This window comes from Panicum virgatum, chromosome 1N, assembly GCF_016808335.1.
Source record: "Panicum virgatum strain AP13 chromosome 1N, P.virgatum_v5, whole genome shotgun sequence".
NCBI lineage: Eukaryota > Viridiplantae > Streptophyta > Magnoliopsida > Poales > Poaceae > Panicum > Panicum virgatum.
In genome coordinates, this window is record NC_053145.1 from 18,269,453 (window position 1) to 18,534,448 (window position 264,996).

Consider the following 264,996-nt stretch of genomic DNA (forward strand, 5'->3'; position numbering starts at 1 on the left):
AAATATTTCAGTTAAGAAAATGTGATCTTCACTATCACTATTAAGGAAGCGTTTAACCACCTAAATGTGATTGAAGGAAACCAACTGACAAAATCTTAATGGGCTGTGATCAGCAGGCCCAGTTTTCAGAGGCTAGCCCTAGTTCTACAGTGCCTATAAATATAAGGTCGTGGTTAGCACCTTAATCACCAATTCAAGTCATTCTAAAACCCTAGCCACCACGATCGCTAAAGTCACTGGAGGGGTTTGGAAGACCAAGCACTCGTGGGCAGTGTTGTTGGCACCTGGAAGGTCGCCGCTACCCTGCTGCATCAACACCGACATGTATGACTACTTCATCTACGGCTAAGGCATCTATGGCTGCTGCTACTGCTAACGCTGGTATAATGATTTACCAATCTATTTTGGATTAGATTGATTTGTCATGAACTAGGTTATGTTAAGATCCTAGGTTACATGCCTTTATTGTTTAGTTTTTGGCAATCCTAACAATCGGTATCATGAGCCATCTTAACCTAGTCATGCACAATCAATTTTTGAGCCATTTTTATGCCTCTGATTTTCGTTGGTTTAAGATGCATGTGCTGTGCTGATTAGATCTTATTACACAGGTATGTTTGAATCATGTTTTAGATGCAATCAGTTCCTGCAGAAAGACTTTTACGTGTTAATCATGCGCGATTAGATCGGATTCATGGTTAATTATGTTTCTGATCACGAAACTAGATCTAATCTAATTCGGTTTAGGTCAAGTTTAAGTTAAATCTTGATCTGTTTATGCTAAGTGTCTCTAATTAGATGCAAATGATTAATGTTTATGCTAATTAATGTTTAGACTGATGCTATTGATGATTAATTATGCAATTAGGGAATAGGCAACGGAAAAGGAGGAAAATGGCCGAGGAGTTTGTGGAAGAGGCAAGAGAATGGAGGGGTGCTCCCGCCACCGCCCTCATCGCGGCCGAGAGGACTTCCACTAGCGAGCTCTGGCGGCGGCGAGCCAGAGGGAGGGAGGGAGGGAGCAGGCACCTGGGAGAGAGTGACGGCACCACTCGTGTCATCCCTGGGGCGACGCGGGGGCCAGAGAGTAGATTAATTGTAGGATACTCCCTCCGACTGGAAATGTAAGTCATTTAAGTCAAAATAGTCTAAATTTGATCAAATTTGTAGACGTTACTGCAGAAACGGTTTTTAGGGACGGGCGGCAAAACCTACCCTGCTTTTCGCAGCTAAAAATGGCAGTTTGCATGGGCGGGAGGGGGGGTTCACCCGCCCCTGAAAATTGTTTTGTAGGGGCGGGTGACTCCCCGACCTACCCCTATAAATACTTTTTTAGGGGCGGTTGGGGGGATCACCCGCCACTACAAGGGGAGGTCGGGGAGTCACCCGCCCCTACAAAACAATTTTCAGGGGCGGGTGACCACCCTACCCGCCCCTAGAAATAGTTTTCTTGCCCACCCAAAATTTTTGAATTCGCATTTTTGTTTACGGGATTTGAATTTGCAATTTTGATCGATACGTCTATTATACGTCACGTCCGCAATATTATACGTCTATTAGTGATAACATGCTAACTTCAAGCTTGTTCGCGATCGAGACGTCGAATATGTTAGACATAAGATACTTACGCATACAAAATTCATAATAGATGAAAATTAAATATCAATATAGTACATTATTACAATTCACCTCTTATACATGTTTTTCCATAATTCCCCTAGGACGCTACATTAGCGTTAACCGTGCCCTTGATTGTGGCACTCACGAAGTGAAAGGTATTTATCGTTCGTTGCTAAGTCTTGTACTTCATCGAAAAATTTGCCTTTCACGTTCACCACTTCGTGCAGAATGAAACGGAACAAATCATCGACTACATGAAGAAGTTGTCTCTCATGGAGCCGGCATCCGTGTTTCTCTGAGTCAAGCTGCAATTATTGAATACATGATAAAATTAAGCAATTCGTAGTTACATTAAAAAACAATGTTCAAACATCTATCCGTAATAAAGAGTAGGCCCTTACGCGTTCGGGATTAGTAGTATATCTCCCTTTCAGCCTCATATTCTTGCACATGTAGTACCCACAGTACACAAAACCTGCCGGTTGCTTGTGGCACGGGAAATTTGTGCGAATAGTCATTTTCTTTGGTTTGTTGGCGGGATGAGGAAGTCCTATATGAACGTAGAACTTGTATGTACTGTTTTAAATTGAAAATATGGAAAGTTAATTTGTATAGGCATATTTCTCTAGAGTCACAAGAGACAGATGTGCATAGGGAAGATAAGAAATTCACTCACAATTGAATAACGTCTATGAATTCTTGGTATCTGTCGGTGTTCCAGTCCAAGGAGTCATATACGATGACTCTTCCAAGCTTTGGCTTTAGTTCGAATGCAATCCAGTGACCTCTGCAAAACAAAAACAAAAGTTAATGTACGATTTGTAGGCATGGATATCGGAGTAATGGTTAATCAAATAATTGGTATTAGACTTACTGGATGTGGTATGGCGCATATATGGAATCCATGTCTTTCCACTGTTCCATCATAAGCTCTATGTAGGCCGCAACCCTTTTCATGGTTAGTTCATGAAATCCTCTGCGTTCCTCATCTTTGGCCTCCTTTGTTTCAAATTGCTTCAGATGGTCTTCGTCGTCCTTCATCCATTTTGGCCCAACGTGCAAAGACTAGCAAATCGCTACGGGATCAAGGTACCAGACCTTGAAATTACAAATAATAGCATCCATTGTTTGTATCCTATAGAACTAATGTATGGCATTAAATATTTATGCATAAACAATACTTTAGAACGTAATACAAAGTCGATGAGGCACTTACATGCACCATAGTCAAACCATTTCGATACCTAGTTGTGTGAGGCGAAACATGTGCTGGATGTCTTCAAAATCAAATGTGATATCATTGACTTGTGGCCCCTTAACTCCAAATACATCCGGATGGCGCGGAGCATATAGGGTTTTCAGCCCAAGTCTACATGCCCTCATGTACCAATTATGCATCCTCTTCATGTAAGTTAGACAATCACATAGTAACCAGCTCGGTAGCAAGTCCTTTCCATACGCAAACTGTAGAGGAGCATCTTCTAAGTCTGGAAGATCATCAACCGCAAGGGTCTTGTTGTGCAACGTGACCATGCGGGGCGTAGAAAAGCCTGACCTTCTACTGCCACTAGAAGTTGGTTGTTTTTCCTTTGACAAAGAGAAATCTTCTTATTAGAAAAATGAGCCTTCTTAGCTTTGTCATCAGACTACTTGTTTGCGGCGTGCCATCTATTCACAATTTCGAACCCTTCCTTTTCCTTTTGGTAAGACCGCAAAACTCGTGGTAGCACTGATCTGCTAAGAGGAGCCGAGGTCGTTGCCTGAGTTGATGGCTCTCGTGTCACTGGAGCCGCAGGTGATGGCGTAGCCTGAAGTGACAGCTCTCGTGTCACTAGAGCCGCTGGTGATGGCGGAGCCTGAGGTGACAGCTCTCATTGCTCTGGAGCTGCTAGTGATGGCGGCGCCTGAGGTGACAGCTTTCATTGCTATGGAGCCGTAGGTGATGGCGGAGCCGCAGGTGACGGCTCTCGTTGCTCTGGAGCCGCAGGTGATGGCGGAGCCGCAGGTGACGGCTCTCGTTGCTCTGGAGCCGCAGGTGACGGCTCTCGTTCCTCTAGAGCCGCAAGTGATGGCAGAGCCATAGGTGATTCCTCTCGTGCTTGTGGAGATGGGAGGGCATGTTCTTGTTGTGCTCCTGGAGAGATATGTTCCATAACAGGCATAGTTATCTGACTAACTAGTAAGATATCTCGTTTATGCCACAGAATTGTGCTGCCGACACATTCTCCAAGACAATTCTTCCCATCTGCAGTGGGGATGTCTATCTCATTATCCTTGTAGCTTGGTTTCAAGAGTTGCTCCACTTCTACGCACGCATATAGGGCCGGGGTGGGGTTTCCCTCAAATAAATTCCCCGCCGCATGCACTTGGGCCCTAGCAACTTCCTTTATTTTTCCAGCTCTACCGACCAGATAGAGCAACAAACATGGAGTAACACTCGTTATGGCATCCACCGGGTATGGTTGTGCTGTGTTCGAGGCGGCACTACTCTGAGCACATGCCGAACTCGCTCGGCCAGTTACTGGAGGGGCCACTGCCACCATCTGTTGCTGTCCAACCTCTTGCGACGGGTTGAACATAATTAACCCTGGCTACTGCTGCTGCTATGCTAGTGCTGCTCTCAACATATCCTTGAACTTGGCCTACATTGCATTCTCTGCTGCTGCCACAATTTCTTCTTTGTAGCGTTCATGGCTCCTGTACCTAGCCTTGTCCTTCTCGAACCCATCCTTGATGCTCAACTTAGAGGACAAGCCTCTAACACGGCCTCCATGCTCTTTGGACCCAATGGCTATACTGTGCACATCCTGTTCCCTTTGGGGTTTGAACCTTCCTTGTTTCTGAAGCTCCGCAAGTGCTAACATCTTTTGTGCCACCATGTCAGTCTCGGGTTGATCAAACTTTGGTTTCCCTTCAACTAGCTTTGGCTTCCTGGCTTGAATCCACTGCCAGCCACATTCATCCAAGCCGCAATATGGGTCGGGCTGCCCGGCAGCTATTGCCGCCTCTCTTTCACCGCGTCACTGGTCGAGCTTTCCTTGGTACCCACCCGGCCCATGGTGCACTTTATGTATATTGCTCTTTGCTAGGTCACTTTGCTTCTGGCTTAGGGCTAGAGCTTGTTCAGTGGTCTTCTGTCGAACAAACTCTTCCCATTGTGCTGGTGTGATGTCCCCGAAATCCGCAAAGGGTGTGAGACCCTTCTTGACATACCGAACATTAAGTTCGCTCTTCCATTTGCGAAAAGTTTCACCGAGCATCTTCCTAGCATAATGTTTCACTTTATCTCTAGTTTCTCGGGGAAAAACAAAGGTTCTGCTCAACAATTGCCACATTGTTTCTTTTTTTCCCTCGGGAACTAGGGTCCATTTCAATCGTTGGATCCACAACCACTTTTGTTCTGATTATAGCCTCGATGGCATTACGAAACTTCGCTACAATCTGGGGGGGGTCTATGGGCTCTCCAGCTGTGCTAATTGCATTAACCGTGAACTGCCCTTCAGGGTACTGGTTCCTTCCTCGCTGACCTCGTCTCCATTTGTTTTGGCTGTCAGAGGTTGTTGGGTCCGGACCAGAGCTTTCATTGTCTTCCTCTGTTGGGCTAGGGGGGCAGCGTCAATGCTTACCCCTTCCTATCCGAGCCACCTGGCGTTGTTCTGGTCTGTAATCCGGATCTATCGCCTCCTCTGAACGTCTTTCTCTTTGCGGAACAGGGTGTGGATCAAACGGGTCGAGCCATTCATTTCCTTGCCAAGTGCCTGGTGCCTCGACATGGCCCTACTTGTCCCCAGACTGTTCATCGGAGTGCTCGTTCCTAGATTGGTCGTTGTGCCATTCCATCTGGGATGCAATTAGCTCGATTTCATCGCCTTGAGGTGCGGAAACATCCCTTCGTGGGGAAGATTATGATGGACGATCCATTATGACTTCTACATTAAAAAGCCATCGAAACTAATTTGAATTCATAATTAACCACATTAGAAATTATAATTACTTTGAATAATATATGATGACAGTACAAACTTTATTAATACAAGTCTGGAATTGATATTAGAATACAATATCACATGGGCACTACAATATGAAGACTTTGAATTAACACATTGTATCAACAATATCACATGGGGAAATTGATAATCGGGAAATCATATACTTTGAATTAACAAAATTATGAAGATTGCAAATTTCTAATTTGAATAGAATATGACATGGGAAATATGGAGACACATGCTATTATTCAATTTATTCTAAACCCTAAAAATTTCAACTTATTATAAACCATTAACCCTAAAATAATACAAATTACTCTAATTATTCTAAATCCTAAATTCTTTTGAATAATTACTTGCAACTAAATAATTAAAATATAATTTAAATGAAAATCAGACTATATTTCGAACCCTAATCCTAACAATGGGCTTATAGCCGGGGCCCACATGTTAGTGGGTACTTGGGTCCCACATATCATTGGCCGGCGGATGGAGCTCACGGGAAAGGAGCGGCTCACGGGGAGCAGCGGGAAGCGCCGGTGGCGGCGGGGAGGAGGCGTACGGGCGCAGGCGGCGGCGGGGAGGGATGACCGCGCGGGGAGGAGACGGCTGGGCGAAGGCTGCCGGTTTTGGGCCGGATCTGGGGCGCGGCGGGGACGAGGCGGCCGCAGCGGAGGAGACCGGCGCTGTGGACGAGGTCGGGCACGGAGGCCGGCGGCGGGGAGGGTGGCCCGGCGTGGCGGAGTAGGACGACGCAGTGTTGGAGGTCGAGCGAGGTGGATGAGGGCGCGTGAGGTGGGGATGGACCACCGGGGAGGACGCCCGGGGGAGCTCCGGCGCGGAGGCCTCGCGCCGTGGGGAGGAAGGCGGCTGGGAGGCCGCGCTCGGTGGAGGCGGGGCAGGGGAGGAGCACGAATGGCACCTGCGATGGGGAAGGAGGAGTGGCACGGCGGTGCAAAATTTTGGCAGCCTAACGGTGTCTGCTCGCGTGCGCCAGGAATCTGAAAATTTTTCCAAGTCCTTTGGTATTAATAGGAGAACGATTTGTAGGGGCGGCTGGGGGCTTCACTCGATTAGTAGGGGCGGGCGAGGACAAGGGGCGTCGATTTGTAGGGGCGGGCTAAGCCCCCACCCGCCCCTACAAATTGTTTTCCAAATTTGTACCAATATTTTTTAAATCCAGAAAATATAGTTAACAATATCAAAAAAAGTTGAATTTTTTACCATACCCGTATTATTATATGCGAAATACAGGAAAAATACCAAAATCACATTTTTGTGTATATAATAAGAAAATGTGTTCAAACCCTAACCTCTACTATGTGACCCTACTATCACATACTACTTAAGAGGTACTTTGTGTTTTGCACACTTTCAAACTCTCAAAATTGTGAATTGTATATTTGCAATTTTTCACCAGATCTACAGGTTATTATATGCTAATGGTCAAAATTTCTCGTTTTTAATCATGTTTTGTTATTTTTTCGGATTAAATTATGTTTCAGGAAAAATTAGAAAATAATTTGTAGGGGCGGGTGGGTGCTTCACCCGCCCCTACAAATGGATTTCTAGGGGCGGGCCATGACTACACCCGCCCCTAGAAATCAATTTATAGGGGCGGGTGACGGCACCACCCGCCCCTACAAACCTTTTTCCATATATAATCCGAAAATAGTATTATATCAGTAAATGTAGTAAACAATATCAAAAAAAAGTTAAATTTTTTACCATACCCCTATTTTTATGTGTGAAACATTGGAAAAATATCAAAATTACATTCTAGTGCCTATAATAAGAAAATGTGATCATATCCTAACCTCTACACTCTACTAGGTCACCCTACTATCTCATACTACTTAAGAGCTACTATTTGTTTTTTCACACTTTCAAACTCTCAAAATTATGAATTATATATTTACAATTTTTCACCAGATCTACAGGTCATTATATGTTAATGGTGAAAATTTCACGTTTTAGGTCATGGTTTGCTATTTTTTCGAATTAATTTATATTTCAGGAATAATTGAAAAACAATTTGTAGGGGCGGGTGGGTGCTTCACCCGCCCCTAGAAATGAATTTCTAGGGGTGGGCCTTGGCTACGCCCGCCCCTAGAAATGGATTTATAGGGGCGGGTGACGGCCCCACCCGCCCCTACAAACTTTTTCCCATATTTAATTTAGAAATTCATTTAAATCAGAAATTATAGTAAACAATATCAGAAAAAGATGAAATTTTTACCATACACGTATTTGTATGTGTGAAACATGAGAAAAATAGCAAATTTATATTTTAGTGAATATAATAAGAAAATGTGTTGAAAATTGGGTTTTTTTTAGAAATAATTGGGAGTAAGGCGTGAGAAAATACAAACAGTACCAAACGACACCAGAAGACCGGGAATTGTATCGCATGTTTATACAAATTTGAGAATACATAAATGCATGAGATATTTAAATGGTAACAATTCTCGATTCGCCATCTTTACATGCCCACGGCTTGTCATCTTTTCGTATGCCTGCTTCTATAATCTTCATCTTCTATGGTTGGTCTGTGAAGAGGTTCATTTGATCATACTGATTATATTCTTCCACGTCGTCGATACCCTCGACTCCTATGATATCTTGTTTTCTAGGGACGACAACATGTTTTGTCTTCTTTGCAGGATCAGCTACATAGAGTACCTGTGCGACCTGTGAAGCAAGTACCCATGGGTCGTTTTTGTAACCAATATTGTTGAGGTCGACAATTGTGAGCCCATAGCCGTCCACCTCAACACCTTTGGGGTGCTTCACCCAACGACACCGAAAGACTGGGATTTGTATATTCGAACCATAGTGCACTTTCCATATATCATCTATGACACCAAAATATTTTTTATTTTGACCTATTCTCTCATCCATGGCCTCAATATGGACACCACTATTCTGGGACACGATCTTCTTGTCCTTGGCGGCAGTATAGAATAGATATCCATTTATGTCGTACCCTTGCCAAGATGTGACCTGGCTAGATGGGCCAGCTGCCAATCTTTTGATCGTTTGCTCCTCAACAGTCTCCCCATCTGGTAGATCTAGGTCCTTCAACCATGTAGTAAGTCGACGTTTGTGCTCTCTCATGACCCAATCATCCGAGCGGCCATTACATTGTGCCCGAAGTATGCTCAAGTGTTCTTCGACTAAAGGTGTCATTATCGTGAGATGCTGCATTATGTAATAATGTGCTTGTTGCACACCTTTGAAATCTTTGTCGATGAAGATTTTCCTGCCGACTGTGCCCACACTTTCCAACCTCCCCAAAAAATGTGGAATTGGCAAACCAAGGGACACAGTATCCTTTAGGTAACCTAGGCAAGACTCAATGACTTCCTCAGTATTGTATCCCTCTATCATAGACCCCTCAGGATAAGCATGATTCAATACGTACCGGTTGAGGATAGACATGAAATGCTCATACGTCCACATTTCGTGTAGGTAAAGTGGACCAAGTGCTTGTATCTGATCGACAATGTGAATCATTAGGTGTTTGGTTATATCAAAATAACCCGGAGGGAAACACATCTCTAGCTGTGCCATAGTCTCCACAATGAATTCTTTAAGATCCTGCAACACATCTTCGTCGATCACCTTTGAAATCCTATTAAAGAAGTAACATAATCGAGTGAGTACCATCTTTATATATATTGGCTTGATCGCTCTAATTGCAATCGGGAGGAACACCGTCAGCAGCACATGATAATCATGACAGCTGTAGCCGCATAGTGACAAATCTTTCATCGAGACTAGTTTTCTTATGTTGGACATGAAACGACTCGGAACTCGGATCCCTCTTAATCTCTCGCACATTGCCTTCTTCTCATCACGTGTCAAGTTGTAGCTAGCTGGGGGGAGTTCAAATCGTCCATTCCCTTTCTCCACAGGGTGAAGATCTTGTCTAATCTTCATGGCTACCAAATCCTGATGCGACTTCAAGGTATCCTTTGTTTTGGCTGATGTCTCTAGGAGGAGCCCTATTGTGTTCCCAAACACATTATTCTTCAGGTGCATACCATCGATTGCATGGCGAACCTCGAGATCCGCCCAATACGGCAAGTACTTGTAGAAGATGGATTGTTTCTTGAATGGTACGCCATCGATAGGTGCCTTATCTCTCTTTCTCTTCTTCCCATCCACCTTCTTCCCATAAATGACCTGAATGGTCCGAACCATTCTGGAAACATAGTGCCCGTCTCGTTGCATTGGTGCAGAATGGAATTCAGGTATGCCGTCAAAATGATTACAGAACTTCTTACTTCGGTACTTATGTACTTCCACCAAGAAGTGTATGTACCCAAGGTAAACTACCTTTCGAGAACCTTCAAAGAAAGACGATATAGTGCCATCCATGCACACCGTGCATCCTATCCTACCTTTGATCTGACCTGACAGGACAAACAATGTCTGGTAATCATGGATGGTGACAAATATAATAGCTCTAAGATTAAAGGGCTGCCATGCAAAACCATCAAAGATATCGATACCCTCCTTCCATAAAGTTTCCATTTCTTGTATCAGAGGCTCAAAGAAAACATCTATATCAATGCCAGGATGCTTGGGACCATGTATAAGCACGGATAGCAAAAGATACTTTCTCTTCTGGCACAACTATGTAGGCAGATCGTACATCGTCAGTATCACTGGCCATGTGCTGTGGGTGCTACTTCGTTCACCAAACGGATTCATTCCATCCGTACTCAACGCAAACCGAACATTTCTTGGATCATTCCCAAAGTCCTGATAAAACTTGTCATCAAATTCCTTCCATTGCCGAGCATCAGCTGGATGTCGGAGCTTTCCTTCACCCTTCTTGCCCTGATCTGAATTCCACCATCGCATTAGCTCAGCATCCTTTGGGTTTGAGAAGAAACGCCTAAGTCGATCGGAAATTGGGAGGTACCACATAACCATGGCAGGAATTTTGCTCTGCTTCTCAGACATGCCTAAAGTAGCATCGTCTGCCTCAACGGATGGAACTTGATTGTCATCGCCACTATAACCCGCATTGGTTTTGTACCGACTTGCAGAACACACAGGGTATTTCTTCAGATCTTTGAAAGTATCCCCACGATACAAAATACAATGATTTGGACATGCATGGATTCTTTCAACACCCATTGTGAATGGGCTAACAAGCTTCTTGGCTTGGTATGTGTTGGCGGGCACTTTATTTGGCTTTGGAAGCAAGCAAGCCAATATACGTAGCAAATCGTTGAAATTACCATCTAACCAACTATGATTAGCCTTCAGAGTCAACAGGTGTAATATGAAATGAAGGACGGTCCAGTGTTTCAGGTATCCCTTGGATCGCTTATATATATTTTCTTTTGCTGATTTTCTCACATTCTCGAAGTTTGGTAACCCCCTGGCACTAGCAGCCAATACCTCTTCTTTGGTGTGGCGCAACAACTGGCTCAGAAAATCTCCATCATCAAGTTCATCTTCACTACTGTCACTATCGATGGGCCTGTCATCGACATCATCACTATGGAATCCACCCACTCCATCATCAACGCTGACACAATCGTCATCTCTGTCAAGATCATAATAAGCATCAAAAATTCTGCCGAAATCATCACCTTGTATGATTTCATCCAATGGGTTATTGGTCGAAGGGGGAACATCCATCTCGCCATGTTTCTTCTAAATCGTGTAGTCTTTAGCAAAACCACTCACTATCACATGCCATCTAATTGTAGTTGGCTCGCTAAATACTTTCAAATTCCCACAAACTCTGTACGGGCAATGTATCAACACTGTGTTCTCCTTTCTTTTGCGTGGTTCTCTGCGAATTTAATGAATTTATCTAGCTCTCCACGGAAATATGCGTCCATCCTGCTTGCATTGTACATCCAAGCCCTATTCATCTATAAAAATTAAAAATAAATAAATAATGGAATAAAACATTTATAAATTCCTGTCTTCAATGAAAACTATAAATGGCAATACAAAAATACTTCTTTAAATATGTAGTTATTGAAAAATGGTAATTTACATATATAGTATTAAATGAGAAAATTAAAACCAAAGGTCATGCATAAATTAAAACATATTATCGCGTACCACTACATCTTAAAAGAAATTCATGCATGTGTGTAGAAAAGGAAAAAAAAACTAATCTTCTCCCTCCTCCATAGATCTAGTAAATAGTTTCCTTAGAAATGAGTGTAAAACATATACATCTAGTCCAAATGCATAGATAATATTGTTCTCCTACTAAAATAGTATAAGTTCATCCAAAAGTTTGATGCAAATAGTCTTACAAATGGCTAATCTTAACAATGGAGATCTAAATCTAGTGAGAGGCTAAGAGAGCTCAATTTGAGCCAAAAAGCACACAAAACCTTAAAAATGACAAGGATTAACTGCTAACTTACCTCTTATAGCCCCCAGCTCGATGGGAATCAAGTTGAAAACCTGCCCCCCTTTTTTTTCTTTTTTTTTTTGGATGTTGGGGAGCTCCTCTCCTGAGCCAATAATGGGGTCGGGAGGAGGAAGAAAGAACCAGAATTTATACACATATTTTTAGGGGCGGGTCGGGGGCTCCACTGCCCCTAAAATCTATTTGTAGGGGCGGGTCACCCCCCATCTGACCCTATAAATGGATCCTTTTTTAGGGGCGGCTGGGGGTGTGAGCCGCCCCTACAAATGGCATTTTTAGGGGCGGCTCACCCCCAACTGCCCCCTAAAAATGGCGCCCATTTTTAGGGGCGGTGGGGGGGGTGAGCTGTGCTTACAAATGGTGTTTCTAGGGGCGGGTGTATTGTTACAGTGTCGACGACTATTTGTAGCAACGGGTCCAATTTAGGTCCGCCCCTAAAAAAATCAGGGTGTTGCTACAAATCGTTTTTGTAGTAGTGAGAGAAGAGTACTAGGATCTAATACATCAAATAAGTAATTATGACCATATTTCATAATGATATAGTTATTCTCATTTGACATTTCAAATATTATTACTCTTTTTAATAAACTTGGTCAGATTTAGAATGGCTTGATTTAGGACAAACAAAAATATCAAACATTTCAGGACCGATTGAGTATTTTATAGAGAGTATTTTTAGGGCATACCCAACCCTTAAACTCAGCTAATGTCCATAACATTAAATATGCTGCCATCTAAGAAAAAAAACTAATGTGGCAATGAAATTAATGAAGAGAGGAGAGAAACACCACCAAACTCTGAACCTTAAACCCTCCCCTTGTTTAGATGCCAAAAGTTTACTCCGTAAATATCACATCGGATATTCCGGCACACATTTGAGTATTAAATATGAACTAATTATAAAATAAATTATAGATTTCATGTATAAACGACAAGACAAATTAGCCTAATTAATCTATTATTAGAGCATGTGAACTATAGCAGTTTAGTGTTTAATCACAGTTTAATTAGGCTAACTAGATTCATCTCGCAGTTTACAACATAACTATGTAATTAGTATTTTTCATCTAGATTTAGTGTTCCTTGCACATATTCGATGTGACTGAGTGTAAAATTTTTGTAAGGGAACTAAACAAGGCCAACTGGACACACGATTGGAGGTCAGGTGTCTTGTCAAGTTTCAAAAAAAAGGTCTGGTGTCTTGCTCGGCATATTTTTTGTGGGACCCAAAAAAAAGAAGCATACACGGGAGCAGAGGCACCTGCGCGTCCTTCGGATCCGCGGCGTCGGCTCCCTTCCGCTGGGCGGCGGAGGCCAGCCACGCCCACGACCACGAATGCGGGCTCAACGGTGATGAAGTTTATTCGAGCTCTATCGGATGGCCATGTACTTCATTGGGGCTAGACATTGGTACCAGGTAGTGTTACTATCCGGTACTAATGGATCCTTTCACATTAGTGCCGGGTGAAAACATCACCTGGTACCTATGTCTAGCCTTTGGTACCGGATGGTGTCTATCACCCGGTACTAAAAGTGCTTCACAGGTTACTTTAAAAGAAAAATATCTTCCCCTCAGTCACAACTGCGTCGTAGATGATGTGGTAAAGGAGATACACGTGAGACAAGAGGTCACGTTTCGAATCCTAGCCACTGCAATGTGCCCCTATTTTCTTTTGACGCAGTGCAAAGATACCCAAAGGTATCGGGTCATTCACCCGGTATTAATGGCTAGAGCTATTGGTCCCGGATGCCTAGTACCGGTTGTAAGAACCGGTACCAAAGGCCATCTGTGACCGGTGCCAAAGGCACTTTTTCCAGTAGTGCTGATCAATCTGAAAAAGTTTTGAGTTTGAACCACACATTCCTAAAATGAAAGTTGATGCTGCAGAGTGGGGAGAGCAAATTTGGTTTATAAATAATTTCATCGAAATACAAGAGATTTGACTATATATAATCTTGGTGCAATAATCAAGGATCGTGCAGCAGAAGCCCAACTACTCAAGAAGAAAGAATATCTGAATAGTCTATCTCTAAGATGGTCTTCATTAAGATGCTCAGAGCACAACGAGACAGAAGTACTTGATGCTCTACAGCCTCCCACCAACATCAAGTCTGTGCAGATTGAGGGTTATCCAGGTGAATATCTTCCAAGCTGGTTTCGTGGTTGTGATGGATCCGAGGTTAAGGATGGATATATATGGCTGAACATTCGAATTATCCGGATTCGTATCCGCTTAAAACACTAATATAGCTATCTGTATTCAAATTTTAATATGGATGCCGATTTTTGGAATTTTCTATTCCATATCCGTATTTAAAATAAGTGTGGAATATTCGATCATATCCGTATCCGCAAAGAAAAAATGACTTGAAACCATCTTAAATTTATCTCTATATCTAATTACTTAATGATGTACACGATTTAAATTATTAAAAAAACTAGATAACTAATAATGTTAATTCTTATATTATTAATTATATAAAAATTAAATTTAACTATTTTAATTTATTTAATGACAAAATTATTTTATATGAGTCGTATTACTTATTTGTTTAATGGTGAATTTTTTAAAATATCTTAATTATTAAGTATTTAAATATGTATTGAATATTTGTCTACTTTGCACTTAAAATAGTTTTATATATTTAATATAAAAGCTATACATAGATAAGTATGTTCTTTTTTATTAGCTATCTTCTAATCTTTTACTTCCTATCAACTAAAAAATCATTGATAAAGTAAATTGATACTCGAATTGCGCTATGTTTTAAATCGACAAGGTAGCTGAATTTGAATCCAAATTCGAACTATCCGCTTGTATTCGTATCTGAGAATATTCGTATTTACATTTCTATTCGGATTAAAATGTGATAAAAGGTGACATCCGGATCCGATTTCATCCATATCTGATCTGAATCCATCCTTACCCAAGGTCATGTCATTTTGTGAGTTACATGCGGCGACAGTTGGCAACGATAATGGCAGAGCCGGGACTATTTTCTCATTATTACATAGGTAAGCATTAGAGGGTGCTAAAACTTATCAAGCCTAGAACAATTTCTACATCCAACAACTTATGTACCGGCCACTAGAAAAATAGTTATTGTAGTTTGGGCAAGTGTAAAATCAGTGGCAATTGAATGGTCCCCTTCCCTCGAAGAAATAAGTGTCACTGGGTGGATCACCCACCACAGGCCCATAGACATGAGCCAAAATTTGACTCTAGTCTGCCATCTACGAAAGTTAGCATCGGCAAACCTCTCAGGTTTCATTGCATCCGAAGCACCAGCCATTGCTGAATTATAGTAAACGCATACATAAGGTTATTGGATTTTTGGAAATATGCGTTTAAATAGATCAAATTTAATTTGAGGCAAATTACACAAAGCAACGCTATTGCTATGTATTTCAGATCGGAAAACAGATAGAGCAAAACGAGCTGAAATAAACTCATTATGAACCAAACTGTGGAAGATATTAACCATCTGTTCTTTGAATGTCCTTTTTCCACAGTTTGCGGGCAAAAGTTGGGTTTCACTTGGGACTTAAACCTGGATATACATTCAAGGCTTCAGGAAGGAAATCATAATTTGAACATTCCCTACTTCATGGAAATTTTCATTATTGCCGCCTGGGAGCTTTGGAATGTCAGAAATGGAAAATTTTTTGAAGGGCAGCCTGTGAGCATTCAGCTTTGGATCTTGAGGTTCAAGGCACAGATCAACCTCCAAATACATAGAGTTAGAGAGGAATATAGACATTATGTAGTACAATGGCTTTCTTACCCCACCCCCTCTCTTTCTTCCTGTAAGTATTTCTCTAACACCTCTGTACAATGCTCCTTTTACTTTAATGCATTTGCTCACAGTCCCATTTCAAAAAAAAAGAGCTGAAATAAACTCATTATGAATCCATCATACTTACAGATCAGGGCTCCGTCCTTGTGTAGACATGATGCAGTGCATATCATAGTTGAGGCAGCGGACAATGTAGTCGATCGGCCTCATCAAGCGGTCGCATAGTTGCATTGCCCAGAAAACTTATTGCCATCCCTCGTACAGGCTTTACAATAGAAACGGCTCGGAGATATCGCTCGCCCTTCACCTCGGTGCACATCAAGGAGAAGAGCCGGCGAGACTTAGCAGCTCAGTACCACAGCACAGATCACCAGAAGGTAAAGAGAGAGATAAGAAAATGTTGGGTGTTTTGTATGTGTCCCTGAACGTCTCCATGACTTCTTATAGAGAGAAGGCAGCCCTCTGCAGACGTTTTCACTATAACTTCACCACTAATTTTTGGTAGTAATCTCCCAAATAACTTAGATTAATACTGCTCATTTTATTTGGGATTATAGCATTGACTACGCACTAATCACATCTAATGACAATAATCGCTGCGTCGCAAGTCACAAGCAAGGGCGGATAGAAACCTAGGGAAACTAGGGCCGCGGCCCTAGTCGTGCGTAAAAAAAAACTCTTATGTTTCTGTATTTTTTCTGTTCAAACATTTAGGTGCAGTGGCTCTAATCTCAGCCAGCCTAGATTATTTCGCGTCTTACTGACTCAGCAACTCGTCCTGTCATAGTTTGCTTTCACATGACACGACACGATCCACACGCATCTGATCGGCTCCCAATCTCAGTCTGGCTACCTGACGATCACTTATGATGCCTACTCCCAACCCTTGGAAGACGAGTGGAGTTGCGGAGGCAGAGCGGTGGCCTGCGCTCGATCTAGCTGACACGCGAGGCCACGGTCTTGCGGAGAGAGAGCCAGTGCGGATGCGCCTGGAGGTCGGTGCGGGGCGGGCGGTGGTGGGTAGCCTCGCTTAGAGGTTGGACGGCGCCTGGAACCTAGCGGAGCGGCACGGGCTTGCAGACAGGTCAATTTTTCTCCAATCTTACAACACGATTCCCATTTTCTTTAGTAAATTGGAACAAATGGATTTGTGTGATTATTTATGTCCCACTATGGCAACCTTCTGTAGAAGTTGAACAACAATCTAAGGGTGCATGACAACCGAACATAGTAGCATCGAAAGCTAGCAATGCAAATGAAGGTGGATGAAGATAAGATTGATAGGCGGAGGTGAACCGATTCGGCACTAGTTAGATGATTTTCGATTTTTTCAAAGTTTTAATGAATTTATTGTGCAATTAGATTTGGAATTGGTAATATAATATAAAACATGCAATTTAAGTACTTTTAGCATATCGCTATTGTAGCTACGTGATATGAGACTAGTTTGAGTACTTTAAGCAGTTAGATAAGTGGCCCTAGCCATGAAATTCAGCCAGCTCCGCCATTGGTCACAAGTCACGTACCGTGTGTAAACCAGCCTAATTCTTTCCTCTGTTATACATTCAACCACAGGAGAGAGCTTTCCTATTTAAGTTAGCTTGCATCCATTCCTTTCCGGCAAATGTGTTGCTGTTGACGCAAATCTAGAGCCAACACACGAAACGCACTCGATCGTGCAGCGAGTAGAGGTGCGTTGCAGCGCCACCGCTCAGACCAGTCAGACCGGTCTCAAGGAGTGGTCAGACCGGTAGCCGCCGGCAAGAACGGTGACAAAACTTACGAACATTAGTCCGGGAAGACCCATCGGGACAGGCGCACGTAGAGTTGTTCTAGGGTCGGCAGGCCACCTAGAACGCCCTCAATCGACATAGAGACGAAGGAGGAACAGCAAGTAGTAGATTGGAAAAGCTAGGGCAAAAAAAGTAAAAAGATCAATGTTTTTGTATTTGATCGATTGGATGATGACTCAATCGGCCGTGACCCTTTATATTTATAGGATGGGGTGGACTTATCCCGCAAAGAATCCTTTTTACATATCTAGATCTACAAAAATCCTAATTGTACTCGAATTTCGGGTGGCCGGTCAGACCAGTCGGGGTTGCCGGACCGGCTACAAGGCCCAGACCGGTCAGACTGCTCGTGAGCACTGGTCAGACCGGTCTGTTCGATCTGTGCCAATTTTGAACATCAACAGTTGCCTTGGTTCCTTTCCTCCGGAACTGGTTCCTGCAAAATTCCTTCCAAACCGGGCCTAAAAAGGCTATGATAGAAGCTCCGAAACACAGCACGAAATTCCCGCATGGTTCCTCATTCCAAACCGGGCCTAAGAGCAACTCCAGCAGAGCCTCTATTTGGATGACTAAACCCACATTTTAGTCATTTTGCTCAAAATTCCATCTCCAGCAGGGCCTCTATTTGGGTGACTAAAATGAGGGGGTGACTAAATTTCCTCTCCCACCCCCTCAATTTGGTCACCCTCTACTTAGGCTACCAAAAGTAAGGTCCACCATTTTTTAGTTTATTTAGTCGGTGCTGCTAAAGTAGAGACTCCATTTTGGATGACTAAACTTGAAAAGTGGGTGACTAAAATGAGTTTTAGTCACTCCACTGGAGTTGCTCTAAAAAGGCTATGATAGAAGCTCCGAAACACAGCAAAATATCACACAGCGACATATGTAAATGTTTCACGCCACATTACATATAAAAAGTTTCACAGCAACACCTCATTTGTGCCCGACCATTTTGTGAAAACAAGTCAAAGAAACATCCAAAGTGGCTGGCCGCAACATAAAAAATCAATACATACAAGCTCACTTGCTGCAACGCTCAAAAAACAAAATAACAATATCGATACTTGGTAGGTCTGCTAGTGGATTGGGTTGAAATAGGTTATATGGGGTGGGTTTTAATGTGTAGTGTATTTGAATGGGTAAAAATGAATTGTATTAGTTGCTTCAAGAAATATGTTGTATTAGATAATAGGGTAGGTGGAGCAGATTCTATATAAATATGGGTTGGAGCGGGTTGAAATTGATACTTTATGCAAAACAGCATGACTATATATAAATATGGATCTCGTGTTAAGAGCCAGACCCTGGAAATAAAACTTTGTGTTCACACCATAAAATTTATTAAAATTAACTGAAATTTGTTAGAGATGACTCTCAGTGGCAGCTACTCTGTGCAAAGCAATGCGTCTAGACCTACACGTGGACCCCATATTAAGAGCTGGACTCTGGAAATAAAACCTCGCGTTCATACTATATAATTTTATCAAAATTGATTGAAATTTGTTGAAGAAGGCTCAGTATGACTACGAGCTACTTTCTACAAAGCAGTGTGGCTAGAACTACACATGGGTCCCACGTCAAGAGCCAAAAATAAAATCACATGTTCATACTATTAAATTTTAATGAAATTGATTGAGATTTGTTGGAGATGACTTAGTATGACTAGCAGTTACTCTTCAAACCAGTGTGGCTATAACTACTTATAGGCCCCACATCAAGAGTCGAGCTTAAGAAATAAAATCTCGTGTTCACGCTATATAAATTTTATCAGAATTGATTGAGATTTGTTGGAGATGACTCAGTATGACTGACACCTACTCTGTACAAAATAGTGTGGCTAGACCTACACCTAGGCTCCACATCAAGAGTGGAGCCACTAAATTTCTATTTAATTTTATCATTAAATTTGTGTCCTATGCAAATTCTGAAATATATAGTAGAACCAATGGTTTTACATGTTACCAGCTTGTAATGGGTTGGGTTGGTTAGAGTTGAGAAATTAACTATTTGTGTAGGTTAGGGGTAAGCACATAAATATATTAATTTTGGGTGGGGTTAGATATAGTGCAAGTTACAACTTATTAGCAGGCCTAAAACTCACCGTCTGCAGTACAGAATAAAGGGTAATCCCAGCTAAATTCACTTTCCTCGGCATAAAAGAAAATGCTAATGCATGCAACATCAAGATTAACTGGTTGCAACACTGAAAAAAGATTATTCCCAAGAAAAAATCACTTGATACAACATATGTGGACAAAGGAAGGACTGCCATAGGTCTCCACCTCAAACCGGGGACAAGGACCGCGGCAATCGTCTCCCCCATCCATGAAGCATGGTAGAAGTGAGAGGAATAACGTATGGACGAGATCATGCCACGTAAACATCCAGACCGGGGTTTTACAGAAATATATATACATGCTCATAAAAAAAATTTCTTCTTGCTTTTTTTGCGAGACCTGAAGCTACGCTCTGCATTCAAAAGAAAATTTTTTCTACCTCTATCAAAAAAAGTTTTGTCAAGGAATTTCATGACGGAGGAACCTCCATCGAAAGTATGAGGACTGAGGAGCCGCCTGTTCAGGGCCCACCTGCGGACGAGTTCCTGGAGTCGCGCGACTGGACAAAGAAGATAATGCTGTGAGAAGTTGCAGAGGTAGTGACGGCTGTGGTCGCACAAGGACAGAGAAGGATGTGGAGCGTATGTAGTATGTACCGTACGTGGACCGCTATCTTTCTGTCCAGCTGGGTTTAAGAAACATCTGCAAGTTCTATAAATATGACATTAGTCTTAAACTTTTCGAGCAGCAAAACCTACCACTGGTTTATTTGTACACCTCGGGTGTCGTGTCAATAAGCAGCAATTTCCTCAGTTTCGAGGAAAGACAGCGCGAAAGAGAAGAAACTGCATGGCAAGATGTAAATGACAAATTCTTCAATCCATTTGTAAATATGGACGACACAGTTTCATTTTTTTAGGACTGAAATATAATGTAAACTGCAACCTGTCATGCTGAACAGTATTTTGTGCCGCGGAGAGGGTGGCCCGTGTAACATCTTAAGGGTAGCCAGGCTCTCGCTCCAGGGGCAACACCGTAACTTGAGGCAGCAATAATTAGTGTTGCAGTCTTTCACAAGTTGCATGACAAGTTCCTCCCCCTTTCGCATATACGGCAGCAACACGGCAAGGCAAGACCTCCAGACTCCTGAGAGTCGTCGACAGCAGGAACCAAAGGCAAGACCCCAGCAATCCTGCTTCCATGGAAAATGAATTAGCCTCCGAATCCATCTAGCCAGTAAGCAAACTTCCCCCTCGTAGTTCTCTGGTGCTTTTGTATGCAGCAGATGCATGCTGGCTTACTGATTTCTAAGCTCGGGCTACCATTTTCAGCTCTGTTTCAACTTTGCAGGAAGCAGCGTTGCAGCTGTCACTCTAGCAGATCTGGAAGTGGATTGTTACTTTGTTAGGGAAGCAGATCTGCTCGGACGGTCCATCCTGTCACAAACCAGCAGTGTAAGCCGACCAGCCTCACTCAGGTTTCTTCGTTCTTATACTTCCCCTTGGTCGATTTTCGTCTGAACAAACCAAAGATCTGGACGTCAGATCACCCCTGTCCCAGCAAGAGACTGAGCACCTGAAGCTCCGGACGCATCACCAAACCTCAGTCTTAATTCCCTACCCGTACGTCACTCTCTCCTGTGTATACAAGTAGTATATGTTTAAGGCCCATTTGCAAGTTTCGCATATTAAAAAGGAATCACTAATGTAAGGAACGCATCAAATACGTTCATAGTGAGCGGTGAGCCCCCTTTTTTTATCGGAAAGAGTACTGATGACTCTGGTCGGCCATAAAGCATGAACTCTCTCCCGTCTCCCCACAAAGCCTTTTTGACTTGGGGGATGAGAATTGTTATTCAGTTTCGCAGAGCTGCTGCTCCCAATTCAGTCTGAACTAATACTCCCGATCGAGCCTGTAAGCCAACCAGCTTGATCACATGGAGTATCTCTCCATCTCTGTGGTAACCTGAAGGCGAGTTAATCTGTTCCAAGAAACCAGTACTCGCTATCGAGCCTGTAAGCCTACCAGCTTGACTACTTCGAGTTTTTTCAGTTTTGTTTTACATTTGTCTTAGTCTATCTGAATTTTCTATCGACAGACAGCAGGTGGTTGCATACACATCTGGTTTTGCTGGTGTCCTAGCAAAGCTATCACCCAATTCTGCCACCGGTCAGTCACAAGCACCAAGAACTAAGGACAGCAACGAGTCTTGCCGATGCGCACAGTATCAGTGATGGAAGTGGACCAGAAGGACAGGAGCATCTGATTTGCATCTCGCAAGCCTGGGCCTCTTTACGACGCGTATGTCTCTCTCTGCTGTTTACGGTTACATTAAGAAACATCTGCAAGTTTTATAAATATGACATCGCGGTCTTGCAGGCTGAACGAACAGCAAAACCTACCACTGGTTTATTTGTACACTTCGGTGTCCACAGGATCTCCAAGCCTCAGTCTTACATCGCTTTTGTGTAAGTCCGTGCTGCCTTGTATGTATTGCGTAAGATCTACTTATAAGTATGGGTGGAGGTGGATATTCAATGTTGTTTTCCTGGGTCAGCCGATTAGTTGCGATGACATATATATACCACATTAATTACTAAAGAACTAGCAAGGTGGCCCGCGCTAATAGCGCGGGTAGCTAGTTTTTTTATTTAATTCATTAAAAATATTTACATTGACAGAAGAGATTTATTTTATAATTTATTTACCTCTCATTTGCTCTTGTTGAATATTATAATACTTGCAGCTTTCTATGCATAGGAGTTCATATCAATCATCACTTTTTATGTTGCTTTATTCTATATTATAGTTGCATATTTTAGTACTTAAACCTGCAAAATCTAAATTTGAGGATTGAATTCAATTTTGGATCACCTTGAATACGGAGCAAATTGTACATAATTGTATTCATATAAAGTTTTTTATAATTATGAAATATATTTATATGTATTTGATAGTTGTGTTTGCCAACAATCTGTAACTTAGATATTGGAGTTCGATTTGTATCTTGCAATATTTTGATTAATATTTAGCGAAAATATATCTAGTGTAGTTGTTAGAGCACTTAAGTAGCATCTAGCAGATCTAGACCTGACTCATCATCGGAGCGAAATAAAAATGATCATGGATTAGACAAAAAAAAAGTTATGTTAAAAAATAAGTTGAGGCCTCCTGCTGCCTTTGGTAAATAAATGTTATACAAAACTTATATATATGCGTGCTATGTTAATGCATATATGTTTTAAATTTTTTATTTAACCGAACCTATTATTATTTTTCCCACTTTGGTTACTGCACAATTTATTTATTTTTAGCCCATATGACTGCATATATTGGTCTACTTTAGAGTTTTGTCATCTCGATGATAGATAGTTCCATATATATCTTTGTTGTTGTTTCTAACTCTTTTCTTTATTTTTCATTTTCTCTAGCAATTTTTATTGATTTCTCTGTCTTCTATTTTGTTCCTCGGTATATTTGAAATCGATTAGTGTGTATCGCATCCGATGCATTTAATGGAGAAGTTTCCTGTTTAGTATTGTGCCTCGGGGTTTTTTTTTCTGAGCGAAGAGGAGCATCGATAACGTACATTTGTTTGAATCATTTGATTTTGTACTGTAGGGAATCGACTTTGAGATAGATTAGCAGGGCTTCAGGCCTGTATCTGTGGCTAAAATAATTTCAGTTGTGGCTTCTTTGATGGAGCAGCTTTTTTATGGATATAGAGCTGTTTTGAAAACCGTTCGGTAGAACCGCTTCTTCTATTTTTTCATGAATATATGAAAGATGTCAAATGTCCAACAGGACATGGCTATAATTTAATATTTTTCTCATTCTAATGATATTATTTATAGACTAAACCAATAAATTCACTTTTGTCCTGTTCTTTTGCCCTCATTTTCTCATTTTTCCTGCCTTCTTTTTCTATTCTCCTTTTTCTACTTTCCTTACCCGTTCAATCTTGGTGCTTCTTTATCTTTTTCTCTTCTCTTTCTATATACTTCTTTAGAGGTATCGATCACATTTGTGTTCCATGCCTAGTGTGTACTTATAGAAGATTAGATGGGGATAATAATGTTAATAATTATTTATGCTATTTGATTCCTCACATGACTAACTCCCTGATTTTTCCCATGCATCTATTTAGATTGAGCTAATAATAGTCACATTTATTTGTAGGTTTCGATGCTTTACCCTTTATCCAAGTAATTATTACAATCATATTTCTCTCACATTAATTCGTCTGCGTATTCATTGGCCCACACTTACAATCATAAGGTGCCAATGGTCTTGCAATAGATTGCAATATGTGAAACTCTGCGCATCATCATTATTTTTTCGTCCCTATCTTGACGTTTGGTTGCTCCATAAGAAATGGATTGATTGAGTTCGGCAATGATTTTGAGTAGAATCCAGTGTGCTTCATGCAGCTCTGCATGACGTTCTTGAGACTCAAAAAGTTGTGATTCGGAATCTCGGGCAAAGACTATGGCCGCGTCGTAGTGCAGGGCGTTCCAAAGATTTTTCAAAGCAATTATCTCTTTCAATAGCACCAATACAATACAACTATGGTCGTGTTGTCACGCTTATGCTGCTGCCATTTTTTTGCATCTTTAAGGAAGGTTAATGCGAGACATAGATGGTAACATGAGTTTTTATGTCATGCGGACCCTGTATTTAACTTTAATTGGATACAGACACTTTTTGGTAGTTTAAAATATTGCATCTCATTAAATTGGACATGGACTCTTTGATTAAGCCCTAATTTCCTTATTTTTTTAATTCCGAATTAAACTATTTACTAATAGTATTCAGCATGGACTCTTTGCCATGTCTTAATTTTCCTTAATTTTTTAAATCCGAAATTAGCTATTTATTAATCGTATTTGATATGACTCTTGAGTTTGTTTGAACCGTTAGATCTTCATAAAATCCAACGGTGTAAATTCTTCTCTTTTTTAGATTAATGTGGGAATTTCTAGACTCTCTCGGCGAACGTGGTGGCTTCTTTTAACACTCCTTTAATAATATAATAGATAGATAGATGTCTGTATTGGCATCTGTTCCAAAGTTGCAGAAACAAAGCTTCCCATCTCGATCCCTTGCACCTTCGAGGCTGAGCAGCACCCGGGGACAGAGTTGAGCTCACTTCCTGCTCCGAGGAAGGATACGAAATCATCAGCAGCCTCCTCCCAGTTTATCTTTCCAGTAAGCATCTAATCCTTCATCTTCTAATAATAACGCAGATCCATCCATTCATCTTCTGATCCAGTACCTTCTCTCTTTACAGGAATTGTCCAGAGCAAACGGACTGTTGCTTAATAATTTTACAAAGTTTGCTAGCTGCTAGATTACAAGAATTATTGTTGCAGGATCACTGTATCTACTTTAGGTCAGTGAAAAGAAAGCCAATAATCTGCTCCTCCGACGGACCCATCCTCAGAGTCCAGCAAGTAAGTCGATCAAGGCCACTGTCCTCACATCGTCCTTCTCAGTTTCCTTGCCAAGTTTTCTTATTTTTCCGCTGAACAAATGTCAGGTGTGATTGCCTACTTGCCTGATGCCCTGATCACGCCTTTCTAGGAAAGGGGCCCTTCAGTCCTGCAGACAGATCGATCAGCAGAACCTACAGCTGCCACTGCAAGTTCAGAGCATCTGACATCACCATCTCTGAGTCTTTACTTCCCTTCGTGGAAGTCCCTGTCTCGTATGTATTGCACAAGTAAGATCGATTTACAACATTCACGTACGTATGGAATCCAAATCATGATTCATAAGGATTTACTCATCCAATGCTTAATACGCCCATTATTTCTCCAGGATAGCAAGATCTTCAGAGTCCAACCAACATGAGCCTATCAAAGGCCATTGGGATAATTAACGGCATCAATGAGTTTGGTAATTTTTTCCAATTGCTCGGATCTGCTGCCTCGTATATGCGTTCCCAGTGGAACGGGTCACAAGAGGAAAAACTTAAAGAAGATGACGTATTGCAGTTGCAGAGTGACCTTCAACGTCTACGTGATACTCTACCAGCAATGTACAACCTTATTGATAGAGCAGAGTGGAAGAGCCATGTACCTGGTGTGGAACAGCTCCTTCCAAATCTCAAGGATGCAGTGTATGATGCAGAGGACCTTCTGGATGAGTTCAGATGGTATGATCTGAAGGTGAAAATTGAGGGCAATGCAACCCACCCTCCTTTCATTGACTTCTTTCACAGCGTCACTCAAGGAAGCTTCAACAAAGTGGTTGATATCCAGAAAAGGCTTAGTAATCTTTCTAGCCAGCTTGAGAAGATGGGCTTGCATGAGGAAACACCACAGTTTGACAAATCGCTCAGGCCAGTAACCACTTCTTTCCGCACTGAGCCAAAGATATTTGGTCGTGAGAAGGAACTGAGGGAGGTGATCCGATTGCTTGGTGTACCGAACTGCAGTAAAGAGTCTTCTTCAAAACGGAAGAGATCTTCTCATGCAGCAAACAGTGAACCAAGGATAGCATATGTTCCTGTTTTGCCAATAGTTGGAATCGGGGGTGTTGGAAAAACTACTCTAGCCCAAGAGATCACCACCCTACAAAGGGTCAAATCCCACTTTGACAACATCATATGGATTTGCGTCTCTGATGAATTTGATGAGGAGAGGTTTACTAAAATTCTCATAAAATCTCTATCTGGTAAAGAGGCAACGGCTGATAATTTAGATGATCTTCAAAAAATTCTTGCTGGTGAAGTTGGAAAAAAGAGGTTCTTACTTATCCTCGACGACATTTGGCCTAATGCCTTGAATGAAGGTTGTTGGAGAAAATTTTGTGCACCTCTCACAAATGTACTTCAGGGAAGTATGTTGTTAGTGACCACAAGGTTTGTAGAGGTTGCTGATATAGTGGGCACAATGAACACATTTGCATTGGAAGGCTTACAAAATGATGTATTTTGGCAGTTTTTCAAAATGTGTGTGTTTGGGTCTGAGGATTATCACATTGATCCAAAATTAGAACAGATTGGTAAAAGCATACTTCCAAAGTTGAAGGGCACTCCTTTAGCTGCTAAAACTATTGGAAGGCTATTACGAAAGAGCCTTAACCCTGCACACTGGAATGATATACTAAATAGTGAACTGTGGCAGCTTAGACAAAAGGAGACTGATATTTTGCCAGCTCTTCGGTTGAGCTACATGTATCTACCTTTTAATTTGAAGAGATGCTTCTCATTCTGTGCTACATACCCCAAAGATTACAATTTTGACAAATCTAGTCTTGCTGAAATTTGGGTGGCAGAAGGATTTGTAGAACCTCAAGGCAGCATCCCACTTCAACATATTGGTGGTCAATACTTTGAAGACCTTGTAAATTTGTCCTTCTTCCAAAAACTCCGTGGTAAGTATGTAATACATGACTTGATGCATGACATGGCACAGCTAGTTTCGAAGGAGGACTGTTTCATTGTAAAGAATGCAAGTGATATTGAAATGGTTCCGCAAAATGTTCGCCATCTATCAATACTCAGAAGCAATGATGTTAAACTTTCGAACTTATTGAGCCTATGCAAGCACAAAAAGCTGCGCACCCTACTTTGCAACAAGTCTTTAGGAAGTGGGACTTTGTATCCAGCGGTGGGTCGCTGGTTTAGTGGACTTCAGTACCTGCGTGTGATTTTTTTTGCCTCCACGAAGGGCCTACCAGAGAGTATTGGTAATCTGAAGCATCTCCGGTACCTTGAAATATCCGGAGGTTGCCATTTTGACAGCTTTCCTTCATCATTCTCTAGCCTCTATAACTTGCAGATTTTATATGCTAGGAAATGCAACTTTGGAAGATTACCAAGAGGTGTCAGTAAGCTGATCAATCTGAAAAAGTTTGAGTTTGAACCAGATATTCCTCAAATGGAAATTGATGCTGCAGAGTGGGGAGAGCACATTCGGTTTATAATAAATAATTTGAATCAAATTACAAGAGATTTGACTATATACAATCTTGGTGCAATAAGCAAGAATCGTGCAGCAGAATCCGAACTCAAGAAGAAAGAATATCTGAATAGTCTGACTCTGATATGGTCTTCGTTAAGATGCCCAGCGCACAATGAGACAGAAGTACTTCAAGCTCTACAGCCTCCCACCAACATCAAGTCTGTGCGGATTGAGGGTTATCCAGGTGAATATCTTCATAGCTGGTTTCGTGATTGTGATGAACCCGAGGCCATGTCATTTTCTGAGTTACCTGCGGCGACAGTTGACAACAATAATATTAGCAGAGCCGGGACCATTTTCTCATTATTAACAGAGGTAAGCATTAAAGGGTGTCAAAACTTATCAAGCCTGGAACAATTTCTACATCCAACGACTTCTGTACCAGCCATCAGCAAAATAGTTATTGAAAATTGCGCGAGTGTAAAATCAGTACCAATTGAATGGTCCCCTTCCCTTGAAGAAATAAGAGTGTCCAACTGTCCAAAAATGACGCATCTTTCGGCCCCGTCCGCAAAGAAGCTCGTGCTGAAAGAGATTTTTGGATTCAACATTGATTGTAGTTCCCTCACCTTCTTGCATATATATTCCTCCCAGCTGCCATCGATTGAACTAGAAAAGTGGAGTCTTCCAGTACTGCAGAGGCTCCACATCGGTCATTGTAATTGTCTGAAATTTATTAGAGAATCTGAGCACATCGGTCATTGCCTTTCCCTTGGCTTGGCCAGAGGCAGCACCGCCAAATTCCCGTTACTCACTGACCTAACTATAGAATTCTGCAGCAAGCTGGAAAGTATTGATGACCTCCTAACACATGAGTGCCTCCCTGCCATCGAGAGTATTACTATTCGGTCTTGTGTTTTGCTATACCTGCCCACCAAAAAATTTGAGAGTTTTCCTTTTCTGAAGAATTTGGAGATTGTATGGTGTCCACGTCTCTACTGGCAAAGTGCAATGGTGTTACCACCGTCCCTCCAGAAGCTTGACTTATACAGTTGTGGGGATTTCTCTGCCTGGTCTCCTATGTGCTGCCTAGAGAACCTAACCTCCCTTCAGTCACTAACGATGAAATCATGCCAAGGTATAGTGTCCATTCCAGGCGAACTTTGGAGCAGAAATCTCAGGTCACTCCGGAAATTGGAGATTGAGGAGTGTCCAGACCTTGTCTCAATTGGTGGACATAAATACAGTATACATTCGAGGCTGCCCAAAATTGACGGAGATTGAGCAGCCCCGGAGGAGATGGAAGTAACGGTACGTATGTGACTTGGTTTCAGTATGAATTATGATCCAAATAGTATTTTAGGAAACTTGTGGATTGCACCTTTAAATTGTCTTGTTTTCACATGTGAGATTATATGTGGGCTAGTTATATTTTGTCCACAGCAATTTCAAACATGTTTAGCACTCCGACTAGCGCTTGCAGTTCCATTTACATTCTCGTTTTTGGAGAATAGTCCTTTTGCAAATCAAATGTTCTCTACTTATGCAGGTTTGATGGGCCAGGCCGACGGGACATATAACCAACATCGCTGCCTCATGATGATCACCTTGCTATGTTCTTCCTTCAATTTTTAGCCTCCACGTGTGATCTGGGATCACATGAAAAATAATTCGCTGTCTCATGAAAAATAATTCGTATTAGTTTGAGAAATCAAACCATTTAGATACTTCATTATGGGATCATTCTATGAATTTTGGTTGGACGTGATTGTTCCACTTTATCAAACTGAGACATCATGTTGTGCGAAATAAGATGATGGTGGATTAACCCCTCCAGCCCAGACAAGATGATTAGGTTTGGAGTTGGGATTAACCCCGCGTCTGTTGTGGTCTGTCGCATTTTTATTCATATGAAAAGTTCGTTGTGTTCGCCTGAAATCTACAACAATGTTTCAATTTTCCAATTTTCTGGAAGGCACAGGAACCAGAATAGGATTTTTGTTCTCTATGCACTATGTCGAATGAACTGCTGAATTAATCCCTGATCCGTTCAAAGGCATTCAACTGTAATATGTACCTCGCTGAAACATTTACCGTGGAGCAGAAAACACTACATCAAGGCTATGACAGCTGATTATTATAAAGAAATTCGTTCACAGCATGCACATTGGAATGGCATGAGCTACATTTGTATTGTATTAGTACAAATCCAAGTGGGTGAGCCAAACAAACTTGAACCACCAACAACAACCACCTGAAAATGTTCCCAAGTTGGACCGAGGAGAGAATTTTTCCCATGAAATGATTGGGAAATGTTTGTGGGTGTACAAATGCCCTCAGTTAACCATGAACATCAAAGGGGAACCTGGCATGGAGATTAGGCCTGGGGCTTGTCCTCAGCTTTCTTTGGCTGTTACAGAAACAGAGTAATCTATTCAGACCTGAGAACATAAAGAAACAGGTACAAAAAATTCTAAAAACAAAGCAAGCCGTCATCCACAGTACATAAGACATAGTTTGAAATAACAGAAGTTTCAAAGCTTTCATTACTTTTTGGGATGAAGTAACGAACGAATGACTTGTGCGGCTTTCAGCCTCTGTTTCACATCCAGATAGCAGGATGGCTCATCGAACATATAAATATCTGCATTTTCCATAGCTCGGGCAGCAATTGCAAATCTCTGGAGCTCGCCACCAGATAAATCTGAGACATTTCGGTCCATTACTTGTTTCAGTTCAAGAATGTCACACAATGTATCTTTGACTTGTCTCTCATCTTTCTTGTTAAGAAGGTCACCAACCTTCCCTTCAACAGACTTTGGGATATGATCGAGGTATTGATATTTAATAACTGCCTGCATTAAGACACATTAGAGGGAACACATAACGCATATATTTACTACTTATAACTATGTGCAGCCACAGAATAGAAGAGTTTCCATGATAACATATGTTACATGACCTCAAAAGCTATGCCAAATAAATATTGCATTTCCTAGTGGAGTCAGGGGCGAAGCCACGTTCATGGTGCCTGGTGCACTGGCACCAGGGTACAAACAAATTTTTTCACTATCAGTGCTAGAATTCTCCGGTCCTTAGAATAAAATACTAAGCAGTGCACCAGGGTTGTTTGAGCTCTAGCTTCGTCCCTGAGTGGACTAGGAATTAATCATGGCCATCAGAGCACCAAACTTGAAGGATACGTTGAGAAAGAAAAATAGAGGGAGTAGTAGATGTTAGAAAAATTAAAAGAAATATACTAACTATCTGTTACATTAGCATCATCCAAATTTTATCAAAAACTTCTATTTCAATTGTAAAATGTAATTGGATATGAACAAAATTGACTATTAAAATTTTGATGCTCAGAAGATCAATGTTTAATGTAAAAAATGATTAGGAAAAACTCACACCAGAAAACAAAATGGCACAATTATTAGCATTTATTTGGTACATCACAATTCGTGAGTAAATAATAGTAATACTGAGTTGCATGCACCAACCAATTCACTTATACTCCAACAAGTACAACTGTAGAAGTACCTTCATTTTGTCTTCCAAAAGGCGAGTGAAGTATTTCTGAAGTTCAGATCCACGAAAGTGCCTTAGAATGTCATCCCAATTTGGGGGATCCTGTAAGGTTGGAAGATATAGTTCATAGCTTAAAGTGACTTCTGCAAGGATGACAAAAAAGGTGCTCAATTTTACTTACCGTGAATTTACCCAAGTTGGGCTTCATCTTTCCAGCCAGAATTTTAAGTGCAGTTGACTTCCCGATACCATTTGTCCCCACCAAGCCCAAAACTTGTCCAGGCCTTGGAACGGCAGCCTGCAGAAGATTATGAAAGGTCAGGGGAGGAGGTCTGAAAGGGATGGTGGCATTATATATCCAATCAATTCAGGGATAAACATCTTTTATAAATAGAATAATTGGAAAAGGAAAAGGCTTATAAGACTTAGAAAAAAGGATATGATTGACTATAAAATCATTTTACCTGTGAAGTTTGAATGAATTTGGTCCATATCGATGTGTTGTCTCCTTGTCAAGTTCCCTTGGCAGGTTTATAATTTGAATAGCATTAAATGGACATACCTGCAAGGAGTTATGTTAAGAACTAGCTTGAGTAGCCTAAGGTAATCTGCAGTGGAGAAAGAGTTAACCTTCACACAAATACCACATCCAACGCACAGATCCTCAGAAATTAAGGAGACTTTTGACGACGGCGTAACTTGTATGCACTGGCGCCCTACCAATGTGGATAATGAATCACAAATAAGGTCATAAGATAAACAAGAGCAATATGAAATAATCAACGATCACTCAGTAGTAAATTAAACAGAGCTTCTAGTAAAGCTAAACTCTAGCATACTGAAACGATTGACTGAGTCAAAATTAAACTACCTTGAAACCTGTGAAAGGAATACATACTTGGATTAGATATAATGACAGGATTTCAATCTATTTGTTCTAAAAGTTTTTCCCTTTACCTTAGAGTAGATATTATAGAATCATATTATGTGCTTGCATGAGTCACCAAGGTCCTGGATGGGATCGAGGAACAGGGAACAAGAATGCAATACAGTTTACAAGGCAGGATCGAAAGTATTCCTGCATTCCCATCTCCGGAAAAATATTCCCCGGACGAGGAACATGACACCCGGGCCCAAGATTTGGAAGGTGGATATTCAAAATTTCAAATGATGTAAAAAATTTGACAGCCCAAAGTACATATTAATAGCACATAATGAGCATTGACAATACAAATTGTTCTTCTTTCCTACTTCAAACATTCCAACCGATTCTTCACATGTTGTTCCGTCATACCGTTTTGTCAAAACATCATCGATTAATCAGCAGCGTCGCCGGGAGTCATTGACCAGCAGCCTTGTCACGAGTGTCGAGCAGGTGACTTCGTGGCAATGTTTACCAACACATCTAGGCTTCAGCTCGCACGTATATACAAATTTTGGTTCACTGACGCTCTTTATTTCAGTTGTATAGCGATCTGTGCATCAGTCCCATGCGTGCCTCCAAATTTCCTAGCATAGTTGTTCACTCATCAGTTATACTCCTATTCTCGGTTGTCAGGATAGTGAATTGCCAGATGAATGGCTTGACACTTGTTTTAGTGATCTTTCAGACTGAGTTGTTTCTCTGTTGTTTAACTGAAACAGACAACTGTTTCAGCACAAGAGATTGCAGTCAAATTCTAGGAGTTTTAGGCAGTGGCATATGAATATCATCGACACTTCTGTTTCAGTTAATATATGGAACTCGTGGGCACGCACCTTGCAGGTTGTTTCTCTGTTGTTTAACTAACCGATTTTCTTATCTTGTAACTGGTCTTCCTAGCACCACGTACTGTGAAGACTGAGGAGTCTTTGGCCCTCACCAGGCCTGGCCCTCACCCGCAGCCAAGCCGAGGCGCCAAGCAGCCGCTGCACGCGCCCCGCGCGGCCCCTTCGCGGCTGCTCCACTGTGCCCCTGCCGGCCGCCGCCGCCTACGCCTGGTCGCCTGGCACTGGTCGCCGGCGGCCACCTGAACCTTGCCACCATGGCCGGCCGCCTGCGCCCAGCCGGCCCCGATCTGCGCTTGCCTTCAAGTCGCGGCCGCGCGGCTTGCCGCGCTTGGCGTCTGCGCGTTCGCCGCCCCCCGCTGGCTTGCCGCACCCGCTCCACGCCACGCCGCGCCGCCGCCGAGGGAGAGAGGGTGTGGGAGGAGGGAGCGTCGGGGGACAGGGGTGGGGCATTGGGCTGTTTTTTTTGGCTGGTCGGTTCATTTCGGGGAAGAATACTGAGAGATCCATGGGATTTTCTTTGTTTTCTTTTTTTAAAATATACATACACGTATACACTATTTATACTTGATTTTTTTTCTAAAAATAATGGGTATTCAACTGAATTCAACTGAATACCCCTTGAATTCAATGGGCCTGCCCACACCATCTCACGTTCCATGTGACATAGCATGCCTCTAATATCTGGGTTATGTGCTTTTTTTGGGATAATCGGTTAACTGTGAATCCAATATAGAGCTAAGTTAGTGGAGCCTTTCCAAGAGACTCTTCATATCTTTCTTAGTTTACAGAAATAGAAATTCTGGTGAAAAAATATCCTCCAACAGCTTTTTCAATTGGATATCTAAATATAAACATTCTCTATTCCGGATTTCTCGCTAGCCAAAGATAGAGAGCGAGAATGGCTCTCTAGACTACATACAAGATATAAAAAAATTATTGAAAAGTACAAGGATATAGAGAACAATTTTTCCTCAAATGACTTTCTAAATGATGATTTAGAGAATAGATTTTTAGAAAGGCTCTCGGAGATGCTCATGTTGACCTACATCCTAGTATAAAGAGTTGTGGGTTGCATGTTCATTGCTTAAGAAGAATCTCCATAAAGCCTTCAAGATTTTTTGTATATACTGGTTTTTTTTGGCAAAATAGGCAAATCGTGTTCCTGATCTTCCAAACCTGTCCGTAGCCATGTAATCGCCTAACAACCAAATGCTAATCCCAGCCAACCACCCCCGGAAGCAGAAAGCGTGCGGCGATGGATTCAAATTAGAACTGGAAATTAAATTCCCCGACCGTGAAGCTGACGTACCGATCGCGTTGACGGGCAGCGCCTGCGGCACTCCTGGCCGCACTTGTGTGATGGCACCGCCAAATTAAAACTCTAAATTAAATGTAATAGTCATCATTAGAACACATCAGACGCATTAGTTTAATGATTTAATTTGAAAATTTTTTCTCAATCCACGGTCCGATCGAAACATCACCGGTAGTCCCACGCGAAGGTGGGCGCAGATGGTACGAACCAGTGGCGGAGCCACCAGTATGGCGAGCCATGACGACCGCCATACCTGGCCGGCGACGAACCCGAACCCCCCTTCCCTTCCCCGGGCGCTCAGAGTTTGAGCTGCTCCGCCAAGCACCATGGACAGCCATGGAAGTCTGTTCGTCCGTCTAGTCTCCGGAGGAAGAAGATAACGATTCGATTTGGGCCTTTAAGCAGTTGGGCCATCACAAGCCCATTGTCAAATAGAAGACGAACCATCATACACAGTTACACATACGCCAGCGCGGCATCACCCTTGCTCCCCTTGGCGTTCTGACTCCGCTCGCCGCCCACGCCGCCAGGTCGCTTCGTGCGTGCCTCAGTTAGCGCCGCTCGCCTGCGTGGAGCCATAGTTGGAGAGCAGAGCCAGCGCTGGCATGGAGTTAGAGCCGAGTAGGGCCAGCGGTCAGACCGGTTGCCACTGCCTGATACACCCCGCCAGTCAGACCGGTCCCACTAACCGGTTAGTGGGACCGGTCTGACCGGTCTACACCAAAAACTGAGGACTTGCACACTCAGCCCTCAAGTGTGCACTCCAACGACTCCCTAGCCTAGGGTCTCGCTCCATCACCTCCCACCCCTCTGCATCCCGGCGGATGAACTTGATACAGCAGGGGCAGAAGTTGACGTCCGGGTGTCCTGAAATAATTGGGGCAACAAACTCTGAGTATACTAATACTCAGAAAGGCTTACCCGACTATGGGTATACATAGCCCAATATCTAGACATGCACGGCTTTTCTGGCTAGTGGTTTGTTTTGCAGAAAAACATCTATAGGTGGATCCCTACTTTCAATATTTTAGCCGCATATTTTATATCGATAGACTATCCATTAATGTTTGCATATCTAAAGTAAGCATGTTGGAGCATTCAATAATGATTCAAATTAGTATCATCATATATCGCTAATATTCTAACTCATTTCTACGAGGCGACAAAGAGATCAAGGCTCTCATATCCGCGAGACATGGCGAATCGATCTGATTTAACCTTGCAAGGTGGACCTAACCAATACGGCACGCATAAGCCCCGTCGGACCACACGCACCAACCATTCCCCTCCCCGCCTCGAACTACAGAACCGCCCCACCTGCATATAGTCAGTCGAGCCCTACGAGAGACCACCAAAAGTAAACATATGCATCTCAATTCTCTGCGGCCACTCGACTACCCTAAGGGGTGGGTAGAAGTTCTGTACTTTCGAAGCGAGACAGTACTAGACTTACCGGTTTCGACTACCTCCTACTCCCGGTATGCGGTTAGTATAGTTCAATCCCCGATCAGCACTGCCGACATGACCGGTCCTTAATCGACACAGACGGGGCTAAAACAACCAGGAACCCTGTCCTGCTTCCATACCTATATATCATCATCATTCCCCGTCCGGTCTCAAATTTCCATTCATTTCCAAATTGCATTCCATGTCTCGTATACTGAAATATAAAGATAATTATATATCTCGCGAGTAGCCGGCAATTACTCGACTTGTAAATATCCTATATCTCGCGAGTGACAAGAAATCACCCGTCTTCTACTGAGACCTATTAAGCATGGCATTGCTATCGACTTATACATGCTAGTATAAAAACAAGAGAACCTAGGGATCATGCAACTAAGGATCCAGACAATTTCTATAACGTAATGCACAAGTAATAAATAAACATATATATATAGTGAATCATAATTTAAAATAATAGGACATGCACCGGGGCTTGCCTTCGGGTTGTTGCTCGGTACTAGAGGGAACTGGGCCTTGGGCCGGGACCTCACGCCTCTCCTTCTGCTGGGCCTGCTCTAGCGGCTCCTGTGGCTCCGCAACCACCTCGAACACGACCTCCTCTGTCGCGGCTGCTACATGTGCGCATATGCATATGGTATGAGAAATGCATGCATGATTTATACAATTAACAAGTAATTAATACCCAAAATAATTTCAACTATTTACACTAGCTATCTGTTGTCGGTCAAAACCCACCGGCGAGTAGCGACAGGCAACACGAAGAGCCGGGAGGTCGCCGGGGCACTGGCAGGCACTGCTCCCTCGTCAACGGCCCGCAATTCCAGCACACGCCGTGGCTTTATAAGACGCAGGGCGTGCCACCTGACCTATACCCAATCAGGAAGGTGCGAACATGCTTGCGACGATTTGCCTGCATACACAAACACGTGGAAACATAAGTCCGAGCCGTGGTCGGCTCCCCGGGACGACTCTTGCATCGGCTTTAAAGAGCCGATGGAGTCCCGGTGTCAGATTGGATCTGCATATCCAGATGGTAATGGATAAAACAAATAACTGCGAAAACTGATTCAATTAAATCCAGCTAATCTAATCCACGACGGTAAAAGCTTCACTGCTAGATCGGAACATCCTACACGTAGCTAGGCCTAACGAGCGTAAAAGATAACCAAACCTCAATCAGAAAAGAGGCCTAAGAATAAGCGAAAGCCGATTTCCGGATCAATCCCTATTAAGATCAAAGCAAAGCATCTTATACGTCGCCGGATCATCCAACCCGTTTGCAAGGCCTAACCTAGTAGATATTACGTCGGTTCTTAAGTATAAGAACAAACCATAACAAATTAGATCTACTAGATAAAAAAAGAAGCAGGGTGTCATCTCTACGCGACTAATTCCTATGCAACGAGAATTAGTAGAAGATCAAAATATGATCGTGCAGAGATGACATGATGTTCGTAGATGATAAGCAACGAAAGCACGATGAATCTACTAAAAATCATGCTACAAACATCAGGATAACTAGCACTACTTGCCATAAAAAACACTTCAGTACGAGTAATACCAAGGTAAAAGCAAGAACTACGTTGCCCTGATCGCATGAAGCGATCAGGGCAGCATGACGCTTACTTGGATGAAACCCTAGAATTAGGGGTGGCGGTGCGCCGAGAGTTGTTGTTTGTGAAATGTGATGACGTCCTTCCTTTACAAATGTCATAGGGTACATATTTATAGTCCGGAGACTTCTTACCGTGCAAGGCAACCTCTAAACTCTTTCCTAAACGAAGACTAGAGATAGATTATAACTCAATAAAGACTCAAAGATTAGATAACATGATCTGGACTCTTCCCTCCACCAGTCCAGATCTTCATGAAGCCTCCAGATATCAGCCGAAACATGCCGTATAATTGTGGCAGATTCTGGTCATCCTGTTGTTTCAGCAGTTCCCATCAACTCCGAGCGAATCTGGACGTGATTCCAGTTGTATTGGAAAGCTTATCTCCTTAGCTTTACATGCATATCTAGAACGTCCAAAACGGAGTCCATATGTGGCCTGGGCGTCCATTTTTGTGCGGCCTCTTCCTGCAGTCCGAACCAGCCTCACGAATAGACTGGGCTTCAACATGGATTAGGCCCGTGACTCCATCTCAGCTTGACCCTTGAGTGCCCAATTATCATTGTATTTTGCCAAACTTATGATATAAGCCTGGCTAAGTGGACTCCTTTACCGTGGGCTTCTTCTGACATTTGGCCTACCAATCCTGTTCAAATTCCAGCGATAACACATGCCCCCCAAGTTTGGCCAAATATGACAGAATCTTCTAAGCGCCAGCCGTAAACCAAATAAAAACATTATCTCCTCAAATTGTCTTCTCATGCCACTGATGGTCTTGCCCCCCGAGCCGATAGATCGGCTATTAGCCAACTGACTTTGTGACCGATTGCTTGAACCGGCCTCACGCCTTCCTCGACCAATCTCAATGTTGTTGCAGACCGGTCCTAGTTTTCATATTCCATGGATGGCACTGACTTATGTGATCATCCTCGTGCTTCATCAGCTCAGCATCAACACATACGGCCTCTCCTGCAAAACAATCACTTGCCGAACCGACGCTACAAAGATCATTGTGAATCGGCTAAAAGCTGATGAATCATATTCGGTTAGCCAAACAGTCCACATAAACCAAACCATCATCATTGATAAAAATTTCTTCCCCCACAAAAGTATACTTTGTCATGCAAAGAGTGAGTGTGCGCTTCCAGGTATGTCTCAAAGCATTTACAAGTGCTAGCATGTATATATAGTAAGGGTATAGCATAAAGACACCGCATAGAAAAGCTCAAAAGAATATATCTATATTAGAACATGAGCAAGCAATTTTTAGGATTTTCAAAATAAAAAGCATCACCACTTAGCCCAACCAACTAGTACATTAAAGCATGACAAGCAAAAACCAGCAAGTACCTACACCAGTGAGCTCTCTCCGATACAAGGATCTTTTAACAAGCTTGATTACTCATGCCCTCAGGTCTTGCAGGTTAAAACATATTGCATTTGAAACTCAAACAAACCTTTTGTTCTGTGCCAGGGGTTATTTACTTATCAGGCCACTTCTTATCAACCGATGCTAAGCCTAGGTCCGTTGAACCATCAGAAGCTTAAAGCAAGGTTTTGGTCATTCACAGCCTAATCCAAGTTCATGCTAAAGTGCAATAGCAAGCAGTCCCGAACTAGATCAGTGAGACAAAACAAACCCACCTGGATCTTTTCATTATAGCACAACATGGACATCATTCAGATTTTAATGTAATTTAGCACAAGATTATCATATAAGCATTGAGACTCGAGCTGCATAAATGATTCCAAGAAAAGGATATAGCTACCAGGCATGTACAAGATAGTAAAATCAAAGTCAGCCTACACATACTAGTAGCCAAGTAAAGCGGTGACCATATTTCAGATTTTCAAAAGAATAAAAGCCATGCTCGGTATCAGATATTCAACATATTCAAATGAGCCTAACCACACATGGTCACCAGCATCTACACCTCAAAATATATACACGAAACACAAGTAGAAGCTACTAAGCATACATGGAAGCTAGTGCAAGTGATAAACGCATATACTGTATGATGATGCAATGGTGGGTTTGAATATTACCAATCAAATTGGCTATTGACGAGCCGATGGTTAAAATCCCACCTGGTCCGTACTTGCCATAATGCATTCTCATCACAACTATCGGCTGTTAGATAGCCGAACATATGTAGCCTAAAGTCTAATCGGCACATCTGTTGTCGTAGAGAGCTCTTCAAATGCTTTGTCGACGTGGATGAAGTAACCGATGTTGATCGCATCGAAGGAGCACAGAAGCTGAATCAGCCAGCTGATGTGATGAATGCCCTGACCCTCTATCCGTGGGGGTCGGGCGAGATGGACCCCATCCGCAGGGGTCGGGCGAGGCGGACCCATCCGTAGGCGACGAATGCCCTGACCCCGTAGGAGCCGAATTCGCCGATGTCGATGGTGTCGCAGGAACGGGAATAGCCGATGACGATGACGATGCAGAAGTACTGTTCGCCGGATCGATCGGCTAATGTATCAGATACTCCCACACCCACATGGGAGCCGAATTCGCCGATGTCGATGGCCAGAACTGCGAAGGAGCGGAAGTAGCCGATGGCGAAGAAGCTGTAGGAGCACCGGCGGTAGTTCTTCATCCGGACAAAATTTTTTGTATGGGTCTCCATATTTCATCACCAAATCTCCGCTTATGCCCCCCAAGCCGGATCCTTCATGTATTGGAGGAGATCGGCTCTCCAATCGGCCGTGCCCAATTCACTATGAACCAGAGAATTCAGACGTTTTGCCGCCGATTGCTGGAATCAGCTGTGTTTGGGGCTGATCTTCCCATCAGCCCGGACTCAGATGTTAGCCATGCAGCTAATTTTTTCTGCTACTATTTCTTTTGACTTTCTTTTTCTAAAGGCGATGCTGGTGCACCGGATTTTCTGGGCCCCGATGGCATCGCATCGGCTGGGGCTGATCGCTTAGATCGGCCACTACAGGGCATGATCCCGTAGAATTCATGAATCCTACGGGACATCATGTCGTGTCGCGTCTTTAGCTCCTGCAGCTAAATCAATCTGCGGCTTGCGCTTCCCGACCAAACTGAGCCTTGACCGTAGGTTTGGTATTTCTGAGATCTCGTTGAACCTTTCCAGCAGCTGAAGGTAGTCCCCTTCGGCTTGTTTGAGACTGCGCAGGCATTGGACCCTGCGCTTCTGCGACCTCGACAGTCCTCCTGGGCACCACCTTGGCAGGTGGCATTCATCACGGTGCTGCTAGAATGTCTTTATTCTGTGAGGCCAGTGGATAAGACCAGCCTCAACCCGTTTTTTGTCGCTTCGATCCGATCACAGTCTTTCGGCGCGATCCCTGAGATCGGCTCTTGTCCTTCCACGTCCCAGGCGTTCATTTCTGCGAGCGAAACCTCGCTGGAGTCATCTGCACAGACTACCTCCACTTCGTCGCCATCCCATTGAACCAAACACTGGTGCATTGTGGAAGGAACACAACAATTGGCGTGAATCCAATCCCTCCCAAGCAGCACTGTGTACGTACTCTTACTGTTGACGATGAAGAACGAGGTTGGGACGGTCTTGCGGCCAACTGTCAATTCCACATTGAGGACTCCCTTTGCCTCCGACGGCTGGCCGTTGAAATCATTGAGCATCACATTGGTCTTGATAAGATCAGCAGCAGAACGACCCAATCGGCACAGTACTGAGTACGGCATTAGATTGACCGCGGCGCCAGTGTCGACCAACATCCTGTTCACAGGCTTGCCGTCGATGAGGCCCTTGAGATATAATCCCTTCAGGTGCTTGTAGCTTTTCTCCTTGGGCTTCTCGAAGATGATCGGCTGTGGGCCAAGATCCAACTGCGCGAAGGCCAATTCCTCCGGTTGGGGCGCCCAAAACTCCGACGGGAGCACGAACACCATATTCACATCAGCCGATGGCTTTTCATCTTCTCTTGGCTGCTTGGGGCGCCACTCCCTCCTTGGAGGGCGCCTTTCCACCCTTCGTGGGTGCCTGACTTGCTCCGTGAGATCCAGACGCGCTTTCCTCAGCACGTCGAGGTACCTTGCTTTTGCCTCCTCGAGATTGCGTAAGCGCTGCACTCTGCGCTTCTGTGAGTGGCTGAGCCCGTCAGGACACCATCGTGGACGATGATACTTATCTTCCCCTTCTAGCTCAAGATCATCCCTGGATGGCCGCTCAATATGGTTGTCGTGATGTGCTTTGGGCCCCAAGCACTGGAACACTGACGTCTCGCCTGGCTGGCGTCCCCGAGGCCTGCACTCCAAGCAATCATAGATAGTAGGCAATCGGCTCATGCTGGAATTCCAACAGTACCTGAAGAACGGGCAATGCCTATGGTCGCGTATATCCTGGCGCCTCCTCAGCGTCCTCCCTATGCGGTGCTCACACTCCTCCTCTTCCGATTCATATCGGCGGCGCAACTTGTACTGAAACTGATATTTTTCCAGAAGCCGATTGGAAGCCGGGAGTTGATTGCGGATGTGACGCACTTGTTCTTTAGTAACATGTTGCTGCTCCGGCTTGTCTTCATCCTGGAGCTATTTGCCAGAAGCGGCCTCTTTCCTCTGCTCGTCACGGTAGCGCATGGGTCCCGCCATGTTAATCTGGAACGCCAAGTTCTGGCCCTCAAGTCTAAAATCCGACAGCTCCACCACATTAGCTTGTGGGAATGGTTGACTGTCCACCTTCATCGTGTGTTGGGCCAGAATTAATCGGCCTTGCTCGATAGCCGATTGGATCTGCCGACGCAGCTCCTTGCAGTCATTTGTGGCATGGGTGAACGAGTGGTGCCACTTGCAGTACAGCCTCCCCTGCAGCTCTTGCATCGTTGGCAGCTTGTGATTCTCTGGGAGCTTCAACTGCTTTTCCTTGAGCAGTAAGTCGAATATCTGCTCTGCCTTGGCCACGTCAAAATCAAAGCCCTTCACAAGCCCCTTCTGTTTGACACACTTGCACGGGACGGGGTTTGCCCCCCGGTTCCACTCTGCTACAGCCACTTCTTGTTCCCCGCCAGAATCGTCAGAATCTTCTGCTTGGGCCATGTTTACATGGTGCTTGAATTTTTCCTGGTACAGCTCCGGGTGATAGTGTTCATACGCCGTGAGCTTCTGTACCATATGCGCCAGAGAGGTGAATTCCAACTGAAAAGCCAGATCCTTGATCGGCTTAGCGAACCCCAAAACTGCCAAATCGACTGCCTCCTTTTCTGTGATGCGCGATGAGTAGCATCGATTCTTAACCTCTCTGAAGCGCTGCACGTACTCCGACAAACTTTCCCCTCGCTTCTGCTTGACTTGGGCGAGGTCAGCAATCCCGGCTTCAGCAGCCTCTGAATGATACTGGGTGTGGAACTGATCTTCCAGCTGCCTCCAAGTTCGGATCGAATCTGGGGCAGTGACGTATACCATCCAAAGGCTGAACGCGTGAGAGACTGGGAAAAGAAACGGACCCTTAGAGGATCCGACACTGAGATCATCCCGAGCTGCGTTAGATATCGGCTCACATGCTCGATGGAGCTGGTCCCTTCTGATCCGCTGAACTTGGTGAACTCCGGGAGCCGATACTTGAGTGGCAATGGGATCAAGTCGTAATCACTTGGATATGGCTTAGAGTAGCCGATCGCCTTTCTTTTGGGTAGGATGCCGAACTGGTCCCTTAATATTGCACTGACCTACTCCACACTCAGAACTCCTGGGGCCAAGGGCTCAGCACTCGGCCCGGTAGCGTACTTCGCTAGCCATGCCTGCTTCTCCGCATCTGCTCCTGAAGCTCCAGTACCCACCAGATGTCCCGTGCACATTGGACTGATGCTGTCAGGTATGTACACGCACGTGTAGCCGTGCGGGATCTCCTTAGGCGGCTCGTTTAGGAACTGTCCTTCTCCAGGGTCACCGCCGATCTTGTAGACGACGTAGATCGGCGAACCTTGCGGTCCTGGGTTTGTGAGCGAATATGGCAATGGCGGCCTAGACTGAAGTGAGGCCTCTCCCCTGTGACTCCCCAGGGTTGGCCCTGATGGGGAGTACTGGTTCTTGATCACCTCCTGGACAACACGATGTGCCACACGCTCGAGCTCATTCACCAGGCTTTCTGAGTGCCGATGAAGAGCGTGAACCACCATGTAGTTCATCTCCTGGCGCAGGGCTCTGGTGCGCTCTTCTGATGGTACGGACAGGTCAACATTGTCGACAGCGCCTTCGGGTGAGAACCCCTTCCACCTGATGCCATGGTTACGGGTCCTCTCGAAAGAGCCGATGAGATCGGCTTCGAACTGAGCTTTGACCTCATCATATTTTTGCTTGTGTTCTGGAGTCAGCTCTTCATACGTGACAGGTTTGGTGACCGGCGGAACCGGTGCTTGGTCTTGAGGTCCTGTCATCTCTGCGGTGGGCGTTGTTGCTGATGAAGGTCCCACCAGGCGTGCCAGAATGTGTTGTCGGTCAAAACCCACCGGCGAGTAGTGACAGGCAACACGAAGAGCCGGGAGGTCGCCGGGGCGCTGGCAGGCACTGCTCCCTCGTCAACGGCCCACAATTCCAGCACACGCCGTGGTTTTATAAGACGCAGGTCGTGCCACCTGGCCTATACCCGATCAGGAAGGTACGAACGTGCTTGCGACAATTTGCCTGCATACACAAACATGTGGAAACATAAGTCCGAGCCGTGGTCGGCTCCCCGGGATGACTCTTGCATCGGCTTTTAAGAGCCGATCGAGTCCCGGTGTCAGATTGGATCTGCATATCCAGATGGTAATGGATAAAGCAAATAACTACGAAAACTGCTTCAATTAAATCCAGCTAATCTAATCCACGATGGTAAAAGCTTCACTGCTAGATCGGAACATCCTACACGTAGCTAGGCCTAACGAGCGTAAAAGATAACCAAACCTCAACCAGAAAAGAGGCCTAAGAATAAGCAAAAGCCGATTCCCGGATCAATCCCTATTAAGATCAAAGCAAAGCATCTTATACGTCGCCGGATCATCCAACCCGTTTGCAAGGCCTAACCTAGCAGATATTACGCCGGTTCTTAAGTATAAGAACAAACCATAACAGATTAGATCTACTAGATAAAAAAAAGCAGGGTGTCATCTCTACGCGACTAATTCCTATGCAACGAGAATTAGTATAAGATCATAATATGATCGCGCAGAGATGACATGATGTTCGTAGATGATAAGCAACGAAAGCACGATGAATCTACTAAAAATCATGCTACGAACATCAGGATAACTAGCACTACTCGCCATCAAAAACACTTCAGTACGAGTAATACCAAGGTAAAAGCAAGAACTACGTTGCCCTGATCGCAGGAAGCGATCAGGGCAGTATGGCGCCTACTTGGATGAAACCCTAGAATTAGGGGTGGCGGTGCGCCGAGAGTTGTTGTTTGCGAAACGTGATGACATCCTTCCTTTACAAATGTCATAGGGTACATATTTATAGTCCGGAGACTTCTTGCCGTGCATGGCAACCTCTAAACTCTTTCCTAAACGAAGACTAGAGATATATTACAACTCAATAAAGACTCGAAGATTAGATAACATGATCTGGACTCTTCCATCCACCGGTCCAGATCTTCATGAAGTTTCCAAATATCAGCCGAAACATGTTGTATAATTGTGGCAGATTCTGGTCGTCCTATTGTTTCGATAGTTCCCGTCAACTTCGAGCGAAGCTGGACGTGATTCCAGTTGTATTGGAAAGCTTATCTCCTTAGCTTTACATGCATATCTAGAACGTCCAAAACGGAGTCCATATGTGGCCTGGGCGTCCATTTTTGTGCGGCCTCTTCCTACAGTCCGAACCAGCCTCGCGAATAGACTGGCCTTCAACATGGATTAGGCCCGTGACCCCATCTCAGCTTGACCCTTGAGTGCCCAATTATCATTGTATTTGGCCAAACTTATGATATAAGCCTGGCTAAGTGGACTCCTTTACCATGGGCTTCTTCTGACATTTGACCTACCAATCCTAGTCAAATTCTGGCGATAACACTATCCCAGACCGAACCCTCTCAGCTACTGCCACACCGGTCAGACCGGTCCTACACGCCACTCACAGAAATCTGTAGAAAGTCGGATGATCCGCCCATAGGCCGGATGATCCGGCCCAACAGTACTTTTCTCCTCTGGACAGTTCCGGATGATCCGAACCTGAGGCCGGATGATCCGAACCCTTTCTACCGGTCAGACCGGTGCATCCGACCGGTCAGACCGGTCCAATTCAGACCAAAACCTAGAATCCTTGGCACGGCGAAAATCGCTCACCAACTTCAAATCCTTCCTAGGCTCCAACTCAGAGGTGCATGTATATGTTCTTGACCAAAGGAAATAAACCAAAATGCCCTGGAAAGACGGATCGGGCCAAACCCTAAACTACATACCTTGGAGGAGCTCTTCTCGTGCCCAAGACTTGAAACCCAGGCACCTAGGGATGGAGCTCGCGGGAACGATGATTCCCCACCCAACTGAACCTCCCTTGAGCCTTGGATTCGAGTTAGATGAAGGGTTTTGGGGTTCTAGGGTTTGGGGTGAGGGGAGAGCTCGGGAAAGAGAGTGAGAGCCAGAGAGTGACGGTGAGGGAGAGTGAACCGGTGAGAAAGAGAGAGCGATTTAAATGATGTGGGGCCACCTAACCCTATATTAGCCGGTTCAACCGGTCTGACTGGTCGCTCCGACCGGTCGGATCGGTCCACCCTGACCAGCCCAAAATGAGTGAACTCTATCTCTAGTGAATTTGTCGGCCGAGTTTGAAACTACTGACCATAATTTGGCTTAATTATGGATGATTAACACCTAAAGTGTTACAATTTGTTCGGCTGGCACCGATCCTCCTCCACCACCGCGACCGGCTCGGCTGCCCCGACATCCTACTCCTCCTCCCTCAAATCAGCCGGTCCGGGCGAAGGATTGGATCAGGCGGCGGGCGTCCTCTGCAGTCTGCTCTGGCACGGGATCAATTCGCGGCTCTCGGACGGAGAATCCGTTTGGCGACCGGGATGGCCGGCGGCGCCGCGGGTTTTTATATGCAAGGGAGGATCGAGACGGGAGACGGGAGAGGAGGAATTGGCTTTGGTCGTCTCTGCTGCGCTGTGCCTTAGGGGCCAAGTTCCCAAGTCCGGGCCTCTTCTGGCCACGCCGCAAGCCCATTGCGCTCCTTTTCTGTTTCCAATTGTCCTTCAGGTCAAAGAGGATATTTAGTAAATTAAGGTGATATAAGCATATACTTCTCTGCTTCTTTCTTTTATTCTTCTCTGTTAAGGCCGTTGTTCTGTACATTTTCGGTTCTTTTTGCGTGTGGATAATTGATTGTAAAAAAAAATTAATCTTTTTGCAACCTCTTTTTTATGGCGGAGGTCGTCCGTCGTTCCCCCCCAGCTTTCATGGCGGCCGGTCATCCCCATCAACCGCGCCGCGGCCGCCTCCCTGGGAGCCAGGCGGGCGACCAGGGGACTTCCCGGGGGCGCGCGTGGAGGCTCCCCCACCGCGCTGCTCGGGCTGCCACGCCTCCGCCGTCCCGTCGCCCCCGCCAGTCACCGGAGTCAGGCTGGACCCGTGTCCAGAGTAGGAAAGCCAGGAGGAAGGAGAATTCAAGTCACCTTGTGCGGTCCGCAGCTGGGAGACAAGAAGGCCATTCTTGGCCTGCCTATCCGCGCCCGTGGTCAGCTGTGCAGCATTCTTGGCGACGGGGGGCTCCGGGCAGCGGCCAGCGGCATGGCCCCTCTGCTGCATTTGCTTGGCTTCTGACCACCGTGCAGCTCACAGTCGTGATCCCGTACGGTGCTTCAGCTGTCGCCGCTCAGGGCACCGGGCTGCACGCTGCCCAAACCGCCGCTCCACCTGGCAAGTAAGGTGCGCCTGCGCCCGCACCAGACCTCCGCACGACGCACCGCCGAGCCTCCTCCGCCCCCGCCTCTGCGTCGCCCTGCTGCTCGCCAACCGCCGGGGAGCCGCGCCGCCACACCTCTCCCCCCGCCTCCACCGGTCACTGCGCGCGCAGGGATGGCTCGCCTGGGGGATCTCTGCACCAGGCCTGACGACGACTTCCTCTTCGTGCCGTCCTCCGTTGATTTGGAAAAGGAGGTCGAAGAGTGGGAGGGCACCGCTCTGGTCGTCATGGCCATGAGCGCGCCGGCTTCCACAGGTGTGCGGGAGGTCGAGGCGGTCGTCCTCGACGAGATGTGCCTGCATCGCGGGGCGGTCGTGGTGTCTAGGCACCAGCCGGAGCCCTTCCTGCTGAAGTTCTCCGACCACCGCCGCGCCGAGGAAGCCACCAGGATGAAGTGCTTCCGTCACCATGGAGTCATCCTCAACGTCCGTCCGTGGCGCAGTCTGTCGGCGGCGCTGGGCGCGGCAATGTTCTTCAGGGTGCGCCTCCGTCTGGAAGGGGTGCCGATGCATGCCTGGTCGCCAGACATTGTCGAGAAGCTGATTGGGCGGAACTGCGCCCTGGAGTACATCGACACCAACCTGCTGCATCTGGACGACACCAGGACCATCGACTTGGGGGCTTGGACCCCCAACCCGAGCAGGATCCCGAAGCGGATGTGGCTGATCTTCACCAATCGCTCCGCTGGGGGGCCCTCCTTCTCCGTCTCTGCCTCCCCACTCGAGCGATGGCAGAGGGGCACCAAGTATGGGGTGTTGCTACACCTGGAGTGGATCTACGACTACACCAACGCCTCCTCTGAGCCCTACGGCGGCGCCCAGGCGATTCCGGAGCCGGAGAAGCGCGAGCTGCCGTGGGAACGGGGGGTAGTTGACGGCGCACTCGCCGCGCCTGCTGCGTTCCCGCCCTTCAACGTGCCTCCCCCTGTCTGGACAGTGCGCCAGGACAGGGACGACATCTCCCGCCGAAGCTTCAAGGGCGGACAGCACGACAAGAACCGCGAGGCAAATGGCGGCGAGCGCCACCGCCAACCACGGTACAACAACGACCACCCGGACCGCACTTGGGAATGCCGGTGGAGGGGCGACCGTGATGATGCGTCGGGCAGGAGCCGGTCCACAGGGAGCGCGAGCGCTCCCCTCCGCTACGCCACTGGGGGGAGCAGCAAGGTGGTAGGCGCAAGGGGGCTGTGCCGGACGAGAAGGAGCCCTTTGCTCGCCGACCTCCCACTCTGGATCTCAGGCAGCTACAAGAAGCCGAGCTGAGGTTCCTGTTCAGGGCGCAGGCGGCGTCCATCCAGGATGTGGTGACCAACCTCCTCAAGAACCATTCAGTGAAGCTGGTGCATGATTTGGTGGGGCCGTCGATGGATGATTACATCCTCAAGGCGACGGCGCTGGCCGATAACCTGGGCCTCGAGCCTGAACCACTTCTCGCCCCAGTGGCCGTTGTGGGGGATGAAGCCTTGAGGTCTCCACTCCATCTGAAGGCTAATGTTTGTGAGCCCCCTACAGATATTCCTGTGAAATCGCCTTCGAGCGGCTAAATGCCGATTTGCAGATCTCTCCAACTATTGAGCAGGTGGAGATGGAGCTGGACAAGCTGGCGCTCGTGGCCAGGGAGCTTCCAGCTGGGGAGTTGCCGCTAGTGCACTCGCCGGTTGCCTCGGCCTGGGGACACGTCGCCGCGTGATGGGCCGGCACTTCCTGACCCTTCAACTGCCATGGGCCTGGAGATCTTCTTCAGCACACCGCCAGCACCAGTCCTTCCTGCTGGCCCGGACCTGCCGCCGCCGTCGTGTGTATGACATGTCCAAGGTTCGCCGGAGCGCTCGGCTGGCGATGAAGCCGGTCATGCCGGCTGAGAAGAAGGCACAGATCAACCTGTGCCGCCGGCTGGGCCTCGCCAAGGAGGAGCAGGCGACAATGGAGGAGGTGCTGCGCGACTACATCGCCATGTTCAGTGGCCCGGTCCCTGAGCACATCATTGCGGCGCTTTCGACGTTCTTCGACCTGCACAGCGAGCTCGCCGCCGAACTCGATGGGGCGTTTCTTGAGCTGGCTGGCGACGGACTTGATGATCTGCTGGAGGCAGCAGCGATGGCTGGGCAGTAGTCATCGTCCGGGCACTGATAGAGTCCACCTTGCTTTCCTTAATGTCACCTACAAACTGTGCTTCCGTTCCCGCGCTCGGGTTGAGAACTGCTCGTCGTCGACGACTCGACCGCGTTTGTGTGCGCTCCACGGCATTTGTGTACCCCGTACCTTCAGAACTGCTGAGAGTCCCTTCGAAACCTTGGCAGCATGGCCGGGTTATGTCGTTCGTCACTGGCCAGGTCTGCTTGGTCGTTTGGTTGCACTGCCTTCCTAGTAGCGCCATTGCCGTGATGATGGAGTGCCTGCTTTGTTGCAATGGATTGTCCCAACCTAGATTTAATTTGTTGGAATGTGAGAGGGCTGAGATGATGGCGTGCTTCCAAGAAACAAAGTTGGCTGCAGTGGATGGCCCGTTAGCAGCATACCTGGGAGGCTATAAGCACAACAACTTCGTCTTTAAAGCGGCTGCTGGCACAAGAGGAGGAATCCTGCTCCTCTGGAACGACAGCTACCACGAACTGGCCGACATACACATCAGGCGCTTCTCGATCACAGCCGTAGTCACGCTCAGGGAGTGTTCCACCTCCTTTGTGACTGTAGTTTACGGGCCAGCGAGAGATGTGCATAAGCCAGCCTTCCTTCGTGAATTACGCAGATGCAAGCCAGAGGTGGGCGAGAAATGGCTGGTTCTAGGTGACTTTAATCTCATTTACCGAGCAAGGGACAAGAATAATTCAAACCTTAATCTTAGGCGTATGAGACAATTTAGATCGACACTGTCGCGCTGTGAACTGCGTGAGATTCATCTCCAAAACAGAAAATTCACTTGGAGTAATGAAAGACGACAACCCACCCTGGTGAGACTAGACAGAGTTTTTTGCAATGAGCTTTGGGATCTAGCCTTCGAGCAACATGGTCTGCAGGCTTTAAGCACCTCAATCTCTGACCACTGCCCGCTACTTCTCTCGAATACGACCTCCCCGCGCCGGCCAAGACCGTTCCGTTTTGAGAATTTCTGGACCAAGCTGCCGGGTTTTCTTGATGAGGTTCGTCGAGTGTGGTGCAAGCCGACGCCACACACCCAGCCCCTCCGCATCCTTCACCACAAGCTTGCTGAAACAGCTAGGCACCTACGCAAATGGGGCCGGTCTTTGATCTTTGATGTCTGAAAACAAACTCAAATTGCATATGGCCTTGGAGGTGATCCATCGCCTTGATATAGCCCAAGAGAGCAGGCCCCTGGCTGATGCTGAGCTGCTGCTGAGGAAAGGACTCAAACGTCAAGTACTGGGCTACGCGGTTGTGGAGAGATCAAGGAAAAGACAGGCGTCAAGAATTACGAACCTAAAAGAAGGCGATGCGAACACAAGATTTTTTCATCTGAAGGCTAATGCGCGGCGGAGGAAAAACCACATTCAACGTCTCCAGGTCAATGGTGGCTGGGCCATCACACATGAGGAAAAGGCAATCCTGATAAATGATCATTTCACTGAGGTTATGTCAACCCCACCAGAGGCGACGCTGGACTTCAATTGGGATTTGCTTAACATCCCACGCTACAACCTTAACCACTTGGAAGAAAGTTTTTCTGAGGAAGAAGTGAGGCAAGCCATTTTACAACTGCCTAGTGAAAAGGCTCCTGGACCGGATGGCTTTACCGGGATTTTCTTTAAACACTGAGGGGGATCATCAAAGGTGATCTCGTGATAGCGATGAATACCCTGCATGACCTAAGATGTTTGAACTTGGACCTGCTCAACTCAGCTAACATCATCCTGATTCCCAAAAAAGAAGGAGCAGAGAAGGTCATAGACTATAGGCCAATTAGCCTAATCCACAGTGTGGCAAAGCTGTTCTCCAAGATTCTTGCGCTCAGATTGGCGCCGGCCATGCAACAAATCATTTCCAAAAGCCAAAGCGCATTTATCCGAGGCCGCAGTATACATGATAACTTTATGTTCGTGCACAACTTGACAAGAAAATTTCATCGGAACAAATGTCCCACGCTACTCATCAAGCTTGATATCTCCAAAGCTTTCGATTCTGTGAGATGGGACTACTTACTCGCTCTTCTGAGACACATGGGCTTCCCTTCACGTTGGAGAGATTGGCTTACGTCAATGTTCGCCTCCGCCTCATCGCAAGTTCTGCTTAACAGTATTCCGGGCCCCCCAATCACCCATGGCCGCAGACTACGTCAGGGTGATCCTCTCTCACACCTGCTTTTCATCCTCGCCATTGATCCGCTTCAGCGCCTGCTTCACCTGGCCACCGAGGACGGAATTCTCTCCAGGATTTCAAGGGACCGCACTAGGTTGCGTGTCTCCATGTTTGCAGATGATGCCGTCATTTTCTTAAAGCCGGTCAAAGAAGAGGTCATGGCCCTGATTCACCTGCTTCAGCTGTTTGGGGAAGTAACAGGACTGAAAACTAATGTGCAAAAATCGTCAATTGTGCCGATACGGTGTGAGCGCCTCGACCTGGATGACATCTTGGCGAACTTCCCCGCTGTCCGGGCCCGGTTCCCAATTAAGTACCTTGGCCTGCCCCTGTCCGCTCGACGCCTTCGAAAAGTGGACTTTCAGCCTTTGGCCGACAAGGGGGCGGCCAAGCTGTCGGGGTGGCGGGGGCACCATCTTACACAGGCGGGAAGGGTCACCTTAACTAAGTCTGTCCTCTCCTCGCAACCGGTCTATCTGCTCACAGCCTTGAGCACCACGAAGAAGGTGCTGCAGTCCGTTGACAAACTAGGGAAAAAATTCCTGTGGGCTGGAGATGATGTCCTTACGGGAGGCAAATGTAAAGTGAACTGGCAAATGGTCAATCGCCCCCTCAACCTTGGGGGCGCTAGTGTGCTTGAATTGGAGAAGTTTGCAAGGGCCCTCAGACTGAGATGGTTGTGGCAGGAGTGGGCGACACCAGATAAGCCGTGGATCGGGATGGGGACGCCGTGCAATGAGACAGATAAGCTCCTTTTTGCAGCTTCCACAACACTTGTCATTGGAGTTGGTACGAAGATCTCTTTCTGGAACTCAGCTTGGGCGGGAGGCTGCCGACCACGTGATCTTGCCCCAGATGTTTTTGTCATTTCCAAGCCTAAGAATAGAAGCTTGAAGGAGGCCCTGAATGGACATATGTGGATCAGAGACCTCAACCTGCAAGGACATGCGACGGTACGTCTCCTGGAACAATTTGTCATTGTCTGGGAATTTGCCCAAAATGTGCAGCTTGACGAGTGCGCTCGAGATAAGTTTATTTGGCGTTGGACTGCAAGTGGTGAGTACTCTACCTCATCGGCATACCGAGTGCAGTACTTTGGCAGTGTGAAGTCAGAACTAAAGCCGTTAATTTGGAAACCCTGGGCACCTTAGAAGTGCAAATTCTTCGCCTGGTTGGTGATAAAGAACAGAGTGTGGACCTCTGATCGCTTAGCTACCAGAGGATGGCCAAGAAATGAAGTTTGCCCGCTCTGTAGACGGGACCCTGAAACGGCCCATCACCTTTTGGCGGGCTGCAGATACACCAAGCATGTTTGGACACTCATTGCGGCATGGATTGTGTGGCCCCAGCTGAGTCCGGCTCAATGGCCTGCAACTGAGTTGCGGAGGACTGGTGGCGCCTGATGGCCACCTTGAACGGGGTCCCAAAAAAGGGTATACGGTCTCTGTTGCTGCTAGTAAATTGGGAAGTCTGGAAGGAGCGGAACGCAAGAACTTTTGCAAGGAAAGAGATCACCCCATTGGTTTTGTTTCAAAAGATTAAAGAGGAGGCACGCTCGTGGGGTTTAGCGGGGGCTAAGCATCTTGCAGCCCTGTTGGACCCTTTGTGATCCTTTTCTCGGTGTACAGTCTTATTTTTTTCACCTATTCCCCTACTTGAAGCCTCTCAGGGCTTCAGGTAGGTCTTTTTGACTCCTTCTATATTAATAGAAATGGTGCACAGTCTGTGCACGTTCGTTCAAAAAAAAAATCTGTCAAATATGTGTATTATTCAAAACTATATATGTTCTTCCCTAGTAGAATAATAATCTGACGAGAGGCAGAAACAGTCAAAGAGTTCAATATTTCATTGTTATCTCTTTTTTTTTAAAGCAAAAGACAGCAGTTCTACCACCTTAGTCTAGAAACAAACAAAGCTAATTCCAGAGTTTAGCTGCAAGAAGGGAGAATTCCTGAGCAATTACACGACTGGAAGATCCCCTCTGAAGGACTGAAACTGACGACCAGAGTGTGTGCGGGGGGTGGGGGGAGGGGGTGAATGGTATGGGAGCTTTTAAAAATTCTCGATGAGAATAAGGCCTATGTTCCGATTAACACCACAACACAACCGCTTTATAATCACCAAGATGACACGAGTCAACTAGTGATAAGCTCACCTTAGAAATTATTAGCAAAGCCTGAAATGAAGCGGAAGCAAAGCTTAATCAAAAGCTGAAGCAAGAACCTCTCCAAACTGAAGCTCTCTTAACAAAGCATGCAAATTATCATAGGTATTAGTGATAACAAGTAATTATGCAAAGGTTAACAAGTACTCTCCCTTCCAAATTATAGGTCATTTGATTTTTTTAAACCCAATTTTGACCACTCATCTTATTCAAAAAATTTGTGCAAATATAGTCAAATTTAAGTCATTCTTGAAGAACTTGTATTGATAAAGCAAACCACAACAAAAGAAGTGATATTTTGTATAAATTTTTTAATAAGATGAGTGGTTAAACTTAGGATTAAAAAAGTCAAATGGTCTATAATTTGAAACGGAGAAAGTATTATTGAATCCAAGTGCTAATCAACTATCTTAAGCATGAGAACAATGAGCACAAAATAAACAAATAAGAGATGAAAATAAAAAGAACAGGCCAAACCTGGACCGCGAACACCACCTGGGCTGCTCTCGTCGAGATGGACCGTGGGTGCATGCACCCGCTCGGCCCTGTGCCTGTGCCGCCGCTTAGGTTGCAAGTGGGTTGGCTTTCGTTGACCCAAACACTGACCCATACTGCCCAATTATTTATTAATTGGTTTTGGGTTGGCCCTATAAAATCTTAGATCCTAAAACCAGTGGAACTGGTTGACCCAGTGGATTAGCACCTGCACGTCTTGTGTGTGCTGTGTGCATGCGCTGCGCTTGCTTTTCAGCTCTTGTGTGACAATATATTATCACATACATCATCAATACACAGAGCATTAAAATATTTTAAACTGAGATAACTAAGAGACACCATTGAGTTCCACAAAACCTGAATTTCAAGAGGCTACAAGTACAGACAATGAAAAATACATTAAAACCAAGAACTAGAGGATCTTTCATCTACACAGGTAGATGCAACCAATACACTCTGATGACTAATAAATAAAGTTTTGTTCCTTTGTGATGCTAATGTCAACCAATGCTCCATTGCTAGCCTTTGACGCTCATATCATATATACATGAATAGTGTGAATTTCAAACAAATACCAACTAAACAAAGTAAGCATCCTCTCCAAAATCATCTTCTATGAGATCTGTTGTATCATCACTCATAGGATTGGCAATGGTCGAAGATTTGTAATCCTGTAACAGCAACACCACCCATAAGTGATAGGCATTCAGTAACATGAAACTGTTGCTGCAATCCTAGAATCAAGCAATATCTAGTCATGATAAAAACATCAGTAAACTCATGGGTTCCTACTGGAATGACATCTCTCACTGAATGCTACAGTACTCATGAAACCCCTCAATCACTCTACTGCATTCTCAGGAGGTTAATGGGTAATTGTTACTCACCGGTGGTGCCACAACTTGAACTAGAAGCTTCTCAGGAGAAGGAACAGCAACATTAACAAATAGAGTTTGTATATTATTTGGATACAAACATAAAACAGTAAACCAGTATACAAGCACCATATACACTAGTTATACATATTGCCTACCTGCTGCTCGCAGCCAGTCTTGGAGGCAAATAAGTGCCTCAATTGTGTTCGTGGTTAGCCTGCTTCGAAAGTCACTAACAATGCTCTCGCCTTTGCTAAATGCAGATTCAGATGCAACTGTCGACGCCGGTGCTGATAATACATCACGTGCCATGCATGCAATGACTGGGTAAGCTGCATAATTTGCCTTCCACCAATTTAAAATATCAACGCTGTCAATTCTACGGACTGTGTCATCTGCCAAGTATACATCTAGCTCACTGTAACTCTGAGTTCTTCTTCGAACACTCTGGTATCTATTCCAATCATCAAATGAGTCATCCTTCTTTGCATTGACTTCAACAGAAATTGTTTCTTGTGCCAAGCCTGTGTTTGGTACTTGCGAAGAATACTCACGGAATAGCCTTCTAAGTGTGCTTTTGACTATCTCCAATTTTGGAAGCACTTCAGGCCCAAAAAATTGTGTCATGCGAAAATCCACAAATTCATACTTAAATCTAGGATCAAGAATAACAGGGATACAAAAGGATAGATGTGATATTTCCAAATACTTCATGAATTTAGCTTGCATCTTCTTGACCATTGCAGCAATATCTAGATCCTCATGAGAAGATTCCACAGCCATCGCTAGCTTAATCTTCCAAAGTTCATGGAAATAAAGGTTTACTGTGGGGTAGGAGGACCCAGATAACAACTCAGTGGCAGCAGCAAAAATCTCTAGAAAGGTGCAAACAAGTTTAGACCTTTCCCATTCCACCGATGTTGGTGTATTAGTGTAAATTTTATCTTGCTTTCCCAATTCATCAAATACTCTGCTATATGGATATGCAGATTGAAGCATAAGAAATGTCGAATTCCATCTTGTAGAGATATCAAGAGTGGGCTGCTTTCCAAGAGGTACTCCAACTTGTACGCTATTTCTTCCAACTTCTCTTTCCGAGCTTGTGAGCTTTTGATATATTTTACACTCTCTCTGATGTTGTGCACAATACTACTAATTTGATAATGCTTTTATGGATCTTCCACTCACTAGAGATCCAATGACAAGTGACACATAAATTCCCTAATGTCTGATTGGATGTCCACATATCAGCCGTTAATGACACTTTTGAAACAGAATTCTTAAACACATCCCTTAATTCTAACTTTGCATCTTCAAAAGCCCTCATGTAATCTAACTTTATAGTTGTTCATGATACATACAATTTTGAACAAAGGATTCAAACTATAAACAAACTCTTTAAATCCATCATACTCAACTATAGAGAATGGAAGTTCATGTAATACTATCATATGAATAAGTTCTCTATGTGCTAGATCCGAATCATAAATCCAATTTTCCAAACACTCAATATCAGAAGGAGTTGCACCAGCATACAATTTATCAACAAACTCAGTGACTCTTGACCTTGATTTGCAGCGCTCCAAATGCTTTTTCAGGTGACTAGTTCCTATGCTTTGTTTTCCACTAAGATACTCATGACAATGCATACATTTGGCAAAAACAATCTCACCATTTTAAATGATAGGATCAAATTCCTTCCAATAAATAGACCTCAACTGCCTAATGGTACCTTTAGTTATAGAGCCTACAATAATTGAAAACAGAAATCAATACTACTACAATTCGATATCCTACATAGAACAAGTTGCAAAACTATATGATATTGTTATCAACAATAGAAATTGTTGTCTTACCACATGCATTTTGAGCTGTAGAACTTCAGAGAGACCTTCGTGTTGTCGGTGTAGACAATTGATTTGACTGATTATCCTTAGAGTTGGAGAACCAACAGTACACCTTGCCTGCTTCAACCGATTGGTTCTTGCCACCGTCCCTTTTATAGTCCAAGGTGGGGCCCCCATTTACAGATATCAAGCGTTATGTCTTGGCACCATCAGGGAGCAGTTCGTCCTTGTCAATCATTGGGGCCCACTCGGTTGGTCGGGAGTGGGCAAGCTTGATCCTGGTGATCTTCTGGCGCAGGAGATGATTTTGGCGATTTCCTCGGTCGGCACGTTTCCCCGGTGCTGTCCCATCCTGGCTCTGTCGGGGCGGCGCGACGACTCGCGCGGTCGCTCGGAGGTCTCCTCCGGTCTTGTCCGCCGAAGCTCGTGTTCCTTACCCGCGGGGCTATCTTACGAAGCCCTATCACCAGACAGCGCGCCTGGTGAGGGGTGTCTTACCGAGGCATGTTTGGTGGCATCCGGTCACACTCGCTGGCGTAATGAGGTGGTGCACAGAGGCAACCATCATTACGGCGAGGGGAGGCAGCGCCTGTGGATGCCCCCTCTCGTTATGTCATGGGGCCCGTGTGAGCGGCGCTGTCCCCTTGCCAGGGAGTCCCGCTGGCTTAGCCCTTGCAGCAAGATAAGGATGGCTGGCGTCTCGGGGCTTGCACGAAGCCTGTCTTGGCCGGCACGCCTGTCAGGAGGCGCGGCACCCTTGGAGCGCACGTCCCGGGTTACCGGCATGGCTTTGACGCGGGGTGCTAGGTCAGGGGCCCGCCACGTGTTCCGAGAGGTCGGGCTCCCGGACCTGTTGGCTTAGCAGCGAAGGCAGCTCGCCACGCGGTTTAGCGGGCCGTCCCGTTCTTGGCCCATTAGGTTTGCTGGGTCTTCCTTTACACGAGTCGGGCCCATTAGGGGTCCAGGGTTTGTACCCCCGTCAGAGGCCCCCGAGCGGTTTTGCGATTTTAAATAATTGTGGAGCCATTGGACTTGGTCTTCACGACCCCCTGACCTGGGCATCCCATCCAACTGCCCGCGCCCTCATCTTTCGGCGTGCGCCAGTGGTGGCATGACGGGGTTCTGGCCCGTCTTGATGTTCGACTAGGGGCGCTGGCACTGGCGCCGTGGAATCTCGAGGCCAGTCATCGCGTCTCATCGTTGTATTGCGGACACCTCATTTTCCCCCGCTCGGGGCCGCCTCCCATTGGTGGGTCGTGCGGCGGTCGTTCCCCGAGTGGCGTGATGGTTGCGGGGCGCGCTGGCGCCATTCCGTCGGCATTTAACAGGGGGTTCGGTTAGGTGAGGGCCTTTGGTACGCCCCTTTTTGGCCGGCCCACTGACTGCTGGGGCCGTTAGTGCCCACATTTGCCCGTAAATAGGCATATTGTGGATACATGGTTCCACACGAGTAAACGAACCATGGAAATCCCTTCGGTGGTTCTCCTCCTCACACCCCACACCCGTCCTCCAGATGAGAGTGGGCATGGCCTGTTTTTCTGGTGCTAGAAGAATGCTTGCGAATGGCGGGGGATTTTCCTCAGGCCTGAACTTGCCAACGAGTTCATCCCGCCAACCGCTACCCGCCGCCGAGGAGTTCTAGGGCTTGCTGCTGGAGTTAGGCAAGCTAGGCCATTGGTCTGCTGGCTCCCTGGCCAATCGGCGAGGGGGGCTCCCGGCTTCTGGTGGCCTCCTTGAACTCCTCACGGTGCCGGCTCGAAGACTTGGTGGTGGTGTGGACCCTCCCTGCCCTGAGGGTTGCCCTTCTGCGTCCTTCTTGCGGCTGCCGCTCCCCCGAGATCTCGGGTGGGCACCTCACGCGTCGTCGATGCGGAGCCGCGGATCCGCTGCCTCATCTTCCAGCTATGACTGGAAGGCTGCACAACTCGGTGCTATGCTTTGTGGCAGCGGGGGACGATCACGGGCTTCTTGCTCATCAGGCAGGGTGGTCTTGCAGCCGGAGGCGGGCGGTTAGAGTGGTGCGACTGGAAGGCGCCGTGGCCAACAGAAGGAGATCATGGCCCGTCTTCCAGTGCCTGAGGAAGATACCCAGAAGTGGGCACCAGCGGGGAGTTTAGGGCTAACCTCAGCCCCATTAAACTACCCCTCATCGGCGTCGTCTGCTTCTACCTCCGCCAGGGGTTTTTTGGCGCGGCTGACGCTAGGAGAAGGCTTGCGAGGTGCTACAAGATGTCTTGCGATGTTCTTTGGCCGTGCCCTCCCGCTTGCCAGGCAGCAGCCGTTGCCTTAGCCCCTTTTTGTTGCTCCCTTGGTGGGAGTAAATGGATTTGATCCATTGTGTCCGCTGTTTTCCCGAGTCGAGGATAGCTAGCTTTTGTTTGATGTAGTGGCTTTCAGTCGATTGTTGTAAGGAGATGACTGATGAAATAAAGTTTAGCCCTGGGGCGTTTTCATCTATTTGTTTTGCGCACTGTTTCTTCATTTTCATGCCTCAACGATGAATGACTCCACTGCGATCTGTGGCGATCGGAGGAGGTGAACCCTACCACTTGACCTAGATGGCCCGGAATGGCGGGTTCGGTGAGCTTGATAGCGGGTACGCCCATTTGAGGACAATCCGAGTGAAGTTCGACCCTGCCGCGAACGACCGGGTCGACAGAGCCCCATTGGGAGCACTCCACTGCTCTACAGCCCGTATCCCAGTCAGATACCTGAGCCGTCAGCCAGCTCGGGGGGGCCTAGTTGGCCTCCCCCCTGGAGGGGATTCCGTGGAACGCTAGAGGCCGGATCGGACAAGAAAGTTTGAGACGACCTGACTGCTGCCGGGGCAGGTCGGGCTTGGGCCGCTTGGTGCTCGTCTCGGTTTTTCTTCTCTGGCTCTTTGAGTCAAGGCGGCGCGGAGCCCTCAGCGGACTAGCCTTGAACCTTGAAATCGAATCGTGCGGTTGTGATTCGTTTGAGACATGGAAATGGTTCGTCGTCTTCCCTGTAGTTGGAAACGAATAGACGACGGGGATTTAATTGGAGCTGTGGAATATGCACCCGTGGAGCCGATGCGTCGCGCCGGTTGCTGTAGAAAGGCCCGCCTGTTGTGGCTCGTGTCTCGAGGTGTCGCTTCGTTTGGGAACCACCGCGGGGTGATGATGATGGCCTATTTAACCCCCTACTTCCCGTCGCCTCATCTCCGTCAACATTGTTGCCTGCCAGTTCTTGGAGAAAAACAGAGAAGGAAAAAAGGCGAAGGCACAGGGGAGAAGAGGAGGAGTGCTAACCGCTCTCATCGTCGTCGTCGACCTTCCCGCCATGGCCGATGGCAAGTGCCCCCGTGACGAGGAGTCCGTCGCTCCGTCGTGTGGTCTGCCACGGTCTATTCCGAGGAAGGTACTCTCCGACACCGAGTTCATTCTGAGGTTCCTGCATTTTACCTTGCTGTGTTCGTGAAGACACCGGCATGGTGGCAGGGTGCCGTCGACAGGTCCCGGAGCGTGGATCGCGGAGCAAGGTGGCGTTGGGCTGTCGGGCGGCCCCATCGCCTCCGGCTTCTCTTCGTCCGACGGGCCCCCGGTGCGGGGTGGTGCCGGGGAGTCTGCTGCTGCTGGTGCCGGTGGTTCGGCGTCGTCCTCAGTCGCGCCTCCGGCACCGGTCGCGGCGCCATCGGTTGCCACCGCCGTCCAGCCAGCCCTGCCCGCGCCGTCCGACACGTCCTCCGAGTCCGACCCTGTAGAGGTTCACTAGGACATACTAGTGCTGCAGCGGGAGTGCGACTTGGCGTGCGGACTCTTCTCGGCCGCCTTAGTGGAAGTCGAGCGCCTGCGGGGGGACCTGCGGGCGGTCAAGGTGGCTCGGGGCGCTGCCGAGGAGGAGGCGCGCACGGCGAGGGATGCTGCCGCGGACGCCCAGGCTCGGGCCTTTGGTGAGTTTTTGTTCTTGATCGCGCGTTCCATCTCCTGTATTTCCTGCATCTCATAGTTTGTACCTGTAGTGCTAGAGGAGGAGTTGGAGGCTGTCCGCTACGAGGTGACGGACTTGCAGCGCCGCCTCGGTGAGGTGGAGGACCAGCGCGAGGCCCTGGAGGACGGTGCGCTCGCCGTCTTCCGTGTGGTGGAGCCGCATGCGCCCATGCGGGTGGATTAGCTCCGCGCCCTCCCTGAGATCATCCGCTCATCGGTGAGGCTGGGGATCCATCGTGGCGCCGCCGCTGCCTTGGCCTCCGTTCAGCTGCGCACTGGAGTGCACCTCGGGGTGACCGACCCCGGCTTCCCAGAGACCTCCAGCACAGCAGTTTGTCGGCGGACCATGCTGGAGTTCGCCGGCTTCGGGCGAGTCATCACGGCGGATATGGATGTCGACGACCTTCTACAGCGCGGTGCGGACCCGGAGCTGGATGGCCTGTAGGGGCCCTGGCGAGACGACGACGGAGCGAGGGGCCAGTCGGCGCCCACTTTTTATTTTGTTTAATTATGAAAATGTGTAAATGTTGTGCCCCAAGCCGTTCGTGCGGCTTGGGTGAGTACCCGGGGCATTCGCCATGTGTGTGGCATCCCTAACTTATGTTTAAATTTGTGTTTGCTTCTCTTTTTTTGGCTCCGTTTTCCATCTCACTCGGGTTCGCTTTTTTTGAAAACGTTTTGGCATTTGGTTTTCGATTTGGCTACGAGAGTTCTTGTGTGTTGTGCGATGAGGGAAGCTGGTGCGTGCGTGCTGCGCGGTTTGTCCCAGTGAGGCCCCCGAGCGCCTTGGCCTGAGAGTGCTCAGGGCAAGGGGCTGTAGAGATGGGAAACAACTGAAAGTAAGATGGTCGAAGACTATGGTCTGGCCCCCGAGTGCTCCGAGCCAAATTTGTATGGGTTGAGGTGCTAGAAACCAGATAGTTGGTGTGTGCTGTGAGCATGTAAGAAATGCAGGATTCCAGCCCCCGAGTGATTCCGTGCCGGAGTGGTCGGGTCGGGATGCCGGGTGAGTGCAACGTGTTGTGCGTGGAGGAAAAAAAATCATCAGGTGTCGGGCCCCCGAGTGCACCGAGCCGGAAGTGGCCGGGTTGGTGCATTTGGACTGAGCCGCTAGTGCTTTTTACGGGAAGAAACGGCGTAACTGCTCTATGTTCCAAGAGTTGGTCAGAGTGTTACCGTCGGAGTCTTTTAGCTTGTAGGTGCCTGGTCGTATCACCTCTGTGATACTATAGGGTCCTTCCCATGGCGGTGAGAGCTTGTGCTTGTCCTTCGTCGACATGACCCGTCGCAGAACAAGATCTCCGACCTGCAACGTCCACTCCCGTATGTGCCTCTCGTGGTTCCGGCGTAAAGTTTGTTGGTAGCGATCCGATCGATGCAGCGTCGCTAGCCTTGGTTCCTCCAAAACTTCCATGGCGTCCCTCTGGGCTTTAGCTGCCATCATTCGGTCAAAGGCTTTTACTCTTGGCGCACCATAGTCCAGATCGGAAGGCACTACGGCCTTGGAGCCGTATGTTAAGAAGAAAGGAGTCAGTCCTATGGACCGATTAGGTGTGGTTCGCAAGCTCCAGAGCACTGCCGGCAGTTCTTCCACCCAACGACCCGAGAACTTTTTGAGCATGTCAAAAATGCGCGGTTTGAGCCCTTGGAGGATTAGCCCGTGTAACACCCTAATTTAAATTTCAGCATTTAGTAATAAATTTAATTGGCTTTATTTAATTTTCTATGGTTTATATGCTTAGTCTTGCATTTAATCAAATTTAGTTTCATAAGCAATTAAAATTTTTCTAAGTTAAACTTGTTTGTGCATTCATGCTGGCGCATTGTTTTATTTGTTTGAGTGCTAGGGTTGAATTCAAATTCGATTTGAATTCAAATAGATTTGAGTGGTGTTTGAAATAGAAAAGAGGAAAGAAATAGGAAAAGAAGAAACCAAACCCAACCCAACCCGGCGGCCCACTCCTCCCCTCCTGGCCCAACAGACCGCACCAGCCCCGCACGGCCCGTGAGCAGCCCAACCCCTTCCCCTTCGGCCCGCTCCCACGCCAGCCAGCAAACGTGCTCCTGCAGACCGCTCAGCCCAGCACAGTTGCCCATGCGCGCGTCGCCCTCCACTCTGCCTGACATGGCCGCCCCACCTGTCAGCCTCCTCGCGCCGCTCATGCGTCGCCCGCGTCCCCCACATCTCGCTGACCCATCGACCCCACCCGTCAGGCCGTTGTCTCCCCTACGCAGCGCAACCTCCGGCCGGGAATCTCGCCGTGATTCCTCTCCCGGGCGCGCACGCCTAGGATGGTCCGCCGCCCTATAAATAGGAACCACCCCGGGCCTTTCCCTACGCCACACCGCGCCCCCACAGCCACCGCGAACCCTAGCTCCGCCGCCTCGCCGAACACCGCCGCGTAGAAGCTCTGCGCAACTACAGACCCGCTGCTCCGCCGCGCCACAACCTCGGCGAGCTACCCCAAGAGCTTCGCTATGAACCCAGGAGCATCACAGGCCCAGCCATTCTCGACCTCGGCCCCCGCTCGCGCCGGATTTTCCCCAGAGCACCGCTGCAGGTAAACGGCCCGCCGCCCCGACTCCACATCGCCGGCATGATTCCGGCCTTCCTGGCCCACTGTCCAACCTCGCAGCACGACGCCACAACCGCCCGTGGAGCTTAGACGCCGGGAGACGCACGCCTTCGGCCCCTTTTTCGAGCGCTGCCCGCGACCATCGCTCGGAGCTCACCGCCGACCCTGCTGCGCCCCACGTCCGGTCAATCCCGGCCTCGGTGACGACCTCCTCCGCCCACTCTCCCTTTTAGACCAGCTAGCATAGCCTGTATCGCGCACAGGGCCCTGGACGCTAGCCCTGGCTTGCGGCTGCCGCACAGAACGCCGCCCCGCCGTGGCGGAGCGTGACGGCCTTGCCAGGTAGCCCACGTAGACTCCGTGTAGGTTCAGTGCTGCTTCGCGCGTGTGCCCCAAACCCGTACCACCCTGAACTAAGCTCGGTGCCGCGCGAACGCACGCTCGCTAGCAAGACCGCCGCCACAAGACCGCCTCCGCAGCCGTGCACGCTGCTCCGCACCTTGCCACGCCGTGTAGATGCCCTAGGTGCATCACACGTGCCTTCCAGAGCCTCCCAGACCCGAGTACGGGTTGAATCGTCCCCCGGAGCGCCGAGTACGGCGAATTCCGGTGAGGTCCTGCCACGCGGCTCACCGCCGGTGACTGATCTCCGCCGTTGTCGCCCGCGAACGAACCCCGGCCGCCCGATCTGAAACCAGCGATCCAGATTAGATCTAGAATCCTTTGAACCTGAGCCGCCAGATCTAGATCCGATGGCCCAGATCCATGCGTACCGGTTCGTCTAGGCAGTTTTGCTAAAGAGCCCCTGAGTTTTCTCAAAATCAACCCGCAGTTCTGGTTGTTCAAAAGCAATTAGAATTAGGTCCTGTTTTTATCACTTAAACCCCTGCGCTTTTCCCTTTTAGAACCCGCAGTCCAGCCCCTGCAGTTTTGCGAGTTAGACCCTAGATCTACCCTTTAATTATGTATAGGTCCCTGGTTTTTGTAGAAAACCCCTGGAAACTTAGTTTTTCTTGCAGAAAAGCCCCCTAGATCTTGTTTTAGCCCTAGATTTCGCGTTCTAGCTCCGTTTTAGGTGTTCTTTATGTCCACGCAGTCGTTGTAACATGTAGAATAGTTCTAGCTTAGTTTTGTTCGCTGTTTTTATGTATTGTTGTACTGTTTCTTAGTGTTAGCCTTTGTTTGCATCTATGTTTATGTTGTTGCCTTGTTTTTGGCCATGTGTTCGTGAGTAGACGTTGAGCTACCGGAGGAGCATCAGTACCAGTACCCGGAGTAGCCACCATCTTCAGAGCAGTTTGAGCAGCAGCAGGAGCAGTTTGAGAAAGGCAAGTATAACATGAACAACACCCATCACCTTTAAATATATTTTCATACTGCATTTTAATACTATATGCCGATAAGGACTTTCCTAGCCACTTTATATCCTTTATATATATCCCTTGGGTTGCATTATGGTTAGTTGTGCTAGGTGCCGCGCTATAACACACTTGGTCCTTTTTAATTAATTTGATTAATGGTATATGCAACTTAATTCTGGGAGTGGCCCTCTGTGATCTGTGCTTGAGTGGCTCACGTCTCGTTAAAAATTGGTTTTTGTTAGAAACATGGTTTAGGGGGCCAGCACGGTGCTTAGTGCTGGGTTGGCCACTCTCCATAAGGACAGGTTCATAGAGCGACAACTTGGGACAACAGCGCTACCACAAGACTGGAATGGGACGGTCTTGGCTTACTAATTAGGTCTTTTTTGTTTGGAGTAACTTATCGACGGAGCAAGGGTGGTAAGCTTCTATGGCCCTCGTACTGAGTGGCCTCATCTGTGCTTCTGTGTCTTGACGCCCACTAGACCTGTTCCATAGTCGCCGATCCAACCCTCGCGGTTACTCCTTACCAACGAGATTCTTTGTAACGGCCTCGTAGTGAGTTTGCTAGCCATCTCACTACGGAAGTGTGATGAACAACTAGCATAGCTCACGACTTGTGGGTAAAGATGTGCAACCTCTATAGAGTGTAAAACTAGTATACTAGCCATGCTCACAGTCATGAGCGACCCAGATCCTCCTTTTGATTAGTGGGGTTATGCTCCTTTGATTAGGAGGGTTTCCCCGGGTGGTTGGTTTGGTTTGGTTCTCAGTAGTATCATAATTAATTCTGATTAATTACTATGTAACTGGGGTATGGTAACTCATCAACTTGTAGTAAATAGCTTTAATAAAATTTTGCCAAGATTAAAAGCTAATGCAGTTGAGTCAGCCAACCTTAGAGCCTCATAGTTTGTGTTATACTTGTTGAGTACAAGTTGTGTACTCACACTTGCCTCCTCTACTTTTTCCTCTTGTTCTTTTGGGATACTCTACTGCTACTCAGTTCCTGCCGACGCGAGGGAGTTCACCTAGAGCTACTAGGAGTACAAGGACTTCTAGGCGGTCGTCTCCCAGTCGACGTCCCTGTGGTGCCCAGCTTCCGAGAGACTTCGTATATGTTTTACGCTTCCGCTTTCCGCTGTAACAGACATTTTGTCATTATTGTAATAAATAACATTCGTACTCGCTTTATTATATCTTTTTACGTGATATGTGCTGTGATATACTATTAATTCTGTTGTATATATGTGTGACTTAATCCTGGCACATATATAATTGCTCGGTTTATGTCCTTTTTATAAACCGGGTGTTACAGAGTGGTTTGGAAATAGAACAGAAAAGAGGAAAGGAATTAGAAGACCCAAACCAGGCCAATAGCCCAAACCAGTCCGGCCCAACCCGCACCCCTCTCTCTCTCCCCGGCGCCAGCCCAGCGGCCCACATGCGCGCCCTCCTCCCTCCCCGGCTCAGCAGACCAGCACCGCGGCCCCACCTGATAGCCGACCCCCGCGCTCCTCCGCGGCCCGCGCTCGCTGCGTCCCTCGCTGACGCACTGGCCCCACGGGTCAGACCCTTCTTCCCTGCCGTGACGCCTGCTCGCGCAGGTCCGCTCCACAGTGCCGCGACCCGCTGCCCCGTGGGCCACCCCAACCCTGCGGACCCTCTGGTCAGCACCGCCGCACCCTTTCCTTCTAGAGGCCGCAATCCCAGAAGCCCGGGATAGCGCCGGTGGTTGCGATCCGCAGAATCAGCACCCGAGCCCCGGTAAGAACGCCGGTGCCCACCTGCCATCACCCATGCACCGTGATCCTCGGCCTCCTTCCTTTAAATGCACCCCCACGGCCCCCCCTCACTCCATCTGCCACTTCAGCACCGCCCAGAGCCCGAGTTCCACCCCGCTCCGCCGCGCAGAGGTTCTGCACCGCCGTAGGGCCACCGCTCTGCCGCACCCTAGCCCCGGTCATACCTCGCAGTCGCTTCGCCCCGGTGCCAGGAGCATTCTCGAGCCCTCCTTCCCCAGCCTAGGGCCCTACATGCGCCGGATTTCACCCCGAGATCCGCAACCGTGATTTCACGCCGCCGGCGAGTTCCGAGCCTCCCTGACCCCCGGTTCTTGTTCGCAACAAGGCTACGCATCTCCCTGGCGGATCAGCTGGCCCGGAGACGACCAGCAGCGACCTCCTTTGCGAGCTCCGCCACGAACCGCCGCCTGGACCTCGCCGACGACCACACTGTGCGGCATCTCCGACCCGAACCAAACCTCGGTGAGCACTGTAACACCTTCCCGGTCCTTTTGTGCTAGATCCTGGAGCCGTAGGCCACTCCGGGGACCGGAACGCTCGCGCTCCGGCGAGCGCCGCCGCGTAGACCCGCCACCGCTGCCGCACACGGCGCCCCGAGCCTCCCCGCCCTGCGCACGAGGCCCAGGTGGATTACGCATGCCGCGTACTCCATCCCAGGCCAAAGCCCGCTCGATTCGACCCCCGGACGGCCAAATTTGGCCAAGTCCGGTGAGCCTCCGCCGCGGGAACGGGTCTCTGGCGACTCGCGCCGCCGCCCCGCGCGCCCAACAGCCCGTGGCCGTTTGATGTAGATCCAAAGGCCCAGATCAGTCCCGCGCGCGAGTCAAAGGAACAGATACCTGTCAGTGCCACTTCTTTTGCTAAAGAGCCCCTCCGTTTCTTTAGAATCAACCCACGGTCCAGCTGTGTTCAAAAATATTTACAGATCGGCCCAGAATTTTTGCACGGACCCCCCTGAGCTTCCTAGAAATAGAACCTGCCATCCAGTTAAGGTCTTTTTGCACGTCAACCCCTAGAACTTTCTGGGTTTTGCACATAAACCCTCGGTTTTTGACCAGAACCCCCTGTAGCTCGGTTTTTCTCGCAGATAGGTCCCTGGATCTTGTTTTTAGCGTAGTTTTCGCGTTCTAGCTCCGTTTTAGGTGTTCTTTATGTCCACGCGATCATTGTAACGTGTAGAATAGTTCTAGCTTAGTTTTGTTCACTGTTTTTATGTATTGGTATACCGTTTCTTAGTGTTTGCCTTTGTTTGCATGCATGTGTAGGTGCTGGACTTGTTTTGGTGTTGCGATTGTGAGTAGACGTTGATCCTTCCGAGGAGTACCAGTACCTGGAGCAGCCACTGTCTTCAGAGTAGTTTGAGCAGTAGCAGGAGCAGTTTGAGGAAGGCAAGTATAACATGAACAACACCCATCACCTTTAAATACAATTTCATACTGCATTTTAACATTGTATGCCTATAAGGACTTTCCTAGCCACTTTATATCCTTTATATATGTACCTTGGGTTGCATTTTGGTTAGTTGTGCTAGGTGCCGTGCTATAACACACTAGGTCCTTTTGAATTAATTTGATTAATGGTATATGCAACTTAATTCTGGGAGTGGCCCTCTGTGATCTGTGCTTGAGTGACTCACGTCTCGTTATAAATTGGTTCTTGTTAGAAACATGGTTTAGGGGGCCAGCAGGGTGCTTAGTGCTGGGTTGGCCACTCTCCATAAGGACCGGTTCACAGAGTGACAACCTGGAACAACAGCGCTACCACAAGACTAGAATGGGACGGTCTTGGCTTACTAATTAGGTCTTTTTGGTTTGGAGTAACTTACCGACGGGGTAAGGGTGGTAAGCTTCTATGGCCCTCGTATTGAGTGGCCTCGTGTGTGCTTCTGTGTCTTGACGCCCACTAGACCTGCTCCATAGTCGCCGATCCAACCCTCGCGGTTACTCCTTACCAACGAGATTCTTTGTAACGGCCTCGTAGTGAGTTTGCTAGCCATCTCACCTACGGAAGTGTGATGAACAACTAGCGTAGCTCACGACTTGTGGGTAAAGATGTGCAACCTCTGTAGAGTGTAAAACTAGTATACTAGCCATGCTCACAGTCATGAGCGGCCCAGATCCTCCTTTTGATTAGTGGGGTTATCTTCCTTTGATTAGGAGGGTTTCCCCGGGTGGTTGGTTTGGTTTGGTTCTCAGTAGTATCATAATTAATTTTGATTAATTACTATGTAACTGGGATATGGTAACTCATCAACTTGTAGTAAATAGCTTTAATAAAATTTTGCCAAGATTAAAAGCTAATGCAGTTGAGTCAGCCAACCTTAGAGCCTCATAGTTTGTGTTATACTTGTTGAGTACAAGTTGTGTACTCACACTTGCCTCCTCTACTTTTTCCTCTTGTTCTTTTGGGATACTCTACTGCTGCTCAATTCCTGCTGACGCGAGGGAGTTCACCCAGAGCTACCAGGAGTACGAGGACTTTTAGGCGGTCGTCTCCCAGTCGACGTCCCTGTGGTGCCCAGCTTCCGAGAGACTTCGTATATGTTTTACGCTTCCGCTTTCCGCTGTATCAGACATTTTGTCATAATTGTAATAAATAACATTCGTACTCGCTTTATTATATCTTTTTACATGATATGTGCTGTGATATACTGTTCATTCTGTTGTATATACGTGTGACTTGATCCTGGCACGTATATGATTGCTCGGTTTATGTCCTTTTTATAAACCGGGTGTTACAGCCCGTTAGCTCTTTCTACTTGCCCGTTTGTGCACGGGTGTTCGACCGATGCCCAGTCGATCCAGATCTCCTATCTTTCCACGAACTCTTTGAAGTAGTGACCTGTGAAGTTGGTCCCGTTGTCTGTGATAATGGAGTTGGGCATGCCGAATCTGTACATGATGTCAAGAAAGAACTTGATGACCTCCTTTGAGTCGATCGTGGTTATCGGTTTTGCCTCTATCCATTTTGTGAACTTGTCGATTGCGACAAGTAAGTGGGTGAACCCTCCTAGTGCCTTTTTGAGTGGCCCCACCATGTCTAGACGCCATACGGTGAATGGCCATGTTATGGGAATGGTCTGAAGGGCTTGGGCTGGCAGGTGGGTTTGTTTGGCGTAGAACTGGCAGCCTTTGCATGCACGGATGATGTCTTCCGCATTGCGTAGGGCTGTTGGCCTGTAAAATCCTTGTCGGAAAGCCTTTCCGATCAAGGAGCGTGGTGCGGCGTAGTGTCCGCAGATCCCGACATGTATCTCAAGAAGGAGCTCCTTGCCCTGGGCAATGGGGATGCAAATCATGAGAATGCCAGTCTCTGAGGGGCTACGCTTGTAGAGCTTGCCGTGGATTACAGCGAAGGTTTTGGCTCGTCGGGCTATCCGGCGGGCTGCGTTACGATCCTCGGGGAGAACTTCGTGGAGAAGGTAGGCCAATAGGTCGGCTGTCCAATCTGTGTTGTCTGCCTGGCTTGGGTCGGATTGTTCCGTAGCGAGACAGGTTGGGCCCCCGGGTTCCTGGTCGGGGGCTGGGTCGGAGGGAGCGTGCTCTATTTTTTGCGCATGCTCCGCCTCCTCTTTTGGTTCTATCTGCGGCCGGCTATTTCTCTTGTGCCGACGGCGCATTCAGATCATTGACGAAAACGCCACTAGGTGCCGGCTGGCGCTTGGCCGCCATTTTTGCGAGAGCGTCCGCATCGGGGTTTTGTTTTCGTGGGATGTGGTGAAGCTCCAGACCCCGGAATCTCCCTTCTAGCTTGCGGACTTCTTGGCATTATGCGTCCATGAGCGGGCTCTCGCAGTTGGCGTTCTTCATGACCTGGTTGACTATGAGTTTGGAGTCGTCGTAGACGTATAGGCGAGTTGCTCCGATGTCGATGGCTATGCGGAGGCCGCTGATGAGTGCCTCATACTCTGCAACGTTGTTGGATGCAGGGAAATGGAGGCGGACCGTGTACTGGAACTTGCCTCCTTCTGGGGAGACCAGGACGACCCCGGCCCCCGCGTCGGGTCCCATGACTGACCCGTCGAAGTAGAGGGTCTAGTACTCGTGAGAGATTTCTGGGGTCGGGGCATGGACTTCTGTCCACTCGGCGATGAAGTCGGCCAGGGCCTGAGACTTTATCACCGTGCGTGGCACAAACTTGACATCGTAGCCCATTAGCTCGACCGCCCATTTGGAGATCTGTCCTATGGCGTCGCGGTTGCAAACAACTTCTCTGAGTGGGAATGAGGTGACCACCGACACCTCATGTTTAGTGAAGTAGTGTTGTAGCTTCTTGGCTGCCATGACGATGGCGTAGAGGAGCTTTTGTGTCTGCAGGTACCGCGACTTGGTGTTGGTTAGTACTTCGCTGATGAAGTAAATGGGTCGTTGGACCCTAAGGCGTGTCCCTGCTATTCCCTTTCAACCACCAGGGCAGCGCTGACCACATGGTTAGTGTCCGCCAAGTAGAGCAAAAGGGGTTCGCGGGGGTCCGGTGCGACGAGCACCGGCAGAGAGGATAAGAGAGCCTTGAGGCGGTCGAGGGCCACCTGTGCCTCCTCCGTCCATACAAAGGTGTCAGATTTCTTGAGGAGTTTGTACAGCAGTAGTCTTCGCTCTCCCAGCCGGGCGATGAACCGGCTGAGCGCCGCCAGGCTCCCGGTTAACCTTTGGACGCCCTTAACACCACGAATGGGTCCCATGTTGGTGACGGCCGCGATTTTGTCGCGGTTGGTTTCGATGCCACGCTCAAACACCATGTACCCGAGGAGTTTTCCCTTGGGCACACCGAATGTGCATTTTTCAGGATTCAACTTGATGTTGAATCTCTTGAGATTTGCGAACGTGGTGCTTAGGGTGGCAACCAGGTCATCCGTGCGCGGTGTCTTGGCGACGATGTCGTCAACGTAGACCGCGACCGTCGCCCGAGGCGGATCCGGCCGGTCAGGGTCGATCGGCGGGTTGATCTGGTCATAGAAGCAGGCTTGCATGCATCACTGGTATGTTGCTCCTGCGTTCTTGAGGCTGAACGGCATCGACACGTAATAGTATGAGCCGAACGGCGTGATGAAGGATGTCATGAGCTGGTCAGATTCCTTCATCGATATCAGGTGATAGCCTGAGTAAGCGTCTAGGAAAGATAAGATTTCGCACCCGGAGGTGGAGTCGATTATCTGATCTATCCTAGGCAAAGAAAAAGGGTCTTTGGGGCAAGCCTTGTTCAGGCTGGTGTAATCGACACACATCCTCCATTGACCAATTTTCTTTTTTTACAAAGACTGGGTTAGAGAGCCAGTCGGAGTGATAGACTTCTTTTATGAAGCCAGCAGCTAAAAGCTTAGCTATCTCCTCTCCTATGGCCCTGCGCCTCTCGTCGTCGAAGCGGTGCAGTAATTGCTGGACGGGCTTGGATCCCGGCAAAATGCGGAGCTCGTGCTCGGCGACCTCCCTTGGGATGCCTGGCATATCGGACGGCTTCAAGGCAAAAGTGTCCTTGTTGGCGCGGAGGAAGTCGATGAGCACGTGTTCCTATTTGGCTGGTAGTTGGGAGCCGATCTGCACCGTCTTGGTTGGGTCGGCGTCGTCGACCGTGACCGGCTTGGTCTCGTCGGTTGAGACGAAGGCCGGTGCCTAGCTAGGCTTGCCAGGGCCAGGGCGGCACTCGGCGGTGGTGGCGCGAAGCTGGCCAAGTTCGGCCGAGTTTGCCGCGATGGTGGCGAGGTCGTAGTACTCGCGGCTGCTGACGTAGGCCTGCTCGAAAGAGCAGCTCACGGTGATGACCCCGTACGGGCCAGGTAGCTTGAGCTTGAGGTAGGTGTAGTTGGGCACCGCCATGAACTTGGCGTAGGTGGGGCGCCCAAGAATGGCGTGGTATGCACCCTTCCAGTCCACCACCTCGAACGTGATGGTCTCGGTGCGGAAGTTGGCCTTGCTGCCGAACGTGACTGGCAAGTCGATGTTGCCGATCGGGTACGGCTTCATGCCCGGTAGGATGCCGTAGAAGGGGAAGAGGGATTCCCGCAAACAGCCTCGCGGGATTCCCATGGCTTCTAGGGTGTCCATGTAGAGGATGTTGAGGCTGCTGCCCCCGTCCATCAGCACCTTGGATAGGCGCGTGTTGCTGACGACAGGGTCGACGACAAGGGGGTAGCTTCCAGGCCGAGGAATGCTGACCGGATGGTCGTCCTGACTGAAAATGATGGGCGTGGATGCCCACTTCAAGTTTCTAGGAATGGAACTCGAGGCAGCACATACCTCGCAAAGCCGAACCTTCTATAGCCGCCTGGAGCACTTGTCCTCCAGGCCGCCGATGATCAGCAAGCACCGATCCACGTCCGGGAACTCTCCTTCCGCCTGCTTCCCTTTGTCCTGGCCAGCATCGGGCTGCCTGTCGCGATCGTCGCCGTCGGTCTTGGCTGTCCTGTGGAGGAGGCGCTTCATCATATCACAGTCTTTGAACTTGTGGTTCACTAGATAGCCATGGTTGGTGCATGGCTTCTCCAGGAGCTGGCTGAAGTGGTCGTTTCTCGGTGGATGCTTATCCTGGCGCTCGGTCGCCGCGACCTCACCGGCGGCGGGACGTCGGCGGTTCTTCTTGTTCTTCCTATCCTCGCGGCTTGAGGAGGGCCTATCGCGGTCACGCTGTTTCTCTTTCGCCGCAAGCTGGTCGCGGTCGAAGATGGCCCCGACTGCCACCTCACCGGAGGCGTGGCTAGTGGCGATCTCCAGGAGCTCGTGCGTGGTGCGCGACTTCGAGCACCCTAGTTTGTGGACCAGGGTCTTGCAGTGCGTCCCGCTGAGGAATGCACCGATGATGTCGGCGTCGACGACGCCTGGCAGTGAGTTGCACTGCTTGGAGAAGCGCCGGATGTAGTCGCGCAGGGACTCGCCGGGCTCCTGCTTGCAGTTCTTGAGGTCCCAAGAGTTGCCAGGTCGTATGCTCGTGCCTTTAAAGTTGCCAATGAAGACCTTCCGGAGGTCTGCCCAGCAGCCGATGGAGTCGGCGGGCAAGAAATCCAGCTAGGCACGGACGTTCTCTCCCAGGCATATGGGGCGGTACTGAATGATGAAGCGGTCGTCGCTTGCTCCTCTAGCCCAGCATGCAAGACGGTAGTCCTCCAGCCACACGCCGGGGTTCGTATCCCCAGTATCATTCACGACGTTCGCAGGCGGTCGGAAGTGTTGAGGGAAAGGCGTTTGTCCAGGTGGGGTCCGGGGTCGGACTCCGATCGCGATCCACGTCAGGGTCGTAGGGACGTCCCCCACGCCGGAGTGGCGAACGCTCTGGGTTGGGCCCATATGCCCGCGCGTCCTCTGCCCGAGCGGCTGCGCGGTCGATGTCGGCATGGTGCCTCACCTACTGCCGGCCTCGGATCACGCTGCGCGCGTCGTAGTTGGGGCTGACGCGGTCGTGAATCGGTGGCCTCGGAGGGAGAGGGGCGGATGCCGTCGCTGGGGCTGGCGTGCCGCCTTCGTCGGGCTACCGCGCAGGTGGGGCGCGCTGCACTTCGGACGGCTCTCGTACACCCTGGCTCGCGCCGCCTACGGGACACGAGGCAGCGGCCTGCTGGCGGTGTAGCGAGGAGCTCTCCTCTTGCTAGACGGTGGTGAGCTCCACTAAGTTTCTCACCTGGCGGTGGAGGTCCCTTTGGGCCGGATCCTCTGGCTCTGGCAGCGTCTGCAGGCCACTGCGAAACACGGAACTCTTGCGGGAGTTGCAAGCGGGCATCGTTGATGATGTCGTGGCTGACCCTGCACGCACGCTGACGTGCGGAAACCACGGGATTTATACCCTTTGACCCGGAGGGGGACCACAGAGACTGGTCCACGAGCGGAGGCATCTGTTGGCGATGGCGGAGGTCCTCGCCGTGGGCTTGCGCATTGGCGAGCGCTTGCTCATGGTGGTCCGCTGGGGTGTACGGTTGCTCGGACGGCTCCACCACTGGAGGCGGGTTGCCGTCGGCCATGGCGCATATGCGCGGCGGCGCGGATGTCCCCTCCAGGCGGTTGTCCCCCGTGCTAGAGGAATCACTCAGGGGTTCCTCGAAGCACAAGAGGTCGTGGATAGAGTCAGGGTAGCTCTCTTTCATGCCCACAAACTGTGACGCGGGCCGGAACCCTTGGGCGGCCTTGCGTACCTCCCGAGCGTAGACGCTCGCGGCGTTGCATAGGCCGAACAGGAGTCGCTCTGAGAACGAACGGGGTGTCGGGAGCGGAGGCCCGCCCGCGAGCTGTCGAGAGATGTTAGTCAGACAGAAGAGGACCAAGTTGACGTCTTCGACGGCAGGGTCGGAGGCCATCATGAGCACGATGCCGCGGAGCACTGCATGGGTTGGCTACGATGGCCTGCGCTTCTTGATACGCCAGCGAACTGATCGCCGACGCCTCAGGTTGCGAGGTTTGGGAGGAGGAGAAGGCTCCTCTGCGGCCGCCGGAGTGGCCTCCTCCTCATGGAGGTGCAGCGCACCGAGCTGGTCGGTGATGAACTCCAGGCTTCCGAACTGGAAGGTCTGGGAAGGCGGGAACGATGGAAGCGCCCACGATCCATCGCGGGGGATCGTGGGAAACTCCAGGGAGCCGAAACGGATCGTCTCGCCGCGGCTCGCCGCCAGAGCGGCGAATGGGGTGATCGAAACCATCCGATCGCTGAAGCAGTGAACGCACAAAGCGCTCCCCACGGACGGTGCCAAAACTGTCGCTGCGGGAAATGGGCGACTACAAAACTACTCGATTGCTTGTTTGTTGTGCACTTGATCGGATATGGTCTAGCACGCAAGGACTCGAGGATTTAGACTGGTTCGGGCCTGAAATGCCCTACGTCCAGTATGGGGGGTGGTGTTCTCGCTCTATTGCTCTCGAGCCCGGGTGCTCAAAGTTCAGAGGGGAGTTTACAAGCTGGTCAAGCAGTGTCGGACCCGTGGGAGTCCAACCCTTTCCTACGTGGGGGACCTTCCCTTTTATAGTCTAAGGTGGGGCCCCCAGTTACAGATATCTAGCATTGTATCTTGGCACCGTCAGGGTGCAATTCGTCCTTGTCAGTCGTCGGGGCCCACTCGGTTGGTCGGGAGTGGGCAAGCTTGATCCTGGTGATCTTCTAGTGCAGGAGATGATCTTGGCGATTTCCTCGGGCGGCATGTTTCCCCGGTGCTGTAATATTGCTCTAACGTGGTCAGAGAAAGAGATGCCAACAAATGCAGGAAAGACGATCTCAATTACCATCTCTATTGATTTGGTCCAAACAAATTCCTCTATGTACTACTGTACTACATCTGCATCCGCCAATCCAACATCCAACTAATTTCAAGAAAACCCTTTCACGGGTGCAGATCAGAGAGAGAGAGAGAGAGAGCTGCAGCGCACCTGGATTTGATGGTCAGGTCCGGCAGCACCTTGGATGCTTGCGTCTGGCAGCAGCCTGGAGGAGGACCGCGGTCTGGTGGGGAGGAAGGGCATAGCTGGCGCTTGGGCGGATGCGCTCGGAGATGGCTGTGGAGGCGCACGATCAACGAGAGGCCTGGGGACGGGCGCGGAAGCTGCAATATCGATGCCGTCAGGTGACGCACGGCTGCTGTGCTTGGGCAGCATGAGGCCGGCGACACTAGGATTTATCCCGTGGTTCAGTTAGACATTAAAGTTGCCCCTACTCCATGTTGTTGAAGCACTCAATCAAGAGTATCGCTTCTCGGCCACCAAGTCTTTTCCGGGGACACCTTGACTTGCCACAAAGGCAATGCCACCAAGGCTTAACCAAGTTTCCGATCACCTTGGTCCTATTCCCACTAAGGAGTTTCTCCACGAAGGATGGGGGTCTCCACGTCCCCCGCACAAAGCCGTCCACGCCGCTCCACACCAAGCCGGAGGGTCGTAGACTTGCCGGCGAGCCACCAAGACTCCAAGGATGACCGGCACACTGAGATACAATTGTAGTTCACTCTAGAAACAGCACACAAGGCACAACACCTTGCTCTCTCACTCACTTAAGAGCTAACCTAGCACTAACACTCTCAAAAATGTGCTAAGGACTAAAGATTTGATCACTAAGCACTTGGATGGCTTGGAGGTGTTCTCTGATGTGTGTGGGACTTCTCTTGTCTCCAGCAACTCCAAAATGGCCGGGGGAAGGCATATATATAGGCCACCAAGTCGAACTAGCCGTTTGTAGCCGTTGTCCAATTTTCTACGTAGGCGTCGATTTAACCGGTGGGGTACCGTCGGTTCAACCTGTCACACTGTACTCTGAAGTAGCTGTTGGGCTTCTGACGTGCTGCCATGCTGACATTGTCGACCGTCGGTTTAACCGACCTTGGGGTACCGGTTTAACCGGTCACACTAGGCCTGCCTGATAGCCGTTGCAGTTGTCTTTGTCTGCTGACGTCATTGCACCGACGCACCATCGGTTTAACCGGTGCTGAAGACTTTCCTCCTGGCCGTTTGATATGCTCTCTGGACAATGCCAAGGTGAATGCACCGATGCGCCTTTGTTGCACCGTCGGTTCAACCGGTGCTTCTGAGATTTCTTCACTTGACTCAGCATTGCACTGTCCATTGCACCGATGCCCATGCGCACGGTTTAACCGATGACTATCGGTTTGACCGATGACCCCCTCATCAGTTTAACCGGTGCAGTTTTCTCTGCATCTATTTGTCCAACTTATCGCAGCGATCATTTGGACACCTCAAATATATTCTATCTCTGTTTTTCACTATATTTTGGGTGTCTCTACGGCGAATTGGACACATCTCTGCGGTGCATTGGACATATTTGATTTCATCCATGGGACCTAAAAATCCTACAAATGTGATATCACAAACTTGTTAGTCACATTGATTGTGTTGTCACTCAATCACCAAAATCACAAACAATGGCCTAATGGGACCATGTTCCTTACAGTCACCGGTGCCGCCGCATCGACGCGTGAACCCTGGACGAGTCCTCATGCTTGGGATTGGGTCAATTGAACAACGCGTAGCACCTGGCACTACTTGACACCAAAACTAAAATGGGCTGGACGAGTGGGTTGTAACGTCGCATTTTAAGTTTTGGGTAATGGGTCGTTGGGCCGACCCACAAAAACCTGCATGGCGAGCCGCAGTTGATGGGCTGAGTGCCCGTGCGGCTGCCCTGCTGGCCGAGCAGCTGGCGCCCGCTTGTGGCTGGGCTGTGTGCTGCTTGCGCTGGGCCGTTAGCCCTCACCGCAGCCCAGCACTGCTCATGTTTTGCTCTCGGAGGAAGAAAATTTAAAGCGTGAGCATGAATGGGGGCGATTAGGAATTAGAATATGTACCACACTGCTCATAGTATACATGTGCTTAGGTCAACTTCTCAGTCCAGTTGTGGTGGTGGTGTTCGATCGTTTACCCCTCGCTGGTTTGTCAGGCATGTTTCTAGCCATGCTTAATATGACTATGGACAGCATACCGGTGGCTTTGATTCTTAGAAGTATGACGGACTACGTTTGTCCTATCATGGTGATGAGGCGTGAGATGTTTGATATTGCTAACTGATTGTTGGACAAATGGCTCAACACTGGTTTTCTACACCTGTCGCTAACCTTAGTGTTGAGTCGTTTTCTCACTCTTTTCCATATTTTTGAGCAGGATATGGTCTGGAGAACATGTGGTGGATCGATTCCGGTTGCTCAAGGATTCACAACACATGATCGTAGAATCAAGATGGTTCTCCAGCCTCGCCCCGGTGACGACTAAGGAGTACATCACATTTAAGGATAACAGTCATGGTAAGATACAGTCAGCTGGTACGCTCATGGTAAATGAAAAGATTGTACTCAAGGAAGCTCCCTTAAACAACCAACAAACAGACAAGCTGAGCATAATGTGGGTGCTGTTTCATCAATTCAAAAGCTACTATCCTCAGCACAACCCTACCGCTGATTCAGGACGAGACATCTCTGAATTACATTCATCCAGATCAGCATTCTTTAGCTCTGGGACCGAGCTCCGTAGTATAAAGTATAATCCTGATACCTCAAATGCCTATATGACATATATTAGCCATATGAGTGATTGTTGTAACAACAGTGAATGCACCAATTTCCTCTATTTGGATGTCCAGGCACACACACATGTAACAGAACTATTTCCCCCTTGGGTATCACACTTAAAGCAAATAGAGAAGTATATTATGGTTTAGCTGCTCTGCTCATACCCCTTCAACTCTGGATATAGACCGAGGTCCTTCTAAATTGTCTGCAAAGAAGGGGCCCTTTTAACATGCACTTCGATGTAGTCTTGCAGTTAGAATTTGTTAGAATTGTCCATGGTCCGTAAACAATGAATTAAATTCTTCAACCAACTATCCGTTCTACATTCTACTGCTTCATGCAACCATTATTAAATCAATAAAAAGTATAATTAGAACTTCTAAATCAATATAAAATTTTGAATTGCAAATTTTCTTTTAAAGATACATTGCTGTGTGAAGAGATATCTGCTACATTTTATTCTTGTTTGTAGGTTGATCGCTTTTGTTGCCAAATGCCAAGGCCGTTCTTATTTTATCGTATATGTTCTTTTCTGTCTCCCTCTTGATTTTGGTTATATATGGCACTATGACAGCAAACAAATAGACTTGGTTTTGAATATCTCTTTTCAATTCAGATACAAGCTAACATATATACATATCAAATATTTGGACAAAAGTAGTTCTATTAGTAGCCTGACATCAAAAGTAGTTCTGACCATTTTAGACTTTTATTATCTTTTCTTAATATACCTATAAAATGTAATGGTCAAAGTTGTGTAGAGGTTGTGTTCATGTGGAACAAGCATGTAATTTTGATAAGAACCTCCCAGGTACTCCCACCCGAATGATTCCACTAGGAAGAAAAAAACAACCGACCCCAATTGTTCGTCTAGTGTATTTGCTTCCCATAGGGTCCATATCCTCATTTCAACCAACATCAAATGGGACGACGAACAAACAAACGACCCTCCGACTGATGGCATCCCAGATGCCGAAAGAACAATTGCACCGTGTTCAAGCATTCTCTGAGAGTTCAGCACTTCCCCCGCGTGGAAAGAGGGTCCGCTGTCCTCTAATATGTAATCCTGATACTCCACATTCCTCGAGGAGCCATATACATGGCTGCTTGAAGTGATTGTGAATGCGGGCTTATTTCGATGTGTTCAGGCAGACACAAGGCTAGTGCAATACTCCCTATGCTCTGCTAGTAGCTAGAGGCCGCAGACACAAGGCTCCTCACAGTCACAACCCTCGGCACGCAAAGCAGAGAGGACATCGATCTTATGTCGGGCAGATGGATGCAATGTGGCTAACTAGCATTAATTAATGGTATTGGTGGCCATGAAAAGAATAAAAGGTTTCTAGCTCCCTACTGGAAGAAAGGGATAATTCGTGTTCTGGTTGGCATGCCGAACAGGTAGGTGCTTCCGTGCACCACCAACTTGGAGTTCCAATGCAAAAATTACAGTGATCAGAAGGTCCTCGCATGTTCAAAACCTGAAGTCCAATTTCATATGGTAGGATCCGGTTTCCTTATGCCGAAAGGACGGTTTCTAAACCAAATGTTCTGGTTTTGGCGAGTCCGAACCAATGCAAGAATTGTCCCGCAAAAAAAACTTTGAGTGAGTCCGAAGAAAGTTGATCGTTGGGTATGTAATATTTCCGGAGCCCTTACTGTGCATTTCCTGCTACCTACTAATTTGAGAGCTGACTAGGACGGTAGTGCTTCGTCCCGGTGTTCCTGACCGGCTGGTTTGGAAATGGACGAGTGAAAAATCATGTTCTACTTCTTCAGCATACAGAGCTTCGTTCACTGGGCAGGCTTCGATCCCAGGAGCAAAAATTCTTCGGAAAATATGTGCTCCTGGCAAATGCACATTTTTTTGCTGGTTGGTGCTACATGATCCCTGCTGGACGGCAGCAAGAAGAAGACGGCATAACCTTCAGGATGATGATAATTGTGCGTTTTACAGTCAGGAATAAAAAACAACCACCCATGTGCTTGTTGGCTGTTTTTTTGCAAGGGAAATTTGTTAAGCATCTCCAGCAGTTCTCCAATAAACATCTCCCAATAAAATTGTATTGGGATGTTCCAATACCACTTTCTTAGATTATTGGGAGAGATGCTTTTTACAGTTCCCTGATAACCTTATCCCAGTACAACTAACATAGTGGGAGAGCCAAAATTCTCCCTTTATTTGATGGGAGCTAGCCCCCTCATCGGTTTAACCGGTGCAGTTTTCTCCGCATCCATTTGTCCAAAAATGGAATTTCATAGTATGGGGACCTGTGAGGGAACCAAAAATGCAATTTCATAGTATGGGGAACTGGATGAGAATCGTCCGATAGTTTAGGGACCGGCCATAAAATTTACTCTTTACAGAGCGAGTACTTTTTAGCAGTGGGTGGATGAAGTTACCGGAAAGAATCATATCGCTTTAATTATCGCACCTTTATCAGAAAGGAGAAGAGCTGCTTTAATTTGCTTATGTGAGCAACGCATCAAATACGTTCATAGTAAGCCCCCTTTTTTTATTGGAAAGAGTACTGATGAGTAGGGTACATATTCTGGTCGGCCATAAAGCATGAACTCTCCCGTCTCCCCACAAAGCCTTTTTGACTTGGGGGATGAGAATTGTTATTCAGTTTCGCAGAGCTGCTGCTCCCAATTCAGTCAGAACTAATACTCCCGATCGAGCCTGTCAGCCGACCAGCTTGATCACATGGAGTATCTCTCCGTCTCTGTGGTAACCTGAACGCGAGTTAATCTGTTCCAAGAAACCAATACTCGCTATCGAGCCTGTAAGCCTACTAGCTTGACTACTTCGAGTTTTTTCAGTTTTGCTTTACGTTCGTCTTAGTCTATCTGAATTTTGTATCGACAGACAGACGGCTGGTGGTTGCATACACATCTGGTTTTGCTGGTGTCCTAGCAAAGCTATCACTCAATTCTGCCACCAGTCGGTCACAGGCACCAAGAGCTTGTTAGATTCATAAACTCAAGGTTTCTGCACAGGATCTCTTCTAGGCATACAAATCGAGTATCGGCTTTACTTCTGAGTAGAATATATACAAGTTGTTCATCCCTAATCTACAAGAGAGAGAAAGACAGAGGGAGAGAGAGGTGTAGGAGGCGCAGACCGTCGGCGGTGGTGGATCCGGTCATCGTGGTGGCGGAGAGAGACTGCTGGCGGAGCTTCCTGTCAAGCAGAGGACGTCGTGGTGGCAGTGGCAGAGCTTCCCGTCGGCCACGCGCTTCCCCAGATCGAATCGGGACGTGGGAGAGGGAAGTGGCGGTCATCTTGGGTGTATGTGCCCCGACCCCTCTCCCGTTCTTTATAGCACGGGCGACGGGGGCCCACCAGCCACATGGGCTGGACACCCCCGATCAGGGTGTGATCAAGAGGCACGGCCCGATCTTTGGATTGGGCCCTGGAGATCAACTCCAACATTCTCTCTCTTGATCTCTCATTGTTCTTATTCTTGTTCTGTATCTGAGTTGGTCCATCTCATTGCAGATCAGTGTATAGGGCGCGCCTCGTCATGAAAGTTATTACCATCATATTCTTGGGCCCTTTTTGTCTGAAATAGAGTCTTATTCTTGGGCCTTTTTTGTCCAGGAATTATAGGTTTTCCCTTAAACCCATGCCGGCTAAGTGTTCTCTGAACACTTTGGGTGGTAGGCCTTTTGTAAGTGGATCCGCTAACATCTTGCTTGTTCTGACATGTTCTAGACAAATCGTTTGATCCTGGACCTGCTCCATAACAACATAAAACTTAATGTCGATGTGTTTGGCAGCACCACACAACTTGTTGTTATGAGCACAAAATACTGCTGACTCGTTGCCGCATTATAATTTCAGTGGTTTTTCTACGCTGTCGACCACTTTCTATTCGGGTACTAATTTCTTAAGCCATGTGATCTGCCCTGAGGCCTCATAACATGCTACGAATTCAGCATACATCATGGATGATGCTGTGACTGACTGCTTGGAGCTTTTCCACGATATCGCTCCCTTTTGCAAGAGTGAAGATAGGACGTGGATTTTCTATCATCCGCATCTCCTGCAAAGTCTGATTCTGAATATCCTTCTATTTCTAAAGATTCTGATTTTCTATATGTCAGCATGAGGCCTGTTGTACCCTACACATAGCGTAAAGCTTTCTTTACCATTTTTCAGTGCTCTATGCCTGGATCACTCTGGTATCTGCCAAGTATCCCGGTAACAAAACTCAAGTCAGGGCGTGTGCACACTTGCGCATACGATAAGATTCCGACAACTGAAGCATAAGGTGCTGTCTTCATTTGTTTGAGCTCGTACTTGTTCTTGGGATACTGATGTTTTCCGAAACTGTCGCCCTTGACTATTGGAGCAGGTGTGGGTTTACTCTTATGCATACTATATTTCTTTAATATCTTTTCTAGGTATGCTTTCTATGATAATGCCAACACCCCATTTCTTCTGTCTCGATGAATCTCAATTCCTAAAACGAATGAAGCTTCACCGAGATCTTTCATATCAAACTTCGAGGACAAGAATTTCTTTGTCTCTTGTAGTAGATCGACATCACTGCTAACTAGCAGAATGTCATCCACATACAGGACGAGGAAAATGAATTTCTCATTCTTTAACTTTGCATAAATACAATTGTTCTCTTTATTTTCTTCAAATCCAAACTTTCTTATTGTTTCATCAAATTTCAAATACCACTGCCTTGAGGCTTGCATCAAGCCATAAATCGATTTCTTTAGGCGGCATCCTAAGTTTTCTTTGCCTTCCATGACAAAACCTTTCGGTTGTGTCATGTGGATATTTTCATATAAATCCCCATTCAGGAATGCCGTCTTCACATCCATCTAATGTAATTCTAGATCATGATGTGCCACTAAGGCCATGATTGTTCTAAAAGAATCTTTACATGAGACCGGGAAAAATGTCTCATTATGATCTATCCCTTCTCCTTGCGTAAAGCCTTTCGCCACAAATTGTGGTTTAAATCTTTCTACGTTCCCTTTGGAGTCACATTTTGTCTTGTAGACCCATTTGCAGCCTACTGTTTTGGCTCCTTTAGGAATTTCTTCTAAGTCCCAAACTTTATTGGCACTCATAGATTTCATTTCATCTTCCATGGTTGTAGTCCATTTGGATGAATTCACGCTTCTCATGGCTTCTTCAAAAGAGGTGGGATCATCCTCCATTTGAATTTCTTCGCTATTATAGACTTAATAGTCATCAGAAATAGCTGGTTTTCTAATTCTTTGTGGCCTACTCGAGGCCACTGCAACTGATATTTCTTGCACATGAGGCTATTTTTGCTCCTTTTCATCTATGGCAACGGGTTCTATTTGATCTTGAAGAACAGGGTCCTCATTTACATTTGTTGCCACATCAGGAGAACTAACAACAGGCGTCGGCTCTGCAGTTTCCTGCTCTATCGCTGCCGCAACCACAGGCAACGAGAAATAAGGCTCTTGAGTCATCGGAGTGGGAACAAATACCTGCTTCTCTTCAAGATCAATTTTTCTGGCTACCATGCTCCCCCTGATCATCTGATTTTCTAAGAAGGCAGCATGTCTTGTTTCTATAAACTTCATGTGTCTGTCGGGATAGTAGAAGCGATATCCCTTAGACTTTTCTGTATAGCCAATAAAATGGCAACTGACTGTCTTGGGATCTAGTTTCCCAATGTTTGGATTAAATACCTTAGCCTCAGCTGGACAGCCCCACACATGAAAGTGATTAAGCGAGGGTTCTCTTCCTGTCCATAATTCATACGGTGTTTTCAACACCGACTTACTTAGCACACGATTAAGAATATAGATAGCGGTTTTTAACGCCTCCATCCACAAATTAATTGGTAGTGTGGAGTAGCTCATCATACTTCTGACCATATCCATGAGGGTACGGTTTCTTCTTTCTGCTACTCCGTTCTGCTGAGGCTCGCCCGGTGTAGAATACTGGGCAATTATGCCATTTTCTATAACGAACTGTGACACCTCAGGTGTCAATACTTTTAAATCCAATCAATACACCTTAGTTAAACTTAAAAGAAAATTTGGGAAAATAATTCAAGAGAAGGGTTCAAATAAAAGACCAGTTATTGCATAAGAAATGAAAGGAGAAAGAAAAAGGGGTGAAAAGCTATTCAAAAGTTAATTAAAAAATATGCACAAAGTTTTAGTTGGCTCATGGGAGGTGTTTCAATTGACATGTGCTCAATTGAACTTCAGCCAAAATCAATTCAAAAACTGAATAAAACTAAAGTCCTTTTTTGCAAATATGCAAATGTACCAATAGTTCAAAATGTGAGTTTCAAATGAAAATTTGCATAACACAAAAGTTGTAGATCTTGAAAAGTTATGCAAAAGTGGTATTCAACACTTTTCCATTTGAGCCCTCCAATTAGGAGATAATTTTAGTTTACCGAGAGGTCCCTGGAAATTTCAGAAATCGTAAAAGAGCCCCCATCTCCATCTCTCTCTCCCGGCTGGCTCTGTTTCGCCCGCCGCCCGCCGTACGCCGCCGGTGGACTTCGTCCACCGCGCGCCCGCGGCCAAATGGACCCAGGGAGTCTCTCAGCGCCACCTGGCCCGCCCCTTGGCATCTCCTCGCGCGCACACGCGTCCCAGGCCGCTCCCCGTGCCGCCACGACACCCTCCGCCATGCGCCGCGCCGCTGCCGCTCCGCCCACTCGCCGTCGTGCGCCCCTGACCCAAATCGACCTCCCCCAGTCGCTGCACCCCTCGCCTAGGAGCTCTATGGCCTATAAAGACCCCCAGAGCTCCACCGTCGCGCCCCTTCTCCCCCTTCTTCCTCCTCCCGCCGCTCCGCCATGGCCGCCGAGATCCAGCTCGCGCGGGCCGGCTAGCCCAGCCCCACATTACCCCCTCCGACCACCGCAGAAGCTTCTCCACCTCCTAGTTACGCTCCATGCACGCGGAATCGATCCCAAACCCCCTCCCGACGCCGTTCCCCTCTTGCGCCGCCGCCGGCGAGCTCGGGCTCACCGCGGACCGGCCAGCTCCGAAGGAGACCGAGCCCGACAGCTACCCCAGAAGCATCCACGAGCTCACGCGGTGCTCGTGCGCACCTTGTTCCCCTACCCCGAGCCCTCCTTCACCTCCAGCGCCGGCGAACCGAACAACCGACCCGCCATCAACGCCGACGAGCTCAAACCCGTGCACCAAACCCTCGAACGTCGACCAGGGTAGGTGTTCCTCGATCCTTTCTCTCCCACGCGCCTCCCCGTGGCAGCCCCGGTAAGCCCTGCACTGCAGAACACCACCGGCAAGATGCCACGGCGGAGAAGGCCGGCGAAGGACCCGGTTGTAATTTGTTTTTTTCGTTTAAGGGTGTTTCTGCAAGTTTTTCAGTGTATACCAGTGAAATCCTAAAATGTGAAACAAATCACAGAAAAATCGGAAAAATTCAAAATCAACTGATCTGGATTCCTTGTAACAAGATCTACAAATTTTGTAACATTCACATTTGCAGAAACTCAACCGAATTTAATCTAGGGAAAAGAATAAGAAAACCACCTTATGCATGTTCATGAAGTTCTACCCATCAAATGACCATGTTTTTTGGATATGTTATCACTAATGGAATGCTAAGATCACAGTAAAAAGATGACACCAACCCAAAATAGTTATCATGTTAGAACAATCAAGATTCTCTAATCTGTTGTTAGCTTTTTTGATTTAATTCAGGAAAATATACACATGAACTTGCTCTGAAAATTTTACTACAGACTTGCGCCACTGAATCCCTGCAAATCTATAAATTTCAAATTTATTAGAGTTCATGTGCTATATACCATGATTTATGCTGGTTTAATAAACTTAATTCCTCATATATAGTTCTTATGCTCAGAAAAATCTATATTTATTTCCGGAGTCTCATTCTAGCTCTATGTTCCTGTCTAAAAATTTTGAGCTGCAGTTACGGAGTTTTGCTTTGTTGAATAATCATGCTTAACATCTTAGGGCTAGATTTACTATTTTTGTTCTGAGTAATCTACAATGTTTCTGATCATTATTTTTGGGCACGATCTTGTCTAGAGTATGCTGTACCTGTAATAAAAAGTTCATAAGCAATACTGGTTAAATGCACCTTGAGAAATTTATGCAAACTCATGCTAAGTTCACGGAATAACTAATTTATCATAGTGAGTTAAATCTTGAAAAAATTTCTGGAGTATTTTTAACTCATGGCTAGTCTCTGGTAAAAATTTGAGAGCCATACCCCTAGTAAAACTCTCTGTAGAATTAATCTTAGTTACAAGCTTGCTGTTTTTGTTCTTTTTATTACCTCAGTTACATAAGTGAATAAAATCTGGAAAAATTTCAGTGCTGAGTAGATGCTATGAAGTTGCTCTCGTAAAAATTGTAGCACCAGAACCCATATTAAATGTTCTGTACAAAAAGATGAAGTAACTAGAGTGATCTACTTACATGAATAGTTATAGTTTTTGCTTTATGGTTAAATGCTGAAATCTATACCATAAGTACTTATTTTTGAATCTGGGTTACTTTAGTGTTTCATCACTAGCTCTTTAGTAGTTGTGTTGATAAGAAATAAGGGAAGCATGCTATATGTTGAAATTGAAAAATGGAAACTAAAACCCCCCACTCATTCATGAAGAAACGTAGTTAGGTTTACTACTCTATAAATGACTGCCCATGAAATAAACTGTTGAAATCATCACTTAAGTAACTTTTGTTGGACTACAACTTTATCGTGAAGGAAAGAAATTGTTATCCATGAATAACTCTTAATCTTGCATTTATTTATCTTTCTGCTATCTATTTATTTATGTATGATAATAGTTGGTTTTCTGCATTAAGTTTTCTAGGCGTTGATCGAAAACCTTAGATGCATGATCCATAGGAACCTATGTTTGATACCGGATCTTTGTACCGACTAGTTTCCATGCTAAATATGTACGGTAGAAGTCGAGTGGTTTCCTGCCTCTCGCGAGCAAATAGGAATTGTACTGACTTTAATTCCTGTTGAAATGTAAGGACAACGTGCGGGGTTGTGTAGTTGTGATACCCCGCTGGTGTAGTCAAAAATGGCTAAGGTCGCGGTGTGTGGCTCATTTCGTTAAGCGTTTGAAAGTACTAGCCACATACCGAGAAATATGGTAATCGGTAAGCTGAAGTACCTGATTGGACCGGCGAGTGGAACGATCTCGCACCCTCCTGGTAGAAGTAGGATTTATATTTTTGTCGCGACGTACGGGTGCAGAGTGGTCGGACTCTGTAGTCGGGGAGGGTGTTCCGGATCCACGGACTGGAAAGAAAGGGGAAAAGTAGCGTGGGCGGGAGCGAAGTCGATCCCCATGCGTGTGGTCTAGGTTCCCCTGGCCAGGTTGAAATTCGATTCGGAATCGTCCGCCTCTCACGGCATGAGATTGCTTAATGATTTCGGTCACATAGAGTAACAAGTGGAATATGATGATGATAATACTGCTGGTTGATTAAATGGTTGCTCTACAATGTTTGAGTAGAGTTAGTTGCAAATTTAGAATGGTTAATTCCACTAGAATCTGGCTAAGTGAAACCTGAAAGTAAGGATCAACACTTAGCGGCATTTTTGGCCAACAAACCCTACCAACCAAAAAGCCTTGCATGTCTAGTTATCGGACTATGTACATCCAGAGACGGGTCAGTCTTGCTGAGTATTAGTATAATCAGCCTTGCTTGTGGCACTGTTTTTCAGGTACTAACTTTGAAGATCTGTTTGCGAGTCTTACTTGGCCTTGTACTCTGCCTCCGGGTTGGTCTGTTGAGTGGGATGGCCCTTCAGCTGGTGCTAATCACCCTCCCGCTGAGTGACGCATTCGTACGGGCTTTACCGATGCGTCACGTTATCTCGCTAGTTATCTTTGCTGCTTCCGTTGAACATGAGACTTAAATAATTGAGTAGTTGGAACTCCGTGGTACTTTGTTACTCTGAACTTGGTTTGTAATAAATTTTCTTTCCGCTGCAATCACTCTGAGATGTATGAAATGGTTTGTGTTGTAATCTCTGGGCTCACATTCGTGTGAGTGTTGTCTGCTGATCCTGGAATAGCGTGGCTTTTATCGAGGCTTCACTCGAGGAACTACCGGTGAGTGCCACATTGGGTCAGAGTTGCTTAGCAACAAAGATCAGTGCACCCGGGCCCAGTAGTTTTGGGTGGTTCCGCCACAGCTGGCATCAGAGCTCGCAGACAGCCTACCAGGGATGGCAACCTCGGTTTTCACAACAACAACTTAAAACTCGACTTCAAAGCTACTAAAGTTTTTGAAAGAGTTTAGGATCTCCAAGGACAAGTCTAGGACGTAAAGCCCTAGGGAATCTTATGGGTATAATCAGATGGCTTATTTTGTATGGCTAACTTCCAGCACATTACCTTTCAGTATTTAAATTCTGTAATTTAAATTCTGCAACTACGTCGTCGCCACGAAGGTATGCTTACTCAGTCAGCTGAGGGAGTCTGACCTTCCCGTCGGTGATGCGAGCCGAACGCTAGAGCTCAAGCAGTGGCCTACTTGAGCTGCTGCCCATATACCAACTTCGGTTGGGTATATGGGGAGTAATGGTTCAAAATTGGAATTCAATTCCCCGTCAAAGACGGTACTCAGTCAATACGTTGTTTCGATAACGTATGCTTAACGTTGTCCATACGGCGGTAATGGTATGGATGCCGATTCTATAGTGATCGGTAATGTATGGGGACGCTTTCGTGAGTGCTGGCACGAAAGGTTCATTTTGTATACTGTCAATCTTCAGCAGGTACGCTAACTCGAAATCGAATTATAGGCTATCTAGCTATATCGAGTAGCTATATAGTGAGAGACGTAATATGTATGCCACCAAAGTCATTGCGTAAGACCAAGGTGACTTGGCAATTTTTCCTTGGTGAGGACGTATAGGTTCTGCATTCATTCTCAAAAAGATTAGCAAATAAATCTCTGGGGAAATCGCAAGCAAATCAGCTAAAACACCATCCTAAGGAGTATCCAGAAAGTCTGCAACCTGGTTTCCACGAATTTTAACCTTCTGTTAAGTTACTCAAATTGACTTGGGGTAGTAAGACTAAATGGTGTTTCCTAAGTTATCCAACTTCTGTAAAAAATTGAAAATTTTTGAAGCCTTCTAGCATGGTATTTGTATTTTTGGATCAACCCTGTGTAAAACTGTTAACTCTGAACAGTCTATACAACTGAAATTTTTCGACCTTTATAAGTTGTTCAAACTAAAAATCGTTCAACATGAAAGTTGTAGACAACTAAGTGATGAGCTTACCATAAAAATTTGAAAATTTTTTGACGTCTGGGTTGAGAGTTATAGTCAAAATACACCCTCTCTGGACACTCAGTTTTCCTGGTTGACATCACTCTGAATACCTGAGCATATCACCCCCATGGAATCCGAATTGAGCTTAGTGATGACTAGATGAATTGTTCCTTAATATCAGAGGGATCTTGTGTAATTTTTTGAGAATTTTTGACGCAAGTTATCTACAGTTTTGGCCATTTCTTTCACTGTTCCAGAGTTAGTAGTTCTTGTTACCATCAGCTGATCCATCGGTCTTTTGTTGGGACAGATGGAAGAGCTGCTGGTCGTTGACGCGCAGGGGCACGTGCACTCCGCTTGCCTGCACTGGGACGGGTTTCCCCGCCGTCTTTGGGAGCTTTTGAGTGCAGCCGGTTACCTCCAGCCACCGGTTTACGATGGCCACGAGTTTGTGGAGGACGGAGTTCGTCGCTGCAGTGTGACGATGGTGATCCCGCAGCACCCGCTCAACGGGTGGGAGCCGATCGTGACTCAGATGGTCGGTCACTACCTGCTGGACACCTGGGAGCTTACCGCCATGAGGGCGGTGACCACCTTTTGCTCTTTGCGCCCTCTGGAGGTGGTTCTGACCGCGTTCGGGTTGTTCCCTGCACCTGACCCGGCAGGCCCGCTTTGGCTCGACCGGATGGCACACGTGGACGTGGTCGCTACCCTTGACCCGGTCGGGGCCCTTTGGACGACAGCGAGGTGCTTGGACGGTCTCTACAGACTTCACACTTACCAGGGTTACGCCGTCGCTCAGTTGGTGGACCACGCTCAGGCCCTGCACCTGGCGGTCCAGCTGAGAGATGGGCAGCTTCAGGAGGCTAGTACCGAGCTCGAGAGCAGGGCTACTCTTATCGCCCAGCTCCACGGCCAGGTTCACGAGCTTCAGGACACTGTGTTGGATCGTGACGCTACGATCAACTTCCTGGAGGACCAGTTTCACGACCTGCAGCTTGAGATGGACGAGGCCCAGGGGCAGCTCCACGCGATACAGCACACGCAGGATGCCCTTCACGCACCTCCCGACGAGATGCAGGTGGACGAGGAGGACGAGCCCCAGGAGATAGAGGGCGTTTCAGAGATGGACTCCGAGGACCAGGCGCCGCAGCCCGCGCCGGTTGAGGTTCACACTCCCGCGGCGAGTGAGGCATCGGTCAACATGTAGACCGAGGCGCGGTTGTCTAGCTTTTGTAGACTCCTCTTAGTGTGGCCTACTTTTGGATCATGGCTACTAGGCTAACTTAGAGTTGAGTAACCCCCTTAGTACTGATGTTAGGAGTAACCAAGTAGAAATGAGAGGATGATGGATGTAATGAATCCCTAATGCTACTAGTGTTAATTATCAGTGATCTGTGAAAAGCTGAAAGCAGCGGCTAGTTCGAATTTTTATCCTCTTTTCCTTTCGGATTTAACTCCTGAGTTGAATACCGAAGTTGTTCCAATTTTCATCGTGGAAATACTCGCAAAATTTCAGCCCAAATGGATCAGTAACACGGGAGATAATCGCCAATTACAGAAGCTCTGTTTTCTGTGAAACAGAAAAACCAGAGGAGGAGTAAATGAATTTTTCGACTAATCTACTCTGGAAATCTGACTTTGTGATGACTACCAAAGTTGTAGCTCATGAAATTATCTATCTCCTGTAAAAATTTCAAGTTTATATCATGTACGGAATTCCAGTTATGAGCATTTTTGTATCACTGCTGTTCTGCACGACGTGATTTAAGCAATTCTGAATATTTACATGTCATCTTGAGTTGAAATTCCCATTCGAGATGATAATAATGATGAATCTAATGCGAAAGTACTCACATTTCAGATGGTGGGATCGACTCGAGGCACCCCTAGTGGTTTTGGAGCCGGGGGGAATGGCGATCCACCTCCACCTCCTCCACCAGTGGGTATTGCTGAGGTTCTTGCCGCCCAGACGGAGATTTTGCGGCAGCTGGTTCAAGCTCAGCAACAACCGCGGGGTGGGCATCATGCTCATCACGCGCAGGAAGCGAGCTACCAAGATTTCCTCAGTACTCAGCCTCCGCTGTTCAATAAAGCGGATGAGCCTCTGGACACGGACGCTTGGATTCGCACGATCGAGTCCAAGTTTTCTCTATTGACTACTCCTTGTTCCGAAGCGAACAAGACTCGCTATGCCGCGCAGCAGCTTCACGGATCAGCTCGTATGTGGTGGGATCACTACCACGGGATGCTACCGGCTGATCATGTGGTAAACTGGAATGAGTTCAAATTGGCTTTTCGAGATCATCATATTCCAGCTGGACTTCTTGACCGTAAGCTCAACGAGTTCTTGGCCTTAACTCAGGGCACTCGTACTGTGGTGCAATATGCCCAAGTATTCCATCAACTGTGTCAGTATGCTGGACATCACGCGGATACCGACGCTAAGAAGCGTGAACGCTTCCGTCGAGGCCTTAGTACCAAGTTACAGGAGAGGCTAAATCTTGTCTGAGCAGACTCATTCAATGAATTGGTGAATATGGCTATATCTCAGGAGGATCTGATTTCTGCGCATCGCGCTGAAAAGAAGCGCAAGGCACCTGCTGGACCCTCAAGTGCCTCTGCACCGAGGTATCGTATTGTGTAGAATAACCCACCCGCACCCTCTCAGAAGGCCCCTCAGCCAGGGCGTTGGATTATTCGGCCTCCTCAACAGCAGCAGCAGGCTCGATTCGGGTTTCCTCAGCAAGCTCGATTTGCACCTCAGCAGCAGCAGAACGGCCCTAGGCCGAATGCTCAGCCAGCCGCTCGCCCCGATAATAATAACCGTTGTTTCAGATGCGGGAGTCCAGATCACTTTGCCAAGATGTGCCCCCAGGTGGGACAATCTCAAGGGCAGGCTTCTCGCAGAAATGATCAGCACAAGGGCAAGAGGCAAACCATTCAAGTCAGGCAGGGCCGACTTAACTTCACCAACCTTGCTGACCTTCCTGAGGGAGCACCAATCATGTCGGGTACATTCTCTATAAACCAACACCCCACTGTTATCTTATTCGATTCTGGTGCATCTCATAGCTTCATTAGTTCTAAATTTGGAGCAAGGGTTGGGTTAAGTTTCTGTCACACAAAAGGGTCATTCATGATATCTACCCCGGGTGGTAGAGTCGCATCAAACCAAATCGTTCATAATGCGCCACTTAGTTTGGGTAGTAAAACTGTTCCTACCACTTTAATTTTGTTGCCACTAGAAGGTATGGACATTATTCTGGGAATGGATTGGATGAACAGACATGGGGTAATGTTAGATATCTCGTCCCGGGCCGTTGAAATAAATTCTCCAACTCATGGTCATTCGGTTCTATATTTACCACATCATCAATGTCACAACTCTTGTGCCTATACCATGAAAGATATTCGCCTCGAAGATATTCCGGTAGTTCGTGAGTATGCAGATGTTTTTCCGGAAGATTTACCTGGTATGCCGCCAGACCGGGATATCGAATTTGTCATTGAACTTCAGCCTGGTACAACACCTATTTCAAAAAGGCCATACCGAATGCCGCCTAAAGAATTGGCTGGACTAAAAATCCAGCTACAAGAACTGTTGGACAAGGGTTTTATCCGCCCTAGTGCTTCACCTTGGGGCTGTCCAGCATTGTTCGTAAAGAAGAAGGATGATAGTCTGAGGTTGTGTGTTGATTACCGGCCTCTCAATGCGGTGACCATCAAAAATAAATATCCACTTCCCCGCATTGATGTACTGTTTGACCAGTTGGCTGGGGCAAAGATCTTCTCCAAGATTGATCTCCGTTCGGGGTATCATCAAATTAAAATCCGGCCTTGCGATATTCCCAAGACCGCCTTCTCAACCCGATATGGTCTCTATGAATATTTGGTTATGTCTTTCGGTCTCACCAATGCTTCGGCTTATTTTATGTATCTCATGAACTCGGTATTCATGCCGGAACTTGACAAGTTTGTCGTGGTTTTTATCGATGACATTCTGATCTATTCCAAGAACGAGGCGGAACATGAGCAACATCTGCGCATTGTTCTTCAACGTCTCAGAGATCATAAGCTATACGCAAAATTCTCCAAGTGTGAATTCTGGCTGGACACAGTCAAATTTCTGGGTCACACTATATCTAGTGAAGGCATTTCCGTTGATCCCAGCAAAGTACAAGAAGTGATGGACTGGAAACCTCCTACTTCAGTTCATCAGATCCGCAGTTTTCTCGGCTTGGCAGGGTATTACCGCAGATTTATTCCGGACTTCTCCAGAATTGCTAAGCCCATGACAGAACTACTAAGGAAGGATGTCAAGTTTAAATGGAGCAGCGAGGTGTGATGAAGCATTCCATACATTGAGAGCACATCTAACCACTGCACCAGTCTTGGCTCAACCTGACAACAATAAACCCTACGATGTTTATTGTGATGCTTCAGGTACTGGTCTTGGTTGTGTTCTGATGCAAGACAATCGGGTTATAGCATATGCTTCCCGAGCTCTTCGGCCACATGAGCTAAATTATCCCACTCATGATCTTGAGCTAGCCGCAGTTATTCATACTCTCAAGCTTTGGAGACATTATCTTATGGGCACTCATTGCAATATTTATACCGACCATAAGAGTCTCAAATACATTTTCACTCAAAGTGAGCTGAATATGAGGCAACGAAGATGGTTGGAATTAATCAAAGATTATGACCTGGAAGTTCATTATCATCCAGGCAAAGCTAATGTGGTAGCCGATGCGCTCAGTCGCAAGGTTCACTGCAATTGCCTTTCAGTGGAGTCGTATAATGACACATTGTGTGCTGAAATGCAAAGGCTGAAATTGGAGATCATTCCTCAAGGTTCTTTGAATCATATTTCGGTGGAACCGACACTGCACGACAAGGTCATCATGGCCCAATTACAGGACAAAAGTGTTGGTATCATCAAGCAGAAAGTAGCAGAAGGTGAAAATAAATATAAGTGTTTCCGAGTGGACCATAAAGGAATTTTGTGGTTCGAGGATCGCCTAGTCGTTCCCAAGAATCCTGAGCTGCGGAAACAAATACTGGACGAAGCACATCTCTCTAAATTCTCTATTCATCTGGGTAGCACCAAGATGTATCAAGATCTCAGACAAAATTTTTGGTGGACTCGCATGAAGAGAGAGATTGCCAAATATGTCGCAGAATGTGACACCTGCCAGAGAGTGAAAGCTAGTCACTTGAAAGTTGCTGGAACTCTCCAACCTCTACCAATTCCATCTTGGAAATGGGACGATATCAGCATGGATTTCATCGTAGGCTTACCAAATACTTCTCAGCACCATGATTCCATTTGGGTCATTGTTGATAGGCTCACAAAGACTGCTCATTTTATTCCAGTGCATACTGAATATCGAGCCAAGAAATATGCTGAGATCTATATTGATCGGATTGTCTGCCTACATGGTACACCCAAAACAATTATATCGGATCGTGGTCCTCAGTTTGTGGCAAGATTTTGGGAGCAACTCCAAGAGGCTCTCGGAACTAAATTAATTTGAAGCTCGGCTTACCATCCACAGACTGACGGACAGACCGAAAGGGTGAATCAAATTCTTGAGGATATGCTTCGAGCATGTGTCATCCATTATGACAAGAACTGGGACAAATGTTTATCCTTGGCGGAGTTTTCTTATAACAACAGCTATCAGGCCAGTCTGAAAATGGCACCCTTCGAGGCCTTGTATGGTCGACGGTGTCGAACTCCTTTGAGTTGGTCTCAGACTGGGGAACGTCAAATATTTGGACCCGAATTAGTGGTCGAGGCTGAGGAGAAAGTAAAAATAGTACAAGCTAATCTCCGAGCAGCCCAGTCTCGGCAAAAGAGTTATTTCGATAAAAGAAGGGATCCTTTGAAGTTCATGGTTGGTAACCACGTCTATTTACGAGTGTCCCCAACTCGAGGCGTTCAACGTTTCGGAGTCAAGGGTAAGCTCGCACCTCGCTATGTCGGGCCATATGAAATCATTGAAGAATGTGGACCCGTGGCTTATCGTTTGCGACTTCCTTCACGACTTGCCGCCATCCATAATGTTTTCCACATATCCCAACTCAAGAAATGTGTTCGAGTTCCTACGGAAATCATTGATCAACAGGAAATTTTAGTGGAGCCCGATCTCTCATATACCGAATATCCACTCAAAATTCTGGATCAAAAAGAGAGAGGTACTCGTCGAAAGGTGGTAAAAATGTATAAAATTCAGTGGTCTCATCACACTGAGGAAGAAGCCACCTGGGAGACGGAGGATTATCTTAATCGACATTATCCGGGTTTCCTTAGCTCTACCTCAGGTATATCATTTTCCCCACCTAAATCCAATCATCCAATCTCGGGACGAGATTCTTTTTAAGGGGGGTGGGTTGTGACACCTCAGGTGTCAATACTTTTAAATCCAATCAATACACCTTAGTTAAAGTTAAAAGAAAATTTGGGAAAATAATTCAAGAGAAGGGTTCAAATAAAAGACCAGTTATTGCATAAGAAATGAAAGGAGAAAGAAAAAGGGGTGAAAAGCTATTCAAAAGTTAATTAAAAAATATGCACAAAGTTTTAGTTGGCTCATGGGAGGTGTTTCAATTGACATGTGCTCAATTGAACTTCAGCCAAAATCAATTCAAAAACTGAATAAAACTAAAGTCCTTTTTTGCAAATATGCAAATGTACCAATAGTTCAAAATGTGAGTTTCAAATGAAAATTTGCATAACACAAAAGTTGTAGATCTTGAAAAGTTATGCAAAAGTGGTATTCAACACTTTTCCATTTGAGCCCTCCAATTAGGAGATAATTTTAGTTTACCGAGAGGTCCCTGGAAATTTCAGAAATCGCAAAAGAGCCCCCATCTCCATCTCTCTCTCCCGGCTGGCTCTGTTTCGCCCGCCGCCCGCCGTACGCCGCCGGTGGACTTCGTCCACCGCGCGCCCGCGGCCAAATGGACCCAGGGAGTCTCTCAGCGCCACCTGGCCCGCCCCTTGGCATCTCCTCACGCGCACACGCGTCCCAGGCCGCTCCCCGTGCCGCCACGACACCCTCCGCCATGCGCCGCTGCCGCTCCGCCCGCTCGCCGTCGTGCGCCCCTGACCCAAATCGACCTCCCCCAGTCGCTGCACCCCTCGCCCAGGAGCTCTATGGCCTATAAAGACCCCCAGAGCTCCACCGTCGCGCCCCTTCTCCCCCTTCTTCCTCCTCCCGCCGCTCCGCCATGGCCGCCGAGATCCAGCTCGCGCGGGCTGGCTAGCCCAGCCCCACATTGCCCCCTCCGACCATCGCAGAAGCTTCTCCACCTCCTAGTTACGCTCCACGCGCGCGGAATCGATCCCAAACCCCCTCCCGACGCCGTTCCCCTCTTGCGCCGCCGCCGGCGAGCTCGGGCTCACCGCGGACCGGCCAGCTCCGAAGGAGACCGAGCCCGACAGCTACCCCAGAAGCATCCACGAGCTCACGCGGTGCTCGTGCGCGCCTTGTTCCCCTACCCCGAGCCCTCCTTCACCTCCAGCGCCGGCGAACCGAACAACCGACCCGCCATCAACGCCGACGAGCTCAAACCCGTGCACCAAACCCTCGAACGTCGACCAGGGTAGGTGTTCCTCGATCCTTTCTCTCCCACGCGCCTCCCCGTGGCAGCCCCGGTAAGCCCTGCACTGCAGAACACCACCGGCAAGATGCCACGGCGGAGAAGGCCGGCGAAGGACCCGGTTGTAATTTGTTTTTTTCGTTTAAGGGTGTTTCTGCAAGTTTTTCAGTGTATACCAGTGAACTCCTAAAATGTGAAACAAATCACAGAAAAATCGGAAAAATTCAAAATCAACTGATCTGGATTCCTTGTAACAAGATCTACAAATTTTGTAACATTCACATTTGCAGAAACTCAACCGAATTTAATCTAGGGAAAAGAATAAGAAAACCACCTTATGCATGTTCATGAAGTTCTACCCATCAAATGACCTTGATTTTTGGATATGTTATCACTAATGGAATGCTAAGATCACAGTAAAAAGATGACACCAACCCAAAACAGTTATCATGTTAGAACAATCAAGATTCTCTAATCTGTTGTTAGCTTTTTCGATTTAATTCAGGAAAATATACACACGAACTTGCTCTGAAAATTTTACTACAGACTTGTGCCACTGAATCCCTGCAAATATCTAAATTTCAAATTTATTAGAGTTCATGTGCTATATACCATGATTTATGCTGGTTTAATAAACTTAATTCCTCATATATAGTTCTTATGCTCAGAAAAATCTATATTTATTTCTGGAGTCTCTTTTTAGCTCTATGTTCCTGTCTAAAAATTTTAAGCTGCAGTTACGGAGTTTTACTTTGTTGAATAATCATGCTTAGCATCTTAGGGCTAGATTTACTATTTTTGTTCTGAGTAATCTACAATGTTTCTGATCATTATTTTTGGGCACGATCTTGTCTAGAGTATGCTCTACCTGTAATAAAAAGTTCATAAGCAATACTGGTTAAATGCACCTTGAGAAATTTATGCAAACTCATGCTAAGTTCACAGAATAACTAATTTATCATAGTGATTTAAATCTTGAAAAAATTTCTGGAGTATGCTTAACTCATGGATAGTCTCTGGTAAAAATTTGAGAGCCATACCCCTAGTAAAACTCTCTGTAGAATTAATCTTAGTTACAAGCTTGCTGTTTTTGTTCTTTTTATTACCTCAGTTACATAAGTGAATAAAATCTGGAAAAATTTCAGTGCTGAGTAGATACTATGAAGTTGCTCTCGTAAAAATTGTAGCACCAGAACCCATATTAAACGTTCTGTACAAAAAGATGAAGTAACTAGAGTGATCTACTTGCATGAATAGTTATAGTTTTTGCTTTATGGTTAAATGCTGAAATCTATACCATAAGTACTTATTTTTGAATCTGGGTTACTTTAGTGTTTCATCACTAGCTCTTTAGTAGTTGTGTTGATAAGAAATAAGGGAAGCATGCTATATGTTGAAATTGAAAAATGGAAACTAAAACCCCCCACTCATTCATGAAGAAACGTAGTTAGGTTTACTACTCTATAAATGACTGCCCATGAAATAAACTGTTGAAATCATCACTTAAGTAACTTTTGTTGGACTACAACTTTATCGTGAAGGAAAGAAATTGTTATCCATGAATAACTCTTAATCTTGCATGGCATATAGAAACGGTTAATCTCGCGGACGGTGACTACGAACTGGTGCCCGCGGACTCTCGTGCGGATCAGGAGGTCTCCTTGAACTGTACTAACTTGTCTCAAGACCTGGGCCAAGCCCCAGAAGCTTTTCTGCCTGACAGTGCCCAAGAAGGCAAGCCCCGGAGCATAATCCCACTAATTTTTCCGAATTATCTTTCTGCTATCTATTTATTTATGTATGGTAATAGTTGGTTTTCTGCATTAAGTTTTCTAGGCGTTGATCGAAAACCTTAGATGCATGATCCATAGGAACCTATGTTTGATACCGGATCTTTGTACCGACTAGTTGCCATGCTAAATAGGTACGGTAGAAGTCGAGTGGTTTCCTGCCTCTCGCGAGCAAATAGGAATTGTACTGACTTTAATTCCTGTTGAAATGTAAGGACAACGGGCGGGGTTGTGTAGTTGTGATACCCCGCTGGTGTAGTCAAAAATGGCTAAGGTCGCGGTGTGTGGCTCATTTCGTTAAGCGTTTGAAAGTACTAGCCACATACCGAGAAATATGGTAATCGGTAAGCTGAAGTACCTGATTGGACCGGCGAGTGGAACGATCTCGCACCCTCCTGGTAGAAGTAGGATTTATATTTTTGTCGCGACGTACGGGTGCAGAGTGGTCGGACTCTGTAGTCGGGGAGGGTGTTCCGGATCCACGGACTGGAAAGAAAGGGGAAAAGTAGTGTGGGCGGGAGCGAAGTCGATCCCCATGCGTGTGGTCTAGGTTCCCCTGGCCAGGTTGAAATTCGATTCGGAATCGTCCGCCTCTCACGGCATGAGATTGCTTAATGATTTCGGTCACATAGAGTAACAAGTGGAATATGATGATGATAATACTGCTGGTTGATTAAATGGTTGCTCTACCATGTTTGAGTAGAGTTAGTTGCAAATTTAGAATGGTTAATTCCACTAGAATCTGGCTAAGTGAAACCTGAAAGTAAGGATCAACACTTAGCGGCATTTTTGGCCAACAAACCCTACCAACCAAAAAGCCTTGCATGTCTAGTTATCGGACTATGTATATCCGGAGACGGGTCAGTCTTGCTGAGTATTAGTATACTCAGCCTTGCTTGTGGCACTGTTTTTCAGGTACTAACTTTGAAGATCTGTTTGCGAGTCTTACTTGGCCTTGTACTCTGCCTCCGGGTTGGTCTGTTGAGTGGGATGGCCCTTCAGCTGGTGCTAATCACCCTCCCGCTGAGTGACGCATTCGTACGGGCTTTACCGATGCGTCACGTTATCTCGCTAGTTATCTTTGCTGCTTCCGTTGAACATGAGACTTAAATAATTGAGTAGTTGGAACTCCGTGGTACTTTGTTACTCTGAACTTGGTTTGTAATAAATTTTCTTTCCGCTGCAATCACTCTGAAGATGTATGAAATGGTTTGTGTTGTAATCTCTAGGCTCACCTTCGTGTGAGTGTTGTCTGCTGATCTTGGAATAGCGTGGCTTTTATCGAGGCTTCACTCGAGGAACTACCGGTGAGTGCCACATTGGGTCAGAGTTGCTTAGCAACAAAGATCAGTGCACCCGGGCCCAGTAGTTTTGGGTGGTTCCGCCACACGAACCTCACAAAAAGATTCAGGAACTTGGTCATATGGGGTGTGCCGACTGTAGTACTCTGCGCCACGGTCGGATCTTACTATCTTGATCTTTAAATCATGTTGATTTTCTACTTCTACTTTAAATATCTCGAATTTATCCAATGCTTCCAATCGTTCTTTTGTTTCTTAGCAAATTTTCTTTAATGCAATCAATATATTGTTCTAATTCTGAAAATTCCAATGGCGGAAGAATTGATGCTTTCACTAAGCGCTCTATTCTCCCCCTCGAAATATGGACTAAATGATAGTGCTATAATTTCGGCGAGATTGCATCAATTCGATTGCGTTTCTTTGTAACATTCTCTTATGAGGAAGAATTCTTATTCTTAGAACTTGCAACATTGACATTCTCTTATAATGAAAACAAGTATATCTTGTCTTGTCGAAAGGCAAGACCAACACATTCTTTATTAAACTGTATTTCACACTTGCCATCACCAAAATGACTTGTCATATTCCTTCTAATTTGTACTAGGTGGGAAAAGTTTCTTATTGTTCTGATAGTTCTTGTTTTTCTGCTGAACATGGAAGACAAGCTCACCTCCATTGGCGGCCTTGAGTCTATCCACTTTTTGACTGCACATGGTAAACAGTTTCTCAACGTTCCTATTTTCTAGCTGAGTGTTATAATTGACATGAAAAGTCGAAAAGTCCTTGGAAATATGCTTGAACACCAGTTGAATAACAAAGGCATCTGGAAGAGACATGTTCATTGTCTTAAGCTTGTTTGCCATGTGGCTCATTTCTAGAATGTATTATCTTATTCCACCGCCAGTATATTTCTTGGTCATAAGCTGCTCAGACAGAGTGGCAACATAAGCCTAGGAAGAGTCGGTGAACTGACTCTTCACCATTGCTAGATGCTCAGTAGCGGTGGCACATTCTGGGATTGCCATTCTTATTCCATCTGAAATGGAACCTCTGATAATCATTAGGCACTTGCAGTTTGAAATATACCAACGTGCCTGCTGAATATCCCATTTTTCAAGCAATGTCATGGGCTTTCTCTCGAATGGCCCATGCATCATCTGCTTCGTTCTGAGCCCTAACTGGGTTTTCTGGTTCTTCTGGTGCTGGCATTATGATGGCCGAATCTATATTAGCCATCGTCAGAGCAATTCGTAACTTCTGAAAATCATTTCTCATAGTTCTGGCCATTTAATTTTGGAATGGTGTTCACATATGACATAGCATTGGATCACAAAATTCAGGAATTTGAGTACAAATTCAAGATAACAATAATGGCATGTTTAAATTTAACTTTGGTCAAAATTCAAACATACAATATTCTGTGCATCAAATCTAAATCACCTTTGGGCAGAGATAGAAAAATGCATAAAATTTCTGGACAAAATTATAATATTGTAACATCAACTTTGGTCAGAAATTACAATATCATAATTTATAAAATTTTGTGTTCAAGTCAAAAAATTCTATATTCAAAATTCAAATTCACAATATTCAGTGCATTAAGTCTAAATCACCTTTAGGCAGAGATAGAGAAAATGCATAAGAATTTCTAGACAGGATTATAATATTGTAACATCAACTTTGGTCAGAAATTACAATATCATAATTTACAAAATTTCTGAATTCAAAAACGAAATTCTATATGCCTCTATATTAATTATCATGTTGGTTCAAATTAACATAGAGGGACAAATTAAATTCTTCGCAGCAGAAAAACGTAAAATTCTAAATATTCATGGAAATATTTCTGTAATTTTCTTCTCTTTAAATAATACATGTTGGTGTATTTATTTTCAGAGATTGAATTCTAATAAAAAATATTCTTATTGGTTTCTGGAAAAAGAAAAAACTTCATTCTTCACTGATCATGCGGCCCGAGAGCCAATTCGCCCCGCGGCCCATTTTGCGCGGCGGCGCTCCCCCGCGCCCAGGCCGCAACCTGGGCCTGGGTCGGGAATCCGGGCCCCGTGCAGCTCCTTCTTGGGCTGAAAGTGGCCCGACCGGCCGCCGAGCGCCACTGGCCGTCGGATGCGATCCGACGGCTGCCCGGGCATTTTGCTGGGTCAAAACCGAGCGCCGGTCGGTGGCCCGTGTAACCCTAGCTCCATTCCTCCTCCTCCCGTCTTTCTCGGCGTCTTAGCGACAGCGGCGGCCGGCGCCGGGGTAGGCGGCACCGCCGCGGCCTCACGCCGCTGCGCGGCTCCATTCGGCGACTAGCGCGATGGCCAATTCTTGGCCCTTCTTTCTTTTCTTCTGAGTGGCTCGGCTCGGCGACCGGATGGGAGGAATAGTGGCGGCGGCGCCGCCGGCCAGCTCGCCGGCGTGCGCGCTCAATCGAGCGGGAGCGCGCCGCCGTCGAGCAGCCTGACGGCAGTGCTCGAGCCCGCGCACTAGATCCGCAACGGATCCCGGCGAGCGGCGGCTCGATCTTGCTCTGTGCGCCACCGTTCTTGGTTCTTGCGTGCGCGGCGGTGGCCTGCGTGCGCACGGGCAGGAGGCCCTGGTAAGCCCCGCCGCCAGGGTTAGGGTTCTTGGTTCTAGGGTTAGGGTTTTGGACTTTCTTTGTCGATTCTGAGTTTTTTACTTGTCTAGTTCTTCGATGCGTGATCGATTCTTCGTTTCTTTCTTTGAAACTTTCACAAATCGAACCCGATCTATGCAGTAGATCAGCGTGATACCATTGTTAGATTCATAAACTCAAGGTTTCTGCACAGGATCTCTTCTAGACATACAAATCGAGTATCGGCTTTACATTCTGAATAGAATATATACAAGTTGTTCATCCCTAATCTACAAGAGAGAGAGACAGAGGGAGAGAGAGGTGTAGGAGGCGCAGACCGTCGGCGGTGGTGGATCCGGTCGTCGTGGTGGCGGAGAGAGACCACTGGCGGAGCTTCCCGTCAAGCAGAGGACGTCGTGGTGGCAGTGGTGGAGCTTCCCGTCGGCCACGCGCTTCCCCAGATTGGATCGGGACGTGGGAGAGGAAAGTGGCGGTCATCTTGGGTGTATGTGCCCTGACCCCTCTCCCATTCTTTATAGCGCGGGCGACGGGGGCCCACCAGCCATATGAGCTAGACACCCCTGATCAGGGTGTGATCAAGAGGCACGGCCCGATCTTTGGATCGGGCCCTGGAGATCAACTCCAACAGAGCTAAGGCCAGCAACGAGTCTTGCAGATGCGCTGTACAGGATCAGTGATGGAAGTGGACGAGAAGGGCAGGAGCATCTGATTTGCATCGCAAGCCTGGGCCCTCTTTACGACGCGTATGTCTCTCTCTGTTGTTTATGGTTACATAAAGAAACATCTGCAAGTTTTATAAATATGACATCACAACAGTCTTTGCAGGCTGAACGAACAGCAAAACCTACCAGGCTACCACTGGTTTATTTGTACACCTCGGTGTCCACAGGATCTCCAAGCCTCAGTCTTACTTCGCTTTTGTGTAAGTCCGTGCTTCCTTGTATGTACTGCATAAGATCTACTTATAAGTATGGGTGGAGGTGGATATTCAGTGTTGTTTTCCTGGGTCAGCTGATTAGTTGCGAATACATATATATACCACTTTAATTACTAAAGAATGTATGTATTGGCATCTGTTCCAAAGTTGCAGAAACAAAAGCAGTTGTTGTGGTGAAGCCTGCTGCCCTGCTCTAATGAATCTTTCTCCCCCTCGTTCGTTGCTAAAAGGAAATACCAAATATATATATCTGGCTGGGTCCGGTGGCTCACCAGTTCATTATCATACTGCTCCGCTCGCGTCTTCCTCCAATCTTGAGTCTTCACGTATAGTTTGTACTTTAGAGCAGCTCCACCGGTCTTTCAATAATTCTTTCCCAATAATTAGTATTGGAAGATGTCTCAATAGTAGTTTTAGGATTATTGGGGGAGTTGTTTTTGCAGTCTCCTAATAACCTTCTCCCAATCCAACTATTTTATTGGGAGGGTCACAACTTCCCCTTTATTTAGGGAGAGATGAGGTGAATTATTGGGATGTCCCAATAACTATTGGGGAAAGGGGAAGGTTTTGGGAGACTGCTAGAGCACTAGTTTTATATCTACTCTCTTAATACGGTAGTTAGATTAGGGATTGAGAGACTGCTGGAGATGCTTAGCCCCACGCACTAACGCACCACATATACCAAGTGGCAGCTGAGTCGCGACGAGTGCTGGTGCTTGCTTGGCTGTAAAGCCGGGGGTGTAGGTGCCCAGCCGTACTTTTCCAACTAATTAACGATATATATCACGAGCACCAATCAGCAGTCCTAATCGTGCTGACCGACTTGCTTATAGTTATTATAATGAGTTAATGACTATATACTGCAATAATTGGCGCGGCGTTGCACTCTTTCACAAGTTGCATGACAAGTTCCTCCCCGTTTGGCCTATACGGCAGCAACACCGTACCGCAAGGCAAGACCTCTAGACTCGAGTCCTCGACAGCAGGAACCAAAGGCGAAACCCCAGCAATCCTGCTTCTTTGGAAAATGAACTAGCCTCCGAATCCATCTAGCCAGTAAGCAAACTTCCCCCTCATAGTTCTCTGGTGCTTTTGTATGCAGCGGATGCCTGCTGGCTTACTGATCTCTAAGCTCGGGCTACCATTTTCAGGTCTGCTTGAACTTTGCAGGAAGCAGCGTTCCAGCAGTGTAAGCCGACCAGCCTCACTCAGGTTTCTTCGTTCTTGTGTACTTCCCCTTGGTCGATTTTCGTCTGAACAAACCAAAGATCTGGCCATCAGATCACCCCTGTCCTAGTAAGAAACTGATCACCTGAAGCTCCGGACGCATCACCAAGCCTGAGTTTTAATTCCTTTCCCGTACGTCACTCTCTCCTGTGTATACAAGTAGTACATGCTTAAGGTTCATTTGCATGTGTCGCATATTAGAAAGAAATCACTAATGTTTCGTGTAAATTTTGAATGATCTGAAACAAGTCTCTGCTTTTTGCATGAGTATACAACTTCTTTCTCGAAGTATTATATATCTGTCTTAACTGTTGCAATGAATAATATGGATCAACCTTATTCTCAAAGTCTTATCTCTTTGTTGCTCCCCCAACTTGATGTTGACGATATTGACATGCACGTATCTGTTCTGTATACTCTAAACTAAGCTTCATGCGTATAATTACATGCCGGGGAGCAAGCGACAGTGGAATGGTGCGAGCGAGGCAGCTTCGATCGAGGCATGATCCGTGGACCTCGCGCAGAGCCGCGGGGTGCGGGGAAGGTTGGAGATCGAGTGGGAGCCCGTATAATCGAGCGTGGAGGCGCCTCACAAGACCGAAGATCGAGGGGGAGTCCGCGCTTGCGCACGAGCGCCGGGGCCGTGACCTCGCGCGGATCCCCAGCGCGCCGGAGATCCCGCGCGCGCGGACGGCGGAGCCGGGAGCCCGCGAGCGCCGAGCCGGTGCGCGCGGGGGCGACGACGCGGGGCCAAGCGCGTGGTGGAGCCGGTGCGTGAGGGAGGCGCCGCCGTCAGTCAGTCGTGCGCGCGCGGAGCCGGCGAAGCGATGGTGGTGGTCCGCGCGGCCGAGCGCTCGGTTGTGCAGGGGGAGGCGCGGGGGAGAGGGTGGGGGATCGTGGCCGGGCGCAGGAGGGTGGGGGATCGCGGCCGGGCGCGGGGGTGGGAGGCGGTGCGGGGAGGAAGGGACGAAGGGGCGCGAGGGTGCGTTTCCTGCGAGCGTCGGGACGAAGGGGGAGGGGGCGACGGGTGGAAGCGACGCACCGTCGTTATCTTAGTTGTAAAAGAGATAGAGATTAGTTGTAGAGATTGGAGGCATTGGACCCCTACTGATTATGTATTGAAAAAAGAAAATCTACAAACAAAAGCAGAAGAAAAAGAGGATTACACAAGACCGTCTATCCATTCTAGGGAAAGAGAAAAATTACATGCGGCCAGCATGGTTTTCCTCCCAATTAACTATTTTTTCCAAGTCGTGGAGCTTCATTCACTACATGTGAATGTCCATTCCGTCTTCACACAATATAAGTGCTTTCGGCACGAAGACTCTGAAAAGTTTCATGATTAACAATATTTTGTTTTACAAAGAAACATGCGGTCTTCTGTTCCGTACACCTGCATGGTGACTACTGTAACATCCACAAGGCTTCTAGTCTCTAGGGACAAGACCGTAATTTGACGCCAGACAACGATATAACACAGCAGGCTTTGGCAGCTGCATTATTGCACGGCCAATTCATCACCTTTTCACAAAGTTTTGGGGGTGCCTGACTGCAGTACCCGTACACACGGCACCGCCCAGCAGACCTGATTTCTGAGATCGAGCTAGTGGTCTATTATTCAGCTCTGCTTGAAAATTGCAGGAACTAGGAAGCATCATTGTAGTAGACTCACTATAGCTCTCCGTTCAGCTTCACCGTCAGGGGCACATCCTAGATAGTCAGGGTTCGTGACCTTTTTTCAACAAACACTGTGGAATTTCGTGTCAAATATCGGGAGAGGTATTATTCCAGGGGTCGAATTTTTTTTTCTAGTCAATCGGTCCGAGCCTGATTGGATCCATATCACACATCATCTGAATCCAAGATGGATCCTCACTGTGAGAGAATTGGGGACCGTCTCATCCAATTTTTCCCCATCTGTATGACATACTCGAGGTGTCAATAAGCAGCAATTTCCTCGCGGTTTCGAGGAAAGACAGCGCGAAAGATGTAAATGACAAATTCTTCAATAACAAGATGTAGTCAGTGGTCCAGTCACAAAATTAAATGATGTAATGTAGTCCTTTCCCCCTTCTATGATCGCCGAACATATACATATGTAGCTCGTTTGCTTTTTTAAGTTTAAGTCATAAGTCCCGTCACATCGCATATTTAAACATTAATTAGGAGCACTAAATATAGACTTATTACAAAACTAATTCCATAAGTCGTGGCTTAATCACGAGACGAAACTATTAAGTCTAATTAGTACATAATTTGACCAATAATTGCTACAGTAACTATCCGCTAATCATGTATTAATTATACTTAATAGATTCCTCTAGAGCTTTAATTGCAACTTATGCGATTAGTTTTATATTAAATTAATATTTGAACATTCGATGTGACAGCTACTTAAAAAACCAAACGAGACCTAAATATAGACGACACAGTTTCACTTCGTTTTAGGACTGAGATATAATGTAAACTGCAACCTGTCATGCGGAACAGTATTTTGTGCCGCGGAGAGGGTGGCCCGTGTAACATCTCAAGGGTAAGCCAGGCTCTCGCTCCAGGGGCAACACCGTAACTTCAGGGCAACAATAATTGGTGTTGCAGTCTTTCACAGGTTGCATGACAAGTTCCTCCCCCTTTCCCATATACTGCAGCAACACGGCAAGGCAAGACCCTCCAGACTCTGAGTCATCGACAGCAGGAACCAAAGGCAAAAACCCCAGCAATCCTGCTTCTTTGGAAAATGAATTAGCCTCCGAATCCATCTAGCCAGTAAGCAAACTCCCCCCTCGTAGTTCTCTGGTGCTTTTGTATGCAGCAGATGCATGCTGGCTTACTGATTTCTAAACTCGGGCTACCATTTTCAGCTCTGCTTCAACTTTGCAGGAAGCAGCGTTGCAGCTGTCGCTCTAGCAGATCTGGAAGTGGATTGTTACTTTGTTAGGGAAGCAGATCTGCTCGGACGGTCCATCCTGTCACAAACCAGCAGTGTAAGCCGACCAGCCTCACTCAGGTTTCTTCTTTCTTATACTTCCCCTTGGTCGATTTTCGTCTGAACAAACCAAAGATCTGGCCATCAGATCACCCCTGTCCCAGCAAGAGACTGAGCACCTGAAGCTCCGGACGCATCACCAAGCCTCAGTCTTAATTCCCTTCCCGTACGTCACTCTCTCCTGTGTATACAAGTAGTATATATTTAAGGCCCATTTTCAAGTTTCGCATATTAAAAAGGAATCACTAATGTAAGGAACGCATCAAATACGTTCATAGTGAGCGGTGAGCCCCCTTTTTTTTATCGGAAAGAGTACTGATGACTCTGGTCGGCCATAAAGCATGAACTCTCTCCCGTCTCCCCACAAAGCCTTTTTGACTTGGGGGATGAGAATTGTTATTCAGTTTCGCAGAGCTGCTGCTCCCAATTCAGTCTGAACTAATACTCCCGATCGAGCCTGTAAGCCGACCAGCTTGATCACATGGAGTATCTCTCCATCTCTGTGGTAACCTGAAGGCGAGTTAATCTGTTCCAAGAAACCAGTACTCGCTATCGAGCCTGTAAGCCTACCAGCTTGACTACTTCGAGTTTTTTCAGTTTTGTTTTACATTTGTCTTAGTCTATCTGAATTTTCTATCGACAGACAGCAGGTGGTTGCATACACATCTGGTTTTGCTGGTGTCCTAGCAAAGCTATCACCCAATTCTGCCACCGGTCAGTCACAAGCACCAAGAACTAAGGCCAGCAACGAGTCTTGCCGATGCGCACAGTATCAGTGATGGAAGTGGACGAGAAGGGCAGGAGCATCTGATTTGCATCTCGCAAGCCTGGGCCTCTTTACGACGCGTATGTCTCTCTCTGCTGTTTACGGTTACATTAAGAAACATCTGCAAGTTTTATAAATATGACATCGCGGTCTTGCAGGCTGAACGAACAGCAAAACCTACCACTGGTTTATTTGTACACCTCGGTGTCCACAGGATCTCCAAGCCTCAGTCTTACTTCGCTTTTGTGTAAGTCCGTGCTTCCTTGTATGTACTGCGTAAGATCTACTTATAAGTATGGGTGGAGGTGGATATTCAGTGTTGTTTTCCTAGGTCAGCCGATTAGTGGCGATGACATATATATACCACTTTAATTACTAAAGAATGTCTGCATTGGCATCTGTTCGAAAGTTGGAGAAACAAAAGCAGTTGTTGTTAAAAGGAAATACCAAATATATATATCTGGCTGCGTCGCGTCTTCCTCCAATCTTGAGTCTTCACGTATTGTTTGTACTTTAGCCCCACGCACCACATATACCAAGTGACAGCGTTGTCGGGACGAGCGATGGTGCTTGCTTGGCTGTAAAGCCTGGCGTAGGTGCCCTGCCGTACTTTTACAGCTAATTAACGATATATATCACGATTCACGAGCACCAACCGGCCGTCGTACTAACGTGCTGACCGATTTGTTTATGATTATTAATGAGTTAAGGACTATAGATTATGTATTCATTTTCTACAATGGGAGGCTTTTGGGAACTTGCTAGTGTAGTTCATTTCAGATATTCTTTACGGAGACAAGAGGTGCTCTTCGCAGGCCAGAACATACTTGGAAGTCGAGAGAGAAGCTTCCCATCTCGATCCCTTGCACCTTCGTGGCTGGGCAGCACCCGGGGACAGAGTTGAGCTCACTTCCTGCTCCGAGGAAGGAAACGAAATCATCAGCAGCCTCCTCCCAGTTTATCTTTCCAGTAAGCATCTAATCCTTCATCTTCTAATAATAACACAGATCCATCCATTCATCTTCTGATCCAGTACCTTCTCTCTTTACAGGAATTGTCCAGAGCAAACGGACTGTTGCTTAATAATTTTACAAAGTTTGCGAGCTGCTAGATTACAAGAATTATTGTTGCACGATCACTGTATCTACTTTAGGTCAGTGAAAAGAAAGCCAATAATCTGCTCCTCCGACGGACCCATCCTCAGAGTCCAGCAAGTAAGTCGATCAAGGCAGATGTCCCAATAGTATTGGGAAATGTCTCAATAGCAGTTTTAGGATTATTGAGGGAGTTGTTTTTGTAGTCTTCTAATAACCTTCTCCCAATCCAACTATTTTATTGGGAGAGTCACAACTTCCCCTTTATTTAGGGAGAGATGAGGTGAATTATTGGGATGTCCCAATAACCATTGGGGAAAGGGGAAAATTTTGGGAGACTGCTGGAGCACTAGTTTTATATCTACTCTCCTAATACGGTAGTTGGATTGGGGATTGGGAGACTGCTGGAGATGCTTAGCCCCACGCACTAACGCACCACATATACGAAGTGGCAGCTAAGTCGCGACCAGTGCTGGTGCTTGTTTGGCTGTAAAGCCGGGGGGTGTAGGTGCCCAGCCGTACTTTTCCAACTAATTAACGATATATATCACGAGCACCAATCAGCAGTCCTAATCGTGCTTACCGACTTGCTTATAGTTATTATAATGAGTTAATGATTATATACTGCAATAATTGGCGCGGCGTTGCACTCTTTCACAAGTTGCATGACAAGTTCCTCCCCATTTGGCATATACGGCAGCAACACCGTACCGCAAGGCAAGACCTCTAGACTCGAGTCCTCGACAGCAGGAACCAAAGGCGAAACCCCAGCAATCCTGCTTCTTTGGAAAATGAATTAGCCTCCGAATCCATCTAGCCAGTAAGCAAACTTCCCCCTCATAGTTCTCTGGTGCTTTTGTATGCAGCGGATGCCTGCTGGCTTACTGATCTCTAAGCTCGGGCTACCATTTTCAGGTCTGCTTGAACTTTGCAGGAAGCAGCGTTCCAGCAGTCACTGTAGATCTTGACATCTTGTTAGAGAAGCAGATCTCTGCTCCGACAGATGCATCCTTTCACAAACCAGCAGTGTAAGCCGACCAGCCTCACTCAGGTTTCTTCGTTCTTGTGTACTTCCCCTTGGTCGATTTTCGTCTGAACAAACCAAAGATCTGGCCATCAGATCACCCCTGTCCTAGTAAGAAACTGATCACCTGAAGCTCCGGACGCATCACCAAGCCTGAGTCTTAATTCCTTTCCCGTACGTCACTCTCTCCTGTGTATACAAGTAGTACATGCTTAAGGTTCATTTGCATGTGTCGCATATTAGAAAGAAATCACTAATGTTTCGTGTAAATTTTGAATGATCTGAAACAAGTCTCTGCTTTTTGCATGAGTATACAACTTCTTTCTCGAAGTATTATATATCTGTCTTAACTGTTGCAATGAATAATATGGATCAACCTTATTCTCAAAGTCTTATCTCTTTGTTGCTCCCCCAACTTGATGTTGACGATATTGACATGCACGTATCTGTTCTGTATACTCTAAACTAAGCTTCATGCGTATAATTACATGCCAGGCTTCCTCTCCCTTTGGTAATTGGACCTGCTGGACTGCATACACGGCAAGATCTCGAGAGCTGATAGCCGGGGTTCTGCCGTGCTTCCAAGATGCACAATTGAAGCCGGGTACTAGTAATCGATCTTGCCATTCATCTTGTGAGAATGAATCAGATGTATGGTGGCTAACTGATTTCCCTGATCCACCAGCCGCCATTCATTCAGATCTCTTGGAAGATATCGCAGCAAGCAACACTGTAGTAGAATCACTGTGGCAACATGGAGTGTGAAGCCAAACCCATCTACTCCTTTTGCAGTCCAGCAAAGTGATCTGGTTTACTTTCCATTCTTTCCTCATCTGATTTTCCTTTGGATGAAACACAGGTCATCTGATTTCCTTTGGTGTTTACTAGTATCTGATTTTCCTCTCCAGGAACAGCAGTTGATCGATTTCCCTTCGAATACTGCAAGCTAACATTGTCAGCACTTGATCGATACTGGATGCACCAAAGGTAGCCCAAGACGACATCAATTTTTTATTATATATGTACAATCCACGTCACATTCAGTTTTGAAGATAGAACCCAATGCTATCTATATGCTAAGATTAAATTTCATATAAACAACAACTTCATAACCGAATAATAGCAACAATATTCTATAAAAAAATAACAGCAACAATATCACGAATAGAGATTTACAATAACTTTACACTCTACTGGCTGAAAAAAAAACTTTAAACTCTACCACAGATATAGCTTATTTTGAAAATGAAAGTTTCAAACTTTACATGCAATCTACTAGGGTTACTACACCTAGAAGTCAAGTTCAACTTTAGAAAACTTGACGGCAATTTTTCTTCTGTACACTTATAGTTAACAAGTGTTGGAACAACATGACATGAGAGGCAAAATAAGGAAAAACAATCTGTTGACTGCAAAAAATTATTTTAGTTGGTGAAATTTTTTGGTGCATAATTATTAAGGTGTAAGTATGTGCCAACTTACATAAAAGAGAAAAATAACATTAGCAGAACATATAACCGTAGGAATGAACCATAATTTGATTTGTATTCAAGTTCACTACTCATGGGAGGATCCAAACCTCTTTTAACCGAGCATAACTGATATATCAGTTCTAAACACTTTGCAGAGGTTGCACATTTTTATCCACAAATCGCGACACCATCCACTAGGATGGTGACTTCCACCACTCATTTTTGAAATTTGTGTTCTAAGTGGTGCATTATGAGATCTTTACAAAGACTCTACAAGTAGCAGCTTGCGAAGCAACTAGGCGAGATTTCAGCGGCTAGGCGAGTATACCCTCCCCCAAAGTGGATGTAACTCATAGGCATACCGACCTCTTGGCAGGCTGAATACCCCTCTTAAGTCTAATCCCCCTCTTTCGCTAATCGCGAGCAACTCCAGTAATAGACCCTACTTCAGGGCTCCTACTTCCTGAGTAGGGGCTGCCCCAACTTTCTGGGCTCTAAATTTTTTTCACAACTCCAGCAACACCCCCTACTTCTTGGTCCTTTCTTTATTTATGACAGGTGGGACCCATCTGTATGTGACCTTTCTTTTCTTTTTTTAGAAAAAAGGCTCCTCCTTTTCTTTTTCATTTTTCATTTTTATTCTCCCCCCTCACTCCTCCTTGTGCCGCTCATGCTCGGCGCCACCATCCCCCTCCAGCCCTCCTTGCCAACTCCTCCCCACCCCCAAACCATGTGCGCCACCGCCCCTTCCTCCGGTCCTCCCGCCGTCCGTCCGCCCCCTTCCTCTATTTCTCCCGCCAGCCCCTTCCTCCGTTCCTCTCACAGTCCGTCCATTCCCCTTCTCTAGTCCTCCCTCCACCGAGCCACCGTGAGCCCGCGACCACGGACCACGCTCCCAGCCACCCGGTGCGCCATCGCGCTCGGCACAGGGATGCCATGGCCTATGGCCCGGCCACCCGACGCTAGACGCCAGACGCCAAGAACATGTGCACAGCGAGTCAAGGATGGGTTTGGCGGTGCGGTGCTCGAGCTCGGGAGCGGCGACGCGGTGCTAGAGCTCGGGAGCAGCGAAAACGAGCAGGGGGCCCGACCTGACGGCAGACGGTGCGATTGTGCGAAGGAGCAGGGGCCCCAATAGCGGCGACGTGAAGGAGCAGGTGTGGCGAGGGCCCGTGGCGTGGCGAGGGCCCGCGGCGTGGCGAGGTCTAGCTGGGGACGACGCGGTGAGGTCGGGCTGCCAGCGTGGCGAGATGCGGCTGGTGGCGTCGCGGTGGGGTCGGGCTGCCAGCGTGGCGAGGTCCGGCTGGCGGCGACGCGGCAAGGATGGAGATGCGAGCGGGTAAAAACAAGTAGAAGACGCCGAGTAGGGTCCTCCTACAGACCCGTGGGAAAATGGTTTGGGAGGGGTGATTTGGGTGTTTTCCTACTCTAGGACCCGAGTAGAAGCCCTGTTGGAGTGAGTTTTTTTTGCCTTGGCCTCTAAGTAGGGGCTGAAAGTAGAAGCTGTGCTGGAGATGCTGTAAGCTACTAACGAGTAAGAAAAATTTAATTAATTAGCTAAGATCATATCTCATTTAGTTATTATGTTTGCATTGTTTCTATTGATACATGATAATCTTGTAATTAAGAGTTATATAAGATAAAAATAAGTGTAACATTATCATCGTGGTTATCATTGTTTCTAAATCGGAATCATTTATAGCAACCAATATCTATCTAAGAATAGAGGTGGCAAAGGGGAATTTCTCGCCAGGAAGTGCTTCGCCATCACTATCCACGCTAAGGAAATAAAAATTCCCATCCCCATTCTCATCAACGCTCGAGGGGAAGGTTTTCTCTAGGGCTGGATAACGGCTCGGCTCGATCTGGCTCGTTATCTAAACGACCTCTCCCGGTTCAACTACTTGTTAACAAAATGGAGCCAAAAAAACCTAGCTCGGATCGGCTCGGTCCAGCTCGAGAGCCAGAACATGGAGCTAGGCCACACAAAAGGGGATGGAACCCGTGATGCTCAACCGCTGCCCCGTTCGACCGATGAGAATGAAACGGGCTGCACCTCCTGCGGCAGTGCGCCCCTGCCGCTCACAGTAGATGGCACATCTTGGTGCAAGAGCAGAAGCACAAAAATTCACACGGAAAAGCCCTTTGCACAGCTACAAAGTGGTACGAATCGAAGTTTTACCTACAATCCAGGCATAAAGGGACTTGCATCGACACATAATGGAAGAAAAAAGGGATTGGCTACTCATCATTGTCATTCCCTCGAACAAGCTAAATGGCATTTCTGAGCACAGCAAGTCAGCAACACGATTAAGGATAACACTTCACTCGATTGTAGACTGCTGGCCATCGTCGCTAGCGTAGGGCTCTGCAAGTGGTCGCCAAATCCAAGCCTGCTCTGCAGCGTGTGCAAGTCAATCCAATCTTGCGTGCGTCCACGCGAGGTCCTCGCGGCTTGGCGCGGTGCCGACGTGCCGTAGTGGCGCCTGGCCTGGTGGAGGTGGCGCCACGCGCAGGACCAGAGCCTGCGGGTCTGCGGCAGGGGGCAGCAACAGCTTTGTGTGGCGGTGGAAATAGAGAAACTGAGGTGAGCAAGGACTACATATGTTGCGCCTAAAGCAGGACTCTAAGCGCTGGCGAGACCACATTTTTGCGGCCGCTGCAGAGACACTATCCCGGTGCTCTCTCTAGGACTGTCATGCTTCGTGTCTTTTAGCGTAGGTGTACCTTTTTTTATTAAGAGAAAAAATCCGGTGTTGAACATTTGAATGTCTACGACCATAAATAAACACATCTAGCTATAAAGCTAAAATGTTATATGAGTACTTAGACTCAAACATCCGACCGAGGAATACAAAACACAAGAAAAGGAAGAAATAAGAAAGAAAGTGTAAAAGACTAAGCATTGAACTTCTTCTACATCCTTCTTTCAACCTTGGTTTGGTCCTAATATAGTAATAGAAATCTCACATCAACAGTCTACTTTGAAACACTTTATGTAAGGATTGTCGATGGTCTTGTGCTGTCCGGTCACCCTGTGATCTATAAACTGCATTGAGTCAGTATCTACAACGCAGACAGATTAGGCACTGCCATTCCTCCAAGCTGACCAAGGTGTCAACAACTCAACATCAAGGACTTCAAGACGACGCCTCAAGAGGAGAGCAACATCAAGATGCTACCGCCGCCCGAACCAGTCCATTGGTTCTTTGGTTTTCACCTAGATCTGCCCTTGTATAGATTAAGGTGCTCACTGTAACATCTTCAAGAAGGAAATAGATGCCCATGGCACCACCCTCACTGGTAGTCGAGGACCAAACTAAGCTTTCACCCAAAAACCTAGACACCAAGAAGCAATGCAATGCACGGTGACTGACAACCCCTAGCACCTCCACAACTTGCTCAAAGGGTAGTGCCCAGCAGATCCCAGATGGCAGGGCGGCATTAGGATGCAGGCCCTCTGCGGTCTCGCGCTAGACCGCATCGACGTCGGCCCTCCCTTCTCTTCCCCCGCTGCCCTCCTTTCACTTCCCCCGCCGGCTGGGGAACGGAGTGGGGTGGCGGCATAGCGATAGGCTAGGATGGCGGCACGACCCGCAGGTAGGGGCCGGCAGCGATGCGGCTCACGGCGGTCGACGCCTAGGCGCATATCTGTGTGGCCTATTGGGCTGCGACGGCCGGCGGCCGGCGGCCGGCGGCGTAGCGAGTGTGCTGGCAGCGTGGCTTGCGGCTGCCGACGCGGGCAGCAAGTGCAGTGAGTAGGCTAGCAGGGAAAGAGAAGGGAGGGTGGCAGGGGGGAAAGGAGGGGCGGCACGGCACGAGCGGAAGGGATCGAGAGAGGAGAGAGATGGACCAAAATAGAGGAGGAGGAACATTCTGAAGTAGTGCCCGGGGGCGTGCGATTGGCTGAGAGCATGGGGGTGCAGCTCGATGCCGCCGGATCGAGGAGCTAATTTTTAGGGGTGAGTGGTGGCGTCACTTGCCCCGAGAAATGGACTTTTAGGGGTGGGTACCCGCCCCTATAAATAAATTTTTAGGAGCAGATGCACCAGGCCTTATAAATAATTTTTTATATTCTAAAATTTTGTTTAAATGAGAACATACTGTAAAACACACAAAAAAGGTGAAATTTTTACCATAACTAAATTGTGACATGTAGAATTTTAAAAAATATCAAAACCATATTTCAGCATATGTAGTAGTTAAGAGTGTGAAATCATAATGTATAACTTACTCTATTATCTCATACAACTCAAGACTCGCTTTGTTGTTTCCACACTCATAATCACTTTGTAGACTGAAATATACATTTAATATTTTTCTAGTTCGATAGATCATAGTTGGCTTATGCTAAACATTTCACTTTTATGAAGCGTCTTGCTATTTTCTTGAATTAAATGAATTTTTGAAATAAATTTAAAAATTATTCTTATGGGCAAGTGAGGGGTGACCCACCTCTAAAAATGCATTTTAAGGGGCGGGTCGGTTGCTAAAGTAACCCCGCTCCATTTATAGCAACGAATTACATTTTGACCAGCCTTTGGAAAAAAAATAAGATGTTCCTATAAATTATTTTTGTAGTAGTGATATATGGTGCAATGTCTTTCTGTGTGAAGTGCTCCATATATAGGGAGAAAAACTCTTTCTTCCCCATCACTATGGATTGATAGATGGTGTACCTCAAACTACTACAAATAAGATTTTTAAAAGTGGGTAAAAATGTATTTTAGGGCTGGGTATGATACCCACTCCTACAAATGCATTGCAAAGGTGGGTTATGGTCTCACCCGTCCCTACAAATTGATTAGTAGGGGCAGATGAGCTCATGACCTGCCCCTATGAATTATTTTCTAGAAAATAAAAAAATTGGAAAAAAATTGAAAACAACAAAATAAAAAAAAATATCCTAGCTAACCGGCCACCACTACAAGCCCCTCTACTATCAAGGTTCAATTTTTTTGACGAAATATGCACACTTGCCTAAACCAAGGTTCAAACCTCTTACCTCAAGCTTCGCGCGTACTCTCCTCTCCACCACAATATACAGTCACTTGTGATTTTATGGGATATGTTATTCTTTTATATGTACTCCAAAATTGATTTGTAGGGTGTTGGTATTTTGTAACGTCTTCTCTGGATACAAGGTTACTAGACCTATCCTGGTAATGGCACCAGAAATGCTAATGATATATCTTATGGCAATCACTAGGAATGGGGCTAGTCATGAGCATGAATCATTCTGCAAGCGCACAGAATTACCGAAGTAGAATTTTACCCGAGAGTATTCTGGAGTGTCATTTATATTTCCGCAGGGAAGGCTTCGGCTAAGTAGTGTAGGCAGATTTATGAACTGATTGCAATGGAATATTCAAATGCATAAATAGGGGTAAGATAATATATGGGATAAAGGTAGTGTCAGATTGTTATTCCGGCCAGTCCACCAGGGGTGTACCCGATGGTAGAGTTTCAGGATGGGGATCTCAGGACCAAGAGCTCGATGGTAACACGAAGACGCATAGACTTAGACAGGTTCGGGCTGCAATGTGCGTAATACCCAACATCCTGTATTCGGGGTTGTATTAGGGTTTGTGGAATGATGTGAAGAAGAAGTCTCTCCATGGGTCTACCTATGCCTCCTTTATATAGACTAGGAGTCGTAGGGGTACAAGGAAGATATGCTCATGTTGTTTTACAAGGAAGAAGGTCGGTTAAGATCCCTAGATATCCGGGCTTCTAGCTGGAACCTTTCATCCTGATCTACTAAAGATCCTTTCCGTGTACAGTCGAGACCCTGCACACCGAGTAGTTGTAGCCGAGTCACCGAGCAGGGTAGTCACCCGGACACGGGGACCCCGCTCAGCAGGGAGGTATATAGATCTACCTCCGTCAAGCCCCCGAGTAACAAAGGGCCGAGTTGAACCTTGACGTACTGGACGAGGTCTTTCGGTGCTCTTTACTAATATCCATAGTTGTTGTAGATCTCGAACGGGATGCGCCCCTGGGCGCACCCGTTGGGTGTAGCCCCCGAGCCTCGAAAGGTTTCGGAGAAGCATTTCGAGGGTCAAAGAACTGATCCCTGACTCCTGACAATCTCGGTGCCTGAGCCCTCAGTAAGCCATCAACACGTCCGGCTAGATTTCGACTCCAACCGAGTTTCAGGCCTCAACAATTATTTTTGTTGTGCCAGCTCCCTGAAGATACTGGCTCATAGCTGCCTCGAGATAGCTAAGGCATGTGGAACCGCCTCAGTACCCTGGCCCTGAAGCCCTAGTCACGTCACTGAGACATACCAAGCAGTTGCGGCGCCTAGCCCCCGAGCAAGGTCGATGGCGGAATCACGGAGACACGCTGAGTTGTCACGGTATCCAGGCCCTGAGGCCCTGGCTGGATCACTGAGACATGCCGGGTCATACGTGGTGCCCAGCCCCCGAGCAGGGTCACTTGCGGAGTCACGAAGACGCGCCGAGTAGTCACGGCATCCGGGCCCTGAAGCCCTGACTGGGTCACTGAGACACGCCGGGTCATATGTGGCGCCCAGCCCCTGAGCAGGGTCACTGGCGGAGTCATGGAGACGCGCTGAGTAGTCACGGCGTCTGGGCCCTGAGGCCCTGGCTGGGTCACTGAGACACGCCGGGTCGTACGTGGCGCCTAGCCCCTGAGCAGGGTCACTGGCGGAGTCACGGAGACGCGCCGAGTAGTCACGGCATCCGGACCCTGAAGCCCTGACTGGGTCACTGAGACACGCCGGGTCGTACGTGGTGCCCAGCCCCCGAGCAGGGTCGCTGTCGGAGTCACGGAGACGCACCGAGTAGTCACGGCGTCTGGGCCCTGAGGCCCTGGCTGGGTCACTGAGACATGCCGGGTCGTATGTGGCGCCCAGCCCCTGAGCAGGGTCGCTGGCAGAGTCACGGAGATGCGTTGAGTAGTCACAGCGTCCGGGTCCTGAGGCCCTAGCTGTGTCACTGAGACACACCGGGTCATATGTGGTGCCCAGCCCCTGAGCAAGGTCGCTGGCGGAGTCACAGAGATGCGCCGAGTAGTCATAGCGCCCGGGCCCTGAGGCCCTGGCTGGGTCACTGAGACACACCAGATATGTGGCGCCCAACTCCCCGAGCAGGATTGCTGACGGAGTCATGGAGACGCGACGAGTAGTCACAGCATCCGAGCCCTGAGGCACTGGCTGGGTCACTGAGACATGCCGAGTCGTATGTGGCGCCCACCCCCCGAGCAGGGTCACTGGCGGAGTCACGGAGACGCGCCGAGTAGTCACGGCGTCCAGGCCCTGAGGCCCTGGCTGGGTCATTGAGACACGCCGAGTCGTTTTAGGAATATTTAGAGCATATTCCCGTTATGGTAAAAATCAAACCGATATCACCTGCGCGGATCTGATGCGCCTGCGGGGGAGCGGGGCTGTCAGAGGCTATGGCAGAACCACCTGAATTATCCCGGCTCAAGTGCGCAGGCCATCACCATAAAGGCAACACCGACTCAAATGCACTTCAAATGGAACAATTCTTGGTATGTCGGGTAACGTCCCGATACGACCACCGGTTTCGGATCGAACAGGCATACCCCGCATGAAGGCGAGTCCAGAGATATTACAACCACATGTTTTACAACACAAGCTCATTAGTGATTACAAACCAGTTCAAAACATTATTACAGAATCAAACTTTGTAAAACAATTATACAAACCTTAACTTTAAGTTCAGAGTTTGAAAAGCAGCGAAAAGAGAATACAACAGCTACAACACATCACAAAAGTATACCAAGCTAGCCCAAGCAAGGTATCACTCATTAGGGTCATTGCCAGCCGAAGACGGATCCCACTCTGCGGACCAGCCAGGAGGCAAAGAGCAGGGCCAAGAAAAACTAGCGACCTGGTCCTCAAAACTCATACCTGAAAAAGAGTTTCAACAGCAAGGCTGAGTATTCTAAAACTCGGCAAGACTTAATCGTCAACGGGTATGCGTAGCCCACCTAACTAGACTATGCAGGGTTCTGTGAGCCTCTGGTTTTCCTTTTGCTGAAAAGTAATAAAGAGTAGGTCCTTACTTTTAAATTTTAGCTTCCAAGATTCTAGTTGATTAACCATTCTATGTAAGCAACTACTGTTCAACCATGGTAGATCTTTAAGCAAACATCAAGATTGATCATAATAATGTTGCTCTTGTTACTCTGTGTGGCAAAGAGATCAAGTAGTCACAAATCGTGAGAAGCGAATGATTCAAATCAAATTTGTTAACCTGGCCAGGCAGACCTAACACACGTTTGGAACACCGTCCGGTCGTTCCCAAATAACTGATTACCTTTCTTTCTGGCTTGTGGATAGGGTCACTCTCCCCGACTACAGGGCACCAACCTCGTCCCTTGTAGCCGCGGTGTTGTACAATAAAAAAAAACCTATCTCTAAGAGAGAGTGAAAAGTATATCCACTCCCCGGTCCAATCGGCTACTACGCTTACCGCGTACCATATTTACAAAAGAAGCTCACTAACTTCATAAAACAAGTTGTAGTGGTTCCTATAGAATGCAAGTCATGGTTTGGTAATAAATACCTAACTCAGCACACATTCAGTAGTAAATTTATCAAAAATTATATCAAATAGAAGGTAAACAAAGTGATCTATCCTGCAAATTTCATACCAAAACATACAGCCATTTATTCAGAACAATTCATTTATTCAGACAACTCCTATAACAAGTTTGAATTCTTCAGAACAAACTACAAAACTTATGAATCTCAGAATTTTTCAGAACAGACTTCATATACTTGTGAACACCTCATAAATTTTTCATAATTTATCTAGGCATAAAACTGAAGTAATAAATTAGACACAAATAGACTACATATGATAAAACTAATTAGTATAGGTAGTTCCATAAAGATTCTGGATTCTAAATTTTACAAACATGGATATATCACCAAATTAGAGTCACCCAAAAGTTCTCAGAATTTTATAAGTAAGGAAACTATTTATCATGATTAAAGCTCACATAACAATCATTAAATCAAAGCTATAGCTACACATAAGGAATGACCACAAAATTTTTATAGCCACACTAAAGTCACATGAACATTTCACCATAAAAATTTCACAGCAAGACATCGTATCAATCATCAGTTAAGAAAAAGATAAAAACAACTAGCATTTAAACATTAGTAACACAAATCTATTTTTACAACAAAAACTCTCAACTAAAACCCAACATATTATGATTCTACTGCAAATATCTCTTCAATAGGATTCCAAAACATCAAGATTTACATTTTTCTAATTTTTCTACGAATTTCTATGTAATTCCAAAGTTTGCAACTAAACTAACAAAGAAGTCCCTGTTGACACTATTCACATGAGTCTTGGGCAATTCAGATAACCCCCCCCCCCCGGGTTTTTGTTCCTTTTAACCCGAGGTCCCTGGCCGTCGTCAGAGAAGGGGCGTGGGGTTGACCGGCCAAATCCGGCGATGGCGATCGCCGGCGGCGAGGGTGGTGTGGCGTGGGAGGTTCACCAGGTCCGTGCGTACCTGTAGATGCCTGGGATCGAGGTCGGGGTGGCCTGTAGTGGCGGCGCGACGCGAGCAGGCGGGTCGGTGGTGGGTGAGTTGCGCAAGGTCGAGGCGAAGCTGATGGAGGGGTCAGCGCGAACGGAGGGTCTGCGGAGAGGCGGGTCGACGGTGAGCCTGTGCTCGCCGGCGTTCAAGTGGATGGTGGCAGCGTTATGGGGTCTGGGGTCGGGGAAATGGCGAAAGGACGAGGGGAACGGGTCGAGGGGGTTCTTGTAGTGCCGATGTGCGCAAGAGATAGGGCTCTAGGTCTCTGTCTTGGCCGGGCCATGGCGGCGGCGAGGTGGCGGCCGGCGGGCGCTCGGTGCTGCGTGGCAAGGAGAGGAGAGGGCACGGCGCAAGGCAAAAGCGACGGTGAGGGCTCGGGCGCGACGCGTGGAGAAGCTTAGCAGGCAGGAGGTGGCTCCCTTGCCATTCCACAGTGGCGGGCGGCGCTGCACTGTCTGCCGGCGGCGTGAAGCACAGAGGAAGCAGGCATGCAGGCTGGAGGTGGAAGGAAGTGGACTGGTTTGCAAATTTCAGAAATTCTAGGGACCCAACTGTAAACCAGCAATAACTTTTAATCTAGGGCTCCAATGAAAAAGTACCCAACATGAAAGTTGTTCAACTTTTCAAGATATACAACTTTGATGTTGTGCAAAAATTTATTTGATCAAAGGTTAAAGAGTTATTTTTGAAAACATAAAGAGAATTTGAATTCAAAGGGCTTTTGTCTTTTTTAATGCAAATTCACTTTAAATTTAGACTGAAATAAAAGATTTCCTGCCAAGTAATGATTACACTACATTTTACAAATAAACCCTCCACAAAAACTATAATCACACATCCTATTCAAATAAAACTACAAAGTTGACCTTGGAACAATTCATAATTACACAAAAGTCCTTAAAATTTTAAAATAGGCCCTTGCTCAAACAATTTCACACATGAAGCACAGGAAATAAATGTAGTTTTATTGTGCAGACACCTAGGGTGTCACAGCCTTCCCCCTAAAAAGGAATCTCGCCCTGAGATTACAAGAAGAAAGGAATGGAAAAGGTTTGATACCTGAATTTGTTCTAAGAAAGTCGGAAAAGTTTCTTTGGAGAAAATTTTCAGTCTCCCAAGTAGCTTCTTCTTCGGTATGATGATTCCACTGTATCTTGTACACTTTAACTTTCTCCCTTCTAGTACTTCTCTCTTTGGTGTCAAGAACTTTAATTGGATACTCCACATAGGATAGATCAGATTCAATCTCGATATCTTGTGGTTCAAGGATCTCAGTTGGTACCTTGATGCATTTCTTATGTTGTGATACATGAAAAACATCATGAATGGCGGCCAACTGAGAAGGAAGACGAATCCGGTAAGCAATGGGTCCACAAGTTTTGATGATTTCAAATGGTCGAATGTATCAGGGTGCCAATTTCCCTTTTATGCCGAAGTGTTGCTCACCTCTAGTAGGAGATACTCGCAAATAAATGAAATCCCCAACCTTGAACTGTAAAGGATCTCTTCTTTTGTCTGCATAATTTTTCTATCTTGATTGGGCTACCTTAAGATTAGCCTGGATAACTTTGACTTTCTCTTCTGCCTCAGTAACTAGATTTGGCCCAAATACTTTGCGTTCTCCAGCTTGTGACCAACTCAAAGGAGTTCGATACCTTCGACCGTATAATGCTTCAAATGGTGCCATTTGCAAGCTGGATTGATAACTATTATTATATGAAAACTCTGCCAGTGCTAGGCACTTATCCCAGTTCTTACCATATTGAATAGCACATGCCCTCAACATGTCTTCAAGGATTTGATTGATTCGTTCAGTTTGCCCATCTGTTTGTGGATGATAAGCTGAACTACGAATCAATTTAGCTCCAAGGGATTCTTGCAATTGTTTCCAGAAACGTGCAATAAACTGAGCCCCACGATCATAAATGATCATCTTTGGAACTCCATGCAAACGGACAATTTGATCGAGATATATCTCAGCATACTTCTTGGTAGAATAAGTTGTATTTACCGAAATAAAATGGGCGGTTTTGGTGAGTCTATCAACGATTGCCCAAATAGAATCATGCTTCCGCGAAGTGTTGGTTCCGCGAAGTGTTGGGTAAACTGACAATAAAATCCATACTGATGTCCTCCCATTTCTAGGATGGAATGGGTAAAGGTTGGAGAGTACCAGCTACTTTCAAGTGACTAGCTTTAACTCTTTGACAAACATCACACTCAGAAACATTTTTGGCGATCTCTCTTTTCATTCGAGTCTGCCAAAAATTCTGTTTTAGATCCTGGTACATCTTTGTACTACCTGGATGAATCGAAAACTTCGATAAATGTGCTTCATCAAGGATTTGCTTTCTAGCTGATGATTCTTGGGTACAACAAGTCGAGATTCAAACTATAGAACTCCTCTATGATCAAACACTTGTATTTGGTTTCACCTTGGAATAATTTTTCCTTGATGATTTTGATACCTTCATCATGTAATTGTTCCATGATGATGCTATCATGAAGTGTAGGCTCGGTGGCTATATGGTTCAAACTTCCTTGAGGTACCATTTCTAGATTTAGTTTCATCGTTTTCTGGCATAGAGTTTCGTTGAATGGTTCTACAAATAGACAATGGCATTGTGACTTGCGGCTGAGTGCATCCGGAACCACATTAGCCTTTCCTGGATGATAATGCACTTCTAGATCATAATCATTTATTAACTCTAGCCAGCGTCTCTGCCTCATGTTGAGATCAGCTTGGGTGAAGATGTACTTGAGACTCTTATGGTCTGTAAATATTACAATGAGTTCCCATAAGATGATGTCTCCAGAGCTTAAGAGCATGAATGATAGCTGCTAACTCTAGATCATGTGTTGGATAGTTCTTCTCATGATTCTGGAGAGCTCTTGATGCATACAAGATCACCCAGTTGTCTTGCATAAGTACACAACCAAGTCCCGTACCAGAAGCATCACAATAGACATCAAAAGGTTTGGTACTGTCCGGTGTAGCCAGCACTGGAGCAGTAGTCAATCATGCTTTGAGAGTTTGAAAGGCTTCTTCACATTTATCATTCTAAACAAATTTCACTCCTTTCTTTAATAACTCCGTCATAGGCTTGGCTATTCTGGAGAAATCAGGAATGAATCGACGATAGTATCCAGCTAAACCAAGAAAACTGCGAATTTGATGAACTGATGTAGGAGATTCCCAATCCATCACTTCTTGCACCTTAGTTGGATCAACTAATATACCATCACTGGAGATAGTATGGCCTAAAAATTTTACACTATCCAGCCAAAATTCACACTTGGAGAATTTGGCACAAAAATCATGATCTCGTAATCGCTGAAGAACGATACGTAAATGCTGCTCGTGCTCTTCTTCATTCTTGGAGTAGATCAAAATATCATCAATAAATACCACGACGAATTTATCCATCTCCGGCATGAAGACTGAATTCATCAGGTACATAAAATATGCCGGGGTATTGGTAAGACCAAAAGACATAACCAGATACTCATAGAGTCCATATCTGGTCGAGAAAGCTGTTTTTGGAATATCACAGGGCTTGATCTTTATTTGATGGTAGCCAGAACGAAGATCAATCTTAGAGAAAACCTTGGCTCCAGCTAATTGATCAAACAGGATATCAATGCGGGGAAGAGGATACTTATTTTTAATAGTAACCGCATTGAGTGGTCGATAATCAACACATAGCCTCAAACTGTTGTCCTTCTTCTTCACAAACAGGGCTGGACATCACATATCACCATAGGGATGTTTAACCAAAAAATTCACTTTTCGTCGTTCTGTGCTATGCTGCTAATCAACAGAGATCATAGTAGTGATTGGACTATAAATATAGTCCCACAGATTCAATAGGCTAAAATTTGATGAGCACCCATGCCACAAAGTTTGCAACATCATTAGTATTCATCAAACAGCCTAGAAATGCACAAATGAAGAGATTTGGCAAGTAGGAAGATCAAGATTTCCAAACTGATAGCCATTATTTATATTACAACCGAAGTAGTCTTTAAAGTACACACCTAGCATCAAGCCTCCTTACCACATATACTACAACAAGTGGAACTCCTTCCTAGGGCTATTTTACAACATCTTCTTCCCTATGTACATATACTACAACAAGAAAAACACATGCTATCTAGGACAAGCCTAAGGTGCCTAGAAGTCGTCGAGGTTGCCCACAGAGGAAGCACTGCCGGAGGAAGAGTCGTCCGGCTGAGGGTTAGGCTCGGCAAGCGCGTGCTCTGAATCTATATCAGAAACTCCCTCAATCTCCTCTGGGTCTTCTGCTGCTGCAGGCTCGGCTGGAACAACTGGGGGTGTTGGCTGCTCATGGAGCATACCTATATGGGCCATAGCATCATCCAGATCTGCTTGGAGCTCATGAACCTGCCCCTGAAGAAAACCAATCACTGTGTTGTGCTGCACTGTCTCAGCACTATGCTCTAGAACCTGAAGCTCAAACTATGCAATGGCGTGATCTCTCCCAGTAACAGCCTCATTAAGCCCCCTGAATCTGAGTGTCTCTCAAACGAAGACCTCGCTGAAAAGTCTGGGCCAAGTCTATCACCTGATCCATGTGTCGCTGCTGAAGAATCTGATAGTGGGACTGAGCATTCATATACCTGGTCACAGCCTGAATAGTCTCCTCCACTACATCTCCAACTAAGTGTCCAAAGTGGGTGGTCCTGAAAAGCCACTCTGCGTTGCCAGCATTGACTGCCAGAAACAAACCAATAGGATAAGCAGCTACTTCCTCGGGATGATGCTCACAGAAAGTAGTGATAGCTTTGAGAGTTGTTGTCTCAAAAGCATCCACAAGACGATACCCAATCACCTCAATCTCAATAGGTGGCCACTCGAAAGTGGGGTGTTGAGGAATGGTCATTGTAACTCTGCTCTTCTGAACTCTATCCTCAGAAAACTGGCATCCCTTGTACCGGGGTGGGTTTGGGTAGTGGAAAATACGGAGTGTATCCCACAAAATCCTCGGAAAGCCCTCCCAGTATAAGCAATCAATATGAGAACATCCCTCCTCATCCCAAAAGACATTGTGACAGTCCGCCATCTAAATCAAAAAGGATTCAAATGTGAGTAATATGATTATCTCAAGACTTCTCAAATATAATTTTAAGAAGACTGCGGAAAAATGTGATTCTAACTCAAAAGTTTACAAGGCTCAGGAAGTAAACAAACCACAATTGGTACTGGTTCATCATTTGAGATTCTATGGAACGAAAAGATCATCAAGACATCAAGATGGAACTAAGGATAAAGACATCACTCAAACTCCCTCCCTCAAACCATAGACTTTCTTGGGTTTAATCTAAGTGCTCTAATAACATGCTCCCCAAACCAAGTTTTCATTCAACTCAATGTTTAACCACACTAAAACATATTCCTGAAAACAAACTCTAGAGATTCCTTAAGAATACTCATGTACATTTTCCAATTCTAGGAATCAAAGCAAACATCAACCAAATATGCATGCACGTCCTGTTCGTTCCTCACAAGATAAACAATTGCCAACTATTGTTGGGCTTACGTGGTTAGATCGGTGGCATAACATAGATACGGCTCTCCCTATATAGCTAGTTGGTAAATTCTAACCGTTCTTAACTTATTGAATCGCGGTTAGTGTACCTGCAGAAAATTGACAGAACATATATATATATATATATATATATATATATATATATATATATATATATATATATATATATATATCCATTGAACCTTTCATGCCAGCACTCATGAAAGCGTTCCCATACATTACCGCTCACTATAGAAGCGGCAACCATACAATTTCCGCCGTATGGCCAACGTTAACATACGCCACTAAGATAGCATATTCACGAGTCCCTTTACTCCCAATATAATTGATCGAGATCGCTATATTGGCAGTAGCTCAAGTAGGTCACTGCTTGAGCACAGCGTTCGGTTCGCATCGCCGACGGGAAGGTCAGACTCCCTCAGCTGACTGAGGATCCTTACCTTCTTACCTTAACGTAGATGCGTCGTTACAGAAATTAAGGGTTGCTTGTTAGTATGGTTTGACAAAAATATAAAGTGCTGGAAGTCAGATAAAATAAACCATACATAGATAGCCACCTAGTAACTCCCATAAATTCCCTAGGACTTTACGTTCTATGCATAACCCTTAACGAAACTACGTTGGTTTCAAAAATACCTTGTTGGTCAATTTTATACGGAAAGCGATTTTTAAGGTTCCAACACCTCTGGTGTACGCTTGCAGCTCTGGTACCAGCTGTGGCAGAACCACCTAAATTATCCCGGCTCAAGTGCGCAGGCCATCACCATAAAGGCAACACCGACTCAAACGCACTTCAAACGGAACAATTCTTGGTCTGTCGGGTAATGTCTCGATACAACCACCGGTTCTCGGATCGAACAGGCATACCCCGCACGAAGGCGAGTCCAGAGATATTACAACCACATGTTTTACAACACAAGCTCATTAATGATTACAAACTAGTTCAAAATATTATTACAGAACCAAACTTTATAAAACAGTTATACAAACCTTAACTTTAAGTTCAGAGTTTGAAAAGCAGCAAAAATAGAATACGACGGCTACAACATGTCGCAAAAGTATACCAAGCTAGCCCAAGCAAGGTATCACTCGTCAGGGTCATTGCAGGCCGAAGATGGATCCCACTCTATGGACCAACCAGGAGGCAAAGAGCAGGGCCAAGAAAAACTAGCGACCTGGTCCTCAAAACTCATACCTAAAAAAGGGTTTCAATAGCAAGGCTGAGTATTCTAATACTCAGCAATACTTAACCGTCAACGGGTATACGTAGCCCACCTAACTAGACTATGCAGGGTTCTATGAGCCTCTGGTTTTCCTTTTGCTAAAAAGCAATAAAGAGTAGGTCCTTACTTTCAAATTTTAGCTTCCAAGATTCTAGTTGATTAACCATTCTATGTAATCAACTACTGTTCAACCATGGTAGATCTTTAAGCAAACATCAAGATTGATCATAATAATATTGCTCTTGTTACTCTGTGTGGCAAAGAGATCAAGTAGTCCCAAACCATGAGAAGCGGACGATTCGAATCAAATTTGTTAACCTGGCCAGGCATACCTAACACACACGTTTGGAACACTGTCGGGTCGTTCCCAAACAACCGTTTACCTTTCTTTCCGGCTTGTGGATAGGGTCACTCTCCCCGACTACAGGGCACCAACCTCGTCCCTTGTAGCCACGGTGTTGCGCACCAAAAAAAAACCTATCTCTAAGAGAGAGTGAAAGGTATATCCACTCCCCAGTCCAATCGGCTACTAGGCTTACCGTGTACCATATTTACGGCATATGGCTAGTACGTTCAAAAACTTAACCAGCACTACCACACACCGCGACCTTAGCAAGTTCATGAACACAGATGGGGTCTCACACAAGGTCATGATATCGAACACAACCCCGTCCGTCGTCCTTATATTGATAACAGAAAGTAAACAAGCAATTCCTATAGAGCTTGCGAGTGACAAGCAATCACTCGACTTTTACCGGTCCTATAAGCTTAGCAATTATTCGAACTCAGGTCTACTATTCAGTACATAGGTTCCTAGGATCATACATCTAGGGTTTCAATTCAAATCCTAAGAACTGTAAATGCACAAGTAAGTAATAACAATAAATGGTAATAATTTGAAATATAGGTTATGTCCGGGGCTTGCCTTCTCGGTAGTCGCTAACTATTTCAGCCTTGGGCTCTTCCGAACTTTGGTCGGGGCTTCAGTTAGCACATCAGTGTTCAACTGGGCTTCGGGATCACCTCCTTCGGACTCTGGGATCAGCTCGTATGTTCCATCCGCTAGAACAGTCGTATCTATATGTAATGCAATAGATGAAATTACAATCACACTTATTTCTCAATAAAGTTGTAGTCTACACATAGCAACACAACTTAGTATATGGGCAATCGTTTATAGAGTAGATAACTAACAAATCTAATTACACAAGACATCATGATCAACAGCACAAAATAAGCTCACTAACTTCATAAAACAAGTTGTAGTGGTTCCTATAGAATGTAAGTCCTATAGAATGTAAGTCATGGTTTGCTAATTAATACCTAACTCAGCACACATTCAGTAGTAAATTCAACAAAAATTACATCAAATAGAAGGTAAACATAGTGATCTATCCTGTCAATTTCATACCAAAACATATATCCATTTATTCAGAACAATTCATTTATTTAGACAACTGTTAGAACAAATTTGAATTCTTCAGAACAAACTACAAAACTTATGAAGCTCAAATTTTTTTAGAACAGACTTCATATGCTTATGAACACCTCATAAATTTTTCATAATTTATCTAGGCACAAAACTGAAGTAATAAATTAGATAAAAATAAACTACATATGATAAACCTAATTAGTACAGGTAGTTCCATACTGATTCTGGATTCTAAATTTTACAGAAATGGATATATAACCAAATTAGAGTCACCCAAAAATTCTCAGAATTTTCTAAGTAAGGAAACTATTTATCATGATTAAAGCTCACATAACAAGCATTAAATCAAAGCTATAGCTACACATAAGGAATAACCACAAAATTTTTTTAGCCACACTAAACTCACATGAAAATTTCACCATAAAAATTTCACTGCAAGAAATGGTTTCAATCATCAGTTAAGAAAAAGATAAAAACAACTAGCATTTAAACACTAGTAACACAAATCTATTTTTACAGTAAAAACTCTCAACTAACACCCAATATATTATGATTCTACTGCAAATATCTCCTCAAGAGGATTCCAAAACAATAAGATTTATATTTTTCTGATTTTTCTATGAATTTCTATGGAATTTCAAAGTTTGCAACTAAACTAACAAAGAAGTCCCTGCTGACACTATTCACATGAGTCTTGGGCTATTCAGATAACCCCCCGGGTTTTTGTTCCTTTTAACTCGAGGTCCCTGGCCATGGTCAGAGAAGGGGCGCGGGGTTGACCGGCCAAATCCGGCGACGGCGATCGCCGGCGGCGAAGGTGGAGGGGTGTGGGAGGTTCACTAGGTCCGTGCGCACCTGTAGATGCCTGGGATCGAGGTCGGGGTGGCCTGTAGCGGCAGTGCGATGCGAGCAGGCGGGTCGGCGGCGGAGGGAACTCAACGGCGAGGTGTCTCCGATGGGTTCTGGGCAAGGAGGAGGGGTGTGTGAGTTGCGCGAGGTCGAGGCGAAGCTGATGGAGGGGTCAGCGTGAGTGGAGGGTCTGTGGAGAGGCGGGTCGACGGTGAGCCTGTGCTCGTTGGCGTTCAAGTGGATGGCGGTGGCGTTCTGGGGTCTGGGGTCGGGGAAATGGCGAAAGGACAAGGGGAATGGGTCGAGGGTGTTCTTGTAGTGCCGATGCGCACAAGAGATAGGGCTCTGGGGCTCTGTCTTGGCCGGGCCATGGTGGCGGCGAGGTGCCGGCCGGCGGGTGCTCGGTGCTGCGTGGCAAGGAGAGGAGAGGGCACGGCGTGAGGCAAAAGCAGCGGTGAGGGCTCGGGCGCGACGCGTGGAGAAGCTTAGCAGGCAGGAGGTGGCTCCCTGGCCGTTCCACAGCGGCGGGCGGCGCTGCACTATCAGAAAGTGGACTGGTTTGCAAATTTCAGAAATTCCACAGCTGGAGGTGGAAGGAAGTGGACTGGTTTGCAAATTTCAGAAATTCCAGGGACCCAAATGTAAACCAGCAATAACTTTTAATCTAGGGCTCAAATGAAAAAGTGCCCAACATGAAAGTTGTTCAACTTTTCAAGATCTACAACTTTGATGTTGTTATTTGATCAAAGGTTAAAGATTTATTTTTGAAAACATAAAGAGAATTTGAATTCAAAGGACTTTTGTCTTTTTCAATGCAAATTCACTTTAAATTTAGACTGAAATAAAAGATTTCCTGCCAAGTAATGATTACACTACATTTTGCAAATAAACCCTCCACAAAAGCTATAATCACACATTCTATTCAAATAAAACTATAAAGTTGACCTTGGAACAATTCATAATTACACAAAGGTCCTTAAAATTTTAAAATAGGCCCTTGCTCAAACAATTTCACACATGAAGAACAGGAAATAAATGTAGTTTTATTGTGCAGACACCTAGGGTGTCACTGAGGCAACGGTAAAAAGAATGTTACCGTTCCCCTCGCTCCTTCCGCCGCAAGATTCCCGGCCGAATCAGGTCTGCCGTTGATTTCGGATCTGCCCGTTACGTGGCCTCCGGTATTTAAACAGGGGAGGTTTCTCGGAGCGCCCACCCTGTTCTTGAGCACTCCAGTGCCTTCCGCGCCTTGCTAACTCATCTCACTTCTAGAGCTCTTGGCTTCCTTGCTCCTCGCGTTTTCCACCCCTCCCGAGCCTCACCGCCGTTGCCATTCCTGCCACACCTGCTGCGTCCTCTTTGTCGACCTCGGGGTGTGCCGGAGATGCTCCGCCACCTTCCTCATCATGGCAGGTGTGCATGCTGCAGGAGAGCGACATCCAGGACATGGTGGAGTGCGGTGTCCTCCCAGAGAAGTAGATCTCCGGGTGGAGGTGGTGTTTTGGGGAGGAGTTTCCATCGGAAGATACGACCGAGATAGCCGTGTTCAAATCCTTTTATGAGAAGGGCTTCGCACTACCCGCGGGGGCCTTTTTCTGTGGGCTACTTCAGTTCTACGGGCTAGAGGTAACACATCTCTTGCCCAACTCCATTGCTCAAATCGCCATCTTCATCCACCTCTGTGAGGGGTATTTGGGGATCGTCCCCCACTTCAATTTGTGGCGGCCTCTGTACCGCCTCAAGGGGCACCTGTCCAAGTTCACCGGAACATGGTGAGCGGGGCTACCTTCTCGCTGTGCCAGGGGAGTGTCTACCTGACTTCGAGCTCCGCGACACCAACAAGGGGTGGGCGCGGGACTGGTTCGTGGTGTCGAACCCGGCGCCCTACCTCCCGACGCGCACCGGCCGCGCGCCGGAATACAAGGCATGCTGAGAGGAGCCGCCGACCGCCGAGGAGGTGGTGCAGGTGGAGTGCCTCCTCAAGGAGATCACCGGTTTGACAGCCCGGAAGCTGATAGGGGCCACGGTGGCCCTCTCTATCTGCAAGCGGCTAACGCAGCCGATACAAGAGAGGGTCCACCCAGCCTACGAGTACTGGGGTCACGAGGACCTGACCCGGGGATAGAAATGCAAGGTCTCCTGGGTAGAAGCTGCAAACCAGGTCGCCCGCATCATGGCGGGGCAGGTCCGGGACAAGGGCTGCCCGAAAGACCTCTACCTAAAGCGGCCGACCAACGCCGTAAGTTTTCTTGCGTCTTCCAAGTTGTTTTCTTTATTTTCGAGTTGTTTCCTTCATTTTCGAGTTGTTTTCTCTATTTTTTCTTTGTTTTTCCGACTGCACCTATTGGGTCGTGATACAACTCGGATTTTCTATAGGCTAAGGTCTTGGTGTACTGGTCCCCCACTCCTCTACCTGAGGGGGACCCTAGCAAAGAAACTGCCATGCCCGCCGAGCTACGCCAGCCGGCGGATGCCGACAATGAGTTCTCCTCTGACTCCTCTGTGGGGAGCGAGTCAGAGGTGGAGATCACTGGCACCTCGGGGCCGCCGACCTCGGCTGCCCTGAAGAGGAAGGTGTGCCGCACCGTGAAGAAGATCCCGCTGTCGAAGGCAGGGTTGATGATGGTGCAGAGATCACTGAGAAGCTCTACCCCCAAGGGTACGAGCAAGGTCCGGGGAGCATCAGCACCCCCGGCCACTGCTAGAATTGGGTCGGTATCCGCCGGCCTCCAAGCCAAGAACGAGGCGGCCCGAGGACTGGGCCAGCTGCGCGGGGAGGCAAGGCGGAGGAGTCATCCACCGAGGGAGGCTCCAGTGACGCCGCGAGGTTGACCTCGCCGCAGGTGAGCCCGGCGAAGAGCCGTGCCTGTTGCGAGGAGGAGAAGAAGGAGGAGGAGGAGGAGGCCAGCAACAGGGCTCCTTCCCCTCTCCATGATGTCGAGATGTAGGACCCGCCCCATGATGAAGGGGTGGCACTGGCAGTGACTGAGGCCAGGGAGGTCCTGGCCATCGAGGTGGTGAGGACTCAGGCAGAGTCCTCGGAGCAAGCTGGGGCCCTGCCGAGGAAGGAGGAGGAGGAGAAGGAGGCGAAGGATGAATCCCTTGGTGGCCATCTCATCGAGGCCACCAAGGTGACCCACGAATGGATCGGGTTAAGTTCCCTTCCTCTTCCTTTATGTAACCGACTTGTTATTGTAGATGTTGTCTTGTGACGCCAAGTTGTTTGGCCGGCTCTAGTGGAGCAGTCCAAGCAGGCCGCCTAGGAGCTGGCCGAGGGAAGTGCTGCCATTGGCCGAGTGGCAGAGCTCGAGGCTACGGTGGCCAAGCTGGAGGCGCAGGGCCGCCAACTTGAGGCCGAGAAGGTAGAGGCCGAAAAGGCTCTACGCAAGGAGAAGTGTGGTAAGGAGTCAGATTGTTGTGCAATAAGGCACTGTTTGTCTCTGACTTGCTTGTTGCTCAGAGCTGGAGGCCTGCACCAAGGCCAACGAGGAGCTGCACAAGCTCCGGGAGGCAGCCGAGGCCCGGGAGGCCGCGACCGAAGAGAAGCTTCGCCTGGAGCGCCAAGCTCGACAAGGTATGATTCGGAAATCATACAGCCATTGGGTGTGTTGAATTTTTGTCGCTTAGGCTGATGCAGCCGAGTGCTTTTCTGTAGAAGTGGAGGGTCAGGTGACCGAGGCCCGGGCGATGTTGGATTGCCTGAGCGGGCAGCTGAACGCTCTACTTGGAGCGTTCGAGCCGGAGGGCGTGGCCGCGGCTGAGAACTTGTCGGAGAGGCCGGAGGCATCCTCTGGCGGACTGGAGGCCTTCGTCAAGGGAGCAACCGGAGATGCCGTGCAGCACACCCTGGGGCTGGTGAAGTCCCATCTCTTGGAGGCAGATCTGGATCTGGTGGGCGACGGCGTTCCTCATGACTGCACCGAGGCGGACTGGGAGGCCAACCACACCAGTGTCCTGGACATCTCCAAGCGCATCATGGCCGACTTGTAGGCTGCCGGCTCCTGAAATTTGTTTTGTTTATTTTGCTGCGAGAGAAGTTGGTCAGGATGGAATAGTTTGAAACAATGGTTATGTAAATAATGCTTATTTTTAATCATTTTTATGTTATGCCCACATTCTGAGTACTTTCTTAATTTGCCGAGTAGTTGGAAAGTCAACTCTGAGCCCTCTCTGATAGCGCTTGAGAGCTGATCATCAATGTGCGCGGTGAGTTAGGGTGACACAGAGTAGTTCCAAGACGTACTCGACTGTGTTCATTAAGATCAGACTGGGTTGTTCCTATCTGACTAGTCGGACTCTGAGTGGGGGCTGGCTAGGTGGCCAAGGTGCAGCCCCCCGAGCGTGTTGAAAATGACTCGGTGATGAACAAAGAAGATGGAATATGATGAATAACATGCAACAAACTTTATTGAATGAGTAGATAGGTACATAGCTTTGCATTTTCTATGCTTCTATGGATAGAAGTGGCGCAGGTGCTCGATATTCCATGGGTCGCTCACGTCGGTGCCATCTTGCCTTTGTAAGCAGTAGGTTCCTGCAACCACTACTTGGCTGACGATGAAGGGTCCTTCCCATGGGGAGGACAACTTGTGGGTGCCCATTGTGGACTAGATTCGTCGTAGAACCAAGTTGCCGATGTTGAAGTCTCGCTCTTGAACGTTGCGATCATGGTAGCGCCGGAGCTGCTGTTCATATCTTGCGTGTTGTAGGGAGGCCGTCAGGCAGTGCTCCTCTGTCGAGTCGATGTCGGTGCGCTGGGTCGACTCGGCTTCGTTTTCATCATAGTTCTGGATGCGCAGAGCACCAAAAGCTATGTCCGATGGCAAGACTGCTTCAAAACCGTACACCATAAAGAATGGCGAGTAGCCGGTAGCCCGGCTTTTCTGCGTGCGGAATCCCCAGACTACTCTGGGTAGTCCTTGGAGCCACTTTGCATCGTATTTTTCGATCGGATCAAAAATTCTGGCCTTGAGCCCCTGGAGGATCAAGCCATTGGCCCTTTCGACTTGGCCATTGCACCTGGGATGCACCACGGAGGCGTAGTAGACATCGATGTAGCTTTCTTGGTAGTAGTCCTAGAATTATGAACCCGTGAATGAGGTACGCAGGTCTGTATTATCCGATTAGGCACTCCGAACTGATGTGATATTTCTTCAATGAACTCGGCTGCCTTGGCTGTGGTGGTGGCCATCACGGGTTTGACTTCAATACACTTTGTGAACTTGTCGATTGCCACGAATATGTGGTTATACCCTCCAACAGCTATCTTGAGGGGTCCCACAGAGTCAAATCCCCAACCGGCGAATGGCTAGGAAGGTGGTATTGTCCGTAGGGCCTGAGCTACGATGTGCTGCTGCTTGGAGGAGAACTGGCACCCGGGACATCGTCTGATGAGGTTCTGAGTGTCAGCCAGGGCCGTGGGCAGTAGAAGGATGATCGAAAGGCTTTACCCACAAGAGTGGAGGCGCCTGTGTGGTTGCCGCAGATGCCCGAGTGGATATCGCTATGGTGTCAGACTTCTTCATCCTGTGAGATGCATTTGCACAGAGTTCTTGAGGATGTCAAGTGCCTAAACAACTCGGATCCTATAACGACGTAGTTGCTTGATTGACGTGCAAGCTTCTCGTGCTCCTTTCCTTTTGGGTAGCTTTTGTTGTTCTTGATGAAGTCGATAATGGGGGAGCGCCAGTCAGTGTCAAGAGTTAGAACCTATTGCCCTAGGGCCGGGACCAAGTCGGGCTTCGTAGGGGGTCTTCCTCTATCTTGACTGTAGGACTGTTGAGTGCCTGGACGATTACGCCTGCTGGCACAAGGGCTCGCTTGGATCCGAGCTTGGACAGGACGTCTGCCATGACGTTGTCGTCCCTAGGGATGTGGTGGAACTCGAGGCCGTAGAATTTGGCTTCAAGCTTCCTGATTTCCCTGCAGTAGACGTCCATCTTCTCCTTGGTGCACTCCCAGTTTTTGTTGACTTGTTGTATGATGACTTTGGAGTTACCATAAGCCAACAATCGCTTAATGTCAAGTGTGACAGCGATCCGGAGACCGTGAATGAGGGCCTCGTACTCGACAGCATTGTTGGTAGCCTTGAAAAATAACTGAGGATGTATTTGAGTTGTTCATCTTTAGGGAGATGAAAAGGACCCCAGTGCCGGCTCCATCAAGGTTGAGGGTACATGATCCAGTGCTCGGGTCAGGTGTCGGGTGGAGGATCCTGGATCTCGGTCCATTCGGCAACGAAGTGGACCAGGGCCTGAGATTTGATCATAGAGCGTGGCGTAAACTCAATTGTGAAGGCGCCGAGTTCTACTGACCATTTGATGACTCGGCCGTTGGCATCTCGGTTGTGTAGGATGTCACCGAGTGGATAGGAGGAGGCCACCTTGATCTTGTGAGCCTGGAAGTAGTGCCGAAGCTTTCTTGACGTGATGAGGATGGCGTACAACAGCTTCTGCACCTGGGGGTAGCGCACTTTAGACTCACCGAGTACTTCACTGATGAAGTAAACTGGCCGCTGCACCTTGTTGACAAGACCCGGCTTATCTCGTTCGACGACCAGGACTGTGCTCACCACATTGGTGGTGGCGGCGATGTAGAGGAGGACTTCCCTATCTTCTGGTGCTGTTAGGACAGGTGGCGTGGTGAGGAAATCCTTGAGCTCCTGCAATGTTTTAGAAGCATCATCGTTCCACTCGAACTTGTCGGACATCCGGAGAAGTTTGAAGAAGGGTAGGCCTTTGTCGCCGAGTCGGCTTATGAACCTACTCAAGGCGACCATGCACCCAGTAAGCTTCATCAGGTCCTTTTTGCTCCTGGGAGCCTTCATGTACCTGATGGCGTTGACCTTGGTGGGATTGGCTTCGATGCCCCGGCTACTGACTATAAAGCCGAGTAGTTTTCCGGACGGGACACCGAACACACACTTGGTCGGGTTGAGTTTCCATTTGAATTTCCTGAGATTTTCAAATGTCTCGGAGAGATCCATAATGAACCGGTCACTATGTTTTGTCTTGACGACAACGTCATTGACATAGGCCTCGGCGTTGCGCCCGATCTGCCCCTAGAAGCATCTCTGAATGGCCTTCTAGTAGGTGGCGCCGGCATTCTTGAGGCTGAACATCATGGTGTTGTAGCAGTAGGCCCCGAAGGGGGTGATGAAGGGCGTCTTCTTTTGATCCGACTCCTTTAGGGCTATCTGGTGGTACCCTGAGTAACAATCAAGAAAAGAGAGGAGAACGCACCCGGCCGTCGAGTCAACGACCTAGTCGATGCGTGGTAGAAGAAAGGGATCCGTAGGGCAGTGTTTGTTGAGATCGGTATAGTCAACACACATTCTCCATTCACTATTTTTCTTTTTTACAAGAACTGGGTTTGCCAGCCAATCTGGGTGCGTGACTTCTCAGATAAAACCAGTGGCAAGGAGCCGGGTTACTTCTACCCTAATAGCCTCCTTTCGATCCTGCGAAGCGACAGAGCCATTAATGGGTCTTGCCTTCGAGTCAAGGTCTAGGGAGTGCTCGGCCTCCTCCCTCGAAACTCCCGGTATGTCAGATGGCTTCCTTGTGAAGATGTTCTAGTTGTCCTGGAGGACGGAGGTGAGCGCACTTTCCTATGCCGGGTCGAGGCTGGCCCCAATCACGACTGTCTTGTGAGGCTCATCGTCCATGAGGACAATGGTCTTAGTCGCCACGACTGGTGCGAGCTGCGATTCGGAAGTCGACTCCTTGGCGGGGATTTGTTGCTAGTCCGTCGGGAGGTTCTTTGCTACCTGGGCAACAAGAACCGAGTTCCTAGATCGTTCTAGGGTGTCAGAGAGCTTGATGTTCTCGGCCTCGCACACATAGGATGTCTGCTAATCTCCATAGATCGAGAGGACCCCCTTTGGAACTGGAATTTTCAGGAGAAGATACGTGTGGTTGGGGATCACCATAAATTTGGTGAGGGAGGGTCTTCCCAAGATGGCGTGGTAGGAGGTCTCAAACTCGGTGACCTCGAAGTTGACGTACTCGGTGCAGTAGTTGTCCCGAGTGACGAAGGTGATCGGCAGAGTGACCCGGCCGACTGGGGTCGACCCAGCTCCAGTGATGATGCCATAGAAGGCCTGGTCAGATGGCACCAGGGAAGTCATGTTGTAGCCCCTGCTCTCCAACGTACTGGCGAAGATGATGTCAAGGGCGGTGCCACCGTCGACGAGTACTTTGGCCAGGCAGACCTAGCTGACAACCGGGCTGACCACAAGGGGGTAAGCACCCGGCCTGGGCAAGTGGACCTAGTGGTCACGTCGATCGAAGGTGATCGGCGTCTCCGACCACCATAGGGGTTCAACCGGTTGTTTGAACACCAGGTTGACTTCGCGATCGTCCAGCTTCAGTTTGCGTCGGCATGATGGCTTGCTGGGGCCGCCAAATATGAAGTTGATGACCATGTCTTCTTCCTGAAAGTCCCCTAGGGAATCTTCGTCTCGCCTAGGCGAGTTGCGCCTCCGTAGGCGCGCCCGAGTGGTTCTGGAACCACTTGGCCTGTCGCAGTCATCGCGGCAGGGTCGCTTGGGGTCATCGTCCTTGATGACGCCGTTGGAGAGTGCTCGGCACTCCCGGCCACTGTGGTTCATTTCCTTGTGCCAAGGACACTTATCATCTAGGAGTCGATCCAGGTCCGCTTGGTTGAGGGTGGAGCGGAACTGGGACCTCTCGGCGACAGCGACGGTGTTCTCGGGGCCACGCTTGCGGTCCAGGTTCTTCAACGACTCGGCGCGGTCGTGCTTCCTCCCGTGACGAGGTGGGTAGTCATCGCGTCGGTGTCTCGGGCAGTTGTCCCGTTGAGACGGACGCTCGGAGGAGTCGTTCTTGGTCTTGTGCCGGCGATGGGCTCGCTCGGCGTCTTCCATGTCGGCGTGCTTGTTGACGACCGCCAACATATCGCCAACATGTCAATACTATGGAGGCCTTCATGGATGTGGTGGATGACATCCCTATCATCAACCTCCGTAATAGTATTACGGTTAGCGAAGTACCTCTTGATGTAGTCGTGGAGGGACTCGTCGGGTTGCTGGATGATGCTGCCCAGATCCCATCTGGTTTTGGGGCCCGGGCAGGATGCCTAGTAGTACTAGATGAAGGCACTGCAGAGGGCTTGCCAGCTGTTGATGGAGCTGGCCGGGTGCGCCTTCAGCCAGTTGAGATCTTGGCGGCTCATCATGACAGGGAAGTAGGCGACCGTGATGTCGTTGTCGCCGTTCGCCGCTCGGACGGTGATGGAGTAGGTGTGCAGCCATGTCTTGGGGTCTGACTCACCATCGTACTTCTCGATGTCGACTGGCTTGAAGGTGGCGGGCCACTAGATGGCCCTAAGCCAGTTGGAGAAGGCAGAGAAGCCGTCAAGGTCATTGCCGGGTTTGTAGTCGCGAGGTGGCCGTCGGGGAGGGTTGCTGCCTCGGCGGCCGTGGTACTAGTAGTCGGCATCGGGGACGCCGTGTTCCTCATCGTACCGGCGACGTCGCTCGCGCTCAGTGGCGTCGCGTTCGCGATGATGATTGTTGATGCGTGGGCACAGATCCTGCTGGTTGAGCTCGAGGCGGAGGTCATTCTGGTTGACCTCCTCTCCATCATCGCGGGGTCGTGTCGAGTGATGACTCGACTGGGCGCGGTAGGCTAAGTTGTCCTTGCGCATCTGCTGGGCCTGCGTGGCCTGGAGGCCCTCGAGCACCTGGAACACCGCGGCCAGATTGGCCAAAGGTGTGGCGAAGACATCTTGGCCGTTGTAGTCGAGGACAAAGCCGGCGTTGAGGTTGCGTGGTCGGATTGGTGAGTGCCGGTTTCTAGGGTTGCGGCGGTTGGCATCCTGCATGTTCTGCTCGGACTGACGAATCGTCGCCTCGTTGTGCCTCCTATCGGCGTGGATGTCGTTGCGGCGGTGTCGGTTAGCTCGCTCTTCGTTGTCCTTGTTGGGCCGGGTGTCGGAGTCGTCGGAGACGACGAAGATTCGGCGATGCTCCGGTGTAGATGAGCGGTTGGGTGGGAGGGTGAATGAAGTCTCCTGAAAGTCAGGCTCTGCTTCCGAGGCCGAGTCAGATCAGATCTGACTCAGGGCGACCGGATCCAAGAGGAGCACTCCGAGGTCGAGTATATTCCCTTTATATCATAGGGTGTTTGCAACCTGCATTTTAGCTCATTTTCCAACATTATATATTTTCTAAAGGGATAGTGGACTTAGGCATTATTTTAGATAAATATGAATGCAAGAAATGCAAACTCTCAAGATTTTCTGTCAAATTGACGCTTGAAAATGGTCTCTAGAAAGCGTCAACATAGGGGTGGGTGAGGCCATCACTCGCTCCTACAAATCCATTTAGGGGCAGGTGACGCTATCACCCGCCCATAAAAATATTTTTCTATTTTATTCTAAAAATTCATTTAAATCGTTAAATATAGCTCAAATCAAACAAAACTGAAACTTCTACACTATGGTTATTGGGAACTCTACAGACAAATATGTCAAATATATTTTTGTGTATATAAATATTAAGATTGTGGAAACTTGAAAATATGACTTAAGTTGTATGAGATACTATATAGAAGTAGCATATGTAGGGCACAACTAATAAATAATCTTGTAATACTAAATTTTATTAAATAAATAATGTATAAACTGTCGAAATTTTAGATCTTACCGCTAAAGCTTTAATGTGGAATTACTCTACATTTGACATCAGAGGTTTGTTTGAAAACGAATCAATACTTTTAGATTTTGAAACTAGAGAACTTATAATAATTTTTTTGGGCTACTAAATGACCTTAATTGAAAAGGTTACTAACTATAAAATTTTAGATCACATCAAGCTCTACAATTTTGGTGTAAAATTTAACTTCATCCGAGACCATGAAAAAGGTATGAATTTTTCATGTGAGAACATTTGTAAGGACGTGTCATGCCCTCACCCATCATTGAAAATCATTTTTAGGAGCTGGTGACATCATTATCCACCCCTAAAAATGTGTTTCTAGGGGAGGGTGACAGTGGAAATAATGGTGATAGCATCACCCGTCCATAAAAATGGTGGTCATTTTCAGGGATGGGTGACACCATCACTCGTCCCTAGAAATGCATTTTCATGAGCAAATCAACTGCTATAGTAGCTTCGCTCCATTTGTATGAGCAGGTAACATTTTGACCGCCACTAAAGAATGAAGCGTTCCTACAAATTGTTTTAGCAGTAGCGTCCCTTTAACGCTAATAGATCTTTGTGATTTGATCCAATAAAGCGTGGAATGGGTCTAGGCTAAAAATGGGTTGGACCTGGGCAAGTAAGGTGGACATGGGCCAATGCTGGCCCATTAAAATTTGGACCTGGCTATTTTCGAAATAATATTTTTTATAAAAATAGATAAATTTCAAATAAGTATACAATATTTACTTTATGAGAAATGTTAGGAAGTTTCCAGAAAATCACATAAAACTTTCAGAGATATAATTGGATTCAATGTGCTCAAATAATGTATTTGGAGCTAATAAAAATATTTTTAGATTTGTCCACTAAATGGATTTAGTTCTACAAAATTGAGAATAATTACCGGACAATTCACAGAAGACCTAATCAATATCTAATACATATTAATATACCCTAAAGCATATTAATTCACTTTCTGAAAACAATTATTTTTCCTGCACTAATATCATAATAATTACATAAAATATTGGAAAATTTAATATTATTATTAAGAGAAATCTTTGTCTTTATTAGTGTCATTTAGTCACGTCCCAAAATTAAGTATTTTGGGGGTATGATAGTCCACTTGCAACTTTCACATATAAACAAGGTACCGAGCACAAAATGAGCTGACCTCTTGCATCCAATTTTATTTTGTTGATACTTTTTGTTTCCCACTAAGGTATAAAAACATTTTATGATCAATATCTCTCTTGTAACAACTAGAAATTACGAAGACATCTTTAACCATTATTCTTTTGGCAAGGAGCTATCCGTTTAAAGTCGCTTCAAGTATAACGGCTCATTTTCCTGGAATTGTAATCAAAGAGTTATTTGTCGTATCAACTGGTTTTTCGTATTTATACCATTAGTGTTAAAATATGACCGAATATATACTTCTCTAATACTCGATACACCCTCTGTTCATCCAGATCAAGAGAGTTCAGTCAATATGAACATAATTAGTGGCCTCAATGAGTGTGCCACATTGTTCCAGTGGGTTAGATCGGCCATTTCATCTCTGCAAACCCAGCGGAATGGAACAGAAAATAACAAACTTCAAGGAGATGTGCTGCAGTTGCAGAGTGACCTTAAATGCCTTGGGGATACTCTACAGGCAATGTACATCCTCATTGATCGAGCAGAGTGGAGGATCCATGATCACTGTGTGGCTGACCTCCTTCCAAAAGTCAAAGAAGCAGTGTATGATGCAGAAGACCTTCTGGATGAATTCAAATGGCACGCGCATAAGGTGTCAGTTGAGGGCAATGAAACTCAGCTAGCTCCGTTCATCGATTTCTTTAACAGCGTCACTCAAGGTAGCTTCAACAAGGTGACTGATATCCAAAAAAGGCTAAATAATCTTTCTAACCAGCTCAAGGAAATGGGCTTCCATCAAGCAACTCCACGGTTTGATGAATCACTCAGGCCAGAGACCACCAGTTTTCCCACCGAGGCAAAGATATTTGGACGTGATAAGGAAATGAAGGAGCTTATTAGATTGCTCGGTGTACCTTTAAACAATAGAAAGAGAACAGGAAGTGAAGTCGTTGCACCTAACAATAATAGGAGGTATTCTTCCAGACACAAGACAGCAAGAACTGGAGATGGTTCATCCACAAGCAACCAGCAAGTTTATACCACCTTCAATAATAACGAAGAAACTATGGAGAGTGTTCCAGTTTTGCCCATTGTTGGAATTGGGGGAGTTGGAAAAACTACTTTGGCTCAAAAATTTTGCAGCCACCCGCAAGTGAAATCTCACTATGAAATCATTTGGATTTGTGTCTCAGATGACTTTGATGTCAAGAGGTTAACTAAAGAGGTCATAGAACAAGCTTCTAGGAAACCACCGACGACTGATAGTTTGAATTCTCTTCAAACTGATCTTGCAGACAGCTTGAACAAGAGAAGATTCTTGATTGTCCTCGATGATATGTGGGATGAAAATGGGGAGCGTTGGAAGAAGTTCTACACACCTCTCAGAAATGTACGTCTGGGAAGTATGATGCTTGTCACCACAAGGTCTGAGAAGGTGGCTGATATAGTGCGCACAGCAGATTCCTTCCGACTAGAGGGTTTGAAGGATGATGTCTTTTGGAAATTCTTTGAACTCTGTGCGTTTGGATCTGATAGGTCTAACAGGGATCCTGAGTTGCAACTGATTGGTAAGAAAATACTTCCAAAGTTGAGAGGTTCTCCTTTAGCTGCAAAAACTCTTGGACGGCTATTAGGAATTAGCCGTGACACTACACATTGGAATAATATACTAAACAGTGAATTGTGGCAGCATGATCAGGAGGGGACTGAAATTTTGCCAGCTCTTCGGTTGAGCTACATGTATTTACCATTCCATTTGAAGAGATGCTTCTCATTTTGTGCCGTGTACCCCAAAGATCACAATTTTGAAAAGGACAATTTGGCTGAAATGTGGGTAGCAGAGGGTTTTGTTGTACGTAAAGGTAACATTCCACTTCAAGATATTGGCTCTCAATACTTTCTAGAACTTGTAAACCGGTCCTTCTTTCAGAAATTTCGTGGTGCATATGTAATACATGACTTGATGCATGACATGGCACAACTTGTTTCAAAGGACGAATGCTTCATTGTAAAGAACTTGAGTGACCTTGAAGAAGTTCCACAAAGTGTTCGCCATCTATCAATACTGCCAATCACCAATGTTAATCGGTCCAACTTATTGAGATTAGCCGAGTGCACAAAGCTGCGCACTCTGCTTTGCAACAAGCCTTTGAGCAGTGGCAGTTTATCTTCAGCAATGGACTGCTGGTTTGAAAAACTTTTGTGCCTGCGTGTTATTTTCTGTGCCTCCACAGAGAAATTACCAGAAAGTATTGGCAACCTGAAGCATCTCCGGTACCTTGCAATATCCAGAACTTGCCATATTCGGAGCCTGCCTTCGTCATTCTGCAACCTTTATAACTTGCAGATTTTTTATGCTAGGAAATGCGAATTCGAAAGTTTACCCAGAGGCATCAGCAAGCTGATCAATCTGCAGAAGTTTGAATCAAAAAATACTCCCTTAATGGAAGTTGATGCTGCAGAGTTGAAAGACGAACTCAGTTTTATTGACAAATTTAATCCGCATCCAAGCGAGCTGACAATAAATAATCTTGGTGCAATGAGCAAGGATGGTGCAGCAGAAGCCGAACTCAAGAAGAAAGAATATCTGAATAGTCTGACTCTGATATGGTCTTCCTTAAGATGCCAAGAGCACAATGAGATAGAAGTACTTCAAGCTCTACAGCCTCCCACCAACATCAAGTCTGTACAGATTGAGGGTTATCCAGGTGAATATCTTCCTAGCTGGTTTCGTGGTTGTGATGGACCCGAGGCCATGTCATTTTCTGAGTTACCTACGGCGACAGTTGACAACAATAATATTAGCAGAGCCAGGACCATTTTCCCATTATTAACAGAGGTAAGCATTAAAGGGTGCCGAAACTTATCAGGCCTGGAACAATTTCTACATCCAATGACTTCTGTACCAGCCATCAGCAAAATAGTTATTGAAGATTGCGCAAGTGTAAAATCAGTACCAATTGAATGGCCCCCTTCCCTTGAACAAATAAGCGTGTCCAACTGTCCAAAAATGACACATCTCTCGGCCCCGTCTGCAAAGAAGCTCGAGCTGAAGTTTAAGATTTTTGGATTCAACATTGAGTGTAGTTCCCTCACCTACTTGCATATACATTCCTCCCAGCTGCCATCCATTGAACTAGAAAAGTGGAGTCTTCCAGTACTGCAGAGGCTCCACATCAGTGAGTGTGGTTGTCTGAAATTTATTAGAGAATCTGAGCACATATCCACGGGCCTTTCCCTTGGCTTGGCCAGAGCCAGAGGCAACACTGCCAAATTCCCGTTACTCACTGACCTAACTATAGTAGACTGCAGCAAGCTGGAAAGTATTGATGACCTCCTAACACATGAATGCCTCCCTACCATCGAGAGTATTAGTATTTGGTCTTGTGATTTGCTGTCCCTGCCCACCAAAAGATTTGAGAGTTTTCCTTTTCTGAAGAATTTGGACATCTGGCGGTGTCCACGTCTCTACTGGCAAAGAGAAATGGTGTTACCATCGTCCCTCCAGAAGCTCAGCTTACGCAGTTGTGGGGATTTCTCTGCCTGGTCTCCTAGGTGCTGCCTAGAGAACCTGACCTCCCTTGAGTCACTAATGATGGAATCATGCCGAGGTATAGTGTCCATTCCAGGTGATCTTTGGAGCAGTAATCTCAAGTCACTCCAAAATTTGTTGATTGCGGAATGTCCAGACCTTGTCTCAATTGGTGGACCGGAAGCAATTGCAAACATAAATACAGTATTCATTCAAGGCTGCCCAAAGTTGATGGAAATAGAGCAGCTGTGGTACGTATCTTAGGAAACTTGTGGATTGCACCTTTAAATTATCTTGTTTTCACATGTGAGATTATATCTTGGCTAGTTATATTTTGTCCACAGTTATTTCAAACATGTTTTGCACTCCGACTACCACTTGCAGTTCCATTTACATTTTCGTTTTTGGAGAATAGTCCTTTTGCTAATCAAATGTTCTCTACTTATGCAGGTTTGATGCGCCAGGCCCACAGGACATATAACCAATATCGCTGCCTCTTGATGATCACCTTCTTATCTCTATGTTCTTAGACATAGACAGTTACGGCTATTAGTTTGATAAATCAAACCATTTAGATACTTCATTATGCGATCATTCTATGAATTTTGGTTGGACGTGATCGTTCCTCCTTATTAAACTGAGACATCATGTTGTGCGAAATAAGATATGATGGATTAACCCCTCCAGCTCAGACAAGATGATTAGGTTTGGAGTTGGGATTGACCCCTCGTCTGTTTGGTCTGTCGCATTTTTATTCATATGAAAAGTTCGATGTGTTCATCTCAAATCTACAACAATATTTCAATTTTCCAATTTTCTGGAAGGCACAGGCACCAGAATAGGATTTTTCATGTCTCTATGCACTACGCCGAATGAACTGCATAATTAATCTTTGATCCGTTCAAAGGCATTCCACTGTAGACATTTACCATGGAGCAGAAAACAGTACATCAAGACTATGATAGCTGATTATTCTAAAGAAATTCATTCACAGCATGCACATTGCAATGGCATGAGCTACATTGGTATTATATTAGTACAAATCCAAGTGGGTGAACCAAACAAACTTGAACCACCCAGACAACAACCGCCTGGAAATGTTCCCAAGTTGGACCGAGGAGAGAATTTTTCCCATGATTGGGAAATGTTTGTGGGTGTACAAATGCCCTCGGTTAACCATGAACATCAAAGAGAAACCTGACATGGAGATTAAGCCTGGGGCTTGTCCTCAGCTTTCTTTGGCTGTTACAAAAACAGAGTAATCTACTCAGACCCGAGAACATAAAGAAATAGGTACAAAAAATTCTGAAAACAAAGTAAGCCGTCATCCACAGTACATAAGACATAGTTTGAAATAACAGAAGTTTCATTGTAACATCAAATAGTTAGATATTAATAAAAATTCAAACAAATATTTGGGAAAGAAAGCCACAAGTTCAGTACATCTTTAGTAGTGTAATGACTTAGCAGCAAAACAGTGGCCCCCCAAACCCATAAGATTGTAATGGACTGACTCTGGGAGAGGGTGCTGGCAGCACAACAGTGGGATACAATTGGAGATAGGCATAGCATGATTGATAAAAGGGTACACAATCCTTATAATTTCCATAACAAGCACAACTAAAGAATCGATACAAATTTGATCAGATGTCAACTAATTGGTTTCTGGAGTTCTGGTATCGCAGCAGCATAGACCTCCCTCTCCCCCTCCTCTCCTCAATCTACCTAGGACCCAAATCCAATAACCAGCGTAATGGATTGGGACATAGATCCTGATCAGTGATTTTATCCCTTTATAATGATAGCTTCTTTTACTATAGATTAAATATTTTCTTAATAAAATTTAATTATAATTATAGAAGAACACAATATGATGAATGCATAATAATTCATTAAATACTGATTGATTGGCTGAATCAAAGACTAATCCACGGGCACTGCTGTTGCACAAGATTCATGTCCACACAGAGGTACCCTTTTATCCGATGGGCGCATACTGTTTTTCTCATCATTAGTATGCAACTCTCACATGTCATGCAGCACATAGCTCTGCAATTTGGTGTTTTGTCTCAGGAGCCTCCTAATATCCTAAAATAACAACACCAAATACATCCTATTTGTCTTATAAAAAAAAACATCCTATTTGTAGCCATTTGAGCTTGTCTGGGTTAAACTCAAGCACCTCCTACTGGACCCAGGAGTTTGACATAGGCCAAAAAACAATATAACCAACATAGTTACATGCATTTTTAGGACCTAACTAATACTAATTAACATACAATGAAATGATATAGTTTAGATCATATCATGCATTTATATATTTCTAAAAGTGTAAAATATTTTGAAGGTCCATACTTGTTATGCTGCACAATAACAGCTCTGTACAGTAACTGTACTTAGCATTATACCAAATCTTCATTATTTGAAGCTTTTGTGGAATTGAAACAGTGAAAACAGCATATTAACCAATGTTGTCTGGCTACGAAGTTTTCTTTCTTGGTAAAACAAGGGCTTAAGATCATACCTGCATCCACAAATCTAAAAACTAACTGCAAAAGCACATTTTAACTGTGATCTAGCTTCTAATCACCAAGGAACAAGAATTTATCATACAATCCTCTTAAGTTTTACTGGGGAAAAATTAGGGAGATGGACTACATTAGCTTTAGGGTTGATACTGTTAGATATCTAGGCAATTTTCGGTATATTTTAATTCCAAAATTAAATGTATAAACTAACAATATTTCTATGACTTTAAGGAGTAAAATAAAACATGTGAACATATTTATACTTATCACACATATAAGCATAAACAATATAAATAACCAAAGTTTCAGGGAGTACCCTGAAGCGGGGCCGTTGCCGGAGGCATTGGCTGCGCTGTTACCAACTGGAGTAGACATCTACTCGGTTGGCCTCAGTCGAAGTAGTCGAACTAAATCGGTGCAGGAAGAAGTTCGCAGTGCAGTCCCGCGAACGGTCACCAAGATGTAGTCGACGTAGTCGTTCGGCCACCAGAATGTAGTCGACGTAGTCGTTCGGCTCGTCCACCAGGAAGTAGTCGTACAATCGGGCAAAGCCTTAGTATTTTTGAGCAGTCACGCTAAAGCGTTACCCAAAAACCTGATTGCCCGCCTATCCCGTGCAGGATCTCAAGGCGAGCAAGGTTTCGGAGGCCTGCTTACGCTAATTCTGTGCGCGCAGAAATTAGCGTTGGGGAACTCAGTTGTTGCAACTGGAGAGGGAGAAGAGAGGAGCCGAGTTGCCTCAGTGCTCTGGTACGGAATGGATGAGGGGAATGGCACTCCTTATATAGTGACTCAGGTGCTCAGGATCGTTGAACCTGGACACCATCAGAGTCATTTAGGTGATGCGGTTATGGCCATTAATTACATATTTAATTGCACGTTTAATCGCACGATTAATTGCTGTCAACGGCAAAATAGCCATCACATCGCACCGCGCCGCACCGCACCGCACCTGCACGTCACGTCCGGCCGCGCATGCGCACGCGCACGCGCACCGCCCGTCCGGCCGGCCGGCCGCGCCGCGCCTCGGCCACGGCCCGGCCCGGCCCGGCCCGGCTCGGCGAGGCGAGCGAGATCCTCCTCTTACCGGCTTCACAAGTGGTGTACACGAAGTCCACCTTTTAAGTCGGTTGAGATCCTCCTCAATTCCCGGTACGGAATTAAGCATTGATTCCCTAGCATTAATAGTGGGCTTTAAATTCTTTTAATGCTTTAGAATAAATGGGCCAAGCCCATTACTCCAACAATCCCCACCAAGAAATTCAAGCCACACTAGAAATACCCTCATTCCCTCATTGATATACCAGTATTCGACAGAGACTGTTAAGTTGAACTTCCATCTAGGACAAAGGCTACACTTATTCACAACTGTGCAATGGACTATGCCTTGAATTGCCAGTTTTGTGCAAACAAGTTTGACCAGAGCCCTACACTGGTACTAGGCTGCAAAAGCATCCCCGCGGTTTGGAGCTTATAAGTCATACTCCAGGCCCTTCATGAGTTTCTAGAGAATACCCAATTCTCATAGACCATGACCAGTGGTCAAACTCATATAGGTGTGTTCCTTTCAGATGTTCTGTAGGACAACATCTTTGTTTCAAGAAAACAACTCATTTGTTTAAAAGAAACCACCTGGCACACATTAAGGTATAGACCAACCTGCCATACAGATTAGAAGAGAAATGCACCTTATACACGGAATGAGCCCTTTTTACAAAGGTTCTCTTCTCACTGTCAGACTTTAGTTTGTTTTACCATCCTAATTCACGGGATCTCCGATCACATAGGACAGGTTTCCACTATAGAATGACTCACGTGGGTCTCAAGCCCAATTCCATAGATGCATTGTCTATCACATTTCGTGAAAGACCCTTTGTAAACTGATCTGCCAGATTTTTAGCCGTCTGAACATAGTCCAGGGCTATAACTCCGGAGTTTCTCAATTTTCTGACAGATTTCAACCGCCTTTTTACATGTCTAGATGACTTCATGTTATCTTTTGAACTATTCACCTTGACAATTACCGTTTGATTGTCACAGTTCATTAGGATTGCCGGTAACGGTTTTTCAACTATCGGCAAGTCCATAAGGAGCTCACGAAGTCACTCAGCCTCAACAGTGGCGGTATCTAATGCTGTGAGTTCTGCTTCCATAGTTGACCTCGTTAAGATGGTCTGCTTGCAAGACTTCCAGGAAACAGCTCCACCACCAAGTGTAAACACATATCCACTTGTGGCCTTTATCTCATCAGCATCAGAAATCCAATTTGAATCACTATACCCTTCTAGTACCCTTGGGTACCCGGTGTAGTGAATTCCATAGTTCATTGTCTCCTTCAGATAGCGCATTACTCTTTCAAGAGCCTTCCAATGATCATCTCCCGGGTTTGAAACAAACCGGCTCAGTTTGCTTACAGCAAACGAGATGTCAGGTCTTGTAGCGCTCGCTAAATACATTAATGAACCAATGATCTGAGAATATCTCAGCTGATCTCGCATTATCCTTTTGTTCTTTCTAAGAATTAAACTGACATCATATGGTGTTGAGACAGGTTTATAGTCGCTATAACCAAAGCGACTTAACACCTTCTCCACATAGTGAGACTGTGTAAGAATCACCCCACCATTGATCTCTTTTACCAGTTTTATATTAAGGATAACATCAGCTTCTCCCAGATCCTTCATCTCAAAATTTTGAGATAAAAACTCTTTGACTTCCTTAATCACATTAAGGCTAGTGCCAAAGATCAGTATGTCATCCACATACAAGCACAAAATCACTCCTTCAGCCCCACCATAGCGATAGTACACACATCTGTCAGCTTCGTTCACAACAAAGCCGGCAGAGGTCAAAGTTCTATCAAACTTTTCATGCCACTGCTTAGGCGCTTGCTTGAGACCATATAAAGATTTTAACAACTTACAAACCATTCCTTCTTGACCCTTTGATACAAACCCATCCGGCTGATCCATATAGATCTCCTCTTCTAACTCTCCATTGAGGAAAGCCGTCTTAACGTCCATCTGATGAACGAGAAGACCATAAGAGGCTGCCAGGGAAAGTAACACTCGAATTGTGGTCAATCGGGCAACTGGTGAATAAGTGTCAAAGAAATCTTCTCCTTCTTTTTGGGTATAACCCTTGGCCACAAGCCTAGCCTTGTACTTTTCAATAGTACCATCTGGCCTAAGCTTTTTCTTGAATACCCACTTGCATCCAACCGTTTTACATCCATAAGGACGTTCAACGACCTCCCAGGTTCCATTAGACATGATAGAATCCATCTCACTCCTTACTGCTTCCTTCCAATAGTCAGCATCAGGAGATGAATATGCCTCTTCAATGGTTCTGGGTGTATCATCTATGAGGTATACAATGAAATCATCACCAAAAGACTTTACAGTCCTTTGTCTCTTGCTCTTTCTCGGAGCATCATTGTTATCCTCCTCAGGATTTTCTACAAGTGTATGTTCATTGTGTTCTATCGGCTCAGCAGAGCCATCATCCTCGATGAACTCTTGCCTAGATGAACTTGTTTCATCTCTCATGGGAAAAATGTTTTCAAAAAATGTAGCATCTCTGGACTCCATTATAGTACCAACATGCATGTCAGGTACTCCAGATTTCACTATTAAAAATCTATATCCAATGCTGTGAATAGCATAACCTAGAAAGATACAATCCACAGTTTTAGGTCCAAGCTTACGTTTCTTGGTTATTGGCACACTCACTTTTGCCAAACAACCCCATGTACGTAAGTATGACAGTGTTGGCCTTTTCTTCTCCCATTCCTCGAATGGAGTTATCTCTTTATTCTTTGTAGGAACACGGTTTAGGACATGACATGCAGTCAATATAGCCTCACCCCACCATTCCTTGGAAAGTCCCGCTGTATCTAACATGGCGTTAACCAAATCCGTTAGAGTGCGGTTCTTTCTTTCGGCAACCCCATTTGACTGAGGTGAATAGGGAGGCGTCCTCTCATGAATAATACCATGTTCCTCGCAGAATAAAGTAAATAAATTTGAGAAATACTCGCCACCACGATCTGACCTAACTCTTTTGATCTTTCTCTCAAGTTGGTTTTCTACTTCAGCTTTATAGATTTTAAAGTAGTGTAAAGCTTCATCTTTTGACTTCAACAAATAGATGTAACAAAATCTAGTACTATCATCAATCAAAGTCATGAAATATTTTTTACCACCTTTTGTCAACACTCCATTCATTTCGCACAAATCGGAATGAATTAATTCTAAGGGTGCCAAGCTCCTTGCCTCCGCGGTCTTATGAGGCTTACGAGTTTGTTTTGATTCAACACATACATGACACTTAGAATTTTTGACAAAAGTGAACTTTGGAATTAAGCTCAAATTAGCTAAGCGCATCATACAACCAAAATTAACGTGACAAAGCCTCGAATGCCAAACATTTGTTTCATCAACGTTAATAACATTGTATGCAATTTTATTACAAACATCTGACAAAGAAAGACGGAACAAGCCTTCGCTTTCATAACCTTTTCCAACAAAAGTACCAAACTTAGACAAGATACATTTATTGGACTCAAAGACTAATTTGAAACCATCTCTACACAGTAGAGAGCCGCTGACTAAATTCTTCTTGATGGTGGGGACATGCTGCACGTTCTTCAGCTGCACGGTCTTCCCCGAAGTAAACTTCAGATTTACCGTACCAACACCAAGAACACGCGCATGTGATCTGTTCCCCATCAGCAAGGAGGAAGTCCCGCCGGTCTGGTAAGAAGAGAACAAAGAAGCATCAGCACAAACATGAATATTAGCACCAGTGTCAACCCACCACTCGGGTGAACCAAAGACTGAAAGAACAGTAGGTAATAAATTACCGTACCCCGAAGTTCCTCCAGGCTCGCTAATAACCATGTTGGCGGAGTCGTTGCCTTTGCGGTTCGGACACTTTGCAGCAAAGTGATCCGTACTAGCGCACACATAGCAAGCTCCCGTCTTCTTCTTCTTCTTAAAAGTGGTTGTCTTCTTAGTCTTTGGTTGGTTCTGCGGTGGCTTTTTCTTGTTCTTGTGGGAGTTGTTCTTCTGAACAAGATTGGCACTTGAAGCACCAACAACTCCTTTCCCACGTATGTCCTTTGCTCTCGCCTTCTCCTCAACATCAAGAGTCCCTATGAGTCCATCTATTGTGAACTCCTGTCTCTTATGTTTTAGAGAAGTAGCAAAGTCCCTCCAAGAAAGTGGCAGCTTAGAGATTATACCTCCAGCCACAAACTTATTGGGTAACACACATGGGGACTCTTTGCTGCAATTTTTGAGATCTTTTGCTAGAGTATGTATTTCATGAGCCTGTTCCACTACAGAACGGTCTTCGACCATCCTGTACTCAAGGAACTGCTCCATGATATACAACTCACTCCCGGCGTCAGATACTCCATATTGAGCCTCAAGAGCATCCCACAATGCTTTGCCAGTTGGCAGCCGGATATAAGAATCCACCAGGTTATCACCGAGAGCACTAATGATCAAGCCTCGAAAGAGGATATCAGCCTCATCGAACGCACTCCCTTCCTCTGGAGAGAATTGTTCAGGCTTACCCTCTTTCACATGGATCACTCTCGATAGTGTTAACCACAGTATAAGCCGCTCTTGCCAACGTTTGTAATTTGAACCATCAAAAGGTGGTGGTTTGATTGATGCAGCAAAGCTAGATACCGAAAGCCTATTAACACAATCAGGTTTTTGGAATGTTAGATATCTAGGCAATTTTCGGTATATTTTAATTCCAAAATTAAATGTATAAACTAACAATATTTCTATGACTTTAAGGAGTAAAATAAAACATGTGAACATATTTATACTTATCACACATATAAGCATAAACAATATAAATAACCAAAGTTTCAGGGAGTACCCTGAAGCGGGGCCGTTGCCGGAGGCATTGGCTGCGCTGTTACCAACTGGAGTAGACATCTACTCGGTTGGCCTCAGTTGAAGTAGTCGAACTAAATCGGTGCAGGAAGAAGTTCGCAGTGCAGTCCCGCGAACGGTCACCAAGATGTAGTCGACGTAGTCGTTCGGTCACCAGAATGTAGTCGACGTAGTCGTTCGGCTCGTCCACCAGGAAGTAGTCGTACAATCGGGCAAAGCCTTAGTATTTTTGAGCAGTCACGCTAAAGCGTTACCCAAAAACCTGATTGCCCGCCTATCCCGTGCAGGATCTCAAGGCGAGCAAGGTTTCGGAGGCCTGCTTACGCTAATTCTGTGCGCGCAGAAATTAGCGTTGGGGAACTCAGTTGTTGCAACTGGAGAGGGAGAAGAGAGGAGCCGAGTTGCCTCAGTGCTCTGGTACAGAATGGATGAGGGGAATGGCACTCCTTATATAGTGACTCAGGTGCTCAGGATCGTTGAACCTGGACACCATCAGAGTCATTTAGGTGATGCGGTTATGGCCATTAATTACATATTTAATTGCACGTTTAATCGCACGATTAATTGCTGTCAACGGCAAAATAGCCATCACATCGCACCGCGCCGCACCGCACCGCACCTGCACGTCACGTCCGGCCGCGCATGCGCACGCGCACGCGCACCGCCCGTCCGGCCGGCCGGCCGCGCCGCGCCTCGGCCACGGCCCGGCCCGGCCCGGCCCGGCTCGGCGAGGCGAGCGAGATCCTCCTCTTACCGGCTTCACAAGTGGTGTACACGAAGTCCACCTTTTAAGTCGGTTGAGATCCTCCTCAATTCCCGGTACGGAATTAAGCATTGATTCCCTAGCATTAATAGTGGGCTTTAAATTCTTTTAATGCTTTAGAATAAATGGGCCAAGCCCATTACTCCAACAGATACAGCATGTTCCTAAGGCGGTAAGGCGAGGCTAGGTGAGCGACCCCCGCCCGGACGCCTAGGCGAACTAGGCGCTAGGCGAGGCGACGCTATACAAAAATACACAAAATTCAGAATATAAACTGAACATAAAGTAATATCCTAATCAATTATTTATCATGGTTCTGAAAACATAGCAATCAGCATATAAACTAAGCAATTACCATAAAAACTGAGCAGCTAATATCCTAATCAGTGATCTTACTAGTTACTACCAGCTAATAAACAAAGGGCCAAAGGGGCCAAAGCAGAGCAGCTAATGGACAAACTGAAGTGCTGTAGCAGACCCATGCTCTGTTTTATATGCAAGCACAGCATAAAGAGGAGGCCAGGAAGGGGACAGAGCCGGAGGGAGACATGCAGAGGCGGCCGGATCTGACATGCCGCTTGAGGATATGCACCGGCAGTTGGAAGGGAGGGAGATGGAGGAGCAGAGATGTCGGCGCCAGGGGATGTGGATGCGCCGGCGGCTGGAAGGGAGGGAGGCGGAGGTGCAGAGCTGCCGGCGCCCAAGCATGCGCCGGTGAGAAGCTTCGTTGGCCAGATCCCATTCCTCTCTGGCTCCCCTATTTCTCGTCCCAATCTCTCGCCTAATCTCTATCCCTCTCCGATTCTCCCCGCGTGGCAGTGGACAGGCGGGAAGCACCGCGCGGGAACCCTCATTTCCACGCACGGGAACGATTTTGGGGTCGGGCGGGCGACAACCTCTGTGTCTCCCGAGCAGGGCGCCCGCCGAAGGGTGGTTGGCGTCCCGCCAACGCCAAACAGGGGAAGGCGGATGCCATACACGAGGTTAGCTAGACAGCCTGGACGCCCAGCAACCTGCAGCGCCCGAACGCCCAGGCGACGCCTTTAAAACCATGGATTGATCAAAAAGTTACGGCCATTTTGCAAATCATATAGGTCTATTAGTAAAAGCTGCACTACTTGACCTGAAGTGGAACAGAAAAGAAAGATCATGCAACAGCCAGGACCAGGTGAAAGATAAGAAATATAATATTGTGGCACCTTCCATCAAATTAAAACATTAAAAAATTGAGAAAATTGATAAAATTGCAATACCCTGTATAATGTTACCCCGAAGAGGGGAAAATCAAGAAAAATAATAAAATTGCAATACCCTGTATATGTTACTCCGAAGAGGGGAAAAATTATTACAGGGATACCAAAAGGCTGGCAGACTTTACACACAAATGTGGAACCAGTGCATATATAGTTCCCTTGACAACCTAATCATATGCCACCGAATCAGTCACATATGGACAGGTAAGGTGTAAAGGGTGCTGCAATGTAAGCTTATCAGAAGGAGGTTTCTAGAAAGGTCTCTGAACTAGGAACAGATGGATAATACCATTCATGTAATCCTCCTAACTTTATCTTCAAATTGTCTACACAAACTTCTGCATTTTCACGAATACCTAAGATTGAATGAATGGCAAGGAAGGTTACACTAAATTTACAATTTTGCATTAACATTCTGTACTAATTATCTTATGTAACCGACATATTCATCCTATTTCTTGCTTATCGAACTGTGACTAGATGCTAAATGAGAAGATCGCAAGTTCCACGCACACGGTGTACCTTAACACCAGATACAAATAATATGACACCGAGACGATATGATTCTAGGCATATGCCAAACTTTGGTAAACAAGCAAATTCTTATAGGGTTCTTGGCCAAACGAAGAGTAGTATAAGAAATACCGTAACCCAACTTCCAAACAAACATAACGGTAGCAAGCACAAGCTGCACTGTGTTTATCTAACCAAGCTACCAGTAATCCCATTGATATAGTATGTTCAACTCAGTGCAGCAACAAGCACCCACGCACGCAGGTTGTTCGACAAAATGAAAGTGAAAGCACAAAATGAAAGAAAGGCTGCACCTTGATGCCAGGGAACGACATACCGAGTTCCTCCTCGGGGATGACGACGGGCCACTTCTCCCCGGCATCGCGGAACATCTGCTCGGTGTCGATGAGCCGGCCCCGGGCGAGGATCTGGTCCCGGATGCCCTGCACGGTGGCGCCCTCCGCGGCAACGATGGCCTCCTCGGCGCCGTTGAGGTAGGTCACGAGGACCCGCGGCGGCGGAAGAGGCGGCCGCGACTTGGGGTCCTCGGTGGGGGGCTGGGCGGGGAGGCGGCGGAGCTCGACGGAGCAGGCCGGGTTGGAGTCCTTGGCCTTGCGGCCGTTGCACTGCGCCAAGAGCTCCACCGCCGCCGCCTTCCGCAGGTCCAGCGGGCAGTACTCCACCACCACCTTGGACAGGAACTTGAGCATCTCTCCTCCCCTCGCCGCCTTCCTCCTCGCCGCAGCCACCGCTTGGCCCAAGGCCGAGCTCTTTAATATTTTGGACCAAGCCCATGATTATACATGCGTTACATATGGTTACCACGCCATTTTTTTTCTTTTTTTTTGGATTGGACAACACACTTAAAAGGATTACGAATTACATCTCCATCTCAGATTCGAAGTGGCATGTTGTCAGAAGCATACTGCTTTTCACATAGACATGCTTATTTTTCAGAAAAAATTATGACTTGGAAGAATGCAACCATCATATATATGTTCCGTAGGTTTCAGCATGCACGTTTGTTTGATTCACGTCCGATTCAGATAAAGCAGAGCAACGTTTCCATGACCAGGCTTGGGTGCGTCAGTGAGCAATTTAGGCTTTGTGGCATTGTTTGGAAACTGGCTCCTCAAATTTCCCACATTGCGTAAGAAAATCACCAAAATTGAAAAACCAACTTCCTAGGTGTATCCAGTTAACTACAAAATTGCAAAGAGATCAAACTCGCAATGGTGTTGGCCTACAATTATTCAGGCTGGTTCATGACAGTTTCAAGCCAAATATACGCACGACAACAATTGACGACCCAACAAGAATTTTTTCATTATTGTGATAATAGAAAAAACAACTGCAAAATAACTAAGGATAATTATATTTAATCCATGAAACTACAAAGTATCATTTGCTAGAAGTAACACGGAATTGAAACACACAGGCAGGTAAACACTATAACTGGGTAAACATTCATATCTCCAATAAGATAATAAAGTGCTTGGTAGTAACAAAACTACTGTTTGATAAGTTCACAACTCAGCTTCAATCAAGCCCTAAAAAAAAAAAAAAACTCAGCTTCAATCAAGAACAATCCTGAAAATAAAAACTCAATCCAAGGTTTTGATAAGAATACATAAAGCTTCCTGATAATCGAATATAAACCATGTAACAGTCCAGAGTGGCCTGAAACTGACAAGAAATTCACTCAAACTTCCATGTAACTGCAGGCTATAAGCAGATCCATCTTTCTTTTTTTTTCCTGGATATTCATCTTATTTTGACTCTTCAACAATGCAGTTGACCTTCATGTCATTACTTTCTCAAATGCAAACCATTCAAGTAATTAATAGCTTCATGCTAGTTTATTCCAAATATCATTCAATATGACCTGCAAACAACACAGATGATTTCATCAAAGCCATCGAAATCCATAAAAATGCCATTAAAGAGTTGAATGATAAACTAAACTAACAATATTTAAAAACATCATAAGAAATTTACCTCCGCTGCTATACTACTTTGCCAAGGTTCGAGTTGCCATAGAATTCAAGTCCACAAGTGCGGAGACGTGCCTGATGCCAATGCAGCCATGCAAAATAACACAAGCATTATAGTTTTGAAACAGCAAGAAGAATCAACGTGCATGGTTGAAAAAAGAACACAAACATATACCGAGAGCACTGCCAGACACAAAAATGGATACTTTGCCAAGATATTTTGGTGGCCCATAGTGTTCACGTCCACAAGCTTCAAAAATGCCCTGTGCCATGGCAGCCGTACAAAGTGAGACATGCAGTTACTGTTAGTCAGTGTCTTAACCAGTCCCACAACAATTAGTGGGTTGTAAACAAAAAAACCAAGACAAGCATACCGATAGCACTGGCCTAATGTGCTTGCATTTAGGAAAAAGATAGTGTTAGAGTATATTAGGCAACTCCAGATATGGTAGTTTAGGATTGATGTAATCCCGTGATAGCTTTGCCCTCCAAGTCTTGTACTCCTATATATACCGCCCAAGGGGCTCATTGCAATACAATCGACCACATTATACGCATCCTACCTTTCCTACATGGCATCAGACGCCTAGGTTACGAGATCCTAACCCTAGCCGCGCCGCCGCTTCCGCTGCACCCGCTCACCCCCGGGGAGATCGAGATTGATCTCCGCCGGGGGCAGCGCCCTCCTAGGATGCGCCGCGGATCCCTCTGATCCGCGCCGCCGTTGTCGTCCACAAGCAGCAGGAGGGCTGACCTCTACCGCCGTGGTCGCGTCGCTCGTCGGCATCGCCATGGCCCCGCATTGGGCCGCCGCCGCCTCTGCGTCATCGTCCCCGGCCCCGCTCACGGCTTTCCCGCCCCTTCCGCGCCTCAGGCCAGCCCCCCTCCCAGCGCCGCCGCCGCCGCACGACAGCGCCTAATGTGCTTGCATTTAGGAAAATGATAGCACGACCATTGGAGCTCCTTGCCACCATTAGAGCTTTCGCAAAATGTAGACGTGCCCTTAGTGAAAGCTTTCTACATACAGAGGAAAGTATTGAAGCCTTAATTGTGAAACTATGAATGATGAAATGTATTTCCAGAAGGTTGATATTTCTTACGTTAATAATCAAGGTAGTAGTGACAGCCTGCAGCCTTCTGCTCAGTGTCCTTTGTAGATCCAAGCTTGTTAATCCGAGGCCTGTAAGTTGTTGGATCTGTTCTGAATGTGACATCTAGATGCTGCGGTACAGAGGGAGATTGAAAGTGTCAAAAACATTAAACATTTCATCAAAATGCCAATAATATAATACAGGAAATTCATTATCTATCACTACATCCTATAAACCATAAACTACCAGTAAACTATTCTTGGGCTATTCAAATATCAAATAATCTTTTTGCGTGTCATCAGCAAATGCCTACAAGAAAATTCAAGTAGTCCTCTATTTTTTGAGGTTATGGACTTATGGCTGAATGGAAGGGGAAAGGCAATCTGAACTTAACTGATGGAAAGCGGTTCATCCCAGATGCCAAGGGTTCAGGCACATTTGCAGTACAGTCAACCGAAGGTTTTCCCTCGAAGACGACTACCTTGTCAGCAAGGTATGTTGCCATGATAAAATCATGCTCAACGACAAAAGCTGTTTTCTTTGCATGAAGGATAAACCTTTTTATGACCTTGGCTGCAAGAAAGCGCTGCTCTGAATCAAGATGTGCACTTGGTTCATCTATGAGGTAAATATCAGCAGGATGCACATAGAAACAAAGTGGGATGCTTAATAAGATATATGCTTATTTATGCTATTCCTTTAGGATATTAAGATAATTGAATTAAATAAAATATGATGTATCCACATGAGCATCTTTAAAATATTTTAACTTTCATAGTGTTTTCCAAAAGTTTCAGGTGGCAATCCAAAGAGAACTTCTGTACCAGTAAATCTGAGAGAAAGAATGTATGGGGAGTAATTTAGTGTACTCTTACCTTTCCGAGACAAAGACAAAGTGCAACCCTTTGTAACTCCCCGCCAGAAAGATTTGAAACCTGCCTGTCCATGAGTTCTTCGATTTTCAGTGGTTTCATGACATCAGATCTGAACTGTGCTTGATTGCAAGATCCAGGTATTTTCTTCTGTAGAAGCTCTCTCACGGTAGAGCTAATCTTGGATATCAGTTCCTGAGGTTTGTATGAGACTGTACACGCAGGCATATCGACTTCTTCATCCCCCACTTTATCTGGCTTCACTTGTCCCGCCTGATACTCAGATGAAAACCAAAGATGAGAGACTCTATAATCATTTCTTCGGTCGCTGTAAAAAAACATATTTGAAGAACAAGGAGATTACCAGCATACGGATGAATGTTGTCTTCCCAGTGCCATTCTCACCAAGCAATACAATTATTTGGGAATCATTAAAGCTTCCTTTAATGACTGATAGCTTGAAGCCAGATCTTGTTTTTGTTAGGGAAAAATGAGCTGAACCGTCTACATTACATTGACTAGGGTTATACATATACAATGTATGGGCCAAATGGGCCAAGAGGCCTACATGGGCCAGAAATAGAAAAGAGAGACTCTCTCTATATATTAACACCCCCCTCAAACTAAGGTGGCTGAGAAGTATGTGAATCAGACACACTTAGTTTGAGTATATGAAGCTGATGTTGATCTCTAGTCTGAGCCTTGGTGAAGAAATCAGCAAGCTGAAGTTCAGACGGCGTGTATTGAAGATCAACAGTTGATTGTTGGCAATGAGATCGTATGAAGGAGGCATCAACACCAATATGCTTTGTGAGCTCATGCTTGACTGGATTGTTGGCAATTTGAATAGCACTAGTGTTGTCACAACGGAGAATGGTAGGATCAGCACAAGTAACCCCAAAATCAGCCAACAGCCAACGAAGCCAAATAATATCTGCTGTTGTTGTGGCAAGAGCTCTGAGTTCAGCTTCAACACTAGACCGAGAAACTGCAGTTTGGCGCTTGGACTTCCATGCAATTGGTGAACCACCAAGAAAAATACAGTAACCAGTAACAGATCGACGATCAGCATGATCACTGGCCCAAGTAGCATGAGAATAAGCATGAAGCATGGGTTGACTTGAGGTGGCATAAAAGAGTCGACGGGAGATTGTCCCCCGCAGGTACCGCAGAACCCGAAGTAAATGAGCATAGTGAACTGTTGTAGGTGCACTCACAAATTGACTCAGAATGTGCACGGCATAGGCAATATCCGGTCTGGTAGCAGTGAGGTAGACAAGACTACCAACAAGATGGCGGTACCTTGTCGGATCTACAAGAGGAGAACCATCCGATGACTTCAAGTGAATATTAAGTTCCATAGGGGTGGCGGCACTCCGAGCATCTGTGAGACCAGAACGAGCAAGTAGGTCTTGAATATATTTGGACTGAGAGAGATAATAGCCAGCAGCAGTTGAATCAATCTCAATGCCCAGAAAGTAGCTTAGGGAGCCCAAGTCAGACATCATGAATTGGTCACAAAGGTGCTCTTTAACAAAAGTAATATACTCCTGATCATCTCCAGTGATCAACATATCATCAACATAAAGGAGAATTAAAGTGCGGCCACGTGGAGAGGTATGAACAAATAGAGCAGGATCATGTTCGCTAGGAGTAAAACCAGCAGCACTGATAACTAAACTGAACCGCTCAAACCAAGCGCGTGGTGCTTGCTTGAGACCATAAAGAGCACGCCGAAGATGACAAATATATCCAGAAGGAAGCTCAACCCCCGGTGGAGGATGCATGTAAACATCCTCGTGCAAATCACCATGAAGAAAGGCATTCTTGACATCCATTTGGGAGATGGTCCATGAACGAGTGGCAGCCACAGCAATGAGAGTACGAACCGTAGTCATATGAGCAACAGGAGCAAAAGTTTCCTCATAATCACGACCATAGGACTGTTGGAAACCCCGAGCAACTAGGCGACCTTTGTACCTCTCAATAGAGCCATCAGCTTTGGTCTTAACCTTGTATACCCACTTGCAGGTGATGGGATTGACCCCATGAGGCAACGGAACAACCTCCCAGGTACCCGTGCATTGTAAAGCAAGGAGTTCAGCCGACATGGCATCTTGCCAAACAGGGATGTTAACAACTTCCTGATAAGAGGAAGGCTCACAAACAGCCCCAACATTGGGAAATCCATATCTATCGGGAGCATGAAGAGTAGAATGATCCCTAAGGTTATGAGGTGGTGAAGAAGGCGGTGAATCATCTATGGTAGGGCTGGAGATTGGAGAACGAACACGGGAACGACGGCAATAGTGAAAAGGAAAAGGCGTAACAGATGGAGGTGGTGGTTGTGGTGGTGGACTGGATAACACAGGTGGAGGTGGTTGAATAGGAGGTGCTGTTGGAACATGTGTAATCTCAGTGGAATCAGAAGGAAGAGATGGAACCATGTCAGATGAGGAATTTTGTGAGGAAACAGAGATAGGTGGCAAAAAGAGGAAAGAAAGAGGCTCAACAGATGGCAATTTTGTAGGAGCGGAAGAGTGAAAATATGGTTTGTTTTCAAGAAAAGTGACATCACGAGAAAAGCGAATACGACGGGCTGAGGGATCATAACAACGATAACCCTTATGTTCAAGACTGTAACCAAGGAAAACACACTCAACAGATTGAGCTGTTAGTTTCGTGCATTCATGAGAAGGTAAAAGAACATAACATGTGGAACCAAACACACGAAGGTGAGCATAGCCAGGTGGGGATCCATGTAAAACTTCCCCAGGACATTTACCCTGAAGACGAGATGATGGCTAAAGATTAATGAGATAGACAACGGTAGAGACAGCTTCAGCCCAAAAATGAGAGGGCACAAAAGAGGAAATAAGAAGAGTTCGTGCAGTTTCAATAACATGGCGATCCTTACGCTCAGCTACACCATTTTGGGCATGAGCACCAGGACAAGATAGCTGAGGCAAAGTTCCTTCAGAAGAAAGAAACTGACGAAAAGCAATGGAAAGATACTCCCCACCTGAGTCAGAACGAAAAATACGAATAGAAGAAGAAAATTGAGTTTGAACCATCCGAGCAAAAGATAGATAGATGGATAGTAGTTGAGAATGATGTTTCATGAAATAAATCCAGGTATAGCGAGAGTAATCATCAATAAAGATAACATAGTATTTATGGCCACCTTTTGATACAAAAGGAGCAGGACCCCATACATCAGAGTGTACAAGAGCAAAAGGTTGAGTAGTTTTTGAGCTACTAGAAGGATATGGAAGCTGAATCTGTTTTCCAAGTTTACAACCAGTACATTCAAAAGAATGGTCAATAGGAACATGACCAAGAACACCCTGTTTAACTAAGGTGGATAGACGTGATCCACACAGATGGCCTAAACGATGATGCCACTGAGGAAAGGTAGCCGCAACAAAAGCTGATGACGTCGGTGCAGAAGAAGATGATGGCGACACAATAGACGGCAACCGAAGATGATCAAGGATGTAGAGGCCAGATGAGCTCCTATGGCGATGGCCAGTACCAAGAAGAGCCCGGGTTTGTCGATCCTGAATAAAACACGAAGTGTCATCAAACCCAATGACACAATTCAGATCAGCAAGTTGCCCAACAGAGATCAGATTCATGGAAAGTTTAGGGACAAGAGAGACACCAGAAACATCAAAATTAGAAGTGACAAGATTAACTTGATGAGTAACACTGCAAAAGTTACCATCAGCAGTCTGAACACAACGATTATGAGAAAGATGCTGACAAGAATCTAAATGAGAGGTGTTGGAAGTCATATGAAACGAAGCTCCTGAATCCAACACCCAAAAAGAAGTACCTGGCTATGACGTAGAGGACAAGAGGCTAGCTGACATGCATGCACTGACTGGAGCAGAGATTGTGTTGCTGGACTGCTGCTGGAACTGATGTGCTGATGGCTGTTGGTGTTGTGGGAACAGTTGGTACTTAGTTGCTGATGCATGTGGCACATAATCCTGTGGTAACTGAGGTGCTGCTGCTTGGAGCTGAGATGGTGCTGCTACATGTGTGCTCGATGAAGATGCAGGTATTCCACGACGGGAGCTAGCACGCTTTCTCATTTGAACCAGAAGGTGAGAATACTTCTTGAAGCACCGCTCATCAGGATGATTGGTCCTGCCACAGTGGCTGCAAGGAGTCTTTTGAGAGGTGGCCACTGCTGCAACTTGATCAGACATAGAAGGAGCAGCAAGCACTGAAAGCTGAGACATCGGTGAAATGGCAAACATCGTCTTAAGACGCGTCTCCTCAGCCATGAGAGCAGATAATGCCTCGGCCAGTGTAGGAAGTGTAGGTCTCCCCAAAAGCTGAACTCGAATAGGTTCGAACTCAGACCGCAGTCCCATGACAAAGTCAAACATAGTATTCTGCTGATCATACTGGTCTCTGGCAGTCCAAGATGGAGCACAAGTCGTGCATGAGGAAGAACACTTGGGTACCATGGAGTCAAGCTGGCGTGATAGCTTAGTGAAGGCAATGTAATATTCTTCAACTGACATGTCCTGCTGCTGGAGATGATGAAGATTTTGGCGCAGTGAATAGCGAAGAGCTGAGCTACTTTGTTGATAGCGACCTTTCAGATAGTCCCACATCTCTTTTGCAGTATTATGATCCTCAAGACAGGAGCGAATGCTCAGATCAGTATTCATGCAGATAGCTGCCATCACACGATCGTCATCAAGGAGCCAAGCTTTGACTTCTTTATCATTAGTAGCTGTAGGGACTGGTGGATTATCAGTGAGATGGGGGTAAAGACCAACAGATCGCAGCAGCATCCTGAGAGAGAAGGCCCAATCTCTGTAATTGGAGCCATTGAGCTTCACATCCATGACAGGGGCACCAAAAGAGACTGGCGCAAGTATGCTGGAAGGAGGGGGGAAGATCCCATGGCAGCAGCAAGAGGGGAGGGAAACGCGCGCGTCGGCGAGCCGCCGGCACAGGAAGAGGTCGACCCCAGCCTGCAGTAGACTCCCGAGAGGGGAGCGGCGCGTCAGGCGGCGTCGCACAGCAACAAAAGGGCGGGGAGCCGGCAGGTGGAGCAACGCGTCAGGGGGAGAGGCGCCGCCTCAAGCAGCGGCGTAGAAGAAGGGGAGGAGCGCGCAGAGGACTTGAGAGAGGGGCGTCAGGGGAGTGCGCCGCGCTCGCCGGTAGGTGGAGCAAGAAGTGTGGCGGCGGCATGGAGAAGCCGTGGCTCTGTTACCATGTTAGGGAAAAATGAGCTGAACCGTCTACATTACATTGACTAGGGTTATACATATACAATGTATGGGCCAAATGGGCCAAGAGGCCTACATGGGCCAGAAATAGAAAAGAGAGACTCTCTCTTTATATTAACAGTTTTCACCATTGTAGGATACTTGTAGCTTTGGTAAGTCTCACCCTCTGTTATCTCCTCAGCAGACTCAGTAACCTGATAAGCCAAACAAAATCGCATCAGACTCAGAAAATGCAGCAAATAAATCAGCTCTGTGAAGTGTTATTGCAAATAATAGTACTTACTCTAAATGTAAGTTTCTCCTCACGAAAACACATATTTTCTAATGGGATAAAACCATTTAGGAAAATATTGATTCCTTCTCTAACTGAAGAGGGCAAAGTGACGACACCATATGCTCCTGGAGTCCCATAAAGACAGCATATGTAGTCTGATAAGTAGTCAAGAATGCTAAGATCATGCTCCACAACAATTACATAGCTGCAAAAATGTAGGAAAATGGTTTATTATCTGCAGGGTGATCTCAAATATTTCAACAGACATATGGTTCTTTAATGTAAGCTTTCATTACTTTTTGGGATGAAGTAACAAACGAATGACTTGTGTGGCTTTCAGCCTCTGTTTCACATCCAGATAGCAGGATGGCTCATCAAACATATAAATATCTGCATTTTCCATAGCTCGGGCAGCAATTGCAAATCTCTGGAGCTCGCCACCAGATAAATCTGAGACATTTCGGTCCATTACTTGTTTCAGTTCAAGAATGTCACACAATGTATCTTTGACTTGTCTCTCATCTTTCTTGTTAAGAAGGTCACCAACCTTCCCTTCAACAGACTTTGGGATATGATCGAGGTATTGATATTTAATAACTGCCTGCATTAAGACACATTAGAGGGAACACATAACGCATATATTTACTACTTATAACTATGTGCAGCCACAGAATAGAAGAGTTTCCATGATAACATATGTTACATGACCTCAAAAGCTATGCCAAATAAATATTGCATTTCCTAGTGGAGTCAGGGGCGAAGCCACGTTCATGGTGCCTGGTGCACTGGCACCAGGGTACAAACAATTTTTTTCACTATCAGTGCTAGAATTCTCCGGTCCTTAGAATAAAATACTAAGCAGTGCACCAGGGTTGTTTGAGCTCTAGCTTCGTCCCCGAGTGGACTAGGAATTAATCATGGCCATCAGAGCACCAAACTTGAAGGATACGTTGAGAAAGAAAAATAGAGGGAGTAGTAGATGTTAGAAAAATTAAAAGAAATATACTAACTATCTGTTACATTAGCATCATCCAACTTTTATCAAAAACTTCTATTTCAATTGTAAAATGTAATTGGATATGAACAAAATTGACTATTAAAATTTTGATGCTCAGAAGATCATTGTTTAATGTAAAAAATGATTAGGAAAAACTCACACCAGAAAACAAAATGGCACAATTATTAGCATTTATTTGGTACATCACAATTCGTGAGTAAATAATAGTAATACTGAGTTGCATGCACCAACCAATTCACTTATACTCCAACAAGTACAACTATAGAAGTACCTTCATTTTGTCTTCCAAAAGGCGAGTGAAGTATTTCTGAAGTTCAGATCCACGAAAGTGCCTTAGAATGTCATCCCAATTTGGGGGATCCTGTAAGGTTGGAAGATATAGTTCATAGCTTAAAGTGACTTCTGCAAGGATGACAAAAAAGGTGCTCAATTTTACTTACCGTGAATTTACCCAAGTTGGGCTTCATCTTTCCAGCCAGAATTTTAAGTGCAGTTGACTTCCCGATACCATTTGTCCCCACCAAGCCCAAAACTTGTCCAGGCCTTGGAACAGGCAGCCTGCAGAAGATTATGAAAGGTCAGGGGACGAGGTCTGAAAGGGATGGTGGCATTATATATCCAATCAATTCAGGGACAAACATCTTTTATAAATAGAATAATTGGAAAAAGAAAAGGCTTATAAGACTTAGAAAAAAGGATATGATTGACTATAAAATCATTTTATCTGTGAAGTTTGAATGAATTTGGTCCATATCGATGTGTTGTCTCCTTGTCAAGTTCCCTTGGCAGGTTTATAATTTGAATAGCATTAAATGGACATACCTGCAAGGAGTTATGTTAAGAACTAGCTTGAGTAGCCTAAGGTAATCCGCAGTGGAGAAAGAGTTAACCTTCACACAAATACCACATCCAACGCACAGATCCTCAGAAATTAAGGAGACTTTTGACGACGGCGTAACTTGTATGCACTGGCGCCCTACCAATGTGGATAATGAATCACAAATAAGGTCATAAGATAAACAAGAGCAATATGAAATAATCAACGATCACTCAGTAGTAAATTAAACAGAGCTTCTAGTAAAGCTAAACTCTAGCATACTGAAACGATTGACTGAGTCAAAATTAAACTACCTTGAAACCTGTGAAAGGAATACATACTTGGATTAGATATAATGACAGGATTTCAATCTATTTGTTCTAAAAGTTTTTCCCTTTACCTTAGAGTAGATATTATAGAATCATATTATGTGCTTGCATGAGTCACCAAGGTCCCGGATGGGATCGAGGAACAGGGAACAAGAATGCAATACAGTTTACAAGGCAGGATCGAAAGTATTCCAGCATTCCCATCTCGGGAAAAATATTCCCCGGACGAGGAACATGACACCCGGGCCCAAGATTTGGAAGGTGGATATTCAAAATTTCAAATGATGTAAAATTTTTGACAGCCCAAAGTACATATTAATAGCACATAATGAGCATTGACAATACAAATTGTTCTTCTTTCCTACTTCAAACATTCCAAGCGATTCTTCACATGTTGTTCCATCGTACCGTTTTGTAAAAACATCATCGATTAATCAGCAGCGTCGCCGGGAGTCATTGACCAGCAGCGTTGTCACGAGCGTCGAGCAGGTGTCTTCGTGGCAATGTTTACCAACACATCTAGGCTTCAGCTCGCATGTATATACAAATTTTGGTTCACTGACGCTCTTTATTTCAGTTGTATAGCGATCTGTGCATCAGTCCCATGAGTGCCTCCAAATTTCCTAGCATAGTTGTTCACTCATCAGTTATACTCCTATTCTCGGTTGTCAGGATAGTGAATTGCCAGATGAATGGCTTGACACTTGTTTTAGTGATCTTTCAGACTGAGTTGTTTCTCTGTTGTTTAACTGAAACAGACAACTGTTTCAGCACAAGAGATTGCAGTCAAATTCTAGGAGTTTTAGGCAGTGGCATATGAATATCATCGACACTTCTGTTTCAGTTAATATATGGAACTCGTGGGCACGCACCTTGCAGCTTATTTCTCTGTTGTTTAACTAACCGATTTTCTTATCTTGTAACTGGTCTTCCTAGAACCACGTACTGTGAAGACTGAGGAGTCTTTGGCCCTCACCAGGCCTGGCCCTCACCTGCAGCCAAGCCGAGGCGCCAAGCAGCCGCTGCACGCGCCCCGCGCGGCCCCTTCGCGGGTGCTCCACTGCGCCCCTGCCGGCTGCCGCCCCTACGCCTGGTCCCCGGCGGCCGCCTGAACCTTGCCGCCATGGCCGGCCGCCTGCGCCCAGCCGGCCCCGGTCTGCGCTTGCCTTCAAGTCGCGGCCTCGCGGCTTGCCGCGCTTGGCGCCTGCGCGTTCGCCGCCCCCCGCCGGCTTGCCGCACCCGCTCCATGCCGCACCGCGCCGCCGCCGAGGGAGAGAGGGTGTGGGAGGAGGGGGCGTCGGGGGACAGGGGTGGGCCTTTGGGCTGTTTTTCGGGCTGCTCGGTTCATTTCGGGGAAGAATACTGAGAGATCCATGAGATTTTCTTTGTTTTCTTTTTTTTTGAATATACATACACGTATACACTATCTATACTTGATTTTTTTTCTAAAAATAATGGGTATTCAACTGAATACCCCTTGAATTCAATGGGCCTGCCCACACCATCTCACGTTCCATGTGACATAGCATGCCTCTAATATCTGGGTTATGTGCTTTATTTTGGGGATAATCGGTTAACCGTGAATCCAATATAGAGCTAATTTAGTGGAGCATCTCCAAGAGACTCTTCATATCTTTCCTAGTTTATAGGAATAGAAATTCTGGTGAAAAAATATCCTCCAACAGCTTCTTCAATTGGATATCTAAATATAAACATCCTCTATTCCGGATTTCTCGCTAGCCAAAGATAGAGAGCGAGAATGGCTCTCTAGACTAGATACAAGATATAGAAAAATTGTTGAAAAGTACAAGGATATAGAGAACGATTTTTCCTCAAATGACTTTCTAAATGATGATTTAAAGAATAGATTTTTGGAAAGGCTCTCGGAGATGCTCATGTTGACCTACATCCTAGTATAAAGAGTTGTGGGTTGCATGTTCATCGCCTAAGAAGAATCTCCATAAAGCCTTCAAGATTTTTGTATATACTGGTTTTTTTTCGCAAAATAGGCAAATCGTGTTCCTGATCTTCAAAACCTGTCCGTAGCCATGTAATCGCCTAACAACCAATTGCTAATCCCAGCCGACCACCCCTGGAAGCAGAAAGCGTGCGGCGATGGATTCAAAATAGAACTGGAAATTAAATTCCCCGACTGTGAAGCTGACGTACCGATCGCGTTGACGGGGCAGCGCCTGCGGCACTCCTGGCCGCACTTGTTCGGCTGGCACCGATCCTCCACCACCACCGCGATCCGGCTCGGCCGCCCCGACATCCTGCTGCGCTGTGCCTTGGGGGCCAAGTTCCCAAGTCCGGGCCTCTTCTGGCCACGCCGCAGCCCATTGCGCTCCTGCTTTTCTGTTTCCAATTGTCCTTCAGGTCAAAGAGGATATTTAGTAGCTTTTCATATCTGTCAAATATGTGTATTATTCACAACTATATATGTTCTTTCCCTAGTAGAATAATAATTTGACGAGAGGTAGAAACAGTCAAAGAGTTCAATATTTCATTGTTATCTCTTTTTTTTTTAAAAGCAAAAGACAGCAGTTCTACCACCTTAGTCTAGAAACAAACAAAGCTAATTCCAGAGTTTAGCTGCAAGAAGGGAGAATTCCTGAGCAATTACACGACTGGAAGATCCCCTCTAAAGGACTGAAACTGACGACCAGAGTGTGTGCCGGGGGTGGGAGGAGGGGGTGAATGGTATGGGAGCTTTTAAAAATTCTCGATGAGAATAAGGACTATGTTCCGATTAACACCACAACACAACCACTTTATAATCACCAAGATGACACGAGTCAACTAGTGATAAGCTCACCTTAGAAATTATTAGCAAAGCCTGAAATGAAGCGGAAGCAAAGCTTAATCAAAAGCTGAAGCAAGAACCTCTCCAAACTGAAGCTCTCTTAACAAAGCATGCAAATAATCATAGGTATTAGTGATAACAAGTAATTACGCAAAGGTTAACAAGTACTCTCCCTTCCAAATTATAGGTCATTTGATTTTTTTAAAACCCAATTTTGACCACTCATCTTATTCAAAAAATTTGTGCAAATATAGTCAAATTTAAGTCATTCTTGAAGAACTTGTATTGATAAAGCAAACCACAACAAAAGAAGTGATATTTTGCATAAATTTTTGAATAAGATGAGTGGTTAAACTTAGGATTAAAAAAGTCAAATGACCTATAATTTGAAACAGAGAAAGTATTATTGAATCCAAGTGCTAATCAACTATCTTAAGCATGAGAACAATGAGCACAAAATAAACAAATAAGAGATGAAAATAAAAAGAACAGGCCAAACCTGGACCGTGAACACCACCTGGGCTGCTCTCGTCGAGATGTACCGTGGGCGCATGCACCCGCTCCGCCCTGCGCCTGTGCCGCCGCTTAGGTTGCAAGTGGTTTGGCTTTCGTTGACCCAAACACTGACCCATACTGTCCAATTATTTATTAATTGGTTTTGGGTTGGCCCTATAAAATCTTAGATCCTGAAACCAGTGGAACTGGTTGACCCAGTGAATTAGCACCTGCACGTCTTGTGTGTGCTGTGTGCATGCGCTGCGCTTGCTTTTCAGCTCTTGTGTGACACTATATTATCACATACATCATCAATACACAGAGCATTAAAATATTTTAAACTGAGATAACTAAGAGACACCAATGAGTTCCACAAAACCTGAATTTCAAGAGGCTACAAGTACAGACAATGAAAAATACATTAAAAGCAAGAACTAGAGGATCTTTCATCTACACAGGTAGATGCAACCAATACACTCTGATGACTAATAAATAAAGTTTTGTTCCTTTGTGATGCTAATGTCAACCAATGCTCCATTGCTAGCCTTTGACGCTCGTATCATATATACATGAATAGTGTGAATTTCAAACAAATACCAACTAAACAAAGTAAGCATCCTCTCCAAAATCATCTTCTTTGAGATCTGTTGTATCATCACTCATAGGATTGGCAATGGTCGAAGATTTGTAATCCTGTAACAGCAACACCACCCATAAGTGATAGGCATTCAGTAACATGAAACTGTTGCTGCAATCCTAGAATCAAGCAATATCTAGTCATGATAAAAACATCAGTAAACTCATGGGTGCCTACTGGAATGACATCTCTCACTGAATGCTACAGTACCCATGAAACCCCTCAATCACTCTACAGCATTCTCAGGAGGTTAATGGGTAATTGTTACTCACCGGTGGTGCCACAACTTGAACTAGAAGCTTCTCAGGAGAAGGAGCAGCAACATTAACAAATAGATTTTGTATATTATTTGGATACAAACATAAAACAGTAAACCAGTATACAAGCACCATATACACTAGTTATACATATTGCCTACTTGCTGCTCGTAGCCAGTCTTGGAAGCAAATAAGTGCCTCAATTGTGTTCGTGGTTAGCCTGCTCCGAAAGTCACTAACAATGCTCTCGCCTGTGCTAAATGCAGATTCAGATGCAACTATCGACGCCGGTGCTGATAATACATCACGTGCCATGCGTGCAATGACTGGGTAAGCTGCATAATTTGCCTTCCACCAATTTAAAATATCAACGCTGTCAATTCTACGGACTGTGTCATCTGCCAAGTATACATCTAGCTCACTGTAACTCTGAGTTCTTCTTCGAACACTCTGGTATCTATCCCAATCATCAAATGAGTCATCCTTCTTTGCATTGACTTCAACAGAAATTGTTTCTTGTGCCAATCCTGTGTTTGGTACTTGCGAAGAATACTCACGGAATAGCCTTCTAAGTGTGCTTTTGACTATCTCCAATTTTGGAAGCACTTCAGGCCCAAAAAATTGTGTCATGCGAAAATCCACAAATTCATACTTAAATCTAGGATCAAGAATAACAGGGATACAAAAGGATAGATATGATATTTCCAAATACTTCATGAATTTAGCTTGCATCTTGACCATTGCAGCAATATCTTGATCCTCATGAGAAGATTCCACATCCATCGCTAGCTTAATCTTCCAAAGTTCATGGAAATAAAGGTTTACTGTGGGGTAGGAGGACCCAGATAACAACTCAGTGGCAGCAGCAAAATTCTCTAGAAAGGTGCAAACAAGTTTAGACCTTTCCCATTCCACCGATGTTGGTGTATTAGTGTAAATTTTATCTTGCTTTCCCAATTCATCAAATACTCTGCTATATGGATATGCAGATTGAAGCATAAGAAATGTCGAATTCCATCTTGTAGAGATATCAAGAGTGGGCTGCTTTCCAAGAGGTACTCCAACTTGTACGCTACTTCTTCAAACTTCTCTTTCCGAGCTTGTGAGCTTTTGATATATTTTACACTCTCTCTGATGTTGTGCACAATACTACTAATTTGATAATGCTTTTATGGATCTTCCACTCACTAGAGATCCAATGACAAGTGACACATAAATACCCTAATGTCTGATTGGATGTCCACATATCAGCCGTTAATGACACTTTTGAAACATAATTCTTAAACACCTCCCTTAATTCTAACTTTGCATCTTCAAAAGCCCTCATGCAATCTAACTTTATAGTTGTTCATGATACATACAATTTTCAACAAAGGATTCAAACTATAAACAAACTCTTTAAATCCATCATACTCAACTATAGAGAATGGAAGTTCATGTAATACTATCATATGAATAAGTGCTCTATGTGCTAGATCCGAATCATAAATCCAATTTTCCAAACGCTAAATATCAGAAGGAGTTGCACCAGCACACAATTTATCGACAAACACAGTGACTCTTGACCTTGATTTGCAGCACTCCAAATGCTTTTTCAGGTGACTAGTTCCTATGCTTTGTTTGCCACTAAGATACTCATGACAATGCATACATTTGGCAAAAACAATCTCACCATTTTAAATGATAGGATCAAATTCCTTCCAATAAACAAACCTCAACTGCCTAAAAGTACCTTTAGTTATAGAGCCTACAATAAATGAAAACAGAAATCAATACTACTTCAATTCGATATCCTACATAGAACAAGTTGCAAAACTATATGATATTGTTATCAACGATAGAAATTGTTGTCTTACCACATGCATTTTGTGCTGTAGAACTTCAGGGAGACCTTCGTGTTGTCGGTGTAGACAATTGAATTTGACTGATTATCCTTAGAGTTGGAGAACCGACAGTACACCTTGCTCGCTTCAACCGATTGGTTCTTGCCAAATCTGTTGTGGAAATTCTTGGCCGCTTGGCTGGAGAAATCCTAGGAAATGGCATAATAACCTCCACCCTCGGAGTCCTTGCTGACGGAGAACCACTTGTCGCTGTGGGAAATGGGCGACTACAAAACTACTCGATTGCTCATTTGTTGTGCGCTTGATCGGATATGGTCTAGCATGCAAGGACTCGAGGATTTAGACTGGTTCGGGCCTGAAATGCCCTACGTCCAGTATGGGGGTCGCTCTATTGCTCTCGAGCCCGGGTGCTCAAAGTTCAGAGGTGAGCTTACAAGCTGGTCAAGCAGTGTCGGACCCGTGGGAGCCCAACCCTTTCCTATGTGGGGGGCCTTCCCTTTTATAGTCCAGGGTGGGGCCCCCATTTACAGATATCAAGCGTTGTGTCTTGGCACCGTCAGGGTGCAATTCGTCCTTGTCAGTCATCGGGGCCCACTCGGTTGATCGGGAGTGGGCAAGCTTGATCCTGGTGATCTTCTGGTGCAGGAGATGATCTTGGTGATTTCCTCGGGCGGCACGTTTCCCCAGTGCTGTCCCATCCTGGCTCAGTTGGGGCGGCGCGACCACTCGCGCGGTCGCTTGGAGGTCTCCTCCGGTCTTGTCCGCCGAAGCTCGTGTTCCTTACCCGCGGGGCTATCTTATGTAGCCCTATCACCGGACGGCGCGCCTGGTGAGGGGTGTCTTACCGAGGCATGCTTGGTGGCATCCGGTCACACTCGCTGGCGTAATGAGGAGGTGCACAGAGGCAACCATCATTACGGCGAGGGGAGGCAGTGCCTGTGGACGCCCCCTCCCATTGTGTCATGGGGCCCACGCGAGCGGCGCTGTCCCCTTGTCAGGGAGTCCCGTTGGCTTAGCCCTTGCCGCAAGATAAGGATGGCTGGCGTCTCGGGGCTTGCACGAAGCCTGTCTTGGCCGGCACGTCCCGAGTTACCGGCATGGCTCTGACCCGGGGTGCTAGGTCGGGGGCCCACCACGTGTTCCGGGAGGTCGGGCTCCCGGACCTGTTGGCTTAGCAGCGAAGGCAGCTCCCCGTGCGGTTTAGCGGGACGTCCTGTTCTTGGCCCATTAGGTTTGCTGGGTCTTCCTTTACACGAGTCGGGCCCATTAGGGGTCCTGGGCTTGTACCCCCGCCAGAGGCCCCCGAGCGGCTTTGCAATTTTAATTAATCGTGGAGCCATTGGACTTGGTCTTGACGACCCCTGACCGGGGCATCCCATCCAACTGCCCGTGCCCTCATCTTTCGGCGTGCGCCAGTGGTGGCATGACGGGGTTCTGGCCCGTCTTGATGGTCGACTGGGGGCACTGGCACTGGCGCCGTGGAATCTTGAGGCCGGTCGTCGCGTCTCATCATTGTATTGCGGACGCCTCATTTTCCCCCGCTCGGGGCCGCCTCCCATTGGTGGGTCATGCGGCGGTCATGCCCCGAGTGGCGCGACGGTTGCGAGGCGCGCTGGCGCCATTCCGTCGGCATTTAAGAGGGGGTTCGGTTAGGTAAGGGCCTTTGGTGCGCCCCTTTTTGTCTGGCCCACTGACCGCTGGGGCCGTTAGTGCCCACGTTTGCCCGTAAATAGGCATATTGTGGATACATGGTTCCACACGAGTAAACGAACCATGGAAATCCCTTCGGTGGTTCTCTTTCTCACACCCCACACCCGTCCTCCAGATGAGAGTGGGCATGGCCTGTTTTTCTGGTGCTAGAAGAATGCTTGCGAACGGCAGGGGATTTTCCTCAAGCCTGAACTCGCCAACGAGTTCGTCCCGCCAACCGCTGCCCGACGCTGAGGAGTTCGACGGCTTGCTGCTGGAGTTAGGCTAGCCAGGCCACTGGTCTGCCGGCTCCCTTGCCAATCGGCGAGGGGGGCTCCCGGCTTCTGGTGGCCTCCTTGAACTCCTCACGGCGCCGGCTCGGAGACTTGGTGGTGGTGTGGACCCTCCCTGCCCTGGGGGTTGCCCTTCTGTGTCCTTCTTGCGGCTGCCGCTCCCTCGAGATCTCGGTGTCACACCCTGAAATTTTTGGATTTCAGGATGTGATTAAAATTAAAAATAAATCAACCATTTTCTTATAATTTTAAAATTTTTCCATATTTATTTTCTTCACAGGGAAATTATTATAAAAGAAAATAGATTGGTTGATTTTTTCTAAATTAAATAAGGATGTTTGGTTTGGTTTGCATTCCTGCTGCAATGCATTGTTTTATTGCTTGTCGTTCATTTTGAGTTTGAATTCCTGAATTCAAATTTGATTTGAATGTGTTTGTTCTTTACAAGAAAATGCAAAGCCATTTCTTTTTCCTCTCCTTGTTTTCAGCCCAGAAGGCCCAACACTTCTTCTCCCTCTCTGTTTCTCTTTTCTTTCCCGCAGGCCCATGAACTCCCACCGACAGCCCATTACCCCTTTCTCCCTGCCCAATTACACGGCCCAGAAAACCTCCAGCTGGCCCAGCCCGTCACCACGCCTCCCCCTCTCTCCCTCTCACTGCCACGCGGGCCCCACCCGTCAGGAGTCTTTTCCTCCCCGTGCTGGAGCCGGACTCGAGCAGAGTTCGGGAGCCGCCCGCTCCGCCGCGGCCTTACTTGGCCCGCGCACCGAGGCCCGGTCCTCGCCCCTATAAAAGCACCGCGCCCCCTCCCTGAATCCCCTCGAGCCTGTGCCGCCGCCTCCGCGCGAAACCCTAGCCGCGCCGTCGCCATTGGAGCCGCTGAGCTCGGGCTCGACGCGGACCCGCCGCTCTGCCTCCTCTCCTCGACGCTCGCGCGTCCCTGGTGGTCCGCCGCAGGGTGAGCAACACCACGCCCCCCTTCCTTCCCTCTGTCCCGCTCTCTCTCGCGTGGTTTGGCTCGCCGTCGCCGCCGTTCCGCCCCTCGCCGCCGAGCTTGCCCTCCGCCGCGTCTTTGCCCTGCACAGACCCCGCCATCACGTTCCTCGTCGCGCGCGCTTCCTCATCGGTCAAACGGCGCTCGAAACCATGGCCGGAATCGCGTGAACGCGATTCTCCGGTGAGGTCGCCGGTGCCCGCCGCCGCGCAGGCCTGACGCCGGCGCCTAGCCCCGCCCCGCTCCGCCCTGTTTCGCTCCCAGCCCTTGGATCAGGAATCGACGGCTCAGATCTATTCTACTTCAAGTCAACAGCGCACATACCGGTCAACCGTACCACTTTTACAAAAGAGACCCTCGGTTTAGTCAAAATCAACCCGCCATCCTGCTCTCTTCAAAAATAATTTTGTTTAAGTCCTATTATTTGCAGAAAGACCCCTGTTCTTTTACAAAATTGATCCTGCCATCCAAAGCTTAGGTTTTTGCTTGCTAGCCCCTGTAGTTTAGGTTTAATCTCATTTTAGTCCCTGGTTTCTTCAGAGCTTGCCCCTAGAAGTTTAGATCTATCGCAAATAAGTCCTTGGAACCTTGTTTTAGCCATAACTTTTTCGTTTGAACTCCGTTTTCATCGATTCTCGCGCTCACATGATCCTTGCAACGTGAGCGATAGCTTTATGACCTTGTTATCCTCTGTGAGCACAGTTTTCTATGTCTTGCAAATCTTTCCCGCTAGTCTTCAACTCTATAATTAATCGCGACTAGATCCCTGAAGCACCGTTTAGTCTATAGAATCGCCGTTTTAGTTCCGTTTTCTGTGTTTCTTGCGCTCTCTAACTGTAGAAGCAAGCCCTATCCTTTAGTACACTCTTTTAAAGTCTTTCTTTTGTTTTGGTGTATTGTTCTTAGATGTATCTTTTTGTTTGCTTTGTATGGTTGCTCGTTGATTGCTTCGAGTAGAAGAATCGTTGTTCAAGGATTGAAGATCAAGAGTTCCAGATGAGCAAAAGCTGAAGAGCAGTAAGAGTAGCTTTTCATTGGAGAAAGGCAAGTGACCCTAACCATACTTCTATCTATGCTTGTTTACAAGAATACCTTGTTTAATTGGAACATGGAGAACCACCCAAGAAAACAGTACAACTACAATACTACATGGCTCTGGTCTTGGCTAATTAATTAGAGACTCTAGCTTGTGACAATCTTACCGGAAGGGCAAGAGGGGATGCATCGATGGGGTATAGCTCGGTCCTCTTGGGGCAATTGGTATTGTTTAATGGTCCTTTGGCAAGGTACCACCTCATTAGGACAGTGTTATGACCGCTTTGGCTTGAAACCTTAGCGGATTGTCATAGGTTAGGGAATCTTTGTAAAGGCCTCGTAGCGTCCCTATGCAATCACACCTCGGAAGTGTGGTATTGTGCCTAGCTAGCACATTGCATGGTCGGGTTCAAAGTTCTTCGGAACTTTTACGCGAATTGTGGTGAAAGTGTACAACCTCTGCAGAGTGTAAAACTGATATATCAGCCGTGCTCACGGTCACGAGCGGCTTGGACCCTCACATGATTAATTTAACTTAATGATGAGCTCAAATCATATTCTGGTTATTTCTTGTGGCCTTGCTGAGTACCAACCATAAGTGTACTCACCCTTGCTTACTGCTGCTCGGAAAGAGAATGTTGTGGTGAAGTCTGTTGAAGATGTTGATGAGTTCTAGGCGTGCGTAACCCCCAGTCGATTGCCTGTGAAGTTTGAAGCCTTCGTTTCCAGGATAAGCTGTATAACTCTGATAGTCTCTTAGTTATTGTTTTTCTCCTTTTTGTGATACTATTACTGATTATTCACTTATAATGTCTCTATATGTATGAAACTTGATCCTGGCATACATATGGATATGCATTCGGTTTTGTTCTTAAAACCGGGTGTGACACTCGGGTGGGCACCTCATGCGTCATCGACGCGGAGTCGCGGATCCGCTGCCTCATCTTCCAGCTATGACTGGAAGGATGCACAGCTCGGTGCTGTGCTTTGTGGCAGCGGGGGACAGCCACGGGCTTCTTGCTCATCCGGCAGGGTGGTCTTGCAGCCAGGTTGGGTCTCTGCGCCTCCTCCCGGAGGCGGGCGGTTAGAGTGGTGCGACTGGAAGGCGCCGTGGCCAACTGAAGGAGATCATGGCCCGTCTTCCAGTGCCTGAGGAAGATACCCAGAAGTGGGCGCCGGCGGGGAGTTTAGGGCTAACCTCAGCCCCATTAAACTACCCCTCATCGGCGTCGTCTGCCTCTACCTCCGCCAGGGGTTTTTTGGCGCGTCTGATGCTAGGAGATGGCTTGCGAGGTGCTACAAGAAGTCTTGCGATGTTCTTTGGCCGTGCCCTCCCGCTTGCCAGGTAGCAGCCGTTGCCTTAGCCCCTTTTTGTTGCTCCCTTGGTGGGAGTAAATGGATTTGATCCATTGTATCTGCTGTTTTCCTGGGTCGAGGACAGCTAGCTTTTGTTTGATCTAGTGGCTTTCAGCCGATTGTTGTAAGGAGATGACTGATGGAATAAAGTTTTGCCCTGGGGCATTTTCATCTATTTGTTTTCCGCACTGTTTCTTCATTTTCATGCCTCAACGATGAATGACTCCACTGCGATCTGTGGCGATCGGAGGAGGTGAACCCTACCACTTGACCTAGATGGCCTGGAATGGCGGGATCGGTGAGCTCGATAGCGGGTACACCCATTTAAGGACAATCCGAGTGAAGTCCGACCTTGCCGCGGACGACCGGGTCGACGGAGCCCCATTGGGAGCACTCCACTGCTCTACAGCCCGCATCCCAGTCAGATACCCGAGCCGTCAGCCAGCTCGGGGGGCCTAGTTGGCCTCCGCTCTAGAGGGGATTCCGTGGAACGCTAGAGGCCGGATCGGACAAGGAAGTTTGAGACGACCTGACTGCTGCCGGGGCAGGTCGGGCTTGGGCCGCTTGGTGCTCATCTTAGTTTTTCTTCCCTGGCTCTTGAGTCAAGGCGGCGCGGAGCCCTCAGCGGACTGGCCTTCGAACCTTGAAATTGAATCGTGCGGTTGTGATTCATTTGAGACATGGAAACAGTTCGTCGTCTTCCCTGTAGTTGGAAACGAATTGACGACGGGGATTTAATTGGAGCTGTGGAATATGCACTCGTGGAGCCGATGCGTCGCGTCGGTTGCTGTAGAAAGGCCCGCCTATTGTGGCTCGTGTCTCGAGGCATCGCTTCATTTGGGAACCGCCGCGAGGTGATGATGATAGCCTATTTAACACCCTGCTTCCCGTCGCCTCGTCTCCGCCGACATTGTTGCCTGCCAGTTCTTGGAGAAAAACAGAGAGAAGGAAAAAAGGCGAAGGCGCAGGGGAGAAGAGGAGGAGGAGTGCTAACCGCTCTCATCGTCGTCGTTGACCTTCCCGCCATGGCCGATGGCAAGCGCCCCCGTGACGAGGAGTCCGTCGCTCCGTCACTCCGTCTGCCGAGGAAGGTACCTTCGAACACCGAGTTCATTCTGAGGTTCTTGCATTTTACCTTGCTGTGTTCGTGAAGACACCGGCGTGGTGGCAGGGTGCCGTCGATAGGTCCCAGAGCGTGGATCGCGGGGCAAGGTGGCATTGGGCTGTCGGGCAGCCCCATCGCCTCCGGCTTCTCTTCGTCCGACGGGCCCCCAGCGCGGGGTGGTGCCGGGGCGTCTGCTGCTGCTGGTGCCGGTGGTTCGGCGTCATCCTCTGTCGCGCCTCCGACACAGGTCGCGGCACCATCGGTTGCCACCACCATCCGGCCAGCTCTGCCCGCGCCGTCTGACACATCCTCCGAGTCCAACCCTGTAGAGGTTCACCCGGACATACCAGTGCTGCAGCGGCAGTGCGACTTGGCGCGCGGACGCTTCTCGTCCGCCTCAGTGGAAGTCGAGCGCCTGCGGGGAGACCTGCATGCGGTCGATGTGGCTCGGGGCGCTACCAAGGAGGAGGCGCGTGCGGCGAGGGATGCTGCCACGGATGCCCAAGCTCGGGCCTTTGGTGAGTTTTTGTTCTTGATCGCGCCTTCCGTCTCCTGTATTTCCTGCATCTCATACTTTGTACCTGTGGAGCTAGAGGAGGAGTTGGAGGCTGTCCGCCATGAGGTGACAGACTTGCAGCGCCGCCTCGGCGAGGTGGAGGACCAGCGCGAGGCCTTGGAGGACGGCGTGCTCGCCGTCTTTCGTGTCATGGAGCCGCATGCGCCCATGCGGGTGGATCAGCTCCGCGCCCTCCCCGAGATCATCCGCTCGTTGGTGAGGCTGGGGATCCATCATGGCACCGCCGCTGCCTTGGCCTCCGTTCGGCTGCGCACTGGAGTGCACCTCGGGGCGACCGACCCCGGCTTCCCAGAGACCTCCAGCGCAGCGGTTCGTCGGCAGACCATGCTGGAGTTCGCCGGCTTCGGGCGAGTCATCGCGGCAGAGATGGACGTCGATGACCTTCTGCAGCGCGGCACAGACCCGGAGCTAGATGGCCTGTAGGGGCCCTGGCGAGACGATGATGGAGCGCGGGGCCGGTCGATGCCCACTTTTTATTTTGTTTAATTATGAAAAGTGTGTAAATGTTGTGCCCCAAGCCGTTCGTGCGGCTTGGGTGAATACCCGGGGCATTCGCCATGTGTGTGGCATCCCTAACTTATGTTTAAATTTGTGTTTGCTTCTCTTTTTTGGCTCCGTTTTCCGTCTCGCTCGGGTTCGCTTTTTTCGAAAATGTTCTGGCGTTTGGTTTTCGATTTGGCTACAAGAGTTCTTGTGTGTTGTGCGATGAGTGAAGCTGGTGCGTGTGTGCTGCGCGGTTTGTCCTAGTGAGGCCCCCGAGCACCTTGGCCTGAGAGTGCTCAGGGCAAGGGGCTGTAGAGATGGGAAACAACTGAAAGTAAGATGGTCCAAGACCATGGTCTGGCCCCCGAGCGCTTCGAGCCAAATGTGTATGGGTCGGGGTGCTACAAACCAGATAGTTGGTGTGTGCTGTGAGCATGTAAGAAATGCAGGATTCCGGCCCCCGAGTGATTCCGTGCCGGAGTGGCCGGGTCGGGATGCCGGGTGAGTGCAACGTGTTGTGCGTGGAGAAAAAAATCATCAGGTGTCGGGCCCCCGAGTGCACCGAGCCGGAAGTGGCCGGGTTGGTGCATTTGGACTGAGCAGCTAGTGCTTTTTACGGGAAGAAACGGCGTAACTGCTCTATGTTCCAAGAGTTGGTCAGAGTGTTACCGTCGGAGTCTTTTAGCTTGTAGGTGCCTGGTCGTATCACCTCTGTGATGCTGTAGGGTCCTTCCCATGGCAGTGAGAGCTTGTGCTTGTCCTTCGTCGACATGACCCGTCGCAGAACAAGATCTCCGACCTGCAATGTCCTCTCCCGTATGCGACTCTCGTGGTACCTACGTAAAGTTTGTTGGTAGCGAGCTGATCGATGTAGCGTAGCTAGCCTTGCTTCCTCCAAAACTTCCATGGCGTCCCTCTGGGCTTCAGCTGCCATCATTGGGTCAAAGGCTTTGACTCTTGGCGCACCATAGTCCAGATCAGAAGGCAGTACGGCCTCGAATGCGTATGTTAAGAAGAAAGGAGTCAGTCCTATGGACCGATTAGGTGTGGTTCGCAAGCTCCAGAGCACTGCCTGCAGTTCTTGCACCCAACGACCCACGAACTTTTTGAGCATGTGAAAAATGCACGGTTTGAGCCCTTGGAGGATTAGCGCGTTAGCTCTTTCTACTTGCCCGTTTGTGCGCGGGTGTCCGACCGATGCCCAGTCGATCCGGATCCCGTATCCTTTCACGAACTCTTGGAAGTAGTGACCTATGAAAGCCTTTCCGATCAAGGAGCATGGTGCGGCGTGGTGTCCGTAGATCCTAGCATGTATTTCGAGAAGGAGCTCCTTGCCCTGGGCAATGGGGATGCAAATCATGAGAATACCAGTCTCTGAGGGGCTACGCTTGTAGAGCTCGCCGTCGATTACAGTGAAGGTTTTGGCTCGTCGGGCTATCCGGCGGGCTACGTTACGATCCTTGGGGAGAACTTCGTGGAGGAGGTAAGCCAATAGGTCGGCTCTCCAATTTGTGTTGTCTGCCTGGCTTGGGCCGTATTGTTCCGTAGCGAGATAGGTTGGGCCCCCGGGTTCCTGGTCGGGGGCTGGGTCGGAGGGAGCGTGCTCTATTTTTTGCGCATGCTCCGCCTCCTCTTTTGGTTCTGTCTGCGGTCGGCTATTTCTCTTGTGCCGACGGCGCATTCAGATCATTGACGAAAATGCCGCTAGGTGCCGGCTGGCGCTTGGCAGCCATTTTTGCGAGAGCGTCCGCATCGGGTTTTTGTTTCCATGGGATGTGGTGAAGCTCCAGACCCTGGAATCTCCCTTCTAGCTTGTGGATTTCTTGGTAGTATGCGTCCATGAGCGGGCTCTCGCAGTTGGCGTTCTTCATGACCTGGTTAACTACGAGTTTGGAGTCGCCGTAGACGTACATGCGAGTTAATCCGATGTCGATGGCTATGCGGAGGCCGCTGATGAGTGCCTCATACTCTGCAACGTTGTTGGATGCAGGGAAATGGAGGCAGACCATGTACTGGAACTTGCCTCCTTCTGGGGAGACCAGGACGACCCCGGCCCCCGCGCCGGGTCCCATGACCGACCCGTCGAAGTAGAGGGTCCAGTACTCGTGAGAGATTTCTGGGGTCGGGGCTTGGACTTCTGTCCACTCGGCGATGAAGTCAGCCAGGGCCTGAGACTTCATCACCGTGCGTGGCACAAACTTGACATCGTAGCCCATTAGCTCGACTGCCCATTTGGAGATCCGTCCTACGGCGTCGCGGTTGCAAACAACTTCTCCGAGTGGGAATGAGGTGACGACCGACACCTCGTGTTCAGTGAAGTAGTGTTGCAGCTTCTTGGCTGCCATGACGATGGCATAGAGGAGCTTTTGCGTCTGCGGGTACCGCGACTTGGTGTCGGTTAGTACTTCGCTGACGAAGTAAACGGGTTGTTGGACCCTAAGGGCGTGTCCCTGCTCTTCCCTTTCAACCACCAGGGCGGCGCTGACCACATGGTTAGTGGCCGCCAAGTAGAGCAAAAGGGGTTCGCGGGGGTCCGGTGCGACGAGCACCGGCAGAGAGGATAAGAGAACCTTGAGGCGGTCGAGGGCCACCTGTGCCTCCTCCGTCCAGACAAAGGTGTCGGATTTCTTGAGGAGTTTGTACAGTAGTAGTCCTCGCTCTCCCAGCCGGGCGATGAACCGACTGAGTGCCGCCAGGCACCCGGTTAACCTTTGGATGCCCTTAACACCACAAATGGGTCCCATGTTGGTGACGGCCGCGATTTTGTTGCGGTTGGCTTCGATGCCACGCTCAAAGACCATGTACCCGAGGAGTTTGCCCTTGGGCACACCGAATGTGCATTTTTCACGATTCAACTTGATGTTGAATCTCTTGAGATTTGCGAACGTGGTGCTTAGGGAGGCAACCAGGTCATCCGCGCGCGGTGTCTTGACGACGATGTCGTCAACGTAGAACGCGACCGTCACCTGAGGCGGATCCGGCCGGTCGGGGTCGATCGGCGGGTTGATCTAGTCGGAGAAGCAGGCTTGCATGCATCGTTGGTATGTTGCTCCTTTGTTCTTGAGGCTGAACAGCATCGACACATAATAGTATGAGCCGAACGGCGTGATGAAGGATGTCGTGAGCTGGTCGGATTCCTTCATCGATATCTGGTGATAGCCCGAGTAAGCGTCTAGGAAAGATAAGATTTCGCACCCAGAGGTGGAGTCGATTATCTGATCTATCCTAGGCAAAGGAAAAGGGTCTTTGGGGCAAGCCTTGTTCAGGCTGGTGTAATCGACACACATCCTCCATTGACCAGTTTTCTTATTTACAAAGACTGGGTTAGAGAGCCAGTCAGAGTGATAGACTTCTTTTATGAAGCCAGCAGCTAAAAGCTTAGCTATCTCCTCTCCTATTTCCCTGTGCCTCTCGTCGTCGAAGTGGCTCAGTAATTGCTGGACGGGCTTGGATCCCGGCAAAATGCGGAGCTCGTGCTCGGCGACCTCCCTTGGGATGCCCGGCATATCGGAGGGCTTCTAGGCAAAAGTGTCCTTGTTGGCGCGGAGGAAGTCGATGAGCGCGTGTTCCTATTTGGCTGGTAGCTGGGAGCCGATCCGCACTGTCTTGGTTGGGTCGGCGTCGTCGACCGTGACCGGCTTGGTCTCGTCGGTTGAGACGAAGGCCGGTGCCTAGCTAGGCTTGCCAGGGTCAGGGCGGCACTCGGGTTTTCCAAAAACTCCAAAAACCTCAAGCCGTGGGACTTGTGATTCTCGGGAGTTTAGCTCTAGGCTAGATGGTCGAGAAGCAATTCACGGAGTCCCTAAACCCACCAAGAGAAAGCTTTGATCCCAAAAACCAACAAAAGAGAGGAAATCAATCTATGAACAAAAGATGAACGGGAACACAAGAGAGCTGCTCAAAAGGGTCCTCGATTTCATTCAAATTCATCGTGATTTACAGAGGACTTCACCTATACAAGAGCTAGACCTCCACCCATTCATCCACCCTCTTAAATTTGTGGACCTAGCTATAATCTAAACCACTATCGCCATGGAGACCTCGGCCTAACTCTAGAAAAGAGGGAGGAGCAAGGAAAAACAGAAAAAATGACTCGTGGCTTGGAGGCTCACCTGTCCAAGGGGGCAGGTGAGATGTATATATCCACCCTCGGGGGTGACCGGTCAGACCGGTTTCCCAAACCGGTGAGACCGATCCCTCCCAGATTTGACATCCACTCTATAAAACAACCTAAAATGCTCGTAGGGGCAAAACCGGAAAAGGGTACAAGATCTCATCTGACGGTGAAGTTTCTTTCTTCGACTCGAAGCCTTCTCCGTGATGCCGCCACGTCGATGCAGATCTGATCCGCGGTTTTGGAGGGTCCGCGAAACCCGCTGGGGTGGCCAGTTTTGTAAAAACTGCCAAAACTCCACGCGCGGGAAGATTCACGTCTCCACGCCGTGGCCCTAGACGCCGTTCCCCCCTCGGCCTTCTGACGGCCCTAGACGCCGCCCGATGCCCGTCACCTCCTCGCCCACAGTGAGGCCCTAGACGCCGTCGACGTCAATTCCTCCGCCAGTCCCGAGACCGACGCCCGTGCCTCCATGACTTGGTGTCTTCAACCGCCGTCCGCCAGCTTGGTTTTGTGGCGCAAACCAAGAAACCCGCCATCCACCGGCACTTGCGCCCTCGATCCAGGAGTGAACGCCACAGCTGCCGCCCGGCCCGAGCTCCGGTCCCGGCTGCCCTTCACCACCGTCCACCGCACGGTCCATCGGCCACAGCACCTCCACGGCAGCTCTCCGTCGACACCCAATGCCCGTGTACCTGCAACCAAAGACCAAGCACACGATCACTCTGCACAGTTGACAATTCACTCATCATAGCCAGGAGTGAGTACTGCTCATTCCTCAGTGTGTGTCCTTTGTTCTACCTCCAATCTATAAATGTCTTCATCACTTAATTTGTTGACATCCACCTTTTTGGTTTCTTGAAAAGCAAAAGCTTGCTATACTTAATTTATAGGACGGTGTAGATATGCATGCATTAATTCATGGTACACGTAGCTATAACATTTGTTGCTCTAGCATAAGGACAGGATGTGGTATGTCATGGTAGCTACGATATATATAATGAGGCCTTCTAGATAAGAGGAGCCAGCCAATTCCCAGGAGGACCAAAGCCGTATATAGCATTGAAATGACCAAAAGCTTGTTTACCTATACTATATATAAACTTGAAAGATAAATAGTATTTCATTTGTTCTTTCTTCTTAATATTCATGGTACCTTCCGCATAAACACTTTTGTTGTATAGGCATCGATTTTACCAAAGCCATGACCAGTTCTCCTTTGAAGGGCTCTGACCCATCTTGTAGCTAGGCTATTATTAAAGTACACTCTCCATGTAATTTTCAAGTGTTTTTGTCATATTTTGGTCCAACATATCACAAATGTATTCCTTTTTTTTCTCTTTCGTCGCTTAGAAGCGGCACATATTAAAAGAAGACGGGGTTAAAAATCTTGGGAATGGCAGAAACATGCTAAAGTACACACTTAATGAAATTTGTACTGCTTCATTAAACAATCAGTATATCAATCGAAACATTATATCTTTGAGAACTGACAGACTGTTATTATGTAAATAATAAAGGTTATGCTTTGAAAATCAATCCCTCCTATACATATAAAGGTCATGATCAATTTCCCCTATCAATCTTCCTAACAAAATCCGGTCTTAATAGGTGTAAATAATTTCTATCAAATTTATATAAGCTAAGATACAATTTAGGTAAAGGATGGTTTATTAGAATTTCCTCTTCCGGCAATGATGTGAGGTAGTATGAATGAAGCTTGCATTATTGTAAGATGTTAAATACGTAGTACTCGAGTTCCACAAATGTAACACCCTAATTTTCAGATTATGAACCCAAATTAAGTTAACTGGTTTTTGTTATAGGCTGATAAGGTTTTATTTATTTATCTTGCATTTTAGAGCATTCTTTGAGAATTAAATAATTTACTTAGCCTTAAAAAGAAATATAAGGAAAAATAGGTTGTGAGCATTCATGCTGCTTTGCATTGTTTTATTGTTTGTTGCTCAATTTGAGTTTGAATTTGAATTCTTAAATTCGAATTTAAATTGAATTGTTTGAATCAATTGCAAAATGGAAAAGAACCTCTCTCTTTCTTTCTTCCTGGTTTCCAGCCCGGCCCACTCTACCTTTTCTCTTTTTCCTTCTTTTCTTCCCGCGCAGCCCAGCTCGTTCTTCAGGCCCAGCTCGCGCTTGCGGCCCGTTTCCCGGCCCAGCCCGTCTCCCGCGCGCCTCCTCACCTCTCTCACCGCCAGGTGGCCCCCCACCTGTCGGGGTCGCCCCCGAGCTCGTGACCGAGCCGGACTCCCGGTCGAGTTCGACCATGTTCCCTGGGCCCGCACGCCCAGACACCTTCACCGCCCCTATATAAGCGCCGCCCCGTGCTCCCTTGATCCCTATCCGAAGCCGCAGCCGCCGCCTTCGCGAAACCCTAGCTCGCGCCGCCGTTCGCTCGGAGCTCGAGTTCCGCCGCCGCCGCGCCGTCGATTCGCCGCCGTCTCGCCGATCTCGACCGCCGCAGGAGCTTCGCCGGAGGTTGACGGGTCTCCACGACCTTTTTCCCCCCCTCTCTCTCTCTCTCTTGCTTTTCCGCACTCGGACTTGCTCACCGGAGCAAGCTCGCCGCACCACGCCGCCGCGCGAGCCTTCCGCCGCCTCTATGCCCCTCCCAAACCCCCTAATCGAGTTCGCAAAGTCGCGCTCGTGCTTCCCGTCCAAACCGCGCAGCAAACCGACCCCGGACGGCCGTTTTCGGCCAAGTCCGGTGAGCCGCCATCGCCAAAACCCACCGCCGGCGCTCAGCGCCGCCGCCTGCACCGCCGCTTTGCGCCCCGCCGTCCGATCTAGATCCAAGGGCCCAGATCTATCCCAAACCCAAGTCAAACAATCCTATACCAGTCAACCCCTGGCTTTTTGCAAAATAGCCCCTCAGTTTTCCAAAAATTAACCCACAGTCCAAGCCTTTTTAAGAATAATTCCAGAACAGTCTTTTTCTTTATGTTTTAGCCCCGGTTATTTCAAAATCTTTACAAACAAGCCCTTATAATCTTGTTTAGCCATAACTTCACTGTTTTAACTCCGTTTTTGACGATTCTTGCGCTCACGTGATCCTTGCAACGCGTAGAATAGTTTTGTGCTCTTGCTTTGTACTATTTATATTGTTTGGTGTACTGTTTCTTATTTGTTGTATATGTTTGCTTGTATGTGCTCGTGTGATGCGTAGACGACGCACAGTTCGAGGGTCAACAAGAGCAAGGTTTTGAAGACCCGCAGCAGCACCAGCAGTTTGAGGAAGTCAAGTAGCCCCTTGATCATACTTTTGTCCCAAATAATTCACAACTTATTCACATTTACTTTATTGCATGCATGTGTCTATAACATGATGGGAACCCAATTAAGGATTTTACCTAGATTATTTATCCATACCTTGATCAACCCGGTTGTTTTATTTATATTGGGTAGCTATGCTAGTTGCTTATACATGGATTATGGTTAGAGATATAAGATACAAATGCTACCTATGTTACTTCATGTTCTATGGTTATGCTGTTAAACAAGATCATATATTTTAATCGGAACATGGAGAACCACTCAGGAAAACAGTACAACCACAATACTATATGGCTCTAGTCTTGGCTAATTAATTAGAAACTCTAGCTTGAGACATTTTTACCGAAAGGGCAAGAGGGGTTGCATCGACGGGGTATAGCTCGGTCCTCTTGGGGTAGCAGCCTTTGTTAAGAAGCTGACCATTAGGGAGGGTTATGTCCGCTTTAACTTGAAATCTTAGCGGATTGTCACTTGTTAGGGAATCTTTGTAAAGGCCTCGTAGTGAATCCCTAGCTACTCACCAAAGGAAGTGTTTAAAAGGCTCGCGACGTCGGGCGACATGGGAAACACGAATTGTGGTGAAAGTGTACAACCTCTGCGGAGTTAAAACTAACCGGTTAGCTGTGCTCACGGTCAAGAGCGGCTTGGACCCTCACATGATAATTGAACTTGAAGATGATCTAAATCGATGCTTTATTTATGAGGTTGATGATGGTTATTTCATATACTTATTTGCGGGTTAATGGTATAAACTTACATCTAGTTAGTGCTTACTAATAAAACTTGATCAATTAAAAGTGCTTATCGCAGTTAAACCATGTCAGCTATTCCTTGATTCAGCCTTGCATGTAATATATAGTCGTTTCCTTGCCACTTGATGAGTACCAACCATAAGTGTACTCACCCTTGCATAACGCTGTTCAGACCAAGATAACAATTGCCCGGAGTATCCAGAAGACTTCGAAGAATTCTAGGCGTATGTCTCCCAGTCGATTGCTTGTGCTTGAAGATTCCGCTGTTACTTTGAGACGCTATTTATTTGCTTAAGGCTAAGATATTCGGTTATGTAATAAAGTCTTTAATACTCTCTTTCGTTATGACATTGTTATGATATTCGCTTTATTGTCTACCGTATGTGTGTAAACTGATCCTGGCGCACATATGAGAATGCATTCGGTTTCTTTCTTAAACCGGGTGTGACAACAAATTAGCAAAGAACAAATAATTTTTTTCCCACTGCAGATTAATTATAATTAAGTACAAAGATTAGAGTTACGATGCATTATTGTCTTACAAGTCTAATTGGAAATGGCCACTGGGCACTGGGATGTTCTAATGGGACTGTATAAGAAATGACCAGTACCACTTTGAGTTCAGCATCTCCTACGACTGAAGAAATGCAAGTAAACCTAGCTAGGGCTTGATGATTCTGCTCGATCGACGTCGTGCCGCTGCAGTAGTCCTTGTTGGCGTGATGCTGGTGTTGGACTCTGACCGTGACTTCAGCACCGGCAATCGCCCGTGCTAACGTGAAGCCCGTCGAGCCTGCGCAGTGCGCACATGTTCACATCACATACCTTGAAGGCGTGAATCCATCCAGCCGGGTGCGCACAACGGTGAGGGCGTGCACTCCGGTTGCTCCACCAAGTGTGGGAGCCGGCCTGCCGCTATGCTGACCAAGCCCATCGGCGCGACGTGGGTGCGATGCATCCAGGCTCCCTGACCTTGGCGGCTCGGTCTCGCAGATCAGAGGCGCAGCTTGCTGTCCTCGCCTCACACTTAGCCGATCCAGTAACTCAACATCCATATCAAGTTTGTCTCATAATAGTTTAAAAAATTATTAGCCAAATTATTAGTCAAAGATCGTAGAGTTTAAATTTTGATATACGTGAACGCCTTATAAAAAGTACCTACTAGTAGCATATGGCAGCGGAGTCGCGACGAGCGGCTGGTGCTTGCTTTGCTGTAAAGTCCTTTGGTTTGGTGCCCCACTCTTACAACTACTCCATCCTTCCACGTTTATATGACATGGTATAACATAGCATGGTCTCTCAAATAATACTTTGACCATTTATTTATCATATATTATATCACTTATGGTTATAAACTTATAATCATGGTAAAGTATATTTGATTACGAATCCAACCATATAAAGTTTATATTGTAAAAATAAAAAAATAATAGTCAAATTATTAGTCAAACATAACAAAATTTGAATTTTGATATGCGTGCGCGCCTTATAAACGTGGAAGGAATTAACAATATATATCACGAGCATCAATCGGCCGTACGTCTTGTCCGGCTGTCTGGGCTTGGTGGAGGTGCGCCGGCTGGAGCACGCCGACGTCCTAACATGCTGACCTGTTTAATTATTAATAATTATATGTAGGTTCGGTTTGGATCCAAGTGTTAATAAGTAAAAATGCTAAATTTTATAGCACTAACTCATCTAAATGAAAGTGCTAATAGAGTGGGTTAAACTATAGCCCAAGACTCAAAAACTTTAGCATATATATTTTGGTTAAAGAAGTGAGTATACTTCTATCTTTTATATACTGTAGATTAATTGTTGGATATTTTACAGAGGAGTAAATTTCATGACCGGTCCCTAAACTATCGGACGATTCTCATCCAGATCCCATACTATGAAATTGCATTTTTAGGTCCCTAAACTATCTAAATGGGTCATCTAGGTCCAATTCAGCCACACCAAACCCCATAAGCTGATGTGGCAGGCTGATTGTGCAGTGATATAGACCCTTACATGTGAGGCCTATATGTCGGCCTCCTCCCTCTCTCCTCCCTTATGAGTGCGGCGGAGCGCACCATATACCTAGTACTCCCTATCGAACAAGAAACCAATACTTGCGTAAGATCTACTTATAAGTATGGGTGGAGGTGGACATTCAATGTTGTTTTCCTGGGTCAGCCGATTAGTTGCGATGACATATATATACCACTTTAATTACTAAAGAATGTCTGTATTGGCATCTGTTCCAAAGTTGCAGAAACAAAAGCAGTTGTTGTGGTGAAGCCTGCTGCCCTGCTCTAATAAATCTTTCTCCCCCTCGTTCGTTGCTAAAAGGAAATACCAAATATATATATCTGGCACCAGTTCATTATCATACTGCTCCGCTCGAGTCTTCCTCCAATCTTGAGTCTTCACGTATAGTTTGTGCTTTAAAGCAGCTCCACCGGTCTTCCAATAATTCTTTCCCAATAATTAGTATTGGAAGATGTCTCAATAGCAGTTTTAGGATTATTGGGGGAGTTGCTTTTGCAGTCTCCTAATAACCTTCTCCCAATCCAACTATTTTATTGGGAGAGTCACAACTTCCCCTTTATTTAGGGAGAGATGAGATGAATTATTGGGATGTCCCAATAACTATTGGAGAAAGGGGAAGATTTTGGGAGACTGCTGGAGCACTAGTTTTATATCTACTCTCTTAATACGATAGTTAGATTGGGAATTGGGAGACTGCTGGAGATGCTTAGCCCCACACACTAACGCACCACATATACCAAGTGGCAGCTGAGTCGCGGCGAGTGCTGGTGCTTGTTTGGCTGTAAAGCCGCGGGTGTAGGTGCCCAGCCGTACTTTTCCAACTAATTAACGATATATATATCTGGCTGCGTCGCGTCTTCCTCCAATCTTGAGTCTTCACGTATTGTTTGTACTTTAGCCCCACGCACCACATATACCAAGTGATAGCGTTGTCGGGACGAGCGCAGGTGCTTGCTTGGCTGTAAAGCCTGGCGTAGGTGCCCTGCCGTACTTTTACAACTAATTAACGATATATATCACGATTCACGAGCACCAACCGGCCGTCGTACTAACGTGCTGACCGATTTGTTTATGATTATTAATGAGTTAAGGACTATAGATTATGTGTTCATTTTCTACAATGGGAGGCTTTTGGGAACTTGCTAGTGTAGTTCATTTCAGATATTCTTTACGGAGACAAGAGGTGCTCTTCGCAGGCCAGAACATACTTGGAAGTCGAGAGAGAAGCTTCCCATCTCGATCCCTTGCACCTTCGAGGCTGGGCAGCACCCGGGGACAGAGTTGAGCTCACTTCCTGCTCCGAGGAAGGAAACGAAATCATCAGCAGCCTCCTCCCAGTTTATCTTTCCAGTAAGCATCTAATTCTTCATCTTCTAATAATAACGCAGATCCATCCATTCATCTTCTGATCCAGTACCTTCTCTCTTTACAGGAATTGTCCAGAGCAAACGGACTGTTGCTTAATAATTTTACAAAGTTTGCGAGCTGCTAGATTACAAGAATTATTGTTGCACGATCACTGTATCTACTTTAGGTCAGTGAAAAGAAAGCCAATAATCTGCTCCTCCGACGGACCCATCCTCAGAGTCCAGCAAGTAAGTCGATCAAGGCCACTGTCCTCACATCGACCTTCTCAGTTTCCTTCCAAAGTTTTCTGATTTTTCTGCTGAACAAATGTCAGGTGTTATTGCCCACTTGCCTGATGCCCTGATCACGCCTTTCTTCAGTCCTACAGACAGATCGATCAGCTGAACCTACAGCTGCCACTGCAAGTTCAGAGCATCTGACATCACCATCTCTGAGTCTTTACTTCCCTTCGTGGAAGTCCCTGTCTCGTATGTATTGCACAAGTAAGATCGATTTACAACATTCACGTACGTATGGAATCCAAATCATGATTCATAAGGATTTACTCATCCAATGCTTAATACGCCCATTATTTCTCCAGGATAGCAAGATCTTCAGAGTCCAGCCAACATGAGCCTATCAAAGGCCACTGGGATAATTAACAGCATCAATGAGTTTGGTGCTTTTTTCCAGTTGCTCGGGTCTGCTGCCTCGTATATGCGTTCCAAGTGGATGGGGTCACAAGAGAAAAAACTTGAAGAAGATGACATACTGCAGGAGAAAAAACTTAAAGAAGATGACGTACTGCAGTTGCAGAGTGACCTTCGATGCCTACGTGAAACTCTACCTGCAATGTACAACCTTATTGATAGAGCAGAGTGGAAGAGCTATGTACCTGGTGTTGAACAGCACCTTCCAAATCTCAAGGATGCAGTGTATGATGCAGAGGACCTTTTGGCTGAGTTCGCATGGTATGAGCTGAAGGTGAAAATTGAGGGCAATGCAACCCAACTATCTCCTTTCATTGACTTCTTCCACAGCGTCACTCAAGGAAGCTTCAACAAAGTGGTAGATATCCAAAGAAGGCTTAGTAATCTTTCTAGCCATCTTGAGAAGATGGGCTTGCATGAGGAAACTCCACAGTTTGACAAATCACTCAGGCCAGTGACCACTTCTTTCCGCACTGAGCCAAAGATATTTGGTCGTGAGACGGAACTGAGGGAGGTGATCCGATTGCTTGGTGTACCGAACTATAGTAGCCGGTCTTCTTCAAAACGGAAGAGAACTTCTCACGCAGCATATGTTCCTGTTTTGCCAATAGTTGGAATAGGGGGCGTTGGAAAAACTACTCTAGCCCAAGAGATCACCACCCTTCAAAAGGTCAAATCCCACTTTGACAAAATCATATGGATTTGCGTCTCTGATGAATTTGATGAGGAGAGGTTTACTAAAGTTCTCATAAAATCTCTATCAGGTAAAGAGGCAATAGCTGATAATTTAGATGATCTTCAACAAATTCTTGCTAGTGAAGTTGGAAAAAAGATGTTCTTGCTTATCCTCGACGACATTTGGCCTAATGCCTTGAATGATGATGGGCGTTGTTGGAGAAAATTTTGTGCACCTCTCACAAATGTACTTCAGGGAAGTATGATGGTAGTGACCACAAGGTTTGCAGAGGTTGCTGATATAGTGGGCACAATGGACTCATTTGCTTTGGAAGGCTTACAAAATGATGTATTTTGGCAGTTTTTCAAATTGTGTGTGTTTGGGTCTGAGGATTATCACATTGATCCACAATTAGAACAGATTGGTAAAAGCATACTTCCAAAGTTGAAGCGCAATCCTTTAGCTGCTAAAACTATTGGAAGGCTATTACAAAAAAGCCTTAACCCTGCACACTGGAATGGTATACTAAACAGTGAATTGTGGCAGCTTAGACAAAAGGAGGCTGATATTTTGCCAGCTCTTCGGTTGAGCTATATGTATCTACCTTTCAATTTGAAGAGATGCTTCTCCTTCTGTGCTACATACCCCAAAGATTACAATTTTGACAAATCTAGTCTTGCTGAAATTTGGGTGGCAGAAGGATTTGTGGAACCTCAAGGTAGCATCCCACTTCAACATATTGGTGCTCAATACTTTGAAGACCTTGTAAATTTGTCCTTCTTCCAGAAACATCGTGGTGCATACGTAATACATGACTTGATGCATGACATGGCACAATTTGTTTCGAAGGACGAATGCTTCATTGTAAAGAACTCGAGCGACCTTGAAAAAATTCCACAAAGTGTTCGCCATCTATTAATACTGCCAATCACCAATGTTAATCGGTCCAACTTATTGAGATTAGGCGAGTGCACAAAGCTGCGCACTCTGCTTTGCAACAAGCCTTTGAGCAGTGGCAGTTTATCTTCAGCAATGGACTGCTGGTTTGAAAAACTTTTGTGCCTGCGTGTTATTTTCTGTGCCTCCACAGAGAAATTACCAGAAAGTATTGGCAACCTGAAGCATCTCCGGTACCTTGCAATATCCAGAACTTGCCATATTCGGAGCCTGCCTTCGTCATTCTGCAACCTTTATAACTTGCAGATTTTTTATGCTAGGAAATGCGAATTCGAAAGTTTACCCAGAGGCATCAGCAAGCTGATCAATCTGCAGAAGTTTGAATCAAAAAATACTCCCTTAATGGAAGTTGATGCTGCAGAGTTGAAAGACGAACTCAGTTTTATTGACAAATTTAATCCGCATCCAAGCGAGCTGACAATAAATAATCTTGGTGCAATGAGCAAGGATGGTGCAGCAGAAGCCGAACTCAAGAAGAAAGAATATCTGAATAGTCTGACTCTGATATGGTCTTCCTTAAGATGCCAAGAGCACAATGAGATAGAAGTACTTCAAGCTCTACAGCCTCCCACCAACATCAAGTCTGTACAGATTGAGGGTTATCCAGGTGAATATCTTCCTAGCTGGTTTCGTGGTTGTGATGGACCCGAGGCCATGTCATTTTCTGAGTTACCTACGGCGACAGTTGACAACAATAATATTAGCAGAGCCAGGACCATTTTCCCATTATTAACAGAGGTAAGCATTAAAGGGTGCCGAAACTTATCAGGCCTGGAACAATTTCTACATCCAATGACTTCTGTACCAGCCATCAGCAAAATAGTTATTGAAGATTGCGCAAGTGTAAAATCAGTACCAATTGAATGGCCCCCTTCCCTTGAACAAATAAGCGTGTCCAACTGTCCAAAAATGACACATCTCTCGGCCCCGTCTGCAAAGAAGCTCGAGCTGAAGTTTAAGATTTTTGGATTCAACATTGAGTGTAGTTCCCTCACCTACTTGCATATACATTCCTCCCAGCTGCCATCCATTGAACTAGAAAAGTGGAGTCTTCCAGTACTGCAGAGGCTCCACATCAGTGAGTGTGGTTGTCTGAAATTTATTAGAGAATCTGAGCACATATCCACGGGCCTTTCCCTTGGCTTGGCCAGAGCCAGAGGCAACACTGCCAAATTCCCGTTACTCACTGACCTAACTATAGTAGACTGCAGCAAGCTGGAAAGTATTGATGACCTCCTAACACATGAATGCCTCCCTACCATCGAGAGTATTAGTATTTGGTCTTGTGATTTGCTGTCCCTGCCCACCAAAAGATTTGAGAGTTTTCCTTTTCTGAAGAATTTGGACATCTGGCGGTGTCCACGTCTCTACTGGCAAAGAGAAATGGTGTTACCATCGTCCCTCCAGAAGCTCAGCTTACGCAGTTGTGGGGATTTCTCTGCCTGGTCTCCTAGGTGCTGCCTAGAGAACCTGACCTCCCTTGAGTCACTAATGATGGAATCATGCCGAGGTATAGTGTCCATTCCAGGTGATCTTTGGAGCAGTAATCTCAAGTCACTCCAAAATTTGTTGATTGCGGAATGTCCAGACCTTGTCTCAATTGGTGGACCGGAAGCAATTGCAAACATAAATACAGTATTCATTCAAGGCTGCCCAAAGTTGATGGAAATAGAGCAGCTGTGGTACGTATCTTAGGAAACTTGTGGATTGCACCTTTAAATTATCTTGTTTTCACATGTGAGATTATATCTTGGCTAGTTATATTTTGTCCACAGTTATTTCAAACATGTTTTGCACTCCGACTACCACTTGCAGTTCCATTTACATTTTCGTTTTTGGAGAATAGTCCTTTTGCTAATCAAATGTTCTCTACTTATGCAGGTTTGATGCGCCAGGCCCACAGGACATATAACCAATATCGCTGCCTCTTGATGATCACCTTCTTATCTCTATGTTCTTAGACATAGACAGTTACGGCTATTAGTTTGATAAATCAAACCATTTAGATACTTCATTATGCGATCATTCTATGAATTTTGGTTGGACGTGATCGTTCCTCCTTATTAAACTGAGACATCATGTTGTGCGAAATAAGATATGATGGATTAACCCCTCCAGCTCAGACAAGATGATTAGGTTTGGAGTTGGGATTGACCCCTCGTCTGTTTGGTCTGTCGCATTTTTATTCATATGAAAAGTTCGATGTGTTCATCTCAAATCTACAACAATATTTCAATTTTCCAATTTTCTGGAAGGCACAGGCACCAGAATAGGATTTTTCATGTCTCTATGCACTACGCCGAATGAACTGCATAATTAATCTTTGATCCGTTCAAAGGCATTCCACTGTAGACATTTACCATGGAGCAGAAAACAGTACATCAAGACTATGATAGCTGATTATTCTAAAGAAATTCATTCACAGCATGCACATTGCAATGGCATGAGCTACATTGGTATTATATTAGTACAAATCCAAGTGGGTGAACCAAACAAACTTGAACCACCCAGACAACAACCGCCTGGAAATGTTCCCAAGTTGGACCGAGGAGAGAATTTTTCCCATGATTGGGAAATGTTTGTGGGTGTACAAATGCCCTCGGTTAACCATGAACATCAAAGAGAAACCTGACATGGAGATTAAGCCTGGGGCTTGTCCTCAGCTTTCTTTGGCTGTTACAAAAACAGAGTAATCTACTCAGACCCGAGAACATAAAGAAATAGGTACAAAAAATTCTGAAAACAAAGTAAGCCATCATCCACAGTACATAAGACATAGTTTGAAATAACAGAAGTTTCATTGTAACATCAAATAGTTAGATATTAATAAAAATTCAAACAAATATTTGGGAAAGAAAGCCACAAGTTCAGTACATCTTTAGTAGTGTAATGACTTAGCAGCAAAACAGTGGCCCCCAAACCCATAAGATTGTAATGGACTGACTCTGGGAGAGGGTGCTGGCAGCACAACAGTGGGATACAATTGGAGATAGGCATAGCATGATTGATAAAAGGGTACACAATCCTTATAATTTCCATAACAAGCACAACTAAAGAATCGATACAAATTTGATCAGATGTCAACTAATTGGTTTCTGGAGTTCTGGTATCGCAGCAGCATAGACCTCCCTCTCCCCCTCCTCTCCTCAATCTACCTAGGACCCAAATCCAATAACCAGCGTAATGGATTGGGACATAGATCCTGATCAGTGATTTTATCCCTTTATAATGATAGCTTCTTTTACTATAGATTAAATATTTTCTTAATAAAATTTAATTATAATTATAGAAGAACACAATATGATGAATGCATAATAATTCATTAAATACTGATTGATTGGCTGAATCAAAGACTAATCCACGGGCACTGCTGTTGCACAAGATTCATGTCCACACAGAGGTACCCTTTTATCCGATGGGCGCATACTGTTTTTCTCATCATTAGTATGCAACTCTCACATGTCATGCAGCACATAGCTCTGCAATTTGGTGTTTTGTCTCAGGAGCCTCCTAATATCCTAAAATAACAACACCAAATACATCCTATTTGTCTTATAAAAAAAAACATCCTATTTGTAGCCATTTGAGCTTGTCTGGGTTAAACTCAAGCACCTCCTACTGGACCCAGGAGTTTGACATAGGCCAAAAAACAATATAACCAACATAGTTACATGCATTTTTAGGACCTAACTAATACTAATTAACATACAATGAAATGATATAGTTTAGATCATATCATGCATTTATATATTTCTAAAAGTGTAAAATATTTTGAAGGTCCATACTTGTTATGCTGCACAATAACAGCTCTGTACAGTAACTGTACTTAGCATTATACCAAATCTTCATTATTTGAAGCTTTTGTGGAATTGAAACAGTGAAAACAGCATATTAACCAATGTTGTCTGGCTACGAAGTTTTCTTTCTTGGTAAAACAAGGGCTTAAGATCATACCTGCATCCACAAATCTAAAAACTAACTGCAAAAGCACATTTTAACTGTGATCTAGCTTCTAATCACCAAGGAACAAGAATTTATCATACAATCCTCTTAAGTTTTACTGGGGAAAAATTAGGGAGATGGACTACATTAGCTTTAGGGTTGATACTGTTAGATATCTAGGCAATTTTCGGTATATTTTAATTCCAAAATTAAATGTATAAACTAACAATATTTCTATGACTTTAAGGAGTAAAATAAAACATGTGAACATATTTATACTTATCACACATATAAGCATAAACAATATAAATAACCAAAGTTTCAGGGAGTACCCTGAAGCGGGGCCGTTGCCGGAGGCATTGGCTGCGCTGTTACCAACTGGAGTAGACATCTACTCGGTTGGCCTCAGTCGAAGTAGTCGAACTAAATCGGTGCAGGAAGAAGTTCGCAGTGCAGTCCCGCGAACGGTCACCAAGATGTAGTCGACGTAGTCGTTCGGCCACCAGAATGTAGTCGACGTAGTCGTTCGGCTCGTCCACCAGGAAGTAGTCGTACAATCGGGCAAAGCCTTAGTATTTTTGAGCAGTCACGCTAAAGCGTTACCCAAAAACCTGATTGCCCGCCTATCCCGTGCAGGATCTCAAGGCGAGCAAGGTTTCGGAGGCCTGCTTACGCTAATTCTGTGCGCGCAGAAATTAGCGTTGGGGAACTCAGTTGTTGCAACTGGAGAGGGAGAAGAGAGGAGCCGAGTTGCCTCAGTGCTCTGGTACAGAATGGATGAGGGGAATGGCACTCCTTATATAGTGACTCAGGTGCTCAGGATCGTTGAACCTGGACACCATCAGAGTCATTTAGGTGATGCGGTTATGGCCATTAATTACATATTTAATTGCACGTTTAATCGCACGATTAATTGCTGTCAACGGCAAAATAGCCATCACATCGCACCGCGCCGCACCGCACCGCACCTGCACGTCACGTCCGGCCGCGCATGCGCACGCGCACGCGCACCGCCCGTCCGGCCGGCCGGCCGCGCCGCGCCTCGGCCACGGCCCGGCCCGGCCCGGCCCGGCTCGGCGAGGCGAGCGAGATCCTCCTCTTACCGGCTTCACAAGTGGTGTACACGAAGTCCACCTTTTAAGTCGGTTGAGATCCTCCTCAATTCCCGGTACGGAATTAAGCATTGATTCCCTAGCATTAATAGTGGGCTTTAAATTCTTTTAATGCTTTAGAATAAATGGGCCAAGCCCATTACTCCAACAATCCCCACCAAGAAATTCAAGCCACACTAGAAATACCCTCATTCCCTCATTGATATACCAGTATTCGACAGAGACTGTTAAGTTGAACTTCCATCTAGGACAAAGGCTACACTTATTCACAACTGTGCAATGGACTATGCCTTGAATTGCCAGTTTTGTGCAAACAAGTTTGACCAGAGCCCTACACTGGTACTAGGCTGCAAAAGCATCCCCGCGGTTTGGAGCTTATAAGTCATACTCCAGGCCCTTCATGAGTTTCTAGAGAATACCCAATTCTCATAGACCATGACCAGTGGTCAAACTCATATAGGTGTGTTCCTTTCAGATGTTCTGTAGGACAACATCTTTGTTTCAAGAAAACAACTCATTTGTTTAAAAGAAACCACCTGGCACACATTAAGGTATAGACCAACCTGCCATACAGATTAGAAGAGAAATGCACCTTATACACGGAATGAGCCCTTTTTACAAAGGTTCTCTTCTCACTGTCAGACTTTAGTTTGTTTTACCATCCTAATTCACGGGATCTCCGATCACATAGGACAGGTTTCCACTATAGAATGACTCACGTGGGTCTCAAGCCCAATTCCATAGATGCATTGTCTATCACATTTCGTGAAAGACCCTTTGTAAACTGATCTGCCAGATTTTTAGCCGTCTGAACATAGTCCAGGGCTATAACTCCGGAGTTTCTCAATTTTCTGACAGATTTCAACCGCCTTTTTACATGTCTAGATGACTTCATGTTATCTTTTGAACTATTCACCTTGACAATTACCGTTTGATTGTCACAGTTCATTAGGATTGCCGGTAACGGTTTTTCAACTATCGGCAAGTCCATAAGGAGCTCACGAAGTCACTCAGCCTCAACAGTGGCGGTATCTAATGCTGTGAGTTCTGCTTCCATAGTTGACCTCGTTAAGATGGTCTGCTTGCAAGACTTCCAGGAAACAGCTCCACCACCAAGTGTAAACACATATCCACTTGTGGCCTTTATCTCATCAGCATCAGAAATCCAATTTGAATCACTATACCCTTCTAGTACCCTTGGGTACCCGGTGTAGTGAATTCCATAGTTCATTGTCTCCTTCAGATAGCGCATTACTCTTTCAAGAGCCTTCCAATGATCATCTCCCGGGTTTGAAACAAACCGGCTCAGTTTGCTTACAGCAAACGAGATGTCAGGTCTTGTAGCGCTCGCTAAATACATTAATGAACCAATGATCTGAGAATATCTCAGCTGATCTCGCATTATCCTTTTGTTCTTTCTAAGAATTAAACTGACATCATATGGTGTTGAGACAGGTTTATAGTCGCTATAACCAAAGCGACTTAACACCTTCTCCACATAGTGAGACTGTGTAAGAATCACCCCACCATTGATCTCTTTTACCAGTTTTATATTAAGGATAACATCAGCTTCTCCCAGATCCTTCATCTCAAAATTTTGAGATAAAAACTCTTTGACTTCCTTAATCACATTAAGGCTAGTGCCAAAGATCAGTATGTCATCCACATACAAGCACAAAATCACTCCTTCAGCCCCACCATAGCGATAGTACACACATCTGTCAGCTTCGTTCACAACAAAGCCGGCAGAGGTCAAAGTTCTATCAAACTTTTCATGCCACTGCTTAGGCGCTTGCTTGAGACCATATAAAGATTTTAACAACTTACAAACCATTCCTTCTTGACCCTTTGATACAAACCCATCCGGCTGATCCATATAGATCTCCTCTTCTAACTCTCCATTGAGGAAAGCCGTCTTAACGTCCATCTGATGAACGAGAAGACCATAAGAGGCTGCCAGGGAAAGTAACACTCGAATTGTGGTCAATCGGGCAACTGGTGAATAAGTGTCAAAGAAATCTTCTCCTTCTTTTTGGGTATAACCCTTGGCCACAAGCCTAGCCTTGTACTTTTCAATAGTACCATCTGGCCTAAGCTTTTTCTTGAATACCCACTTGCATCCAACCGTTTTACATCCATAAGGACGTTCAACGACCTCCCAGGTTCCATTAGACATGATAGAATCCATCTCACTCCTTACTGCTTCCTTCCAATAGTCAGCATCAGGAGATGAATATGCCTCTTCAATGGTTCTGGGTGTATCATCTATGAGGTATACAATAAAATCATCACCAAAAGACTTTACAGTCCTTTGTCTCTTGCTCTTTCTCGGAGCATCATTGTTATCCTCCTCAGGATTTTCTACAAGTGTATGTTCATTGTGTTCTATCGGCTCAGCAGAGCCATCATCCTCGATGAACTCTTGCCTAGATGAACTTGTTTCATCTCTCATGGGAAAAATGTTTTCAAAAAATGTAGCATCTCTGGACTCCATTATAGTACCAACATGCATGTCAGGTACTCCAGATTTCACTATTAAAAATCTATATCCAATGCTGTGAATAGCATAACCTAGAAAGATACAATCCACAGTTTTAGGTCCAAGCTTACGTTTCTTGGTTATTGGCACACTCACTTTTGCCAAACAACCCCATGTACGTAAGTATGACATTGTTGGCCTTTTCTTCTCCCATTCCTCGAATGGAGTTATCTCTTTATTCTTTGTAGGAACACGGTTTAGGACATGACATGCAGTCAATATAGCCTCACCCCACCATTCCTTGGAAAGTCCCGCTGTATCTAACATGGCGTTAACCAAATCCGTTAGAGTGCGGTTCTTTCTTTCGGCAACCCCATTTGACTGAGGTGAATAGGGAGGCGTCCTCTCATGAATAATACCATGTTCCTCGCAGAATAAAGTAAATAAATTTGAGAAATACTCGCCACCACGATCTGACCTAACTCTTTTGATCTTTCTCTCAAGTTGGTTTTCTACTTCAGCTTTATAGATTTTAAAGTAGTGTAAAGCTTCATCTTTTGACTTCAACAAATAGATGTAACAAAATCTAGTACTATCATCAATCAAAGTCATGAAATATTTTTTACCACCTTTTGTCAACACTCCATTCATTTCGCACAAATCGGAATGAATTAATTCTAAGGGTGCCAAGCTCCTTGCCTCCGCGGTCTTATGAGGCTTACGAGTTTGTTTTGATTCAACACATACATGACACTTAGAATTTTTGACAAAAGTGAACTTTGGAATTAAGCTCAAATTAGCTAAGCGCATCATACAACCAAAATTAACGTGACAAAGCCTCGAATGCCAAACATTTGTTTCATCAACGTTAATAACATTGTATGCAATTTTATTACAAACATCTGACAAAGAAAGACGGAACAAGCCTTCGCTTTCATAACCTTTTCCAACAAAAGTACCAAACTTAGACAAGATACATTTATTGGACTCAAAGACTAATTTGAAACCATCTCTACACAGTAGAGAGCTGCTGACTAAATTCTTCTTGATGGTGGGGACATGCTGCACGTTCTTCAGCTGCACGGTCTTCCCCGAAGTAAACTTCAGATTTACCGTACCAACACCAAGAACGCGCATGTGATCTGTTCCCCATCAGCAAGGAGGAAGTCCCGCCGGTCTGGTAAGAAGAGAACAAAGAAGCATCAGCACAAACATGAATATTAGCACCAGTGTCAACCCACCACTCGGGTGAACCAAAGACTGAAAGAACAGTAGGTAATAAATTACCGTACCCCGAAGTTCCTCCAGGCTCGCTAATAACCATGTTGGCGGAGTCGTTGCCTTTGCGGTTCGGACACTTTGCAGCAAAGTGATCCGTACTAGCGCACACATAGCAAGCTCCCGTCTTCTTCTTCTTCTTAAAAGTGGTTGTCTTCTTAGTCTTTGGTTGGTTCTGCGGTGGCTTTTTCTTGTTCTTGTGGGAGTTGTTCTTCTGAACAAGATTGGCACTTGAAGCACCAACAACTCCTTTCCCACGTATGTCCTTTGCTCTCGCCTTCTCCTCAACATCAAGAGTCCCTATGAGTCCATCTATTGTGAACTCCTGTCTCTTATGTTTTAGAGAAGTAGCAAAGTCCCTCCAAGAAAGTGGCAGCTTAGAGATTATACCTCCAGCCACAAACTTATTGGGTAACACACATGGGGACTCTTTGCTGCAATTTTTGAGATCTTTTGCTAGAGTATGTATTTCATGAGCCTGTTCCACTACAGAATGGTCTTCGACCATCCTGTACTCAAGGAACTGCTCCATGATATACAACTCACTCCCGGCGTCAGATACTCCATATTGAGCCTCAAGAGCATCCCACAATGCTTTGCCAGTTGGCAGCCGGATATAAGAATCCACCAGGTTATCACCGAGAACACTAATGATCAAGCCTCGAAAGAGGATATCAGCCTCATCGAACGCACTCCCTTCCTCTGGAGAGAATTGTTCAGGCTTACCCTCTTTCACATGGATCACTCTCGATAGTGTTAACCACAGTATAAGCCGCTCTTGCCAACGTTTGTAATTTGAACCATCAAAAGGTGGTGGTTTGATTGATGCAGCAAAGCTAGATACCGAAAGCCTATTAACACAATCAGGTTTTTGGAATGTTAGATATCTAGGCAATTTTCGGTATATTTTAATTCCAAAATTAAATGTATAAACTAACAATATTTCTATGACTTTAAGGAGTAAAATAAAACATGTGAACATATTTATACTTATCACACATATAAGCATAAACAATATAAATAACCAAAGTTTCAGGGAGTACCCTGAAGCGGGGCCGTTGCCGGAGGCATTGGCTGCGCTGTTACCAACTGGAGTAGACATCTACTCGGTTGGCCTCAGTTGAAGTAGTCGAACTAAATCGGTGCACGAAGAAGTTCGCAGTGCAGTCCCGCGAACGGTCACCAAGATGTAGTCGACGTAGTCGTTCGGCCACCAGAATGTAGTCGACGTAGTCGTTCGGCTCGTCCACCAGGAAGTAGTCGTACAATCGGGCAAAGCCTTAGTATTTTTGAGCAGTCACGCTAAAGCGTTACCCAAAAACCTGATTGCCCGCCTATCCCGTGCAGGATCTCAAGGCGAGCAAGGTTTCGGAGGCCTGCTTACGCTAATTCTGTGCGCGCAGAAATTAGCGTTGGGGAACTCAGTTGTTGCAACTGGAGAGGGAGAAGAGAGGAGCCGAGTTGCCTCAGTGCTCTGGTACAGAATGGATGAGGGGAATGGCACTCCTTATATAGTGACTCAGGTGCTCAGGATCGTTGAACCTGGACACCATCAGAGTCATTTAGGTGATGCGGTTATGGCCATTAATTACATATTTAATTGCACGTTTAATCGCACGATTAATTGCTGTCAACGGCAAAATAGCCATCACATCGCACCGCGCCGCACCGCACCGCACCTGCACGTCACGTCCGGCCGCGCATGCGCACGCGCACGCGCACCGCCCGTCCGTCCGGCCGGCCGCGCCGCGCCTCGGCCACGGCCCGGCCCGGCCCGGCCCGGCTCGGCGAGGCGAGCGAGATCCTCCTCTTACCGGCTTCACAAGTGGTGTACACGAAGTCCACCTTTTAAGTCGGTTGAGATCCTCCTCAATTCCCGGTACGGAATTAAGCATTGATTCCCTAGCATTAATAGTGGGCTTTAAATTCTTTTAATGCTTTAGAATAAATGGGCCAAGCCCATTACTCCAACAGATACAGCATGTTCCTAAGGCGGTAAGGCGAGGCTAGGTGAGCGACCCCCGCCCGGACGCCTAGGCGAACTAGGCGCTAGGCGAGGCGACGCTATACAAAAATACACAAAATTCAGAATATAAACTGAACATAAAGTAATATCCTAATCAATTATTTATCATGGTTCTGAAAACATAGCAATCAGCATATAAACTAAGCAATTACCATAAAAACTGAGCAGCTAATATCCTAATCAGTGATCTTACTAGTTACTACCAGCTAATAAACAAAGGGCCAAAGGGGCCAAAGCAGAGCAGCTAATGGACAAACTGAAGTGCTGTAGCAGACCCATGCTCTGTTTTATATGCAAGCACAGCATAAAGAGGAGGCCAGGAAGGGGACAGAGCCGGAGGGAGACATGCAGAGGCGGCCGGATCTGACATGCCGCTTGAGGATATGCACCGGCAGTTGGAAGGGAGGGAGATGGAGGAGCAGAGATGTCGGCGCCAGGGGATGTGGATGCGCCGGCGGCTGGAAGGGAGGGAGGCGGAGGTGCAGAGCTGCCGGCGCCCAAGCATGCGCCGGTGAGAAGCTTCGTTGGCCAGATCCCATTCCTCTCTGGCTCCCCTATTTCTCGTCCCAATCTCTCGCCTAATCTCTATCCCTCTCCGATTCTCCCCGCGTGGCAGTGGACAGGCGGGAAGCACCGCGCGGGAACCCTCATTTCCACGCACGGGAACGATTTTGGGGTCGGGCGGGGGACAACCTCTGTGTCTCCCGAGCAGGGCGCCCGCCGAAGGGTGGTTGGCGTCCCGCCAACGCCAAACAGGGGAAGGCGGATGCCATACACGAGGTTAGCTAGACAGCCTGGACGCCCAGCAACCTGCAGCGCCCGAACGCCCAGGCGACGCCTTTAAAACCATGGATTGATCAAAAAGTTACGGCCATTTTGCAAATCATATAGGTCTATTAGTAAAAGCTGCACTACTTGACCTGAAGTGGAACAGAAAAGAAAGATCATGCAACAGCCAGGACCAGGTGAAAGATAAGAAATATAATATTGTGGCACCTTCCATCAAATTAAAACATTAAAAAATTGAGAAAATTGATAAAATTGCAATACCCTGTATATGTTACCCCGAAGAGGGGAAAATCAAGAAAAATAATAAAATTGCAATACCCTGTATATGTTACTCCGAAGAGGGGAAAAATTATTACAGGGATACCAAAAGGCTGGCAGACTTTACACACAAATGTGGAACCAGTGCATATATAGTTCCCTTGACAACCTAATCATATGCCACCGAATCAGTCACATATGGACAGGTAAGGTGTAAAGGGTGCTGCAATGTAAGCTTATCAGAAGGAGGTTTCTAGAAAGGTCTCTGAACTAGGAACAGATGGATAATACCATTCATGTAATCCTCCTAACTTTATCTTCAAATTGTCTACACAAACTTCTGCATTTTCACGAATACCTAAGATTGAATGAATGGCAAGGAAGGTTACACTAAATTTACAATTTTGCATTAACATTCTGTACTAATTATCTTATGTAACCGACATATTCATCCTATTTCTTGCTTATCGAACTGTGACTAGATGCTAAATGAGAAGTTCGCAAGTTCCACGCACACGGTGTACCTTAACACCAGATACAAATAATATGACACCGAGACGATATGATTCTAGGCATATGCCAAACTTTGGTAAACAAGCAAATTCTTATAGGGTTCTTGGCCAAACGAAGAGTAGTATAAGAAATACCGTAACCCAACTTCCAAACAAACATAACGGTAGCAAGCACAAGCTGCACTGTGTTTATCTAACCAAGCTACCAGTAATCCCATTGATATAGTATGTTCAACTCAGTGCAGCAACAAGCACCCACGCACGCAGGTTGTTCGACAAAATGAAAGTGAAAGCACAAAATGAAAGAAAGGCTGCACCTTGATGCCAGGGAACGACATACCGAGTTCCTCCTCGGGGATGACGACGGGCCACTTCTCCCCGGCATCGCGGAACATCTGCTCGGTGTCGATGAGCCGGCCCCGGGCGAGGATCTGGTCCCGGATGCCCTGCACGGTGGCGCCCTCCGCGGCAACGATGGCCTCCTCGGCGCCGTTGAGGTAGGTCACGAGGACCCGCGGCGGCGGAAGAGGCGGCCGCGACTTGGGGTCCTCGGTGGGGGGCTGGGCGGGGAGGCGGCGGAGCTCGACGGAGCAGGCCGGGTTGGAGTCCTTGGCCTTGCGGCCGTTGCACTGCGCCAAGAGCTCCACCGCCGCCGCCTTCCGCAGGTCCAGCGGGCAGTACTCCACCACCACCTTGGACAGGAACTTGAGCATCTCTCCTCCCCTCGCCGCCTTCCTCCTCGCCGCAGCCACCGCTTGGCCCAAGGCCGAGCTCTTTAATATTTTGGACCAAGCCCATGATTATACATGCGTTACATATGGTTACCACGCCATTTTTTTTCTTTTTTTTTTGGATTGGACAACACACTTAAAAGGATTACGAATTACATCTCCATCTCAGATTCGAAGTGGCATGTTGTCAGAAGCATACTGCTTTTCACATAGACATGCTTATTTTTCAGAAAAAATTATGACTTGGAAGAATGCAACCATCATATATATGTTCCGTAGGTTTCAGCATGCACGTTTGTTTGATTCACGTCCGATTCAGATAAAGCAGAGCAACGTTTCCATGACCAGGCTTGGGTGCGTCAGTGAGCAATTTAGGCTTTGTGGCATTGTTTGGAAACTGGCTCCTCAAATTTCCCACATTGCGTAAGAAAATCACCAAAATTGAAAAACCAACTTCCTAGGTGTATCCAGTTAACTACAAAATTGCAAAGAGATCAAACTCGCAATGGTGTTGGCCTACAATTATTCAGGCTGGTTCATGACAGTTTCAAGCCAAATATACGCACGACAACAATTGACGACCCAACAAGAATTTTTTCATTATTGTGATAATAGAAAAAACAACTGCAAAATAACTAAGGATAATTATATTTAATCCATGAAACTACAAAGTATCATTTGCTAGAAGTAACACGGAATTGAAACACACAGGCAGGTAAACACTATAACTGGGTAAACATTCATATCTCCAATAAGATAATAAAGTGCTTGGTAGTAACAAAACTACTGTTTGATAAGTTCACAACTCAGCTTCAATCAAGCCCTCAAAAAAAAAAACTCAGCTTCAATCAAGAACAATCCTGAAAATAAAAACTCAATCCAAGGTTTTGATAAGAATACATAAAGCTTCCTGATAATCGAATATAAACCATGTAACAGTCCAGAGTGGCCTGAAACTGACAAGAAATTCACTCAAACTTCCATGTAACTGCAGGCTATAAGCAGATCCATCTTTCTTTTTTTTTCCTGGATATTCATCTTATTTTGACTCTTCAACAATGCAGTTGACCTTCATGTCATTACTTTCTCAAATGCAAACCATTCAAGTAATTAATAGCTTCATGCTAGTTTATTCCAAATATCATTCAATATGACCTGCAAACAACACAGATGATTTCATCAAAGCCATCGAAATCCATAAAAATGCCATTAAAGAGTTGAATGATAAACTAAACTAACAATATTTAAAAACATCATAAGAAATTTACCTCCGCTGCTATACTACTTTGCCAAGGTTCGAGTTGCCATAGAATTCAAGTCCACAAGTGCGGAGACGTGCCTGATGCCAATGCAGCCATGCAAAATAACACAAGCATTATAGTTTTGAAACAGCAAGAAGAATCAACGTGCATGGTTGAAAAAAGAACACAAACATATACCGAGAGCACTGCCAGACACAAAAATGGATACTTTGCCAAGATATTTTGGTGGCCCATAGTGTTCACGTCCACAAGCTTCAAAAATGCCCTGTGCCATGGCAGCCGTACAAAGTGAGACATGCAGTTACTGTTAGTCAGTGTCTTAACCAGTCCCACAACAATTAGTGGGTTGTAAACAAAAAAACCAAGACAAGCATACCGATAGCACTGGCCTAATGTGCTTGCATTTAGGAAAAAGATAGTGTTAGAGTATATTAGGCAACTCCAGATATGGTAGTTTAGGATTGATGTAATCCCGTGATAGCTTTGCCCTCCAAGTCTTGTACTCCTATATATACCGCCCAAGGGGCTCATTGCAATACAATCGACCACATTATACGCATCCTACCTTTCCTACATGGCATCAGACGCCTAGGTTACGAGATCCTAACCCTAGCCGCGCCGCCGCTTCCGCTGCACCCGCTCACCCCCGGGGAGATCGAGATTGATCTCCGCCGGGGGCAGCGCCCTCCTAGGATGCGCCGCGGATCCCTCTGATCCGCGCCGCCGTTGTCGTCCACAAGCAGCAGGAGGGCTGACCTCTACCGCCGTGGTCGCGTCGCTCGTCGGCATCGCCATGGCCCCGCATTGGGCCGCCGCCGCCTCTGCGTCATCGTCCCCGGCCCCGCTCACGGCTTTCCCGCCCCTTCCGCGCCTCAGGCCAGCCCCCCTCCCAGCGCCGCCGCCGCCGCACGACAGCGCCTAATGTGCTTGCATTTAGGAAAATGATAGCACGACCATTGGAGCTCCTTGCCACCATTAGAGCTTTCGCAAAATGTAGACGTGCCCTTAGTGAAAGCTTTCTACATACAGAGGAAAGTATTGAAGCCTTAATTGTGAAACTATGAATGATGAAATGTATTTCCAGAAGGTTGATATTTCTTACGTTAATAATCAAGGTAGTAGTGACAGCCTGCAGCCTTCTGCTCAGTGTCCTTTGTAGATCCAAGCTTGTTAATCCGAGGCCTGTAAGTTGTTGGATCTGTTCTGAATGTGACATCTAGATGCTGCGGTACAGAGGGAGATTGAAAGTGTCAAAAACATTAAACATTTCATCAAAATGCCAATAATATAATACAGGAAATTCATTATCTATCACTACATCCTATAAACCATAAACTACCAGTAAACTATTCTTGGGCTATTCAAATATCAAATAATCTTTTTGCGTGTCATCAGCAAATGCCTACAAGAAAATTCAAGTAGTCCTCTATTTTTTGAGGTTATGGACTTATGGCTGAATGGAAGGGGAAAGGCAATCTGAACTTAACTGATGGAAAGCGGTTCATCCCAGATGCCAAGGGTTCAGGCACATTTGCAGTACAGTCAACCGAAGGTTTTCCCTCGAAGACGACTACCTTGTCAGCAAGGTATGTTGCCATGATAAAATCATGCTCAACGACAAAAGCTGTTTTCTTTGCATGAAGGATAAACCTTTTTATGACCTTGGCTGCAAGAAAGCGCTGCTCTGAATCAAGATGTGCACTTGGTTCATCTATGAGGTAAATATCAGCAGGATGCACATAGAAACAAAGTGGGATGCTTAATAAGATATATGCTTATTTATGCTATTCCTTTAGGATATTAAGATAATTGAATTAAATAAAATATGATGTATCCACATGAGCATCTTTAAAATATTTTAACTTTCATAGTGTTTTCCAAAAGTTTCAGGTGGCAATCCAAAGAGAACTTCTGTACCAGTAAATCTGAGAGAAAGAATGTTTGGGGAGTAATTTAGTGTACTCTTACCTTTCCGAGACAAAGACAAAGTGCAACCCTTTGTAACTCCCCGCCAGAAAGATTTGAAACCTGCCTGTCCATGAGTTCTTCGATTTTCAGTGGTTTCATGACATCAGATCTGAACTGTGCTTGATTGCAAGATCCAGGTATTTTCTTCTGTAGAAGCTCTCTCACGGTAGAGCTAATCTTGGATATCAGTTCCTGAGGTTTGTATGAGACTGTACACGCAGGCATATCGACTTCTTCATCCCCCACTTTATCTGGCTTCACTTGTCCCGCCTGATACTCAGATGAAAACCAAAGATGAGAGACTCTATAATCATTTCTTCGGTCGCTGTAAAAAAACATATTTGAAGAACAAGGAGATTACCAGCATACGGATGAATGTTGTCTTCCCAGTGCCATTCTCACCAAGCAATACAATTATTTGGGAATCATTAAAGCTTCCTTTAATGACTGATAGCTTGAAGCCAGATCTTGTTTTTGTTAGGGAAAAATGAGCTGAACCGTCTACATTACATTGACTAGGGTTATACATATACAATGTATGGGCCAAATGGGCCAAGAGGCCTACATGGGCCAGAAATAGAAAAGAGAGACTCTCTCTATATATTAACACCCCCCTCAAACTAAGGTGGCTGAGAAGTATGTGAATCAGACACACTTAGTTTGAGTATATGAAGCTGATGTTGATCTCTAGTCTGAGCCTTGGTGAAGAAATCAGCAAGCTGAAGTTCAGACGGCGTGTATTGAAGATCAACAGTTGATTGTTGGCAATGAGATCGTATGAAGGAGGCATCAACACCAATATGCTTTGTGAGCTCATGCTTGACTGGATTGTTGGCAATTTGAATAGCACTAGTGTTGTCACAACGGAGAATGGTAGGATCAGCACAAGTAACCCCAAAATCAGCCAACAGCCAACGAAGCCAAATAATATCTGCTGTTGTTGTGGCAAGAGCTCTGAGTTCAGCTTCAACACTAGACCGAGAAACTGCAGTTTGGCGCTTGGACTTCCATGCAATTGGTGAACCACCAAGAAAAATACAGTAACCAGTAACAGATCGACGATCAGCATGATCACTGGCCCAAGTAGCATGAGAATAAGCATGAAGCATGGGTTGACTTGAGGTGGCATAAAAGAGTCGACGGGAGATTGTCCCCCGCAGGTACCGCAGAACCCGAAGTAAATGAGCATAGTGAACTGTTGTAGGTGCACTCACAAATTGACTCAGAATGTGCACGGCATAGGCAATATCCGGTCTGGTAGCAGTGAGGTAGACAAGACTACCAACAAGATGGCGGTACCTTGTCGGATCTACAAGAGGAGAACCATCCGATGACTTCAAGTGAATATTAAGTTCCATAGGGGTGGCGGCACTCCGAGCATCTGTGAGACCAGAACGAGCAAGTAGGTCTTGAATATATTTGGACTGAGAGAGATAATAGCTAGCAGCAGTTGAATCAATCTCAATGCCCAGAAAGTAGCTTAGGGAGCCCAAGTCAGACATCATGAATTGGTCACAAAGGTGCTCTTTAACAAAAGTAATATACTCCTGATCATCTCCAGTGATCAACATATCATCAACATAAAGGAGAATTAAAGTGCGGCCACGTGGAGAGGTATGAACAAATAGAGCAGGATCATGTTCGCTAGGAGTAAAACCAGCAGCACTGACAACTAAACTGAACCGCTCAAACCAAGCGCGTGGTGCTTGCTTGAGACCATAAAGAGCACGCCGAAGATGACAAATATATCCAGAAGGAAGCTCAACCCCCGGTGGAGGATGCATGTAAACATCCTCGTGCAAATCACCATGAAGAAAGGCATTCTTGACATCCATTTGGGAGATGGTCCATGAACGAGTGGCAGCCACAGCAATGAGAGTACGAACCGTAGTCATATGAGCAACAGGAGCAAAAGTTTCCTCATAATCACGACCATAGGACTGTTGGAAACCCCGAGCAACTAGGCGACCTTTGTACCTCTCAATAGAGCCATCAGCTTTGGTCTTAACCTTGTATACCCACTTGCAGGTGATGGGATTGACCCCATGAGGCAACGGAACAACCTCCCAGGTACCCGTGCATTGTAAAGCAAGGAGTTCAGCCGACATGGCATCTTGCCAAACAGGGATGTTAACAACTTCCTGATAAGAGGAAGGCTCACAAACAGCCCCAACATTGGGAAATCCATATCTATCGGGAGCATGAAGAGTAGAATGATCCCTAAGGTTATGAGGTGGTGAAGAAGGCAGTGAATCATCTATGGTAGGGCTGGAGATTGGAGAACGAACACGGGAACGACGGCAATAGTGAAAAGGAAAAGGCATAACAGATGGAGGTGGTGGTTGTGGTGGTGGACTGGATAACACAGGTGGAGGTGGTTGAATAGGAGGTGCTGTTGGAACATGTGTAATCTCAGTGGAATCAGAAGGAAGAGATGGAACCATGTCAGATGAGGAATTTTGTGAGGAAACAGAGATAGGTGGCAAAAAGAGGAAAGAAAGAGGCTCAACAGATGGCAATTTTGTAGGAGCGGAAGAGTGAAAATATGGTTTGTTTTCAAGAAAAGTGACATCACGAGAAAAGCGAATACGACGGGCTGAGGGATCATAACAACGATAACCCTTATGTTCAAGACTGTAACCAAGGAAAACACACTCAACAGATTGAGCTGTTAGTTTCGTGCATTCATGAGAAGGTAAAAGAACATAACATGTGGAACCAAACACACGAAGGTGAGCATAGCCAGGTGGGGATCCATGTAAAACTTCCCCAGGACATTTACCCTGAAGACGAGATGATGGCTGAAGATTAATGAGATAGACAATGGTAGAGACAGCTTCAGCCCAAAAATGAGAGGGCACAAAAGAGGAAATAAGAAGAGTTCGTGCAGTTTCAATAACATGGCGATCCTTACGCTCAGCTACACCATTTTGGGCATGAGCACCAGGACAAGATAGCTGAGGCAAAGTTCCTTCAGAAGAAAGAAACTGACGAAAAGCAATGGAAAGATACTCCCCACCTGAGTCAGAACGAAAAATACGAATAGAAGAAGAAAATTGAGTTTGAACCATCCGAGCAAAAGATAGATAGATGGATAGTAGTTGAGAATGATGTTTCATGAAATAAATCCAGGTATAGCGAGAGTAATCATCAATAAAGATAACATAGTATTTATGGCCACCTTTTGATACAAAAGGAGCAGGACCCCATACATCAGAGTGTACAAGAGCAAAAGGTTGAGTAGTTTTTGAGCTACTAGAAGGATATGGAAGCTGAATCTGTTTTCCAAGTTTACAACCAGTACATTCAAAAGAATGGTCAATAGGAACATGACCAAGAACACCCTGTTTAACTAAGGTGGATAGACGTGATCCACACAGATGGCCTAAACGATGATGCCACTGAGGAAAGGTAGCCGCAACAAAAGCTGATGACGTCGGTGCAGAAGAAGATGATGGTGACACAATAGACGGCAACCGAAGATGATCAAGGATGTAGAGGCCAGATGAGCTCCTATGGCGATGGCCAGTACCAAGAAGAGCCCGGGTTTGTCGATCCTGAATAAAACACGAAGTGTCATCAAACCCAATGACACAATTCAGATCAGCAAGTTGCCCAACAGAGATCAGATTCATGGAAAGTTTAGGGACAAGAGAGACACCAGAAACATCAAAATTAGAAGTGACAAGATTAACTTGATGAGTAACACTGCAAAAGTTACCATCAGCAGTCTGAACACAACGATTATGAGAAAGATGCTGACAAGAATCTAAATGAGAGGTGTTGGAAGTCATATGAAACGAAGCTCCCGAATCCAACACCCAAAAAGAAGTACCTGGCTATGACGTAGAGGACAAGAGGCTAGCTGACATGCATGCACTGACTGGAGCAGAGATTGTGTTGCTGGACTGCTGCTGGAACTGATGTGCTGATGGCTGTTGGTGTTGTGGGAACAGTTGGTACTTAGTTGCTGATGCATGTGGCACATAATCCTGTGGTAACTGAGGTGCTGCTGCTTGGAGCTGAGATGGTGCTGCTACATGTGTGCTCGATGAAGATGCAGGTATTCCACGACGGGAGCTAGCACGCTTTCTCATTTGAACCAGAAGGTGAGAATACTTCTTGAAGCACCGCTCATCAGGATGATTGGTCCTGCCACAGTGGCTGCAAGGAGTCTTTTGAGAGGTGGCCACTGCTGCAACTTGATCAGACATAGAAGGAGCAGCAAGCACTGAAAGCTGAGACATCGGTGAAATGGCAAACATCGTCTTAAGACGCGTCTCCTCAGCCATGAGAGCAGATAATGCCTCGGCCAGTGTAGGAAGTGTAGGTCTCCCCAAAAGCTGAACTCGAATAGGTTCGAACTCAGACCGCAGTCCCATGACAAAGTCAAACATAGTATTCTGCTGATCATACTGGTCTCTGGCAGTCCAAGATGGAGCACAAGTCGTGCATGAGGAAGAACACTTGGGTACCATGGAGTCAAGCTGGCGTGATAGCTTAGTGAAGGCAATGTAATATTCTTCAACTGACATGTCCTGCTGCTGGAGATGATGAAGATTTTGGCGCAGTGAATAGCGAAGAGCTGAGCTACTTTGTTGATAGCGACCTTTCAGATAGTCCCACATCTCTTTTGCAGTATTATGATCCTCAAGACAGGAGCGAATGCTCAGATCAGTATTCATGCAGATAGCTGCCATCACACGATCGTCATCAAGGAGCCAAGCTTTGACTTCTTTATCATTAGTAGCTGTAGGGACTGGTGGATTATCAGTGAGATGGGGGTAAAGACCAACAGATCGCAGCAGCATCCTGAGAGAGAAGGCCCAATCTCTGTAATTGGAGCCATTGAGCTTCACATCCATGACAGGGGCACCAAAAGAGACTGGCGCAAGTATGCTGGAAGGAGGGGGGAAGATCCCATGGCAGCAGCAGGAGGGGAGGGAAACGCGCGCGTCGGCGAGCCGCCGGCACAGGAAGAGGTCGACCCCAGCCTGCAGTAGACTCCCGAGAGGGGAGCGGCGCGTCAGGCGGCGTCGCACAGCAACAAAAGGGCGGGGAGCCGGCAGGTGGAGCAACGCGTCAGGGGGAGAGGCGCCGCCTCAAGCAGCGGCGTAGAAGAAGGGGAGGAGCGCGCAGAGGACTTGAGAGAGGGGCGTCAGGGGAGTGCGCCGTGCTCGCCGGTAGGTGGAGCAAGAAGTGTGGCGGTGGCATGGAGAAGCCGTGGCTCTGTTACCATGTTAGGGAAAAATGAGCTGAACCGTCTACATTACATTGACTAGGGTTATACATATACAATGTATGGGCCAAATGGGCCAAGAGGCCTACATGGGCCAGAAATAGAAAAGAGAGACTCTCTCTTTATATTAACAGTTTTCACCATTGTAGGATACTTGTAGCTTTGGTAAGTCTCACCCTCTGTTATCTCCTCAGCAGACTCAGTAACCTGATAAGCCAAACAAAATCGCATCAGACTCAGAAAATGCAGCAAATAAATCAGCTCTGTGAAGTGTTATTGCAAATAATAGTACTTACTCTAAATGTAAGTTTCTCCTCACGAAAACACATATTTTCTAATGGGATAAAACCATTTAGGAAAATATTGATTCCTTCTCTAACTGAAGAGGGCAAAGTGACGACACCATATGCTCCTGGAGTCCCATAAAGACAGCATATGTAGTCTGATAAGTAGTCAAGAATGCTAAGATCATGCTCCACAACAATTACATAGCTGCAAAAATGTAGGAAAATGGTTTATTATCTGCAGGGTGATCTCAAATATTTCAACAGACATATGGTTCTTTAATGTAAGCTTTCATTACTTTTTGGGATGAAGTAACAAACGAATGACTTGTGTGGCTTTCAGCCTCTGTTTCACATCCAGATAGCAGGATGGCTCATCAAACATATAAATATCTGCATTTTCCATAGCTCGGGCAGCAATTGCAAATCTCTGGAGCTCGCCACCAGATAAATCTGAGACATTTCGGTCCATTACTTGTTTCAGTTCAAGAATGTCACACAATGTATCTTTGACTTGTCTCTCATCTTTCTTGTTAAGAAGGTCACCAACCTTCCCTTCAACAGACTTTGGGATATGATCGAGGTATTGATATTTAATAACTGCCTGCATTAAGACACATTAGAGGGAACACATATCGCATATATTTACTACTTATAACTATGTGCAGCCACAGAATAGAAGAGTTTCCATGATAACATATGTTACATGACCTCAAAAGCTATGCCAAATAAATATTGCATTTCCTAGTGGAGTCAGGGGCGAAGCCACGTTCATGGTGCCTGGTGCACTGGCACCAGGGTACAAACAATTTTTTTCACTATCAGTGCTAGAATTCTCCGGTCCTTAGAATAAAATACTAAGCAGTGCACCAGGGTTGTTTGAGCTCTAGCTTCGTCCCCGAGTGGACTAGGAATTAATCATGGCCATCAGAGCACCAAACTTGAAGGATACGTTGAGAAAGAAAAATAGAGGGAGTAGTAGATGTTAGAAAAATTAAAAGAAATATACTAACTATCTGTTACATTAGCATCATCCAACTTTTATCAAAAACTTCTATTTCAATTGTAAAATGTAATTGGATATGAACAAAATTGACTATTAAAATTTTGATGCTCAGAAGATCATTGTTTAATGTAAAAAATGATTAGGAAAAACTCACACCAGAAAACAAAATGGCACAATTATTAGCATTTATTTGGTACATCACAATTCGTGAGTAAATAATAGTAATACTGAGTTGCATGCACCAACCAATTCACTTATACTCCAACAAGTACAACTGTAGAAGTACCTTCATTTTGTCTTCCAAAAGGCGAGTGAAGTATTTCTGAATTTCAGATCCACGAAAGTGCCTTAGAATGTCATCCCAATTTGGGGGATCCTGTAAGGTTGGAAGATATAGTTCATAGCTTAAAGTGACTTCTGCAAGGATGACAAAAAAGGTGCTCAATTTTACTTACCGTGAATTTACCCAAGTTGGGCTTCATCTTTCCAGCCAGAATTTTAAGTGCAGTTGACTTCCCGATACCATTTGTCCCCACCAAGCCCAAAACTTGTCCAGGCCTTGGAACAGGCAGCCTGCAGAAGATTATGAAAGGTCAGGGGAGGAGGTCTGAAAGGGATGGTGGCATTATATATCCAATCAATTCAGGGATAAACATCTTTTATAAATAGAATAATTGGAAAAGGAAAAGGCTTATAAGACTTAGAAAAAAGGATATGATTGACTATAAAATCATTTTACCTGTGAAGTTTGAATGAATTTGGTCCATATCGATGTGTTGTCTCCTTGTCAAGTTCCCTTGGCAGGTTTATAATTTGAATAGCATTAAATGGACATACCTGCAAGGAGTTATGTTAAGAACTAGCTTGAGTAGCCTAAGGTAATCCGCAGTGGAGAAAGAGTTAACCTTCACACAAATACCACATCCAACGCACAGATCCTCAGAAATTAAGGAGACTTTTGACGACAGCGTAACTTGTATGCACTGGCGCCCTACCAATGTGGATAATGAATCACAAATAAGGTCATAAGATAAACAAGAGCAAAATGAAATAATCAACGATCACTCAGTAGTAAATTAAACAGAGCTTCTATTAAAGCTAAACTCTAGCATACTGAAACAATTGACTGAGTCAAAATTAAACTACCTTGAAACCTGTGAAAGGAATACATACTTGGATTAGATATAATGACAGGATTTCAATCTATTTGTTCTAAAAGTTTTTCCCTTTACCTTAGAGTAGATATGTTGAAGGTAGGGATTTGGGGGAATTATCTGGAACTCACTTTTTTTTAGATGTTTGAGTACATACATATACTTGATACATACATGGGCCTCTTGGGCCTAAACTGTTCTCTAACAAACTAATATACAGCCCAACACTCCCCCTCAAGATGGGCGATAGATGTCTATCATCCCCATCTTGTTACAAACAGATACACACTCTTTTACTCCTAAGCCTTTTGTTAAACAGTCTGCTAACTGTTCACCTGAAGCTATATGATATAGTTTAAGTGTTCCGTCATCCAATCTTTCCTTAATAAAGAAGCGATCAATCTCCACATGCTTAGTTCTGTCATGTTGAACCGGATTATTAGCAATGTTTATTGCTGACTTGTTGTCGCACCAGAGCCTCAAGGATCCTTCCCATAGCTTCAGCTCAGACAATAAATTCTTTACCCATAGCATCTCACTTAGGCACACAGACATGGCTCTATATTCTGCCTCTGCAGTTGATCGAGACACAACTGGTTGCTTTTTGCTTCTCCATGAAACAAGGTTTCCCCCAACAAACGTGCAATAGCCAGAGGTCGACCTCCTGTCGTCTAGACAACTTGCCCAATCTGCATCACAATAGCCTTCCACGTTTAGGTGATTATTTTTCTTAAACCATAGTCCTTTGCCAGGGCAACTCTTCAAATACCGCAAGACTCTGTAAGCTGCATCCATATGTCCAGTCCTAGGATCATGCATATATCTGCTTAACACACTTACCGCATATGTTATATCAGGCCTTGTATGGCATAGGTAAATCAAACGTCCCACAAGTCTTTGATATTTCTCTTTATCTACCGGGTCTCCAGACTGAGCACACAACTTGTGATTTTGCTCAATAGGTGTAGGAGCGGGACGACATCCAAGCATACCTGTCTCATTTAGCAAATCCAACACATACTTCCGTTGTGAAAGAACAATGCCTTTAGGGGATCTTGCTATCTCGATGCCCAGGAAGTATCGAAGTTGCCCTAAATCTTTGACTTCAAACTCTTTGCTTAGATTTTTCTTGAGCCGTTCTATTTCTGAAGTGTCATCTCTAGTAATAATAATATCATCCACGTATACTGCAAGAATAGTAATATGATTACTACAGTGACAATAAAATAAAGTGTGGTCTCCATTACACTGCTTATATCCCATGCCACACATGGCACGTCTGAATCTATCAAACCATGCCCTTGGTGACTGTTTTAGACCATATAAAGATTTCTTCAGTCTTAATACCTTTCCTTTGGTTTGAGCAGTAGCAAACCCAGGTGGAATTTCCATATAAACTTCCTCTTGAAGATCTCCATGCAAGAATGCATTCTTAACATCCAATTGGTACAATGGCCAATTAAAGTTAGCTGCACAAGAGATTAGTGTCCTCACCGTGCTCATCTTTGCAACTGGCGCAAATGTCTCATCATAATCAATTCCATAAGTTTGGCTATATCCTTTTGCCACCAATCTCGCCTTATACCTCTCTATCTTGCCATTGGGATTTTTTTACCGTATATACCCATTTGCAATTTACCACCTTCTTGCCCACAGGAAATGGTACAAGATCCCAAGTCTTATTCTTCTCAAGTGCAGCTAGCTCCTCAAGCATAGCTTCCTTCCACTTTGGATCCTGCTTTGCTTCTTTCCAATTTCTTGGAATTGACACTGATTGCAATGATGCAACAAAAGCTCTGTAGGTAGGAGACACAGATTCATATGAGACATAATTTGCTATGTCATTCTCATCCTCATTATCATCTTCAAAACCATATCTAACTCGAGGTTTTCCAGCCTTGCTCCTTACTTCCTTTCTTAAAGCAATAGGCAAATTAATGCTGGGATCAACATATTCTCCCCCTGCCTCATTAGACTGATCAGCCTCCATTACTTGTGGTTGTTCCTCTAGCTGTTCCAACATCTGTGGTTGTTCCTCTAGCTGTTCTTCAACAGTTTTCTTTCTTCTAGTGTACACTTTCAATGGGCCTTTATATCGTATATCACTTACAAAATTGTCTTCACAAGGAGTTGGATTTGATTCACCAGTCTCTGCCTCCATTCTTGGTTGAGAACTTGAACCACTAATTACTGCTTCCATTGTCTTTAGATTTTTCATAGTTGGAATATTTGTCACACCATTATGCTCCCCCTCTAGTCTAGCTTCATCTGATTCAACAGAATTGAACTCAAACATAAAACTCAAATCTGTCTTTTCTCCATAGAAGGGCTCAGACTCCCTAAATGTAACATCCATGCTCACAAATAGGCGTCGTTCACTCGGACTCCAACATTTGTAGCCCTTCTGCAGTGAAGAATACCCCACAAAGATGCACTTCACTGCACGTGGATCTAGCTTTCCCACTGAAGGTCTGTGGTCTCTAACAAAACAGGTGCACCCAAATACCTTGAGCGGAATAATGAATTCATTCTTTCCAAATAATATTTCATGAGGAGTCTTCATATTAAGTACTCTTGATGGGATACGATTAATAAGATAAATAGCAGTCAAAACTGCCTCACTCCATAAGAATTTTGGAACATTCATCGTATACATCATCGATCGTGCTACTTCTAGGAGATGACGATTCTTCCTTTCAGCTACTCCATTTTATGGAGGTGTGTCTGGACAAGAAGTTTGGTGTAATATTCCCTCAGTTGAAAGGAAGGTAGCAAATTCATTATTAACATACTCTGTCCCGTTATCAGTTCTGATCATCCGAACTTGAGTATTGAACTGATTTTTAACACATGCACAAAAATCCTTAAAGCATTTGAGCACTTCATTCTTATGCTTCATAAGATATACCCATGTCATACGGGAATGGCAGTCAATGAACGTCACAAAATACCTCATTCCACTAATAGAGACCACAGGGGATGTCCACACATCAGAATGAACTAATAAAAAAGGAAATGTACTTCGGAGTCCTCTACTAATATAGGATGCTCTAGTATGCTTCCCATACTCACATGCATCACACACCAACTTGCTCTTATCAACCTTGCTCATAATATCAGGAAAGGCTTTGCTCATAGTGTCAAATGACATATGACCCAACTGACAATGTTGAAGTATCACCCTGCCTTCTTCTTCACTTGTAACAACTGCCAAAGCACTTGAGGACTTATCTAGTCCTCTATCCAAAAACCACAGACCATTATGCCTTATCCCATTCCCAAGTTTTTTTCCTGTTCTTCTATCTTCAATTAAGCAATTCTCTCGATCGAGAGTAACACGGCAATCCATGTGATCCACCAAAGCACTCAAGGATACTAGATTAACAGGAAAGGATGGAACATATAGAATGGATGATAGTGTAATCGATGGAGTGCATTTGACTGTACCCACACCTCTAATAGGCTGAGTAGTTCCGTCAGCAGTTTGAATTGTCTCATTATATGTGGATGGATATGTAGTATATGAAGCAAACTCACTAGATGCACCTGTGACATGTCTAGATGCACCCGAATCTAATATCCAATTTGCATGAGGTGTACCTTTTTCAGGACGAGCGAGGTTGATGAGATTGCCCAGCATAGTTGTTTTCTTCCTTTCCCTCAGAAAATTACTCCCTTCCATGCTTTTATACAAATGTTCCAACTCCTTTCTATTCGATTCTTCTGTAATTGACATCTGTTCCAACGTCCTCACCAGAAATAATTGAGCCATCTTCACAAGTTCCTTTGGTGTGAGAATTTCCGCCAACTTCTCAAACACCTGCTCTATTACTTTGCTTTCTTCCATTAATTCTCCAAAAAACACACAGCAGGACATCACAAATATGCACAAGCACCGGTAACAATCAGTAGTTGTTCACCCAGAGCTTCAGCCTCCTTTTCTTCCCCCACGAGTTCTTAGGAAGACCACACCACGCTGACCTGCTTCTTCTCCCACCACGCTGCAGGACCGAGCTCAAATCTCTACTTCAAATGCGCCACCACAACTTCTCAGGCTGCTCCCTGGTCTCCACGTAACTCCTCCAGCCAATCCTGCCAACCTCACCACCGGTGTCCACCAGAAAACCCCTGCTGGTTGCTGCTCGTGCTGCACCACCACGCCGCACTTCAGCACGCCGTTGTCGCGCTCCACCACTGCGTTCTCCTCCTTGAGCTATGTGCCCTCCTCACCTTTTCCTGCTCCTTCTCTTTCTCCTCGTGCACAGCTTGCTTGTCCTCGAACGCCGCCGGCGCCGCCGACTCCTTGTCCTTCTTCCTCGCCGAGTAGCAGCCGCGCCGCTCAGCCACCGTCCTGCTACCGCGCGGGTGCCGTCCGGCGCTGCCGTCAAGCGGACCAGGGGAAGCAGGTCGTCGGCGCCTCCATCGCCGGCTCTGACACCATGTTGAAGGTAGGGATTTGGGGGAATTATCTGGAACTCACTTTTTTTTAGATGTTTGAGTACATACATATACTTGATACATACATGGGCCTCTTGGGCCTAAACTGTTCTCTAACAAACTAATATACAGCCCAACAAGATATTATAGAATCATATTATGTGTTTGCATGAGTCACCAAGGTCCCGGATGGGATCGAGGAACAGGGAACAAGAATGCAATACAGTTTACAAGGCAGGATCGAAAGTATTCCTGCATTCCCATCTCCGGAAAAATATTCCCCGGACGAGGAACATGACACCCGGGCCCAAGATTTGGAAGGTGGATATTCAAAATTTCAAATGATGTAAAATTTTTGACAGCCCAAAGTACATATTAATAGCACATAATGAGCATTGACAATACAAATTGTTCTTCTTTCCTACTTCAAACATTCCAAGCGATTCTTCACATGTTGTTCCGTCATACCGTTTTGTAAAAACATCATCGATTAATCAGCAGCGTCGCCGGGAGTCATTGACCAGCAGTGTTGTCACGAGCGTCGAGCAGGTGACTTTGTGGCAATGTTTACCAACACATCTAGGCTTCAGCTCGCACGTATATACAAATTTTGGTTCACTGACGCTCTTTATTTCAGTTGTATAGCGATCTGTGCATCAGTCCCATGCGTGCCTCCAAATTTCCTAGCATAGTTGTTCACTCATCAGTTATACTCCTATTCTCGGTTGTCAGGATAGTGAATTGCCAGATGAATGGCTTGACACTTGTTTTAGTGATCTTTCAGACTGAGTTGTTTCTCTGTTGTTTAACTGAAACAGACAACTGTTTCAGCACAAGAGATTGCAGTCAAATTCTAGGAGTTTTAGGAAGTGGCATATGAATATCATCGACACTTCTGTTTCAGTTAATATATGGAACTCGTGGGCACGCACCTTGCAACTTGTTTCTCTGTTGTTTAACTAACCGATTTTCTTATCTTGTAACTGGTCTTCCTAGCACCACGTACTGTGAAGAATGAGGAGTCTTTGGCCCTCACCCGCAGCCAAGCCGAGGCACCAAGCAGCCGCTGCACGCGCCCCGCGCGGCCCCTTCGCGGCTGCTCCACTGCGCCCTTGCCGGCTGCCGCCGCCTACGCCTGGTCGCCTGGCACTGGTCGCCGGCGGCCGCCCGAACCTTGCCGCCATGGCCGGCCGCCTGCGCCCAGCCGGCCCCGGTCTGCGCTTGCCTTCAAGTCGCGGCCTCGCGGCTTGCCGCGCTTGGCGCCTGCGCGTTCGCCGCCCCCCGCCGGCTTGCCGCTCCCGCTCCACGCCGCGAAGTGAGGGTGTGGGAGGAGGGGGCGTCGGGGGACAGCAAGCTCGCCGCCGAAGTACTCGATGGGGCGCTTCTTGAGCTGGCTGACGACGGACTTGATGATCTGCTGGAGGCAGCAGCGATGGCTGGGCAGTAGTCATCGTCCGGGCGCTGCTAGAGTCCACCTTGCTTTCCTTAATGTCACCTACAAACTGTGTTTCCGTTCCCGCGCTCGGGTTGAGAACTGCTCGTCGTCGACGACTCGACCGCGTTTGTGTGCGCTCCACGGCATTTGTGTACCCCGTACCTTCAGAACTGCTGAGAGTCCCTTCGAAACCTTGGCAGCATGGCCGGGTTATGTCGTTCGTCACTGGCCAGGTCTGCTTGGTCGTTTGGTTGCACTGCCTTCCTGGTAGCGCCATTGCCGTGATGATGGAGTGCCTGCTTTTGTTGCAATGGATTGTCCCAACCTAGATTTAATTTGTTGGAATGTGAGAGGGCTGAACAGTGAACACCCCAGCCCGATGTATCACCGTGCATGAGATGATGTCCCAAACCTCCTGCCACATGGCGTGCTTCCAAGAAACAAAGTTGGCTGCGGTGGATGGCCCGTTAGCAGCGTACCTGGGAGGCTATAAGCACAACAACTTCGTCTTTAAAGCGGCTGCTGGCACAAGAGGAGGAATCCTGCTCCTCTGGAACGACAGCTACCTCGAACTGGCCGACATACACATCAGGCGCTTCTCGATCACAGCCGTAGTCACGCTCAGGGAGTGTTCCACCTCCTTCTTTGTCACTGTAGTTTACGGGCCAGCGAGAGATGTGCATAAGCCAGCCTTCCTTCGTGAATTACGCAGATGCAAGCCAGAGGTGGGCGAGAAATGGCTGGTTCTAGGTGACTTTAATCTCATTTACCGAGCAAGGGACAAGAATAATTCAAACCTTAATCTTAGGCGTATGAGACAATTTAGATCGACACTGTCGCGCTGTGAACTGCGTGAGATTCATCTCCAAAACAGAAAATTCACTTGGAGTAATGAAAGACGACAACCCACCCTGGTGAGACTAGACAGAGTTTTTTGCAATGAGCTTTGGGATCTAGCTTTCGAGCAACATGGTCTGCAGGCTTTAAGCACCTCAATCTCTGACCACTGCCCGCTACTTCTCTCGAATACGACCTCCCCGCGCCGGCCAAGACCGTTCCGTTTTGAGAATTTCTGGACCAAGCTGCCGGGTTTTCTTGATGAGCTTCGTCGAGTGTGGTGCAAGCCGACGCCACACACCCAGCCCCTCCGCATCCTTCACCACAAGCTTGCTGAAACAGCTAGGCACCTACGCAAATGGGGCCGGTCTTTGATCTTTGATGTCTGAAAACAAACTCAAATTGCATATGGCCTTGGAGGTGATCCATCGCCTTGATATAGCCCAAGAGAGCAGGCCCCTGACTGATGCTGAGCTGCTGCCGAGGAAAGGACTCAAACATCGTGTACTGGGCTACGCGGTTGTGGAGAGATCAAGGAAAAGACAGGCGTCAAGAATTACGAACCTAAAAGAAGGCGATGCGAACACGAGATTTTTTCATCTGAAGGCTAATGCGCGGCGGAGGAAAAACCACATTCAACGTCTCCAGGTCAATGGTGGCTGGGCCATCACACATGAGGAAAAGGCAATCCTGATAAATGATCATTTCACTGAGGTTATGTCAACCCCACCAGAGGCGACGCTGGACTTCAATTGGGATTTGCTTAACATCCCACGCTACAACCTTAACCACTTGGAAGAAAGTTTTTCTGAGGAAGAAGTGAGGCAAGCCATTTTACAACTGCCTAGTGAAAAGGCTCCTGGACTGGATGGCTTTACCGGGATTTTCTTTAAACACTGAGGGGGATCATCAAAGGCGATCTCGTGATTGCGATGAATACCCTGCATGACCTAAGATGTTTGAACTTGGACCTGCTCAACTCAGCTAACATCATCCTGATTCCCAAAAAAGAAGGAGCAGAGAAGGTCATAGACTATAGGCCGATTAGCCTAATCCACAGTGTGGCAAAGCTGTTCTCCAAGATTCTTGCGCTCAGATTGGCGCCGGCCATGCAACAAATCATTTCCAAAAGCCAAAGCGCATTTATCCGAGGCCGCAGTATACATGATAACTTTATGTTCGTGCACAACTTGACAAGAAAATTTCATCGGAACAAATGTCCCACGCTACTCATCAAGCTTGATATCTCCAAAGCTTTCGATTCTGTGAGATGGGACTACTTACTCGCTCTTCTGAGACAAATGGGCTTCCCTTCACGTTGGAGAGATTGGCTTATGGCAATGTTCGCCTCCGCCTCATCGCAAGTTCTGCTTAACGGTATTCCGGGCCCCCCAATCACCCATGGCCGTAGACTACGTCAGGGTGATCCTCTCTCACCCCTGCTTTTCATCCTCGCCATTGATCCGCTTCAGCGCCTGCTTCACCTGGCCACCGAGGCCGGAATTCTCTCCAGGATTTCAAGGGACCGCACTAGGTTGCGTGTCTCCATGTATGCGGATGATGCCGTTATTTTCTTAAAGCCGGTCAAAGAAGAGGTCATGGCCCTGATTCACCTGCTTCAGCTGTTTGGGGAAGTAACAGGACTAAAAACTAATGTGCAAAAATCGTCAATTGTGCCGATACGGTGTGAGCGCCTCGACCTGGATGACATCTTGGCGGACATCCCCGCTGTCCGGGCCCAGTTCCCAATTAAGTACCTTGTCCTGCCCCTGTCCGCTCGACGCCTTCGAAAAGTGGACTTTCAGCCTTTGGCCGACAAGGCGGCGGCCAAGCTGTCGGGGTGGCGGGGGCGCCATCTTACGCAGGCGGGAAGGGTCACCTTAACTAAGTCTGTCCTCTCCTCGCAACCGGTCTATCTGCTCACAGCCTTGAGCACCACGAAGAAGGTGCTGCAGTCCGTTGACAAACTGTTGACGCTCCTTAGCGCCTCAATTTATATACCGCAAGCGCACGGATCGTGGTAGCTTTTCCCTTAGAGTATTCCCCCAAGGTTTATCAATCCGTAGATCGACAATGAACTTACTAGGGATTCCCATCTAATCTAACGGATCTATCCTAACATGAAGCATGAATTGCACATATAGAGTAAACTTTTGATAGGTATGAGTGATGTACAAAGGTTGATCTCATCCATGAACATCGGTAAAGATGGAGCAAAACCAAAGTTATGACTAAACCGATCGCTCGTCTTCTAGTTGTAGTTCTAGCTAAACGAGTAAGCACAACATGCATCTCATCCAAAGCTTCTTTAAATCAAAACCTCCAATCCAATCCTTCGATACCCCGCCTACTCAAAGCAACGCCCTGTCACGCCCCCCCCCTTTGGACGAAAGCACCCTGAAGCAAGTCGAACCCCCTTTGGTAGTTCCGCCATGAACCTCTAGCCACCATGACTACAAGATCATGCTAAGCGATCTATCTCGATAATAGATCTAAGATGAAGCAAACCCAAAGAAAAGAACGAAATTGAAAGAGGAGAGACATGATTGCTAAATAGATCGGATGACATGAATACATTACTCACATAATACATTCGTTTGGATCGTCACCACCGCGTATACACCATTGACGATTCCAACTAGCTCATGAACTCCACCATGACACAACCACGCAGGGAGGCCATGGCGGCTAGGGGTGGCCTAAGCCATCTCCTAGACAACTTCAAAGACTTGCGGCGGCCGTCGTCTCCCTCTGGTCTTGGCCCTAGGTTTTCGTCGAGTTCTGGGTGGATGGATGCCGCGAGTTGAATAAGGTGCAAGCTATTTATAAGCCGAGGAAGCCACCGGTCGAAGGGGAGGCCGAACCGCCTCGGAAATGGGCTAGGCCGGCCAGCCCCATGGGCCTAGGCCGGCCGGCCTACCCTCTTTCGGGCTCGCCTCGGTCTCATCTATCGCGTGTAGACTCCTCGCATCTTCTAGAGTTTATGTCCTTCACGATTGCACCCCTTTGGACGTCGTTATCTTGGAGATACCTTCGAGAAAAGGATAGGATAGGGAATCCTTCCTTAAATCTTCATTTGCTTTGCTTAATCCCGAAGTATCTTGATCTCATCTTCGTGGGCTCGGTCCTTTGGGCTCTCTTGGAGGATGGATGTGCATGAATGGGCTTCGAATCAACATGGGCTTTGGTCCTCCCTTTGGGCTTTGGCCTTCGTCTTTCTCCGTGTTGGCGCTCGATCACGGGCCTCGTCATCTCATGCTCCAAAATAGGCCAAAAACCTGCAAAAACGAAGTTCCTCCAAAATATATTTGCAAGTGTGAAAATGACCAATAATTAGACCGGGGTTAGGACGGTTAGTGATTTTGATATTAAATTCATGCCATTATCAAGGATAAACAAGGGATAAAATGGGTACTTAAGGAGTGCCAACACAAACTAAGGAAAAAATTCTTGTGGGCTGGAGATGATGTCCTTACGGGAGGCAAATGTAAAGTGAACTGGCAAACAGTCAATCGCCCCCTCAACCTTGGGAGTGCTGGTGTGCTTGACTTGGAGAAGTTTGCAAGGGCCCTCAGACTGAGATGGTTGTGGCAGGAGTGGGCGACACCAGATAAGCCGTGGGTCAGGATGGGGACGCCGTGAAATGAGACAGATAAGCTCCTTTTTGCAGCTTCCACAACACTTGTCATTGGAGATGGTATGAAGATCTCTTTCTGGAACTCAGCTTGGGCAGGAGGCTACCGACCACGTGATCTTGCCCTAGATGTTTTTGTCATTTCCAAGCCTAAGAATAGAAGCTTGAAGGAGGCCCTGAATGGACATATGTGGATCAGAGACCTCAACCTGCAAGGACATGTGACGGTACATCTCCTGGAACAATTTGTCACTGTCTGGGAATTTGCCCAAAATGTGCAGCTTGACGAGTGCGCTCGAGATAAGTTTATTTGGCGTTGGACTGCAAGTGGTGAGTACTCTACCTCATCGGTATACCGAGTGCAGTACTTTGGCAGTGTGAAGTCAGAACTAAAGCCGTTAATTTGGAAACCCTGGGCACCTCAGAAGTGCAAATTCTTCGCCTGGTTGGTGATAAAGAACAGAGTGTGGACCTCTGATCGCTTAGCTACCAGAGGATGCCCAAGAAATGAAGTTTGCCCGCTTTGCAGACGGGACCCTGAAACGGCCTATCACCTTTTGGCGGGCTGCAGATACACCAAGCATGTTTGGACACTCATTGCGGCATGGATTGTGTGGCCCCAGCTGAGCCCGGCTCAATGTCCTGCAACTGAGTCGGCGGAGGATTGGTGGCGCCTGATGGCCACCTTGAACGGGGTCCCAAAAAAGGGTATACGGTCTCTATTGCTGCTAGTAAATTGGGAAGTCTGGAAGGAGCGGAGCGCAAGAACTTTTGCAAGGAAAGAGATCCCCCCATTGGTTTTGTTTCAAAAGATTAAAGAGGAGGCACGCTCCTGGGGTTTAGGGGGTTCTAAGCATCTTACAGCCCTGTTGGACCCTTTGTGATCCTTTTCTCAGTGTACAGTCTTATTTTTTTCACCTGTTCCCCTACTTGAAGCCTCTCAGGGCTTCAGGTAGGTCTTTTTGACTCCTTCTATATTAATAGAAACGGTGCACAGTCTGTTCACGTTCGTTCAAAAAAAAATATCTGTCAAATATGTGTATTATTCACAACTATATATGTTCTTTCCCTAGTAGAATAATAATCTGACGAGAGGCAGAAACAGTCAAAGAGTTCAATATTTCATTGTTATCTCTTTTTTTTAAAAGCAAAAGACAGCAGTTCTACAACCTTAGCCTAGAAACAAACAAAGCTAATTCCAGAGTTTAGCTGCAAGAAGGGAGAATTCCTGAGCAATTACACGACTGGAAGATTCCCTCTGAAGGACTGAAACTGACGACCAGAGTGGGGGGAGGGGGGTGAATGGTATGGGAACTTTTAAAAATTCTCGATGAGAATAAGGCCTATGTTCCGATTAACACCACAACACAACCGCTTTATAATCACCAAGATGACACGAGTCAACTAGTGATAAGCTCACCTTAGAAATTATTATCAAAGCCTGAAATAAAGCGGAAGCAAAGCTTAATCAAAAGCTGAAGCAAGAACCTCTCCAAACTGAAGCCCTCTTAACAAAGCATGCAAATTATCATAGGTATTAGTGATAACAAGTAATTACGCAAAGGTTAACAAGTACTCTCCCTTCCAAATTATAGGTCATTTGATTTTTTTAAACCCAATTTTGACCAGTCATCTTATTCAAAAAATTTGTGCAAATATAGTCAAATTTAAGTCATTCTTGAAGAACTTGTATTGATAAAGCAAACCACAACAAAAGAAGTGATATTTTGTATAAATATTTGAATAAGATGAGTGGTTAAACTTAGGATTAAAAAAGTCAAATGGCCTATAATTTGAAACGGAGAAAGTATTATTGAATCCAAGTGCTAATCAACTATCTTAAGCATGAGAACAATGAGAACAATGAGCACAAAATAAACAAATAAGAGATGACCAGCTCGGCCCTGTGCCTGTGCCGCCGCTTAGGTTGCAAGTGGGTTGGCTTTCGTTGACCCAAACACTGATCCATACTGCCCAATTATTTATTAATTGGTTTTGGGTTGGCCCAATAAAATCTTAGATCCTAAAACCAGTAATTGGTTTTGGGTTGGCCCTATAAAATCTTAGATCCTAAAACCAGTGGAACTGGTTGACTTGGTGGATTAGCACCTGCACGTCTTGTGTGTGCTGTGTGCATGCGCTGTGCTTGCTTTTCAGCTCTTGTGTGACAATATATTATCACATACATCATCAATACACAGAGCATTAAAATATTTTAAACTGAGATAACTAAGAGACACCATTGAGTTCCACAAAACCTGAATTTCAAGAGGCTACAAGTACAGACAATGAAAAATACATTAAAACCAAGAACTAGAGGATCTTTCATCTACACAGGTAGATGCAACCAATACACTCTGATGACTAATAAATAAAGTTTGTTCCTTTGTGATGCTAATGTCAACCAATGCTCCATTGCTAGCCTTTGATGCTCGTATCATATATACATGAATAGTGTGAATTTGAAACAAATACCATCTAAACAAAGTAATAAGCATCCTCTCCAAAATCATCTTCTATGAGATCTGTTGTAGCATCACTCATAGGATTGGCAATGGTCGAAGATTTGTAATCCTGTAACAGCAACACCACCCATAAGTGATAGGCATTCAGTAACATGAAACTGTTGCTGCAATCCTAGAATCAAGCAATATCTAGTCATGATAAAAACATCAGTAAACTCATGGGTGCCTACTGGAATGACATCTCTCACTGGAATGACAGTACTCATGAAACCCCTCAATCACTCTACAGCATTCTCAGGAGGTTAATGGGTAATTGTTACTCACCGGTAGTGCCACAACTTGAACTAGAAGCTTCTCAGGAGAAGGAGCAGCAACATTAACAAATAGAGTTTGTATATTATTTGGATACAAACATAAAACAGTAAACCAGTATAGAAGCACCATATACACTAGTTATACATATTGCCTACCTGCTGCTCGCAGCCAGTCTTGGAGGCAAATAAGTGCCTCAATTGTGTTCGTGGTTAGCCTGCTCCGAAAGTCACTAACAACGCTCTCGCCTGTGCTAAATGCATATTCAGATGCAACTGTCGACGCCAGTGCTGATAATACATCACGTGCCATGCGTGCAATGACTGGGTAAGCTGCATAATTTGCCTTCCACCAATTTAAAATATCAACGCTGTCAATTCTACGGACTGTGTCATCTGCCAAGTATATATCTAGCTCACTGTAACTCTGAGTTCTTCTTCGAACACTCTGGTATCTATCCCAATCATCAAATGAGTCATCCTTCTTTGCATTGACTTCAACAGAAATTGTTTCTTGTGCCAAGCCTGTGTTTGGTACTTGCGAAGAATACTCACGGAATAGCATTCTAAGTGTGCTTTTGACTATCTCCAATTTTGGAAGCACTTCAGGCCCAAAAAATTGTGTCATGCGAAAATCCACAAATTCATACTTAAATCTAGGATCAAGAATAACAGGGATACAAAAGGATAGATGTGATATTTCCAAATACTTCATGAATTTAGCTTGCATCTTCTTGAAAATTGCAGCAATATCTTGATCCTCATGAGAAGATTCCACATCCATCGCTAGCTTAATCATCCAAAGTTCATGGAAATAAAGGTTTACTGTGGGGGTAGGAGGACCCAGATAACAACTCAGTGGCAGCAGCAAAAATCTCTAGAAAGGTGCAAACAAGTTTAGACCTTTCCCATTCCACCGATGTTGGTGTATTAGTGTAAATTTTATCTTGCTTTCCCAATTCATCAAATAATCTGCTATATGGATATGCAGATTGAAGCATAAGAAATGTCGAATTCCATCTTGTAGAGATATCAAGAGTGGGCTGCTTTCCAAGAGGTACTCCAACTTGTACCCTACTTCTTCAAACTTCTCTTTCCGAGCTTGTGAGCTTTTGATATATTTTACACTCTCTCTGATGTTGTGCACAATACTACTAATTTGATAATGCTTTTATGGATCTTCCACTCACTAGAGATCCAATGACAAGTGACACATAAATACCCTAATGTCTGATTGGATGTCCACATATCAGCCGTTAATGACACTTTTGAAACAGAATTCTTAAACACATCCCTTAATTCTAACTTTGCATCTTCAAAAGCCCTCATGCAATCTAACTTTATAGTTGTTCATGATACATACAATTTTTAACAAAGGATTCAAACTATAAACAAACTCTTTAAATCCATCATACTCAACTATAGAGAATGGAAGTTCATGTAATACTATCATATGAATAAGTGCTCTATGTGCTAGATCCGAATCATAAATCCAATTTTCCAAATGCTCAATATCAGAAGGAGTTGCACCAGCACACAATTTATCGTCAAACTCAGTGACTCTTGACCTTGATTTGCAGCGCTCCAAATGCTTTTTCAGGTGACTAGTTCCTATGCTTTGTTTGCCACTAAGATACTCATGACAATGCATACATTTGGCAAAAACAATCTCACCATTTTAAATGATAGGATCAAATTCCTTCCAATAAACAGACCTCAACTGCCTAAAAGTACCTTTAGTTATAGAGCCTACAATAATTGAAAACAGAAATCAATACTACTACAATTCGATATCCTACATAGAACAAGTTGCAAAACTATATGATATTGTTATCAACAATAGAAATTGTTGTCTTACCACATGCATTTTGAGCTGTAGAACTTCAGGGAGACCATCGTGTTGCCAGTGTAGACAATTGAATTTGACTGATTATCCTTAGAGTTGGAGAACCAACAGTACACCTTGCTCGCTTCAACCGATTGGTTCTTGCCAAATCTGTTGCGGAAATTCTTGGCCGCTTGGCTAGAGAAATCCTAGGAAATGGCATAATAACCTCCACCCTCGGAGTCCTTGCTGACGGAGAACCACTTGTCACTGTGGGAAATGGGCGACTACAAAACTACTCGATTGCTCGTTTGTTGTGCGCTTGATTGGATATGGTCTAGCATGCAAGGACTCGAGGATTTAGACTGGTTCGGGCCTGAAATGCCCTACGTCCAGTATGGGGGGGTGGTGTTCTCGCTCTATTGCTCTCGAGCCTGGGTGCTCAAAGTTCAGAGGGGAGCTTACAAGCTGGTCAAGCAGTGTCGGACCCGTGGGAGTCCAACCCTTTCCTACGTGGGGGGCCTTCCCTTTTATAGTCCAAGGTGGGGCCCCCATTTACAGATATCAAGTGTTGTGTCTTGGCACCATCAGGATGCTATTCGTCCTTGTCAGTCATTGGGGCCCACTCAGTTGGTCGGCAGTGGGCAAGCTTAATCCTGGTGATCTTCTGGTGCAGGAGATGATCTTGGCGATTTCCTCGGGGCGGCGCGACCACTCGCGCGGTCGCTCGGAGGCCTCCTCTGGTCTTGTCCGCCGAAGCTCGTGTTCATTACCCGTGGGGCTATCTTACGTAGCCCTGTCACTGGACGGCGCGCCTGGTGAGGGGTGTCTTAACGAGGCATGCTTGGTGGCATCCGGTCACACTCGCTGGCGTAACGAGGTGGTGCATAGAGGCAACCATCATTACGACGAGGGGAGGCAGCGCATGTGGATGCCCCCTCCCGTTGTGTCATGGGGCCACGCGAGCGGCACTGTCCCCTTGTCAGGAAGTCCCGCTGGCTTAGCCCTTGCCGCAAGATAAGGATGGTTGGCGTCTCGGGGCTTGCACGAAGCCTGTCTTGGCTGGCACGCCTGTCAGGAGGCGTGGCGCCCTTGGAGCGCACGTCCCGGGTTACTGGCATGGCTCTGACCCGGGGTGCTAGGTCGGGGGCCCGCCATGTGTTCCGGGAGGTCGGGCTCCCGGACCTGTTGGCTTAGCAGCGAAGGCAGCTCCCCGCGCGGTTTAGCGGGCCGTCCCGTTCTTAGCCCATTAGGTTTGCTGGGTCCCGTTCTTAAATAATCGTGGAGCCATTGGACTTGGTCTTGATGACCCCTGACCGGGGCATCCCATCCAACTGCCCGCGCCCTCATATTTCGGTGTGCGCCAATGGTGGCATGACGGGGTTCTGGCCTGTCTAGATGGTTGACTTGGGGCGCTGGCGCTGGCGCTGCGGAATCTCGAGGCCGATCGTCGCGTCTCATCGTTGTATTGCGGACGCCTCGTTTTCCCCCGCTCGGGGCCGCCTCCCATTGGTGGGTCGTGTGGCGGTCGTACCCCGAGTAGCGCCACGGTTGCGGGGCGCGCTGGCGCCATTCCATCGGCATTTAAGAGGGGGTTCGGTTAGGTGAGGGCGTTGTTGCGCCCCGTTTTGGCCGGCCCACTGACTGCTGGGGCCGTTAGTGCCCACGTTTGCCCGTAAATAGGCGTATTGTGGATACATGGTTCCACACGAGTAAACGAACCATGGAATTCCCTTCGGTGGTTCTCTTCCTCACACCCCACACCCGTCCTCCAGATGAGAGTGGGCATGGCCTGTTTTTCTGGTGCTAGAAGAATGCTTGCGAACGGCGGGGGATTTTCCTCAGGCCTAAACTCGCCAACGAGCTCATCCCGCCAACCGCTGCCCGACGCCGAGGAGTTCGAGGGCTTGCTGCTGGAGTTAGGCAAGCCAGGCCACTGGTCTGCCGGCTCCCTTGCCAATTGGCGAGGGGGGTTCCCGGCTTCTGGTGGCCTCCTTGAACTCCTCACGGTGCCGGCTCGGAGACTTGGTGGTGGTGTGGACCCTCCCTGCCCTGGGGGTTGCCCTTCTGCGTCCTTCTTGCGGCTGCCGCTCCCCCGAGATCTCGGGTGGGAACCTCATGCGTCATCGACGCGGAGCCGCGGATCCGCTGCCTCATCTTCCAGCTATGACTGGAAGGCTGCACAGCTCGGTGCTGTGCTTTGTGGCAGCGGGGGACGGCCACGGGCTTCTTGCTCATCAGGCAGGGTGGTCTTGCAGCCAGGATGGGTCTCCGCGCCTCCCCCCGGAGGCTGGCGGTTAGAGTGGTGCGACTGGAAGGCACCGTGGCCAACGGAAGGAGATCATGGCCCGTATTCCAGTGCCAGAGGAGGATACCCAGAAGTGGGCGCCGGCGGGGAGTTTATGGCTAACCTCAGCCCCATTAAACTACCCCTCATCGGCGTCGTCTGCCTCTACCTCGGCCATGGGTTTTTTGGCGCGGCTGACGCTAGGAGAAGGCTTGCGAGGTGCTACAAGAAGTCTTGCAATGTTATTTGGCCGTGCCCTCCCGCTTGCCAGGTAGCAGCCGTTGCCTTAGCCCATTTTTGTTGCTCCCTTAGTGGGAGTAAATGGATTTGATCCATTGTATCCGCTGTTTTGCCGAGTCGAGGACAGCTAGCTTTTGTTTGATGTAGTGGCTTTCAGCCGATTGTTGTAAGGAGATGACTGATGCAATAAAGTTTTGCCCTGGGGCATTTTCATCTATTTGTTTTCCGCTCTATTTCTTCATTTTCATGCCTCAACGATGAATGACTCCACTGCGATCTGTGGCGATCGGAGGAGGTGAACCCTACCACTTGACCTAGATGGCCCGGAATGGCGGGTTCGGTGAGCTCGATAGCGGGTACGCCCATTTAAGGACAATCCGAGTGAAGTCCGACCCTGCCGCGGACGACCGGGTCGACGGAGCCCCATTGGGAGCACTCCACTGCTCTACAGCCCGCATCCCAGTCAGATACCCGAGCCATCAGCCAGCTCGGGGGGCCTAGTTGGCCTCACCCCTGGAGGGGATTCCGTGGAACGCTAGAGGCCGGATCAGACAAGAAAGTTTGAGATGACCTGACTGCTGCCGGGGCAGGTCAGGCTTGGGCCGCTTGGTGCTCATCTCGGTTTTTCTTCCCTGGCTCTTTGAGTCAAGGCGGCGCGGAGCCCTCAGCGGACAGGCCTTCGAACCTTGAAATCGAATCGTGCGGTTGTGATTCGTTTGAGACATGGAAATGGTTCGTCATCTTCCCTGTAGTTGGAAACGAATTGACGACGGGGATTTAATTGGAGCAGTGGAATACGCACCCGTGGAGCCGATGCGTCGCGCCGGTTGCTGTAGAAAGGCCCGCCTGTTGTGGCTCGTGTCTCGAGGTGTCGCTTCGTTTGGGAACCGCCGTGGGGTGATGATGATGTCCTATTTAACCCCCTGCTTCCCGTCGCCTCGTCTCCGTCGACATTGTTGCCTGCCAGTTCTTGGAGAAAAACAGAGAGAAGGAAAAAAGGCGAAGGCGCAGGGAGAAGAGGAGGAGGAGTGCTAACCGCTCTCATCGTCGTCGTTGACCTTCCCGCCATGGCCGATGGCAAGTGCCCCCGCGACGAGGAGTCCGTCGCTCCGTCGCGTGGTCTGCCGCGGGCGTGCCGCGGTCTCTTCTGAGGAAGGTACCTTCCGACACCGAGTTCATTCTGAGGTTCCTGCATTTTACCTTGCTGTGTTCGTGAAGACACCGGCGTGGTGGCAGGGTGCCGTCGACATGTCCCGGAGCGTGGATCGCGGGGCAAGGTGGCGTTGGGCTGTAGGGCGGCCCCATCGCCTCCGGCTTCTCTTCGTCCGACGGGCCCGCGGCGCGGGGTGGTGCTGGGGCGTCTGTTGCTGCTGGTGCCGGTGGTTTGGTGTCGTCCTCCGTCGCGCCTCCGGCACCGGTCGCGGCGCCATCAGTTGCCGCCGCCGTCGTCCGACCAGCGCTGCCCGCACCGTCCGACACGTCCTCCGAGTCCGACCCTGTAGAGGTTCACCCGTACATACCAGTGCTGCTGCGGGAGTGCGACTTAGTGCACGGACGCTTCTCGGCCGCCTCAGTGGAAGTCGAGCGCCTGCGAGGGGACCTGCGGGCGGTCGAGGTGGCTCGGGGCGCTGCCGAGGAGGAGGCGCGCGCGGCGAGGGATGCTACCGCGGACGCCCAGGCTTGGGCCTTTGGTGAGTTTTTGTTCTTGATTGCGCCATCCGTCTCCTGTATTTCCTGCATCTCACACTTTGTACCTGTAGTGCTAGAGGAGGAGTTGGAGGCTGTCCGCCGTGAGGTGACGGACTTGCAGCGCCGCCTCGGCGAGGTGGAGGACCAGCGCGAGGCCCTGGAGGACGGCGCGCTCGCCGTCTTCTGCGTGGTGGAGCCGCATACGCCCATGCGGGTGGATTAGCTCCGCGCCCTCCCCGAGATCATCCGCTCGTCGGTGAGGCTGGGGATCCATCGTGGCGCCACCGCTGCCTTGGCCTCCGTTCGGCTGCGCACTGGAGTGCACCTCGGGGCGACCGACCCGGCTTCCCAGAGACCTCCAGCGCAGCGGTTCGTCGGCGGACCATGCTGGAGTTCGCCGGCTATGGGCGAGTCATCACGGCGGAGATGGACGTCGACGACCTTCTGCAGCGCAGCGCGGACCCGGAGCTGGATGGCCTGTAGGGGCCCTGGCGAGACGACGACGGAGCGCGGGGCCGGCCGGCGCCCACTTTTTAATTTGTTTAATTATGAAAAGTGTGTAAATGTTGTGCCCCAAGCCGTTCGTGCGGCTTGGGTGAGTACCCGGGGCGTTCTCCATGTGTGTGGCATCCCTAAGTTATGTTTAAATTTGTGTTTGCTTCTCTTTTTTTGGCTCCGTTTTCTGTCTCGCTCGGGTTCACTTTTTTCGAAAACGTTCTGGCGTTTGGTTTTCGATTTGGCTACGAGAGTTCTTGTGTGTTGTGCGATGAGGGAAGCTGGTGCGTGCGTGCTACGCGGTTTGTCCCAGTGAGGCCCCCGAGCGCCTTGGCCTGAGAGTGCTCAGGGCAAGGGGCTGTAGAGACGGGAAACAACTGAAAGTAAGATGGTCAAAGACCATGGTCTGGCCCCCGAGCGCTCCAAGCCAAATGTGGGTGCTAGAAACGTGATAGTTGGTGGGTGCTGTGAGCATGTAAGAAATGCAGGATTCCGGCCCCCGAGTGATTCTGTGCCGGAGTGGCCGGGTCGGGATGCCGGGTGAGTGCAACGTGTTGTGCGTGGAGAAAAAAAATCATCAGGTCTCGGGCCCCCGAGTGCACCGAGCCAGAAGTTGCCGGGTTGGTGCATTTGGACTGAGCCTCTAGTGCTTTTTACAGGAAGAAACATCGTAACTTCTCTATGTTCCAAGAGTTGGTCAGAGTGTTACAGTCGGAGTCTTTTAGCTTGTAGGTGCCTGGTCGTATCACCTCTGCGATGCTGTAGGGTCCTTCCCATGGCGGTGAGAGCTTGTGCTTGTCCTTCGTCGACATGACCCATCGCAGAACAAGATCTCCGACCTGCAACGTCCTCTCCCGTATGCGCCTCTCGTGGTACCTGCGTAAAGTTTGTTGGTAGCGAGCCGATCGATGCAGCGTAGCTAGCCTTGTTTCCTCCAAAACTTCCATGGCGTCCCTCTGGGCTTCAGCTGCCATCATTGGGTCAAAGGCTTTGACTCTTGGCGCACCATAGTCCAGATCGGAAGGCAGTACGGCCTCAGAGCCGTATGTTAAGAAGAAAGGAGTCAGTCCTATGGACCGATTAGGCGTGGTTCGCAAACTCCAGAGCACCGCCGGCAGTTCTTCCACCCAACGACCCGCGAACTTTTTGAGCATGTAAAAAATGCACGGTTTGAGCCCTTGGAGGATTAGCCCGTTAGCTCTTTCTACTTGCCCGTTTGTGCGCGGGTGTCCGACCGATGCCCAGTCAATCCGGATCCCGTATCCTTCCACGAACTCTTGGAAGTAGTGACCTGTGAAGTTGGTCCCATTGTCTGTGATAATGGAGTTGGGCATGCCGAATCTGTACACGATGTCAAGGAAGAACTTGACGTGGTTATCGGTTTTGCCTCTATCCATTTTGTGAACTTGTCGATTGCGACAAGTAAGTGGGTGAACCCACCTGGTGCCTTTTTGAGTGGCCCCACCATGTCTAGACCCCATACAGTGAATGGCCATGTTCTGGGAATGGTCTGAAGGGCTTGGGCTGGCAGGTGGGTTTGTTTGGCGTAGAACTGACAGCCTTTGCATGCACGGACGATGTCTTCCGCGTTGCGTAGGGCTGTAGGCCAGTAAAATCCTTGTCGGAAAGCCTTTCCGATCAAGGAGCGTGGTGCGGCGTGGTGTCCGCAGATCCCGGCATGTGTTGACGCTCCTTAGAGCGCCAATTTACGTACCGCAAGCGCACGGATCATGTAGCTTTCCCCTTAGAGTATTCCCCCAAGGTTTATCAATCCACGGAACAAGTGTATTACTATGCTTAACTAAGCACTAATGATATTGGTAAAAGATCTATATTGAGTGATTGAGTGTGAAATAGATATAATCTAACCAATCTAATCTAATCTAGACTAGTGAGCAATGATAGGTGTGTGCACAAGATATGAAGAGCATTTGTCCATAGGGTCTAGGATCACTAGAGATGTAATCGCCAAGCAACGAAGAACGGATCTAATCTACCAAAGGTGTGTTCTAAGATCAAAACCTTTCCCTCCCGCATACTGTCACTACACGAGGATAATCGGTAACAAATCAACAAGAACACGATAGTTGATGTAATCTAAGTAAACCATGCAAGAGCAAAGCAAACCCAAAACCAAGTCGCGAACTATTAAGCATCAAAGCATCATCAACAAGAATCGTGATAGATCATTCTCATAAAGGATTCGGCAATTACAGCTCAAGATCTCCTTACAACCCCATGAACAAACGAGGACTTTACACCATGAAGCTAGGCGAAGCGTAGTCGATCATGGTGACAAAATCTCCGGCAAGGGATGGATCCCTTGCTGTCCTCCAACTTGCAGCGGCGCCGAGGGATGATGAGGCCTCCGATGTCGCCTTTCTCTTGTGTCTAACTCGAATGGATCTCTCGAAATCGTCTCCGGATGCTTCCTCCCCGATCCCCCTCTCGATTCTCCTCTTTGACAGCAGCTTCGGGGTATTTATAGGCGGATATGGTCGGTGGTTTTGGTAAAACACAGGCTTGGGTTGACGAATACTTCGCGCTGAAGAAAATTGAGGATGATAGGGCCTCGGAACGGGCTAGGCCGGCCGGCCTAAAGGGCTCCAGGCCGGCCGGCCTGGGCTCTTTTTGGCCCCTCTCGGCTCCATCTTTCGCGTGCGGGTTCTTCTCCTTATTCCTCATCTTAGATCAGTTGCGACCATGCGTCGAAACATCACTGAAAATGTCCAATTTCCTACCAAAATACAACATGCTCCAAAAATCCAGGACAAAATCGAAAACGGTCAAGTTCGGGTGCCAAGTGGCGGGTTAGTACATGAATCATCCCGAAGAATTTACCAAAACCTCTCCTAATTGTATAACAAAATGGGTACTTAAGGAGCACCAACAGCATGTATCTCGAGAAGGAGCTCCTTGCCCTGGGCAATGGGGATACAAATCATGAGAATGCTAGTCTCTGAGGGGCTACGCTTGTAGAGCTCGCCGTCGATTACAGAGAAGGTTTTGGCTCGTCGGGCTATCCGGCGGGCTGCGTTACGATCCTCGGGGAGAACTTCGTGGAGGAGGTTGGCCAATAGGTCGGCTCTCCAATCTATGTTGTCTGCCTGGCTTGGGTCGGATTGTTCCATAGCGAGACAGGTTGGGCCCCGGGTTCCTGGTCGAGGGCTGGGTCGGAGGGAGCGTGCTCTATTTTTTGCGCATGCTCTGCCTCCTCTTTTGGTTCTGTTTGCGGCTGGCTGTTTCTCTTGTGCCGACGGCACATTCAGATCATTGACGAAAACGCCGCTAGGTGCCGGCTGGCGCTTGGCGGCCATTTTTGCGAGAGCGTCCGCATCGGGGTTTTGTTTCCGTGGGATGTGGTGAAGCTCCAGACCCCGGAATCTCCCTTCTAGCTTGCGGACTTCTTGGCAGTATGCGTCCATGAACGGGCTCTCGCAGTTGGCGTTCTTCATGACCTGGTTGACTATGAGTTTGGAGTCGCCGTAGACGTACAGGCGAGTTGCTCCGATGTCGATGGCTATGCGGAGGCCACTGATGAGTGCCTCATACTCTGCAACGTTGTTGGATGCTGGGAAATGGAGGCGGACAGTGTACTGGAACTTGCCTCCTTCTGGGAAGACCAGGACGACCCCGGCCCCCGCGCCGGGTCCCATGACCGACCCGTCGAAGTAGAGGGTCCAGTACTCGTGAGAGATTTCTGGGGTCGGGGCTTGGACTTCTGTCTACTCGGCGATGAAGTCGGCCAGGGCCTGAGACTTTATCACCATGCGTGGCACGAACTTGACATCGCAGCCCATTAGCTCGACCGCCCATTTGGAGATCTGTCCTACGACGTCGCGGTTGCAAACAACTTCTCCGAGTGGGAATGAGGTGACGACCGACACCTCGTGTTCAGTGAAGTAGTGTTGCAGCTTCTTGGCTGCCATGACGACGGCGTAGAGGAGCTTTTGCGTCTGTGGGTACTGCGACTTGGTGTCGGTTAGTACTTCGCTGATGAAGTAAATGGGTCGTTGGACCCTAAGGGCGTGTCCCTGCTCTTCCCTTTCAACCACCAGGGCGGCGCTGACCACATGGTTAGTGGCCGCCAAGTAGAGCAAAAGGGGTTCGCGGGGGTCCGGTGCGACGAGCACCGGCAGAGAGGATAAGAGAGCCTTGAGGCGGTCGAGGGCCACCTGTGCCTCCTCCGTCCAGACAAAGGTGTCGGATTTCTTGAGGAGTTTTTACAGCAGTAGTCCTCGATCTCTCAGCCGGGCGATGAACCGTCTGAGCGCCGCCAGGCACCCGGTTAAACTTTGGACGCCCCTAACGCCACGAATGGGTCCCATGTTGGTGACGGCCGCGATTTTGTCGCGGTTGGCTTTGATGCCACGCTCAAACACCATGTACCCGAGGAGTTTGCCCTTGGGCACACCGAATGTGCAATTTTCAAGATTCAACTTGATGTTGAATCTCTTGAGATTTACGAACGTGGTGCTTAGGGTAGCGACCAGGTCATTCGCGCGCGGTGTCTTGACGACGATGTCGTCAACGTAGACCGCGACCGTCGCCCGAGGCGGATCCGACCGGTCGGGGTCGATCGGCGGGTTGATCTGGTCAGAGAAGCAGGCTTGCATGCATCGCTGGTATGTTGCTCCTGCATTCTTGAGGCTGAACGGCATCAACACGTAATAGTATGAGCCGAATGGCGTGATGAAGGATGTCGTGAGCTGGTCGGATTCCTTCATCGATATCTGGTGATAGCCCGAGTAAGCGTCTAGGAAAGACAAGATTTCGCACCCGGAGGTGGAGTCGATTATCTGATCTATCCTAGGCAAAGAAAAGGGGTCTTTGGGGCAAGCCTTGTTCAGGCTGGTGTAATCGACACGCATCCTCCATTGACCAGTTTTCTTTTTTACAAAGACTGGGTTAGAGAGCCAGTCGGAGTGATAGACTTCTTTTATGAAGCCAGCAGCTAAAAGCTTAGCTATCTCCTCTCCTATGGCCCTGCGCCTCTCGTCGTCGAAGCTTCGTGCTCGGCGACCTCCCTTGGGATGCCCGTCATATCGGACGGCTTCCAGGCAAAAGTGTCCTTGTTGGCGCGGAGGAAGTCGTTGAGCGCGTGTTCCTATTTGGCTGGTAGCTGGGAGCCGATCCGCACCGTCTTGGTTGGGTCAGCGTCGTCGACCGTGACCGGCTTGGTCTCGTCGGTTGAGACAAAGGCCGATGCCTAGCTAGGCTTGCCAGGGTCAGGGCGACACTCGGCGGTGGTGGAGCGAAGCTGGCCAAGTTCGGTCGAGTTTGCCGCGGTGGTGGTGAGGTCGAAGTACTCGCGGCTGCTGACGTAGGCCTGCTCAAAAGAACCGCTCACGGTGATGACCCCGTACGGGCCAGGCAGCTTGAGCTTGAGGTAGGTGTAGTTCGGCACCGCCATGAACTTGGCATAGGCGGGGCGCCTGAGAATGGCGTGGTATGCCCCCTTCCAGTCCACCACCTCGAACGTGAGGGTCTCGGTGCGGAAGTTGGCCTTGCTGCCGAACGTGACCGGTAAGTCGATGTTGCCGATCGGGTACGGCCTCATGCCCGGCAGGATGCCGTAGAAGGGGAAGAGGGATTCCCGCAAACAGCCTCGCGGGATTCCCATGGCTTCCAAGGTGTCCATGTAGAGGATGTTGAGGCTGCTGCCCCCGTCCATCAGCACCTTATATAGGCGCATGTTGCTGACGACAGGGTCGACGATGAGGGGGTAGATCCAGGCCGAGGAATGCTGACCGGATGGTCGTCCTGACTGAAAATGATGGGTGTGGACGCCCACTTCAACTTTCTAGGAATGGAACTCGAGGCAGCACATACCTCGCGAAGCCGAACCTTCTATAGCCGCCTAGAGCACTCGTCCTCCAGGCCGCCGATGATCACCAAGCAACGATCCACCTCCGGGAACTCTCCTTCCGCCGGTTTCCCTTTGTCCTAGCTGGCGTCGGGCCGCTTGTCGCGATCGTCGCCGTCAGTCTTGGCTGTCCTGTGGAGGAGGCGCTTTATCATATCACAGTCTTTGAACTTGTGGTTCACCGGATAGCCATGGTTGGTGCATGGCTTCTCCAAGAGCTGGCTGAAGTGGTCGTTTCTCGGCGGACGCTTATCTTGGCGCTCGGTCACTGCGACCTCACCGGCGTTGGGAGGTCGGCGGTTCTTCTTGTTCTTCCTGTCCTCGTGGCTCAAGGAGGGCCTATCGCGGTCACGCTGTTTCTCTTTCGCCGCGTGCTGGTAGCGGTCGAAGATGGCCCCGACCGCCTCCTCGCCGGAGGCGTGGCTGGTGGCGATCTCCAGGAGCTCGTATGTGGTGCGCGACTTTTGGCACCCTAGTTTGTGGACCAGGGTCTTGCAGTGCGTCCCGCTGAGGAATGCACCGATGATGTCGGCGTCGATGACGCCTGGCAGTGAGTTGCACTGCTTGGAGAAGCGCCGGATGTAGTCGTGTAGGTACTCGCCGGGCTCCTGCTTGCAGTTCTTGAGGTCCCAAGAGTTGCCAGGTCATGCGCACGTGCCTTTAAAGTTGCCAATGAAGACCTTCCGGAGGTCTGCCCAGCAGCCGATGGAGTCGGCGGGCAAGAAATCCAGCCAGGCGCGGACGTTCTCTCCCAGGCATATGGGGAGGTACTAAATGATGAAGCGGTCGTCGCTTGCTCCTCCTGCCCGGCATGCAAGACGGTAGTCCTCCAGCCACACGTCGGGGTTCGTATCCCCAGTATACTTCACGACGTTTGCTGGCGGTCGGAAGCGTTGAGGGAAAGGCATTTGGCCAGGTGGGGTCTGGGGTCGTACTCCGATCGCGATCCACGTCAGGGTCACAGGGACGTCCCCCACGCCGGAGTGGCGAACGCTCTGGGTTGGGCACGTATGCCCGCGAGTCCTCTGCCCGAGCGGCTGCGCGGTCGATGTCAGCATGGTGCCTCGCCTGCTGCTGGCCTCGGATCACGCTGCGCGCGTCGTAGTTGGCGCCGACGCGGTCGTGAATCGGTGGCCTCAGCGAGAGAGGGGCAGATGCCGTCGCTGGGGCTGGCGCGCCACCTGTGTCATGCTGCCGCGCAGGTGGGGCGCGCTGCACTTCGGACGGCTCCCGTCCACCATGGCTCGCGCCCCCTGCGGGACACGAGGCAGCGGCCTACCGGCGGTGTAGCAAGGAGCTCTCCGCCTGCTGGACGGCGGCAAGCTCCACTAAGTTTCTCACCTGGCGATGGAGGTCCCTTTGGGCCGGATCCTCCGGCTCTGGCAGTGTCTGCATGAGGATCACGGCCGCTGCGATGCACGGAACTCTTGTGGGAGTTGCATGCGGGCATCGTTGATGATGTCGTGGTTGACCCTGCACGCACGCTGACTTGTGGAAACCGCGGGATTTATACAGTTTGACCCGGTGGGGGCCCGCAGAGACTGGTCCACGAGCGGAGGCATCTGTTGGCGATGGTGGAGGTCCTCGCCGTGGGCCTGCGCGTTGGCGAGTGCTTGCTCACGGTGGTCCGCTGGGGTGTGCGTCTGCTCGGACGGCTCCACCACCGGAGGCGGGTTGCCGTCGGCCATGGCGCATATGCGCAGCGGCGCGGATGTCCCCTCCAGGCGGTTGTCCCCCGTGCTAGAGGAATCGCTCAGGGGTTCCTCGAAGCACAGGAAGTCGTGGACAGAGTCAGGATAGCTCTCTGTCATGCCCACAAACTGTGACGCGGGCCGGAACCCTTGGGCGGCCTTGCGTACCTCCCGAGCGTAGACGCTCGCGGCGTTGCGTAGGCTGAACAGGAGTCGCTCTGAGAATGAACGGGGTGTCAGGAGCGGAGGCCCGCCCGCGAGCTGTCGAGAGACGTTAGTCAGAGAGAAGAGGACCAAGTTGACATCTTCGACGGCGGGGTCGGAGGCCATCATGAGCACGATGCGGCAGAGCACCGCACGGGTTGGCTGCGATGGCCTGCGCTTCTTGATGCGCCAGCGAACTGATCGCCGACGCCTCAGGTTGCGAGGTTTGGGAGGAGGAGAAGGCTCCTCTACGGCCACCGGAACGGCCTCCTCCTCATGGAGGTGCAGCGCACCGAGCTGGTCGGTGATGAACTCCAGGCTTCCGAACTGGAAGGTCTGGGAAGGCGGGAATGATGGAGGTGCCCACGATCCATCGCGGGGGATCGTGGGAAACTCTAGGGGGCCGAAACGGATTGTCTCTCCGCGGCTCGCCGCCAGAGCGGCGAATGGGGTGATCGAAACCATCCGATCGCTAAAGCAGTGAACGCACAAAGCGCTCCCCACGGACGGTGCCAAATCTGTCGCTATGGGAAATGGGCGACTACAAAACTACTCGATTGCTCGTTTGTTGTGCGCTTGATCGGATATGGTCTAGCACGCAAGGACTCGAGGATTTAGACTGGTTCGGGCCTGAAATACCCTACGTCCAGTATGGGGGGTGTTCTCGCTCTATTGCTCTCGAGCCCGGGTGCTCAAAGTTCAGAGGGGAGCTTACAAGCTAGTCAAGCAGTGTCGGACCCGTGGGAGTCCATCCCTTTCCTACGTGGGGGGCCTTCCCTTTTATAGTCTAAGGTGGGGCCCCCATTTATAGATATCTAGCGTTGTGTCTTGGCACCGTCAGGGTGCAATTCGTCCTTGTCAGTCGTCGGGGCCCACTCGGTTGGTCGGGAGTGGGCAAACTTGATCCTGGTGATCTTCTGGTGCAGGAGATGATCTTGGCGATTTCCTCGGGCGGCACGTTTCCCCGGTGCTATCCCATCCTTGCTCAATAGGGGCGGCGCGACCACTCGGGCGGTCGCTCGGAGGTCTCCTCCGGTCTTGTCCGCCGAAGCCCGTGTTCCTTACCCGCGGGGCTATCATATGTAGCCCTGTCACCGGACAGTGCGCCTAGTGAGGGGTGTCTTACCGAGGCATGCTTGGTGGCATCCGGTCACACTCGCTGGCGTAATGAGGTGGTGCATAGAGGCAGCCATCATTACGGCGAGGGGAGGCAGCGCCTGTGGACGCCCCCTCCCGTTGTGTCATGGGGCCCGCACGAGCGGTGCTGTCCCCTTGTTAGGGAGTCCCGCTGGCTTAGCCCTTGCCGCAAGATAAGGATGGCTAGTGTCTCGGGGCTTGCACGGAGCCTGTCTTGGCCAGCACGCCTGTCAGGAGGCACGGCGCCCTTGGAGCGCACGTCCTGGGTTACCGGCATGGCTCTAACCCGGGGTGATAGGTCGGGGGCCCGCGATGTGTTCCGGGAGGTCGGGCTCCCGTACCTGTTGGCTTAGCAGCGAAGGCAGCTCCCAGCGCGGTTTAGCGAGCCGCCCTGTTCTTGGCCCATTAGGTTTGCTGGGTCTTCCTTTACACGAGTCGGGCCCGTTAGGGGTCCTGGGTTTGTACCCCCGTCACCACTAGAGAGTGCTTCCTCCATTTCTGGAGGGGTAGCCATAGGAGATATCTCCATGATGTTCTCAGCCTACAGGAGTGAAACAAAGTTGGATTTTGCATTATTTTCTAGCAGGTAATTGACCTCAACATTCAGCCATCGCAATATCACACTAACATGTTCCAGGCTCATTCCTCTAATTGATTCAACTTTGGAACTTTACCTCCTCATCACCTAACCTCTGATCTATTTATCACAAAAACATCCAAGAACTTCTTTGTAATATTGCTCTAACGTGGTCAGAGAAAGAGATGCCAACAAATGCAGGAAAGACGATCTCAATTACCATCTCTATTGATTTGGTCCAAACAAATTCCTCTATGTACTACTGTACTACATCTGCATCCGCCAATCCAACATCCAACTAATTTCAAGAAAACCCTTTCATGGGTGCAGATCGGAGAGAGAGAGAGAGAGATATAGAGAGAGAGAGAGAGAGCTGCAACGCACCTGGATTTGATGGTCAGGTCCGGTAGCACCTTGGATGCTTGCGTCTGGCAGCAGCCTGGAGGAGGACCGCGGTCTGGTGGGGAGGAAGGGCACAGCTGGCGCTTGGGCGGATGCGCTCGGAGATAGCTGTGGAGGCGCACGGTCGACGAGAGGCCTGGGGACTGGCGCGGAAGCCGCAATATCGATGCCGTCAGGTGACGCATGGCTGCTGTGCTCGGGCAGCATGAGGCCGGCGATGAACAAGGCGTCGCTGAAAGGAATCAGATGCTCATGCCCTAAGAGGGAAGGAGGAGGTGAATTAGGCAATCTAAGACCTTAACCTATGGCTCCAACTAGTTTGCATATAAAATTAAACTAAAACATGCTATCTAGATGTGCAACTACGGTTCAACTAATGTGAAACTCTCATCCTAAAAAAGTTTTGCAACCTATAGCCAATCCTATCAAGACTACACTAAGAATGTAAAGGCACACAAGGATTGCAAGTATGAAATGTCGAAACGTAAAGATTGGATGAGATGAAGCAAACTCTCGACACGAGGATTTATCCCGTGGTTCAGTTAGACACTAAGTCGCCCCTACTCCATGTTGTTGAAGCACTCAATCAAGAGTATCGCTTCTCGGCCACCAAGTCTTTTCCGGGGACACCTTGACTTGCCACAAAGGCAATGCCACCAAGGCTTACCCAAGTTTCCGGTCACCTTGGTCCTATTTCCACTAAGGAGTTTCTCCACGAAGGATGGGGGTCTCCACGTCCCCCGCACAAAGCCGTCCACACCGCTCCACACCAAGACGGAGGGTCGTAGACTTGCCGGCGAGCCACCAAGACTCCAAGGATGACCGGCAAAACGAGATACAATTGTAGTTCACTCTAGAACCAGCACACAAGGCACAACACCTTGCTCTCTCACTCACTTAAGAGCTAACCTAGCACTAACACTCTCAAAAATGTGCTAAGGACTAAAGATTTGATCACTAAGCACTTGGATGGCTTGGAGGTGTTCTCTGATGTGTGTGGGACTTCTCTTGACTCCAGCAACTCCAAAATGGCCCGGGGAAGGCATATATATAGGCCCCCAACTCGAACTAGCCGTTTGTAGCCATTGTCCAATTTTCTACGTAGGCGTCGGTTTAACCGGTGGGGTACCGTCGGTTCAACCTGTCACACTGTACTCTGAAGTAGCCGTTGGGCTTCTGACATGCTGCCATGCTGACATGTCGACCGTCGGTTTAACCGACCTTGGGGTACTGGTTTAACCGGTCACACTAGGCCTGCTGATAGCCGTTGTAGTTGTCTTTGTCTGCTAACGTCATTGCACCGATGCACCATCGGTTTAACCGGTGCTGAAGACTTTGCTCCTGGCCGCTTGATATGCTCTCTGGACAATGCCAAGGTGAATGCACCGATGTGCCTTTGTTGCACCGTCGGTTCAACCGGTGCTTCTGAGATTTCTTCACTTGACTCAGCATTGCACTGTCCATTGCACCGATGCCCATGCACACGGTTTAACCGATGACTATCGGTTTGACCGATGACCCCCTCATCAGTTTAACCGGCGCAGTTTTCTCTGCATCTATTTGTCCAACTTATCGCAGCGATCATTTGGACACCTCAAATATATTCTACCTCTGCTTTTCACTATATTTTGGGTGTCTCTACGGCGAATTGGGCACATCTCTGCGGTGCATTGGACATATTTGATTTCATCCATGGGACTTAAAAATCCTGCAAATGTGATATCACAAACTTGTTAGTCACATTTATTGTGTTGTCACTCAATCACCAAAATCACAAACAATGGCCTAATGGGACCATGTTCCTTACAGTCACCGGCGCCGCCGCATCGACGTGTGAACCCTGGACGAGTCCTCATGCTTGGGATTGGGTCAATTGAACGACCCGTAGCACCTGGCACTACTTGACATCAAAACTAAAATGGGCCAGACGAGTGGGTTGTAACTTCGCATTTAAAGTTTTGGGTAATGGGTCGTTGGGCCGACCCACAAAAACCTGCATGGCGAGCCGCAGTTGATGGGCTGAGTGCCCGTGCGGCTGCCCTGCTGGCCGAGCAGCTGGCACCCGCTTGTGGCTGGGCTGTGCGCTGCTTGCGCTGGGCCATTAGCCCTCACCGCAGCCCAGCACTGCTCATGTTTTGCTCTTGGAGGAAGAAAATTTAAAGTGTGAGCATGAATGGGGGCGATTAGGAATTAGAATATGTACCACACTGCTCATAGTATACATGCGCTTAGGTCAACTTCTCAGTCCAGTTGTGGTGGTGGTGTTCGATCGTTTACCCCTCGCTGGTTTGTCAGGCATGTTTCTAGCCATGCTTAATATGACTATGGACAGCATACCGGTGGCTTTGATTCTTAGAAGTATGACGGACTACGTTTTTCCTATCATGGTGATGAGGCGTGAGATGTTTGATATTGCTAACTGATTGTTGAACAAATGGCTCGACACTGGTTTTCTACTCCTGTCGCTAACCTTAGTGTTGAGTCGTTTGCTCACTCTTTTCCATATTTTTGAGCAGGATAGGGTCTGGAGAACATGTGGTGGATCGATTCCGGTTGCTCAACGATTCACAACACATGATCGTAGAATCAAGATGGTTCTCCAGCCTCACCCCGGTGACGACTAAGGAGTACATCACATTTAAGGATAATAGTCATGGTAAGATACAGTCAGCTGGTACGCTCATGGTAAATGAAAAGATTGTACTCAAGGAAGCTCCCTTAAACAACCAACAAACAGACAAGCTGAGCATAATGTGGGTGCTGTTTCATCAATTCAAAAGCTACTATCCTCAGCACAACCCTACCGCTGATTCAGGACGAGACATCTCTGAATTACATTCATCCAGATCAGCATTCTTTAGCTCTGGGACCGAGCTCCGCAGTATAAAGTATAATCCTGATACCTCAAATGCCTATATGACATATATTAGCCATATGAGTGATTGTTGTAACAACAGTGAATGCACCAATTTCCTCTATTTGGATGTCCAGGCACACACACATGTACAAGATCAATGTAACAGAACTATTTCCCCCTTGGGTATCACACTTAAAGCAAATAGAGAAGTATATTATGGTTTAGCTGCTCTGCTCATACCCCTTCAACTCTGGATATAGACCGAGGTCCTTCTAAATTGTCTGCAAAGAAGGGGCCATTTTAACATGCACTTCGATGTAGTCTTGCAGTTAGAATTTGTTAGCATTATCCATGGTCCGTAAACAATGAATTAATTTCTTCAACCAACTATCCGTTCTACATTCTACTGCTTCATGCAACCATTATTAAATCAATAAAAAGTATAATTAGAACTTCTAAATCAATATAAAATTTTGAATTGCAAATTTTCTTTTAAAGATACATTGCTGTGTGAAGAGATATCTGCTACATTTTATTCTTGTTTGTAGGTTGATCGCTTTTGTTGCCAAATGCCAAGGCCGTTCTTATTTTATCGTATATGTTCTTTTCTGTCTCCCTCTTGATTTTGGTTATATATGGCACTATGACAGCAAACAAATAGACTTGGTTTTGAATATCTCTTTTCAATTCAGATACAAGCTAACATATATACATATCAAATATTTGGACAAAAGTAGTTCTATTAGTAGCCTGACATCAAAAGTAGTTCTGACCATTTTAGACTTATATTATCTTTTCTTAATATACCTATAAAATGTAATGGTCAAAGTTGTGTAGAGGTTGTGTTCATGTGGAACAAGCATGTAATTTTGATAAGAACCTCCCAGGTACTCCCACCCGAATGATTCCACTAGGAAGAAAAAAACAACCGACCCCAATTGTTCGTCTAGTGTATTTGCTTCCCATAGGGTCCATATCCTCATTTCAACCAACATCAAATGGGACGACGAACAAACAAACGACCCTCCGAATGATGGCATCCCAGATGCCGAAAGAACAATTGCACCGTGTTCAAGCATTCTCTGAGAGATCAGCACCTCCCCCGCGCGGAAAGAGGATCCGCTGTCCTCTAATATGTAATCCTGATACTCCACATTCCTCGAGGAGCCATATACATGGCTGCTTGAAGTGATTGTGAATGCGGGCTTATTTCGATGTGTTCAAGCAGACACAAGGCTAGTGCAATACTCCCTATGCTCTGCTAGTAGCTAGAGGCCGCAGACACAAGGCTCCTCACAGTCACAACCCTCGGCACGCAAAGCAGAGAGGACATCGATCTTATGTCGGGCAGATGGATGCAATGTGGCTAACTAGCATTAATTAATGGTATTGGTGGCCATGAAAAGAATAAAAGGTTTCTAGCTCCCTACTGGAAGAAAGGGATAATTCGTGTTCTGGTTGGCATGCCGAACAGGTAGGTGCTGCCGTGCACCATCAACTTGGAGTTCCAATGCAAAAATTACAGTGATCAGAAGGTCCTCGCATGTTCAGAACCTAAAGTCCAATTTCATATGGTAGGATCCGGTTTCCTTATACCGAAAGGACGGTTTCTAAACCAAATGTTCTGGTTTTGGCGAGTCCAAACCAATGCAAGAATTGACCCGCAAAAAAAACTTTGAGTGAGTCCGAAGAAAGTTGACCGTTGGGTATGTAATATTTCCGGAGCCCTTACTGTGCATTTCCTGCTATCTACTAATTTGAGAGCTGACTAGGACGGTAGTGCTTCGTCCTGGTGTTCCTGACCGGCTGGTTTGGAAATGGACGAGTGAAAAATCATGTTCTACTTCTTCAGCATACAGAGCTTCGTTCACTGGGCAGGCTTCGATCCCAGGAGCAAAAATTCTTCGGAAAATATGTGCTCCTGGCAAATGCAAATTTTTTTGCTGGTTGGTGCTACATGATCCCTGCTGGACGGCAGCAAGAAGAAGACGGCATAACCTTCAGGATGATGATAATTGTGCGTTTTACAGTCAGGAATAAAAAACAACCACCCATCTTGCTGGCTGTTTTTTTGTAAGGGAAATTTGTTAAGCATCTCCAGCAGTTCCCCAATAAACATCTCCCAATAAAATTGTATTGGAATGTTCCAATACCACTTCCTTAGATTATTGGGAGAGTGTTTTTTACAGTTCCCTGATAACCTCATTCCAGTACAACTAACATAGTGGGAGAGCCAAATTTCTCCCTTTATTTGAGGGGAGTTGGGGTAAAATATTGGGACAACCCAATAGTTATTGGGGAAAGGGAGGAGTTTTAGGAAGCTGCTGGAGTATATTTTCTTTCCAATATTGTCAATTTATTGGGGAAAAGGAGATTGCTGGAGATGCTGTGCTTCTCCCGTGGCACTGGCAGGCCCTGACCCTGGAAGACATTACTACAGCTTTGTTGATTGGTGGTCATCAGTTCGGAAAAAGCTAACTAAAGCTGATCATAGATGTTTTTGACTCCATTGTCTTCTCATCTCGTGGATACTATGGATTGAACGCAATAAGAGGATCTTTGAACAGCGTACAAGATCTGCACATCAGCTCCTTTCTTTCATTGCCGACTAGGCCACCTCCTGGGCCCACGCAGGTTACGAGCAAGTAGAGGCGCTCGCCATAGCTTCGGGTCGCATCCCCTGACCGTGCATCAATTGTACTGTAAACCCTTGCGTGTTCTGTTTTTCCTCGTGAGGGACCGAAAAGGCGACCAGAGGGGGGTAAATGAGAGCCGATCAAAAATTCTTGCAATCGGAAGCTCGGCTTAAGATCTCACGTGTTCACCCAACCCTAGAGTCCTAGGTGAAGTGTAGAGTAGCTATAACGGAGCTACACTAACACAAAACAACCCTAAGAACAAACGAGAACAGTTGCGGAAGCAAACACGAAGAACTGCACGTAAAACAGCGCGGAACAGGCACAGTATATGAACACCGGTTGAACCGATGTGTGAAGAAAACCTTCACCGGTTCAACCGATGTCACAGAGCTGGCAGCAAAGGAGACAGCACACACCTGTTAAACCGACGCCTCGGTTTAAACTGCGTCGGTTCAACCGGTGATAGAGCACCGGATGATCCGACAAAATCGATCACGAGCGCCGGTGTAGTTGTCCAGAGAAACTCAAAACCGGTCTGTGAGCACCGTTTAAACCGACGTGTAAAAGCAGTCAAGTCAAGGAGTCACTCACCGGTTAAACCGATGAGGAGAGAAATGAACTCGTCGGTTGAACGGGCAAAACAGCGAGCACCGTGGTTACACTGGTTGATACGATGCATGTAGAGGCGAATGCACCGGTGCAACCAAACAGAAGGTAGAAAACCCTAAAGTGTGAAACTCGTACTCACCGGTTGAACCGACGCACCATGTTCAAAGCGTCGGTTTAACCGGTGATAGGTAAAAATTCAGCCTGACGCAAAACCCTGTTTTTCAGCCCGCGCCTCGTCAAAAATTCAATGTTCGAGGGATCAAATCAAGTCCAAAGGAGCCCAAATTTTGGGGAGATGAAGATGATGACTCCAAGAACACATCCCCAAAAGATTTCAACGAAAGTCCTCACGGATTGAGAGGAATCGAAAGAAATCCGAGTAAAAACGGGGTTTTCTCTAGAAACACAAAAAGCACAAGAACTCCGATCCTAAAGAACTCATGATTCGTAGAAGTTTTGCACTAGGCAAGAGGGATTAGAATCACGTCAAAGAGCTCAAAGAACCACACCAATCTCATGCTTCATGATTAAACAAACGAAATCAAAAATCGTCACAAACAAAGGCACGAAACGTATGAGATTGAACACAAATTCAAAGCTCGGAGGGCACAAGGAGGATTGGGCCTCCTTTCCCGATCAATCTCAGTACATGAACTCAAAAATCCATACTCCTAATCCTACCCTAGAGAAGAGAAAGGGAGGAAGAGAGGAAGAGAGGGGGAGGGCGCCCAGGGAGATGGCGTGTTCTGTCCAGGCACTGAAAAAAGAGAGCAAGAGAAGGTGGCTGTCCACCTCTCCTAAATATCCCACTAGCTCTAATACTAGAAGGACTAAACTATCACTAGACATAAAACTAAACTAGAAAGCCCGTAGGGGAAAAACCGGAAAAGATACAAGGACTCATCCGACGGTCGAGGTTCTTTCTTCGAGTCGAAGTCCTCCGCGATGCCGCCGTGTGGATGAAGATCCGGTCCGCAGTTTTGGGGGGTCCGCGAACCCGGGTAGGTGGCCGGTTTTGAGAAAACCGCCAAAACGCCACGCGCGGGAAGATTCACGCCTCCACGTCGTGGCCCTAGACGCCGTTCCTGCCTCGGCCTTCTGACGGCCCTAGACGCCGCCCGACGCTCGTCACCTCCTCGCCCGCAGCGAGGCCCTAGACGCCGTCGACGCCCGTCGCCTCCGTCAGTCCCGAGACTGACGCCCGTGCCTCCACGACTTGGCGTCTTCAACCGCCGTCCGCCTCCTTGGTTTTGTGGCGCAAACCAAGAAACCCGCCTTCCGTCGCCGCTTGCGTCCTCGATCCAGGAGTGGACGCCACAGCTGCCGCCCGGCCTGAGCTCCTCCACGGCAACTCTCCGTCGACACTCGACGCCCGTGTACCTGCAATCCAAAGACCAAATGCACGATCACACCGCACGGTTGACAATTCACTCATCACAAGTAGGATAGAGTACGCTCATTCCTCAATCTCCCCCTTGATGAGTGCATTGTCAACACACCACAAAGCGAACCAAGAAAGAAGCAAAAACCGAGAAGAACAAAGAAGAAGCAGAACTCGAACAAGTGACAAAAGCTCGAAAGAAGCAAGAAAAAGTCACTTGACCAAGCAAAGATCGATCCCCTAAGACAAGGGCAACGGCTCGACGCAATCGATCAAACACAAGCATGACTCCTCAAAGACAGAGACAGGGCCCGACACAGTCATGCCAGAAGCGGAGGGAAAACCAGGAGCTAAACAAAGTAGAAACTCCCACTGAATGCATTTCCCCCTTACCAGTGCAGCTTTCACAAGATGTGTGCACTCTCAAGGCCCTGTGCTCAACAAGTTTTTGGTTCTTCCCAAAATCAAACAATTCTCCCCCTTGTTCGATCACTATCACTAAACTTCTCCCCCTTGTTGGCACATGCACACATCAAGGCTTAGACCTAAAACTCCCCCTGAAACTGAGACTCGCCCTGAAACTGAGACTCTCCTTGAACATATGCTATGCAATGAATGCAATGCAGGAGGTGTAAGTGAAAGCATTCAGGGATACAAGGATATGAGTAACAACTAGTCACAAGCACGTGTGCATCCATAAACAAGACCTGCATCTAGCTCAACAGGGTATATCAAATCATTCTAGAGCTAGGCAAGGTCCAGTTTAGGAGAAATAAAAGCATCACCCTTGATCTAGCACTAGCAAGTAGGAAATGAAAGACAGTGCTAATCAAACTCATACAGGTGAGCCAAAACAGCCATAGCATGTTGCAAACATTCATTTTTCAATCAATTCATTAATGCCAGGGGTTGAAAGCTTGTCATGCTTTACTTTGCAACGAGGCCAAGCCTATGCCAAAGGCAATCAAAAGCTTAAGACACTCGTTTCATTCATGCACAGGCTTGCCCGGGTTCTCACTAGTGCTATGTGAGCCGTCCCGAAAGCTCGATCAGTGCGACAAGCAATCCCACCTGGATCTTTCCATTCCAATTCGAGTACAGTTCAAGCAATTTTATCAATTTTAGATCATGTCAAGTATAAATTGCTGAACGAAAGGCTACACTAGCATGAATGAGATAGCAAAGCATATCAACACGCCCTAACATGCTAGTAGCCAAGACAGGGTGACCATGTTTTCAAATTTTCAAATCAAAATAGCTTAACTCAGATGAAGTCATATACACAGTGGAGCAAGCTATACATGATCACATTTATAAACTCACACTAGCAAGCACTAGGAGATCATAGCAATGTATACAAGAATGCTAGTGCAAGTGAAGCAATGCAAAATGCATAAATGTACAATGCATATGCACAATGCAACTACCAGACCTAGAAAACGAAGGGAAAACAAACAAGTCCTACAAAGCTAACCAAAGAAAAGTCAGCGATCAAAAGGGGTAACAAACCCCAAGCTCCCCTCGCAAGCGAGCAAAGGTGTCCTGCTCAAGAGGTTTGGTTAGGATATCTGTGGTTTGCCTATCTGAAGGGACATGAATCAAGTCTATGTGGCCTCTCTCATGGTTACCTCGCAGGAAGTGGAACCGGATATCTATGTGTTTGGTTCTGGAGTGTTGGACAGGGTTCTTTGCAATGCTAATAGTAGACATGTTGTCTATAAAAATGGGAACCATATCATAACTCAGTCCATAATCCTGCAAGGCTTGTCTCATCCAATGAATCTGGGAGCAACAGCTAGCAGCGGCAACATACTCAGCTTCTATGGAAGAAAGCGCTACGCTAGCCTGGTTGCGAGAGGACCAAGACACTAAAGATGTACTGAGAAATTGACAAGTGCCGGATGTCGACTTGCGATCCAACCGACACCCACCAAAGTCGGCATCAGAAAAGCCCACCAAAACTAGAGAAGAATCCGCAGAGTACCAGAGACCAAACTCAGGGGTGAATTTTAGATACCTGAAGATGCGTTTCACCACCTGCCTGTGAGAGGTGCACGGCGAAGCCTGATACCGCGCACAGAGGCCGACGCCGAACTGAATGTCCGGTCGCGTCGCCGTCAGGTACAGGAGAGAGCCGATCATGCTCCTGTACTCCTTCTGGTCCACCGCCTCGCCGTCCAAGTCCTCATCAAGCACCGTCGTTGTGCTGATCGGAGTCGGCTGAGGAGACAAGTCACTCATATCGAACTTCCGCAGCAAGTCCTTGGTGTACTTAGCTTGATGGACGAACGTGCCCTGAGGAGTTTGCTTGATCTGCAGCCCGAGGAAGAACTGCAGCTCACCCATCATGCTCATCTCGAACTCCCTGGACATCTGCTCAGAAAACTTGGAGACAAGAGTGTGAGAAGAGCCACCAAAGATAATATCATCCACGTATATCTGAACTAATAGAAAATCAGTGCCAGATCGCATGAGGAACAATGTTTTATCCACACATCCCATTTTAAAACCCTGAGCCAGCAAAAATGTTTTCAGTCTATTATACCAAGCTCTAGGTACCTGTTTCAAACCATAAAGTGCTTTCTGAAGTTTATAAACACGGTTTGGAAACTTGAGATTTTCGAAACCAGGGGGTTGTTTCACATAAACCTCTTCTTCGATAAAATCATTTAAGAAGGCAGATTTCACATCCATTTGAAAAACTTTAAAACCCTAGGAAGCAGCAAATGTAAGAAAGATCCGAATAGCTTCGAAATGAGCAACTAGGGCAAAAGTTTCCTCAAAATCAATTCCTTCTTTTTGGCAAAACCCCTGGGCAACAAGACGAGCCTTGTTTCGAACAACCAACCCATCCTCACCCTGCTTGTTTTTGAAAACCCACTTCGTTCCGATGGGATTACAAGCAGGTGGAGGCTCGACTAAAACCCAAACTTGGTTTCTTTCAAAAATTTCAAGTTCCTCATGCATGGCATTGACCCAATTAGAATTAGAAAGAGCGTGTCCAATATCTTTGGGCTCAAAAGAGGCAACAAACGCTGAATGAGCAAAGCTAGCGATACTTGTTACCTTGGACCGTGTGACTCGCTCATTGAGGTCACCTAGTATCTGTTGTGGTGGATGATGACGCTGAATGTGTCACGGTGCTTCCCTTGTCGAAGTCGCCTCCTTCTCAACCAAAGCTGGTGCCTCCTCAGGTGCAGCTGGTGAAAGCTGAGTCACATGCTCGACTGGCTCCCGGGAAGTAGAAGTAGTAGGATCGGGGCCGTCATCATCGTCCGAGCTCGTGGCGGAGGCTGCTTGGTCCACAGCACGCGTGGTAGCCTCAGCATCACCCTCCGCAGCTTCTTCCTCCTCATCTTCAAAGATGGAAGTGCCGAGCTCATCTTCTCCTGCAACTTCAAAGACAGAAGCATTGCACGGTGCAGTCTCGTCGAAAGTGACTTCACAAGTCTCTCTGACGATGTTAGAATCAATAAGCAAACACACGGCATGCTCTGGAATGAGATGCATAACCGAGAAAAATGCCGTCAGACGAGCGAGACTCAAATTTATCAAGATTTCCTTCTTTCAGCACAAAGCACCGGCAACCGAAAACTCTGAGATGGTCAACACGGGGCTGGCTTCCAAATTGCAACTCATAAGAAGTCTTGTGCATGAAAGCACGGAAGAAAATGCGGTTGGACACATAACAAGCGGTATTGACCGCCTCAGCCCAGTACTTTCGAGGAGTCCTATGCTCGTCAGCATCGTCCTCGCCATCTCAACCAGCGTCCGATTCTTCCGTTCTACAACTCCATTCTGCTGTGGAGTGTAGGGAGAAGAATACTGGTGTTGAAGTCCTTGATCACTGCAAAAGGTGTCAAAATGAGCGTTTTTGAATTCTGTGCCATTATCACTGCGAATCGCTCTCATGGCCTGGGGTAGCTTGTTTTTCAACCTCAAGATCAAGTCTTGAACAAACTCGAAAGCGTCATCCTTGGTTCTCATGAAAAACACGCAAGGATAGCGAGAAAAGTCGTCCACGATCACAAGAACGTACCACTTCCCACCAACTGACATCACCCTAGAAGGACCAACTGTGTCCATGTGCAACTCTCCAAGGTGAGTGGTCATCACCTGATTAACAGGCGGATGAGAAGTAGCCATCATCTTCCCGTGGCGACACGGATGGCAAACAAGGTCCTTTTCAAACTTCAAATTGGGCAATCCTCGGATTAGGCCAAGTGAGCTGAGTCTAGACAACAAGTCAAAGCTCAAATGTCCAAGCCTCCTATGCTACTTCCATAGATCAGAAGAAGGACCAGCCAACAAGCAACGAGAAGGGCCAAGAGGTGTTCCAGAGAAGTCAACCAAGAAAACCCAATCGCGAGGTGGAATCCGGCAAACCAAATCTCCTCTGGAATCTAAAACACGCGAACAGCCCTCCTTGAAGCGAACTTCAAACCCCTCATCAAGAAGTTGCGAAACCGAAAGCAAATTAAAGCCAAGATTCGAAACCAAAGCAACCTCTCTTAGGGTGAAGCAATCAGAAACTCTAACAGCGCCAACACCACGTACCTTGCCCTTACCATTATCTCCAAATATGATGTATTCTTTGTGGCGTGTTGGGGTGAGGCTGGAGAACTATTTGTCATTACCGGTCATATGGCGCGAACAACCGGAGTCCATGATCCACCTGATCTCCAAACCTCCAACCTGCACATCAGTAGTGAGACAAAGGGTGAGCAAATGTCTCAACACTGGGGTTAGCAAAGTGTGAAGCAAACCAGTGTTGAGCCATTTTCTCTACAGAGGGGTTAGCAAAATCAGGCAAAACGTATCCCCTGTCCCGTCTACCGCGAGGCTGACGACCACCACCACAAGGAAAGTGTGGTGCATCGTAACCTCCTCCAAAGCCTCGGTCCCATGGTCCATAGCCGTACTGAGGACGACCAGGAGCACGACCGGCAAAGCGACCACCCGCTGGAGCACGGTAACCTCCACCGTCTCCCTGTCCTCCACCTACACGGCGTGCCCTAGCATCTTGCCTACCACCACGCCGAGGAGGACCATGCACCTGAGCAGAGTACACGTCCGGGTTGTGTCTCTCCTGCTCACGCTTCACAGCCCGCTTCCTCCTGAAGCAAAACTCCTCCAGGTGACCCTCTCTGTCACAGTACTCGCAGTGGTACCTCACCTCTCTCTTGGGAGGTGGAGGCCTCGCCAGCGGACGGGGAGGAGCAGCCCCCTTCTTCTGGGCAACCTGGGCTGTGGCAGCAGGGAGCGTATCGAGGGGATTCCTCAGCTCATTGGGCTTTGGAACCCAAATCTGCTTCTGTGGAGGTGCTTTCGATGGTTCTTTAAGCACACCATCCACGGGGTCAACAAGCGAAGGCTGTGTGCTCGTGCTAGCAGTGTTCAGAGCACTTGGAGCTCCAGCAGCCTTGCCGATCTTACCATACAACTTGTCAAAGTCTGACTTCGTGTATATGTAACCGACCCCAAACCCATCACCACGCTTGAACTGCTTGATCATCATGCCCAACTGCGGCTCACTAGCAGAAACCCAACTAAGAATCGCCCTAAGATAGGTATTCTCATTCTCCAAGTTGGCTTTCTCTACCGCAAAATTATCCAAATCAGAGATCAAATCAGGGCAAACATGACAATCAATAGGTGGGCTAGACTCCCCGACCTTAGTCTTCCCCAAAGACTTAATCAAGGCGTTCTTCTCATCTAGCTCCGACCTAAGCGTGGGACAAAGCTTATAGGCACCAAGCAGAACAGGCCTAGATCTAAGCTCCTCTAGTTCACAAACAATAGTGGCAAACTTAGACTGTAAAGAAGCTAGATCAGACTTAAAGATAGGACACTCATCGCATTCAAGCACATCACTAATAATGGGAGCATCCTTAACCAGTTCAAGTTCATGCTTGGCCTTAGCGAGCTCATAAGACATGTCAACAAGCGAAGTCTTAGCAACATCTAAATTCGCAACGTTATCATCATGCTTGGCACGGAGAGCAACAAGATCGTTCATGTGAGATATGCAGCCAGCGCACTCATCCTCACTAGATTTCTCCCTAGCACAAGCCAGCTCAGCCCTAAGCTTTCTACGCTCTCTAGCTGTTTCCTTAAGCAACCTCTTCTGGTTGTCGAGAGCGGCGTACAACTCCCTAACCTCCGTATCAAGCAGGTCGATTGTGGAGTTTACCTCTGAATTACTCTCGGATCCAGGAGAAGAGTCGACGTGCGTCGGTGTAGCATGTCCACCTGAAGACGCACGAGCACCATTGGCTTCGCCGGCCATGGTGCAGAAACCCTTGCGCCGACCGGCCGCCAAGCACAGGCCAATGAAGCCGGTGGCTTCCTTGTCCCGCTTCTTCTTCTTCTTGTCGTCGTCGTCGGAGGTCGGTGAAGAAGAGCGGTCGGTGTCAGAGCTCTTGTCGAGGTTGCTGAGCTATGCCAGAAAGGCCTTCTCCCACTGCTTGGCCTTGTACTGGAAGCGCTTCTTGAGCGACTCTTTGTCGAAGCGTCCTCCCCGGTCACGACTGCGGTGCTTGTGGCACCGACGCTCCTTGTTGGAGCCTCCCTCGTCGCGGTCGCGGTGGCGGTAGTAGTCGAAGTGGTTGTTCTGGCCACCGCCGGACTTCTTGGGGCAATCGGCGATGAAGTGGTTCAAATCGCCGCAGTTGTAGCACCCGGGGTTCTTCTTCCTTTGCCTGTTGTGGTTGACGCGCTGGAACTTGCTGATGAGAAGGCACAAGTCATCATCGCCCAGCGTCTCCAGCTGCTCATCTGTAACAAAGGCAAAGAGGCAAGAGAAAAGCCAACAGCAGAGTTAGCGTTAGAGCTCGATCCACCTGGGCCAGTCACAAGAGCGATGCTCTTGGAAGGAGGGGCACCATTGAGCTTGGCTTGTGTCTGGTTATCCACCTCTGTGGCCTTGAGCTTGCTGAAAAGCTCATTCACGGTCAGAGTCTCATAGCCTGCCGACTCGATGATCGTGTTCACCTTGAGATCCCACACAGAGCGGTCAAGTGCGTAGAGCAACTTGAGGGCCTTCTCATGCTCTGTGTACTCAAGGGCATCAGCAAATCTGTTCGCATTGACTTTGTTCACAATCGATTGAAACCGACTGAACATGTCGCCAATGCTATCACCCGGCCCCTGTGTGAAATTCTCATATTCACGCCGGTGAGTCTCGAACAGTCTGGCCTTCACCTGAGGTGTGCCCTCGTTGTAGTTCTCAAGGCACGTCCAAACTTTGTGGGCTTCCTGAAAACCCTAGACG

At 47.0% G+C, this 264,996-nt stretch overlaps 8 protein-coding genes and 4 long non-coding RNA genes across 56 annotated transcripts; 5 read left to right on the forward strand and 7 right to left on the reverse strand.

Moving 5' to 3' along the window:
• The first annotated feature begins 20,677 nt into the window (after positions 1-20,677).
• On the forward strand, positions 20,678-147,375 carry LOC120655415 (putative disease resistance protein RGA4). Of its 43 annotated transcripts, none has more exons than XM_039933225.1 (24): positions 20,683-20,908; positions 21,004-21,126; positions 21,204-21,294; positions 21,407-21,687; positions 21,771-21,973; positions 22,052-22,140; positions 24,635-24,880; positions 24,963-25,125; positions 104,995-105,114; positions 108,147-108,269; positions 108,360-108,437; positions 108,550-108,831; positions 108,915-109,117; positions 109,196-109,284; positions 109,853-110,006; positions 110,089-110,251; positions 110,832-110,951; positions 111,047-111,159; positions 111,252-111,329; positions 111,651-111,759; positions 111,841-111,964; positions 112,064-112,142; positions 143,395-146,845; positions 147,045-147,375. In XM_039933225.1, exons 23-24 carry the CDS (start codon positions 143,415-143,417, stop codon positions 147,073-147,075), a joined length of 3,462 nt encoding a protein of 1,153 aa, XP_039789159.1. In that variant the 5' UTR covers positions 20,683-20,908; positions 21,004-21,126; positions 21,204-21,294; positions 21,407-21,687; positions 21,771-21,973; positions 22,052-22,140; positions 24,635-24,880; positions 24,963-25,125; positions 104,995-105,114; positions 108,147-108,269; positions 108,360-108,437; positions 108,550-108,831; positions 108,915-109,117; positions 109,196-109,284; positions 109,853-110,006; positions 110,089-110,251; positions 110,832-110,951; positions 111,047-111,159; positions 111,252-111,329; positions 111,651-111,759; positions 111,841-111,964; positions 112,064-112,142; positions 143,395-143,414; the 3' UTR covers positions 147,076-147,375. The 43 variants fall into 43 exon arrangements, 42 of the variants coding, with proteins under 42 accessions (XP_039789159.1, XP_039789163.1, XP_039789165.1 ...); XM_039933229.1 differs by having other exon boundaries at positions 21,532-21,687; XM_039933231.1 differs by having other exon boundaries at positions 21,540-21,687.
• LOC120655432 lies at positions 30,134-31,405 on the reverse strand. The gene is made up of 3 exons (XR_005667499.1): positions 31,295-31,405; positions 31,126-31,215; positions 30,134-30,433 (listed from the first exon to the last, which is right to left on the reverse strand). It is a non-coding gene; the product is annotated as an uncharacterized LOC120655432 (long non-coding RNA).
• On the forward strand, positions 46,637-49,404 carry LOC120655422. Of its 2 annotated transcripts, none has more exons than XM_039933263.1 (2): positions 46,637-48,656; positions 48,743-49,404. In XM_039933263.1, exon 1 carries the CDS (start codon positions 47,275-47,277, stop codon positions 48,424-48,426), a length of 1,152 nt encoding a protein of 383 aa, XP_039789197.1. In that variant the 5' UTR covers positions 46,637-47,274; the 3' UTR covers positions 48,427-48,656; positions 48,743-49,404. The 2 variants fall into 2 exon arrangements, with proteins under 2 accessions (XP_039789197.1, XP_039789198.1); XM_039933264.1 differs by having other exon boundaries at positions 46,637-48,631.
• On the reverse strand, positions 135,864-138,082 carry LOC120653385. The gene is made up of 3 exons (XM_039931141.1): positions 137,504-138,082; positions 137,055-137,354; positions 135,864-136,331 (listed from the first exon to the last, which is right to left on the reverse strand). Exons 1-3 carry the CDS (start codon positions 138,080-138,082, stop codon positions 135,864-135,866), a joined length of 1,347 nt encoding a protein of 448 aa, XP_039787075.1.
• Positions 147,376-147,525: 150 nt separating the features above from the next.
• Positions 147,526-158,302, reverse strand: LOC120655425. The gene is made up of 2 exons (XM_039933266.1): positions 157,881-158,302; positions 147,526-147,836 (listed from the first exon to the last, which is right to left on the reverse strand). The coding sequence occupies exons 1-2, from the start codon at positions 158,274-158,276 to the stop codon at positions 147,804-147,806; spliced, it is 429 nt and encodes a 142-aa protein (XP_039789200.1). The 5' UTR covers positions 158,277-158,302; the 3' UTR covers positions 147,526-147,803.
• An 837-nt stretch (positions 158,303-159,139) lies between these two features.
• LOC120655426 (ABC transporter E family member 2-like) lies at positions 159,140-171,488 on the reverse strand. Its single transcript, XM_039933267.1, has 18 exons — positions 171,386-171,488; positions 168,961-169,046; positions 168,795-168,892; positions 168,511-168,628; positions 168,342-168,431; positions 167,349-167,653; positions 167,062-167,257; positions 166,898-166,972; positions 164,361-164,362; positions 161,888-161,993; positions 161,527-161,796; positions 161,046-161,291; positions 160,661-160,781; positions 160,477-160,577; positions 159,935-159,947; positions 159,736-159,823; positions 159,565-159,635; positions 159,140-159,451 (listed from the first exon to the last, which is right to left on the reverse strand). Exons 1-13 carry the CDS (start codon positions 171,486-171,488, stop codon positions 160,662-160,664), a joined length of 1,815 nt encoding a protein of 604 aa, XP_039789201.1. The 3' UTR covers positions 159,140-159,451; positions 159,565-159,635; positions 159,736-159,823; positions 159,935-159,947; positions 160,477-160,577; position 160,661.
• Positions 161,135-161,915, forward strand: LOC120655429. Of its 2 annotated transcripts, none has more exons than XR_005667496.1 (2): positions 161,135-161,276; positions 161,449-161,915. It is a non-coding gene; the product is annotated as an uncharacterized LOC120655429 (long non-coding RNA). The 2 variants fall into 2 exon arrangements; XR_005667495.1 differs by having other exon boundaries at positions 161,144-161,276; positions 161,443-161,915.
• A 22,439-nt stretch (positions 171,489-193,927) lies between the features above and the next one.
• Positions 193,928-198,877, forward strand: LOC120655419 (putative disease resistance protein RGA3). Its single transcript, XM_039933254.1, has 5 exons — positions 193,928-194,325; positions 194,408-194,570; positions 194,657-194,825; positions 194,924-198,347; positions 198,547-198,877. The coding sequence occupies exons 4-5, from the start codon at positions 194,953-194,955 to the stop codon at positions 198,575-198,577; spliced, it is 3,426 nt and encodes a 1,141-aa protein (XP_039789188.1). The 5' UTR covers positions 193,928-194,325; positions 194,408-194,570; positions 194,657-194,825; positions 194,924-194,952; the 3' UTR covers positions 198,578-198,877.
• A 150-nt stretch (positions 198,878-199,027) lies between these two features.
• Positions 199,028-209,800, reverse strand: LOC120655423. Its single transcript, XM_039933265.1, has 2 exons — positions 209,379-209,800; positions 199,028-199,338 (listed from the first exon to the last, which is right to left on the reverse strand). Exons 1-2 carry the CDS (start codon positions 209,772-209,774, stop codon positions 199,306-199,308), a joined length of 429 nt encoding a protein of 142 aa, XP_039789199.1. The 5' UTR covers positions 209,775-209,800; the 3' UTR covers positions 199,028-199,305.
• On the reverse strand, positions 200,588-208,849 carry LOC120655433. The gene is made up of 3 exons (XR_005667500.1): positions 208,350-208,849; positions 207,706-207,708; positions 200,588-200,772 (listed from the first exon to the last, which is right to left on the reverse strand). It is a non-coding gene; the product is annotated as an uncharacterized LOC120655433 (long non-coding RNA).
• A 721-nt stretch (positions 209,801-210,521) lies between the features above and the next one.
• On the reverse strand, positions 210,522-226,004 carry LOC120655427 (ABC transporter E family member 2-like). Its single transcript, XM_039933268.1, has 18 exons — positions 225,611-226,004; positions 220,457-220,542; positions 220,291-220,388; positions 220,007-220,124; positions 219,838-219,927; positions 218,845-219,149; positions 218,558-218,753; positions 218,394-218,468; positions 217,216-217,217; positions 213,384-213,489; positions 213,023-213,292; positions 212,542-212,787; positions 212,157-212,277; positions 211,973-212,073; positions 211,431-211,443; positions 211,232-211,319; positions 211,061-211,131; positions 210,522-210,947 (listed from the first exon to the last, which is right to left on the reverse strand). Exons 1-13 carry the CDS (start codon positions 225,627-225,629, stop codon positions 212,158-212,160), a joined length of 1,731 nt encoding a protein of 576 aa, XP_039789202.1. The 5' UTR covers positions 225,630-226,004; the 3' UTR covers positions 210,522-210,947; positions 211,061-211,131; positions 211,232-211,319; positions 211,431-211,443; positions 211,973-212,073; position 212,157.
• LOC120655431 lies at positions 213,003-213,450 on the forward strand. The gene is made up of 2 exons (XR_005667498.1): positions 213,003-213,159; positions 213,244-213,450. It is a non-coding gene; the product is annotated as an uncharacterized LOC120655431 (long non-coding RNA).
• Positions 226,005-264,996: the final 38,992 nt, after the last annotated feature.

Coding starts and splice junctions, on each gene's coding strand:
- LOC120655422 (XM_039933263.1), top strand. CDS start 47,275: ATGGCTCGCCTGGGGGATCTCTGCACCAGGCCTGACGACGACTTCCTC.
- LOC120653385 (XM_039931141.1), bottom strand. CDS start 138,082: ATGAAGGCTCCCAGGAGCAAAAAGGACCTGATGAAGCTTACTGGGTGC. Junction 137,355..137,503: donor TGATCAAATCTCAGGCCCTG/GTCCACTTCGTT, acceptor ATACATCCTCAG/TTATTTTTCAAGGCTACCAA. Junction 136,332..137,054: donor GAGCCCTTGTGCCAGCAGGC/GTAATCGTCCAG, acceptor TCATAATTCTAG/GACTACTACCAAGAAAGCTA.
- LOC120655415 (XM_039933220.1), top strand. CDS start 143,415: ATGAACATAATTAGTGGCCTCAATGAGTGTGCCACATTGTTCCAGTGG. Junction 146,846..147,044: donor ATGGAAATAGAGCAGCTGTG/GTACGTATCTTA, acceptor CTACTTATGCAG/GTTTGATGCGCCAGGCCCAC.
- LOC120655425 (XM_039933266.1), bottom strand. CDS start 158,276: ATGCTCAAGTTCCTGTCCAAGGTGGTGGTGGAGTACTGCCCGCTGGAC. Junction 147,837..157,880: donor TGTCGTTCCCTGGCATCAAG/GTGCAGCCTTTC, acceptor TTTTTGTAACAG/CCAAAGAAAGCTGAGGACAA.
- LOC120655426 (XM_039933267.1), bottom strand. CDS start 171,488: ATGTCGGGGCGGCCGAGCCGGATCGCGGTGGTGGTGGAGGATCGGTGC. Junction 169,047..171,385: donor CTGCCCCGTCAACGCGATCG/GTACGTCAGCTT, acceptor CCACATTGGTAG/GGCGCCAGTGCATACAAGTT. Junction 168,893..168,960: donor GATGTGGTATTTGTGTGAAG/GTTAACTCTTTC, acceptor AACTCCTTGCAG/GTATGTCCATTTAATGCTAT.
- LOC120655419 (XM_039933254.1), top strand. CDS start 194,953: ATGAGCCTATCAAAGGCCACTGGGATAATTAACAGCATCAATGAGTTT. Junction 198,348..198,546: donor ATGGAAATAGAGCAGCTGTG/GTACGTATCTTA, acceptor CTACTTATGCAG/GTTTGATGCGCCAGGCCCAC.
- LOC120655423 (XM_039933265.1), bottom strand. CDS start 209,774: ATGCTCAAGTTCCTGTCCAAGGTGGTGGTGGAGTACTGCCCGCTGGAC. Junction 199,339..209,378: donor TGTCGTTCCCTGGCATCAAG/GTGCAGCCTTTC, acceptor TTTTTGTAACAG/CCAAAGAAAGCTGAGGACAA.
- LOC120655427 (XM_039933268.1), bottom strand. Junction 213,293..213,383: donor CAACATTCATCCGTATGCTG/GTAATCTCCTTG, acceptor TCTGAGTATCAG/GCGGGACAAGTGAAGCCAGA. Junction 212,788..213,022: donor TTTGTCTTTGTCTCGGAAAG/GTAAGAGTACAC, acceptor TTCTATGTGCAT/CCTGCTGATATTTACCTCAT.